Source organism: Parasteatoda tepidariorum, chromosome 9 (genome assembly GCF_982258835.1).
Source record: "Parasteatoda tepidariorum strain Cologne lab strain chromosome 9, Ptep-v5.0, whole genome shotgun sequence".
Classification (NCBI taxonomy): domain Eukaryota; kingdom Metazoa; phylum Arthropoda; class Arachnida; order Araneae; family Theridiidae; genus Parasteatoda; species Parasteatoda tepidariorum.
The window spans coordinates 35740856-36029213 of record NC_141763.1 but is presented as its reverse complement, the minus strand read 5'-3'; the positions used below and the strand labels follow the sequence as shown (position 1 = coordinate 36029213).

General features: G+C 29.4%; 2 protein-coding genes across 2 annotated transcripts; one reads left to right on the top strand and one right to left on the bottom strand.

Annotated features, from left to right (window-relative positions):
- Positions 1-30219: 30219 nt before the first annotated feature.
- On the bottom strand, positions 30220-61234 carry LOC122269948 (uncharacterized). The gene is made up of 6 exons (XM_071186751.2): positions 61068-61234; positions 50706-50940; positions 48601-48689; positions 41562-41700; positions 38636-38777; positions 30220-30759 (listed from the first exon to the last, which is right to left on the bottom strand). The coding sequence occupies exons 2-6, from the start codon at positions 50871-50873 to the stop codon at positions 30386-30388; spliced, it is 912 nt and encodes a 303-aa protein (XP_071042852.2). The 5' UTR covers positions 50874-50940; positions 61068-61234; the 3' UTR covers positions 30220-30385.
- Positions 61235-97672: 36438 nt separating this feature from the next.
- Positions 97673-283759, top strand: LOC107448120 (synaptotagmin-6). Its single transcript, XM_087151573.1, has 9 exons — positions 97673-97820; positions 199687-199971; positions 202733-202927; positions 213179-213375; positions 227986-228090; positions 242812-243030; positions 254283-254403; positions 277600-277771; positions 281794-283759. Exons 1-9 carry the CDS (start codon positions 97742-97744, stop codon positions 281993-281995), a joined length of 1575 nt encoding a protein of 524 aa, XP_087007699.1. The 5' UTR covers positions 97673-97741; the 3' UTR covers positions 281996-283759.
- Positions 283760-288358: the final 4599 nt, after the last annotated feature.

The following is a 288358-nucleotide window of genomic DNA, read 5'->3' as shown; positions in this document are numbered from 1 at the left end:
ACAAATTGTTCGTCAGAACGTAATTCGTGGCGCAATGGTTAAGACGACTGCGTGCTACTTAGTAGGTCCTAGGTTCTGCCCGTGCTAGGAACTGTTGTAGAGTTTTTCTTAAAACAGATTTGTTTTCTTTTTATGAAAGTCAAAATGTTTTTTTAACTAAGTTCAAGATGATCGTTAAAAATTATTTTATTAATTTAAATATTTTTTTTTTCGTTTGCTAAATATGACTTTTTAAAGATGATTTTAAATAACCAAAGAGACTGCTTTCAAACCAAAATCTTATTATTAAATTTGTTTTTATATTTTTTAAAAGTTTTTTATACAATTAATAGATAGACCAATATATTACATAAAATTTTCAATATATATTGTACTTCTTTTTTTATTTAAATATTTTTTAAAATTTTTCATGTTTGTTTAATTACATGTATTTGTTTAATTGTTTATTTAATTGTATTGTTTAATTGTATGTATGTGTTAAATTTTTGTACAGGTACCCATTTTTCGCTCGCTCACTTGAGTAAATTCTTTTGCTAGATTTTTTCTTATTAACAACACAATTTGACCTTCCAAATATCTGGCATTAATTGGATTTAAAATTCGTTAGTTTAGAAATTAATTAATTAAAAAACAATAAATAAGCTAAAGAAAAAAAAACTATAAAATCCCTAGAAATTGTATTTTATACCTATGAAGAAAAAAAAAACAAGTATTATGGTATTCTGACCAACATCATATATACTTACTAAATATATATTTTTCATTCATTTTGTTGGCGCAATGACTAACACAATTAGATAGAAATTTAACTACAACAATAGTAAGATATTCTTAACAACAGTTCGACAACAATATTGTTAGAGGTGGAACGCAAGTCCTATTTTAATACAATGTACACATAAATGTTTGGTTGTCACCCCGGGGGCTGCATAGTGGCTACAACGTCGTCTTCACATCCACAAGGTTCCAGGTTCGTCTCCCGGTAAGTCCATTTCCTAATTGTATTATCTAACTGTATGTGTATATGTGCATCATTCCGTTATGTTTCCGTAAACCGATAATTCCCCGTTCGTCCGCATTCCGCTCAAACTCGCAGCGTAAAATGTGGTCGCGTGTATTACTGGTAACAAAGAGCAGTTACCCGTAATATCCGTCATCACTTTTGAAGCTAGTTCGAAAGAATTCAAACTGTTATTGTATACAAAAGTACATAAACTATTTTCAGAAAAATATAAAAATGATAATTAAACGTAACTAAGTGCCTTTTTTTTATTAAACAAATATTTTGTTTTAGGATAAAGAATTATGGTAAACTGTCAAAATTCAAGCATCCTCTTTTTCGGGATGTTTTTTTTTAATAATACATGCTTGATAATAATTGCCATTTTAATAGAAAGTATTTTTACAAAATTCTACACTTTTTACACTTTACTTTTCGTTAGAATCAGATTTCCTTTCTTTGTGAAATGACATAACAAAATTTTGCAGAAAACTAAATAAACGTTTCAAAAGAAAAACGTTACAATAAATCACTGGTTCAAAATTAAAACGACACTTCTGACAACATAATCAGTGCTTTTTGAATGAGAAGTGAGTGCAGAAGTGTCGTTTTAATTTTGAACCAGCAATATGTTTTACGGTGGAAAATTTATCTTAAATTATCCGGAATTAATTCAAACAAGTTAATATCATGACACCTTATAGCAGTAACTCTGAAATGTTAAATAGAAATACTGACAATTTCATTAATTATTATACTATTGAGCCAGCTAGAAAAGTATTATAAAATGGTCATGAAGTAGGCCATAAAGTATATAAGCTTGATTTTCTCAAAGGTTAAACATTGCCACAAATGAGTTAAGTAACTGTTTTGAATATGTGACTAAATTGTAACTTTGACTAAAGAAATGAATAAATAAAACTGCAATTCAATTAAAAACCTATAGACAGAAAACAAATCAAAGTTTACTAAAGAGAAACGTCAATAATTAATCTTTTCTACAGTTAGTGGGAAATTAATAAAAAATTATAGGAAAAAAATATCGGAGAGTAAATATTTTGATACCAACGAGGTTTGAACCAAGTTCCTCCGAGCAGTGAAGTGGAAACTCTGACAATCCCACTAATTATTCCACTACCGAACCACTTAGAAAAGCATTACTGAAAGAAGCTAATGTGTGAAATAAACAAAATTAGTAGTTTCGCTTGAGTAGCTTAGAATAAAACTTTTTCACTGATTAGTAGCTGTATTGAATATCCGAAATTTTTAATAAAAGAGTAAATTCTTTTGCTATTTTTTTTTCTTATTAACAACACAATTTGACATTTCAAATGTCTGGCATTAATAAGATTAAAAAGTAGTTAGTTTAGAAATTAATTAATTAAAAAACAATAAATAAGCTTTGTAATAAAAAAAAACTATAAATTCCTTGAAATTGTATTTTATACCTATGAAAAAAAAAGCATTATGGTATTCTGACGAACATCATAAACACTTACTAAATATACTTTTTACGTTCAGTTTGTTGGTGCTATCTCACTAACACAATTCGATAGAAATTTAACTACAACAGTAGTAAGCATATACTTAACAACAGTTAGACAACAATATTGTTAGAGATGGAACACAAGTCATATTTGAATACAATGCACACATAAATGTTTGGTTGCCACCCCGGGGTCTGCATAGTGGCTACAACATCGTCTTCGCAACCGCAAGGTTCCAGGTTCGTCTCCCGGTAAGTCCATTTCCTAATTGTATTATCTAACTGTATGTGTATAGTTGCATTGTTTCGCTATGTTTCCATAAACTGATAATTCCCCGTCCGTCGGCATTCCGCTCGAACTCGCAGCGTAAAAAGTGGTCGCGTGTATTACTGGTAACAAAGAGCAGTTACCCGTAATATCCGCCATCACTTTTTAAGCTAGTTCGAAAGAATTCAAACTGTTATTGTATACAAAAGTACAAAAACTATTTTAAGAAAGTAAGAAAAATATAAAAATGATAATAGAACGGAACTAAATACCTTTCATTTTAAAATCAAATATTTTCATTTAGCATAAAGAATTATAGTATACTGTTGAAATTCAAGCATCCTCTTTTTCGGGATGTTTTTTTTAAATGCATGTTTGATAATAATTGCTTTTTTAATAAAAAGTATTTTTACAAAAGTCTACACATTTCTATTTCCATTCTTTCTGAAATGACATAACAAAATTTTGCAGAAATCTAAATAAACGTTTCAAAAGAAAGACGTTACAATATATCGCTGGTTCAAAATTAAAACGACACTTCTGAAAACATAATCAGTGTTGTTTGAGAAGTTAGTGTAGAAGTGTCGTTTTAATTTTGAACAAGCAATATGTTTCACGATGGAAAATTTATCTTAAATTATCGGGAATTAATTTAAACAAAGTAATATCATGACGCCTTAGAGCAGTAACTCTGAAATGTTAAATAGAAATACTGACAATTTCATTAATTATTATACTATTGAGCCAGCTAGAGAAGTATTATAAAATGATCACAAAGTAGGAAAAAAAATAGTATATAAGCTCGTTTATCTCAAAGGTTAACCATTGCCACAAATGAGTTAAGTAACTGTTTTGAATATGTGATACTTTTAAGTAAAAATAATTTCGAAAGAAATTTTATTCATTGAATTATGTTTTACTTGTAACACAATTGCTTTTTCAATTTGGGCGATAAACAAGTTATAAAATTTTTACACTAATGATGCATACATAAATGAGCCGAAAATCTATTTTATAAAAGGAATATAAATTTGTAAAATTCCTATAAAAAAGAAATCAACCTTAAATAAAAAAGTATAATTAAAAAATAGGATAAAGCAAAACAACTTACATAACTACAGTTCCAAGCAAAAAATATGACTCTCCCCGTCCAAAAAAAAAAATTATTTTCTTTATAATTTAAGTAACTAAAAATTAACAAAATGTGCGTCTGAACGTAATTCGTGGCCGTATGGTTAAGACGACTGTGTGCTACTTAGTTGGTCCTAGGTTCTGTCCTTACTAGGGAGACTGTTTCAGATTTTTTTTCAAAATGGAATTGTTTTCTTTTTTTTAAAGTTAAAAAGTTTTTTTTATTAAGTTTAAGATGATCGTTGAAAATTAATATAGTAATTTATATATATTTTTTTCATTTGCTAAATATGACTTTTTAAAGATTATTTTAAATAACCAAAGAGACTACTTTCAAACCCAAAATTCTTATTAAAAAATTACTTTATATATTTTTTTAAAGTTGTTTATACCATTAATAGATAATGAAAGTTTTTCAATATCTTTTACATCTTTTTTTCAATATTTTAAAGAAATTTTTTGGCATGTAATACTGCATGTTTGTTAAATTTCATGTATTTGTTTAATTGTTTATTTAATTGTATTGTTTAATTGTATGTATATTTCAAATGTTTGTATGGGTACTCATTTTTCCCTCGCTCACTTGTTATTTTTAAGTCAATATAAATTTGTTATAATTTAATTCGTTTTTGCATTTATTTCTCTTTTGTCCATACATTTTTAGACATCAATCGCCATTTCACTAGATAATTTTTTTCAAAAAATTTATAAAAATTTTGTTCCATTTATTATTTTTCATCTTTGCAAATTTAGCTAAAGAACTGAATAAATAAAACTGCAATTTAATTAAAAACCTATACACAGAAAACAAATCAATGTTTACTAAAGAGAAGCTTCAATATTAATCTTTTCTACAGTTAGTGGAAAATTAATCAAAAATCTATTATAAATAATTCTCTTACGTGGCTCCCAAATTTTGGCTGTATTTCTTTTCCGCCGGTGGCAACGTTTGCTTTGTTTTGTTTACGTTTTGAAAACACCAAAGCATTCTGCCTTTTAATGATGTGTTTCTGATCTAATATATATAATTCTCTTACGTGCTCCCAAATTTTGGCTGAAGTACTTTGTACAGCTAAATAAGATTTTTTTCACAACACTTAAATATTTACTTTATTTTCTTCATATATCAGTCGGCAAAGAATTCGGTTAGGTTAAAAAACATTTCGCTAAAAAAATAACGAATTCTAAAAGAAATTAAAAAAAACAACTTAAAAAATAAAAATGCTGTTGCCAGCCATAGAATTTTTTGAAAGTTAACTTAGCAACATAAATCAAAATGACATAGAAACGCAACTAGATCAAAATTATGATACCTGAGCGCTTGACGTAACAAATCATTCAATTCTATAAGTGTTGTATCGCCAAATGCCCAAATTAACAATTGTGTTTTTAAAGAAATTCTATAAAAAGTTTCAAATAAACAACCTACTTCTACAACTGCTTCTTGAAGAACTTGGCTCATTGAATAAAAATATAGTTTTAATTTTACAGTACTCACTTTACTTCTACTTTTATTATTGCTATGACCCTCTTTCATTACATTTTAGAACTTCATGCTAAATTTGAGGACTTGAAGTTGTTTTGTGGTTGAATACTGACATTTAGAAATGTGTTCATAAAAAAGTAATATTTAGAGGTTAAGAGTTGCCTTAAGAAAAATTTGAATTATTGACATTGAATTTAACAATGGAAGCAATCGTTTTTGCGAAAATTAAATTGTATTGCTGACATCAAAACTAATCTTTTTTATAAGGGGAATATAAATTTGCAAAATTCCTATTAAAAAAGAAATCGAGCTTAAATATGATTAATAAATAGGATAATGCAAACAAATTGCATAACTTCAGTCTCAAGCAAAAAATTTTACTCTCCCTGTCCAAAAAAAATTATTTCCTTTATAATTTAAGTAACTAAAAATGAACAAAATGTCCGTTTGAACGTAATTCGTGGAGCTATGGTTAAGACGACTGCGTGCTACTTAGTAGGTCCTAGGTTCTGTCCTTACTAGGGACTGTTCCAGATTTTTGCTTAAAATGGAATTTTTTCTTTTTTTTTAAAGTTAAAAAGTTTTTTTTATTAAGTTCAAGATGATCGTTGAAAATTAATATAGTAATTTGTATATATTTTTTTCATTTGCTAAATATGACTTTTTAAAGATTATTTTAAATAACTAAAGAGACTACTTTCAAACCCAAAATTCTTATTAAAAAATTACTTTATATATTTTTTTAAAGTTGTTTATACCATTAATAGATAATCAAAGTTTTTCAATATATAGTACCTCTTTTTTTCATTATTTTTAAGAAATTTTTTTGTATGTAATGCTGCATGTTTGTTAAATTACATGTATTTGTTTAATTGTCTATTTAATTGTATTGTTTAATTGTATGTATGTTTCAAATTTTTGTATAGGATACTCATTTTTAACTCGCTCACTTGTTATTTTCAAGTCAATATAAATTTGTTATAATTTAATTTGTTTTTGCATTTATTTCACTTTTGTCCATACATTTTTAGACATCAATCGCCATTTCACTAGATAATTTTTTCAAAAAATTTATAAAAATTTTGTTCTATTTACAGACCGTATTTTTCATCTTTGCAAATTTACCTAAAGAAATGAATAAATAAAACTGCAATTCAATTAAAAATATATACACGGAAAACAAAACAAAGTCTACTAAAGAGAAAAGTCCATATTAATCTTTTCTACAGTTATTGGAAAATTATTCAAAAACTATGGAAAAAGAATACCGAGAAGTAAATATTACGATACCAACCAGGCTTGAACCTAGCACCTCCGATCAGTGAAGCGGAAACTCTGACAATCCCACTAATTATTCCACTACCGAACCACTTAGAAAAGTATTATTAAAAGAAGCTAATGTGTGAAATAAACAAAATTAATAGTTTCGTTTGAGTAGCTTAAAATAAAACATTTTCAATGATTAATAGCTGTATTGAATATCCGAAATTTTTTAAAAAAGAGAGTAAATTCCTTTGCTAGATTTTTTCCTATTAACAACACAATTTGACATTTGAAATGCCTGGCATTAATTAGATTTAAAATTCGTTAGTTTAGAAATTATTTAATTGAAAAACAATAAATAAGCTTTGAAATGAAAAATCTATAAAATTCCCTTAAATTGTATTTTATACCTATGCCAAAAAAAAATAAAAATATTATGGTATTCTGACGAACATCATATATATTTACTAAATATACTTTTTACGTTAATTTTGTTGGCGCAATGAATAACACAGTTAGATAGAAATTTAACTACAACAATAGTAAGATATACTTAACAACAGTTATACAACAATATTGTTAGAGATGGAACACAAGTCATATTTTAATACAATGCACACATAAATGTTTGCTTGTTACCCCGGGGGCTGCATAGTGGCTACAACATCGTCTTCACATCCACAAGGTTCCAGGTTCGTCTCCCGGTAAGTCCATTTCCTAATTGTATTATCTAACTGTATGTGTATAGGTGCATTATTCCGTTATGTTTCCGTAAACCCATAATTCCCCTTCCGTCCGCATTCCGCTCGAACTCGCAGCGTAAAAAGTGGTCGCGTGTATTATTGGTAACTAGGAGCAGGTACCCGTAATATCCGCCATCACTTTTTAAGCTAGTTCGAAAGAATTCAAACTGCTATTGTATACAAAAGTACGAAAACTATTTTAAGAAAGTAAGAAAAATATAAAAATGATAATAGAACGGAATTAAATACCTTTTATTTCAAAATCAAATATTTTGCTTTAGCATAAAGAATTATAGTGCACTGTCAAAATTCAAGCATCCTCTTTTTCGGGATGCTTTTTTTAAATGCATGTTTGATAATAATTGCCTTTTTAATAAAAAGTATTTTTACAAAATTCTACACTTTTTACACTTTACTTTTCGTTAGAATCAGATTTCCTTTCTTTGTGAAATGACATAACAAAATTTTGCAGAAATCTAAATAAACGTTTAAAAAGAAAGACGTTTCAATATATCGCTGGTTCAAAATTAAAACGACACTTCTGAAAACATAATCAGTGTTGTTTGAGAAGTTAGTGTAGAAGTGTCGTTTTAATTTTGAACCAGCAATATGTTTTACGTTGGAAAATTTATCTTAAATTATCGGGAATTAAATCAAACAAGTCAATATCATGACACCTTAGAGCAGTAAATCTGAAATGTTAAATAGAAATACTGACAATTTCATTAATTATTATACTATTGAGCTAGCTAGAAAAGTATTATAAAATGATCACAAAGTAGGAATTAAAATATATAATCTTGATTATCTCAAAGGTTAAACATTACCACAAATGAGTTAAGTAACTGTTTTGAATATGTGACACTTTTAAGTAAAAATAATTTCAAAAGAAATTTTATTCATAGAATTATATTTCACTTGTAACACAATTGCTTTTTCAATTTGGGGGAAAAACAAGTTATAAAATTTTTACACAAATGATGCATAGATAAATAAGCCAAAAATCTTTTTTATAAGGGGAATATAAATTTGTAAAATTCCTACAAAAAAGAAATCAAGCTTAAATAAAAAAAGTATTATTAAAACATAGGATAAAGCAAAACAACTTACATAACTACAGTCCCAAGCAAAAAATATAACTCTCCCCGTCCAAAAACAATTATTTCCTTTATAATTTATGTAACTAAAAATTAACAAATTGTCCGTCAGAACGTAATTCGTGGCGCAATGGTTAAGACGACTGCGTGCTACTTAGAAGGACCTAGGTTCTGCCCGTGCTAGGAACTGTTGTAAATTTTTTCTTAAAACAGATTTGTTTTCTTTTTTTAAAAAGTCAAAAAGTTTTTTTTTTATTAAGTTCAAGATGATCGTTAAAAATTATTTTATTAATTTAAATATATATTTTTTCGTTTGCTAAATATGACTTTTTACAGATTATTTTAAATAGCCAAAGAGACTGCTTTCAAACCAAAAATTCTTATTAATATTTTTTTTTCATATTTTTTAAAAAGTTTTTTATACCATTAATAGATAGTCAAAGTTTTTCAATATATTGTACTTCTTTTTTTACTTAAATATTTTTAAAAAAAATTTTTTTTGTGTGTAATTTTGTATGTTTGTTTAATTGTTATGTATTTGTTTGTTTAATTGTATTTTTAATTGTATTGTTTAACTGTATGTGTGTTTTAAATTTTTTTATGGATACCCATTTTTCCCTCGCTTCTTTTTTAATTTCTAGTCAATATAAAATAGTTATAATTTTTCTCGTTTTTGCATTCATTTCTCTTTTGTCCATACATTTTTAGACATCAATCGCAATTTCACTAGATTTTTTTAAAAAAAATTTAAAATTTTGTTTTATTTATAGGTTTATTCTTTTAAATTTATCCAATGAAGTGAATAAATAAATAAATATAACTGCAATTTAATTAAAAACCTATGGAGAGAAAACAAAGTTCAGTGTTTACTTAAAAGCAACGTCAATATTAATCTTTTCTATAATAAGTGGAAAATTAATCATTAACTATAGGAAAAGAATACCGGTAAGTAGACATTTCGGTACCGACGTTGTTAAAACCAAGCACCTTCGAGCTGGGAAGTGTAAGCTCTGACAATTTCATTAATTATTCCCATTTTGAGCCACTTAGAAAAACATTATGAAAAGAAGCTAATATGTGAAATAACCAAAAAATAGTGTTTTCTATTAAGTATCTTAAAATAAAACATTGTCACTGATTAATAGGTGTATTGAACATCCGATTTTTTTTAAAAGGACAAATTCTTTTGCTAAATTTTTTCTTATTTACAACACATTTTGACATTTCAAATTTTGGGGCATTAACTAGATTTCAAGTTCGTTAGTTTAGAAACTAATTAATTAAAAAAATAATAATGAGCTTTGGAGTAAAAAAAACTATATAATTCCTACAAATTGTATTTTATACCTAAGAAAACATAAAAATTCAAGTATTATAATATTCTGACATACTTATTAAATACACTTTTTATGTTCCTTTTGTTGGCTCAATCAACAACACAATTTGATAGAAATTTCGCTACAACAATAGTTAGCTATGCATAACAATAATACATTACATTGTTCGTTTTGTTGGCACAATTAATAACACAATATGATAGAAATTTAATTAAAACAATTGTTAGATATACTTAACAATAGTTAGACAACAATATTGTTAGAGAATGATATACTTCCATAGAAGTTTTCTTCTCTAACAATATTCTTGACATGACATGTAAAAAGAGATTGAAGATAGTCAGATTGACATTTCAATTCATCATTTAATACAATTCACACAGAAATATTAAGTAGGCACCCCGGGGGCTGTACAGTGGTTACAACTTCGTCTTCGCATCCGCAAGATTCCAGGTTCGTCTCCCGGTAAGTCCATTCCGTATTTGTATTATATCATTGTATGTTTATGTGTGCATTGTTCCGCTATGTTTCCGTGAACCGATAATTTCCCCGTCCGTCCGCATTCCGCTCGAACTCGCAACGTAAAAAGTGGTCGCGTGTATTATTGGTAACAAAGAGCAGTTACCCGTAATATCCGCCATTACTTTTGAAGCTAGTTCGTAAAAATTTAAACTGTAATTTTGTGTATAGTACAAAAACTATTTTAAGAAAGAAAGTAAAATATAAAAATGATATTAAGACGGAACCAAACACATTTTTTAAATCAAATATTGCGTTTTAGAATAAAGAATTATGGTTTATTGTCAAAATTCAAGCTTCCTCTTTTTCGGGATGCTTTCTGATCCTAAATTTTTGTCACAAAAAAGGTATAGCAAATTAAATGAAATAATTTTCGCATCCTATTTATTTTAATTTCTTATAAGAATTTGAAAATAGAAATGAATAAATTTACTGTAAACAAAAATTTGCTATCATAAATTTTTGAAAAACCGCAGATTAGTCTAGTAGATTCTGAATATAATATGCTGGCTTTCAGGCAATCGTGTTTGTTAGCTTCAAAAAGATCAAATAATAACGTTTTTCTTTAGATTTTCTATACAGAAAGTAATATTTTAATATTATGCCATCTGTTGAACTGTAGACAGGAACTCTAGAAGGAAACACATTTATGCCCTGTCCCATGATTTTTCCGCAAGAATTATTATTTTTTAACCTCAACGGTTTTACTCTTTTAAATATTTTTAAAACAGTCAATTCTGTTGAAGATATATTCTAAATATACTGCTTTTCTGGCAATAGTGTTTGTCTGCTTCATAACAGTCAATAGTAATTTTCTTCTTTAGATTTTCCACTCAGACAGAAAGTATTATTTCACTGTTAAGATGAAACTAAAAAACAAATTGTTTCAAATAAAGATTTCCCTAGAGACGAATTATAGAAAGAAGTTCACAAAATTTTCTTTTTGCAGTCATTCTCTATGCGAAAAGTAATAAAGCAAGAGTATTCGTTTTAAGAAATATTGCAATGCTAAGATCGTAGAAAAGCAGTCTAAGAGACATTTATCTCTTAAATAGAGGACGATCATAAAAAATTTCAAAGTTTTGAGGCATTTTAAAATTTTTTATAAGAGTCTTGAGTGCCGGTATAATGCTCTTAAATATTGAACTAAAATACTTTTATTTTGCAAAATGAACTAAAATAAAATATTGAACTAAAATATACTAAATTTCATGTACATTTTAGAAGTCTACTTAAACAACGCTAAAAGTTTTTTTCAAAATTGAAAAACTTTTAAAAGATATTATTTTATCAATTTTTTGAAGGAAAATAAATAATAAAAATTAAATATTTCCTCAAGGGCTTCGGATATTTATTAAGTGTTCTTGACTAAATTACTAATATTTCCTTATTAAATATATGCCGCAAAGAGAAATCAACTGACGTATCATGTGTACATCATGACATGACGTATCATGTGTAATTTTTTCATGTGTGGATAATTATGCAAAGTAAATCAAGAACTTTCCAAAATATGATTTTCAGTGTTCAAATCATTTTAACCCTTAGTATTCGAGGATGCCTCTCCGGCACCATAAATTACTCACCACTCAGATTGTTAAAATTTATGTAATTTAATGTTTCGCAATCATTTTACTATTTAGTGGTAAACTTGCGAGGTAATCTGTTCAATTAAGGCTTATAAGCCTTTGTCAAGTAGAAGGACATGAGTTGAAGGATACTGAGTTGGACAGCAGGAAAATAATCCCACATTGATGCCACAGACGACTATAATTGTAAAAGGTGGTAGAAACTCCATTTATTTATTATGTTTTTAAGTATTCAATCGTACTACTGTGATTTACATTTCAGATTATTCATTTCATGGTTCAACTTACTATATTCTATACGTCCACTTACTATATTCTATGAGTTCATTTTCAATAGTAAACTTTAAAAAAATATGCTTAAAGAGGTTTCTAATTGAAATGTCTTTAATAAATGTTACCACTTTTTCCATGTTTAGTCACTTACATTCAAGGTAACATCGGGATTCGACCCACCACGGGAACCTCCACACATCGCACTGCGTTTGATGGGCGATACCGCTCAGTAAGAGAGGATCCTCACTTTATTAAATGGTCTCAGTGTGTTGTATGGTGATTGTGAAAATTCCTAGTGGTTGCGTGAATTTTTTAACCCTTTCGGGCCGACTGTCACAAATACGTGCCAGCATGAAACCGTATCAATCAGGGAAAAAAGATAAAACTGGTAATTAAAGTAATTCTTTAGCAGTTTATTTGTGGGCGGAGTTATGATTATTTGATTTATTTAATTCACCATTACTATGTTCAAAATAAAACTATTTAGTTATACTTTGAATTAATATTGATTATATATATGATTAAACTAACAATAATTAAAGTAAAAGCAAAGTAAGTCTGTCAAATTAGCAAAGACTACATTTAAGTTACCGTTTTTTATTTAATTTCAACTTGATTCTGATTTTGTACGAATGCTTTTCTAAATCAACCGTCCCCAAGGGGTTAATTGTTGAAAGAATCTCAGAGTGCCAAAAGCTAAATGAACTTTGTTCAACTGAAAGGAAAATAAAGTATACCTTTTGATTCCACTTAAAATACAAAAATTATAATTCCGAGTAATATCAAGAGATTCAGCTGCTATAAACATAATATTATTAAGACGTTTTTGACATCGCTACAAACAGAATTGAAGCTGCCCTTTAAAAACTTATTAAATTAGTTACAAAAAAAGATGATTCTTAAAAAATTTGTAATTTCCAACTACGCTTAATATTTCCAAATAAATATATCTTTTTGCAAACATTATTACGTTCTTAAATTTTAAATGGATTTTTTTTTTTAAAAAGTCTTCGATTTAAAAACTTCGGCTTCACTTAGCTACCGCGGGAAAAAAAAATTTCGCAAAATTCTCAGACGCTGGGGGTTATGAATGAATAAACGGCATGTCAATTTTACTTACTGGGTTCAACATCACGTATATCACGAAAAACATATTTTTATTTTTCTAACACAGATAATTTGTTTAATCATAATTATGTAATCAATATTATAATTAACTTTGTGAATTTATTACCGGACCGTTAAGGGTAAATAGTAAGCAGTTTATTACAACTGGAACATTCAGGTGCAAGTTCATTTCAATCAATAACAATCTTTAACTCAATCTATATAAAAATACTTCAGGATTTCGACATATGTTTAGGATTTTTTAAGGCTCTATAGTAGCATTAATATTGTGCAATTCATTAAATGTTTCATTTTCTCAGTTATTTTGCCAAAGTGGAGTTTTTGGTCAATACTTTTAATATCTGAGTGAGTAAGAAGAGTCTTCAGTATATTGGGAATTGACTTTAACATTATGTCAGGTTTGCCATGATGTCCAGGATTTGCCATGATGACGAGGATTGGTCGAGGTGGATGTCAGCACGACTTGTAAACCTGTAGAGATATATTTCACAGCCTTCTTTGCTTAAATTGTCGAACAGATTAAAAATGTTTCGTATTAGGAAACGGAGTTAAAAATGAACGAAATAAGAGCGTAATAAATTTAAATCAAGTGATAATACTTTTACTGTTAACATTCTTCAAAACACTCCAACACTTCTATAATTTTTCTGAATAGAATAGGAGTTTCAGAGTTGCACTATTTCCCTCCACTCCACACTTTTCCTCTCGTTGTTTCCATGGTTTCAGCAAATCACGTTTTTTCTCACTTCAGCATGTTTCAGAAAGAAGTTGGAATTTACTAATCTAAGGATAAAGCACAATTTGCCGAAATCATAGAAATAGAGAGGATAAAAATGTGGAGAGTGGGGAAATCAGGTAATCTCGAGAGGCTTATTCTATTTGCCACTATTTCTATTTCCTCTTCTGTTTTTTTTTTTCATCTTTGTTAATCTTTCTACATTTGTTAAACATGTTTAACATTTATTTGTTATGTTATTATTGAAAGAAGAAAATGTTTCGGTTCATCACAGAGATGAAATGCTTAACATGAGAAAACAGAAACCCGTAGAAAGTAGGCGAGCTTTATTTTAAAATTTCAATCGAAGAAATTGTTAAAAGTAGTTGTGAATCATGTAAGCCTACGAATCGTTTAGAAATAGTGATGGGTAAAAATCTACTAAATTGGATTTATTAAATCAAGATTCACAATTAATAAACTACCACTTGAAAGCATTTATTCGCTGTCCGGAGCAAGTTGGCATCTCTGTGTATATAAACAAAACTACTTTTGTGTGTCCTATGCTATTGCATTAATTTCTTCAAACCATTTTAGTAACGATAATAATATTAAAAAAAATTAAAAATTTAATCGAATTATGTGTTTCTAATAATCTTAACTTCGCCGGTCACCGGTGACCCCCGTGGCGCTACGAACAAACTCAGTGCCGATCACCGGTGACACCATGAGATTTAACGTGTTAAAAAGTTTATTAGATTTGAAATTATTAAATAATTTCGAAACTCACAGTTTATTCATTCATAAAATCTATGATTATCTCTTATAAATTCATTATTCACTAATATATTTTAACTAGCATAACTATTCAGAAGTTGTTGCGTGTTTCAAAATGCGTGATTCAATTGTGTTAATATTCTCGTAGCCACCTTTATATTGGTTACTAATGATCTTAACACGAGCCCGCAACTGCAATCTATAAAACTCAGACTTTTTTTTAAAAAAATATATATATGTTTACTACAACTGAGATCTGCGTGTCTTTTGCTTTGCATGGCTTTAACAGGAAACGGTGGTATTAAATTCGTAGGAGCATTATATGGCAGACATAAGAATAGTTATGACTAACTATTAGGTATATATCATAAACAACTCCCAATGCTTCCTGTCCAGACTGAAATCTACAGAGCAACAATAATAAAACAAATATTTTTAAAATCGATGTTATTCAAAATGACAGAAAAGGAGAAAATAACTTTATTTTACTCACACCAAAATTTATTATTAAAATAATTATAATATTTTCATATTATAATAATTTTTATATTATTATAACTTTATTTTACTCGCAGGGGAAATGTTTGGTAGTCATAGAGATTTATTAAGTATTTGTGAACGGAGCAAAGATTTTACATAATTAATGTATAGTTGTGTTTTGTATTTTCACAGCGTCGAAAATTAATCATATATGTACATCCTATTTTTTATTATTATTCCTTTTTTTCGATAATCATTTTTTATTTTATTTGTTATTTCCCTTTTTTTCAATACCTTGGGGCACCTTGGTATCATTTATATAAGCACTTTATCTTAATTAATTCGGATGCAAGAATTGCAAATCTGAAATTGAAAAAAATCTGAAATTTTGTTTAAAAAACTGCAGTTTTTTTTCCTTTTTAAATGATATTTTTTGTTTAAATTACTTTTTGTTTGAAAATACAGGTTCTTAAAAAACGTTTATAAGTGTTTTATGCATACACAGAGATGCCAACTTGCTCTTCTTTGCAAAATAGTATTTTCTAGCGGTAACAAAATTTAAGTTATTTTTCGTTTAGTATTTTTAATTTTAATTAATTTTCTACCACTAAGTATCAAAAATTATAAGAATCATATGACATGCAACCTAAAAGCATTACTAACTATTCAGCTCATCCAAGATAGGCCTTACAGAAAGGGGGATAAAAGCGGATAGCTGAGATCCCCCCTACATCATCATCAGCATTAATTATTTAGTAATTGTTTTTTAAAGTAGGCGTAACTATGCTTATTTTACATGTTATACTATTTAAATCGTTACCACTTTATTAAAAGTTTTCCAGAGAGTGGAGCAGTTGGCATCCTGAATACATGTACACTTATTTGCTCTTCCATTATTTTATCACCGGCGTTTGACAACCGACCCAATTTAGCGTTAACGCCTACCAATGTTCAACTCCGTACACTTGTAATTATGAACCTAACCCAGAAAACATGGAAACTTCTGGTTCAAGCGTTAGAACAAACTAGCTTTCACTGAGGACTTTTTTATGGAACTAACCAGCATTTACGTTAAATGGAGAGGAAAACCTCCCACAATTAGCCCGATGACCAAGGGATTCTCACCCACGATCCGTCAACCACTGAGGATATTTTACATCAGCACTGTGGTCGTGCGAGCCGGGGTGCATAATTCGTATCGATCAGCCATCGCTAGGATTTGAACCGGCGTCATCTCATTGGGTGGCGAGTGCTCTATCCTCTGAGCCATCGTGGCTCTATATGGTCTTTTTTATTTTATTTTATAAACATTGAACAGCCGACCCAATTGGGTTTACGACTACTAATGTTAAACTCCGTAGCCTTGCAATTTTGAACCCAATCCAGAAGACAAGGGAACTCCAGGATCAAGTATTGGGAGAAATTTGCCTTCGTGGAGAACTTTTTTGATTGAACCAACCCGCATTTGCGTTACATGGAGAAGAAGACCACGATAACCTCCCACGGTTAGCCTGACGGTGAAGGGCCTCCAACCCATGATCCGTCTACCACTGAGGATATTTCACGTCAGCACTGTGGTCGGTGCATGCCGGATGCGGAATTCGTATCGACTGGGATTCGAATCGGATATGCCGCATTGGAAAGGCGAACGTTCTATCCCCTCAGCCATCGCTGCTCCTATATGGTCTTTTTAAAATAACACTGAAGACAAAAAAAAAAATAATAATAAACACTTGACCTTAACGTGTCGCATCCTAAACTAAAATGTATTATCGCCTTCATCTTACCACGCCATACGCACCAGAGAAGTGAGGACACTTATTAGTTCGCACTATAAAATTAAATTGCATAAAAACTGCAACTTGTATAGAAAAATCGATTGCAGATTTGAAACCAGCTTTGCGAAAAAAAATCTCATGCAACAGAAATTTTCTTCTTCTTATTTTTATCATTCTATTGGTTTTTCAGGTTTTATGGTTAATATTCCTTTTTTAAATGTTTACAAACATTTTTCTTGCAAAATTATAGTATAAGAAGAAGTCCTACATAAAAATGAATTGTAAGCAATGTTTAAAATCAACAAACATCAATTTGTAAAATTTAGAATAATTGATGTAACATGGTATTAAAATTTATATAAAATATCTTACATAACCGAAACAGTTTTTATTATAATTTTTTTTTTTTAAATTTAGCAATAAAAAGTACTTTTCACAGAGTAATGAATAAATAATAAGAGTAGAAGTGCTTACAAGTCTTTTACTTGCTGAAAATATAAAGTGGAAAAAGAAATCAACGAGACAGAATTTTTTGTTTTCTCTTAAAGATAAGAGAAGAAATTTCCAATGAAATCCCCCGGGGCTTCTGTCTTGGAGTAATATGCGACATTGTACAAGAAAAAAAGTTTTCTCTTTTTTATATTAAGTATTAAGAAAATAAGCCTTTTAGAAATGTGATTTTTTTGAAAGAAAAAAAGAATAAAAGATACATTTTAAATATCATCTCCAAAGAAAAGTTATTTTCATAAAAGACTTTTTTTCACGGTTATTAAAAGTTAAGAGAGAATACAATGATGTCTTTTAATATGCGAGAGGAAATTGCTCGAATCGAAATTTAAAGTGGAAAAAAAAACTTGATGATGTTCACGAAATATCACAAGTGGTGTTTTATGAGAATGACTCCGATATTGTTTTCAGTACTTTTTTTATTAACTCTTTCTCGTGTCTCAATCGATAGGAACTTGCAACCATATTTTCAACCACTTTCCTGTTAGCTAGAATGCTTTAAACTCTCCGGAAGCTCTGTGTCCAATGACAACACAGGTTTCATTCGTTTCATGTCCAAAATAAATAGAATTTATTGCACCATTTATTCCTAAATCACGGAAAAGAGCATCGGAAGAAAAAGAACGGAAAAAGCCGTGGTAAAAAGAGTACCGGAAAAAAGGCCCAAAAATTAATTAACAATTAGACTAAAACAAAAAATAACTTGAAAAAAAAAGGACAAAATAAATTACATAAATTGACATACTATAATTTCAGTTCTATAAACAAGAACGTATAAATAAATCCCCTCACACCTGTTTCTTTTCTCCCCCTTGTTATTCCTTGTTCAAACTTGTTTCTCTGCCTCTATTGGTTAAAACCGCTTTACACTTGTTTTCTCTTTACTTTTCCACCGTGACACCAATTTTTTTATTACGAACTTCTCCATATCTCGAAAGCTCTTTCATCGAGTTAAATTTTTTTTTTTTTGCTGACAATTATAAATTTCGTTTATTCAAAGATAATTCTATGCATATAAAGTCCTTTTATAAATATTTTTTAGTTTTTATTATTTTATTTAATGATAGTCTACAAGAAATTTGAATTGTAAGGTATACAATTTTTAACATCATTTAAAGAATATAATTTTATTAGGAAAATACAAAATTTTAGCAAAATTGGTCAAATACTACCTGTGAAATCAAATTTTAAAAGAGTTGTTTTTTTAAAAATTTAATTTCTCAGGAACTATTTCACCGATATCACTCGAATTTCGTAATTTGCCATTTAAAATTCCACTCTTTAATATCATGAAAAAAAGTTGCATATATTTTTTTAAAAATAACTTGCTTTTTTATTTTGTAAAATAATAAAAACTAATAAACATTAACTAAAAGTTATATTTTGCATCGAATTATCTTTAGAAAAACGAATTTTATAATTGTGCGGAAAGTTTTTCAATTCACTTCAAAGGGTATCGAAATATTATAAAATACGCAAAAATAAAATTAACAATAAGGTATCAAAATTTTGGACACCTCTCTTGACCAAAATATTTCAAGCCCATTTTTCTCAGACTTTTCCTATATTTTGAGAGTCAAAAATACGAATTCGTCGAAAGAAAGGTATGTTTAATCTGAGAAAGTCCGTTTTTATGTCTGATTTCGGAACTTAGAATATCGACTGCACTAATTAATTGGCAAATTTGAGGTTACCTTTTCGAACCATTAAGATTGAGACCTAAAACGTAAAGAATCGATCAAAAATTATTCAGGATGGTCCGTTTTTATTATTATTACCACGTTTATATAAACTTGCCTTCGTGTATGTCTGTCCGGGTGGAATTTTGTAATCGATTTTAAACTAACTTCCCGACTAGCTACATACTTCAAATTTGGCACATAGTTCAGAATTGGATGACAATGCATGAAAATGAAAAGAAAAAAGACATACAAAGTATAATAAAATTAAAAAAAAATTTTTTTTTTCGAGATTGTCTTTTGTTGTTGATTCCATTATTTCAAATTAGTATTACATGTCAGGTGAAAAGATTTTTATTGTCGGAGTATTTTTATTGGCTGAAAAATCACGTGGTAGGATCCAGTTTTTCCTCATTCATTTCCAGATTGTTTTGGTTGTCATCAGCATAAAACTAATGAAAGTCGTAGAGGTATTCGCGATCGCAACGAACTATAGGGGGCGTTGTTGTATGTAACTAATACCTGCGATTTCTATATAAACAGTCATTCATTTACTCTAGAGACGTCTTTAATGTAGCGTGTAGCATTGAAACGTTCCTTCTTTATCATGGCTAATTAAATTTAAAAATGAAAAATGTTTAATATCCTATCTTATGCAAACGAAAACAAAATGGTATCTCCCTTTTTAAGAGAAGGAACATCCAAAACACATCGGAAAAATATTTGCACATAAACAGAAAAAAATATGTATATTCTTATTAGAGTTAAAACCTAATGCCCGAGAAATAATTTTACTGAATTTAATGATATAACATGAAAGGCCTATTTAAACTTTACATTCCATAGTTTTAAGAATCATATTACTTCAAAAATTAAAATGAACAAAAAGTATACATAAGCCTCATAATTTTATGAAATTTAATTTAGTAAAAAAAGTTTTTTGACAACAATTTTTATCAAAAAATTTCAAGTTTCAATAAAAAAAATTATTTAGAAACTAAAAAACGTAAAATAAAGAATGCTTACGATACAAAGCAAAAAAGAAAAAAACCAATTCTAAAAATTCCTTACATTAAAATAAACAACTTTCATGTTTTTTCTTTTTTGATTCATAATCGGACGCAGAAAACCATTCTATAGAAAACTATCATCAAATAAGAAAAAATGTACTTAAAAGTAAATTTTTTTATTTTATAAAAATTAACACTTACCTGCTTTATAAATCAGAAGAATTCCTCAATGATTTGTTCTTCGATTTTTGTTACCATTTTTTAGTGCTACGAAAATGCGTCTTTGAGATTTGCCAAAAATAGAACAAGATGCACTTTTATTTTTTCAGGAGCGAAATATTTTGCCCATTGTCCACCGAAATCCGATAAACTACTTTGATTTTAAATAAAGTGTTTCATTTTATGATTTGTCACTAAAATTTTAGGTGCAGATTGGCGGCACTTAAAAACCGCCAAATCTGTAGCTGCTGTGGCGTTAATACATAAGTACCGAATTTTTATTCATACTTTTCTGAATCATATTATTTGAAACATTAGAATATCCAAGAAGTATACATAAACACATAATGTTATACCATTTATGTTTTCAAAAAAAGTATTTTGACAAAAATTTTTATCAAAAAATTATAAACTATAAAACAGAAAATAAAGAATTTCTAGGATAAAAAACGATTTTAAGAATTATTTACATTGAAATAAAAACTTTCATATAGTTTCTTTTCTTATTATTCTTATAGTTCTTAATCAGACGTAAAGAACCATTCTGTAGAGAACTATCATCAAATAAGAAAAAAAAATTACAAGCTAATTTTTTATTATAAAAATCATAACACTTACCCTCGTTATAAATCCGCAGAGTTCCAAATGAAATGTTCCTTGTTTGAAAGTTTTATTTTCAAATAATATGTACATAGATTATCCATTTATTACTTTTAGATAACATACCACACATCAAAATTTTGTAATTGTAAGATCACGATATGAATTTGAATATGTAGCTTAAAAACAGAACAGCTGAATTCTAGTTGAAATTATCTATTCTTTCAAAACTAAAAAATACTTACCAAGAAAACGATAAAAAATTTATTAATCATCAGCACAAATGACACTATTTCAAATAATTTGGTTGATTCTTTATTGTTGTTTTCCGAATTATATAGATACAGAAATATATACTGTACTATAACAAAGAAAAATATTCTATAACTATTGCAGTTCTTGACGTTCTGAATTCACATTTATTTATTAGAATGACGAAAGCAATGTTGACTTCATTTTAATTTGTAATGAATTGAAGACAGAAAAAACTATTTTACCGTAATATACACATCTGTAACAGCAAGTGATCATGAAATTGTAAGTTATGTTGTTGGTAATAGAAAGGTAAAAATTATAGAGAAATTGTTCTTCAAATGCTTGGCGTGTTCTGCTTTAATGTTTGCTATGTTCTGGTAATTTTTTTCAAGTTCTTCAGCTTTTCCTTAGGGAAATTTTGATTTTTATTTGCTGCTAAGAAAATGGCTTCCGTCATGGCCAATGATTTGAATGGAACTAAATGAAAACGTGATAAATTAATGTCTAATATTTACAGGCTCCCGATAGAGGGCGTACTCGAGCGTTGCGATCGCGAATTGTTTTTCTATAAAGATTTTTGTATCCCTAACTTAAAATGAAAGTTCTATTATTTTAGTAGTGGTCTTGTAGTAGTCTTGACTACTCTTTACTAAGAAAAATAATCTAAATAAAAATATATATCTTTAAAAACCACGTTTTTTGTAGTGAAGAATAATAATTGAAAAGCAATAATTTTTTAAAAAATATAAAATAAAAATTAAAAAAATTATGATTTAAAATAAAAAAATTCAAAATAAAAAGTAATATTTTTAAAAACCACGTTTTTGTAGTTGAGAATAATAATTAAAAAAAAATTGAAAAACGAAAAACGTGGGGCGCATGAAATGCATAACAGTACCTATACACATACATATACACATTTTCTTACTCATACACATGCACAGCCACATATACATCCACATACATATGCATATACACAAACATATTCCACATTCAGATACAATTACAGATATACATACACATATTCTCAAGAGCACACATACACACACTAATATAACATTGCTGTTATGTATTTCATGCGCCCCACGTTTTTCGTTTTTCAAAATTTTTTTTAATTATTATTCTCAACTACAAAAACGTGGTTTTTAAAAATATTACTTTTTATTTTGAATTTTTTTAGTTTGCGCTCAGCACTTCAGTTACATTCTCGTGAATAAAAAGTTTTCTGTAGCATCTTTTCCCATTCTCGTGCAAATTTTTAGAATGTAACAGTGGAAAACTACGTTTTAATTCTTCACTGCTCATGTTCCGATCATACATTCTATAACAGATATTGCTCGTGTAGATGCGTTCTATCACCCAGTTTTGTTACCTTGTTTACACTCACCCTGTATGTAGCATTCGTTATCAAAGTATGACACTCTCGGATATCACACATGCTAAAGAATTACATTTACCGTTTTAAAGTTTGGACCCTAGGATTTAACGAGGATTAACTCTTTTCATCAGCCCACACGATTATATGTGGGCTGATGAAAAGATTATATCTTTTATTTTCCGGATTTTTAAAATTTTTTTTATCCTTTCTTTTTTCGGATTATTTTCTTCCCCCCAGTTGTTTGTTATTTTTTTTATTATTATATTTCTTTTCCCCCCTTTATTCATAGGTCTATAATTTTCCTTTGTTTTATCTTCATTTTGAACTTATTTTATGAGTTCTATTTACGTATGAGTATGAGTTACCTATGAGTATCTATATCTTATGCGCAATAAATGAAACTTATTGCTTTTCTTAATTTTCTTCGTGTTTTTTTGTATTTACTTTGCTGAATATATATATATATATATATATATATATATATATATATATATATATATATATATATATATATATATATATATATATATATATCCCTGGTTCGATCCTTGGACCGGGCAAGGTTGACTCAGCCTTTCATCCCTTCAGTGGGTCGATAAATGAGTACCAAACATGCTTGGGAACTAAACACTGGGGGTTCCGCGTTCGGCTGACAACATTTGCTCCTGCACCCCAAAGCCCAAGGTCAAGAAAACTGAGATAGGCACAGTAGGTCTTGGCACGCATGGGCTGTCGCGCCGCTGAGTTTAGTTTATACATATATTTTATTTATATTTTATACCTACGATAGGGTGAAAAGTAGTATTAATATAAATATTGCTGTGCGATTGAAAAAACAACGCAAGTGCTTCACGCTTGATTTAAAGAAAAGTGATTTGACAACTATTTTCTTTCTATAGCTATTGCTATGAATGAAAAAACAGAATGACAAACCAATCATACAAAATTTATATTTGAGAAAAATGTTTTTGCAGTAAGTAGTTTGTATGATATAAAATCTTATTTTCGAATTTCTTTATTGCCTACGTTGATTTTTCCATTTTACGGCAGAATAGTTTATAACTGAAAGGTTAAGAGCGGATTTTAATTTTAGAAATCCTTCCAAGGTGCGTAATAAAATCAAGGGACAAATAGTCCAAATATAAACATTACGAAAAACTTACTACCGATTTTTCCTAAGATAAAGAGAGTAGGGTTTAAATTGTATAAAGTAGTTTTCGATTTTTTATAGTCAATAGTAATTTTTTATTTGTATGCATGTCATACGCACCGCAATAGACGTTTGTTTCGACGTGTATGCACGTCAAATACTTAACCCTTTAATTGGCCCTTTATTTCTAGTAAAGGTAAATTAAAGTATTTTTGGAATTGAAATTGTTTTAAGAACAATAATTGATATAAAAAAAAACTCATTTAGTTTATAAAAATGCCATTCTTTTGGTGGTAAATATATTTAACATGACCTATTAGGAGCTTACTGACTTTTATTTTTCTTTATTTATAAAATAAATTCCTTAAATGCTACAAACTTCAAAAGGAATTATGTATTTTATAACTTTTATACGTTTTTTAAAAGTGACAAATGGTTACCAATTTTATTCAAACTCACTTCAAGAAAGCTGAAGTTATTGAAAAATGGAAACCTAAATTAAAAGTGGTAAAACGTGGTGGTAAGTATACTTACAACGGCCTTCAAAAGGGTTAAGTTAAGGAATAGCAGATCCATTCCCTAGATGTCAACTTGTACAGTCGTAGGGAAATTTTTACGAAATATTTATTTAAATAACAAAGTAGATAAATATTCTAAAATTAAGCAGTTTCTAAAACACTTTAAAACAAGAGGCCTTTAAAGTTTAAACGTTATTTTGTTTTCGTGAGTAGAATAATATTTATATAGTACAATTCAACTCTTTTTTTACTACGTCACAACCAACAAGAAAAACTTTCATCAACGACAGCAATAGATAGTAGCCACAATAATCCGGCACGACAGTCAATACATGATTTGTCTCTATAGTTTTACATATTCACTGGAATACTTTTTTAACCTATAGAAGTACATTTAAAGAAATATATTTAGATTAATGAGAAATATTTATAAGTTTGACTTTTGAATATTTAGTGGTAGATAAAACAAAATTTTTTTTAGTTTATATTTCGGCCTTGAAGGTGCAGTATAGTACTATACCCTTCATTTTCATTTGAGGTATTTAAAAAATTTCCAGAGACAATTCCCAATTCTAGTGACAGTGAACAGGACATGCATTATACCTGCCAACTCTTCCGGATTTTCCCGAAGATTTTATTTTCATATTTAAAGTGGTAGTAAATATATACTATTTTTTCTTTTATAAACTTAATTTTCAAATGATTTTGATCAACACTATTCTTACAAAAATTAAGCACATATATTAATATGCGTTACTATCATGGTTGTCAATTTAAATTTTCTCAAATACAACGCATTAGCTTGCTTAAAATTGAAGTTTTAATTCCATTTTAATACCACTGAGAAAAATGATAATGGAAGGGATTAAAAGTTGGCAGGTATGATATATTAATAAAACATAAGAAATTTATATTATAACTGAAGAACATTAATTTTTTTTTACCGTATCTTCTCTATACATCAGGGTTGATTTTTATCGGAACAGATTTTAATAACCGGTAGTAGCAACATTTCCTTTAATTTTTCTTTTCTTTCGGCAAAAGTAAACTTTTTGTGGCTAATACAACATATAAGTACTGTGACAAAGACGCTGTAACAATACTGTATCATAGATGCCAACTGCTCCGGACTCGCCAAAATAATTTAAAAAACGGTAAATAACTACAAACTAAATTTTGCAAATATTTGACTAAATATGCTTGCTTTTTAAAAGGTTTAGCATGACATAACTGTAATGAAGTGGTGAATTAAATAAACCTACGAATTATTTAGAAATAGCGGTAGATTAAAATCTAATAAATTGAGTTTATTAAACCAAGAATCACAATTAATAAACTACCACTGGAAAATATTTATTCGCTGTCCGGAGCACGTTGGCATCTCTGCTATATAGAAACTAGCTTTAAATTTTCGGAAAGACTGATCTCTATTGTCATTTATGCCGCCGTTGCTGTGTTAGAGGTTCAGCTGTACCTTACACAGTTCTGTTGCACAAAAACTATGAGATTAACGTTATATTACAAAGGTGTGTAGAAAAACTTATAAGAAGTATGATGAAAAACATTTAATATTTAGTTTGAGATTTATTTGACTACTATACTAAATACTATATTTGACTAAATACTATGCACGCCTATCTGCAGGCCGGAGAAAGGAAATTAAACAAGCCAAAAATTATGTTTGTTCAAAACACAAGTTTTTATGAATTTGTTGTAAGTTATTGCAATAAGTAATTATTTTTGCAATTTTTTCTCACTTTTTTTTATTTTACGTTGTATTTTAAATTTTAATGCAAAAACTAAAGAATTTAGAAACTTGAAACTACAAAGTTGTGTAGAAAAATCTACAAGGAGTACGATGAAATATAAAAAAAAAATTAGAGTTGATTAGTAGTTCATGAATTATTAATTTGTTATTAAAAAATTACCATACGATTCAATCTACTGTCCACTAGAATACAACTACCAAGTTGAAATTTGATTTGCTGAAAGGACCATCTCATTTATGAATTTAATAGATTAGTTATTTTTTTCAAAATTACAATTTATACGAAAGTTGTTCGAAATTTAAGTGCTTTATTCGCGATTTTTTTCACTTTTGTTTTAAAACAACTATTGTTGTAGAAAAATGCATTACTCTTAACATTTTTGTTTTATAAGCTCGCATTTGATCGAAGACAAAAATAACAGAAAAATGAATAAATAGAAGGGAAAATAGAAGAGAGAGACGTTAGATTTTGTCAGAAATAAATCTTAGCATTTTTATCGAAATGTTTTAAAATATAAAAGAACTATTTGAACTGATAAAACAGGTGAGGTCCGCCAGAAACACTAAAGCTTTTGGAGACCACTCAAAATTCTTTCAGCTTTTGAAAAGTAAACAATCGTTTGACAGTTGACTTTTTAAACAATCCAGTTTATTGTTTTCACGTGACGTCATGATTCTTTACTTAATATTGATTCTTTGATCAATATTTTAAATAAATCTTTAAAAAAAAACAGTAATAAAAAGTTAAAGTATTAAAATATAAAATTCACAATTTTTAGAAAGTTGGGGAACATTCTTACTGGTTGGATCGTTCTGCTTAGAATAAACTAATCAGATTTTCAATTTCTAAATGGATATTTCACATGAATTTTTTTCCTAATGAACAAGATATAAGAAAATATACAGTCAGTGCAGCGTTGAATATATTTTGTATTGAAAAAAAATTTCGAACATTTTAATTAAAAAAAAACGCTTATTTATAACAAAAAAAGGAGTGATGCAATATTCCAATTTTTCTCTTCGCAATAAAAGCGATTAAACTTTTTTTTGTCTGTTTTAGAATGAAGTTGTCAGAACATCTAGGAGCGAGTCAGGAAAATGACCCTTTCCCTTAAGGTTATCTTTATGTTTCAAAATCGAGTACTATTAATTCTCATTCATTTCTTCTTATTGATCTTTAAACATTTTCTTACAAGTACAAGTTAATTTACTTAAAAAAAACAATAATTTATTTTTTCACGATTTAAATATTACCAAAACGTTCTTACATTAAATTATATTTTCATTTTTTATAAATATGAAATGAGAAAAAAAACATCGACTTCTGAGAAAAAAAGAAATGATGTTGAATGGTTATCAATCGGGGACTTTAGGTTAGTTATCTAGTAAAATAACATAAAGTAAAAGCCTTGCAAATTTTAACATAACTTAAAATATCTTTTTAATCCATTGTCCGCTATATCTACCTACCTACTTGCATGGCATACCTATACAGCAATGCAATTGAAAAATCAAAGTAAGTGACAAAGAATTCAAAATTGAGATTTTTATGTATTTGGCATCATTGTATGGCAAGCTACATACTGCAAAATATATTTTTTCAGAAGTAAATTTTGTTTTATCAGTTTTTTGAATTCGAAATTCTATTTTAGCATTAGTTATAGAAGGAAAATAATTGTCAAGCCACTTTTCTCGGAATCAAGCGTGAAGCACTCACGTTGTTTTTTTAAATTGCACGGCTGCTAAGTAATGCGCTTTCTGAAAAATATTTTATAGACTGGTAGACGATGACAAATTAGAGTTTTGACAATTTTCGGTAATTTTTTTTATTTAAAAAGCTTTATTACGAGATGACTGGAAAGAAAGTGGAGTTTCATATGAACTTTTGAATCATTAACATATAATTGCGTAGAAAATAACATTATATCAAATTTACTGAACTAAGAAGCATACGTTAAAACATAAACCGTCCTACAACTAAAGAAATTTTTCCACAAAGCGTAAAAAATTGACAGTTCGGGCTTTGATGAAATGTCATATCATAAATATTAAACGAACCGTGATGGGACTGTCGGAAAAGCACTCAGCTGTCATTGAAAAGATAGGGGTTCGATCACCAATGACGGTTTGAAGCCCACTAAGTTTCAAATCGATTGGTTCCCTCTTGTCTGGGTAATGAAGGTTGTTAGCATGTATCAGCAGCCGACCTCATAACTCCCATACATTTTGGCGTTGGGCAAAATGTATGGGAAGAAATTGTGAAGGTTTAACGTACTTGACCTCCCTGGTCTACTATGGATTGTAGCGAGAATACTATTTTTAAATATTTAATCGCATAAAATAAATTTTTAGAGTATAATTTCTTAAACTAATGCAGAATATTTACTATATAATAAGACGCTAATACTTTTAACACGGGATCGAAAGTAAAAAAAACATAATGCTTAATAAATAAATAATTTTAGCAGAAAATTCTCAGTATGTATTAAGTTCTTCAGAAAAATCATATTATTCACTCAAATGAATAAAAAATATTTTTTAATTCAGTTTTAAAATGAATAAAATATCACCGTAATGTAAACCAGAAAAACATAATAGTCTCAAACAGTTTTTCACAGTTGTCGGCCCTTTTTAAAAGCCAGAAAAAAAAAGCTTTTTTTTTACACTGCAAACAGCTAAAAGCCAACTTTCATATTCGCCTTGTCAGCTTTAGATTTTTATGTTTTCTATTATCTGTAAAAAAATTTGAGTGGCGAAAAAACTCTTTTGTCGTATTTCTAAAAGTGTTTTTAGCTTATTTATTTTTATGTTAGAAAGAGCTTTAAAAAAAGTTATGGAAAATAAAAAATTTATATTTCATTAAGCTTCAAATTGGGCATGAACTCTTGCATCGCCTAACATCAACTTTTTTAAAAAAAATTTAAATTATATAATTTCATTTATTAACGTAATTAAATTCCAAACATATTTTTAATGTTGCATAAAGCAGTGCTTTTCCAATTTCTTGACCTCTGCTCATTCAAAAAATATTTTTATGTCCTACGTATGTATTATTAAATATAAAAAAATGGCGACTATAATTGATATATTTACACTAGCAAAGATATCCCCTCATCCAATTACTTTTTCTGTGAATTTTAAAGAAACACTTTCACTCTCAAATTTTTCTCAGCAAATATTTTGTAAAAGAAACGAGGAAATTTCTGAAGCAAGGCTTACAAAACAGTTCTTTTTCTGTCTTTCAATTTTTTTCAAGTATACAAAATAGATTACGATACATGATTCTAGCTACCGGACTAAAACTAAACTCCGCAACTCCTTTTTTTTGTTTGTGAATCGTAGTTTAATAAGATTTGCATGAAATATTAAACTAGAAAATGCTAAACATCTTCCAAAATATCAAATAATCTAATATTGGCTTAAGATAAAATAAAAAAAAACGGTAACATATATTTGTGAAACTCCCTGCGGGTGATTATGATTTTTGTAGATTAAACAAAATCTATAAGTTTAAGAACATTAAAACAGCTCAAATAATCCTATGTAAACAGACAAACTAGTTTCTGTTCTATAATGAAGAACCTTCTGTTGTGTTGGAACATGAAACTTTGGACAGTTTTCGACATTAAAGAATGTTCTTCATTATAGAACCGAAGCTATACTATGTTAATATGACATTATTCTTTCCTTTTCACAATAACTTTAAAATTAAAGAACATCAAAAGAGTGCAAATAATTCTACGTCCGCAGACGAACTATAGTTTCTGCTCAATAGTGAAGAACCTTCTACTGCGTCGGGACATAAAACTTTGTGTTTTGACTATGAAGAATGTTCTTCATTAGAGAACCGAAACTATAATATGTTAATTTGACAGTGTTCTTTCTTTTTCACGTTAACTTTATTCACATAAATCGCTAAGTTAACTTCGTCCTTATTTTAATGTGACGAAATAATTTTACTTTAAAAGAAAAAAATAAAATAGAAAAAAATTTTTTTTCAGAAATTATTTATTTTTGATTATATTTTCTACATATTTTAAAGCGAAAAAATGTCATAAGCTTGTTTTAAATCTTTTTAATGCTTAATAACAAAAAATATATATTTTGTCACTGAATAAATTATCTGTGGTAACTCTTATTTCCGTTTAATAGATCCAATTAAAGCTGCTTCTCTCTAACTAAAGTATCATTTTCTTCTTCAGAAACTTTATGAAACTGAAGGCTTATTTGTCTAATCATTTGCTTGTTCTGGTGAATCATCATTGTTGAGATTCTTTTGAGATGAAGGGCTTTGGTAAAAAGAATCCTCATTGTCCTTCTTGATGTGTGAAGCATCTTGATGAAAATAATCCTTATTGCCGTGATTGTTTTCGAAATCCGAACCCTCCGTCTGAATGTCACTTTCTATTTGACTAAAATCAGAGGCAGCTGTATAGTATGATGAGGCTGTATTTTTACCAGGTGATTCATTATTAGTAATGAGAAGAGTTTTATTCAAATATTTCTGGGAGGTAGGACATAATACAGAACTGAGACTTTTTTCATAATTCTTATGGTATGTATTGATGAACCGACGTCGAGCCTCGGACATCTTTTCAAGTCTTCCTGAAGAAGAGAGAGTATTTAAAAAAATGTAAATTCCGTGTAATTATGTTTTTATAAGACGTGGCAATTTGTGGAAGAAACTTTTTTTTTTACTGGTTGCAATCTCGGGTTCTCGAAATTCGATGTACAAAATCAAAAGGGCGATAGAAATATTAAAAAAATAAAAACTTAACATTGAATATGGGATAAACGATAAGTTTTGGTACTCAAAAACTCGGATTCGTCGGAAAAACGATGGCACTTAGAGGAGGTTAAAGGCAAAAGTTTGTTTAGACGAAATACGTTTTTTTTTTGTTGCTTGTCTCATTTAGTAACTTAATATCTATGCTGGGTGGCGCAGTTGGTTTGTCGTCGCCCTTCTGAGCCCAAGTCTGCGGGTTCGATTCCTGTCCAGACACAGGATTTTCGGGATGCAGAAAATCCTCAGCGGCCATGTCGTATGATTACGCGGCATGTAAAGGATCCTTGGAGTGCTTTATTGGCTCTTGGCATTTCCGGCAAAATTAAATTCTTAGTGCACTTTAGCGTCTAAATAGAGTCTCGGTGCTGCCATCTAGTGTGGCAGAAACTAGACGTTCAAATTAACATGACCAAAAGTATCTCACCCATTGTGGTGGTCCTGAAAGAGTGGATACCACCTCTGGAGAACGCACTAGGTCTGCTCATCGGCAAGACCGATTGTTGTGCAGCTCATTGGAAATAAAAAAAAAGATATAGTTTACGATAAACAATTAGCATACTTAAGTTAGCTTCTTAAACCATTAAGATTACATCTTAACATATTACAATCCAATCATTAGATAAACAATATTAAGCTGCTATTTTTTATTTTGTATGCTGCACGTCTATTGATTATTCAAAATTATATTCTGGGTGAGAAAATTTACAGGTGGAATTTTATTCTTACTCATCGCATTGAGCACGCACTTGAATACTTTAAAATTTAAAAACGGCGAAAATATTCCGACTTCATTAACAATTCGCGTTTTAGCTATCAAAAATTGTTACAATACGTGCTTTTAACTCGTAATGTAATTCAATGAAAATAAATAATTTGACTATGCATACAAAAAGATGGTTATTTCGGCTAAATTTAAATCAGAAAATATTTCAACTTTAAACTAGTAAACAAACAGATTAAAAATGATTTATAGATACGAAAGCTTGTAGTAGAATAAATTCAGGAGCAGAAAGAAAACTTGCTATGCCCATATGAAGAACAATTAATATTTTTTTTAAATTTGTGAAGCTGAATAAATTAAGAGGAAGGAGTCAATGAGAATAATGGTGTTTTAATCAAAAACACTCCCAAGAGAAATTTGACAACAATAATGCCAGGGTAAGAATCTTCATGGAAAATAATTTATATATAAATAAAGGATTATTTACTTAATCGATTTTATTTTTGATTATGTAAAACGCCTCAGAGAAATTAGAAATAAGTCAGTAGTATTTTTGAAAAATAGTATATGCAGGTAAATCAAAATTTGATTAGTATAGCCCAAAAATATTCTATTGCTTCTACTAATTTTGTTTTAATCTGTATTTTGATTATTGTTGTTATGTTTCCGGAGTGAAAGATAGTGCTCTTTTTGACCACGAAATTCGTCTATTGGTTGAGTTAAATGATTTGTTGTGTCAGTGAACAATTTCCTCTCGTGTGCAATCAGAAACTTTAATTTGTAATAAACATAATTTATTTTTTGTACATAAATATGAATAAGTATGTTTTTATACATTTATATTTGGTACAAAGATATTTCAGGTAATGTGAGATCCATTTTCAAAAAACGTTTTTTATCAAAATTAATCATTAATATGTATGTGTCACTTGATGGATTTATCCAGTTTTTAAGGTTTATTTTTATTTATTAAACTTGTTGTCCAACAAAATTACTTTTTCTTCGGAATATTTTTTTCATGGGATGCTTTGTTATGGTACCTGAAAATTCCCCTACTTTCTTCTTTACGTTTCCTCTTCTTTTAAAGGGAAATGGGGGTGATCTGAGAGTGGAATCGAATTTCTTTTTTGACAATTGCTTCTGATGTGAACAGGCAATTGTTTCTGATGCAATTTTTCACGCCGACTTAAATGAAACCAATCGTGAGACGACGATACTAATAGTTTAGAATAAAGGTTTAGAATAGTTTATACGGTTTTAAGTACAAACAAAATTTTGAATTTGTTCTTATTTACGTATCTGATATTGCATTCTAAAAAAACTAATTCATTGTTTCCTATGCATGTTTTTACGCTACATGAGACTATGAACGAGTCAGTGGAACAAATAGTTCAAAAGTTGTAAGAGTTTTTATGTATAAAAGTGTTTCTTATGGCACGTATTATGTACCCGTACGTATTTATGTATTATACACTACATATTTATACATTGCCATCCAGAAACTATCTGAAGAAGTTAGGTATATTTTTCCCGATGTGAATTTTTACGTTAAATTAAATGAAACTAATCCCGAGACGAATATTTTAGAAGCTAAAAGCGTTTAATGTAGAAAAAGTAAAAATTTTATACAGGCACTTATTTACACATCTTACATTTATGTACAGGCAAGTGAAGTAATCGAATAAGACCAAACACAAATCCATAGGGCTAAAATTTCAATTGTTAAAATGTTTTTGTGCAAAATCTACCATATTTTAATTGCACTCATTATGAAAAAAATACTATAACATCAAAACCATTTATCCTATAAATTCGCAGTTTACATCTTTCAATTTAATATAAAAAAATTTCATCGAAAAATCTGCTATATATGTTCAGGTGGCCCCAAGAAAGTGAAGTAAAAAGTCACTAAGTCGTGACAAAAATAGTACTTTTTATACATGGAAAGAATATAGATTCATTCGAATTAGCGTGAAAAATACATGTGAAACAATGCCTCACTTGTCTAGATAGCAATATCAGATGCATTCCTGTACAAATTAGTACTTTTTGTACGTGCAACCCTTATAACTTCTAAACTTTTAGTTTAATTGTATCTGTATTGATATCATTCAATTCAGCGTAAAAAATACATAGGAAACAATACTTCACTTGCCTGTTTAGTAAAAATTCGATTCTCTCTCTCAAATCATTTCCATTTCCCTCAAAAAAGGTGAGTAGAGACTAGAATTGGAGAGTTTTTAGATCATTTATAAAAATGCAACAAAGCTTTTTCTCAAAAAATATCTTGGTTATAAATTTTTCTGAAGAAAAACCCTTTTTTTTTAAGCTGTAATTATTGAACTACTGATATAGGAAAGACTTTCAAATATCTTTTAGATATTTGAAAGAGTTAAATGATAGATTGTTTCCCCCCTCTCCTGAGTTTCGTAAATGGGGGAACCCTGTCTTCTTTATTTGGTCATCAGTTTTTGACAGGGTAAAAATATTAAATAAAAAAGCAGGATGCAGCACAAAGAAAAGAAAAATTCATTTTTTCATTGATCATTAAACGGGGGAAAAGACATTGGAGGCTTAGGAGACATTGTAAGTAATATGCCGCACTCGTTATATCAAACTTTTAACTGTATATTGTTCCCTATTACTTCATTTTGTAATATTACATTAGTTTCAAAGGAAAATTTTCAAATTCGTTACATCGAACTTTTACTGTATATTGTTCCCTACTATTTCATTTTGTAATTAAATTAGTTTCAAAAGAAAATTTTCAAATTCGTTACATCGAACTTTTACTGTATATTGTTCCCTATTATTTCATTTTGTAATATTAAATTAGTTTCAAAAGAAAACTTTCAAATTCGTTACATGGAACTTTTACTGTATATTTTTCCCTATTATTTCATTTTGTAACATTAAATTAGTTTCAAAAAAAAATTTAAAATTCATTACATCGAACTTTAACTGTATATTGTTCCCTATTATTTCATTCTGTAATATTAAATTAGTTTCAAAAGAAAATTTTCCTGTGTTTATTCTTCATAAGATTTATTTTATCTGCCATTTAAAAATTTTTTTTAAGTTCACAAATATTTTCTGCATATTTTTTCAATACAGCTGATAATCCAAATATGTATATTTTAAGCCAAAATACATTCTAAAAAATTTTAATATAAGCAGGGCATGTTAAAACGTGATAAATTTAATATCACTTCGCAGTGACCTCTGGCGAATTGTTCTACAGCAAAATATTATATATAGAAAAGCTGTCTACACTAAAAAATGAAAGAAAAAAATCTTCAGGGAAATATTTTTCCAGTAATTTTGACTAAATTTAAATTATATTTTAAAATGTCTAGACAGCATGAAATAAAAAATCTTGATACCATGTTGAGAGTAAACATAGTTCAAACTGTTGCTAAATCAACAGTTTCTTTTGTTTGAATAAATCATGAAAATGTGATAGGTTTCAGATTCGCTACATAGGTTTCATATCTGTCACAGTTATATAATGCTTTTTAAAGTTTGAATTTGAAACATAAAATACATTCTAAAACTTTGTAACACTGAGTCTATCGTCTAAGTCAACATATGAATATAACTATAATCCGTTTTTAATAGTACAGAAGAAATTCTCTCTTACTTTAAGATTAATTTGCAGCACGTATCATGAAAATAAGGAGAAAAAAAGTTTTTCCTAGAAGAAGTAGAACGTTTAACTAGAAATTAAATTGGATTACTAAATAGAATTAAAAAATATCAGCATCTTTTTGTGTTCGACAAATATTTGCTAGCTTTAATTAGATAGTTCTATTGACCTAGTGATAAAAACATGCACATTTCGTGAAAAGAATGTTATTTTAGTAATTCGAAATAAATTTTAAATCGTGGAAAATTGCAGAAGGTGTAAAAAATAGAGTGTACCCAGCTGTACCACTTTTACTGGTACAATATTTTTCTCAGTGTACAACTGCATACAAATTATTTAATGAAAACAAAGATTTTCTTGTCAAAACTTGTGCTTCTCTCTCCGTTATGTTCAAAATATTTGGTGCCGCGATGGCTCAGGGGATAGAGCGTTCCCCTTCCCGTGAGGGGTTCCAATGAGGCGAACCGGGTTCGAATCCCAGTCGATACGAATTCCGCATTCGGCTTGCACCGACCACAGTGCTGACGTGAAATATCCTCAGTGGTGGACGTAGTATGGGTGAGAGGCCCCTTGCCGTCAGGCTAACCGTGAGAGGCTCTCGTGTTTTTCCTCTCCATGTAACGCAAATGCGGGTTAGCTCCATCAAAAAGGTATCCACGAAGGCAAATTTCTCCCAATACTCGATCCAGGAGTTCCCTTGTCTTCTGGATTAGGTTCAAAAATTACAAGGCTACGGAGTTGAACATTAGTACCAATGCAAATTGGGTCGGCTGTTCAATGACGGTTATGAAATTATAAAATAAAATAAAATATTTGATGAGGGCCCCAAGAAATTCTGTGGGCTTTGTACTGATATTTGTCTAGAAGGGCTCCTGGCACTAGCGTGAATTAACTACCAATTTGAAGTTTCTTTCTAATACTGTTTTTCCTTTAATTTTTTTAAAATTACTAAACTTTATCAGATTTTTTTAAGTTATTAATTTAAAAACCCATGACTTGCAAAAAGCATTCTGACGTTTCCATACCTTGTGAAACTAATTTAATCAAATTCGCCTTAAAATGTCACTCAACATGTTTTTCAATTACGATCAACTATATTTATCAACTAACATATCTACTTTAATTTTTTTGCTCCATTACTTTATTCACAAATTTATATTGTGATTTTAACTATCACTACATACATATATCGGATAAGATGGTTTCCTTTTACTTTAATTACGATTTACGATGATTAATTACGATGATTTACTTTAATTTTTTTGCTCCATTACTTTATTCACAAATTTATATTGTGATTTTAACTATCACTACATACATATATCGGATAAGATGGTTTCCTTTTAAATGGAGTTCGTAAAGTTCTTAAAAATTTAAAATGGCGGCAGAAAAACAAAAATAAAATAAATGTAAGAAGATAAAATATATTCCATTACATTTATACTCACCACAACATTCGATATTAAGTTTCAATAAATCTAAATAACTGTTATGTTTCGAAATTTTAAAGTTAAAGATGACTTCATAATTACAATATTGGTGCTACGTTTTTTTCTTACTTATTTTAAGGACCGCGTGGACCATGTCTTGAAATATTAAAATACAGAAGTTTGCTACAACTAGCATCAGATTCTGATCAAAATAATAATTAAGACCCAAATGTAACACATTATACTTGTTGATATAAACTTAATTGGCTTCATAAAATATGAAAATGGTAACAAAAGTCGACATGTTTCAAGTACTAAAATCTTCAATGGAGTTCCGTATTTTATTACAAGTTAAAATCTTTTCCTGACTACCATAAGTCAGGAAAACCCAATAGAATTTATCTTCAATCAAAATAACACAAGATCCTAGTGCTCTCAGCTCACATCTCTTTAAAAACTCTGTATCTGGCGACAATACAAGTCTAATCATTTCCTGATTATTAAAAACAAAATTTATCAACATTTTATCGCCGAGGGTAATTTATTGTCAGTCAAAATTTTTAAATATTTCTGAGTAGTAAGTGTGTTTAGATTTTAATCGGAGTTAAGTGGATGGTAATATAAGTTTCAACTATTTCCTAATTACTAGAGGCAGACTTTATTACACTTTATCAACAATGAAAATTTATTGTTAATCAAAATTTGAAAAATGAGAATAATGAGAATGCTCAAATCTTCACTGGAGTTATTTATTTTATTACACATTTTAATTCTTTCCTAATTGCCATAAGCAGATTACCGAATAAAATTTATTTTTCATTCAAATACTGCAAGACACTGAAATATTAAATAAAGTGTCTGGTAGCAATTCAAGTCTCAATCGTTTACTGACCGACAAAAACATAATTTATCGACATATCACGAAAGGGAATTTATTGTCACTCAAAATTTCTAAATCTTTCTGAGTAGTAAATGTTTTCAAATTTCAATCGGAGCTAGCTGCATAATGTAAGTTTTAATAATTTCCTGACACTGGATGCAGAATTGATTGCATATTAACGACGAAGGATATTTATGAACCAACAAATTTCGACTAGATGCAGATCTTGCTGACTTGCTAGCGATCTTAAATTTTAACTAGATATCTGTGCTGGATAATAATACGATTTCTCAGAATAAAACAGAATTTATGTTGCCAATTTATCACCAAATGGAACTCCGTCCATCCTCCGTCAAAATTTCGATCATTTTCATACTAACAAAAGAACATAAATTACAAAAGAGTGCTATTTCAAAAACAAAGCAAGTTGTATATGTTTCCAAAGTGTTGAAAGCGAAATTTGAGTCTTTTTTCTGTACTTTAAAAATTTCAACTATTTTTTGGCGTAAACGATCGGAATCTAACTAAAACTGAGAAAACAACAACATTAAAAAAATTAGTTCTACATTGAATAAACTAAGCAGGAAAAAAAAGTAATTTTATTTTGTAAGACCTAAAACGAAATAGATATAGGACGTATCACTTCTAAACCTCAATTACTTTCAAAAATTCCCTACAAGTCATAAAAGTGATGCAGCCAGCGTTTTTAGTTTTATCTCTGACGGAAATAAATATTTTTTTCCCTTTTTGGTTGACTAAAATGAAGTATTTTTTTCGAGCTCCATCTTATTATTTCAAAATAATCTATGAGAAGATCTTACTGATTATATTTAATTGTAGCATAAGTTAACACGTTGAATGCCACGCTAATTTTACAAGACTAACCCGTCTCACCGGTGACCCCAGTGGAGCTACGAACAAACTCAGTGTCGGTCACCGGTGACCTGAATGGCATTCAACGTGTTAATTCTATCAATTCGAGTTTCAATGTAAGGTTGGAATCTAATGATTTACGTACTTCTTGTTCTCTCTTTGTAGTGCTTTTCTCGTAATTTCTTCTGTTCAAATAAAGTGGATGGTGCAAACCTTAATATCTTGTAAGAAGGCTCTGACATCTCGTCTAACCATTTGTTTAAAACCCTCAAGTCCTGTTTTAGCATCTAAAAGAAAATGTCTATTTGTAAATGAAGAGCTTAGTTCAAAACGGTTCTATAAATGAGTTTCGAAAAAAAAAATGAATTTATCAATGATAGATAATATTTTAGTTTAATTTAACTATTCATAATTAATTAATTTTGATAAGTCTTTAAATTTCGCAGATATCAATGGATGAAGACATTTAGAAACAATCTTTAAATATTTTCAGAGCGGAAGAAGGTTCCAAGTGCCTAAATAAAGAGTCGAAGACAATCTCAGAAAACCTCTCTCTTGGCAACCAATTACAACGCTGAGTGGGAGAAAGCTCTGGCTCAAATAATTGAAATGCGTGATAGGAAATATATAGATTTCGTCGTTCAGATGCCCGTGAACGTAAAACAAAATCAAAGCTTTGTTTTATTTAGCTAAAGACTCAATACGTTAGGTGTACCTGAAAGTTCTGTCCAAATAGTTACTCATACTCATATGTGGTGGTTATCTTAGCATCAGCCCTGCGAGGGGCTCTAACTAATTTATCTGAGTGGGAATAAATAATAAACCGCCGAAGGGCAACTGAGTGGTGAAAGTTGGGGTTCAGTAACACTTACTGAGAGAAAATGAAAATGAAATCAGATTATTAATTTATACTCATTCAATAATATATAAGAAAATTATAAAAAAAGTGGTACGAATTTACCTACAAACTCAATGATAATGTTCTAGCTTAAAGTGAAATAGCATGCATAGCGCAAAAGAGCCTGTGCATACATATTTAAATATCAACTAATCAGTACATCTGATATATATATCTTAGGATAAAGAAGCGTTACCACTTTTTTTTATTATAACAGAGCCATTTTCACCGTTGTATATAGGGACATGTTCTTTCTCACCATTCAATTGCGCTTCGGCGGTTTATCATACATTCCCATTCAGATGAATTAGAGGCCCTCGCGGGGGCTAATGATAAGATAACTACAACATATGAGTGCAGGTTCTTTCTCGGACAGAGTTTTCTCCATATTCTTAATATGAAGTTAAAACAAACTATTTTACTACGTCTAATCCTATTGATGTCTGACTTCTCTTATGGGTTGGGTTCAAAATTAAAAACATACGGAGTTGAACATTGATAGTCGTTAACTCAAAATTGGGTAGGTTGATCAACGCCGGTTATAAAATATAAAATTTATATATAGACTCATTCACTTCAAATAATAAAGTTAATCGATTATTGGGATATCGTCTTATAAACTTGGAAAGATAGTAGCGAAAATTAGATCAAGCATATAAACACCAAAGTATTAAGCAGTATTTAAAAAGGTTTCTCTAAAACCTTAATAAAATTTCCACCACTTTTGCATTTTGCTATCAAAATTAAAATTTCTATGTCCTATGAAAACTCTGAAATAAATTTTGTAAACGTCATAATTAGTAAGTGACTAACAAATGACCTCAGTACTAAACTCATTTAAGATTGCTATTGCGGAAACGCAACATTTCAACTTAAAAACAAGCTTTTATGAAAAAGTGGTAAGGTATTAAGGTTTAAAGTAATCTCTGTTTTTAAAATACCGTTGCATAAATTCTCTCGTGTTCTCTGAATTGGGCGGGTCGAGGTATAAATAAACAATACCGTTGCATAAATTTAGATCAAAACAAAGAAAGTTCATAAGTGCGTTAGCCCTTAGATTAACTTCAAAGAGAAAAATCTATATTATCCACGAAAGTTTTTACATGCATAAATGTTTAACCACTAAGCCTTCATTTGATTAATTCATTTATTAATTAAATTTTGTGCAATGCCCCAAACCATAGTTTATTAATTCTGGTAAAGAATTCCGTAGCAAGCTCTAATTTTAGCCAGAACGAATGCTCAACGTTGTTTTTTGTTTATTACGTTGTTTTATTCAAAAATGTTTTATTTTAATTAATTCAGATTCCAAAGTTAAAACTGATTTTGATAACATGTTGCTGTTTCTAATGACACATGGACAAGCGGACCTGACCAACCATTGGTCTTGAGAATTAAGTCAGGAAGGAGAGCTTCTCATTCGACAAAAGTACACTAGTTGGGTAAAAGAGTGACTTAGTTGAGAAGTCTCCATGATAGATGATAACACCATTCATTTGTGAGGTCACTTCAATTTCGACATAGAAATATGAAAGAGGAAGAAATTCTCTTCAGATCCCCATGGTACAAGATCCCCATGGTTGATCTTCAGATCCCCATGGTTGGTACTGAGCTGCAGCTCAGTACCAACCATAGATTTTACGAGAACTCATTGGGTCTTAGCAGCTTTGAGAATCGAACCCCAGCTCCAGCAGACCGAAGTCGGATGCTCAAACCACTTGGCTACTACGGCAGCTATTTGAATATAAAATCTATAATTACATTTAACACTTTTGAAGGCCGTGGTAAGTATACTTACCACCACGTTTTACCACTTTTAATTTAGGTTTCCATTTTTCAATAACTTCAGCTTTCTTGAAGTGAGTTTGAATAAAATTGGTAACCATTTGTCACTTTGAAAAAACGTATAAAAGTTATAAAATAAATAATTCCTTTTGAAGTTTGTAGCATTTAAGGAATTTATTTTATAAATAAAGAAAAATAAAAGTCAGTAAGTTCCTAATAGGTCATGTTAAATATATTTACCACCAAAAAAAATGGCATTTTTATAAACTAAATGAGTTGTTTTTTATATCAATTACTGTTCTTAAAACAATTTCAATTCCAAAAATACTTTAATTTACCTTTACTAGAAATAAAGGGCCCATTAAAGAGTTAATCTAAATCTACGTACTTTCATTCTTTTTTCATCGGCAACAATTTGACGCTCCCAAAAAGTTTGATTTGGTTCCGATGGTCCTAAATATCTTAGTTTTATCTCGTCTGGTTCTTTTGACACTAAAAGCCCAGTGTCAGAAATTTCAAAATTCAAGCTAAAAAATATATAATTATACATACATTTTTACTTTTATATTGATGAAAATATTTTCTAAAGGGAAAATATTCTTGAACCTTTTTATAAACGGAACAAAACATACTACAAATGGATTTTCTTCTGGGATTTGAACTAAGTTAAGATTATGCAAATATTTATATCAGGCAAAATTTATTAACAAGGCTTATACAATGGTTGGTGCGTAGTATTAATAATAAAAAAGTGGGTGAGAAAATTGTAATATTCATCATTTTTGTGCAATATGCGTACTTTGATTTCAATTACATAATAGTTATTTCCATTACCTTATGAGGGATGTCAACTGACCCACTTGCTGCAAAAAATTTTAAGTTCTACAGAATTGAAAGTGCGTAGAATTTTATTTAATTTGCTAGCATTTTAAAAGTCACGCAACGAGATAACTCACACAATATAGAGCAGTGTTTCCCAACGTGGGGCCCACGCCCCACTGGGGGGCGATTTGATTGTTAAGGGGGGCAATTAGAAAATGAACTCAACACGAGTTTAACCCTTTTGCTCCGGGCCATTTAAATGCAATGCCAGATTTCGGCGCCAAAATTGAAAGAAAAAATTTAATTTTTAAATAATTGCGTCAATAAATATTATGTGACTTAGCGATTTTTTAAGTGACAAACCTGAAACGAAATATCTGTTTACGGTCGATGGTAAAGCATTTGTAAGTTATTTAACCGATATCTTTGAAAAACTAAATATATTAAATAAACAAATTCAAGGAACAAATGGCCGAATTTACTACCGTTTATCGGTAGCTTCACAAATTCAACTTTAGTATAAACGGTAGTTTCACAAATTCACATTTAGGAAAAACTGTAGTTTCACAAAATACTTTTTCTTAGAATTTTATTTTTGTATCCCTTAAGAAACGATAAATACATATTTTTGTGTTGATTTTTTAATATAATTTTTAATTTTTCACAAATTATGTCTAAATTTTCACAAAATAGGTACCTCTCAGAATAACCTAGACAGACCCCTGATATGTTACTAGGGGGGCATACGAATTTTAGAAAGGCTTAGGTGGGGCATGGCACAAAAAAGGTTGGGAAACACTGATATAGAGTTTAATTAAGTGTACTTTTGAATTATTGTATGTCGTAGTTGACTAATTCGCAGCAAATCAAATTTATTAATACAATAATGTACGTTTAAACAGAACTTCTGTTATACACTTAAAATTTCTTTTCCCACAAAGCTGATAGAGCATCTGTATTGTAGTTCAAATTTGAATGTTTATCTTTCTTATAATTCTTTCCGATACAATAAATTTTGATTCCAAATTTTCGAAAAGCAGTAGATTATCAATTGCGACCGTAGATTGGAAAATTTATAAGTGAAGAGATATAGCTGAGCCCTATGTCGCTTAAAGAATGGTGGTTGCTGTAAACGGTGGAATGTTTAGATAGGATTATTGTTACATTTCTGGTGGTTTGAAATATTTTTGGATGTGTTACCCGGTTGAACACTGCTCCAGAAAGGGTTAATTGAAAGTATATAAGTCTGTATACGCAAAAACTGCACGACGTACTAATTTTAATTAACTGTATTTAGTACCGAAAACTTTGATCGTGGTTACCATTTAGCTAAGAAAAATTCAATAGTGGTAACAAAAAGGAGACGTACCTTGATTATTTAATAAATTTGTGACAATCGATATAGGTTTCAATGATTTAATGTAATAGTATTTAGCGAGGTACCTGCCTTGCGTCACTTGCCTCGTCATCGAAAAATATTTGCCTATAGGCAACGGTGGAATGATATTGAGAAATATACTTGTAAATAATAAAATGAATGATATGTACGGAAAAAAAATTCGATGAATAATGAATATAATATACAGGTACGAAAACGAGAAGTTCGAATGATATACATTAAATATTTACATGATCGAAAAAGGAGTAGTATTTACATATTTACAATAAGGATCGAATATATCGCTTTATGTTGCTTTTTGAGGAAAACATATGTGCCTTATCTGTAAACAGTAAAGTAGCATCTTGAAAATGGAATTTTAGCGCTAATATGAATTTACTAACACTGCTACAGTTCCAAAAAAATAAATAAATCAGAACACTATGGGTAGTTGTGTTGTATTTAAAATGGTGGGAAAATTAAAATTTAAACATTTTGTTATCTTCAGGGATAAATTGATTCTCACTTTTTAATTCCACGGTCCTTTTTTGTTATGTATTCCTTTTCAAAAATGCAAAAATATTTTATTTTTAGCGTGAGCAGAAAGATGTAGCTTTCTTTTCACACATCTTTTTAAAAATTATTATGATTTGTAGAATGTGTGTTGCATAAATGCATCATTAAACTGAAAAAAAATATGCCTAAGGATACGTTTTCTAACTAGATGATTGACTAGGGATGCAACATTTACCCAGAGTTATAACAAATGATTCCTGAAATGAAAGTATATGTATCTATATTTTGTTCTCAAAAATATTTATTCTGAAATAAAACATTTTTTTTACGTTTTTATTCTAAGTTTTTATAGTTCTCGGAGGAAATATAAAACTTTGAATGAATGTGTGAATCTCAAAAGGGTAAGCCCAATGCTGACGTTCAAATTTTTTTTTTTCAGCTAAAAAGCGATTTTGAAATAAAATCCATGTTTTTTTTTTCTGATCCTCCCCGTCGAAAAAAAAACTCACAAAAACGGGAGGAAGATTATTTCAATAAATAAGAAAAAAAATCTGAAGTAAGGGGTCGAATATTTTTTTATTTATTTCATTCTAACGAATTTCAGTTATTGAAAAGACTCGTTTTTAAATAGTTAGGTACAAGCAAGAAATACCACATACTAGACAGTAATTAAATTGAAAGAAATAATAATAAATATTAAAATATTAATTGTAATAAATAATTAATATATTAATTGTAATAATTGATAAATTAATTTTAATAAGTAGTTAATCGCTTAATAATTAATATTAATAAACACTAAAACAATTTTAATATTTTTTTTTATTGAAACATGAGTTGACCTATACTTTTTAATATATAATGAACCGATACGGGCACAGTCTAGAGGTGTAGTAAAAATTACAAACACGATAGTATATTTTTGCACTCTATATCGAAAAAAATTCTAGCTCTGTAACTTTTACTAATGTGCGTCGATATAAGCTCATTATACTTAGTTTCATAAATCTAACATGTGTATTCCCGTAATTTAATGTTTTTTTTTAAAAAAAAGTCTACTTGTTCTTTTAAATTTTAACTTAAAGTCTTTTTAAATGAAATTTAACAAAAAGTGTGGAGTATTTTGTATTTAATAAAAAGCATGTAATTGATATAATGAAAAATTGGCACTTTTCACAATCTGGTTCATTTTTTAAGTAGTTTTAGAAGATTACCTAAACCTTGCATTGCTATTAATAAATACTGTTATATTTTAAACATGAAATTAAACTATTAAATAAAAACGCTTATTTTTATTCGTTAAAATTTTATATTTATCAATTATTATTTTCCAAAATCTTTAAGGATTTATTACTGAGCAAATTTTGTGCTAGTTTTCTTATAAATTAGTAATTGAAAATAATCAACTAAAACTTGCATCAGTTTTAATATAAAACTGTGTTATGTTTTTAAACATGTAACCCAGACATAAGTAAAAAATGCTTTTTTTTTCATTAACATTTTTTATTTATTAATTACTCATTCAAAAGATGCTTAAAGATTCATTACATAACCAGGTTTGAGGTAGTTTTAATAAAAGAATCCTTAAAAACAACCAACTGAACAATTTTGTTCAGATTTTGTATTTATCAATCACTCCTTCCTAAGATACTTAAGGATTTATTACACAACAGGGTTTGAGAAAATATTTATAAAATAATCTATAAAAATAACCGAGTGAAATTTGCATCAGTATTAATAAAAACTGTTAGGTTTTAAACATGAAACCCAGACATTAGTTAAAAATGATTTATTTTTATTCGTTTGCATCAGTATTAATTTATAAATTTGCACGAACTGAAATTTGCATCAGTATTAATAAAAACTTTTGGGTTTTAAATATTAGACCCAGACATTGGTTAAAAATCCTTTTTTATATGACGGCATATTAATTTCTGCTTTATAAAATAATTCTTATCAGAATGCATTAGTGTCAAATATTTTCTATTAAAAGAGTAAAAGGCTAACTAATAAAAATAGGATAAAATATACAGTGAATATAGTTCTGCCAATATGATTTTATCAGCAAGGTTTAAGTAATGGAAAATCAATTTTCATATACCCTTCCAAGAGAAAAAGGAGAAAATTTTTTTTCCTTCCTTATACTTTTATTTTGTGGTGGGAACCTGAGAAAAATTGATTTGACCAGTGGTTTTCGCAACAAAATGCGAAAGAAGAAAGGGGAAAAATTCATTGGAACTGTTGCCAAGAGCAATAACTTCCGTCGAAAAAAAAAAAAAGAATAAATGTTACCCAAAGTTGCCCTGAGGTCTGAGGGTGAAAAGCAAATAATGTATATCAAAAAAGAAGAAAAGGTATAGCAGAAAGAAAATATATATTGGATGGAGAAATTTCCAGACACCTGTAACGCTACACTTATTTGCAGCTATTTCTTCCAAGATATTGTTACTAATAATTGAAAACGAAAGATAAACTGGCTGCAACTTTTTTGTTTTTTATTTATTCGTTATTGCTGAATTAATATAATATCAATTTTCTCCAAAAATGAATCATCACTCTCAGAATTAATCTGTTATGCATAAATCGAAGAATAACATTGGTGTTTGGTTACAAGAACAAAAAAGTTGTTGGAATACAACTAGATATTATTTTCATATTTTTGTATTACATGGATAGGTTTAAAAAGTAAAGTATTTAATATATTGGGATGTATTGGCCTAACGCTAATATAATGAGTGATTATTGGGTAATAATCATATGCTGATATATATATATATATATATATGTATGTATATATATATATATATATATATATATATATATATATATATATATATATATATATATATATATATATATATATATATATATATATTGGGAACAAAATTATTCTAAATTATATAAAATAGAACTAATATTTTCTTTCCAGTTTAACCCTTTCTAAGGCCGTGGTAAGTATACTTATCACCACTTTTTAAAGTCCTTGGTGAATTTTTTTACCACTTTTAATTTCGGTTTCCATTTGTTAATCACTTCAGCTTTCTTGAAGTGCGTTTGAATAAAAGTGGTAACCATTTATTAGTTTAAAAAAACGTATATAAATTATAAAATACATAACTCCTTTTGAAGTTTGTATTGTAGCATTTATAACGTTTATTTTATAAATAACGAAAAATAAAAGTCAATAAGTTCCTAATAGGTCGTGGTAAATATATTTTTCACCAAAAAAATGACATTAAATTTTAGATTAATTTTTTATTAGGTAAATGAGTTTATTTTCTTACAGCAGTTACTATTCTTATATCAATTTCAATTCCAAAAATACTTTACCTTTACTAAAAATAAATGACCCATTAAAGAGTTAAATAGAAAGCGATAGTTACTCTGCATTTCAAAGAATTAATTCATTTTTATTATAAATAATGTATATCAAAAAGAAAAGTTAGATGAAAAAAGTATATATATGGGGCTGAGAAATTTCCAGACATCTCCGTTGCACTTATTTGCATGGTATACTTAAATGGACAAAGTATACTTTGGGCTATGTGTGAATAAAACAAAATCAACAAGAACAAATAAAGGTAAAGAAACAGACTTACTACGGTTTCGGTTCTATGAACAAGAACCCTCTTCAGTGTTTAAACATTTTGTTTAGTTGATAATGCATATTAACCACACGGACAATTTCTACCTGGAAGAGGTGTCACAAAGGGTGAAAGCGATGGCATGTAGGTAGAAAGAGGTGTCACATAGGGAGAAAGAGATAGTACGTAGGGAGAAAGAGGTGTCACATAGGGTGAAAGAGATGGCATGTAGGTAGAAAGAGGTGTCACATAGGACGAAAGAGATGGCACGTAGGGAGAAAGAGGTGTCACATAGGGTGAAATAGTTTAGAATTATAGAGGCCATCTTCAGCTCTTACATCATACTCGAAATCCTCCATAGAAAAAAAACGAGTTTTTCGTGTGTTTTAAATGATATGAAGTATGCAAAATAAATGTCTACAAGCGCTGTTTAGTGTTATATTGCATTATCCAAATAACTGTCGGTAAAATATGATTTTGTTATTACTTAAAAAGGTTTTACGAATAAAAAAAATTTGGGGTTTACAGTACAATTTACGGGTTTGAGAGTATTGACACGGAAAGTGAAATAGTCAACATTCTACAAGTATCTTCGTTGCATGAGAACATAAGCAAGGAGCCCACACTATCGTATAAATTCTAACTTCTTGATAAAATTTATTCTTGTTTAAAGAACGGAATTAAAGAAGAAGATTAAAACAAATAAGAGAATATATATTTATTATGTAGAAGTGGATAAAGTCTAAAAATGATTAAGTTTATAGTAGCCTTAAGATAGATAGTTAAAATGAGCATTTTGACAGGAAATCAAAACTCTAATTAAAATAGCTTTAAGTCTCATATATTGATAAAAACGAAAGAAATTAACATAAAACAGCACTTTTTGATGGAAAAAAAATAACAAAATCTTAGCCTAATATCAAAAAGAGAAGGGTTGGTTAAATAATAATGCGTGGGTTTATGACAGATGCAGAAAATGTGTAGGTTTCAATTTGTTAGTTTTCTAATATAAAACTTTTTATAAGACGTAAAATTTAAATGAAATCATGAATGCTTTTAATATAATTTTTTTATCTATTATATTAATTAAAGAAAATACTTTACTTTTTTGAATAGATATATCTTACTTTTGCAGTAGTTTTTCAAGCTTTTTTGCTTCAGATTTATTCAAATTATCTTCTTTTAATAATAGCTCCACTTCTTTGACCATAGCATTCTAAAGGTTGAAGAACTTTCTGAATATTAAACAATCCATCAATTTAAGAAATATCAGTATTTAATCCTTATTTGTTTTTAGTTAAATAATCGAATTTTATTTATAATGATTTCGATGAATCCAATCAGGAAATATATTTTTAAAATAAAAAGTATTCGCCAAATTATTTTCATAAGAGCAAACGAAGATGCATCATTTGCCATATTCATAATGCTTAGTTTGCTTTAAATATTATATTAAAATTGTGTTTTTTTTTTAAAACTTCAGTGATAGCTAACACATAGTATTTTCATTCAGAAAAATTTGAACGTAAATGTACTGCATAAAGTTATTTTTCGAATTATTGCAAAATGTAAAACCGAGATATCTACTCATAGTTGCCAACTTGCACGGCCGTTGAGAAATAAATTTCTTGGTTGTAGCAACACTACCGTTTTGGCGAATTAAATCTTGGAATTTAAAATTCCAAAAAAAAAAAAATTTTTTTAACTACCACGACAAAACTACAATTTAAAAAACCATAAATATTAAATTTCAATTTTAAATATTTGTGTACTTAACGCTTTATATTTTAGAATTGCATTGATATGTCAAATACAAAAATAAATACAGTAGTGAGTTATTAATCCGTTTGTGTCGAGCATTTTTTTAAAAGATAATTACATTTTTTCAGAAAAGGAAAAAGCAATAGCACAAGTGGTATATTACTAAGATTAAATTTGTTATAACAGAAATAGCTCTGTCTACTACAATACATTAATAATATAAGTATTTATAATTGGATCTGAAACGAGGTATATTACTTTTTTAAAGTTTAAGTGGTAGGTAACAGTAATGTATAACCACGATATACCATAGACATAAGTACTACACATTTTTTTCAGTTGGTAGTTTTTCATATATATACCGCTTTTTGTGCCTGAGCATAAATGGGTTTAAGTTTAATTATCTTAACTATTTTCTCATGTTAACTAGCACTTTATATTTATTAAAATAATAATATATTTTTAGATTTAAATTATGTGTTTTATATTACTAGACGAATAGCTGGAAGTTAACTACAAAATAGAGATAATTATTCAAGACGAGATCTTACGGGCCAAAACTATTCATGAAATGACCATAATAGAAAAGGTAGAACAGTTCAAACTAGACAATTTTCTTAAGTGACTTTAAATGTAGATAATTTTAAAAGATAGAGTAAAAGACAAAGTTTTAAAAGAGTCAAAATCATTCTGGAAATGTCGAAATCAGTAATTTCTTACAATATTCTTATTATTTCTCTAACAAAATTCCTAAATCCTTTAAATTAGGAAAACTCCAGGTTTGGGCTTAAGTGAATCTGAAGTAGATGTGCAAAATCTCTGAGTGGAATATTTGCCTCACTTTTCTGACATAATAAAGCTATTATCTCAAGGAAAATCACAATAGAGCTTCCCAATATCTCGATATATAGGGCCCTAAAAATTGTGCAAGAATACAGAGAGCCGCTTAATTTACAACTGTCCACAAGAGTATCCGCATAATTTTTATTTTTCATCAGAATTTCGATAAGATAACTAGACAAACTTGCTTTTACAGTTTTTTCTCATACAATTTCACCTTCTTTTTCAATTTTAAGAATCCTTTTAGCAATTTATCTCTAAAAATATACCATAATTGGAATTATTTTTTATTATCAATTATTGAAATGTCATATTACCACAATGCCATACCATACACTAAGGAGCCCCCAAGGACAAGTTAGTTCGTAAGAACAATTAAACCGGTTGCCTAGGCAGCTGATATTTTAAAATCAGTTTTATAAAATAAAATTATAATAATCCTGAGCTTTGGATAGAATTATACTGCAATTTTTTAAAGAAATATTTCTCTTACAATATTTCGTGTTTTAATAGTCACCATTCAATTTTTTAACATCCTGTAACCAAAAGGGTCTTAAAGTAACTGCTGTTAAAACTTATTTTAAAAATGCTTTTAAAGAAAATATGAATTCATAAACAGTAAAATATTTACTCTCTTTTTGTAAACATCATTTGTTTTATCTTTGGCTTGTTGAACAAGAAAATTATGATATTTCTCAAGCTCTTCATCATTGGCTATAACATAACCTTTGCCTGATACGAGATTATGACGGAACAGCTCTCCGTACAATGAATTGCTGAGGAGATGAATTTTAGACATAGGTGAGCTTTACTTCTTTGATTCTAATTTTATTCAAATATCTCGATCTGTATCTTTAGAGACAAACCTTAAAAAACATTATAAAATAAATTATATTAATTCTAACTTCATAGAAGAGTTCATTTACAATTTTAGTTCGATGCTATCCAATTTGACAACTTCTGAATATAATAGTATTATTAACACTAGGTTTACGGGACGCGTCATTTTGAAGCATTTCGAAGTTTATAAGGAAAACTACAAAACCCGTTTGCATTTTTATTGAATCCATTGATCGAGGTAAATATATATTGAAGTCAATTTCCTTCAAAAGTGTTAAAATATTGAAATACTCTTTGTGGTTTTAGACGCGATCATAATTTAGACAAAATTTTAAGTAAACATGCAAACATCACATCAATAATAAATAGGAATGTACCGACAATACTTCGATCCGTTATCCGATATCGTTATCTCAAATGAAACAAGCGACAAACAATTGTGGCCGATAAGCAATAACAGAAAGAACAAATGCAGAATGTCAATTGATTGACATTGATTGTCAATTGATTGATTTTGAAGGTTTTAGTTGCTTAGTTCGAGTATTGAAAAATAAAATACTAAAATATTTCATAAATATATATCTCCTATTTAAATTTTTTTTCCTTAAAGTATATAATCACATTGCTTTCTAAGTGCAGAGATGCCAACTGCTCCGGGCACGCCAAAATAATAAAAAAAAAATGGTAAATAACTACTAAGTAAATTTTGCTTCAATAAAGTGGTGAATTATATAAGCCTACGAATTATTTACAAATAATGGTGGGTAAAAATCTACTAAATTGAATTTATTAAACCTAGAATCGCAATTGATAAACTACCTCTTTAAAATATATATTTGCTGCCCGGAGAAAGTTGGCATCTCTGAAGTCCTGTTATATGTATTCGTTCATGCCTCGAATACATATAACAGAATTATTATTCGTTCATGTATATAAGAAACGTCCGTAAACCTAGTGTTAAGTATATATTATATTAAGTATTTGACTTGGATAAGTATTTCGTTTATACATCGTTACCTAACTATAACGCATGTTTAAAACATTATTATCTAAGAATATTATTATGTAGTACTATGTTTAGTTTACGTTTAAACAAATTGCACGCAAACTAAACTTGAGATGAAAAAAAAAAGAAATGTCTGATAATAAAAACAAAAACATCTTCACACTATCTGGAAACAATAATCCGACACCCAGTTGTAAGGTACGGGAGAGTCTTTAAGTTTATATTAATATAGGTTTGTGTGTGTGTACCACGGGCGACCAAAAACTCAAACTATGATGACTAATAAAATTCAAAATTTTATTAAAAAAATATTAAAATGAGCAACTTTTTCTAGCATATTTTTATCAGTTTATTATTATAAGGGAATACAAAAACTTTTGGCTTAATATGAGGTTATTCAGATTACCTGTTCACGAAGCGAACACTTCATTCTTTCATCTGGGTTGAGTCCTAGGTCGACTTGGACAAAATGGCATAATAAGCAGAACTCTACGATTCCTCTATGGATCTCGAAGAATTAAAAGATCTAAGAGAGAAGTTTGGAACACTGATGATGGAGAAAAGAAACAAACTTCAAGCAGATTACTTCACTAAGGTGTACAATAGAGCCTCCCGAGTAATCGCAGACTTAATGCTTGGCTGTAAAAAGCCAAAGGAGCCCGCTCCCATCACAACATCTGATATTGCCAACCCTGATACACCCCAACCCCAGAAACTGAAATAGTGCCTGAGCCCGATCCCGAGCTGATGGAAACACAAGTCCCAGATTCATTCTCAACACCCAGCATATTGACTGAGGAACAACATCAGAGCTCCATGGAAATGGAAACCACAGTAACTCCGGCTACCACCGAAAAGAAGAAAAAGAGAATCAAAACTTGTGTCAACACGGCGATGCAAGTCGACCTAGAATCCGACGGCGAAACCAACAGCCCAGATCCAGTTATAGTCCCCGCTACCCCTGCGGACCCAGCACCAGCGGAGAAAGGGGAAGAAACCGAAGCCTCGGACCCTCCCACTCCAATTACATCATCTAGAGACTCTTCATTGAGTAAAAAGCTCAAGACCCCTATAAGAGGATTAGATATAGATACCGATTCTCAGGAATTGGAAAAATATCTCAGAAACTTCAGACTTTTGCCAGAGAAGATAGTTCAACTTAAAAGAAGGAGTGGTCAGGCGCTTCGGCCCCTCCCACTTTTTCTGGTCATCCAATCAGACAGCAGCTCTACCAGGAAAATTTTCGACATCAGCTCAGTTCTAGAAAAGCCAGTGAAAGTAGAACGCTTCCGAGGAGGAAGATTCCAGATCCAGTGCTACCGATGTCAACAATTTGGATATACGCAACGAAACTGCCCTGCAACCAATCCTGCTTGCATGAAATGCGCCGGTGCACATCTTTCTTATCAGTGTACGAAGCCTAGAACTACTCCGGCTACCTGTGTCAACTGTAATGGTGAGCACCCAGCCTGTTTTACGGGTTGCGGTGCAAGATCCAGGAAAGCACCAAAAACAAGAAAAGCTCGTCCCGTGAAAACCACCGACACTGCCACCAGATTTTTGCAGCTCTTCAAGGAGATGAAAGAACTCTTGAATGACGAGGAGCTTATTAAGCTTCTTCGTTCTCTTCTTCCAGAATCCCAAAACTGATTTTGGACTCACTTTCTCCCGGGATTTTCCCTATCCTGATGTCACAGTTCACCGCTGTGATTCACTTTTATTTTATCCCATTTCTTACAGGTACATATGAATTCTAGTTTTACGACCTACCAGAATCGACGAATCAGTTGGTAGCCCTTCGGGCCAAATACTGAGATCCTACTAATATCAAGCACCATTCTCTTTTGAGTGAGGCAAGCCAGTCAAGTATCAATTCTCTTAATTGACGCATTCTTTATTCTAACATAAAGATTCTTGCACAAAGATTTAAATTCTTTCACTGTATATTTCTTACACGAAGACAGGCATAAAGTCATGTAGAACATAAACAAACTAATCATGGATTGAAGTTGCCAGGTACACAAAACAAAAGTATATCATGGTTATAATATCTACATAAACAAATAATAAATCTAAATTAAGTGAAAGAAGTAGACGAGGAAGAATTATATTTCAGCAAATTCAATGTGCGATACGGGACTGTATTAATTAACTTTCCGTTAATTAACATTCTAACTTATGTGGAAAAACTTAGCTCAACTTTAACTCGCCATCTTGCTTATAAACGATGATCTGGCGCTGACGTCATGGATTAAATGTGTGGGTATTCGTGATATGCAAGTGGGTATTCGTGATATTTCTTGAAGTGCAAGTACCCAATTCTATTTCATTCTACCTCTGAACGTTTTCCATTTAATAGTTTTTAATGAGTATTACTTATTTTCAAAAATATTTAATTTAGAAAAAAAACCACGCCACACCTTTGTTTAATTTGTATTTTACAAAAATGATAGGATAAGAAATAGTATACTGACATAACATACGTGGCTTAAACTGCTACAATGCAGTAAGTTCGTTATTTCCATTTTTTTAAAATATATTTAGCCATAATCTAGAATTAATCTTTATTATAAAGAAAGGTTATTGTGAGATATTTATTTATTAATTGATGTTTAATAATAATAATAGTTGTAGTAGTAGAATAACAATCTAAAGAATTAGGCTAAAAAGATTCTCTAAAAAAATTAAGGTATTACGCTAAAACAAAAAACCTTTTATTCTCAAGCCAGCGCATAAATTTGTGTTCTGAATAAGTGTTTCTTAGTAGGTAATGCCTCTGAAAGGTGTAAATAAGTAAAAAAATACGTTAAGACCATTAATAATGTAAGCTTTTAAAAATTTCCTTTCGAAACACTGTCAAAAGGTTACCTTTAAGCTCCTTATCTAGCAAATGCTACACGTGTCATTGAACTAAAACTATTCTTTTTGTGCGAAGAGCAGTTCCAAAATAGCTTGCCTTTGTAATCACGGTTGATAAACAAGATTAAATTTTATGCTGATGACTTTCTCTCAAAGTAAAAACTAAAGTTGTTAATAGCTAAAATTTATCCTTTGTTTAAGATTCACGAAAATGTGCATTGCTAAACAATTCTGGCTTAAATATTAATGCCTACAGGGTTTGTATGCACATGGTAAAAATTAATAACTGGCATTAATTTTATTATGAAAAAGCTGAAAATTTTGTAATAATAATTTCCACTATTGAATTAAAATTTCTTCTCCGTCACCTTCGCATCTATATGTGTATTTACTTAGAGACAGAAAATAAAATATTCTGGTAGTTACAAAATTACTAATGAAAAAAAAAATTATATTAATATAACTACCACTTTTCAGTTTTTACCAGGTAAATCCTGTATTTAGTTTCCAAAAATCAATCATTAACAGCCACCCCATAGACTGCTGAACACAAACTGTCTTTTATTTTAACTTTTTATTCTATTTCATGATGTATGGGATATGGGCCTTCTGCGTGGCCCATGTGCCCAATTGTTTATAAAGAAAAATCAATCATTTATGCAGCAATAATTGCCATACAACAATTAATATATAATCAGAATATGTCACTTAAACTAAAGAAGATACTGTACACAGCAATGATCCGCCCAATACTTACCCAGAGATGCCAACTGCTCCGGACACGCCAAAATAATTTAAAAAACGGTAAATAACTACTATTTAAAATTTGCAAACATTTGAATAATTTTGTTAATTTCTAAAAGGTTTAACATGTCATAATTGTAATGAAGTGGTGAATATATAAGCCTACGAATTATTTAGAAATAGTGGTGGATAAAAATCGACTAAATTGAATTTATTATACAAAGAATCACAATTGATAAACTACCACTTTAAAATATATATTTGCTGTCCGGAGCTAGTTGGCATCTCTGCTTACCTATGCCTCACCTGCCTGGACAACGATACCTCAACATCTACTGAAGAAATTAAACCAATGCCAAAATAGGATCCTTAGAAAAATAACCTGTGCAATATGGTTCATCCGGAACACCAATATGCACGCGAACCTCAAAATACCAACTCTATCACAGCCTATATACAAGCTAAACGCAGATTTTTTTTGACAAAGCCATAGAATGTAAAACAGCAAATTTTAATGAAATCTTTAAATTTGAAAATTATATCAAAGATAAAAACTACAGACCAATAGCTGCACATTTCACCTCCGACGCCTTATATCATAACTATCAAAACAAATGATCTGAAAATAACGTTTCCTGATGCTGATACAATTCTGAACAATTCCAAAATCAAACAAACACAGTTTAGAGCAAGCTGCTCATTTTAATTTTTGATTCCTTTTAGTTATTCAAGCAAAGTGCTTGAAACATTCATAACAGCAACTCCACTGCCTGCTTACCTCAATACTCAACCAAAACAGTGTTAAAATTCCAGATGAATGGGATAGGGGTCGCTTCGCGGCCCAGGCGCCCAATAAAATCAAAACACTAGGACTAGGAAAAATCAATCATTTACCATCCGCATAATCTCAGAGAATCGTTAGTGAATCATCGATCTTAGTGAAATCTTAGTGGATCAGTATATAAACCATTCTTTAGAGCAGATGGAAACAGCATCAACAAAATTACAAAATCTGAACTTTCGAAACTCTTAATATTTATTTTATTAATCATATAAAAAATTTTCAATAGACTTGTTAATTCATTTAAAATACTCTCATGGTTTGTATAATTTCAATCTTCAACTGTTAATGTATCAAGCAAAGTGTTTGAATTCTTGTATAGCTACCACAATGATGCTAAACTCAATATGTTTGTAACTCAATGTTTTTAATATTTCATGATGTAAGGGATAGTGGCCGTTGCGCGGCCCAGGAGCCCAGTTTTATTAAATAACGCAAAGCAAGCAAAAATCAATCACTGTTTATTTGCTCTAGAGCAAATATCAGATTAAGAGGTTTGGTGCCAACTAACGAGAGCAGGTACTTTATCACATACTAGATTGTCGTCGTCTTTGCTAATTCTTTCAATAATAATTGCAATCTTTTTACTTTTGCAATCTTTTTTTAATAGTAATTTGCAATCTGTTTTACTTTTGCAGAAAGCGAAACATTTAGCAACCTTACAGCTGCCGCATTTTAATTATTTCCCTTTCTTGATTACATATGAATCAAGGTTGGCACAAGTGACTAAAAATGCAAAATAATAAAACTCAAAATACTACTAAAATACAATAAAATTAGCAATTTTTTGTTGCATGTTTTTTCAGATTACTATTGAAACGAATTCAAAGATTTAACTTTAAATATAAATAATTTGAAATGTAAACCATCGTTGTAGTTACGATTAATTAATTATGGAAACAAAATATATAAATAAAACGAATTGACTATCTACCACTTTATGCATTTATCGCCCTATTAGGCGATCTTTATAAATCTTTAGTCTTAGATTAATTATCCATGATGGTAAAGCTTACTTTTATACTTTAAAATGTGTTTATGCAAAAAAAAAACTGGTAGTAAAAACAATTTGAAACTTTATGGATTTCTCTGTGTAATGAATTCGGATTCATATTTATGTTACTAATAAATTATGATTGAAAGAATTACACTAAAAAAAGCTAACATTGAAACATATTAAAAACGCCTTTTCTTTTTTTGTAAAACGGAACCATTCCGATTAAAGGGAGCTAAGTCATACATTTTAGTTGAAACTATATTCAAAAGTCACTTAATCCTTTATAGGGCCATCTTTAGTAATTGTAATCTTTTTTTTTGGAATTAACATATTTTTAAGACCATTTTTTAGTGGGAGAGTGCCTGAATTTCTAAGATTTTAACAACTATATAATAAAATTATCGGCACATCAACTTCTGTGTTTATTAATTTATATATTTTGTATTTATAACTACAAAATTACTATTACGAACAGATATTGCAAATATATATATATAATAAATGAACGAACACCTAACGTAACAAAGAAAATAGTTCCACAGGGAAATAAGCTTTCTATCGACATTTAAATGTTAATGAAAATGGTGAGAAGTATATTCTTCACGGCTTATAAAGGGTTGAACAACTATGACCCCTCATTTCAATTAAAAAAAAAAATTCAGATTCGCATCTTAAACTTTTTTGATAATGTCTATTGTTCGTATAATAAAGTGATTCTTTATGATTAAATTACGAAAATGCTTCCCAGGTGACGTAAACTTAGCAAACGTCGAATTATAATTTTTAATTTGATGTTGTACGTGTAGCGCATTTATGCAATTTTCATTATTTAATTGCTGTTTATATGTTATATAATTGCAAGTTTCAAATTTTATTCCATAATGTTTTTAAGACAATGTCAAAAAAATTTTAGGGAAATAATATATTCTAGTAGTCTTTAACTAGTAAAAATTTAGTTACATTAATTATAACTGTAACAGTTCTAATTAAAATTCTCCGAACTAAACAATTACGTAAACGCCATCTAGTGACAATATTGTCAGTCCATTTCCAGCTACTAAACTGTTAAATCGTGTCCATCTCCGTAATACCAGTAAATGTTTCATTTTAGTTATTATTATTTATATTAGTGTATTTCTTTGTAACTGACTTGTGCTCTATTTTATGTGTTTCAATAAATTAAATAAGAGCTGGTCGGATTTATAATTTCTAGTACGAACATTTACAAAACTAGTAAAACTTTTTAGTTATTTTTTGTTTTGGTAAGCCGTATCAATTAACACATTGCCTAATATTAGCATATTAAGTATATATTACATTAACAGCAGTTTAAATTAAGTATCATTGGCGTAAATAATAGTTTGACAATTTTTACGCCCCCAACCAGAGCCGGATTATACCTTTCGTAGGCCCTAGCATAGCCGTTTTTGGGCCCTCCCCTCCTTCCCCCACTCCTCCCCTCTTTTCAAAATATATGCTAAAATTTTCTTGCATTTTTTTTTTTACATTTTTATTGATATGGATTTTAATTTACAAATTTGTTTATCGAACTTTATCTGCAATACCGACATACTGCCGATATTAGATGAATTTTCACTATTTTCAAATTTGTATGAACATAAATCTGCACAAGAAATGTTGAAGGCTCAAATTAAAGATAAACTTGTGAATACTTTTCCTAACGTTCACATTGCATTAAGAATATATTTGTCGATTCTTGGATCAAATGCAGAAGGAGAAAGATCTTTCTCCAGATTAAAATTGATAAAAAATTATTTGCGTTCAACAATGAATCAAGATCGTTTGGCATTGCTCGCACTTATGTCTATTGAATACGACATTTTGCGCAGTTTGGAATTCGACAGCATAATACAAGATTTCGTTGAATCCAAAAATCGCAAAAAAGTAATATATTAGATCATAAGATTCTGCAAAATAATTTATTACCGAAAAATATTATATTTTTATTTGTATCTGCATAATTTTGTGCAAAATACACTTGCTGTTTTTAAAGCTAAATTATTTTTGTCAACAAATTTTTTTCTCCCAAGTTTTTCGTAGGCCCCTGAATATCGTAGGCCCTAGGCACGTGCCTAGTGTGCCTATAGGTTAATCCGGCCCTGCCCCCAACCCAAAATGGATAAGTACCCTTTTTTTAAAAAAAATAAATTTTGTAGCACTTAAAAAGTTGTTCATTAATTAAATTAAATCTTTCTTAACCCTTTCGCTCCAACTGTCACAAATACATACCAGCATAAAACCGTATCAATCAAAGTAGTTCTTCAGTAGTTTATTTGTGGGCTGGATTATAATCGTTTGATTTCTTTCTTTCACCATTACTTTAGTTCAAAATAAAATTATTTAGTTATACTTTGAACTAACATTGATTATATATATGATTAAACTAACAATAATTAAAGTAAAAGCAAAGTAAATCTGTCAAATTAGCAACGCCTACATTTAAGCTACCGTTTTTTATTTATTTACATCCTGATTCTGCTTTTGTACGAATGCTTTTATGAATCACCCGTCCCCGAGGGGTTAAATATCTTATTATTAATCATAAAATGATTTAAGTAGTTTTTAAATGAGAAGATGAGAAATGAAAGTGTGGTAAAATCATAGAACACGTTATGTTCTTGACTAGATTTTGAACATAGTCACTATTACCAATTTGACGCTTTTACTTTTGACTAAAACCAAAGCAATAATTTAGATGCAATTAACTTACATCGCAATAAAAACAAAACGGACAATAACATGAAATGTATCATAATCCGTCACGGAATGTTAACTTTGTCGGCTCTAATATGAAAATAATGTTTAATAAACATCACATTAAAAACAAAATAAACATTCACATATGAAATATATTATTAACTGATACAGAATGTAAACTTTTCGGTCTCCATGTTATTGCTAATTCCCGTGAGTACCGTATACTAGATTTCTACCAAAACTTTCTTTAAAAATAAAAATAACCGGAGCGTTAGCATTTTCACTTTCTATACCTTAGTAACCATATTTTATTCTGAAATTTCAGTAAGTAAACAAAAACCGAAAATGTCATGAATTTCTTATTTATGTGGTTACTTTTATATATGGCTTTAACGGTAACTAAAACTGTTTTGAACTTTGAGGAGTAATAAATGTTATATAAACTGCAAGAGAAGTGTCAAAATGTTTAAAGGTTCACACAATTTTGTTTACAAACATGACCCTTTTATTTAAAACGTATTTATTCTTTCTTTTTTAAAATTTTTTTACCATTCATAAATCACCTGAGAACATACCTAGAGAAAATACCTCTGTTGTTTTCAAATCGAAACATAATAATTACGAAGGTTTTGAAAAAGAAAAAGGATATTAACAAGGAAAAAAATTACACTCATGTTTATTCAAAACAACGAAAAACAAATAGCATTTCGGATAACAACGAAAATAATGGACTCAGGGACTTATTTTTTTCGCCATTTTGTCTTTAAGCGTAAAATATATGAACTCTTATGTTTTAAGCTTCCTTTTTCGCCGGAAAGTGGAAAATATATTCATCTATCAAAAGGCTGACAGGAAAAATGACTGGACCGGATCGATTTTATGATACGCGTGCAGTAGAAAATCTCCTAGAGAACGATGTCTTCTCTAAGGTATGGTTAAAATGTACCCTGGGAAAAGGAGCGCTAAGGACATAAAACTCAATACTTACGCTTAAGTTTTTTTTATTCTGGTTCGTAAAGTCGCTATTTGAAAGGAAAAATTTTGTGACGCTAGTGTCTGGAGAGGAAATGATGATGACTTTTGTGTTTTGAGAAAGGAGATTTCTGTGCTATTAAAGCAGCTGATTTTTTAAAAAATAGAAATTCTGTCTTGTTTATTTTTAGTTTCATTGTCTCCAGGAAGTAGCGTTCATGAATTTTTATTAAAAATTATGCTTGTGTGTACTTTTTTTATTTTGGTTACAGAGGAATATATTAAGGAAATTTTATTATGCAATTGAGGATTATTCGGAAACTAGCACCTTTTTATTTTACAAATTCAAATAAAAACTAATACTAAGAGTACATTCTTTTATGCTTGAAATTGGCTAAGAAATTTATTCGTATCAAAATTTACTAGTTTAATAACTTAGTATAAATATGCTAGCTTAGGAAATACAAGGCGCAATGTCTCTTAAGTTTAAAAATATTAATGTTGAAAATATCGGTCAAGTGTGTAACGGGCAATGGCCTTTAATCCTTGGTGGTCTAATCTACATTCCAACGGCGTTTAACAACTCGCTCTCTTTTTCAAAAACCTTTTTCTGGGTTTTAGTTTATCGCAATTATATTGCAAGCTTTTATTAGTTTCATTTGTTACCTGAACTAAAAAAGTCAAAGATCTAGTTTTTTCATTTTATTTAAGAAAATAAAAAACAGGAGAGTAGGTTGTTAAACACAGCTGGATTGGGAAATCGCTCCTGTCCTAATTTTTAAATCCAATAGGGAAGAAACTTGGAAGTGAAGAGCTAATGTAAAACCAGTGCTGGTCTCTGAATTATGCAAAAGCTAATGGACGTTTTAATGCCACGGTTTAGTAATTCTGATTTTCATGATTATTTATTTTGCACTTGTTAAATAAGCTACAGCTATAAACAAAAGAAACACATGATTAACTTGTTGTCCTTCTAATATTATATACAATTATAACTCTTGCATTTTTAGGTAAAAATTATTCTTTTTGTTTCAGGATATATAGGCTAGAGCAGAGGTCCCCAACCTTTTTGTACCTAAGAGCAAATACCAGAATATCGGTCGAATGGCGGGCACCATTTATTTTTTCAAGATAAACTTATAGTTGATAGACATAGTAATAATACATGCTACATATAGGGGAGAGTCGGGTAGCCCCGCCCAGTTAAGGAGTATTGCTTATATTTCTGTCTAATATTGAGTAATAATCAATATTTTTGTATGTTTCTATTGTTTTATCATCTAATTAAATAATACAAAAAGAATAAACCAAAAAAAGAATAGTTTAACTTTAAAAAATAGAAATTGAAAAATTTGACTACTGTATTCAACAAATTTTCAAAACTATTATTTACCATGTTACCAGCTGCATAAATACTTGAAACTTTGAAAATAATCTTTTTTTAATATAACAATTAATGTCCGATGACCCATTGACCTGAAAAAATATTCTATACATATGAAATTGACAGTAGGCGGGGGTACCCGACACTCCCCTAATGCACAAAAAATTTAATTTTAAAAATTAATTTACCATATGAATATAAATAGTATTAATATCCTTGTGTAAAATAAATTATTGCTAAATTGCTTTCAAAACATACGAAGCATAAAAATTATTTATAAAATATATGAAATGCAGTTAATGTGATCTTAATTGCATTTCCCTGGCCAGCGCTTCATAATTGGGAGAATATGATGAAATTCCTGCTCGCAGGCAATCGTCAAGGTGTTCATCTGTAAGTCGGGATCTATATTTTGATTTTATGATATTCATTATCGAAAACAATGATTCAAACAAGTATGTGGAACCTAAAAACGACTTTACTTTATATGCTGCTGTGACAATCGAAACCCCCTGCCAACGCCATCTATGAACACTAAAGAGACTCAAATAGAGCAGTTCTAAGTTAGTTTAACTCCATCTCTCGAACCGAAAACATGTAGGTTTTGAATTCACCCCCACTTAAGTTTTGTTTTCTCCCTGATTGTATTAATGCTTTATTTTGTGTTGTTTTGTGACTTGTAACTTACAATTTTATGTCCTTTGTCCCATTAAAATTCCTTAATCACACCGTTGATTAGAATTCTTTGAGTCGCATGGCACCATACTGCTCCTTTTAAGAATGGAATTTATTTCAGTCAACTATATTACAGAATTTCTCATCTGATATAATAGTTCTGAGGATAATGTCATCCTGAAGATCCAAAACTTCTATCTTCCCTTCTTCTCGCCTTACTTGAAGAAATTCTGAAATGTATGTTGCTATTACGGTACGTATATTTGGTTGGTAAAAGGATTTACAAAAAAGGTGATCAAAGGCTCGATTATATTAAATTGTTGATAGCGCTTTTTAAATTGATCTTGAAACGTTGATAAGCCGATTTCGCTGTCCCTATCATTTTTTTTATGTTTGGAAAATGCACAAGAGACTTCATTTTCAAATGTGATGTACACAAAAATAACTTATCTCTGAACGAGCCCCTGTCATTCTTGCTATATGTTTGTCCTTTCCCTGCAGCTCCAAGTTTAAATTATTTAGTTTTTCCATTATGTCGGTTAGGAGAGATAAATCTGCGAGGCAAAGAGGATCTCTTAACTCTAAAAATATTTTATTTGAAATATAATTTTTTATTTCTTCAATTAAATGTAGAAATCTATGAAGTACTTTGCCTTTAGTTAGCCAGCATACTTCAGTATGTATTTGCATAGCATTTTAAGGGAAAATAGAATTATTTTATTGTAGAGCACAAGCAGCGGGCGCACCTAGATCGATCGACGGGCGCCATGGTGCCCGTGGGCATAGGGTTGGGGACCCCTGGGCTAGAGTGTGTATTGCCAGGCAAATTGACAATGGACCAGAAGTTTGATAAATATATAACTTTGAAAAAAACACCTATAAAATTTAATTAAATTATGTTAAACGGAAATAAATTATTCTTAAAATTACTTTAATCTATAAAATTACACTCTGTAAAGTGTTCGAATTTCTTTTCAAAAAGTAGTGAAACTGATTTTATACATCAAAAATTTTGCTCTAGGAAGGATTTAGAGGTTAATTAATGGTGGAAGTGTATTTATTTATTTATTTTTAAAAAAATGTCGAAATCTCAGTTCCTCTACTATAAAGTTACATAAAAATTTGTATGCTAGAATCCTCGTAAAAAGAAACGAAAAAAAAAACTGTTTTTTCTTATAAAGGGGATTGAAGTTACTTTTAAGAGTTAGAGAATTTTTTTAAACTGTAATCAATCATATTTAAGTTCTGGAAAGTAAGAACGGGATTTAAATCACCAAAAATCAGTTTTGTGGCCACCATTAAGTTTCATACTTGTGAAACTAGAATGAACACTTTCTCTTCTTTTTTTAAGAATCGCTTGGAAACTTCATAATAGTGAATATAGAAATCGTTCCTCTTTTTTTAGATACACTTTAAAACCACACATTAAAAGCAGTTATTTCAGAACACCCTGCATAGATTAATTAAATCTTAATTTATTGTGCAACTGCAATTTGAATGATTTTAGGTCTTCATTTATATAATGAAACACAAGACATTTGCGTCAAGTCAGCATCAAAACATACTAAACTAATGCATTTAAACAAAATCTTTGAATCTAAATTATAACTAATTGGAAAAATTACATACATATTTTAGTCCAAAACTTAATATCAAATTTTGTATAATTTGTACTTACACAAGACTAAATTAATAGAATACATATAAATCTGATTTTATTCCCAAACTATTTCTATTTACATTAATTAAACGAAACTGTCACGTTAGCATGAAAATCAATTTTCAGCATTTATATTCAACATTGTATTTTCTAGTAACTTTTCCAATCAGAAAAATTATTTTCTTTATTTTTCCATTCCTTAGAGAATACCTTTACTGTAAAAACTGTATTCTTTGTTTAATATTGTGTCTAGACGCGGTATTTAAAGATTTTCTTTTCTAGTGGAAGAAAGATTAATCTAAATGCGAAGCATAGTTTCCCTCATTCACTTGCATGCATTTAAATATTTTTGCAGCGTATGTAGAAGCTACATATTCTTTTGGAAAAAAATTAAATTTTTTTAACCTTGAAAATCCTGAAAACCTCAAGAATGCATCGTATTTAAAGGGTAGTATTTATAAATTAAATAAAACGAACTTTAAGTCTTTTCCTTTTGGGAATTAAGATTTTGGATCTCAGATTTAATTATAAGGACTAATAAAAGGAATCTAGGAGCCGAGGTGGTTCAAGGGATAACACGCTCGTCGCCATATGAGGTGACCAGAGTTCGAATCCCAGTGATGGCTGGTTGGCACGAATTACGCAACCGGCTCGCACTGACCATAGTGCTGACGTAAAATATCCTCAGAGGTAGCGTAATCATGGGGTAGGGTTAGAGTCTTATTGCCGTCACGCTAACTGTGGGGGTTTTTCGAGGCTTTCCTCTCCACGTTAACACAAATGCGGGTTAGTTCCATCAAAAAAGTCCATCACGAAGGAAAATTTCTCCCAGTGCTTCATCCAGGAGTTATGTTTGATTCAAAATTACAAGGCTATAGAGTAAAACATTAGTAGTCGTAAACTCAAAATTGGATCGGCTGTTCAATCGATAAAATAAACTAAGGAATCTAAGATGAGATAATTCGTTTTTAAAGTAGGTATGATGTTTCATCACGGGTGCAAGCAACTCAAAAACAGATGTTTTATTCCATTTATTTGTAGTAATCAAATTTATTGAAATATTTAATTTTCCTAACATTCACTTTAACTAGACAATAGTACAACAGAGTACCTGTCCACTTAGTGGACATTTTATCCCTTCTTAGTCCTTTTGCCACGAGATTATTTGGGGTTATAGTTTGTTATCAAATGGATCAGAAGTAAGCAATGACTGAGATGTTGACTTATGATTAAGTTTACAATTAAGGCTTGTTGTTGTTGACGTATGGTACAATTAAGGCTTGCAATTAACAGTATGACTGACTACAGTGTTTACAAAACAGATAAAGTAGGGGGACACCATAAGGATTGGGAATTGCATGACCGGAAATCTTATCGTACGAAAATAATTCTTGACATGGGTTATAAACTTAAAGCGCCAAGCTGGTAATGTTGTAACCAGAAATGCCTTTAGCGCAGAGTTTCTTAACCTGTGGTTCATGAACCCCTAAGGGGTCCATGAGTCATATTTTGGGGGTCCGCTGACTACTCCTAATTTTAAAAACGTTTGGAAGTCTACCCATTGCTTGTAAAGCGATCTATGGCAGCTATAATTCCGTTTGCTACGGTGTATCTTTGCGAAGCGGAATTTTCAACATTCGTTACAATAAAACAAAACATCGAAATCATTTGAATGCTGAACATGATATGCTTTGTCGAACACTATCCTCCAATTCAATTTGTTAAGTAAGGAAAAGCAGCAGCAACCTTCATATTAAAAATTTCAATAATAAAAATTTTGTATACTACTGAAATAATAAAATTAAATGTTTTCTAATAATGGATGGTTTTTGCAATTATTTTTTTCATAGGGGGGTGGTCCGTGACTTCTTAAAAAGTTTTAAAAGGGGTCCATTATACCAAAAAGGTTAAGAAACACTGCTTTAGCGGATTACGGTCCGTGCGCATTCGAGCCAATACTTTTATTTATCTAGATTGTCTTAGTCTAATACTTTTGTTGATTATTGCTTATAACTACCTTCAAATGGGCCTAGAAATAGCTGTTTTATCGCTGCTTTATGATTGATTTAGTGATTAACTTGATAAGCTTGCCAAGTCGACTTGCTAATTCGTTGTCCGAGAGGGCTATGTTAGGAGAATATGGGAAATGTGTCAGCGCAATAAAGTTCAACCGATGCCACATTTGTTGCTGTATCTGATTGCAGATCTTTTAGCGTCGACACTTTTGACATCGATCTCCACTTCATTGTTGAACTTGTCCAATCAACGGTACGCGATGTTCTGATTTTACACATGTCTTTCATGTTCTTTATGCTGAAAGCAAAGGGCATTTTTAGTTCTTCCCATATACTTACGACCTCACTGACAAAAAATTTGATGAATACCCAGCAATTAGTATCAGCAATAGGGTCTTTAAGGTTGGGGAAATTTAGTTTGTTTACATGGGAGAAAACGACTTTAATTTATTAAAATCTTAGTAATTTAAGGACTGATTTTTGAATTTTTAGATTTCATAAAACAAATTCACAAAAGAAAATTTTATTTGATTCATCGATTATTTTTAAATTACTTACGTGGCAAAGAAAAAAAGGCCGAAAAACGGACTAATAAAGAAGGTAAAACAAACAAATTGGCGAGTTTGTTGTATTACGTGAATAATTTTTCATAGATAGAATCAGTAACATTAGAAGAAAATCTGCGGTCAACAGAGATAGCTTTAAAGCAATACAACACTTCATTGAAGAAAATAGTATTCGAATAAATTTTAGAAGCATGGTAAGCCAACGTGAGCAAAGCGACAGTCTCTGGATTAGGGGGATGAGATGAAAGGTTATGGGAATGGAGGGAAGTTGCAAGCGATTTCTGTAATCGAATAAAAAAATTCATCAGAATTATTTGTAGTAAGATGTCTAAGAAAAGCATCATTTGTCTTCTTGTTCAAACATGAATGCAAGGTTCTGCAGAATTCAGAATATTGAGAGCATGATCAATGTTAACTTTCTCAATGAATGTGAAACAAATCTTAGACATATCATCTATAAAAAAAGAATTAATCAAAGTAGTGCATATACAGGTCACTTTAGAAGGGGCTTGTGGGATAATCCATCTATGCCATCAAACATACAATCTACTATTAAAAGTTTAATGCTCTAAATCAATGTTTATGACTTTTGTTTTGACAATGTTCAAACTTATGACTTTTGTGTACCCTTTCTAAATTTTTCGTAACGCTGTGTACCACTAATAAAAAAAATGAATGCGTTTTTACTATAAAAAATTGCACAAAAGTTAAAAATCACAATTGGCTGTTGACACTATTAATTATTAACTGCTAACTCTGCAAAAAGTAGTCAATAAAAAAATACATAATCGGAAATTTTCATGGCTAGCTTTGTTTTTAAATAAAATTTTTTTGAAATTTTCGTTTGTTGCAACATATTTCGCATAAGAACGCGTACCCCCGCTAAATTATTCCCGTACCCCTGGGGGTACGCGTACCACCCTTTGAGAAACACTTCTCTAAATAAAGGAATTTGGCTTTTTGCCTGTTTCTATTTTTCCTTTCATGAAGCAATACGCATTTTTGTACTGAAGAACTCTTTCTGAAACTGCAGCTGTTAGGTCAATTTTAACTTCATGATCATTACCTTTATATTTTTTTTGGCCCGTAAGTAATTTAAAAATATTTGAAGAATCAAATAGAAAATTTCTTTGGTGAATTTGTTTTAATTTAAATCTAATCACGAACGCTTTTTCCCATAGGTACAGCAATGTATCAAAAGCACAGAAGCAATTAATCATTTAAAAAATTGGACCATTCTCATAAAACTTGGTTAAAAAGGTTGTACGATCTTGTTAAATAAATAACGTCCCATTTATCACTTCGGGAAAACGCGTAAAATGAAATACGACATTTTCCAACGTCTTAAAGTCAACCCGTAAATGAAATTGGGAAGCTGGCGCGAAAAAGAAAAAAAAAAAAGAAAAACCTATTCTTTCTTTAATTTCTATTCTTTTTTCTAGTCGAAAGACGCGAACCAATCTATTACGGCGTGAACATTTTATTCTAGATCAGTCTAGACATGAAAGCAATAGTAATAAAATGTTCAAGAAAGAAGGAACCAAAACCCGTAGCTAGTGTCAGAAGCAAAACAAATTGAGTGTTTCTAGACCTCAGAGAAAAAAAGAGAATAACAAAGTATTTTAAAAGCAATATATGTTTCTACTTTGTGTTAGGCATTTTTCTTTTTCCATAAAGGATAAAGCTATAACATATTTTTTGAAAGTTTTAAAATGTTCTTAACGAATCTAAAAGTTTTTTAATTAAAACAACACAACACTTTAAACAATAATAAATATTTTAAATTATTTTTAATATTTTATTTATTCATTTATATGTTTAGGTGCAATGTATGTTTCTTCTTTGTGTTACGCATTTTTCGTTTTCCAAAACTGGAACAATTAGAAAATTTTATTTCACAGTTTTAAAATTTTTTTAACGAATCTAAAAGTTTTTTAATTGAAAGAAAAAAAACACTTAAACAATGATACATATTTTAAATTATCGTTAATATTTTATTTATTCATTTATATATTTATGTGCAATATATGTTTCTTCTTTGTGTTATGCATTTTTTATTTCCACAAAAGATAAAGTTTTAATATTTTATTCGACAGTTGTGTTAAAATTTTCTTAACGAATCTAAAAATTTTTTAATATACACTACACAACAGTTTAAACAATAAAAAAATTAAATTATAGTTAGTACTTTATTTATTTATTTGTTAATTTATATGCTAATGTGCAATATATGTTTCTTCCTTATGTTATGCATGTTTCGTTTTCCACAAATGATAGAACTAAAACATTTTATTTGAAAGTTTTAAAATTTTCTTAACGAATCTAAAAGCCTTTTAATTGAAACAATACAACAGTTTAAACAATCATAAATATTTTAAATTATCGTTTATATTTTGATGATAAACAATTTGTTACTAACTCAATCGATAGCAGACAAATTAAGTAACAAAAATGAAGAAATAAAGTAGATTTCTCAGATTAACATTAAATTATGCAAATCTAAAAACTAACAAAGATTATAAATAAGAAACAAAGTATTTTCAAAGCAATAAATGTTTATTCTTTGCATCTTTTTCTTTTCTCATCACTAAAGCTATAATATTTTGTAATTTTTAAAAAAAATTTAACTTTCCCAAAGTTGCTAAATTTCTCAATCTTTCCTCTGAAATTTAAAAATGACTCCTAACAAATAATAAGTATTCAAAACTTTCGATAATAAATAGTTTATGGAAAATTCTTAAAATATAATTTTCTGAGAAAAGACTGAAAGTTTTGTAGAACAACTGATGAATCATAATTGGATAGAATGCTTAAAATAAACTGAGCTGCGTCTTCAAAAAACTAGAACCAAAATTTCTATATGGATATTTGAAAACTAGCATGATATATCTGGTCTGTTTGGTCTAGCTGGGCTCCTGAGACCAATAATAGCCCTTTTCCCATTTATCCTGTAATGAGAACATAAGCAAAAACAATAGACAGATTATATAAAATGCAGCAAATAATGGCACATGTTAAGCTAAAGAAAAAAGAATGACACTTTGCCATGGTAATAACTAACAAATAATTGAATGTATAGAAAAGTGCAAGAAATATTTACAAATAGGGAAACGAAAATTACCAGAGGGAAAAATTAACAAATATTTATAATGAAAAACGTTAAGATCATAAAAAACTTCATTAAGAAAAAGTTATTACCACTCCTGTTGGGTTGCTCTCTACACTATGTGACATATCTGCGTTTTTGCGTTTATTATCAAAAAATTGGGTGCCTGGGCCGCGCAGCGGCCCCTAACCCATACATCATGAAATATTTACAGTGTATAAAAACATTTTGAGTTTGAAACATTCTGGTATGCAATAACAGAAAAAGAAAAGGAACATAAATATTAAAATTGAAATTATTTACATTGTATGAAATTATGATTGTGATTTTTATTTACATAGTGATAGATTCTGTTGGAGGAAATTTCTATTATTTTATACATTATATTTTATTATTTTAGGTTTTTTAAAGTCTATTGAGTTCATAGTTTATATTTTTGATTTTTATTCACAGATGATTTGGTTGCGCAGCAGGATGACCAAGGTTGATGAATTACAGGATGCATTGAGAACGTTGGTGATTTTTGCTGAGGTCGATGATTTATTCACTGTGATGATTCTGAAGCTGTTTGGAAAAAGTGTCGTCAACTGGGGTAGAACCTGTGATCTATAGGGTTGTAGTCGGGTGTTCTATCCATTCGGCTATGGTTGCTTGTTTTTATTTTCGTTGATGGTGATGAAAAGATGTATCTGAAGTGTAAAAAGCTGCGACAGGTCTGAGGTGAGAATCTTTGCTGTAAGTGACATATCTGAAAAAAGAGGTGAATTATATAAGCCTACGAATTGTTTAGAAATAGTGGTGGATAAAAATCTACTAAATTGAGTTTAATTAACCAAGAATCACAATTAATAAACTACCACTGAAAAATATTTATTCACTCTCCGGAGCAAGTTGGCCCCTCTGTGAATATAAATGAAACTATTTTTGTCTGTTCCATATTGTATTAATTTTTTCAAACCATTTTAGTAACGATAATAATATAAAACAATTAAAAATTTACTCGAATTATGTGTTTCTAATCTTGGCTTCGCCGGTGACCCCCGTGGAACGACAAACAAACTCAGTGCCGGTCACCGGTTACCCCCGTCTCATTCAACGTGTTAAAGTGTTTAATTATTTGCCAGTACTTTAAAATTTACTTTGCGAAAAAATTCCATGTATCTGAGCACCAAAAATGATGGCCTCTATTTTACACCAAAGTGATGTACCGTTCGAATGCACCAAATCCATGGTTAGTTTCTAGTGTAGTGAGACACCTAGAATGTTCCTTTACATTCCCTGGTGTAGCGCAGTCGCTACTATGTGTGTTATTCAATAACACTAAAATTTATAATTATATTAAGATATGATACACATAAAAATCAGTAAAGTAACTTTTACGATAGAATATAAAGCAAGAATAATAAATATATAATTAATTACACTAAAATTTATAATTACATTAAGATATGATACACATAAGAATCAGTAAAGTAACTTTTACGATACAATATAAAGCAGGAATAATAAATATATAATTAATTACACTAAAATTTATAATTACATTAAGATATGATACACATAAGAATCACTAAAGTAACTTTTACGATACAATATAAAGCAAGAATAATAAATATATAATTAATTACACTGAAATTTACAATTACATTAAGATATGATACACATAAGAATCAGTAAAGTAACTTTTACGATACAATATAAAGCAAGAATAATAAATTTAGAATGTATATATACAATATTTCTTAAAATAAACTTAGTTAATCAAACATGCACACAGCACAGATAGAATATTAATATAAACCAAAGTAAATAGAAACTAAATATTACATAATTATTTTATACTGTTGACAGATTTATGTATATTTTATGAGAGCATAAATGACTTTATTATACAACTAAAAATATACATGCATTTTATAACAGTTTATACGAGTATCGAAACAATCGAACAAGGTTGAAATAACCAAGTATAAAATCGACCACAATCATTATTTTTAATCAATGATTAATTAACCCTTTCGCGACGACTGTCACAAATACGTGCCAGTATAAAACCGTATCGACCAGGGTAAAAAGATAAAACTGGTAATCAAAGTAATTCTTTAGCAGTTTATATGTGGGCGGAGTTAGAATTGTTTGATTTATTTAATTCACCATTACTTTGTTCAAAATAAAACTATTTAGTTATACTTTGAATTAACATTTATTATATATATGATTAAACTAACAATAATTAAAGTAAAAGCAAAGTAAGTCTGTCAAATTAGAAACGACTACATTTACGTTACCGTTTTTTATTTAATTACATCCTGATTCTAATTTTGTACGAGTGCTTTTCTGAATCACCCATCCCCAAGGGGTTAAGATTGATACCAAAGCTGAAAGCTTATATATATACAGAGAGGGAAAATAACAAAAAGATTTTTTTTTCAATTATAGGTTACATATAAAGCTTGTTCTTTCCTGGAAAAAAGTAAATATTCTTGAATAGTTTAAAAAGGAGATTAGATTTACCTCTCCAGAAATCAAGTTAAAACTGAAATTGTTTTACTACCAACTTTTCCGTCTCGCTTTCACCCGTGATTAATACTTACTGGGCATTAAAAAGTCTATAACCAATTTGCCAACTCAATCCAACAAGAAGAATTTATATTTCACCAGTACAACACTTCACGTAAACAAACTGCTGTCTTGAAATTTCACTATTATTCGCCTCTAAACTTCTAATAATGATCCAAAAGCATTTGTTATAAGTTTAAAAATACCTTACTGTCATTTCAACTTAGAATTTAGTTAAATAGTTTCAATATACATTAATTTATTCGCTAAATGTTGTAACTCCGAAAAATACTGTCTTTTCTCCAAGGAGCTGTAGATTGATGTAAGCTTTATCAATTACTGGTGTTAATATTTAACTACACCCTGTGAAGTGTGTAAGGTCACTCGGTTCTATATTAACTTGAAATAAAAAAATCATTTTTACAATTTTCGAACTTTTTTTAACACAGCATTTGTATAGGTTACACCACAATTTTTTCAGTGAAGGGGTTGATCAAAATAATAGAAAAATTTTTATGTAAACAATTTTTCTCTTAGAAACAACTATTCAGGAAGAGTTTACGTGGCAAAACTGTTGGTGCAATTTGAAAGATCTTGCTTTATGATTTTAGAAATGTCACTTTCACCCATGCAAAATTAACATCGACCAAAATGAGCGTAGGTAGTAAAAACTTCTTTTTTTAGACCAACGTAATTGAAAAAGCATTCTGATACAAACATTACAACCCCTTAAAATTATTACAAAATTGATGATATTTAAAGCGGAATACAAATTTTTCAACTGTAGTAGAAGTCAACTGTATTTTTTTAATGTTTATACATAAATGTCGTCAAAACCATTGTAAGCCAAAAATTTAAATTCATTGCCACTACTAATATTCAAGAAAATGTTTTCAAACGAGCTAAGTTACCCCATATTGAACTATTTATTGAACTAATTTAACTGTCACAAAACGTTTTAAAGTTGATATCTGTGAGGTAATTCAAAAAAAATGTTTACTTTCAAGTAATCTAAACTGGTTAAACATTAGTTAAATCATATATATATAGATTGATACTTCCCGACTTGATGTCGGGCTTTTAAAATACTCTTAAGTAATGTCCTAGTCCTAGTGTTTAGATTTTGCTGGGCACCTGGGCCGCGAAGCGGCCCCTATCCCATTCATCTGGAATTTTTGAACAGTTTTGGTTGAGCAATGAGGTAAGCAGGCAATGGAGTTGCTTTTATGAATGTTTCAAGCTCTTTGCTTGAATAACTAAAAAGGAATCAAAAATAAATTGAGCAGCTTGCTCTAAACTGTGTTTGTTTGATTTTGGAGTTGTTCAGAATTGTATCAGCATGAGTAAACGTTATTTTCAGAAAGGTTGATGAAATTATTTGTTTTGATAGTTATGATATGAGGCGTCGGAGGTGAAATGTGCAGCTATTGGTCTGTAGTTTTTATCTTTGATATAATTTTCAAATTTAAAGATTTCATTAAAATTTGCTGTTTTACATTCTATGGCTTTATCGAAAAAATCTGCTTTTAGCTTGTATATATGCTGTGATAGAGTTGGTATTCCGGATGAATTATCTTGCACCTTAAGTAATGTAAGTAATAAAACTGAAAATAACTTATTGAAATATCTATTAATCTTTTTTTTGAATAAATAGTGGTTGCTTGATGTATTTGACTTTTTTCTTATATTACCTTAAAAATCGCAATGAGGTTCAACGGCTAAATTCGATTGATAATTTTTAGTAAGGCAGGACATGTGCAAAGGGTGTTCGTTCGTTCGTTGTAGTGGAACTGGGCGTCTGAGGCCTTACGTGTGCAAAGGGTGACTTTTGATGGAGACATACTTTAGCTCATAGTTGTTTAAGGAATAGTGGTTGCTAAACATTTAGAAGCAACCAATTTTGCATTTGTGTTGGTTTGTAACATTTGTTGAATCAGTGTTGCCAGATTGGCGATACTGCATTGAAAAGGGTTAATGTGTGATTCTAGGTTTAGTGATTTTGATTTCAAGTTATCTTTATCTTCACTACATATGAGTGATTCAAAACTTCATATAAAAAGATACTTTGATAACAAGCTTCCTTAGTAAATATTTAAATCGTTGAAAAGATAAAGAAATATTCTGAGATCTATAATTTTTGATTGTCTGACAAAAGCGAAGTAGTTGGAAGACTTGATAGGTATTGTAGTAGAGTACCTGCTCCTTCATAAGATGTAATGGTGAAAAACTAGGACTAATTGGCATTGGTACAATAAAGAGAATTGAGTGCTGGCTGTGAAGCCTCTGTGTGATTACAGTCGCATCTGAGAATGAGTTGGGAGACTTTATTTATAAAAAATTGGGCACCTGGGCCGCGCAGCGTCCCCTATCCCATACATCTAGAAATTTACACAAGTTTAGAGTGATAACATTTTGAATTTAGCAGTCGATGTGGTTGCTAATATCAAATTACAAGCACTTTGCTTGGGTAAATAAACATTTGAATATCATGAGTTGGGAGACGTGCATGTACGGAAGATCTATAATCAAAAGATGAAGAAAAAGATTGGTGTCTCATCTATTTCATTATAGATTTATTACAATACTGGACTAATTTCTTTGCTTCATTTTTCCTAAATTTACCGCTACCTAATTTAAGATAAAAATCATTCAAACATAATCAAAACTAACGTAAATTAGTTTTGTTAAAATGAAAGTGGAAAAAAAATTTTCTGTTACAATAAAAAGTGACACATATTGATGACACCACTTTATGTTATATTCCCTGATTAATCAATACCCCTAACTATGTCACTTACCTACTTTTATTCATGAATTCACTTCAGTTACATCTAACGACTATTCTTAAAACATCCTAGAGCTGTGGTATACTTTTTTTGCGTAAAATACTCATTCTACAGATGCTAATGTATTGACTGACTAAATTTTGGCCCAACATTTCCTGCGTGGTGTTCTACAGATAAGTCTTGCCGCTAATCAAGCCCACATTTTTCGCTTGTCTTAGGCTTTTAGTTGATTATTTAATTGTGTGTCAAAAACATTTACTGATTCTAAACCCCCGACTAAAGGTATTAATGAAAGTAGATAAAGAATTAGTCGTTCCTCCGTAGAATCACCCTTCAAATATATTAAAATATAAACAATTAACAAAAACTTGTGCTTAAAAACATTACCTCAAAAAATAAAATAAAAACCTTAGAGACATGATGTCAACTTTCATGACATAGAAAATCGCAGAGTTAAAGACTTTAAAATTAGAAACTATTTAGAAAAATGTACTAAACATTCTCTAATGTAATAAAATAAAATCCTTAGATACATGATATTAACTTTAATGACAAAGAAAATTGCAGATATAAGAGCTTTTATACTAAAAATTGCCGTTATAAAATAAACTGGAAGACCTTTTATCAAACTAGAATAAGTATTACCAAATACATTTTTAGCAAAATATTAATTACGTTTTAAGTAATATTATTATTTAAATTTCCTTAACTCGCAAAATTGTTAAACGCAATTTAGTAAGAACTTTAAAGAATTAATCCTTACGAAGATGAAGGTTTCGCGTAAATTGTAATTCAAATTAATGCCGAATAATATTTAATTTAAGAGATAACTAAGTAGCAATTAACATTTAACGTTTCTATTTTCCTGTGAGATACGTGACATCTAATTATCAAAGGTTAAGCTCCTTTCAACCATCTAATAACGGATTGAATTACGTTATCTTAGTAACAAAATAATTAAGTAACGGTATATATAAGATGACATACTATTAATGGAGGAAATTTTAAATTTTCAACATCCTTTATTCTAAAGGAATAGAATTTGTACTATTTCTAATATTCAATAGATGTGATAAATTTCATGATTATCACAACTATTGAATATTAGACAATTCACACAAACATTAAGTATTGGAGGGTTTGTCACTTAAAAAATTTAATTTTTTCAAATAAATTAATCGGAAAAATTGAATTTCTCAAAAATAGTTCTAATAAATAATTCTAATAATTTGAAGATAATTTTAAATAACTATTAAAAAAATCTAATTTATATAATTTTTAAAAAAATTAAAATTAATGTATACAATTTTATGATAATTTAATTAACCCCTAGGGGACGGGTGATTCAGAAAAGCATTCGTACAAAATCAGAATCAGGATGTAATTAAATAAAAAACTGTAACTTAAATGTAGTCGTTGCTAATTTGACAGACTTACTTTGCTTTTACTTTAATTATTGTTAGTTTAATCATATATATTATCAATGTTAATTCAAAGTATAACTAAATAGTTTTATTTTGAACAAAGTAATGGTGAATTAAATAAATCAAGCAATTATAACTCCACCCACAAATAAACTGCTAAAGAATTTCTTTGATTACCAGTTTTATCTTTTTACCCTGGTTGATACGGTTTTATGCTGGCACGTATTTGTGACAGTAGGAGCGAGAGGGTTAATTTTATAACCGGCATTGAACAGCTGACTCGATTCTGAATTTACGGCTATCAATATTCTTGTAATTTTGACCGCATGTCAGAAGACAAAGGAACTCCTGGTTCGAGCATTGGAACAAGCTAGCTTTCCTGGTGGTCTTTTCGATGAAACTAACCCGCATTTGCGTTACAAAGAGAGGAAAGCCTCAAAAACTTCTCACAGTTCACCCGACGGCAAGGAGATTCTAACCCAGGAATGGGCAAACTACGGCCCGCGGGCCAACGGAAGGTTTTATCCGGCCCGCGGACAGAATTTTAACTTGCCGATCCGTGACGAATATATACAATATACATCCATTTTCTTGTCTACTTTGCATATAGCTATTTTTGTTCTTTCTTTTCTAACAAAGTACTAATGACCTTTTTACTTTCTCTATTTTTGTTCTACAAAACAGAAATTGATGGAAATAGCGCAGGCAGCTTCAATTGGTAAAATGTTGAAAGCAGAAGTTCTTTATAGAATAGCCGTAGCTCCAACGAGCGTTTGTCTTTCTCGAGGAGCAGACATATGGAATCTAATATAGGTAATTGTACTTGTCATGTGGCAGACTGTGCATTTTAAGCTCCAACGAGCGGATTTCTCTGCCGGCGAGAGTTCTAACATTATTTACCACGTATGGAAAAATTGCACACATACAACGTCATTGTGAATAATGGTGAGATTATCAAATGTATAAAATGACTACTGCTTTTTTGACTTATTTGTAAAATATTTTAACCCCAAAAGGGCAACTAAAAAACGCTAAGTTGATGTAGAGTGCCATGCGTTCAATGATGAATTGACTTCATTTTATTTTAGAAGTTCGAATTTTTATTTTCGAAGTTTTTACTCCGCCCTCCAAACTTTTTTTTTCTCAAATTTTGGCCCTCGACCAAAAAAAGTTTGCCCGAGTAACCCACATTTGCGTTACATGGAGAGGAAAACCACGAAAACCCCACGTCGGTTAGCCTGACTTCAGGAGATTTTAACCCATGATCCGTCTCCCAATGAGGTTATTTTACGACAGCATTGTGGTCGGTGCGAGCGGAGAGCAGGATTCTTATCCACCAGCCACCTCAGGGCACCCTCTATTTCCTGAGCCTCCGCGGCTCAATTTCATGATATTAAATAGGACCGTGGTGGCTCAGCGGATAGAACGTTCGCCTAATGCTTAACTGAAAACAACGCAAATTTTAGATTTGTTTAGTTTACCGTTCTCTCTCTTTTTTTTTTCTTTTAATTTTAACTTTAGGAGACTCTGACTCTTGCACTTCCAAGCTCTAATGATTGCTGCGCGGTTATCTTTGCTTTAAAAATAAATTAAGCTATTCGTTTATTTTTTCTTCTTATATAAAATATTTGCTGTAGAGAAAATATTTTTAGCACTGTCACAGAAACGACATTAAATTTAAAAACAAAATTATCTATGTTGGCAAATGCTGTAGGTTTTTATGCTAAAGTACATAATCATAGTTTAGGAAAATTGATTATGAAAAATTACGAATTTTTGAATTATTTAGAAGTAGTGGTGAGTTAAAACCCTATGAAAATATTGAATTAAAATTTTTTAATCTTATACTCTGCTGAAAGTTAAGGAAAAAAAACATTATTCCTATGGAGATTTGCATCAAGTGCAAATCTCCATCCTCCCCCTGTTTGCATCAAGTGCACGTCAAATGGATGTCAAGCTCCCAGCGCGAGCGTGCACCAACCCTTGAAACGATGTTGAACAACCTCCTTTTCGCTGGCTTTCTTATTAACAATTATTAACAACAATAATAAATTAACAAATTTTGAAATTAGTAAAAGTGATATCTAAAAACCGTAACAAATATGCGTCTATGTGTTCGCCTTCAAAGAAACTGATGAAAGAAAAATAAATATCGTTTCTGGTAGACGATTATTTTCTACAGCAAAACAAAAGTTAAAAGTCTTTATCTCTCATTTCATTTGTTAAGAGCATGTCAGGATAAGATTTTTAGTGGTCCGATCAAATACACTGCCCTTGCAATTTCATATAATAGTTTCTTTTTCAAGAACGAATGTTCTTATTTATTCGTCAATTTTAGAATTCCACTAAGACTACATTATTGTTAGACTACATTATCATAACCTTTTTTTTAAAAATAATTCTATGATATATATCGTAAGAGATTAACGAATTAAATTTCTGTCTGTCATGTTTGACTTTTAAGACGTTGTGTTGAAAGCATATTTGTATTATTTGATAATGAAGTAAAACGAAACTATATGCAGTCGCGGATTGTTATTCAAATTCTATATGCCAATGTTCTTTTCTAAACTTGTAAGGGAGTATAATATTACAACTACTTTTCAAATTTTTCCAGGTGCGTCCGTAGTCTAATAAACCACGTTGAGCTCTAGCATCAAAATAAATTGTTCTTTTTAAAAAAACGTAAACACAAATTTAAAACTGCTGCAAAAAAGCACTATTATTAAAGATTTTTTATTTGCTACTCTTATCTACCGGAACAAAAGTCATGTCGCTACCAGCCTGTTGCGCATACAGGTCATTGTTTAGAATGTCCCGTGATCCAATATGGTTTTGGATCGATCGGCTTTTGTTGAAATTGCTGCCATCGTTCTTCAAAAAGATATCTTTGCTCTTTTTCAATATGCGGGAGATATCGTTTGTTGGAACAATAAGTTTTGAAAAATAAAATTAATGCTTCATGGTAAAAATAAGTCCCTTTCATTATTTCACTGTGCTACCTAATTTTGGAAGCAATATGTATTTATTTCCTGTTTTGGTTTTGTCCCAGTTTTTTTCTTTCTTTCTTTATGAAATAAACATCGAAACAAATTTTTTTTTACCCCGTATAAAAATAAATTTCCAAAGAGATTCAAAGAAAAGTTTAATTTTTTTTAAAAATTATATAAATTAGATTTTTTTAAACAGTTATTTAAAATTATCTTCAAAAAATTAGAATTATTTATTAGAACTATTTTTGAGAAATTCAATTTTTCCAATTAATTTATTTAAAAAAATTTCATTTTTAAAATGACAAACCCTCCAACATTTAATGTTTGTGTGAATTTTTTTTCCCTAGTTTTATTAAATCATAGCGGAAAATTTCTAGACAAACACAATTTTTTTATTAAGTTTTTACCAAAATTAAAGAACATGATTAAATGTTGGACTAAGCTTTTATACGATTATTTAAATTATTTATATGAAGTGCACTATAAAATTCTTTAAATTCAAACTCATTATAATATTAGTACATTTTCTGAGCTACCGCCAGAAAAGATATTTTCTGAAACTACAAAAAAATAACTCTTTTATAAATGTTTAAATGTTATGAACGAAACATTATTTAACGTTAAGATTTTTTTTTTAAATTAAAGGCCTGTTTTTGTTCGCATACAGAGGCAGAGATCTTATGCTAACTTGCCCTACTTGGCAGAAAAGATTTTTCACGCAGTAACAAAATTGATGTTTTAATGTACGCTCAATTTAACTTCATTAACTCGCTCCACATATGTGGAGCGAGGTAATTCGCTTCTAAAAACACACTATAAGAAAATTTATAATTTTACCCTCACTGAAACATTCGTGGGTGTTTAATCTTTCTGCGGATTCCAAGAGATGCAGAAAATGTAAATTATTTGGTTAGAATTCCTCATAAATAAAAATAATTTTCAAAAAAATGACAGCAAAATATAAAAGTTACTAAAACTACGAAAAAAAAATTCTCAATCACAATACAAGTTGGCACCTATGATCCTTGAATTTATCGCGGGGCTGATGCTAAATAACTACAATATATGAGTATGCGATCATTGTATTTAAATAGACCATAATGTACAGTATGCATATTTGTTACCAGAGGTTTTGACCTGAGGTCCGCGTATGTGTACTTAAAATTATTAGCCCCCTGGCAGAATAATTCATATTTTCTTTATCTTATTATTCCTTATTGGCAGTAAAATAGAAACTATAAAATATTTTTTGCTATGTTCCTTTATATTTAAAGAGTTTAATTTAATCAAAATTCTTTTGTCCACTCCTATATATGAGCAATTTACAAGCTCATATAAAGTGCCAATAATCAGAATTTAGCTCCTTACATACTTCGCGATCTCAATATCAGAGATGCCAACTGCTCCGGACTCTCAAAAATAATTAAAAATACGGTAAATAGCAACAAAGTAAATTTTGCAAATATTTGACTATTTTTGCTTGCTTTTTAAAAGGTATAGCATAACACGAATACTTTTAAGTGGTGAATTGTATAAGCTAACGAATTATTTAGAAATAGTGGTGGAAAAAAATCTACTAAATTGAATTTATTAAACCAAGAATCACAATTGATAAACTACCTCTTTAAAATATATATTTGCTGTCCGGAGAAAGTTGGCATCTCTGCAATATTGATATTTTAGACCATCATATTGCAAAAGCTTAATTGCAAATTTTTCGAAAAAGCCATAAATTGTGATATCGCAGGATTCAATGAAATTTTTGCTTTTGAAAACCTGAAAGAAGACATGAAACCTTAAGCCAATGGCTGCTTATTTTTGTAGCGACGCATCTTTATCTAGAATACAAAATATTTAATTTCCCTTTTACTCCAATTTGCATTCCTTGTAATAGAAAGTACTACTTTAAAGTTTAAATATTGAGATGGATGGCAAAATGGCCTCAGACTCCCAGATAAATTTTGATGATGATGAATTAATCTCTTTATAGCGCCATTTTGTTTCAGTCGCCCATTATAGATGAAAAATGCAGTGTCCGCTTACGTAACAGGTTAAACTTCATATCAAAGTCATTAATCTTGTGAGGATGTTGTAAAAATTAATCAAAAATATTCAAAATTATAGTTATTACCATGCTAATAAATTGTTTACTGAACGCAGAGCTGAAGTTACTAAATAAAAATCGTACCGCACTTCACTTTAACAATGAAAAAGTGTGGTTTATCACTGTCTATCTTCTCATCACTTTCTATCTTAGGTTGATATAATAAAGAGAAACAATATGTCCTCCAACTACTGCGGAATTTCCGTACAGAATAATTCTTCCTAGTTTTGAAAATATTGTATTAATATTTTACGAAATTAAAAAAAGAAAGAATTTTTCTCACCACTGCATATCTTACTATATATAAAATTCTACTGATGGTGTCGCAGTTTTCCATTGTTGTCGGTGCATTTTTATTGGCCAGAAAATCACGTGGTAGGATCCAGTTTTCCCTCATTCATTTCCATATTGTTTTGGTTGTCATCAGCACAAAATTAACAATAGTCGTAAAGGTATTGTTTTCCTTTAAATATTTTTGTATCCCAAATTTAAACTTATTTTCCAGTACTGCTACTATTAGCGAGAGTATTAAATTATGGTTGTGAACTCATCAAATTTGTTTGAACAATACAATGCTATAAGAATATAAATGTTATTTTAAAAAATGATTACTTCGAAAAATCACTTCCGTTCACCAAGAGATCTAATATTTGGGTGAAGTAATATTTGAGAGTAATATTTAGACGTGGGAAGTAGAGGCACAAGTGTAAGTAAACAGAATTCCTTTTAGTACATATATGTTAAGTGAATAGTTTTAACTTTAGTAGAAAAATTGTTTTCTGCCAAGAAAAGACAATTATTGCGAAGCAATAATCGGGGTTGGTGAGCGGCAGCTAACAGGGGGCTTAGCCCCCTAGTAAATAATATAACTAGATAGATATATGGTAAAATTGGCAATTTGTTTGGTTCTTTAGTTCCCATAAAAAAAATTTAACGAAAAATCTGATTGTTATGAGTATTTCTGCCTTGCTTCAATAGAAAAAAATATTTCGCCAAGACATCAATTGTTTGAAGGTATGAAGAAACAGAAATGTATTTAAATAAAGTAAGGGGTAAATATTTGTATTTTCTAAAAATGAAATTACAATTCTTCGGTATTTGAACTATTGGCAAGCCCTAATGCTTTTTCAAATTTGATACGCAAAGTTTTTAATAATTTTTGCCTCTTCAGAGTAAATATTTTTTTCAATTTATCTGATAAGTTTTAATCTTAATGCTGCTAATACGTAAGAAAGATGTTATAATATAGATTTCATATTCTCATTACATAGCTTTTTAAAACTGAAATTATATCTTTCAAGAAATGTAAGATAAGCTATCGCTTTTATTTTTTAATACATTCACGTGCAAACAATATATTACGATCATTCTCTTATTTTTTTTTATAAAGAAGTAGAGTAGATCATGTTGTATGAATAGGTACTGTTAGTATGATTAGCTAAGCTTTGATACGATACATCTTTACCGAAATCAAGTTAATAAATATGTTGTTGAAAATTCTGAAAAAATAACATTTCTTGAACAAGAATTTATGTTTGACGATATAAAACTTAATTTACTTAAAAATATAGAGATGGTAATAAATGTTTCGAGCGTCCAAAAATAAGCACCAATTTTCAAGACTCGCCAAACTTGAATGAGGAGAAGAAAAGTGATTTAAAACAGAAAACGTAAAGGTGCCAACAAAAAAGTGGAAAATTAAGATGAAAAAAAAAACAAACAAAAAAACAATAAATTACGGCAGTGGCCGAAATAGGCAATTCATGGCAAAATATGTTTCCACGTACTATTAAAAAGTGAAGAACAATCGTTAACAAAGAAATCGGCATTCATGAAACAACATTTTAGGGCAACTAGATGAGCTGATGTGACAAAGGTAGAAAGAATTTTAGCTACATCGACGTGGAGTTTATGACCAAGATTTCCAGAAGATGCTGCAATAGATGATTTATCACATTTTTGATAATGAATATAGCTATCGTGTTACATTAGTCTAAATTTTAAAGCGCATCTGGTTCGTTTGGTGTAACGAAGGTTGCACTGGCAAGGTAAATAGTAAATTGTGCGTGGTTTGTTTAATTTTGTTTGCACTATCTCTTCATAATGCACGAAATGCATTTTAGCCTGAATTCACTTTCTCGGTCACTGCGATAATTCTTGTTTTGTTTTTTCACCTTTATTTTTCCTTTTTTAGTCGGGAAACTTCGTGTTTTCTGTTTCAAATCACTTTCATTTCCCTTATTCACATCTGGCGATTCTTGAGAATGAGCGTGTGGCAACAATATTCATATATTTTTAAGCGAATGACGTTTTGTTTCATTATGCATGTTTTTCCGTTTCCAGAAATTATTCATTCAATAACATACACGTGGAGCGCATTTTCGTCTACCAAAAGTTTGCAACTAAGTAACAAAATATTCTTATGCGTATTATCAAAAAAGTCTACCCTATCACTATGTTTTATATCACTCGGTTTGCGATCAGATGTCTCCGCAGAAAAGTAATAGAATTAACAGAAGCGGCGACTGGTATCGTTATAGAAGATAAATGGGAAGGAAAAAGCTCTTCAGCAATAAAGCGAAAATTGTTAATAAATATGAGGAAATTTTTCCCCTACTTTTTTGAAGTATGACCATTGTGAGGTTGCTTGTTTTGGAGATTCTCCTTCTCTCTCACAGATAACGTAATCTCATTATAGGAAGCTTCATTTTACTCTCTTGTCATTTTCCCATCTCTCAGCCCCTATTGTTTCTTCTCACGATATCATAAAATTTCATCATGTCTCCATCATTTTTATCAGCTCTTGCCTCGAAAGAAATTAGCTAATGTCCCCTCTGTTTCGATCATTCATAACTTGGTGTTGACTACGCATAGAATAAGTGCTGTTGAAGATAAGAGATATTTTACAAATGATTATTTTGTGCCTTTAATTTGCTAAATGATTCAGACGAAGAACTATGAATGTATGTAATTATTTTCAGAAACTTATAAATTGATGATGACTTCTATTTTTCAAAGGTTCTTTAGTTGCATGAAATGATGGTTTTTGGCGAATAATATGCTATTTTATTAACTGATCTGAGTTTGCAACAGTTATTCATGACTGTTTGGTCAAGTTTATCCTATTTTTAGCCAGCATCCTCTATGTTTGTTCTAAAAATGGCACGAAACATTAATATGGAGAAAAGCTACAGTTTTGAAAAAATGAAAAGCTTGTGTGGTCTAAATTTTTTATATTTGAAAACTTACTCCAATGCTGCATTATCTGGGGTTCTAAAAAGCTTCATAAAATATAAAAATGTATTTTTTATTAATTTTCATCCAGATGAAAAAATATCGCCTAATTGGCGATTTTTAAGAAAATTTAATAATTTTTAACATATTTTAGCTATTTGTCCGATCTAAAGCCCAGATAATTCTATGCAGCAAGATGTCATATACAAAATGAAATTATGGCTTCGCTTCAAAGTGTAAGGTACTTAAACTGAGTTTTTTTTTCCTTTCCGAAAGCGATTAACTAATCATCTTTACAGTTGGTTTGCATACATGCAAACTTCTACTTTTGGCGGGAAATTTGAAATGGTAGAAAATTAATGCGTTAATATTTTAATTTTAAATTTAATACGATTTACAAAGGGTTTGACCACCACTATGTACGCATAAACAATTAATACAAAATATAGAAGGCCAAATAACAAGTAAGATTTTAACAGGGCAGCCAACAACTACGTTTTTTGCAAAATATTGTACAGTGCTGCCACACAATTGAAAATTGAAGTTTTTCATTATTTTTGGGAATTTTGTCAAAATTTTAAAAGTTTCCATACGGCAAAAATTCGAAACTAGTTAAATTGGTCTAACTACTGGTATTACAGGATTTCCGTGGCTCTAGCAAATTTATAGTACAGGTCGTAAGATTTTGTTAATAAAAGAGAAAAATTGGAATTTCATTTTTAAGATAGAACCCAAAGATCCGACAGTTAAAAAAAAAAGAATATATAGTTGCGATCACTGCGATTGAACTACTAACTCTACGTTCTTTCATTTTTGTCACCATTTTTTTTAAATATGTAAGACTTGTGGAGATCATGTACTATTGATACAGTTTTAGAATTTTCGACGAAGTTTGAAATCCGACAATGTGAAACAATGTAGTTTTACATAAACAAGTTGACATACGGAAATCATATGTCTTAAACCGTGGACAATATGTTCTTCGTAATTTAGTTGTTTATTTACTTGTAAAAATCGATGAAATGCTAAGTTATTTAATAAATTATAAAAAAAAATGTGGATCCATTACCTGCTTGTTTTCTACGTACCACCGATTAGAAGCGACTAATCTTGACTATTTAGTTTGGAACATGGGTTTCAAACGTGGGTTTAATCTCCTATTCAAAATGACTGAACTAAACATATTTAAAAGCAATGGCTTATTATTATGGAATCATCAATCAGAATAATGGACTATTGCGTTTAGCATTTTATTTACTCGTTCAAAATTTTCCAGGGGTCTCTCTATTCGAGTGATGTCACCCACTCACACGGTAACGGGTTTGAGTCCCGCCATAAAGCAGGAATGCGATCATACACTAACTTGAGATATTCTTCTTCAATTTAAAAAGTGCTTATAAGCCATCTCTGTAATAAGCCCATAAATTTGCATATGCGTGTGCATCAATAAAAAAATAAATTATGAGTTTCCAGTCCCCGCTTATTGAGATGCTAATACAAGCAATATTCAGCAATCTGCGCAAATACGAAAATTTTGTTCCTCCTCGCTATTTCTTGATATAAAAAAAAGATAGGATGCATATAAATAAGCCATATATAATGTACTTTTGAGTAAGAAAAGATAAATCTTTATTTCTTTTATTTTTTAAATTGATACCAGCATACACACGAAACAATTCCTAGATAGCGTTCTTTGCAATTTGAAGAAGAAAGTAAATCAGCTTTAAGGCGTTAATGCATTTAGACTTTCTTAGAAAATATCAGTTCCTGCAATCCTTACAAAACTGTTCAAAGTTTTATTTTATTACACTTTGATATGAAAATGTCAAAAAGAAGAAAGCACCTTTAAATCTGTATCAGATTGTTCCAAGGCGGTATTTTGAAAAATGAGTATTATGAAGAGCACCATAAATTCCAAGAAGATGCTATAGAATCTTCAATCAGGGCTCCCAGTTCATGGACCCTCCAATAAATGAATAGCATACTTCAATTCTGCGAAAAGTACTTTCTGGTTTATCTCTTGTTTTTATTTACTTTAGCTATAAAGAATAAAGAGGAGGATGTTACTAGAATTCAAATGTGCCCGGGCATTCCTGGAAGATCGTTTGGCAGGCTGCCCGAATTCGTGAAAGTATCATTCGTCAGAATTGAAGGGGAATTCATTGTTACTTTTATTCGGCAATAGGTATTCACCGATGTATGCTTTGATTCTATATGAGATTATAAGATTATATAATTGTCTCTCGTTTTGTAAGTTTGATTTTTGTCTGTCTGGAGAGCTCCGATTAAGTCTCTGTCTGGGAATTTTATTAGTTGATTCAAAAAGAAATAAGATCATCTAACATATTTTAACTCATTTTTTATGCAGTCAAAAGACAATTAAATCGAACTTCTATGCCACTAATATGCAAAACAGTTATTTTTCTGAGAAAATTAGTTGTCATAAGAAAGAGTTGCTTGCAAAAAACGTAGTGACAAGACGAAGTATAAATTTTTTTTTTTTACATTGCTAAATAAGAACAAAAATAATAATGAGAGTAAAATAAAAATGAAGTTAGCTTATATTTATAGAAATTCAGTTAATTTTACCATGACCTATATTTCGCTTTTCAACTTAAAGCAATTCTAATAGGGTAAATACACCGACGATTTATTACTATTATTAGTGAATATAACCTTTTTCTCGTTTTCTTGATGGCACAGGAAAACTACTCAATAATTACCAAGGGGTAAGTAACAAAAATATATTTAAATCTTTAACATGATAAATACGGTACAATGGTAGACGTTACTACTACTACATTACAATGTTCTTGCTTTTTACAAAATCTTTGTTTGCAGTTACGGTTACAATCTAATGATAAACTCCGCCATCTATCGGTGGTTCAATAACAAGTATTTCTATACTATAAGCTCGATTTTAATGATGGGTTCTTTTAATAAACAAGACTATTGAACAAATACAAGAATGCATATGAAGAATAAATGCACTGTAATGTGCTCTTATTCAAGTACAGATACTCTAATATCTGCAAATTATCTTAAGAGTTTACAATTAAATTTTTTACCGACTCCGTTAGAAGAACAAATTAATCTCACGATTATGGCTTCCAATAGTTTTTATTGAATAATTCTTTCTTCTTTCTCTAGCTTAATTTTCTAAATACTCTGTAGGCTAGCTTATAACTCACTAGGTACAATTAATGTAACTACTCAAACTAATACTCGTATAATAATAGAAACCTTTATAACAATATGATTTTCGGGCCCATGCAGAGTGCTTCGTAATTGCGACTCTTACTTTAAATACAATCGAACTCGTTCACGAAAAAAAAATGGAGACTGCAGCATTTCGATTCCGCAGCAATTATCTGAATCAAACGATACAGCTTTACGAATAGGGTATGCCCGATCACTAATTCTAGTACAAGACAATTTCTCTTGTAAGTTTGGTACTTCTTTAAAAGGGGATACGCTTTTAGTTTATTTTCTAAAAGACGACACAACGCTAGCTTGTTTATTAATGCTCAAAAAGCAGCAAAAAAAGGGGCTTTTGATTGCTTTTATTATGATTTTTCATTTACATTGATTAGGATAAAGTTAGAATTTGTTTCTTTATTTTTAATTAAGACAATAATTTGACTTAATGAACATAGACAAACACATTGTCACTAATATCTATTTATGGCGGAAAATTTGCAATTTCTCAGTAAAATACAAAGTTAATGGATGTGACACGCAATGTTTTAATTTTTTCTTCCTCACCACTGTTCTACAAACATGTGATTTGAAGCACGTACGCAGGAACAAGAGCAACATATAGTACTTTGTGGCTCGCAAAGCAACATTATCTGTTACTTATTACAATTGTGTGAGTTATAGCAAGATATAACTAAGTGGCACTTTACATTTATCTTTATTGTTTATCCAGTTTCAGTTTTTTTGAGCAGATTGTACAGTAGAGGAGTGTTTTAAATTCTTCCAAAGGGAAGGAAATTTCCAAGAAAAGTCGATAACGTCTTTCAGATTCAATAAAATAATTTTCCTCGTCACCGAGTTATGCTCGTGATGATAGAGTTTAAGTTTGCAATTTAACATTAAACCAAGAAATTATTAAAAATTTTCTCGTTAAATTATACCTGCAATAAATGTTATAATAGTTATCTTACAATAGTTATCGTATACTACCGTATAATAGTCATTGTATAATAATTATCGTATAATACTTTCATACAGTCAAACCCCAATATAGTGAACCTTCAAGGGACCGAAATTTTGGTTCACTATAACCGGGAGTTCACTATATCCGTTACGCAGATAATTTAACTAATGGTTCCCAAACTCCTCCCTTTTATTACACATTATTCAAATAAATAACTGAAAGATATTATGTAGTAGTAAAAAATGTGTTATTTTTCATTACTTTTCGTCTTGCGTGCAAAAAAAAATTAGTAATTTTTACCTGATGAGCAATCCTCAACATCAGATAAGGAAACACTTCCTGACTCTCAGATGATTTTTCCTGAATTTCTGTTATTTCGCTTTTTAAACCTGTCTAACCTGCCATTCGAGCACATAAAAGTAGTCTCATAAAATCGCTTAGCAAATTCATCGACATTTGTTCAGATACTGGAAGATTGCGGCTTCTTCGAATTTTGAACCTCTTCAGTAATGCTTCTTCAACATCCTTGTGATCTGCTTTTCTCAACTTTTTTCTGCCACCTAAATTTTTTTCATGAGCAGAAATTATTGATTGCCTATTTTTCCATGTGTTACAAACTGCAGATTTGGATAGTTTATATTCCCTGCAAATATCAACTTGATTGCATCCATTTTCAATTTTTCTGATTATGCCCAATTTATCATATGGAGAACGTTTTAAGTTTACTGGTCGCCAGAGTTAAATTTGAGACACTTGTTATCGAACGTTTTTTTAATTGTTATCGATAGTTTTTTTAATAGTTATCGAAAATATAAACTCGTTATGGGTCGAAAATTACTAAATGAGGAGAAAAACAAAAACTATATAGAAATTTAACAGCAATACTATGTAATTCAAACTATATTTGATTATTATACTATTATTAAAAAAAGCAACATATAAACCTTTTAACGTAATGATCGGATTTCCACGTGCTAAGACTCAATCTTATTGGTTTAAATAGGTAACTTTAAATATGCAGATAGTATTTTTAGTTACGAAGTCAGACACAAAAGCGTATTTACTCTGAATAAAAACATAATTTTTTCGGCTGCTTATTTCTGACCTGAGAAATGCTGTTCCCAATAGTTAGGTCAGGAGAGCGATTGAAAGTTGGACTTTTTAATGTTAATTTTACTTTTTGTGCATTTCGCCATACCGTGAGAATTTTTTAACACAATCGAAACACCTTGAACTCAATTATAAAATTCGTTTACCCCAACACAATGCCATGAAGAAGAAAAAAGTTGTTGAATATTTTTATTGTTTAGTTTAATAATGTTCGAAAAAGTTTTGGATTGTAAGCTATACAAATGTTTACATTATTTTAAAGAATGTAATTTTAAAAAGAAATGTACAAAATTTAATCGAAATGAGTCAATACTGAGAAAAAGAATTTTAAGTGTACTACTCGTGTGAAAAAAAAATAATAACTAATTTTAAAATTGATCTAAGAAGATAAAAGGTGATGAAATAAAATTAAATAAAACAATAAAATCTCTTCAATCGAAAAAGTGATTAAAATAAAAAAAATCTGAAGTTGCAGTAAGAGAAGTAATGTTAATGAGGACTCAATTTTATGTACAACTTATGTAAATAAACTTCTTTAAATGTTATATGTAATATAGTACGTAATTTTACAAAAAAAGAAAAAAACTTTAATTTTCATGCACAAAATAATACGAAATACATAATTTTATGATGCATTCACTCAGTTTAGAGTTTCGAATGCCAATATGAATTCTGGGTACGGAATACCTAGCCCGAGTGGGAGGGGGGGGGCTAGCTGCTCCTTCATCGAAAATTAATTAGATTGAGGGAAGAGGGGTTACATAGTTTACAACTTTTCTCATTTTAAACCCAGGTTTTTTTTTTAAATAATTGAAGTAGGAGTAAATTTTACTCTTTACCGTTCAAATTTTAGTTTAATATTTTTGATTTGCATAATTAATGACTACATAAATAACTGACAACAAAAAATAAACTTTTTTAACAAATAACCCGATAAGTGTGCTGACAAAATCAAACAAATTAATTGCTATTAGCAACTACTCCCTGATAAGCATCACTGCATAAAGAAGATGAAATTAGTCTTTTTTTACGTAAACTGATAATTTAAAATTAAATATATTAAATTATGATAACCAGACAATGAAGTTTTTAAGCTCGGAAAAAATTAATCTGAAGGAATTCAGTTTGCAGCACCGATTATTACACTAATAATCAAGACTTTAAATTTATACATTAAATTCATCCATTCCATTGAATTCATACATTTAATTTTAAAGAATAAGAGAAAGGAACAACGATATTCAATTCTCTCCTTTATGAAACTTTTATCTTTTTTATGTAATTTATCCACCTCACTGAGACACGATGAATCTGCGGAGGCCATGTTTGGCCCAAGGACCCAGCCTCATTTGATAAGTGAAGTGAAATAAATTGCTGCGATCAAGCCTTGTTAAAAGATTAACACGTTGAACGCCACGCTAATTTTGCATGACTTGCCCATTAAGCCACGGTAAATAACTACAAACTAAATTTGCAATTATTAGACGAATTTTGCTATTTTTTTAGAAGGTTTATCATGACATATCTTTCTTTCTTTATTTATTTAAATAAACTGGGAACCTGGGCCACGAAGCGGCCCCTGTCCCATTCATCATTAAATTACATACAGTAAGGTAAAATACATTGATTTGGCAAACATTGTGGTAGCCATAAAAAAATCAAGCCGTTTTGCTTGTGAAATAATAAAACAATGAAAAAATTTAATATGAGAAATTGACGTTTTTACATAACACTAGAAATGCTGATGGTAGACTTTAAATTAAAAATAAAGATAAAACATGATTTGATATGTACAATAATTGATTTTTGAAAAATGAAAGACATAATTGATGAATAGATAAATCATACCTTGTTACATGATAAAATAACATATTTGGAGAAAATGCAGTAAATATATTTTATCAGAGAAATATTGCTCATTAAATACAATAGAATTTGCAAAAGAATTTAACGTGCATAAGTTGATAAATATGTATGCATAAATTGGTTATATTACCAGAAAATAAATCTTAATGTAATTTAATTTAACTTAAGTATTAGTCTGCTGTGAAAAGTTAGGTGAATTTAACTTAAGAGTCTTGAAAATAAAAATATGACATATCTGACAAAAGTGGTGAATTATATATGAATCCAACAAATTATGTAGAAATAGTGGTGGATAAAAATCTACTAAATTGAATTTATTAAACCAAGAATCACAATAATTAAGTAAATTTTGAATAAATTTTATGCAATACCATAAAAGAGTAAATTTTATAGTTCTACATCATGTTATACGCAGTCAGTTAGCTGTTTCTCGTGGCCTATGTGAAAGGTCAGAGTTAGCAAGCGGTGGCTGACGCGGTGCTCAACGTGTTATTATTCATTCTTATCTCCGGGTTGTAAAAAAGTAATAATTTAATCTAACCATAAAAATTAGTTACGCCCTATTAATCAGCCCTGGTTTAAATCCATGCCAACTACAATTGGCACATACTACAATGTAAATGAAATTATAAATTATTAATATTACAACTGCATGTGTGTAATTTAATATAAAATTGATTTATTTATAAAAACTGGTACGTATTTACTTACAAAAAATTATAAATAAAATAGTTCTGTTTTAGAAAATGCATATAATGTGTTTGATAAAATAATTGTATTTAATTGTAATCGAAGTAGTAAAATTAAATTTAATCTTTAAAATTGTGATGAAAAACGGCTGAAATTAGCTCATATTACTTATTATTGAGTTAAATTTTTTATTTGAGGATATAACTGAGTTCATCAGCGATAAATCATTTCAAATCTAAAATTATTTTTAATTTATCATAATTAATGTACTTCCTGGATTTTGGAAATGAATGAAGAAAATGACGTATGAATATTATCGTCATCTAAATTGTTAAAAGTAAAACCAAAATACAATACCAGAATATCTTCCATGGAAAGAGCCAATAACCTTTAAATGTTGTAATCTACTTTAACCTATTAGATTAATCGGTTAACATCAAATTTACTTTTATATCTTAGTCTTCTGTAACTATACATTTCCGAGTTATAGTCAATGAACTTATTAATCAAACTACTCAGTAGTTATTAATATATTTTACGAGTTTCTGATTTAATTTCTGGATCACATTGATGTCGTTTCTTATAACTAATCTTACGCGATAATAATAAAAAAACCATAATTGATCTATGGTTGTACTATTTGAAACTGAGCGAAACTTTTTAACTCTCAGTTTGTTTTACTATAGCATAACTGCCGACCGTAAATTTTTACATCGTGTGATCATAATTTTCGAAATAAAAAAAAAATTACACAGCACACTCATTATTTTCGAAATGTATAGCACCGGAAAAAAATGGATTGTCTTTATAGTTTTTGAACAGTTTGTCGGATTTTCGCTCTGTAAAATATTGTGACACTATCTCAACAAAACCTCTTACATTATCAGGATGCCACAGACGACTATATTTGTTCAAAGCGGTAAAAATTCAACTCACTTTTATTTTTTTTAATTATATCTTTAATTATTCAATCGTAACTACCATTAGGGCTTACATTTCAAAATTTTCATAATTTAAAAAAAAAACATTCTTCATACACTCTTTTAATAGTAAACTAAAATTAAATATGCTAGAAAAAGTTGCTAATTTTTATTTCTTTTGATAAAAACGTGAATTTTTTAGTCACCACTTTTTGCAATTATAGTCGCCCGTCTGAACCCTGACTTATGCATAACAGTTAACTGTAACGGAAAACGCTTAATTTGATGACGAAACGTAACTTTTTTAAATCTGGTTTGGACGATTGCTTTAATGTTTAACTGCAATAACGGGTCAAAGTTTTGTTTAACGAATGTTATTTTAATGTGTTGAACTTCTCTTCATATCATTCTTCGTTGATTCACTGAATAAAAATAATTCTTTCATAAAAATTATAAGCCTTTTGTATAAAGACAAATATGCAATAAAGTATTTAGATAAAATAACTAATTTCTATTAAATAATTTTTTAATAATGAAACTATTTTTTAATTTTAAGGCGTAAAATTTTTTATATATTCTGATCTTTTTTTTTTTAAATTTCAATCCAATTTTTCATGCCATTTGATTAATAAAAAAGTGCTTAAAAATTAATATATGAATGGTTTTGAAATGGTACTCCATTTTGGGAATTATATCGCCAAATAACTTCAAACCCTACGTAATTCAAATCAGCCTATAAATTAAAAGTTTCTTGCGTCACCTATTTGTTACAATTTACTTTGCAGTTTTTTACTGTTTTTTATTTATTTTGGAGTGTCCGGAGCAGTTGGCATCTCTGAATATAGCCTTATTCCATGGAACAAAAGCGCAATGTATCAAAATTATCCACCAAAAGAAAAGACAATGTTCGAAAGTGTGTGTTTTTCACATAAAAAAGGCTGTGTTTTTTTTTGGCTGGTTTTTTTCAAAAAATCTGTGCTTTAAGGGGTTAAAGTAGGTAAATATCGCCTTTCAAAGAAAACTGCAAATATGGCAAGCATGTCTGGCTGATAACGAATTGTAAATGTTTCTGAATTTTGAAGAGTATTTTATCCAAGAGGATATTATCGATCAGAATTTTAGTAACTCTTGAAAAGTTGCCGTTATAATTTCTATCTTTCCCTCATTATAATCCAAAGGAAGATAATCCAAAAATTGGAAGTTTCAGAGATGTGGACTAGCTCCGCTTTGTAAAAAAAATATTTTGTAGTGGTAGCGAAATGTAAGTTGTTTTTAGTTAAGTATATTTTATTTTAAGTGATTTTTCTGCCATCACACATCAAAAATTTAAAATATTGTATAAAAAGTAACCATATAGTTTTGTGTTGGTCGATAACTGCGAATCTCTTTAGTTGAACAGGCAAGAGCCGCAAGGCTGTGACCTCAACAAATACTCTCACATTAAAGATATTTGATGGTGGCTTTTTAAAGATTAAGCGGTGATTTCAGAGATGCCACCTTGCGCCAGACAGCAAATAAATATTTTAATGTGGTAGTTTATCAATTGGTTAATAAACTCAATTTAGTACATTTTTATCTATTTCTAAATAATTCTTAGGCTTATATAAATCATCACTTTATAGAAGTTATGTCATGCTATACCTTTTAAAAAGCAAGCAAAAATAGTGAAATATTTGCAAAATTTAGTTTGTAGTTATTTACCGTATTTTTTTTAATTATTTAGGCGTGTCTGGAGCAGTTGGAATCTCTATAATTTCAGAATTTAAAATGTTTGCATCCATATAAGGGATAAAAACTAAATTTATTTAATAATTCAATTGTAACCACCATCATTATTTATAATGCAAATTAATCATTTTTAAAGTGAAAACAGTTTTAGAAGTATTTTCATACCTTCCAATTCCAACGGATTTTTTTCCGGAAAATTTAATTTTTATTTAATGAAGTGGCAAAATTTTTATAATTACATTTTATTCTTCTTTAAATAAAACTATTGAAAGTGTTTTTTTTATCAACCATTACATTTAAATTATTTAAACATATATAAAGTAGGCAAGCTATCTCTCTAAAAGTGTTTCAGCATAAGATATTGATATATATGACTTTATAGTATATACAGTGCAGATGAATCGGTTGGTGACGCTTCGCGCCAAATACCAAATTAACAACAATATTCAGCACTCTCTAAAAGTGTTTTTAGGAGTTGGTTAAACTTAATTAAACACCAGTGTACAATCTTTATTTAATTTTCTTTTCCCTACCATTAAAAAAAAACACTTAATTCAAAAGCATAAAAGTGGGTACGCATGCGTTTTCAATAGAAAACTGAATATACAATGCTAGATTAAGTTGTTAATTTAAATACATTTTTACTGGTCACCATTTTTTTACATTTTTAATCACTTCTGGCATCTTTGTCGAATTAATATACACGCAAATTAATACGCCAATTAAATTAAGTAATGTCGTAAATTACTTAATTAATAAATTAAGTAATTTACTACAAATTGAAGTAATAACACAATACAATTACAATATAATTATACTATAATTACAATATAATTAAATAATAATTACAATATAATTAAGTAATAATTACAATAAATTAAGTAATGAAGTAAATTAATACGACTTTGTCGTATTAATTTACTACAACTTTTTAAATAAACTTCGTAGTTAATTTTTAAAACTCTTTTCCTAAATAAAATGAACGGTTTTTTTTTTCTTTTTTTCAAACACAATGCTCATAAAATATTTATTGTGAAGGTACTACTAAAAGAAAAAGAAGAAGAATCTCATAGGAAAAGTACTTTAATAATGATCATTCGCATAGGAAATGCGAATGATCATTCATTTGCATAGAAAAGAAATATCTCTTGTGTAAAATGATCATTATTAATTTTATTAAAAAAGCGATAATTAATTTCATAATAATTTGTTTCATTACTTAAGGCAGTTACATCAATAAATATTTAACAGTGCCCCATAAAACGCTGTTAAATAAAAGGCTATTCAATATTTCTTAATTTAATGTTATTACTGCCTAATATCAACAGTTTTTGTTCTATCGTTAGAAAAAGAAATTCGTAACACAATAGTTGCAAATAATGGAAAAATTAAATGTAACGGAAATGTTTAAATGCACCGTCTGGAAATTAAAGTGAGCAAAAGAAGGGAAAAAAGTCTTTTAAAAAGATCTTCAGACCTTGAAATCAAGTTCAAGTTCATCTCTTCTAACCGTTCCACTCCAGATCATATCACATAGATTTCCATCTTATCGACCATCCTTTCTTTTATGCTGCCTATCCGTCAAACTCCTGTTCTTGCTTCTAGATGGCAGCACCGTAAGCCAGCCGCAAACGATACAAAACACTTTATTCGATAAATAGGCAGACAGGAATCTACGTAAGGAAAAACGGGAGAGGGACTGTTCGAAATGGCCGTCACGAAAAACAGGAGCTCTGGATTAAGTGAAACTCCCGGGTCAACACTGCACAAAGTGGCCACAGTGTCCGGTGAGTTCATTTAAAATTGTTGGAAAAAATTGTTAAATTGCAATTGAAAAATTTTGCAAACGAATTGCGCGCATTGTTTACTTTGCAAAAAGACGAGATGCGCTAGTGACGGAAGTCGTTATGCAAATGATTGTTTTGATTTGAAACAATGCTTTTGTTGTTTTCATTGAAAAGCAATAAAACGGAATAAATTATCTATAATTTGTAAAAGGCAAGAAACTTAAAAAAACTGTTTTTGGCATTTTATATTTTTATTACCTATGAAAAATTTTTTTTATTTAAACAATGAACTTAATGTTAAGTTTATTTATTTATTTTTAATTTGTTCCTAAAATTTAAAGAAAAAATAATTTAAAAGAAAAAGATTTTTTAGTAGTTTTCTAAAAATGTATACGCATTTAAAAAAAAAAAAAAAAACATTATTTTTCTAATATTTGATTTGAAGAATTATATTACAATCGATATTTTATTTAACTTTATTCATTTTGAGATTAGAAAACAGTTGTTTTGAAATTTTTTAAAATCATTTTTTAAGTGCTTGATTTACTTTATGCTAACAAAATGACACACAACAGGTAATTTTTGGGAATTATATTTAAAATTATATTTGGGAAAAATAATTAAAAAAAACTTTTTTTTAAAGATTTTTTTTAGTTTTTATGCTGCTAAATCGGTACATTTTACGCTTTTGGCAGGATATTTTTTGTTGTGATAAAATTTTTAACTTCCATGTTTGATTCTCTGTGTAATAAATATGATTTAAAAATACTTCACTTCCAAAGTGCAATTAAAAAAAAATAGTAGCCAAATTATTTTGTTATCTATTTATTTTTGAGTGATACTTTAAGGTTTTGATCTATTTCATTTATTACTCCCCACTTCAAAAATGAATGAAGAAATAAATTTTAAAAAAATCTACTCAAACACACTTTGAAGTAAAGTATACGTTGAAGTGTCAGCGAAAATAAATAAATTAAAAATACCCATATTCATGCCTCCATTTTCTATATCCCCCTCCTCTGATTGTTGTTGCCTATGAATAATTCAAGCATAATGATTGTTTAACATGAAAATATGTAGTGCCAGTGAAATTAAAGTTTTCATTTGTACATTTATGCAAAAAACTCTGCAATATTACAGGGGTGCAAAATAACTTATTAACATTTCCAAAATTATTATTCGGTCTTTTATACATGAATGTTTTTTTAACGAAACTGCTGTTACAGAACAGTCTACGTTCAGACATTTTTCATATCTTTCTATTCTCACAATTTTTTTTTTTTTGTCTTATTCCAATTATGAAGAAATTGCTCGACTTTTTAAATAAATGGTTCCTATAAAAGACGAAAAAAAAAATGTGCAACTTTAGGGTTTTCAAAAAGGTGGCAGGTAAAGTCATAGAAATTGAAATCGGTGTTTCGTTTAACAATTCGTCCAACAATTAAAATCAAGCCTATTATATATATGCTGAAATTATTCGAATATAATGGTAGTCAAAGTAATTTTAAACCGTATTTATTTAATAAAGAATAAAATGCGAGATTCTGTAAATTTTTCCACTACATTAAATAGAAAAATAAAATCTTTCGTGAAAACCGGAAGAGTTGGCAAATATGCAAAGGTTTCATTATTGCAATTTATTTTTATTTTGCAAAAGCAAAACAGTTTTGTCTACCATGATATGTTATTAATATAAATGTTCATACTCTAATAATGTAAATACATTTTGGTGTTGTGCAACCAATCGGGCAACCAAATTAAACAAATATAACAAACACTGGAAATGTAGAACCAAGTGCATTTAAACGTTTTACAACCACTATTCCTTTAACAAAGAATGTACTATTCTGAAGGTATTAGTCTTTAATTCTTTACCTCTCAATAAAATCTCCTGTCAAAAACGTAGCAGTCGACCTTCCTGCTACGTATTTGACTGATATTTGCATGTGTAAACTACCAATACGTGTAATAAATTTTGTTCTACGAGACTGGTATTATTACCAGAGATGACAACTGCTCCGGACACGCCAAAATAATTAAAAAAACGGTAAATAACTGCAAAATAAATTTTGCAAATATTTGACTAATTTTACTTGGTTTTATAAAGGTATAGCATGACATAAGTACTGTAAAGTGGCGAATTGTATAAACCTACGAATTATTTAGAAATAGTAGTGGATAAAAATCTACTAAATTGAATTTATTAAATAACTAATCACAATTGATAAACTACTACTTTAAAATATATATTTGCCATCCGGAGCATGTTGGCATCGCTGGAAGTTCTAATGTTGTGCTGTACTAAGTTAGTCAATCGAATTTTGCTGTTCGGAGAATGGTCAAAGCTAAAGTCGAAGGTGAATGTAGTGTAGTCGAAGTGTAGTATCACATTTTTCTTATAGATTTTTGTTTATTTATCAACCAAATTTTCGTGACAGCGAGTTGGTAGTTTCCTTCATTATCCAGAAAGTCTTATTTTTAAAATTTAAGTGGTAGCAGAATGTATCTTTCAATATTATACTCTTAGTTAGATGAAATTGTCTTCCCTATCATTTGAGCTATTAACACGTTGAATGAAATGGGGATTACCGGTGACCGACTGGGCCAAGATTGCTAGAAACACATAATTCGAGTAAATTTTTAATGCTTTTAATTTTTTTATATTATTATCGTTACCAAAATGGTTTGAAGAAATTAATGCAATATAGAACACACAAAAATGGATTTATTTATATACACAGAGATGCCAACTTGCTCCGGACAGCGAATAAAGATTTTCAAGTGGTAGTTTATTAATTGTGACTCTTGGTTTATTAAATTCAATTTAGCAGATTTATATCCACCACTTTTTCTAAACAATTCGTAGACTTATATGATTCACCACTTTTTTCATTCATGTATGTCATGACCTTTTAAAAAACTAGCAACATTTGTCAAATTCGCAAATTTAGTTTGTAGTTATTTAACTACTGGTCAGACGGGCAAGTCATGTAAAATTAGCATGGCATTCAACGTGTTAAATAAATAATCCCAAGAAACTGTAGTTGTAAGATATTACTTAATTGATAAACTTCATTCGCTTCAAAAATTTACAAAAATCAGAAAACCGTCGAGATGTTTCAAGAGTGCTCAAAAATAGGCGCCAATTTACTCTCTAAGGCTACTGCGGATTCACCACTTTTTCAGATAAGTCATGCTAAACCTTTTAAAAAATCAGCAATATCTGTCTAATATTTGAAAATTTAGTTTGTAGTTATTTATTGTTTGGCCAGACGAGCAGGCCATGAAAAATTAGCGTGGCATTCAACGTGTTAATTAGTTTTATGCAATTAAAGTAAATTTCGAAACATTTAATTTATGTATAAAATGTTCGGCTGCAATACAAGGTTTTTGAGAAACTTAAAAATTTCTGCATGCAATCTTCAATTTTATTGTTATTTCCCTACCACTACAAAAAATCATCCTCAAAGGCCCTAAATTTGCAACTTTTAGGATGATGATAAGAGATTAGTTTTGTTCTTTTGTCTTTAAAAAATGATGTTATTTGTAACTCCATAGTTATTGAACTCTCCCGATTTTGTCGGAAGATTTTCAGTTTGTTTCTAACGAAGTTAAAAACATGTTATTTTTTTATTTTTATCTTGGTTTAGAAAACTGTTTTACAATGATTTTCACCACCACCACTTTATAGATATACTTTAAGTAAATAAACAAAACCCTGACAATTAGCTTTGAAAAAAATTAATTTTTCGCAAAGTTGATATAATTTCTGTTTAAAATTGTAAATTCGATTTTTATATTACTACCAGTGCAAATTGTCTTAATCAGTTAAGGTAAAAACTGTGCTATTTTTACAAAAATTATGGATTAGACATTATTAACCCCTTGGGGACGGGTGATTCAGAAATGCATTCGTACAAAATCAGAATCAAGTTGTAATTAAATAAAAAACGGTAACTTAAATGTAGTCGTTGCTGATTTGACAGACTTACTTTGCTTTTACTTTAATTATTGTTAGTTTAATCATATATAAAATCAATGTTAATTCAAAGTATAACTAAATAGTTTTATTTTGAACAAAGTAATGGTGAATTAAATAAATCATACAATTATAACTCCGCCCACAAATAAACTGCTAAAGAAATACTTTGATTACCAGTTTTATATTTTTACCCTGATTGATACGGTTTTATGCTGTCACATATTTGTGACAGTCGGCGCGAAAGGGTTAAAGATCTAGCGATGCCAACTGCTCCGCTCTTTGCGAAAGTTTTAATAAATTGATAGCGAATAATGACGTCGAACGTGTAGAATAAGGGATAATTTCGCTAACTCTTTAAAAGTCTCCCCACTCAGGAAGGTCACAGTGAAAAGTGGTAAGCAAAAATCTACTAACACGTTGAATGCCATGGTGGTGACCAGCACTGAGTTTGCTCGTAGAGCCACGGGGGTCACCGGTGACCGACAAAGCCAAGATTATTAGAAACACATAATTCGGGTAAATTTTTTTATATATATACAGAGGTGCCAACTGCTCCGAACACGCCGAAATCGTTAAAAAAAAAAGGTAAATAACTTCAGAGAAAATTTTGCAAATATTTGACGATTTTTGCTTGCTTTTTAAGAGCTTTAGCATGACAAAAATAATATAAAGTGGTGAATTATATAAGCCTACGAATCATTTAGAAATAGTGGTGGATAAAAATCTACTAAATTGAATTTATGAAACCAAGAATCACAATTGATAAACTACCACTTTAAAAAATATATTTGCTGTCCGGAGCAAGTTGGCATCTCTGTATATATTATTATCGTTATTAAAATGGTTTGAAGAGAACAAGAAGTACGTAAATCATTAGATTCCAACCTTACATTGAAACTCGAATTGATAGAATTAACACGTTGAATGCCATGGAGGTCACCGGTGACCGACACTGAGTTTGTTCGTAGCTCCACTGGGGTCACCGGTGACCGGTGATGCCAAGATTATTAGAAACACATAATTCGAGTAAATTTTTAATTTTTCTTTGTTATTATCGTTACTAAAATGGTTTGAATAAATTAATCCAATATAGAACTCACAAAAATAGTTTTATTTATATACACAGAGATGCCAACTTGCTCCGGACAGCGAATAAATATTTTCAAGTGGTAGTTTATTAATTATGTTTCTTGGTTTAATAAATTCAATTTAGTAGATTTTTATCCTCCACTATTTTTTAAACAATTCGTAGGCATATGAAATTCACCACATATTATCAATCTAAACCTTTTGAAAAAACTAGCAAAATCTGTCTAATATTTGCCAATATAGTTTGCAGTTATTTACCGTTTGGCCCAGATAGGCAAGCCACGTAAAATGTAAAATTAGCTTGGCATTCAACGTGTTAAAAAGAAATTAAAATTATCAACTTTTTTTAGCAGGTTTGCAGAGATGCCAACTGCTCCGGACACGCCAAAATAATAGAAAAAATGGTAATAAATTACAAAGTAAATTTTGCAATTATTTGACAATTTTTATTGCTTTTTAAAAGGTCTAGCATGACTTAAAACTCTAAAGTGGTGAATTATATAAGCCAACGAAATTTTTAGAAATAGTGGTGGATAAAAATCTACTAAATTGAATTTATTAAACCAAGAATCACAATTGATAAACTACCACTTTAAAATATTAATTTTCTGTCCGGAGCAAGTTGGCATCTCTGGGTTTGTTTCAGTTTACTATTGCAAATTTGTTTTTTTTTTCGCTTTAAATATGAATAATAATTTGCAATGAATACCATAGTGGTAGTTATGATTGGATAATTAAATTAATAAAAATAGAGTTTTTACCAATTCTCACATTTTCTGTCTCTTGTGGCATCTCTGCCACGTCATGAAATTTCATCAAGAAATCAATGAAAATTGCATCAATGTTGCATTTTATATAGGACTTTGAATTTTTTTGGTATTTAGTAGTGAAAAATTAACTTAAAATAAAATTAATTTCACTAAAAAAACTTTTTTTTTTAATTTTCGCGACCATTAGAAGTAATTTTTTTGCAAAGGGGAGCTGGTTTACCAAAAACTGTAAAAAGTGGTAACTAATTAAAAACGCAAATCTAATGAAAGAGATAAAAACTACAACTTTTTCTACTATATTTCTTTTAGTTAACGATTGAAGCTTGATGGAAGGCGTGTGTTTACTTGAAATCAACGTAAATTACAAAGAAAGTCATGGGGTAGTTACGATTGATTAAAAAAATAATTAAGTTAGCATTACTTCCTACATTTCAAGGCGCACGTGACTCCTTCACATTATTTAATTCGGAAAGCTCTCTAAGAAACATGAGTTGATCGTTTTTTCGTTGTTTCATAACTTCAGAAAATTATCGGATACGAATTTCATAATTCCTGAAAAATGATAAAATACTTACATAACTTTGCCACTTATTTTTTGGTTTGTTACAAATTAAATACATAAATACTAAAGTGAGCTTTTACCAACTGCAAAATATCCATAGCTTTTGCAACAGATTGTAACGTCCAAATTTTTCTTGAGTGATAAAAATTTAAAAATACTATTTTCTTTTGAGTTTTAAACAAAAAAAAAATCAAAAGAAGGTTTACTTTTGTGTTTTGCTATTTAAAACTGTATAATTTGTAATGATATAATAATGTGCGCATCTTACAAATAAAAAACATTAGATTTTTAATAACTTAAGTAATAAATAATTATAAAACAATCATATTTTACATGAAATTATCTTTGGGTAGGCTAGTTTTATAATTCTGTACAAAAATTCTTTGATTCGTTTCATTAGTTTATGAGATATGGCGAAACATGCAAACTTTAAAATAGGCATATTATGTTTAATGTTTGTGGGTAATAGAATGACTCTATTGTCAGACCGTTTTTCTGGCTAAACATTGAGGACCGAGCCCTTGTGGCTCAGGTGACAGAGCGTTCGCCTCCCAACGAGATGAACAGGGTTCGAATCTCAGCAATGACTGGTCAATAAGAATTATGCTCGTGGCTCGCATCGACAACATCGCTGACGTAAAATATCCTGAATGGTAGGTGGATCATGCGTTAGAGTCCCCTTGCCGTTAGGATAACCGTGGGAGGTTTTCGTGGTTTTTCTTTCCATGTAATGCATATGCGAGTTAGTCCCATCAAAAAGTCCTCCACTAAGGCAAATTTCTCCCAATACTTGATCCAGGAATTCCCTTGTTTTCTGGATTGGGTTCAAAATTACAAGGCTACGGAGTTGAACATTGCTAGCCCGATATATTTGCAAAACTTGTGGTGTTATACTTTTTATCATACAAAAATGAAATTTTTAAAGTTTATTTATATTGTTTTACTTCCACATTCGTTCCACAGAAAAGTTGCCGGTCAGCAATGTGTTAATATTTAAATATCCACGAATTAAATATTTAGTTAGCGTTTTGACAACGCAAGAGTTATGTCAAAGTGTATTTCAAGGAAACCGGAAGAATTGTACTCGTGATTAATTGTCACTGCTAACACGGGTCAAATAGTCATAGTCGAGAGTCAAATAGTCATAGTCTGTTTTCACAAGGCTTTTTAGCCCCTGAAGGGTATTTTACCTTTCCATCTGAATATTACTAATCGGAATTAGTAAAATAATGATCTAAAAGAGAAAAGAGAGATTGAAAAAAATCTAGTCAATTACTAGAGTATGTCTGATTGGTCGGCTGCCCCTCAGTGGGAGGAGCGAAAGTCGAATCAACCAATTGACGCGCCACCATATTTTATATTTAAAAGTAGTAGGATTAGGTTTATTATTTTTATTAAACAGACCTAGGTTTTAAAATATCATGCTATTTAATTTGATCCAATTTTTCGGACCGTTTTTATTCGAATATTTAGAGGGGTAAGAGAATTTAATAGTTTAACATTTTATTACTAATTTAATAAATTAAATATTTAAAGATTTTTTTCCACCACTACATACTAACAGTTTAAACGTATATATTAAATAGACAAACTATAGCTATAACATGGCAGCATGCTCCATAGTGCCCTGACAGCTTGCCTGTTGCCCAATGGATCTCGTTCCAAATTGTACAACAAGTAGTATGTATATAATTTGTTAATTGTATCAATTGTATTTTCATCATATATTATACAATTATATATATTATACAATTCACTTAGCTTTCTTCGCACGTTCAATTATTCCAAGCCACGTTTGTAACACATTTTATTTTTATCCTATCAAATGAATCAGCGAGAGACTTCGGGCTGGCACTGAGCGTGAAGACAAAATGTAATGCAGATAAATTTTCAAGTGCGAACAAAATTAAGCAAATTAATTTATTTGGTTACCGCTTTAAATATTCTCGGAAGGTATTCTATGGTAATGGTATGACAGAATGTCTAAACCAATGTGGTATTTCCGTCTTTTATCTACCACTTTAGCTTCAAAAAAGCACTCTTACTTATAATCAGATTCAAATAAAAATAATTTTATTATGAATATATTACGATTAACAGAACTATCTTATTTTTACAAAGTAAATACTAAATATTAAAGAACCCATCATAAATGATAAATAGATCTTGTTTCTGCAAAATATATACTAATAAAAAAATAATAATACTTTATACTTATTTTTCGAAAAAAGGTTTAGTCACTTTAGAAAATCGCTCGACTTATGAGGCTGGGTGCGAATAATTAATTTTTTCCCCCTGTTATTTCGCAAATAATTTTCAAAAGAACAAGTTGTGTTTGAATAACTTAAATTTAAATATTAACTGACTAAATTCGAGAATAATTAATACTTATTTTTTTCCTGACATAAAGAAACTGCAAAAAAGTGGGACCTTTATTTTTGATTTATAGTTTATAACATTTTATTTGAAATTGTCTTAGACCACCATGATAATAAATAACTTAAAATTGTGTAATAAAGACTGCATAATCATCAAGCACTTTCCTTTGCTTGAGAAATCAAAAATCAAAATAATTTAATAAAAGAATATCTTATTTTACGCATTTTCAATATACATTTAAATATTAAATCCTTAGATATTTAATAATCCACCTTAAATAATAAGAACAGAAAATTTTCTAAAACAAATATGCAGATTATCTTCAAGAACTTGAAAAGCGTTTTTATTTTAAGGCCTTTTTTTCGAAATTTAGTTGAAGACGTAAAAATTCCTGATGCAAAAGTATTTCTTTAACTATAAAAACTTAATTATTTCATTCCTAACGGAAAGTAGTTTCTAAGCTTTTTCTGGAAATAATTTTACATATAGTTAAAAATGGGGATTTTTTTTTCATTAAATGTGTATTTCATTGCACATTTATTATCTATTTCGTATTATAAATAGTCAAGTTTTAGATACCAAATAAAAATATTTAAGTTATAATGTTTTCAGATATAAGGCTGGACCAAAATATTAATTGATGGTCTTGTATTAAAACAGTAATAAAATACAAAGAAGGAAAATTACAAGAAACAAAACCGTTGTTAAATGCAAATTTTTCTAACTAAGCATTGTGTATTGTTTCTTATTTTATCTGCTACAATAATTTTCGATTATCGTATTAAGAGAATTAATAAAACTGTTTCTATGGTGTCACCAATATTTACACAGATATTAGGTTTCTAATATTCATACCTGCCAACTTGTACGGTCATTGAAATAAAATTTAAAAAGTGGTAGTAAAACAACAATTATTGTTAATGGAGGGCACTTGGGTCTGTTTCCCATTGGCCTCTGAAATGCCAGAATTGCAACTCTCTAATCGTTACTCAGTGGGCACCTATGGGTAAGCCACGGCGGTGGAGTAGCGTCGCCCACGTCATACAACCGCAAACCCGTTTATAGGGTGGGTTACATTCACACAGAAGAAAGGACATAGAACACAGAGAGAGAAAGAAACATCCATGACCTGAGCAGGATTCGAACCCGCAACCACTCGGCTACCTGGTCGGCACAACTAAACTATTAATCTATCAATAAGCGTGATAACCAAAAAATAGATCTTAACTACTTATTTCTTTAAATTATTGATTCGTCATGGCAGTTTGAAAAAATCTTTTGAAACTTTAAGATTTAATACGCTAATGTTGCTACCATTAAGAAAATTATTCCTCAACTCCACAATTTGGCAACTATGATAAATGTATGTTTAAATTATTAAAAAGTCGTGGTGATCAAAAACCCAATATTAAATAAAATGGAAAAGATACCACATTTTTTAGGATAAGTCAACTGATTTGTGCTTAATTATTCACTATATATATATATATATATATATATATATATATATGTACGTTACGGTTAAAGAAATAAATCAGGTCATTATTAATAATAACAGCTACTTTTGGATAAAGTGAGAAATAAAAAGAGAAGATTTCCGTATCATGATTTGAGACAGAATTATCGCCAAGTCTTAGCAACTTCCGGACAGCGGCCCGTGGGAAACTAAAAAAAAAAAAAAAAGCATCACAGAAAGGGATCAACTCATAGCCATCCCCGGGCAAACATCTACATGTTTTTATTATTATTATTCTAGTTTAAAATCTATTTGTCGCTTTGGCGATTGTAGTTGGCGTGGTATGCTGACAGAATGGAAATGGGCTGTTTATTATAACTTTCAAAACTTTGTTTTTAATAATAAGGAAACTGTAAACAACAGTAACAATTTTTCTAAAATTGATCGATCAATTAAGCAACAACAAAATAAAACAAAATTTGTAATTACCTCCCATAGACAAGGCTGTAATCTTCTGTAAAAAAATCGATGTTGAACTTTTAAATAAGAAATTAAAAAATAGAAAAAAATTTCAGCTTAGCAATCTAAATAATAATATTATCATTAAAAATTTTTAGCTTTATATAAGAGGTTCGAAATTAATAATATACAATTTTCATACTTAATTATCAATTTAAAATTTTATAAAATTTCTATTGAATTTAGAACAATCACTTGTGAGTCTAATACTTGCCTAACTAAACGTGGCACCACTTTCTCTAACTACTTAGATAAAACTATTAACAATATTATTAAAGAAGGTTTTTCTTGGATTATCACTACTAATCAACCGATTTTAGAATTTATTAAACAAAATAAAATTAATTCTATTATGACTTTAGCTTTCTACGATCTCTTTAATAACATTCCCCTTTCTTAGCTAAAACATGTTCTTTTGAGTTATTACTGTGATTATTGAAATATCCTTAATTGCAATTTTGATTATTGGGAAATTCTAATTAATATTTGTCTTTTTAATGATTTTCTTTACAATGGAAAACATATTTTTGTTTAAAATAATGGACTACCAACTACCACTAGGTTCTAATTTTTCATCTATCTTAGCTAACTTATTTTTACACGATTATGAAAAAACCTTTACTCTTAATATTAAATTGGTTTTTAGATTCAGAACTACACAGTTTTGTTAAATAATATTTATCCCTAGGAATTAATCTTGCTCGGTAATCATCATGATGTTATTAATTCTTATATTCTGGGTTTAGGCATTAAAAGAAGAGGAAAATATCTGCATTGTTGATTTATAAAAGAAATGATTTCAGTTTTAATAAAAATGAATTAATTACTTGGAATTCTAATGTTTTTAAAAGCATATATATAAATATCATTTTTAATCAAATGAATAGAACTAAAAGTATATCCTAGTAATGTTTATTTATACAAAAACAAAAAGACAATTTCTTTCACAATTTGATGAAAAACAATGGATACCCAATTGATGTAATTGTGTTCTATGTAAAATCTTTGAGTTAATTGTATGTTATTATCATTAATAAATTTGTTAAAAATTCCTTTATTAACTAAATTTATATTTTTACCATGTGCAAATCCAATTCTGCCAAATCCATGGCTATTTTTTCAAAAATAAATGCTAATAATTTCTCTAAAACCATTAAAATTGTATAATTGAAAATCAATTGCCCGAATTGCAAAATTGAAAATTGTCCGAAATTTGAAAGCTTTAACTTTTAATTTTCCACCACCCTAAAATTTTTTGGACCAAACGCGTAGAAGTTGTCAGCTTTGGATTATAGTCAATTACAATTAACTATTTTTATCTATTAATTATACTTATGATTCTGCTCAGTTATACTTACTTAAGCTTTATAAAAGTTATTTGGATCAAATAGTTTATTTATGTGTTAATATTACATAATTATGCATGATTCGTTGTATTAGTAATATATTATAATAGGCAAGATATTGGATTATGGAATCTTCTTTTAGCAAAATAAAATCCGAATAATGAAATACTTGTACCAACTTTTTATATTTGAAAAGAGAAAATGCCTTTTTTTAAAAAAAGAATTCTAGGTACAAACTGATTAATATTTAAGGACGTAGTATGCCAAGTTTCTCTTAGTTTTGATACAAAAACAAATAGTCGAAAAATTTAAATCAGGCTAATGTTTGAAATTTTTAAGCTATTCAGCTTTTTTTGTGTTTTTCATACATTTTTGAAATAATAAATTTATATATACTTAAAAGAAATAATAATTAAAAAACTTATTTGAAGTTTTCGATTTTTCCAAAGAATCTTTGCTTTGTTCTTCTTAATTGCCAGGATGCCCTTCGAAATAAGTCATCGATATATTTAGTCAATCGATAGTTCTGGTCCAATAATGTAATACCGTTTGCGTGACAAAATTCTTATGACAAAAATTGATAGATATTTGGTGATGTCTCAGTTCACGACGACGAACAACGTAATAGGATGACATAATAGGAATCTTTTGGCCTTTATGCTACCTCTTTAAAAAAGTATTGGCAATTATATTTCTTATTGATTGAAAGGCAATCAATACCACATAAAGTCATATGATGTTTAATTTAACCTAACATAATTATATATTAATTAGTTGAAAATTTAATTAGGTATCCTAGGTACACAATTATTACAACATTCCGGTTCAAGTAATGAAAATGCAAATTCAGAGGCTTGAAATCATGTGGAGAGTTTCTGTTAATTCAGAATTCGTCATAGATCTCAGATAGTTTCAGATAGGCCAAAGACGCACTAAATAAATTTTTAAAAAAATGAATGTTTGAGAGACGCTAAAATAATTTGATTGTGTTGATTATTAAGGCGAGAAACTTAGCAATAATTTTCGGGAAAAAAAAAGAAAAAAAAATTGGCTGTTGTACATTAAAAAGTGGTACGCAATATTTTATATAAGCTGGGACATACTAGCTACAACAACTTTAGAATGTTTTACATAGAAAATGTTTACATGAATGTTAAAATTTTGTAGTCATGAAACATTTTACTTCAAAATGTTTTACATGAATACATACATTAATAATAACATAAGAAATTAGAGTTAATAATAATAACAGATACAGAGAAAAAAATTGCTCGCAGGTAATAAAAACAGAGTTAATATGTATTTTTTCTACCACTTTTCAAACATTTGTATGGGATCGTAAGTAACACATGAACATTTTACATTTCGAAAACGCATATTTAAGCATAGCCGCCGACGACTATGGAATCTCAGAGGTATTTTATTTTTATATGTAAAGTCGTTTTAAAGGTTATAAGTTTTATCTTAAACTATAGATTTTTGAAATTTACAGAGATGCCAACTTGCTCCGGACAGCAAATATATATTTCAATGTGGTAGTTTATCAATTGTGATTTTTTGATTGTTATTTGATTCTTCGTCAATTTTGATTCAATTGTCAATTGTGATTCTTTGAATTGTGAAAGATAATTTCGCTCACTTTTTAGAAAAATTACCAATTAATAATAACAATAAAATTTTTATTTTATTTCCAATGAGCTGCACAATCGGTCTTGCCGATGAGCAGACCTAGTGCGTTCTCCAAAGGTGGTATCCACTCTTTCAGGACCACCACAATGGGTGAGATAACGTTGGTCATGTTAATTTGGACGTCTAGTTTCTGCCACACTAGATGGCAGCACCGAGACTCTATTTGGATGCTAAAGTGCACTAGGAATTTAATTTTCCCGGAAATGCCAAGAGCCAAGGAGGCACTCCAGGGATCTTTTACATGCCGCATAATCATACGACATGTCCGCTGAGGATTTTCTGCATTCCGAAAATCCGGATTTTCTGCATTCCTTGGGCTCAGAAGGCCGACGACAAACCAACTGCGCCACCCAGCCACAATAAAGTTACATTGAATGTAATTCTCAGAATTTTGGATGTGTAGTGGTGAAAAAATTACTTAAAATGAAAAATACTTTTTTATAAAGCGGAACAAGTTGGCAACTCCGGATCTAGCAAAATTATTCACCTATCTTTTAAATCAATTCACCTGCTTAGGGGAGGTTTTCCACTCCGGGGATGGGAATACTGTGAGATTTTAATCTAGCTCAAATTTTACTTTATTTATTTTTATTATTCTCATTAATCCCACTAACTCATTAAAACTGACAGTTTCATATTAAAGCAAATTTACAATTTAATCAGAACTAATCTTGTGTTTGTTTTCGCTTTTGTCTTTATGTTTGTGTCGTCCTTTCCTTTATCTCTTTTCCTTTCTCATAAATTTCATTAGCATTTAACTTCTAATTATTCACGAACTTCATTTTAATTTAATCCTTTGAATTGGCAAATAATCATGAATTACTGAGGTGGCCTCATTGGCCAGGAACTCATTTGAATTACGTTCTAGTTTTCACATATAACACAATTTTCAAACTCTTCTGCATATTTATTTCAACTAAATTGTTATTTCAATGCTGCTTAGAAAATCGTAAGGCAGCTATGCAGTTATAAGATCTGATGAGTAAGGTAGATCTGCAACTACTGTAAAGTTTCAGCAAACATAAGAATTTCCTCAACAGTCTGCTTTGAACCAGGATATTCATTAAAGTTAAGATACCACTATTTCGTATCTGACGACGTGATGATATATAATGTACTCGGCATTGGGCACTGGCGATTTATCATACATTCCCACTAAGATGAATAATTTAGAGCCCCTCGAGGAGCTGATGCTAAGATAACTACCACGTATGAGTATTGGGCACTGGCCGTCTTTATTTCCCCCAAAAAAGCTAGTATCGATCGATTTGCACCGAGGATCGATCCTTAGAGATTCACAATCACATTTTAGTGTCTTCCCAACTTGGTTGAGAAATATTCACAAGATTCGTAGGAATTTTATTTATTTTTAAACTTTTCCTAAATTCAAACTATTTCAACGCACTTAATTTGTCTGAAAAATATGAAAAAAATTTATTTAAATTTTAACGAATCTAAAAATCTGGAGTACAGCAGCATTTTTGCAACATATTTATTTCCGCTAGATTCTTCAGTTTATTACAGAATTTTCTTTAGGATGAGATGTCGTAACTATCTGAGAAATAATTATTTCACATAATTTAATTCTTAAATACTCAAAACACATTAAAACAACATTAGAAATATAAAACAATAAACCAGTATAGTTATTGCTTCAAAGCCTCACTTCAACCCACCCCTATTTTTGGATGAGAAACTCTTAATTTATATATTAAGAATTCCTTATCTAAAATATAAATAAATTCAATTAGATATATACCTGGATTTATATCGCATGTTATCACACGATAACATCCTAATGATAGAAGATATAGATATAGACTGTCTGCTGATAAAGGAAACTAGCAGCAAGATATTTTATTAAACGTAAATTTTAATTTTAAAGGTGGTAAGAATTGCATATAAAATACGCGCTTTTTTTAAAAAAAAATGTCTCTAAGCATGTTGCTCACATATCAGAAGTTGGATAAAAATATGGGAGCACTTCTAAACTAACTCAATGTAAATTAAGATCTTGTATCGCAGCAAATGTTTTAAAAGACTGCATGGCAAAAGTGTTTGAATATTTTTAAAAAATAGAAGTTAAGAAATGTTTCTATATATATATATATATATATATATATATATATATATATATATATATATATATATATATATATATATATATATATATATATATATATATATATATATATATATATATATATATATATATATATATATATATATATATATATGCACATGGAAAATTTATATCGGCGCATGCAGGAAGTTTCTTTCCCTTTTTAATACCACTACAAGTGAAACCGCGTTCCAATATAAATATTGCAATCCTATAAAATCATTTCACAATTTATAGTAGTATAGCTAGAAAAAAATTTCAGCATTTTCTCTCCTCATTTTCGTTTATCCAAATTTTGCATGGGTAAAAATGACATTTCCAAAATCTTCATTTGTGATCTTTCAAAATATTCAGTTTTGCCATGTAAAATGTTCTAAAACATTTGCTGCGAAACAAAATCTTATTTACATAGAGTTATTTAGAAGTGTTCCCATATTTTTGTCCAACTTCTGATATGTGAGCTACATGTTTTAAGACATTTTTTTTTTAAAAAAGTGCACGCTTTACATGCAATGCATACCACTTTAAAATCTACGTTTAATATAATATTTTCCTGCATATTTATTATGTTCGATACGAGGTCCTCTATTGTTCGAATACTATCGTCTGATAACATGCGATGTTAAATCAGGTAGAGCCTCTGAATTAGACAGGCCGACTTATCATTTATTGTTGGAGCATAGAGCTTTTCAAGTGGTAGTTTATTAATTGTAATTCTTGATTTAATAAGTTCGATTTAGTAGTTTTTAATCCACCACTATTTCTAAACAATGCGTAGGCTTATATAATTCCCCACTTTTTAATACTTATAACATGCCTTACATTATTAAAAAGCAAGCAAATATTGTCAACTATTAGCAAAATTTACTTTTTAGTTATTTACCGTTTTTTGAAATTATTTTGGCGAGTCCGCAACAGTTGGCATCTCTGTAATATCATAATGAACACTAAAATAACGTTAACTTGCGAACTTGTTTGCTCCAATATTGCTTGATAGGTCAGCTCTGATAGCATAGGAGCATATGTAAGCTAAGATTACGCAAATTTAATGTATGATTATTTGTTTCATAAATTCACTTTCATAGAAAAATTAATAATGAATAAATAAACAAAGGCAGCTTTAGAAATTATTTGATCCAAAAATTTATTTGTACCGCGACACGTGTATTTACTGTTATATCTACATGAAACTTGATATATTTACATTTTTATAAGACATCAGTGATTAACGCGCTGTCCAAAATAGAAAATTACTATTTTTTTAAAGGCGAAAAAGCCACCACTTTTGTCGCTGTAACGTGTTTGCGTTATGCAATAAAATTAAATTAATAAATAAAGGGTTAAGGTAATATTGCATTAACACTACATATAAATAAATAAATCGTACAAATAAAGTGCTTTAATTTAATGATATCTCATGATGAGGCACTCAGAGTATTGACGAAATTGAAAATTATTCCACAAACAGAAATCGCGATCACTTTATAGAATATTTTGCATTGTGCGGATTATTCATCAATTCTGTAAAATTTTTCAAAATAAACAATGATATCTAACTTTAATGCTTTTTACAAAGTACAGGAGTTTGAAACAAATTATAGAAACACTTCTATTTGCATTTATTAACAGCTCAATTTAATCAAATTTTTAAATTCATTGAATTAATTTAGTAATTTAAAGTAATAATAGCGTAAGGAAGCTGTTCTTTATAATAGTGTCAAGTCTGTTTATTTCGAGTCAAACAAATAATTTTGTTTCAAATTTAAACAAATCTTTAACTAATTTGAAAACATTTCCAAGAGGGAAAATATTTCATTCATCATTTTTTAATTTCTGAAATAGAATTAAAGAACTTCGGAATTAAAAAAAAAGTGTATTATGTAAAGATTAAATTTTTTTACATTTTATGTACCTTTTTTTTTTAATGTTTTGCTAGTACCTCAATTGCAGTTGTAGTTGTTACTTCTGATCATTATTGTTATGTATACATAACACCATTTTAAAACTAGCATTGTTAAACTATTTAAGTCATTTGACAAAGAAAAATTTAACAGAGTTAGAAAAATTATGCAAATGCCGGAGATCCCAAATTGCTCCGGACAGCAAATAAATATTTTAAAGTGGTAGTTTATCAATTGTGATTCTTGGTTTAATAAATTCAACTTAGTAGATTTTTATTCACCACTATTTCTAAATAATTCGTAGGCTTATATCATTCACCAGTTTTTAAAAGTCGTTATACATACTTTTTTATTATGTCAGATTTATATAGGTCACTTCAGGGAAAGGATCAAAAGGGTGATCTCGGACCTAAGAGTGACCAACAAGCTCTATACAGTTTTCATGCGTGTTCGTTAAATATAGATTTAATCGGACCACCGCTATTATCCACAAACAACGTCCTCATTACAGGTGTGCACGAGCACACCTACAGATGAAAGTGTGAAGTGTCGACTTCGCGGACAGGTACACTGTATACCAATCCAGTTCAAGTATTTATGTCATACTACACCTTTTAAAAAGTAAGCAAAAATGTCAAATATTTGCAAAATTTAGTTTGTAATTATTTACCGTTTTTTTAAATCATTTTAGCGTGTCCGGAGCAGTTGGCATCTCTGAAATGCTACTGGGAGTTCTTTTTTTATAGCTACCACTTTAATGTTGCGCATTCGGTTGGTCAGTTTTAATAAAAAAATGCATTTTATTTAGCAAATTAAGTATAGTTGTGGTCACCATTATATTAAACTAGCTGCCTTTGGCGACCAGCTTGATAGCCTATCAAACTTATCTAGTACACCGTATAAACCTTAACTCTAATCAAGCCGAATACACAACTGTATTGAAATATTCTAATTCTACAGCCTCTCCTAAATTTTAACACCTCAATTATTTTTATACAATTTATAAACCAAATCTTTTCGCTGCATAGCGGAAGTAATTAGATTTAAATTTCAGTTATTTTCAATTTCAACTAATTCCGTGATATTCTTAAAGTTCTGTATGTATTGACTTATAGTAATAATTTAAAATCTCGATCAAATCAAAAAAATGATCGTGACAATCAAGCATGGTGGGCAGCAGAAGTATTAAAAGTATTTCCATCTCAGACGTGAAATAAGATAGAAAACACATGCTCCATTACGTGCTGTATATCTTCCTCACGCATCTCTAGAGCTATAACTGTAGAATTGTATCGTATCGTATCGTATCGTATCGTATCGTATCGCTCGAAGAAGGCAGGTTCCATCAGTAATTGGCAGGACAGTTGCGAGACCCTAAGCACCTTTTATGTTTAAATTTTTTACTGTCATTTTAGAAAGGATCGAATTTAAATCAAAATAATCACTTCCTTACTTCGTTTTAATTTTTATAAAAACACAAGATTTTTCTAAATAAATATTTAAAGTGTGACTAACGATTACACAATACTTAAATTATTACTTAAGACGTTCTCACAAAATCAATATAACTATTATGTTGGCAATAGACAATATCAAATATCCGAGTTATTCGTGTCACATAAGGGATATATATATATATATATATAAATTTTTTGAAGTTAATTTCTTTTAATATTATTTTACTTGCACATAAAGTATTTTGTAAAAGTGTTCCGCAGAAACCAAAATTGTTCGCAGTCATGCCCAGAATCGTAATAATCGAGTTGATAATGAATCTATAATTCTCAATTTTATTTATTTTAGGACACGGTTTGATAAATTACACTAGGGAACAACCGATAGGTTTTTCTGCAATTTAATAATATACTAGGAGGCTTCGCCCCCTGCTCGCTGGTGCTCGCCAACCCCCGGAACTGCTTTCGCAGTTCATTTCGGATTTCTTCGCAATCCGATGCTCGCTTCACTCGCTCATTGGATACGTTCTTAACGTCTAGCTTTTGTATACTTTTTTGAACACTGAAGTTCCGAAAACTTTTCACTGTAGAAAATTCTAAACCTGTACATTTCAATATTAATTTAAAATTGCAAACAGTTCACATATTTTTCTTAATCACACTATTCTAAATTTCAGTTGTTGAGAAAAGTAACTGTTGTAAGTTTTGTTTTAAAGTCTTTCCCACAAAAGGGCTAAAGCCACGTATTGTAAAACAATATGAAATAGTAGTCTGCCACTGAACGCCGGATGTAAAGCATCGGCTTCGCTAAAGATAATTTCGTATTTTTAATTCTCTGAATGGCGCCACCCTAATATGGAATTTGTAAAATAAATGTATATATTTTTGATTGTTGATGAAGCCCATCATTCTGCGTTTTCATCAGTGTTCAGAAGCAGAACAACCATAAGTTTTTTTATCTTATCACAAAAATATAAAATGTATAAAAAACAAAGAGTAAGAATTGCTCTTCTGGAGTTTCATTAGAGCGGCTCTCTCTTCTTCGGAGATTGTTATAAACCGTACGTAGGTTATTAAGATTCATGAAATTTAACTTAAATATGAAATATTAAAGCTGCATTCAACTCATAACTAGTAATATAACAAAACGTGGAATAGTAAAGCGCTCAATTCAAAATAAAATAGCATAACACTTCTCATTTCTGCCAATGAAAAGGAACTATTTCAGTACTCATAACCAACCAACCGTTTTTTTCTCGGTGACAATCGGAGATAGATAGACATATGATGCTCACTACGTGCTCTTGCGCACCGAATCCAATCAATTAAAAATGAAAACTGTTGCCAGCGCGAGAAAAGAAATATCATCGGTTTTATTGATACATACATACGTATGTATTAGCGTTTTATATAATAAGATACGTAACCAGAATTTTTTAAAATGTACTCAAATGAATACTAAGTTTTCCCACTTCTCTGCTACGTAGGGAGTGGTAAAAAAATGGTGATAATAAATTTCAGTTTCTGATGTAATACTTTAAGATCACGTTTTTTTTTTCTTAAGTGTCATTTTGCAAAGTAACGAACAAGTGTATATGTTTGTGAATAAATCTATATGTTCCTCCTAACTTGTACAAATCAAAAAAACAAACTAAATAAATCTATAGCTTTCAGAACAAAACTAATTCCAGAATTCAAATCCCCAAACCCGAATTAGTTAAGATCAAGTACTTGTATAAATGCAACAAAAAATTTTTACGTTACCTTTACATACCTGCCAACTTTTACGCATTTGCATACCTTCCAACTCTTCCGGATTTTCCGGAAGATTTTATTTTCATATTTAAAGTAGTAGTAATTATATACTATTTTTTCTTTTATAATCTTAATTTTTAAATGATATTGATTACCACTATTCTTACAAAAATTAAGCACATATATTAATATGCGCTACTATCCTGATTGTCAATTTAAGTTTTCTCAAATACAACGTATTTGTTTGCTTAAAATTGAAGTTTTAATTCCATTTTAATACCACTGGGAAAAATAATAATGGAAGGGATTCTAAGTTGGCCGGTATGCATTTGGCTTAAAATTTTATTTCTGTATTTAAAGTGGTAGTAAAATGTATGTTTTCTATATTTTCCTCGCATTTATAAACTTAATTCATAATCTTTTTGATCCACCACTATTTTTTTAAAAAATTAATCCTATATATTTATATGTAATACTCTTAAAAGTCCGCTCTCCATCGACAACATTACAGGCGCCCACGGGCATCACCACAGATGAAAGAGTCAATTGTCCGCTTCGCGGACAGGCACTCTGTACACTACTCTAGTTCAAGTTCAAAAAGTCCGCATAAGCTTGTTAAAAATACAGCGTAAGTTTCTGCCTAAAATTGTAATTTAAATTCCACTTTACTACCACTGGGGAAAATCATCCTCGAAAGGATTAAAAGTTGGCAGGTATGCCTTTACTACATTTGTTTGTGTCTTATTTTTTAGTCATATATATTATTTAATTTTGATGTAAAAAAATAGTAATAATTTTGATAAACTACAACTTATATATATTTTTTAAATATTTGTATAAAAAATTTTATGTTAGTAAAAAAAACTTTTTCCTTCCATGATAAAATAACTTTTAAAGGTAAACAATACAAGTAAAGTTTGGATGTTAAACACGTTTCGAGTGATGGATTTGTTTGCAATGAAAACTTATAGAATATATTTTAAAACGGTTTTCGCAATCATTTCCCTATTCCTCTGCTATTCATCAAAGCTATCAAACATTCTCAAAATAAAACACTGAGAGTAATTTTAAGTAAACGTGTCTGAAACAAAATTTATTTAAATAAATCTAAAACTGCGCTTCGATAAAATGTTTAAAAGGTAGAACCTACTTTTAGCAGCATTTTTTTTATTACTTTAATATATAACAAGCATTTATTTTTTGTCTGTTATTGTATTATGAAAGATTTTGTTAAGAAAAATTCCGTTCAATAGTTAAAAGTGTGATCCTTCTCTCTCTCTCTCTTCGATTTCTCAGGAACTATTTGACCAATTCACTCAAAATTTGTATTTTGCCATTTAAAAGTGCTTGCTTTCAATTTTTGTAAAAATTGCTTAACATACAATTCAAATTTTTTACTTTTCTTAAAAAAATTATAAAAAGTAATAAATATTTACTAAAAGTTTTATTTTGCATGAAATTGTCTTTAAATTAACAAATTTTATAATTGTTTTCAAAAATGTTTCAATTTGCTTAAAAAGTGTTCGAGACAAGATGAAGTATGAAAAAGTAAAATTAATAATAAAGGGTCCAAGTTTTGGATCGCTCTCCTGACCAAACTATTGAGACCATATTTCCTAGATTGATGATGATATTTTGAGGGTCAGAAATCCGAATCCACTGAAAAAAAGGTATGTTTATTCAGAGAAAGTAGTTTTTTGTATCTTATTTCGTAACTTACAATTTCGTCTGCACTAATTAATTAGCATATTTGAGGTCACCCTTTCGAACCTTTGAGATTGAGTCCTAGAACGTAAGATCCGATCATTAGATCAAATGTTATCCAATGTAGTTTCTTTTTTTTAAAATTTTGTCTCTGTTCATGATTCTTCGTTGTTTCCTTTAAAAAATAAAGTGCGTGGGTGTTTACAAATGTACTTAAATATCGATGTTAGGTTAATTTTTATTGCCACTTTTTAAAAATATAAAAGATCCATGGGAACTCAGAATTCTACTCTCTGACCATCACAAGATATGATGTCAGTGGAATTTTTTTCTGTCGGGTTGTGGACTCAGTTCGTAAGTTTGGCATTACTTGTAATTGAGAATAAGACCTGCTTTGCACTACGCTTAAGTAAAACAAGGCAGAGCGCATAAAGCACAAATGAATGTACAAAATCTTTTTTGTGCTTTACTCACTTTGTTTTGTTTATTTATCACTTACAATTTTAGTCTAAAATTAATGTTTCTTAAGTTTGATTGCGAAAGTATGCGGATGCATACCTCTATATTTAACTGTGATGTGGTATACAATAACTGTCTTTTAACCACAAACACATTTGTGCAAAAATACTTGAAAGTTAATTTTTTTCTGACATGGATCAAAAGTCAGCTAAATAATTTGCGCCTTATTTATTATCCCATTTCAGATTTTAATACTACAAACAATTCTAATAGTACATACAAAAATATAAATTTCAGCATATTTTCTAATGATTATTATGGAGCCGTAATGGCTCAAGCGATAGAACGTTCGCCTTTCAATGAGGTGACCCGGGGTCGAATCCCAGTGATGGCTGATCGATACGAATTCCGCATCCGGCTTGCACCGATCACAGTGCTGACGTAAAATATCCTCAGAGGAAGACGGATCAGGGGTTAGAGTCCCCTTGCCGTCAGGCTAACCGTGGGAGGTTTTCGTGGCTTTCCTCTCTATGTAACTCAAATGTGGGTAAGTTCCATTAAATAGTCCTCCAGGAAGGCAAATTTCTCCCAATACGTGATCCAGAAGTTCCCTTGTTTTCTGTATTGGGTTCAAAATTACAAGGCTACGGAGATCAACATTAGTAGTCGTTAACCCAAAAAAATTATAAAATTAAACCAAAAATTATTATGTTTTGTAGAATATGTGTTACCTAATGCATTATTAAAGTGTAAAACATACCTTTAGAGTTCTAAGAATTATTCTTTAAATAAAGTATATTTATCAATACTTTGCTCTAAAATATTTATTCTAAATTAAACTGTTTTATACATTTTCATTTAAGGTTTTTATAGTTCTCATAGGGTAAATAAAAGTTTGAATGAATGTGTGAATATTAAAACAGTAAACCAATGCTGACATTCAAATATTTTTGTTTCTTTAGACTAAACGCTATTTTGAAATAAGTTCTATACATTTTTTGCGTCTTAATTTTTTTTCTCCATAATTCAGAACTACAAACAGGAATAGATTATTCCGATAAAAAGAAAAATTTAGGATAGTTCATATTTTTCTCACATTGAATGTTTTATTGTTAAATATTTTATTATTAAGAATTTTAATATTATAAAACTACAGCAATTGTGATAAAAATTCATTTTAAGCAGTTTTACATAGAACTGTGACTGTAACTATGTTTATAAAACTATGATTATAACTGTACGTAATATTAAGCTGTGATTAATTAAGTAGAAAGCATACGATGAACAAAATAAAAATAAAATATTACGAATTAATAATAAAAATTTATACAGTGAATAAGGGATTGATGTATGCTTAGAACAATTTGATAACTTTTTTAAAATATCTAAGTACAGAAAATTACTTTCATTATTGCTAAAATACCATGTTTCCTTCTAAAGTTCAAAAATATTTTTTTTTTAGGTTTAGAAACATAAACTGTTAAACTGAATCAAATAAAAATTAATGAAGTTATTGAGTTTAAAATTCCAAAATTTTATTCAAATTAAAATTTAGGTAGGGGGTGCCTAGCCTGTGCTTAAAAAAGGTTTTAAGGCCAAATAGTATTGTTCACAGTATTCTTTGATATAATATAATATTCCATGTCAATGAACTCACACAAAGGAAAAACACAATTGTTAAGAGTTTCATTTGCATATGTATAGAATTTTCGATAGCATTAGTGTAAGAAAGGTAATCCTGCTTTCGAGAGATCCACGCTAATTAAAATAATTATTTTATCTTGAAATTTTGGAATTTATTCATTTCTTAATTGCATCGTATGTTAATTAAGGGATTTTCACCGATAGAGAGCGAAGCTTTGGATTAAATTGTTGCAAGAAAATAATTCTTTTTATGCATCAATTTTAATGAGGATTTCGTTTGTGAAAAATCAATTGTTTGTACAATTTAATTACGCTACGTAATTATAGAGAAAAAAGAAACTATTTAGTTGTCATGAATAATCGCAATGTTTTTTAAAATTAAAACTGTTATTAAAATCAATTTACAATTTGTCTGCTGTTAAGAAAATTGATATATTCATGACTACAACAACCAATCAAGTCTTAATATACATAAATATATATAAGGAATATACGTTGTTAGAATTATACCGATCCAAAAGTCTCTAAAATATTTAAAGTGGTATATAAGTAACTATTAACTCAAGTATAATGTTGCAGCATTTAGTTAACTTCCCGTTATGATTTTCTGATCATATGTATTTGTTTGGATTGTGGTAGTCAAAAAGTTTAAGAAATTTTAGTGTTGCAGTATTTAGCTAACTTCCTGTTATGATTTTCTGATCATATATATATTTGTTCAGATTGTGGTAGTCAGAAAGTTAAAAAAAATTATATGTTTAAATAAAAAATAAATCGTTTGAGCATGAAGATTACTACTAATTTAAATAACAAAAAAAATCTCTCACCAAAAGCGTGAGAATTTGGAAATTGTGAGTATTCACTGTTAAATTATAAACCTAATCAACTAAAAATTAATAAAATTATAGAGTTACGTTTTAAAAAACAAAAAACATTATTTAAAATTGATAAACTTTTTGTAATAAATTTATTAATCCAATGTCAAATGCCATAGATTTCAATTTTTAAGTTTAAAAATTTTAATTGTCCTAGGATCTATCCTCTATGCCTTTTTGTAAAAGAAATTGGTAGCCAATACCAAATATTTCTCCTCATAAGCTATTTATCACTTTTTATTTTAAATACACAGTTCTAATTTGTGATTTATCAGCTCTACATTTATCAGAAACTACATTTCTTTATTCATTATATTTTGCTAAAGATCATAGTTAATGTTGTCAAATTTTTTTTTATTATTTTATTTTAATTTTTTTTTAGAATCATTTCATTTATGAAATATTTTTTTACTAAAAAACATTATTTAATCAAGTTTTTTAGTGCTGAACTCCCGTTAGTTGTAGCTCTTTACGATACTTAAAGTGATAAAGTAAGTAATCAGTGTTTTTAAATATTTTTCGGCACTTAAAACGGTGGCAACATTCTTCTTATTTTTTTTTAATTTAAATTATTTAAAGTGGTCAAAATTACTTCAAAACGAAACGACAAAGGATAAATATAATATTTATAAAAAATTCCCGGCTAAAAATCTGAAACTTTTGAAAACTCAGAACATGTTTTCTTAGAATTCTTTTTTCAAGGTGGTTATAAATTTTAAATGTTTCATAATAAAGTTACTGTTTTTTTATAAATAAAGTTTCAAATGGCTATCACATTTAATATTCAGTATCTTTGTCATATTATCTCAAATGAAACAAGTGATAAACAACTGTTGCCGATAAGCAATAATAGAAAGAATAAACGCAGAATGCCAATTGATGTCAGATTTTGAAGGTTTCAGTAGCTTAGTTCGAGTATTGAAAAATAAAATACTAGAATATTTCATAAATATATATCTCGTATTTTCATTTTTTTTCTTATAGTATATAAGTGCAGAGATGCCAACTGCTCCCGACATACCAAAGTAATTTTTTAAAGAAACGGTAAATAACTACTAAGCAAATTTTGCCAATATAAAGTGGTGAATTATATAAGCCTACGAATTATTTAGAAATAGTGCTGGATAAAAATCTACTAAATTGAATTTATTAAATCAAGAACCATAATTGATAAACTACCACTTTAAAATATATGTTTGCTGTCCGGAGCAAGTTGGCATCTCTGCATAATGTACAGTCTCTCTGTAAATGCTGTTATATGTATTCGTTCATGCGTCAAACTGACGCGTGTTCGTAGAGATAGGTATATAAGAAACGTCCGTAAACCAAGTGTTAAGCCACCACTGGGGATTGAATCTCAGGTCTTCACAACAACAGTTTATCGTCTTATCCACTGAACCATATTGTGTGTTCAATCCTAAAAAAGATAGAAACAAACTGTGGCAAAAATTAAATCACACACCAGAAGAAAAATATAATCCTAACTAATAAGCCAGATTAAATTAGATAATGATCTTCAATTATAATATTGTATCAATTCCCAAGACTTTTTAAAAATAATTAAAGATTTTTATCAGTATAATACTCAGGGATAAACTCTGTTAACACGTTATTACGCATGATAGCAGAAACTTTCCAACCGTGTCTTAATTCATTAAAAGTCTTCCTTAAAACCTGAAATATTAAATAGCATTTCTCGCTGATAAATTCGAAGTCTCGAAAGACGCAGAAAAGTTTTTAACTTTCTTTCGCAATTTTCTAAGGGTTTGAAATATATTTTAAAGGAAATTCATTTTGTGTCAAATTGCAAGCGGGAAAGGGTAATTTCCTTTTAATTGGATAGTAGAGGGTTTGCGGTGACATTCAGTTACAATTATAAATCTGGCTATTAAAGGGAAACCGGTGCGATTTAATTAGTTTGTCGTTTCAGAAAACTGGGTCTTTAGGTGGGAAATTTTTGAGTCTTACATCAAAGGAATATATTTTAACTCTTAAACTTTTATTAAATTGCCTTCATTATAATTTTTAGGAGACTGGAACTATTACGGTGAATAAGCTTTTGTTTAAAAAATTTAATTTTTTTTTCTAATTGCATATCTTTAAACCAAAATTTGAGTCTTCTTTTTTATTTTTAAAGCTTCACACTGTACGAAAAATTTTATAATTAATTAGCGAAATGATTTACATTCTATATAAAATATGCATGCAAGCGCAATCAAACAAATATGCAAGCGCAATCGCTCCCGTATGCGACTTTATTTGTATAAGTTTTAGCATGCAACTACTAACCATGTGATAAATAGTAAGCTGACAATAGCCTTCTAAAACAATATACTTAACACGTTCACGCCGGGGTGACCCACCGGTGGCTCACGCTAGATTGTCTCATCTTGGCAGCGCACCGGAGTAAAAACTGGTAACAATAAATTTCATTTTTTAGTTTTTTTCCGGGAATAATAAAAATCCATAACTACCAATTGTTTTTAACGGATGCAATTTTTATATTGAATTGCTTCTTCGCCGTGATAAATTTCCTTACAGTGAATTGCTATTGTTGAGAATGGATTAACTCCTCCCGAATATTATCTAATATTGAAATAGTTCTTCTACCAGTATTTTCACTTTTCCCGGCGTGAACGTGTTAAAGAGTCCAAGTTTTGAACCGCTCTCCTGACCAAACTATTGAGTATTTTCTCTTTTCCCGTACTAGCATTTCCCGTACTTTTCCCGGCGTGAACGTGTTAAAGTGTCCAAGTTTTGAACCGCTCTCCTGACCAAACTATTGAGTATTTTCTCTTTTCCCGTACTTTTCCCGGCGTGAACGTGTTAAAGGGTCCAAGTTTTGAACCGCTCTCCTGACCAAACTATTGAGTATTTTCTCTTTACCCGTACTTTTCCCGGCGTGAACGTGTTAAAGGGTCCAAGTTTTGAACCGCTCTCCTGACCAAACTATTGAGTATTTTCTCTTTTCCCGTACTTTTCCCGGCGTGAACGTGTTAAAGGGTCCAAGTTTTGAACCGCTCTCCTGACCAAACTATTGAGTATTTTCTCTTTTCCCGTACTTTTCCCGGCGTGAACGTGTTAAAGGGTCCAAGTTTTGAACCGCTCTCCTGACCAAACTATTGAGTATTTTCTCTTTTCCCGTACTTTTCCCGGCGTGAACGTGTTAAAGGGTCCAAGTTTTGAACCGCTCTCCTGACCAAACTATTGAGTATTTTCTCTTTTCCCGTACTTTTCCCGGCGTGAGCGTTATGATTAGCGGTTAATAATTTTTTATCCAGGAGTTCCCTTGTCTTCTGGATTGCGTTCAAAATTGCAAGGCTACAGATTTGAACATTAGAAGTCGTAAACTCAAAAACTGGGTCGGCTGTTCAACGACGGTTTTAAAATAAAATGAATTTTTCGGAGTAGGACATATAAAGAGTTAACCTATTAGAACAAAATTCTGAAAGTGAATTTGAAAATTCTTTAATTCTTTACCTCTATATAAAATCTCCTGCCAAAAACGTAGCAGTCAACCTTCCTGAAACGTATTCGATTTATATTTGCACGTGTAAACTACCAACACGTGTAATAAATTTTGTTCTAGGAGACAGGTATTATTACGTGCTGAGGCTGGACTTCCGATTGAGCTGGTAGCGAATGTGTTGAAAACTTAAGCGAAAAATATGAATTCAATTTTCGTTTTACTTTTATACTACCTCTCTCTATTTTGCTTACATTATAATTAATAACTTAGGTCAAAATATTAACAACTAAGAGCTGGCTATACAGAATCATATTGAAGCTTAATCGGAGGACCGGCTGTGTTGCAGGATGATTGGCTCATAATTTTGAACGTAAACATAAAGACGCAATTCCTTCTAAGGAAATTCCAAGGACTTATTGAAAGAAAAATCCTTTGAGAAAATCTTCCTTACGGTTGAACCGAATAAAATTGAAGACAAATCAATGGTATGGCTTCTTTTGAATCAGTCCATATTCCAATTAAGTCGCACGATATCATTAAACATTTCTAGAACAATTAATCCAAATTAATTTGTTACGATCTGTTTACCATTAATATCATACATTTCAATAAGATTCTAGTAAAGTAAACTTAACCCAAAAAAAATTATGTTGACAGTGCTAGCAGCAAAAAGTATCAATAAATTAAAAGTAAGAGTTCTACTTTAAAGTAATTAAAATGAAAAATAGTTATTAATGACTTAATTCTCAGATTTCAATTTAATCTTAAAATAACAAAATTTATAGTTTTAAGAACTACGTAAAATCATTTAAATTGCTGACATAAGGCGGTAGTTCAAATATCTCGTTTCGTCCAAAAATAGACAAAAATTCTCCTACCGTTTTTTGTAGTAGTGACAGCGTTTCCGAACGATATTACTACTACTATGACTACTGTACAAAAACAAATAAATCCAGTATCAATTGATGTTTAATAAGAAAAGATCTATATTTTATTATTTTTTTACAGCAGTATTATTTAATACAACGTATTAAAAATTACGTATTAAGTAGTAACGTATGAAGTAGTATTTAATACAACGTATTACAAAACGAAACGAAATTAAGAGATTTAAATACAATAAAACAGTAAATTTCTTTCGTGATTTTTTTTATTTTCTATCCAAAATAAACAAGATATATTTTTAATAATTTATTTCTTAGTGATTTTAATTATTTTACAACTCTACGCTTTGTCGATAGTCATTCGTTAGATTAGAAAAAAAAAAAATTTCAAGCATGATATTTCTTAAAAATAATAAACTTCCCAGAAAGGCAAAATAAATAAATAAAAACAATATGCTCGAGAAAAATCATTATTTAAATATTTGTAGTTTTATTGCATCTCAAGTCCTTCATTTCATTCTCGGAAATGAAAATTATTATTTTGCGGCGCACAAACCGATATCGATTTTTAGTTCGATTACACGACCTCAGCATCTCCAGCTACTTATTATCCAGTTTTATTGCCGTATAACACGCGATCATAAATATACCATGCATCCTGGATTTTGCATTTTGCATATTTTATTGTTGATTGCATAGCATATTTGCGAAAGAGCAGCCAAATAATATTTGAGTTTCATTATTAGTACTTGAAGTAGTGTTCGACAAATTATAAGATTGGTTATATGAATGCAACATTTAAAACTTTTATACTAGTCTTTATTTGTATATATTGTTTGGATTAAGATGCACAAAAACTTTTAATAATTCATGTGGAAAAAATATATTGTTTAAATTTGTATGAAAGTAACCATCAATTTTGCTTGCCCAAATACTAGTTACAATTTGTTTCCAATTTCAGTGTTGGTAAGACCAAGGACGTTAGTTGCCCCACTTTCAAAAACTGTTTTTATGAAAATACTTTTAACCCTTTGACGCAGAATGGGGCACCGGTATCCCTTTTAAATATATATATTTTTCTGATGATCAAATTGCTAGAAAAAAATATATTTCGGCTTGACTTTTTTTAATTATGAAAAACAATCTAATTGTTACGAAAAGAGATTTGTTATAGATTATCTGAATCATATTTGTACTAAAATATAAAATCAAAAAATAAAAAGAAAGAACAAGAAAAAGTTTACAATTTTTTTTGTTTGTTCATATCCAACAAAATCTTATCAATAATTAATTTTGTAGATTAAAGAAATTTCTATGATGAGTAACTGTTTCTTTTTGATCTAAATAACAGCAAATTTGAAAAATTATTGTTTGAAAATGAACCGTTTTTGGAAGATTTTACCTTTAACGCAGAAAAAAAACACCGGTGTTTCATGCTAATCTCATAACCATGAAGAAAAAGCAGTGAAACAGAACAAATATAAACCGTTAAATCAGAGATTTATAATTTTTTTATTAATTTTATTTTTAAAACGATTCGAATTACAAGAATTTCGGGCATGTAACCAGGGGTAGTGTTGAACAGAAATAACACAGCAGCATTGATAGAACCGACCATGTTCTTGTAAGGAGAGAATTTCTTTTAAAATTACACCAAAACTGATTACATAATTCTTTCGAAGCCAAAATAAAAAACACTGGCATTTCGTTTTGTTAAAAACCTTTTTTGAATTGTAAAAATTGCGAATGTTTTTTCTAAAATAATGCATGCATCTTAACTGACAACAAAGCTAAAAGTTAGGTACATTGTACAATGTAAACCATTTTTCCACAGATATCTATATTCTGATCATGTCCTGAAAAAAATCCGGAATTATCTCCCACAATTCATACTTTCATTAATCATAGCAAAAACGCTATTTTAATGGTAGCGATCTTATTTTGATTTCCAAAATATATCATCTCCAAAGGCCTTCTCTCTCCATTAAGCCCGCTCATCAGTTTTAAATCATTTGAGAGTTGTAACATTAAAGTGCTTTGCATTCAGTAAACGAGGAATGAGATTTTTGGTATTAGATTTGATATAGATTTGTCTCGCTGACCTTGAAGCCATGGTAAACACGTACTAGACTCATCTGGAATAATTCAAATATCCTGATATAAAAAAGGCTGTAGTTGGCTACAAAAGAACGTTTTTTTTTTTTTTTTTTTTTTTGACAGTAGGTATCCACGTTTTGACCATTAATACAGCATTAAATATAAAAATTCAGAACTTCAATTTACAATTTTACCAAAAATACAACGACTAAAATGACGATCATACTTATATTTTCACGAAAAAAAATCGTTCGAAAATGTTCTTTTCCGATCGCGATAAACCATTCCTGCTCACCAGTTTTAAACCATTTGTGGACTTTTTCCTCTCAAAAGGATCTGTAATCAATAGCAGCAATTTCAGCGAAGATTTATTGGTCTGATGGTCACGTATTGTAAAAGCAGAATGGTTCGTTTAACAACTGTTTTTTTTCTTCTTTTTTTGTAAAATCGATGTTTTCTGACTCCAGGCAGTAAAAGTTTATGACGCAACGGGTTTCGAATTTCTTCTGTAATTGGAAGAAAGTAAAAGAATGTTTCTTCCCTTTATTCCTATTCAGTTAATTGGAAGTATTTCTCTTTTATCATTTATTTTGGAATTTTCATTTATGCATATATATATATCGATCTATAATCGATATAGATCAATATAATTTTCGTTCTTTATTTCAAGTCGAGAATTCCCAACATTTATAACACCGAGTAGAAGAAGAAGAAAAAATCGTGAAATGTTACGGTAGTTTAGTTGAATTCGTGGAAACGAAAGAATGTTCGAATACCAGCAATGGACTTGGAAATCATCTGTTACATAAAAGATTGAATTATTTTTAGAAACAATCAGGCTCACTGTAAGGCTTTGAGTGAATGAAATGCAAATTACAAAGCTTCTCCGAGTACTTCGCTTACCAAACTTTTCTTAGCATCATTCACACATCTACTTTGTAATACACATTTCTTCAGTGCATTTCTTATTGACGTGATAATTTCAAATCTTTTTTTAAAAGAATTTTGGCTACAGCTCCAATGACTTGTGTTACAGAAGCGTTGAAAGGAACTCGTGATATTGAACACTTATATTGCCCAATGAAAAGTATACACTTGTGGTAAAGCCATTAATACTCTAGTAAAAGCAGAGCCAGGGTCATAAAGAGAGATATAAAGAGTATACCATAGACGGCATGTATCTGATAAACTAGTTTACATGGGAATATTTAACCGATATAGCATTTCAAACGAATTATGTCCATCTCATCATTATCTTTCATAAGACTATGGATTATTTTTGAGATTTTAAAAAAATGTGCTGGGCCATTTGAGATTATTTTTTAAAAGACTAAAAACCAAATCAGAGTAGCAGCTGAAAACTATTGTATTTTATTAAAAATATGCTCATGTATATATATTTAAATGATATTCAACTGCAGTAAAGTCTACAATGCCTGACTCAAATTTCGTAAACTTCTGCAATGAGCCATTTAATTTTTTAAAAAAAGTTATAAAATACAAATACCATTCATCTAACTATAAATCATTTTTTAAGTTTGAAAAAAATATACAGGTCAACTTTAGATTTCTTTAAAAGTCTAAAAAACTAATCAGTGTAGCAGCTGAAAACTATTGTATTTTATTAAAAACATACCCAGGTTCATATATAGAAATGATATTCAACTGCAGTAAAGTCTACAATGCCTGACTCAAATTTCGTGAACTTCATTTGCAGTTCTAAATCGAGCTCCTCTGTTGAATTAACATTCCCTTGATGTATATTAATGCGGGATATGCCCTCAACCTGACCTCATGTTCAGGATATAGCCTATTATTACTTAGTGAGGCAATACTCGATGACCACAGACGTGCGATAAATGCATATTTATCTCAATATGCAATCATTTGCAAGTACTGGAACTCCTCCTTGCTTAATGAAAATTCGCAGAGAGTATCTAGAATGGAACTGAATGTGTGCTACTCTGTTTATACAGTCTCCGGCTCGAGGAAAAACCATCACCAATTTAGTTTAAATGAACTTTAGAGGTTGAATATTTTTAGCGAAACAAATATTAATTATACTGAATGAATTTTTTAATAAACAGTTTAATTTTTAATAGTTGTGTATATTTCTGAAAAAAAAACGTTGTAATTTTGAGATTAACAAATAAAGATAAAAAAATTATAAATTTCTAAAAAAAAAAAGTTATTTAAATAAGGAGGGGTGTAGCTAAAATAGGGTATATATATATATATATATATATATATATATATATATATATATATATATATATATATATATATATATATATATATATATATATATATATATATATATATATATATAATAATAATAATAATAATAATAATAATAATAATAAATAAATAAATAAATACAAGAAAACACGAAGAAAGTTAAGAAAAACAATAAGTATCATTTAATGCGCTTAAGCTGCAAGTAAACAGAACTCATTAGATATGTTCAAAATGAAGAAAAAAAAAACAAAGAAAAATAATAGACAAATAAAAATAAAAATAAAAGGGGGGGGGGGAATAATAAGTAAAATTCTAATAATAATAATAATAGTAATAATAATAATAATAATAATAAGTAATTTATTTTTTACTTTTTGTGATCTATTTTATTTTTTGTTATTTTTATAAAAAAATTATTTGAGTGCTCCTCACACTATTGTATTAATATATTTTGCTTCGGCTTTATTGATACAATATCAGAAAGCACTCTGTTTTGCGGATATAATCGAGTGGGCTGAAGAAAAGATTATATCTTTTTTTTCCGGTTTTTTAAATAAAATTTCACCCTTTTTTTTTAAACAACTGTTGTTTGTTATTTTTTTACTTATTATTTCCCACCCCCCCTTTTTTTCCTATTATTTTTCTTTGTTTTTTTTCTTCTTCATTTTGAACTTATATATATATATATATATATACTATAAAAACAGAAAGGATAAAACGAAAAGAGAAAAAAATTAACAAATTTTATTTACTGTGCATAAGCTGCAAATACATAGAACTCCTCATAAAATAAGTTAAAAATTATATAAAAAGTATTGTAGATGCAGTATTAGAAAACACTCCTGTTTAAGGATATAATTGTGTGAGCTAATAAAGAGATAAAATCTTTTCCTCCTCAATTTGTTTCCCGCCTTTTCCATATATATATATATATATATATATATATATATATATATATATATATATATATATATATATATATATATATATATATATATATATATATATATATATTAACTTGAATACTTGACCCCCTCCCCCTTTCTTTAAATACTGTCATCCAGCTACGTGCAATATATTAAAATTAAAACCGATGTGTTAAAAGCTAGTGCCATGTCATGGATATATACAATGCACAAATTAAAACGTGAAGCACCTTAATTACTTTTGATATAATGATCAGATTTTCAGCGCTGATAAGCTATCTTAGGAGGGATAAACCTAAAAATATGTTAAATAAATTGCTGATAATATTTTTATGTCGCGAAATTAGACACATAAACGTACTTTCTCTCTAAATAAGCTTAGTTTTTCAATTCTTTTGGATTTCGAAATATACCTTAGTTCCAATCTGGAAAATATAGTTCTAATAGTATAGATAGGAGGAAAGAAAAAAAAGTTTCCGTACTTCGCAATATCTCTGAAACAAATTAAGCGAATCATGAAAATTTTGTACATAATTTCAAAACTATATCCAATGAGAATTTCAAGCAACATATAATTTTTAAAAATGATGTACTTATTCGTTTTAACTATATATAATCATGTTCAGTACAATTCGGAATTGTAAGGTATACAAATTTACTCTTTATCTCACTATTACTAATTGCATATAATACGAAATGTTAAACAAGTTGTAGAATTTGAACTATATCATTATACGATTATGTTTGAAACTTTGTGATGCGTTTAAGAGTGACACAAATTAAGAAATAAAAAAATTATTTTGCTCAAATAATAAAGAAGTATTGTATATTTTTCATTTGAAAAAAGCGGTAAAAGAATTTCGAAGTTTGTTTTTCGTTTGAAGATACATACTAATGAACTTCTCACAAATATTTCAAGAAATCATGAATTATATCTTTATCACCACTAAGAAGTAACTTCCGTCTTTTGTGTTAGGTTAAATTTTTTTATTGAGTTATGGAAGTGTTTCCCAAAGAGTGGTACACGTACCCCCAGGGGTACGGGAACAGTTTAGCTGGGGTAGGCGTTCTTGTGCGAAATATCTTGCAGCAAATGAAAATTTCAAAAAATTTTATTTAAAAATAAAGTTGGTATTAAAATTTACGATAACGTATTTTTCTATTGGCTATTTTTTGCAGAGTTAACAGTTATTAGTAGTATCAACAGCCAGTTTTGATTTTTAACTTTTGTGCAATTTTTTATAGTAAAAATTTTCAATTATAGTATTAGTAAAAATTTTCAATTTATAGTGCAATTTTTTATAGTAATTCATTTTTTTTATTAGTGGTACACAGCTTTATGAAAAATTTAGAAAGGGTACGCAAAAGTCATAAGTTTGGGTAACACTGAGTTATGGGATGACAAAATTATTAAAAATAATGCCCATTGTTTATTCGATTTGTATCCTCTATGACAGAAGTAAGAAATATTGTTGTTTTTAAAAATTATAAATCTTTTATTTTATTCATGACCTAATAATACATTCTAGTACATAATGCATACTAAATAATACATTATACATCCGAATGCACAGTTTTATCCTAAAACAACTCTTAAATCCCCTAAGTGTGAAATTCAAAAAACCAAACTAATCTTATTAGGATTTAAATAAACAATTCCTGTAAGTGTAAAAAACGATCATTTAAGTTCGTAAACAATCAGATCCAGTTATATATTAAATCCTCAAAGTTTAACAAAGTGAACTGAAAACATTGAATTGGGCTTATCTATTCAACATTACGACTTTAAAACATCACCATTTGTTTGTTACTCCTAAAACATCCCCATATCGCTAGGGGCTCTCTTAGATTGGAGTCAATAAATCCTTCTGTTGTCGTATACGGTTTCTCGTCTGCCGTGTCAAAATAAGATCTGTTGGGGATTTGGGCAACACCGGAATCCGATTAGAGACAATTCCTCTTGATCTTGATTTTCTTTCTTGATCCTCTTTCACTTTCTCACATTGAGGATCTAGGTCAAGAGAAAAGGACGGAAGTGACGTCAAAACAATTTGGTTGACTCTAGATGGAGAATGATAAACCCTAAATTAGAAGCAACAGGGGGAATCCAGCTTTAATTACATTGGTAAATAATATTATGGAGTAAATCAGAAAAATATAATTCCACATTTATCTATTTTTTAAGCTTTAAATGTGGAATAAAATCGAAGAGTTTAGCGAAAGAAAATCTTACTTTCTTGTTTGTGATTTTAGAAATATAGCTTCCAACAAAAAGAAGCTTCCTGTTTAAAAACAACGATTTTTCAGCATATGATCCGTGAGACGTTTTTATGCGGTCTGGGAAATATTGAAAGGGTGACATAATTATAAGAATAACATATAGAAAGAAAATTGGGTCTTGAGTTGGTTAAGCTTGACACTTTTACAAACATGAATTTGGGGCTAGAGCCGTGGCTGCTTGAAATATCCTCAGTGGTAGACGGATCATGGGTTAGAGTCCCCTTGCCGTCAGGCTAACCGTGAGAGGTTTTCGTGGTTTTCCTCCCCATGTAACTTAAATGTGGGTTAGTTCCATTACAATTGCAAATAGTTTCATAACAATTGCAAATTTTATTTATTTTTCTTCTAGTTTATTATTGTTTAAACTCTACTTATCATTAAAATATTATAAATCAAATGGCATGATTTCATATAGTGAAATGAATCAAATATCTTCCAGCAAATTTATATTTTAAACCAAATATACTAATCAGAGAATTTAATTTTACAGTGTGAAAATGTGAATATAAAACAATGCAATAACACTAAATTGAAAAATAATTAATAAATTAAACGATAAGATTTGTTTTTGTAGGGACATTATAGCTATTGATTGCTTCGGTATTGTATTATAACCCTCTTGGGAAATAACTTGACGAATTGAAGCTCGTATTAATGAATACATTTATTGAAGGAATGATGAATGAGAATTTCTGGGAATGATAACTCCTGATATTTGATGGAAGCTTAATAATAAACCAAGTTATTAAGAATTCACTACCAGAATAGATCTTTATCAGAAATTTAATACCAATTTGTACACTATATATATATATATATATATATATATATATATATATATATATATATATATATATATATATATATCCTAGTGTTTTGGTTTTATTGGGCACCTGGGCTATTAATATATCTATTATATGCCAACTTTCTACTCTTTTTGTAAAAATTAATTCTAGTATTACCTATGTTTATGCTTCAATGTATTATTTTTTATTTATTTGAACTTATACTCCATACAACTGCATAGAAATAACAAAAATGCAAGCGATTTATAATTCCTCAAATAATTATAAAATGTCATTTTTACTCTTTAGATTACTTAAATGTCATGGTAGTCCAAATCATTTCTATTAAAGCATAATGTTTGCTACTCTCTTTAAAGGATTCTAAAAAAATTCGAGGGAAAAAAAAAGCCTGCACACTGAATTCTTAGTAACTACTCATTTAAATATTTCACCGAATATTTAGAAAATAAGGAGTGATCTTTAAATATTTGTAACTTTGTTAAACGACAACGTAGTACTTAATTTAACGTATTTAAAAAGGAATATTAATTTTATTCAAAACTTCCAAATTTCACTGTCGTTGGGAAAGATATTTTATACCAAGTTGTAATATAATAACATTTAAAGAAATAAGCATTTCCTAAAATTTAAGCTCCTTCCAAAACAAAGACAAAAACATGATTGTCTAGCAAATATTTCTTTGCATAACTAACATTCAGGGATTGGACAAAATTATGGAAACGCTTCTATGCTAACTCAATGTAAACAATTTTTTTTTAGAAGCAAATGTTTTAGTAAATTTTACCTAAAAAATTGTTCACCAAATTTAAAAGATCACGCTTGAAGCTTTTACAAATTATGTCCTTTTTATCCGCGCAAACTTTGCATCGACCAAGAGTAGAGCAATATGTTAAAATCGTTTTTTAATACTGATGTTTTTTAATACATAACATAATTTTTAAAACGTTCTTATATAAATCTTCCAATCCTATGTAATAAATTTCCGAATTCCAGGTATTAAAGCTGGCAATAAGTTATTAACTCATTTTGGTCGATCCGGCTTTTACAGGGGTAAAAAGAACATCATTTTTAAAAGCTTCAAGCAAATTGTACCAACTGTTCTGCCATATAAAATCTTCCAAAAAACTACTAAAGTAAACTTTGCTACTAAAGAAAGATTGCTTACATAGAGTTGGTATAGAAATGTTTCCATTATTTTGATCAACCTCTGAATGTTCGAATTGATGGTTTGTTTTGTTAGGTAAAATAATTAATGTAATAATTTAATTTTTAATATTAAGATTTAAACTTTAATATATAAATGCTGCTACCACTCAGAAATTTTTTTACAGCTGTACAAGTTGGCAATACATGTTTTCTTTGAGAATTAAAAATAACCTAAAATTCGTAGATGTTGTGAAAAAAGATATAATGGGTTTATTAGTTTTCATTCTTTTTTTAGTTTACAAAGTTTCTATAAATATTATGTTGTAATGTATGCTTTTAAATGTAAGAAAAAAATAACTAGATGAACTAATGAAGTGAATTAGTAAACCGAGTTGAAATATGTTTTTTCCAGACTAGCTTAGGCAAATCTGACAGTCAACAAGAAAAATGAAGTATAATCTATAAAAACACTGTTAAAAAAACTATTTTAACTTAACTTACTTTTTAAACTTCAAAATATATGTTTCAAGTTATGTTAATTATAAATATAGAAATGAATATTAATTTGAATCTACGAAAATTAGAGTGGCATATTATTATTGTATTTATATCAGGGTTATTTGCCTTTTGGTAAAGTGAATCCAAAGAAAATGTACAAACGAGCATTTAAAAAAAAGTCTGGAAAACGGAATTTAGAATTCAAAGAAATTTTTTTAAATTTAAAAGTTTCAGCTTTTCGCAATTAAATATATTAATTAACTTTTTTTATTGTCAATGTCTATTGTTCATCGAATTAATGCTAACATACAACTATTTTACATTTATTGTGCTTCGTATGCATTTTATAAGATAAAAATTATCTGTACTTTAAGTTAATAAAAATCGTCTGTACCTTTTTTTTAAAAAAAATTTCAGCTTCAAATATTTAAAGAACAATTGTACTTATTTATTTATTGACTTAAATTTATTAATATATTGACTTAACAGTACTTAAAAGAATCACTTCAGGCAATTTAGTTTGTGTTATCTGAACTAAACTAAAGACCGGAAAACATTGTAAAAGAATTTGAAATCCAAAAGCTACTTTCTAACGTGTACTTAGAAGTGATTATTTTCAAATCAATTCAAGCATTTTCTCACGGCAGATGTTGTTTAGTTGGAAAAAAAATCTTTGATTGAAAAGAAAACTGTAACAGCTGTATGATTTCTCCTACTTCAATTGCAATAAATATTTATTCGTTGATAAGTGTTTCGAGTTATCTAAGGTGATGTAACGCTTAAGTCAATCAAATCATTTCTTTAATTCTTTTTTAAATATTAAAAAAACAAATATTTTTACATAAAATAAATGTTATTTATTTATTATGTAAGAATGTAGTATTAAATGAGTTATGCTTTTGAACTGTTTACATGTTTATATTTATTATAAGCGATGGGTTATGATCGTTAGATAATGATAAGGCACACGAAAATTGGGTAAATAAAAAGAAGTTATAAAATTTTGATTAAGTATGGAGAATGATTTTTCGTTTAAAGTATAAATTTTACTTTAAAAAGTCAAGTTTCGGAGAATGTCAAACTTAAAGTATAGATTTATTTTTTACCGATATTAGAATTTCGCAAAACACGAGAAAAAATAATGCCAAATTTATTTTTTATAAAGGGCATAACACTGGAGCTTGGTATTATTTCACTATAAAACCAGCTAATAAATATTTTAAAAAGGAAGCCTTCTCATTATTAATTCTCGACTTGCAGGGCAGCCACGGGCTATTATGTATGCAAAAAGTGGGTAAGAACTAATAAAAAGAAAGTTTTTATTAAAGTTAGATTAAAACTAGCAGAGTTCTTTTAGATTACTATTGAAAGTGTATGTTAGGAAAGTTTTCATTATAAATATAAATACTTTGCAATATAAGCCATGGTGATAGTTATTATTAATTAATTATATAGATTTCATAAATAAAATGAATTATTTTTAGATAAAAAAATTATTTTTAGATAAAGAAATTATTTTTAAATTAAATAATTATTTTTAATAACATTATTTCAAAACAGATGGAAGTGTTAGCGAATAAATGTGCTACGATATTAACTATAAAAAACTTCCAAAAAAATTGGAAGGTATGCAGTAGCTTATTCAATCTATTCATGTGTCAATGCAAAAAAAACTTTTTCTTTTAAATTAAATTTCTATTCTCAATATTTCCCACACTACTCAATTAAATTGGTAGTACTTGAATTATTCAATAACAAAACAGTTACAGCATTTCTTCTTTTTATCTAATTGTCTTTTATCACTCATCAATTCCTCTTCACATTTTCATTGAACCCTTATTTGATAAAGATGATACCTAAATTGAAAAAAAAACCACCAAAATTATGTTAAGACTATCGTTTAGTTACACTTTTCGAAATTATTATTTTCTGATAACCAGTTATTACTTTTTAAACAGAATGCTCTTTTAAGACAAAGTTTTAATCTAAAATCAATTATCGCTTTCCTCAAAATTTATTCGATTTCTTGAAACTTTAACTGCAGAATAGGTTGTGAACCCCAAGTTATGTTTTATATAATGAGGACAAATCATAATAGCATTAAGAAAATGTATGACTAAATCAAGATAAGCATTATACAAATAATTAATCGAATTTGTCCTTCAAACTTTTTGCACTTAAATACGAATTCGTATTTGTATTCCAAATCAAATTTCAGTTGAAATACATCTTACGCTATTCAATTCAACTAGTAGAACTCGAAATATTCAATAAAAGAACTGTTACATTCTTTCTCCTTTCTTTCCAGTTTTCTTTTAGCACTCAACAATTTTTCCTGACTTGTTTATTGGACTTTTAATTGATGGAGACGATACTGAAGTTGAAAAGAATAATTCGCAAAAAGTATCTGGAATTGCATCGATCAACTACAAACTTCAAAATTATTATTTTTATTCACAACTTATTACTATTATCTTTCTTCGAATGTTTTCAAACTGAAATTCAATTTCTTTGGTTTAAACAAAACATCCTAATCCAAATTTAATTAACGTTTTCTCAGAATTTTTTCGATTGCTTACTTCTCTGACTTAAGATTATAAATAATACTGGAAGGAACTAAATATTAACGTTTTATATAATGTAGACACATCATAATAGTGTTCGAAAAATGTGTGCATAAAACAGGAAATATATTTCACAAAAGAAATTTCCCTTCAAATTTTACACATTGTCACACAAATTCAATGATACCCAATTAAATTTCTATTTTCACTATATCCCGCACTGTTCCATTCAACAGGTAGAACTTGAATTACTCAATAAAAGCACTGTTACATCATTTCTTTTTTAGTTCCATTTTATTTAATCGCTCGATCTTCTTGACTTTTTCGTCAGGCCCTTATTTGATGAAGACGATACCAAGATTGAGAAGAAGCATTCCCAAAAATTATCAAGAAATATTTGATTAATTACTTCAAAATTATTATTTTCCTTAAAATTATTTGTCGATAACTTCGAAATTATTACTTTCCACTTTTCAGTTATTATTATTATCGTTCTTTAAGCGTTTTCAAATAGGAATTCGTTTATTTTTTTTAAGTCAACGATACTAATCCAAAATCAATTAACGTTTCGTCAGAATTTTTCCGGATACTAAAATCTCTAACTTACGATTATAAATAATAAAAGTGTACTAGGGAAACCCATGTGTATTAAAGTTTTATATATTGTAAGCAATTCATAATTTCCTTTGAAAAATGTATGCATAAAACAGAAAATATATTATACAAAAGAATTAATCAAATTCACCTTTCAAACTTTAATACATTGATATACACGAATTCAATAAAACCAAATTAAATTTCTATTTTCACTATATCCCTCACTATATAATTCAACAAGTAGAACTTGAATTATTCAATAAAAGCACTGTTACATCATTTCTTCTTTCGTTCCATTTTCTTTTATCGCTCGATCTTGACTTTTTCGTCAGGCCCTTATTTGAGGAAGACGATACCGAAATTGAGAAGAAGCATTCCCATTAAAAAGAAGAAATCGGTGCTGGGTGGGGAAAATAGATTAATAATCGATATTCAACAATGCTTTTATTTTTTCTCATGTCTCTAACAGTTCCGATGAAATATTAATGAATTAAGAACACTCATCAATTTTATTCAGTACAATGAACAATCTAAAAGGCTTTGATCGTTAAATAGTAGGGGACATTATATAGAAATCATTGAAAGGTGAATAAATTTTATATTGTTAAAAGCTTTTATTTCTCTTAACTCTTAGACGCAGTTAGGACACCAGTGTTCCTTTTATATAAATTTTTTGACTCTTTAATTACAAGCAAAAATATAGTTTGGGATTTTTTTTTATTCTACAAAATAGTCTAATAGTTACTGAAAAATCTATTAGATTATTGATTTATATTTCTATTTAAATATAAAATCCAAAAAAGAAGTTAGAAGAAAAAATTTCATTCATACTCATAATTTTTTCAATCATTGATTTTTTAAATTAAAGAAATTTCAATGATGAATAACTGTTTTTCTTAGATCTAAGTAATTGTAAATAAGTGCAAATTGGAAAAAAATTATTGTCCGGAAGTGAGCTGTGTTTGGAAGATTTTTACTTTTCTATAAATTACTAAAATGCTAAATATAATATTATTTTTTACTACTTATTTTGCCCTAATAATACCAATACAAAATACTAAAAAAAGTGCAAAGTTCGTATCGACCAGTCACCGCTGGGATTCGAACCAAGATCATCTCATTAAGAAGCGAACGCTCTATCCCGGAGCCACCACGGCTCTAATCTTAAACGATTGAACTATTTTCGGTGGAGCCTTGATTTTATAAATAATAAGCCACCACGTCTCTAATCTTAAACGATTGAACTATTTTCGGTGGAGCCTTGACTTTATAAATAATAAGCCACCACGGCTCTAATCTTAAACGATTGAACTATTTTCGGTGGAGCCTTGACTTTATAAATAATAAGCCACCGCGGCTCTAATCTTTAACGATTGAACTATTTTCGGTGGAGCCTTGACTTTATAAATAATAAGCCACCGCGGCTGTAATCTTAAACGATTGAACTATTTTTGGTGGAGCCTTGACTTTATAAATAATAAGCCACCTCGGCTCTAATCTTAAACGATTGAACTATTTTCGGTGGAGCCTTGACATTATTAATAATAAGCCACCACGGCTCTAATCTTAAACGATTGAACTATTTTCGGTGGAGCCTTGACATTATTAATAATAAGCCACCACGGCTCTAATCTTAAACGATTGAACTATTTTCGGTGGAGCCTTGACATTATTAATAATAAGCCACCACGGCTCTTATCTTAAACGATTGAACTATTTTCGGTGGAGCCTTGACATTATTAATAATAAGCCACCACGTCTCTAATCTTAAACGATTGAACTATTTTCGGTGGTGCCTTGACGTTATTAATAATAAGCCACCACGGCTCTACTCTTAAACGATTGAACTATTTTCGGTGGAGCCTTTGACTTTATAAATAATAAGGTATATAAAAACAATATAAAATATAAAGTACATAAAAACAATTGTGAACATTAAAAGACAATTTTATTTTGAAAAAATTTAAAAAGAGGAATGAAATTTTTTTTTTCATTAATTACCTTAAATTAAGTTTCATATCCGAATGTTGAATTTAAGCTGTATCTCATTTAGTTTGAAATTTGTTTTGGGGTATATATACAAAAGCGACAGGCCTCATTATGGTTTTTGTTGAAATGAAAGCAGAAAGAACTGTTATAAACGTTGAAAAAGATTACCACGGAAACATGTTTCCCTATTAACGAATGTAGTTAATTTAATTTTGATTTGAAATTTTGCGATAGGAAATATTAATATAATTTTTCATAAATGCATATTCTTTTCACGTCATATTCAGAAAAATAATATTTTTTTAAACAAAAAATTTGCCGGTCGTTTTTTAATGATACTTTACATAAAATAAATTCATTACGACAACTGAAATAATTTATAAATAACTGAGCAGATTTAATTATAAATAAGGCTTCAAAATTATTACTGTGAGTTAAACAAAAGTCCTAAGTCCCGAAGCCCCTTTTACATTTCCATGGAACCCTAGGGTTCCACTGAACACCATTCGGGAACCGTTGTTCAAATATTAAATTGGAAGAAATAAGTAAGAAAATTTCGTTAGTTTCAATCTCTTTACTGAACTTAACTTGTTATGCTAGCTGGACACCTGGGCCGCGAGGCAGCCCTCAATCTCTTTTCTTTAATTATTGCTTCTTATTGGTCAGCATTTTTCATTTTTTCAAGTAAGTGGGAAGCAAATTTCTTCAATATTTCCTTACCAATTTTTAAATTTTCCTGCTTGAAGGCGAGCCAGTAGAACAGCTATAAAATTTTGAATTATATTTATTAGTAAAATATTTTTTGTCATTAGGTTCCTGATTAGATTAACTTATTTTAACTTATGCAGATTGCCTGAAAAGTAAATTTTTAATAGCATGAATATCCACATTCAATCAGCTAACTAATTTAAAACGTTGTGCTTTCCAAGGAGTTACATGCAACGGTACAACATAGAGTGGTTCTTAAGCATAAAAAATAAAATGTAATTTTTTGAAGGTACAACACACTCCTTTATTATGTATTTACACTCCACAATTACTTGTCTTAAGCTAAAGTACCTTTTCTAATAAATTCGCAGCTTATGACGGTAGTATAAATATTGTGCAAATGGGTGGGGCTTTTTACTCAAGCAATTTATGCGACCATATATTAGTAACTAACTAATCTATTTGAAAAATGATGGGAAAAAAGTGGAAAAAAATTAGAATCAAAATCAAACGGTAAAACCAAAGTCGGAAAGGACATAATTTTGTTTTCTAATTGCAAGACACTTAGATGAATTTTTGAAATCTTTTAAAAGTTGTTTTCCTTTGAAAATCATTGAAATCCTTGAGCAGTTTTAATGTAAACTTCTATTAACAATAAAAAATCACAATATTCTTTTCGCGAAATTGACAAATCTACAAAAATAGTTTGAATGATTTTTGCGTGTTGGAATGTGACGTTACGAAGGCGTATTATAGAGCTGAATTAAAATCAGGTACCATAAATTTCTATCTATTTTTCGTATAATTAATATGAACCCAAAATAACTAGTTACCTTAAATTTTACCATAGTTTTCCAACAACTTTCATAATTACAGTGTGCATTCCTTGCATGCCAAGTGCAAACAGCCTGCAAAATTCTCTATACCTCCATAATTAAGTAAAAATTACGATGCCGTAAAATCTTCTCTAGGTGGAGCCTAGAGAAAGCCATATCTCAAAAGTGTGAAACGTCAGATTAAAACCTGAGAAGACTTGCTAAAACCTCCTAAATTCTCGAAATCGATTGGCGCCATTTTCTTCCAGAAGGATTATGTTACTTATAGTCTTAAAACCGCTGGAATAAAAATGAGTTGGTTATTATAATATCACGTGACAGTTATTGTGTTACAAAGGCACATTGAAAGGTTATGATGCAAAGAGCAGCTTAACTATTCAAGATTCATTATTTAAATGATTACTTAACCTGAGGAATAGTTATTTCTTAACTGCCCCTTTGAATTAATTTAACACACGAATGATGATGCTATTGCAGACAAAAAAAAAATCTCTTTGTAAAACCAAAAGTGATTAACTATTTTATGATGTGAAATATTTTAACAATAATTTATGTTTTCGTTTTAACTAAAGCACTTTTCAGGAATTTGTTCAATATAAATTCTATAATGTTTTGATTAATTTTGTTAGATTTGAAACAGAGATCCAACTGTATATAAGTGTTACTGCATCTAAAAGTTGCAAATATTTGACTTATTTTGCGTATTTCTTAGGCGGTGAAGCTTAACTTAACAGTAACAAAGTGCCGAATTATATAAGCCTTCGATTTATTTAGAAGTAGTGGTGGTTAAAAACCTAATAAATTGAATCTATTAAACGAAGAATCACACATTAATAAACTACCACTCGAAAATATTTATTCTCTGTTGAAACAAATCTACAAGTTGCATAGTAGTCAACTTTTCCCCACTTCTAAGAAGTTTTTTATTAATGGTAGTAAAAGAAAAATTTTCGTTTCTATTCATTTGTATTAATAAGGACCAGTAGGTCTTTCATAGGTGAGTTTAAATTATTTAAACGTAACGGTAGCCAAAATAATTTTAAATCAAGATCATTAAAAATTAAATGTATAAAATTTTCTACCAAATTAAAAGTAAAATTTTTTTTTCCGGAGTTGGCAAGTATGTACTAGAAATTCTAATGAAGATTTGTGTTTTGATTAACCTGTGTTACTTACAAAACACTTGCAGAGATGCCAACTTGCTCCTCTTTGCAAAAAAATATTTTCTAGTGGTAGGCAAAGTTAAAATTATCTTTAGTTTAGTAAATTTAATTTTAAATCATTTTTTCCACAACATATCAAAAATACAAAGCCTGATATAAAATATGCCTTTGTAGTGTAAGGTTCGCATAAGTCTAATTTTATTATAGCAGAGAATAGTTTAACTTTCATATAAAAAGGTGGCAACATTCAGAGATGTAAATAGAACGCTTCGCAAACGCATATATTTCGCTGTTATTATTTTTCATTAAATACTTTTATAAAATATCTCTTCGCTTATTTACTGTATTGCATATTAATTAAATTCCTTGTCATTCAACTTTATCTTCGTATGCTACGAGATCAAGTCTATGGATCAAACAAAGAATCTTTTGAAAGTTGTTCACGTACAACATTTTCGTCCATATCACATGCGAGATACGCCAGTCACCCAGGAAGAAGAGGAAGAATCCGTTTCCGAATTACATCCAGTAGAAAACATCCAGGATTCTGAAAATTACCCGAACATCATATCGAGCCGCTACGATTTGCGACGCAATCGACGCCAGCCTGAAAGACTTATTAGACAAAATCTGTCCTAGAACCTTAATGTTTACGCTTCAATGTAAATATCTACATTTAGCATTGAGCGGGGCCGAATGTAAGGTTCGCATAAGTCTAATTTTATTATAGCAGAGAATAGTTTAACTTTCATATAAAAAGGTGGCAACATTCAGAGATGTAAATAGAACGCTTCGCAAACGCATATATTTCGCTGTTATTATTTTTCATTAAATGCTTTTATAAAATATCTCTTCGCTTATTTACTGTATTGCATATTAATTAAATTCCTTGTCATTCAACTTTATCTTATAGTAGACATCGTGGTGAGACTTATAGAGAGTTGCAGGGATAGTAGAAACTCAATTAATTTTCAGTTATTTGTTTTCGCTTTAGTTATTTCATTGTAACTGTAGTTCATTATTCAAACTCTGATTGGCCACACGTTTGCTGGCGTTGATCACTAATAAGTGGCATAGCAATGTCTTACACACTTAGGTAACGTCTTCAGTTTTTAAACACAGTGTATTGTTGTTAGATCGCAAACGGTTCTTGTACTTATTGGGATAAAACTATAATTAACTTAATAAACAAGAAGGAATAACCATTTGGGAACGAGAAAAAATGCACTAAACTCATTCGCAACGAGAAATAAACTGATTTGTAGAACAAACGGAAAGACGCCAGGGATTATTCTATGACCCCAGTACCTGATAAAACGTCCACTGGGAAAGGAAAAATGTTGAAAATAACTTATAATTATTTAGAAAAGGCAGATAAATAAGAAAAACTCAGCTACTAATGAAAAAGGGATAAACAGTTGTCTTGCTTTCTAGGAAAAAGAATTTATAAATAGCATGGGGTCATAAAATGACCTCCACGCGTCACCCCGTGATAAAAAAAAACTAACCTATTGCTATATTATTACAGCATATTATTGGAATTTAGAAGTGTATCTGTAAAAGTAAAAAAAAAAGAAATTGAAATCGATTTTATTTCTGGTTATTCGAATTAAGGAGGTTCGGATGATCGAGATTCTACTGTATTTTTAGCCCAATGGCATTATATGAATGAGTTAATGAGACTCGTCACTCATTTGTTTCAAATAAATAAGAAGTGGTGGCCAAAATATTTTGCTATCAATCTATTTCAGAAAGAGATAATGCATCGATTACTACCACTTGTTATAACTGACAAAGAGAAGGTATCAGGTTGGATTTGGTAACTAATCAAAACTATCATTCCGAATCAAAAACTCTAGAACAATTTTAGATTAGGCTGTTTCCCCTTCGTTCGAAACTTAACACGTTCACTCCGGGAAAAGTGAAAATACTGGTACGGTTAAAGAGAAAATACTGGTAGAAGAACTATTTCAATATTAGATAATATTCGGGAGGAGTTAATCTATTCTCAACAATAACAATTCACTGTAAGGAAATTTATCACGGCGAAGAAGCAATTCAATATAAAAATTGCATCCGTTAAAAACAATTGGTAGTTATGGATTTTTATTATTCCCGGAAAAAAACTAAAAAATGAAATTTATTGTTACCAGTTTTTACTCCGGAGCGCTGCCAAGATGAGACAATCTAGCGTGACCCTCCGGTAGGTCACCCCGGCGTGAACGTGTTAAATAAATCGGAATCCAATAGGTTATAGTTGAAATCCAAAATTTAAACGAAAGACGCTCTATTTTATTAAACGCGTTACAAGAATATGAATATAATATCTATAGTGACTGCTTTGAATCTAAAACATAAACATTGGAAGACGAGCGAATTGAATGAGATGAAAAACAATTGCAACAGTTTTTCCAAGTACTATTTGTCAAGAATACTTTTATGGAATATTTTCCCCTTGAAACAACACTTATATACAAAGTAAACTACATAATTGCTAAGTTTAGAAAATTTCGAATGCTTAAATTACCCATTTCAAACCATAAGCCACTTCGAAAGTGGCTTTGTACACAATTCCCACTCTTAAATAATCTTATAAACTAAGTAGATTGTTTGGAGTAAACAATTCAATTTATAACGAGAAGAGTAATGCAAACGAGTGACTCAGAGACAGCCAATTAGTCAAGTAACTCTGTGGAGAAGCTTCTGTTTGGTACTCATTTAAGCCAAGTCGGCGACAATATTGTATTGGAACATCTGCGCCCCTTTTCGTATTTATTATTCTTTCAACCCAAAAGCGAAGAAGATCTACAAATTAAATGATGAAACGAAATGCATATCATAGTTATTTCCTTTAAATTCTGGCAACGAATGTTTTTATTAAAATAATGATTGTTATTTATAATTCTTTCTGGTATTTTCTCGATTTACAGATTAAATACACAAATTTTTACAAAGCTCAAAATTTTTGAACTTTCGACATAATGAATCTTTAAACATTGATCTTCAACAAACGGACGGGACTCTTTAAGTCTCGCTTTAAATATTCTAAAATGAGAAGATTTTATTCTATTTTATAACCGGTAATGAACAACATTTTTAAGGTGGGCGAATATAAATATTCAACTACAAAACCTTGTAATTTTAAACCGAACAAGAAACTTCTGAATTTACCGTTGGGATAAACCAGCTTTCCTGGATGACATTTTGACGGAAAACATCCCACGGTTAGTCCGATGGGAAGGAATTTCTAACCCATGATCCGTATGCCATTGGGGATATTTTTACGGCACTGTGGTCGGTGCGAGACGAAAGCTGAATTCGTATCGAGCAGCCATTGCTGGGATTCGAACTTGGGTCATCTTTTAGGATGACAAGTTCTCTATTCCTTGAGTCAAAATGTAAAGATTGATAATAATGATTCAAATCCATCGATAAGTAATCCTATCATTTACAGCTATTACTATAGAATATTTTGGGTGTACAGCCACCGAAAGTTTTAAAAAAAGTAAGACCGCGAAAATTTAAATTAAAAAGGCTTAAGTTTGAAACTGTAGGTTAACGGTTGTCTGGAAGTTCTGAAGCACTAGCATGATTGCGTTCAACTAAATGCAACTCCAAAAAGGATTGAAATTAAACAAGTGATTTGTAGAAAAAAGCAAAAGCCAAGGTTCCTCATTTATGATGTGGTAGAAGATGGCTTTACAAAATTCGAGCTTTAATTGACGTCTGTCAGGTGAGTTTGAATTCCAGGTTTCTCCGGGAGCTTTAGTTCCTTCAGGTGATTTTTAAAATTCCTGGAAGAATTCTACTTATCGTTGAGTTCGTATTTGTAGACCAAATATTCACATTTATTTATTTGTCTTATTCTCCATACAACCAACCCTTTCAGATTTTCTGCAGCAATTTTTTTAAAGTATTTTTCTATTTAAAATTCAAACTTAGAAGTTTAATTTGATGCATTTCACTTAACCCTTTGTGAGGTAAAGTTTGAACCAAAAGTTAAGTCAAGAAGAGCCTTAAGAATCGTGGTCATCGTATGCATGTCCCATACGAATCAATTTTCATTATACGAGACTGTTTGCTGTGTTTTAATACTGCGTAGTTTTAATTTTAACTATGAAAATTTATTGGCTTACATTGTTAAAGAAATAAGTGGTACAGTTTTTAACCCCACCACTGCCTCGGAAGAAATTGAAATGAGCGAAATTCTTAAATGCTGCTTCTTGGTGAAGTTGAAATCTTGGTTCCCTAAAAAAAAAAAAAAAAACACGAAGAAAATTAAAGAAAAACAGTAAGTTTTTTGCGGATATAATTGTGTTGGCTGATGAAAAAAAATAGTGCGTGGAGTCCCTCCGCGCGGAAGAAGTTAAACTTCGTAACCTGCGACGTTAATTGTAGAAGAATCAGCAGTCGTAAAAGGATCACTAGTTCTATTCAACGACTCTTTTTACTGCTTCGCTCGCTTCAGTGCTCTGTAATAACGGTAATATTGTGTATTTTTCCCTCGTGGACCTCTTGAACCAGTGGAAGTGCTTGTGGTTGCCTCATCGTCTCGCCATGGAAAATGTATTTGTATTAATAATGTATGTGAATGCGTCATAATGTAATTTTAAAAGAAAAAACCTAACAATCAATTGATATTCACAAGAGACGTACCTTGACATAACCTTAAATCCGTCGCATTGTCCGTTTTCACTCATTTTTTTACAATTCGCGATCGCAACGCTCGAGTACGCCGTCTAGCGGGAGCCTGTAAATATCGGACATTAATTTATCACGTTTTCATTTAGTTCCATCAAAGTCATTGACTGAATCAGACGCCATTTTTTAGCAGCAAATAAGAAACAAAATTTCCCTAAGGAAAAGGCCGAAGAACTTGAAAAAAATCTCCAGAATATCTTTCAGGAACAGAACACGCCAAACATTTGAAGAAAAATTCCTCAATAATATTTAATTTCTATTATCAACAAACTTGCAACTGATGACTTCCGATTTCGGATACTGTTACAGATGTGTGTATTAAGGTAAAATGCATTTCTTCTGTCTTCAATTCATTACGAATTAAAGTGAAGTCAACATTGCTTTCGTCATTCCAGTGAATAAATATGAATTCAGAACATACAGAATTGTAATAGTTATAGCATATTCTTCTTCGTTATAGAATAGTATATATTTCTGTATCCATATAATTCGGAAAACAACAATAAAAAATTATCCAAGTTACTTGAAATAATGCCATTTGTGCTGATTCTTAATTAATTTAAATCGTTTTCTTGGTAAGTTTTTTTTAATTTTGTAAGAATAAGTTCAACCAGAATTCAGCTATTCTGTTTTTAGCTACATATTCAAATTCATATCAATTATAAAATTTTGCTGTGTAGTATGTTATCTAAAAGTAATGAAGGTATAAACTATGTATCTATTATTTGAGAATAAAGTTTTCAAACAAGGAACTTATCATTTTGGAATTCTCCGCGAATCATAAATCAGGTAAGTGCAATGATTTTTACAATAAAAAATTTGCTTGTAAATATTTTTTTTTCATTTGATGATGGTTCTCTACAGAATGGTTTTTTACGTCTGATTAAGAACTATAAGAATAATAAAAAAAGAAACAATATGAAAGTTTTTATTTCAATGTTAATAATTCTTAAAATCGTTTTTTTTATCCTAAGAATTCTTTATTTTCCGTTTTTTAGTTTATAATTTTTTGATAAAAATTGTTCTCAAATTACTTTTGAAAAATTAAATGGTATAACGTTATGTGTTTATGTACACTTCTTGTATATTCCAATGTTTGAAATAATATGATTCAGAAAAGTATGGAATAAAAATTCGGTACTTACGACGTATTAACGCCACCGCCGCTACAGATTTGGCGGTTTTTAAGTGCCGCCAATCTACACTTAAAATTTTTGCGACAGTTCATAAAATAAAACACTTTATTTAAAATCAAAATAGTTAGTTGGATTTCGGTGGAAAATGAGCCGATATAGAGTTTAGCATAGATTCAAAACAATCATATCGCCATATGAACTCTGATGAATAAGATTCCAAATGAAATAACATTTCCAAAACGTACGTTTGCCAAGATAAAGTTTTATGTTGTGGGAATTGGTACATTTTCGTTTTTTCGGTAAAATATTTCCCTCCTGAAAAAATAAAATTGCATCTTGTTTTGTTTTTGGCAAATCCCAAAGACGAATATTCGTAGCACTAAAAATGGCGACAAAAAAGAATTGTTTTTTTTTGTTTTTTTTTTGTTTTTGTTTCGTCAGCATTCTTTATTTTACGTTTCTTAGTTTCTAAATAATGATTTTTATTGAAACTTGAAATTTTTTGATAAAAATTGTTGTCAAAAAACGTTGTTTACAAAATTAAATTTCATAAAATTATGAGGCTTATGTATACTTTTCGTTCATTTTAATTTTTGAACTAATATGATTCTTAAAACTATAGAATGTAAAGTTTAAATGGGCCTTTCATGTTATATCATTAAATTTAGTAATACTATTTCTCGGGCATTAGGTTTTAACTCTTATAAGAATATACATATGTTTTTCTGTTAATGTACAAATATTTTTCCGATGTGTTTTGGATATTCCTTCTCTAATAAAAAGAGATACCATTTTGTTTTCGGTTGTACAAGAAAGAAGATCAAGCATTTTTCTTTTTTAAATTTAATAAGCCACATTAAAGAAGGAACGTTGCAATGCTACACGCTACATTAACGACGTCTCCAGAGTAACTGAATGACGGTTCATATGGAAATCGCAGGTAAGCGTCTCATACAACAACGCCCCCTATAGTTCGTTGCGATCGCGAATTGTTATCCACTAAATTTGAAAATAAAAAAAATACTACTCTATTAAATTATATGTGTATCAAATCAAACTAAAAAAATATTTATTGAAAAACAATACTTTTATGACTTTCATTATTTTTATGCTAGGGAGAACCAAAACAACATGGAAATGAATGAGGGAAAACTGGATCCTACCACGTGATTTCCCGGCCAATAAAAATGTAGCGTTAAACGTTTAACGCAACCTTGTTGGAAGTCGCATAAGAAGTATAACTTCAAAAAGTTTATGTTCTTATATGAGGCAAAAACACACAAAGAACGATGAAGTTAAGTTATAAAAGCAAATTTAATGGCATGTGATTACAATAAGTGTTCAAAACAGTGACCGGCAGCGGCTATGCTGATACAACGGAGAAGAAAAGATAGGCGAACTTTCCCTGCAGCGGCCGAAAGCTTGGCGACAAATAACGTAGCGTAGTGACTCGCAATAGGAATGGAGCTTTCTCATTTGCATGAAAAAACTTTCCAAATGCGCCAGCACCTTTGCGTTTAGTTTTCGACCATGCATTCTTTGATAAAAATTGTTTGTCTGGGTGTGTACTATCACTTCCTAAAATTTTTCCCATCTTTTTAGAATCACCCTGTATAACATAAAAGTGCAAAACGTGGAAACGTTGACATCATAAAATTTACCATACTGTCATTTATAACAGTTATAAACATTATGGTTTATGCAGTTATTTTATAAATAACAGCATTAACCGTAAACTAATTATAAATTGTTTTTAAATACTGATGCTTTTTTATGCTAATATAATTAAATATGATAGTACTGTGAATATTCTGTATCAAAAACATGCTACTTTATTGAAATTTTTAACCCTTAATTAAAATAAAATGGCCTGCATAATGACATTCTTTAATGAATAATGTAATGATGATAACCTTGTAAGCCAACGCTAAAGGGCAACGCCTATATAGAAATGCGCAACAGTATCTCCCAACCTGTTACTTCTGCAGATTAAGACAGAGAGTTAGTTCATCGATTCAACAAGCTCACAACCGAAATCGATTGCGGGCTACCGCCAAGTACACACACTTTCCAGCATGTATAAGCCATTAAGCCAAAATTTTGGAAGCTAAGGGCTGGTTTGAAAATTTTACGGTCGAGCGCTTCCGGAGAGGACAGGCATCTCCAAAAAGGGCCGCGGTGATTGAATTAACGATTAGGCGGTGGCCAGGATAATGAGGGAATATCGTCGCCTGATTCGTTCGGAGTCGAGCGCTCTAGAGTGATTAGTTGGCAATTACGAAGCAGCCGTTCCCTAGTAAGTTTGCTTTAGAAGCTAGGAAGGTTGATTTACGCGAAAGTAAATGAGATTCTGAGTTCGAATAAGTTAGATTAGGTAATCCCTTGGATGAAAAGCTAATGAAGAACTTTCAAACCTGAAATAGGAAGTTTTCCTTTCGAAATTAAATCAAATTAAGTAAAAACAGGCAATTGAAGTTTACAATACAAATATGTGTGTGTAAATGTATATTTACATAAATAGCGATGGAAGTAATCGTTTAAAATTCTGATGCATTTTTTAAAGCTAATTTAAAACTGATTTTTAAAAGTTGATTCGCATCATGTTTGAATTTCCTTTTTGACAAACGATTTGTTTCCGATAATTTTTATAAAAACTCCTTTTACCAAGTCGTTATCATGATAAAGTTCTTATGAAAAAAATCAAGGAACAACTTAATTTTCCATTAGATTTCTGAAATTGAAATTAAAGAAAACAATTACATTACAACGCTTTAAAAAAGTCGTTGCTGAAAAATTCTAAGAAATAATTTTCTAAACGTAATTTTAAAACTTTTCTTTTTTATTATAAAAGATTAAAATAGAGTAAAACCTTAGAGTAAAAAAATAAAACTTTGAAAATACATTACATATATGTTTAATTTAAATAATTTATCATACAAAAGTCTAAAAGAAATTTTGCTTTAACAATTTACAAAGTCTTTCATATTTTCAGAACCCTCTCAGATTGTGGAGATGTAATTCTACAAATTGAATTGAATTTATTAGGTTTTGTACCTTTAGATGGTATTTATTTGTACTCTTACAAGCACAATCGTTTCTATCACAAATAATGCATAATTTTATCGGTAGACTTTTAGTCGTTAAATACCGTCCTTTTCTGTCGTTTGACACATAACAAAAATAAATAAATAAAGCTCAATTCATTTTCAACAAATAAAATTCTGTCTAGTGTAGCCCTACAAATTGTTTAAATTCAATAAATGAACTTGAAGTCATTTACTGAAGTATCAAAACTTCATTAGTTAGTTTACTAATGAAATGTTTTAAAGAGCAGTTTTTTTGAGCTTATCAATTAATTTCTACCTTTAAAAAATTATAGGGATGATGATATAGTAAATAAAAAGTGTAATATCCCATTCCATAAGTAAGCATTAGTCTTGACCCTAGTGCTCTACTTTTACTTAGTTCTCAGTATTAGCAGGATGTCTCAACAAGCAAACTATAGAAAGAGAAATATTTTAGATATAACAACAAATAAGCAATTGGAAACATAAAAATCAAGTTTAACACGTTGAGTGGTGGCTGATCGGTGGCTGACACTGGGCTTTCCATTTAGGCCGCGTCAGCCACCGGTGGATGACACTGAAATTACATTTAGGCTGCTCCAACCACTGGTGGCTGACACTGAAATTACATTTAGGCCGTGTCAACCACTAGTGGCTGACACTGAAATTACATTTCGGCCACTTCAACCACCGGTGGCTGACACTGAAATTACATTTAGGCTGCGTCAACCACCGGTGGCTGACACTGAGGCCGCGAAAAACAGCTGGCTGACAGAGTATAACATGATATAGAACTATAAAACTTACTTAATTATTGTGATTCTTGGTTTAATAAATTAAATTTACTAGGTTCTTATCCACCACTATTTCTAAACAGTTCGTAGGCTTATATAATTCACCACTTTTTGTAAATATGTCAAACATGCATGTTCCTATGCTCGCCTGCGCTCATAACCATTTGTCATCAGATCATCTGCCAGTTCAACTGCTCGTTGGGGAAACCACAGAACAATCTGAGAAACCAAATTATAAAACTGACTGGAACCATTTTCAAAATACTCTTACAATCAATGGAACAGACCTACCATCCTTGGAAAACGAAACTGCAATAGAAAACTATATACAGCAAATCCAGAATGAAATAACAGATGCTTTTAAAAACGCTTCCACGGAAACTAAGTATATTGTCCATCATTACAGATTACCACCTGAAATAAAGAATATAATAAGATTAAGGAACTCGCACAGGAAATGGTACCAAAGAACTTACGACCCAGCACACCTGGACGCAATAAAACAACTCAATAACCAGATTAAAAAACACAGTAAGAAATATAAAAAACAACTGTGGCAGGCAAAAATCGCCTCCCTCTGCACTACCGACAACTCTATATGGAAAATGGCCAAGAAACTGAAAACAACTCCTCAAATAGACAGACCAATAAATGGACCATCAGGCACAGCTTACTCAATATCAGAAAAAATCGAAATATTCGCAGATTCACTTCAAAATCAATTTTCACCAAATATCAACTCTGACCAAAATCATCACAGAAGAAGTTAATAATTTTCAAACTGAACACCTCATCCCAGAAACAATAAATTCAACCAATAATCAAGAAGTTAGCTGCATCATACAAAAACTGAAAAACAATAAAGCTCCAGGTGAGGACGGGATAAAGAATAAGATGATAAAACTATTACCAAACAACTACATCTGCAAAATCACGCATATTTTTAATGTCTGCCTTGCTCATAATTACTACCCACAAATCTGGAAAAACGCATCAGTCATTCTATTTCTCAAGAAAAATAAGAACCCAAGCTGCCCTTAGAGTTATCGCCCAATCAGTCTACTTAACATACTTGGAAAAATATACGAAAAAATCATCTACAATAGAATAAAACCACTTCTTACAGCCCTCCCCGACGAACAGTATGGATTCCGACAAAAACTAGATACCACCAAACAGTTACTCCGAATAATAGACTATACTGGCAGAGCAATCATAAATAAAGAAACAATAGCCTTCCTGATGATCGACATATCCAAAGCATTTGTTAAAGTATGGCACACTGGTACAATATATAAACTCATACAGCTGAATTTTCCACCCGGCATAATCAAACTTCTATCCTGCTATCTTTCTAATAGAACATTTCAATTCACCATCAAAAACAAAAAATCCACAAAGAGAAACATCACAGCCGGAGTACCACAGGGCAGCATTCTGGGACCGATATTATACATATTATACACTTATGATTTTCCTATAAACAAAGCCGATTATAACAGCATAACAGCCTATTACGCAGACGATACCGGTGTTATTATTAACTCCAGAAACCCAAATCATGCTCTTCAAAAACTACAAGACCATATAGACGAAATAGAAGACTGGTGCTTAAAATGGAAAACTGCAGTAAATGCTGGAAAATCACAAATATTAATTATACAAAAAAGAAGAATTAAAATACTTCCACAACTTCAACCAAAAATGTTCAACATACCAATACCAATAGTTAAAAAAGCAAATTATCTTGGCCTTATAATCAATAGCAAACTCACCTGGAATGATCACATCAAAAGCACAATAGATAAAGCAAATGCAGCAATAATAGCCATACAACCATTAATATATAATCAGAATATGTCACTTAAACTAAAGAAGCTACTATATACAACAATGATCCGCCCAATACTTACCTATGCCTCACCTGCCTGAACAACGATACCTCAACATCTACTGAAGAAATTAAACCAATGCCAAAACAAGATCCTTAGAAAAATAACCTGTGCAAGATGGTTCATCCGGAATACCAATATACATGCAGACCTCAAAATACCAACTCTATCACAGCATATATACAAGCTAAACGCAGATTTTTTCGATAAAGCCATAGAATGTAAAACAGCAAATTTTAATGAAATCTTTAAATTTGAAAATTATATCAAAGATAAAAACTACAGACCAATAGCTGCACATTTCACCTCCGACGCCTCATATCATAACTATCAAAACAAATAATTTCATCAACCTTTCTGAAAATAACGTTTACTCATGCTGATACAATTCTGAACAACTCCAAAATCAAACAAACACAGTTTAGAGCAAGCTGCTCAATTTATTTTTGATTCCTTTTTAGTTATTCAAGCAAAGAGCTTGAAACATTCATAAAAGCAACTCCATTGCCTGCTTACCTCATTGCTCAACCAAAACTGTTCTAAAATTCCAGATGAATGGGATAGGGGCCGCTTCGCGGCCCAGATGCCCAATAAGATCAAAACACTAGGACTAGTAAATATGTCATGCTAAACTATTTAAAAACTAGCAAATTCTGTCTAATATTTGCAAATTTAGTTTGTAGTTATTTACCGTTGTTGCCTGACGGGCAAGACATGTAAAATTAGCTTTGCGCTCAACGTGTTAATCCCTGATTGACCAGATTATGATAGTGATGTCTTGTTTTCTCTCAGTAGCATTTTAAACGTTCGACATTACGGATCGGTTTGTTTTATCTGAACAACTGATCCTTTGGGGACCACTGCAATACTCTGTTAAGTTCTCTGAGTGATGAATGGAAACGAGTTACAGTTAGAGAGAACGGACATTTTATTTCCCTTCGAACGCGTCAGATAGATTTGCTGATATTATTTTTATACCATTGGAAATAGCGATAACTGACCATTAAATATTTATTTTTTTAACGAAAAAGCCATAATGCGTATTAATGAGAATAACTAGCCTATATTCCGATAAATTATAATGTTGTTAAAACAGAAATTAGTTCTCCATTCGAAAATGAAAAAAATTCCAAGTTAGATTTATAATGAAATTGCAGTGAATTTTTAAAGGCCTCCGTTGAGACGTCGTTTAAATTAATTCGAATTTAATGTAAGCAAATACGATGTATTCCTACCATCTTCTACACATTTTCCACACTTTTGCGAAATATTTTCCTCAGTGGTAACAAAAGTTATAATTTTACATTTGATTCTTGATTTAATACATATAATATTAGAAAAATTTCGATAACAAGACGTTATAATTAAATAAATATGTAATTAAAACCAGAAGATGAATTAATATCTCTTTTAAGGGTTAGTGAAATTTTCATAAAATAGTTCATTCGTTTCTCATAAACATTTAAAAGATTTTTCCATATTATTTTAAATAATAATAAAAAAAATTCTCAACTTTATTACTCAAAATTTTGATTTCTCAACTAGATTTACATGTTTTGAACTATTAAACGTAGTGATGGTTACGAGTTTATTAAAATACATTTCTACCCTACTACCTCTTTCTAATTTTTTAAGAACGATGCGAACCCTAAAAATATTCTGGTTACTTTAAGAAATCTCGGCTTTAATTCCCACGCTGAAAATATCTTTAACACGTTAAATGCCATGCTAATTTTACATGGGTGGTCCGTCTGGCCAACCGGTAAGTTACTACAAAATAAATTTACAAATATTAGACAAATTTTGCTAGTTTTTAAAAAGGTTTTGCATGACATATTTCATGAAAAGTGGTAAATATTAAAACCTAAGAATTGTTTAAAAATAGTGGTGGATAAAAATCTACTAAATTGAATTTATTAAACCAAGAATCACAATTTATAAACTACCACTTGAAAATATTTATTCACTGTCCGGAGCATCTCTGTGCATATAAATAAAACTATTTTTGTGTGTTCTATATAGCATTAATTTCTTCAAACCATTTTAGTAACGATAATAATATCAAAAAATTAAAAAATTTACTCGAATTATATGTTTCTAATATTCTTCGCTTCACCGGTCACCGTTGACCCCCGTGGCGCTACGAACAAACTCAGTGCCGGTCACCGGTGACCCCCATGGTATTCAACGTGTTAATGATGCTATAAAGATCGTGTGTCTTTTTGTCTTATGTATTATTTTCGCAATGTATTTCTCTGAACATTGTCGGATACTTTAGTTACAAATTATTGCATATACTCTTTTGCACCATATAAGCTCAGGGTGCAAAGATCCTTCGTTTTTTATGAATATTTAATCTAGTGGTAGCTAAGTTTATGTTTTAATGTATTATATTTTATTCATTTAAACTTATTTTTCACACCACTAAATATAAATGATTTAAAAGCTCATATGCAACGGCACTTTATTCAAGCTCACTCGTGGTGAGGCTTTTAAAATTTGGGCAAAATTTCCATATATTCTGAAAGCTTTGATTTTTAAATGCCTACCACTCCATTTTGCAAAAAGCGTAATAGTTGACAAACATGTATGCTATGTCTCTAAAGGCCAAAACATTACTATCGAGTTAAAGAGTAAATACCGTACCACTTTCTTTTATAAAAGAACGTTCTGCATTACTCTTAAAGGAGGCGTATAGTTTTGCAGACGTAACTTTCCGGTAGACCTAATACTTCGATAAATGCAATAGAAAATTTTCTCCCCGGTGTTATTCTTCACTTTTAAAAAGTGCCCAGTGAAGGGTTAAAAACGCCTGACATTCTAAAATAAATTTTGATATTCCTGAACGAAAATGCTTCTCAATCCCAATATAAATATGAACCACATCTACCTTTTTTTTGTTTAAAAAAAATCTATTGAAAACTAAAAGGTAAAACAAGGACCCTATTTAAATTCAACAAAAGGAACCTAATCCTCTTCATGGTAGTCCTTACCATGTAAATTCAAACCAGAAAAAAAATGTTCCATTGTTTACCTTAAACTTAGATTCTTTAAGTGGACGTGATTTGCCTCAGAAATCTACTCATTCCTCTTGCTCTTCCCAAGACTTGATAAAAACTAACAAAAGCGTCCCTTTTGAATATAAATCGAGAATTTTCCAAGTTTCAGGGAAAGACTGCCGATAGAATCTTACGACGACCCTCTTTTGTCCTGGGCAATAATTAAGTGTATCTGGAGTTGGCACATCTTGTTTTATTTCTGTCTTATACTTCTTTTTCACACAGCGCCATCTGTGTTCAGGTTGTGAAAAGTTTTCTGTAATTACAGTTCAGTAATTTTATTCCCGAATGTTGCCTCTAAGTGGGTTACTGCCCCATTTGCTTAATTGGTGTTCTTGCTTGGCGAACAGGGCAACCCGCCATGTCTTTCGATTTAATAAAGTTGAATTCTGTGTCGCGATAAAGATGTTTTATGCTATTTTCGCTTTTATCTGTTTTACATTTAGTTAAACTTGTTAGTTGGCGAGGAATTTGATCTGGTTTAGTTGTTCTACATTTAGTTTGAATGAGACATCTTTTTGTGGTTATTGGTGATTAAAGTGTTAAACTTCTCTGAAATCTCACAAGTTGTTTTCTTCTTTCAAAATCTCGAATACTGATGATTAATTTGGAGAAAATAAGTTTTATCACTGATGTTTAAGCTATTATACGGTAACTATTAAGTTATGTAGTTGGAACATCATTAAAAAATTTTTTTTTTAAATGTTGGTCCTTTTTTGATGACTGGAAATAAAATAGAGTTGGAAATTAAGAAAATGCCCATATCTGTTATTATTGCCAAAACTAATTGCCAAACTTTCATTAAATTTGGTACAAACATATGTTGGTATAATACAAATAAAATCATCTTTCAACAGTTGAAATACTGGAGAATGATCATGCTTAACACGCATCGGAGTCAGAAGGTCTGAAACTTTGATCACAGAATTGAACAGAATGTAATTGGTTAATAGGGGTATGATCTTCTATATAGTTATGTAGATATTTCATACAGTTCAGAAATTCCTGTGAGAATTGTTGCCTCTTATTCAACAACGTTTTCTTAACTCGACTTTTCTTTCTCAACTGAAATGGTTTCCGGAGAGGAGTTGCAAGTTTCAGTAGCCTTTCCAGAAGCATTTCTCAGGCATGTTCTTTTCAGTTAAGGAGATCGGACTGGTAAATCTGTCCGGCGAATATTTTCATTTGTCAGAAAATATTTGACCTGCTGAACCATGCGTTGTCTTCCATTAGGAGGAAATCTGGATCCACTGTATCTCTGAGAAACAACGAATGGCTCCAAGTCTTTATTCTTACACCTCAAACCAGCCACTCTAAAAGGGTTAATAGCCTCAAACCAGCCACTCTCAAAGAACATGGAGATATGTTTTTTAACAGGAGTCTTGCCTAGACTCTCGAACCTTCGTCGCCAATTGTGATTGATTTTTCGCAGGTAGCGGACACATGATTCTCTCTATATGAAAACATGGCCCTGTTCATAGTTTTAATTTGATAAATAGTCACTTTTTCCTCATAGTCCTATGAGATAAGGGTTAAACCTTTATGAGTTCCTTCATAGTTTAACTTAGTTTAACCCTTTCGAAGGCCGTGATTAACCTCCAATTTTAATTGTTTATGGTAAACTACTGGACCACTTTATATTTGGGCTTCGATTTGTTAATAGCTTCATCTCCCATGAAGCACGATTGAATGTAATTCGTAGCGCAATGGTTAAGACGACTGCGTGCTATTTAGTTGGTTCATCAATTACGTTTTTCATTTTCAAAAATCAATTATTGTACATATCAAATCATGTTTTATCTTTATTTTTAATTTAAGTCTAGAATCAAAATTTCGAATGTTATGTAAAAACGCCAATTTGTCATATTGAAAATTTCATTGTTTTATTATTTCACAAGCAAACTGCTTGATTTTTTTATGGCTACCACAATGTAAATATGTTCCTTTCAAATTATGTTGATATTTATATGTGTCAATTTAGATTTGATATTCAAATGTTATATCTACTATATTTATCTATGTCAGCCTATGTATATATATTTCAAATTATGTTTTTATTTATAAGTGTAAATTTAGTTTCGATATTCAAATGTTTATTTACTCAAGCAAAGTGCTTGTAATTTTGTATTAGCTACCACATCGACTGCTAAATTCAAAATGTTATTACTTTAAACTTATGTAAATTTCCAGGTGTATGGGATAGGGGCCGCTGCGCGGCCCAGGTGCCCAATTTTTTATAAATAAAGTAAGTAAGTAAGCACGATTGAATAAACTTAGAGATCATATGTCAGTTTCACAAAATGTGTAAAAAGTTACCATAATTCTCTTTCAGTTTGTAGCATTTGTAAAATTTATTAAATGAATAAAAGTCATTAAGTTTCCTACTTTTAGAAAAGGTAAGGGACTTTGAAATCTACATAATGATAAATATGTAAATGAAGATAAATGCAGGTATGCTGACATTCTAGTCTTTTTAGAAAACTTCTTCTAGTGGTAGCTATGTTAATGTTTTAATATATGATTCATTGTTTGTAAATTAATTTAAAATATTTTTTTCTACCACTACATTTAAATTACTTAAAAGTTCATATAAAACGTCATTATATATTATCAGTTTTCTTGTCAAGGCTTTTAAAATGTTGGCAAAATTACCACTCTATAAAAAGATATTTGAAATGGCGTAGTAGTTTGTAGCCCTGTTAATAAATGGTTGTTTGACTTCAGTTTCTCTTTCTGCTCATACTTCATTGTTTGTAAGTTTTCAACTTCAGCTAAAAAACATTTTCACAGCATTCGTTTCTTAGACAAATTTTACAATAACACGATTTATACAAGAGAAATCATGAGCACAGATATAAGATACTAAATACGATGAAAGATACTAAAATGAGGATACTTTTAGTTTTCGAAACATATTTAGCTTGAAAATTATTTTTTAATGCATGGTGTATGAGGTTTCAATGAAACTTAATAATTTACACTGGTTACATAAGAATTTATGCAGGAGAGAGAGAGGCTTTTTAATGAAATCTCTATCTCTAAACTCCAGAAATCATGAATCTATAAACTGTAAGGAATTTCCAGGAAATCCCATATTTTTATGCTACTTGCGCGGATAGGCGTTGCTCATTAATTTAGCATTGTAACTTTGAAATTCCTACCTCCATTTTTACCTACTTTGATACTATGCTTTATTTTAATTTTATTTTATGTATTTATTTTTAGTTTCCCCATATTTAGCAAGTTGAATTCATTCTTGTAAGTGGTGACAGACTCTAGGGCGTAAAGTGTTTAAATAATTATCTAACACATTAAATTTTAAGTTGCTGACATAATCTTAATAAAATGCAACTATGTATTTTACTCATACTACGCATTTTATACATTAGTGCAACAAAACAAAAATAGTAAACTCTGGAGCATTTATTTTATGTACAATTTTTAAAGCTAATTTGAATTTGCGTTTGAATGGAATGATTAAAATAATAAGCAGAACACAGACGCAGATCAACTATTTATTACTATTACAATTAAAATATTTGTTATACAAAAGCTTATGAAGTAATTGATATATACAATTGCATTTAATTAATGAATAATGCAGAAGTAAAATTTTAAATTATTTATGAAAAAGATTCCAAATGACCATTATACACTATAAGTTAATTTGACTTAAAGATATTTTCTAATAAATTATAACATTAAAATAAAAAATTCAAAATTCTACAGCGTTCACTTTATTTATCATTTCAATACATATCTATCATTGCATTGAAATTAAATCATCAAATAATAAGCAAAACATAGACTCAGATCGATTGTTCTCCATTGAATTCTTTTTCGAGATCTTAATTTAATTAAGTTATTTAATTTAATTAATTATCAAGCAAGTAAGGAGTTTTTGATTGTGATGTAGGATGGAAAAGTGAAAAATTTAAAGTCTATTTGATAAAGATGGATTACAATTTAAAATCACTAGACTTAATATTTTCCAACAAACATTCTATTAAAATAAAAAATTTATACTCGACAGCGTTTACTTTATGTATTATTTTAATGGAATTCTGGCGTGTGAATGGAATCATTAAATAATAAGCAAAACATGGAAGCAGATCGATTCTTTTTCATCAAATTCTTTTTCGAGATCAGTACAGATGCTATTGAGCTATCTGAAGAGTCTTTTAATTTGAGAGGGATAAAATGGGAAAAAAGAATTGTGTTGGGGATAAATCTGAAATGATACTACTAGCTATGAAATATTCATTTCCTCTTCTAGAAGCTCCGCAGGTTGAATTCTGGCACCGTGCCAAGTGTTTCCTCCATAATCACCTGATAAGGCAGATGAATTTGGAGAATTATTATTCAATAAAATGTGTTATTTCTTAAGGTGACTTAAAAAAATTCGGAAAGTGTTAAAATTTATTACATCGAAGTCATATTTCTTTTAATTCTATCGTCAGAATTTAGAGTTCTTTTATAGTACAATTTTAAAGCTTTTTTTATCAAAGCTAAAAATATTTTGCATGTGGGGATGGAAAATATTCTATTAGTTAGACTTTTCATAAAACACTAATTATACTTAAAAAAAATATCATTCTTTATTTCATAATTCTAATCAGTTTTAAATTTAAAAATAGTAATATGGCAATACTTTTTATTGTCCTTATTAAATTGAGACAAAAATTAGATCAATGGTTATATTCATAATTTTAGCAATTAGATTATTATCTATGGCAGAGGTTCCCAATTTTCATCGGTTATGGATTCCTTAGTGATGGATATTCTTTTGATGGAACCACTACTTTATGTAAAAAAAGAAGGTTTATTAGCAGCTTCAAATATACTAACTAAAAAAACTATTATAACTACTAATTGTTTTGAAAACATTTAATGAGAAGAATAAAATAGATAAATTTGTTTTTGGTGTGTGAAATAAGATGAATAATGGTTTTCAAAAAAGAACTGTTTGTAACGTTGAAAATATTAATCAAACACAATTCTTTATTGAATCTGATTGTCACATTTTAAGTTGAAAAGCTTAATGAGAAATACTTATGGATTTTTTTAATATTCTTTTCATACTTTATTCAATAAATTGTTAGTTAAAAAGAAGAAGAAAAATTTAAATTCTTTTTCGACCCGCTCTTCTGTTGGTATTTTCTTAAAAAATGAAAAGAAAACTTGATTCTTGTCGTCTTTTTAGTTTAGGTAAAAAATATTTAAAGGAAAGGCTTGCATTATAATTGCGTCCAACTGTTGTCAAGCTAAAAGTCTAAAAAAAAATAAATAAATAAATAAGAGCGAGTCGTTAAGGCTATTTTTCTAAGGATCCGTAGTAACATGAAATCCTGCTTTTTTTGCGAATAATATGCTATTTTTATAACTACTGGGAGTTTGTAACTGTTATTCATGTCTGTTATGTTAAGTTTAGCCTATCTAAAGCCAACGCTGTTTTCGTTTATTTTGAAAATTGTGCAAAACGTCGCCACTTTTGTGAAAATAAAAAACCGTTGTGGTCTGATTTTTTAATATTTAAAAACTTAATCCAGTGCTGCATTATCTAGGCTCATAAAAATTTGCAAAAACTGAGAATAAGCCAGTGATTTTGATAATTTTTAACTAGGTGGGAAAATGTCGCCAAATTGGCGATTTTTAAAAAGGTTTAATAACTTCGAAAATATTTAAGTTATTTGTCTGTTCTAAAGCCCAGAAAAATTTTCACGGCAAGATTATGCATATAGTTTAAAATCATCGCATTGCTTCAAGCGTTCGACTCTTTAAACTATGGCTCTTTTATTTTCTTTGGCGAGAGGGCTTCGAAAAACAGCGTTAAAGGCAACTGGATTGCAGTTTATTGAATTTATTAATCCTTCTACCTTTAGGAAACTATGTGGAGGCTTTCAGTTACAGCAGAGGGCATAACGTCTTATTAAAAAAAAAATTACGGGAACTTTTTTAAATTTATATTTCATTGTAAAAAATATCCTCTTAATTTAAGCTGTAATGTGCCATTTTCTTTATAAAAAAAAAGGTCTAAAAAAAGGGAAAATGAAGATTGGAAAGATGACAGCAACTTTTTTATTTCTTGTTTCGCTGAACGATGGATAAAAATCCAACTTTTTGATTTATACAAAAATATCTTGCGAAATCATATTATATTTTAAGTTTACATTATATTTAAAGAGGAATAATTAGAGTAGTGAATTAAAGTAATAAAGGCTTTAATTTCTAAGCAATTGAAAAAAAAGTCAACAAAAAATGCAATCATTATTGAAATCACTAACACTATTCAAAGTTAAAAGCACAAATTAAACAGAAATAATTTGAACAGTTTATTTCGACTGGAAATAAAAGTTTTATCTATGAAAGAATTGTGTTTAATTTTTATTTCCGAATCCTTTTAAATGACTCGACAAATCTCTGAATAGAATTCATTTATAAAATAGAAAATAAATGAATGCTGTAAATCTAATGAAGTATTTTTAAATCAACTAAAAGAAAACTTTCTCGCTAGATTTTTTTTTTCAATATCAAATAAATGATTGGAATAAAAAAGATATTTGAAAGATTTCGTTGGATTTATAAAATACTATACATTGCCAGGCGATTTTTTAGACTTTACTAATTGCGTCATTTTATTTCAGACGATACAGAACAAGTGAAGTAAGTTAAATATTACTCGTTTTTTGAAATAATAAAAATCTTTGAAAATACATTCGCTAGACATATTTTTCTTTTTTATAATATTTACATTTTCTATTGAAATTATGAATTATAGCTTGCTTTATTCTTTTAATTTTTCCATCCATTTACGAGCAAATGTTTTTCATTTTTTTTACAATCGGAACAATGACAATTATATAAAACCATTTTTTATCTTTATAAGCAATTTATATTATCTTTATTGGATAAATTTATGCTATTAGTAAGTTCTATTTACCCCTAAATTACTAGTTTTATCCCAAGTTTCCTAAATGATTTGATATCAATAATATAATCGTGTTTACCATGAAATATTTATATAAAATTTTTTATTTGGACGTAAAGTAGCGCGACTGCTATGTTTTAAACCATTTCCCCTCTGAACTTACGTTTTAAAAGAAAGGAAAAAAGTGCCTTTCAGGAAAAATTTGTAGTAACGTTAATTAAAAAGTGGATATTAAAATTAATTTAAAATGATAAGAAATCTAAAATTTATCCAATCAGGTATATAATTTAATATTGTAAAAATATGGTGGTAGACACATGCATACTTTGTTTACCCAGAATAAATACTAATAATGAAATAAATGAGATATTTGTCTTTGTCTTATAGAAAATAGGTATGTTCTATAACTGGGACGTTTGTATTTTTTTAAGGATTAAAAAGTTAATGTGTTATTAACACTAACATTTCAAATGTCAATGTCTATTTTTGGAACATGTCTCTTTTTAAAAATGTTAAAGACTGGTAGCTCAAATCCTTTATTCTAAGTACTTATAATTAGAAAAGTTGAACATTCCTATCAGCTAAACATAAAAAAAATTATTTTGAAAAAGTGCAATTAACATACCTGCCAACTCTTCCGGAAGATTTTATTTTTATATTTAAAATGGTAGTAAATATATATTATTTTTCTTTTATAAACTTAATTTTTAAATGATTTTGATCACCACTATTCTTACAAAAATGAAGCACATATATTAATATGCGTTACTATCATGGTTGTCAACTTAAGTTTTTTCAAATACAACGTATTTGTTTGCTTAAAATTGAAGTTATAATTCCATTTAAATACCACTGGGAAAAATGATAATGGAAAGGATTAAAAGTTGGCAGGTATGAATTTATTTTTACCAAATTAATATATAACAGAAGGAAATGAACATTTAATTTACATACAAACCTGCTCCTACCTTTTTTTATTAAAGGCACAAATCTGCCAAATTTTACCCATTTTTTATATTTAAAGTGGTAGTAAAATGTATGTTTTCTATATATTCCTTCCATTTATAAACTTAATTTAACATCTATTTGACCACCATTATTTTTAAAAAATTTAAGCATATATACTCATATAAAAGACTGTCGTGCTTGTTCACATAAGCTGAATCCAAAAACGGCATATGTTTCAGCCTAGAATTGTAATTTAAATTCGAATTTGCTACCACTGGGGAAAATCATCTTCGAAAGGATTAAAAGTTGGCAGGTATGAAGGCACTTTTGCCACTATAGCAAGAAAACAATTGTAAAAAATGGTGACTAATTAAATGCAATAATCAATTAAATGTCATAAGAATTATCAAATTTTTCTAGCATATATTTTCAATTTGCTAATGAAAGTATTTTCAAAGATTCAATTGTTTTCATTTTAAATATGTGAAATTTGCAAGTCATGGTGGTAGTGACGATTGTAGAATTAAAGAAATGAAAATTAAGTTCTTACCACTTCTTACATACTTAGTCGCCCGCGGCATTTGTGTAAATAAATTATTAACCCGTTTTGTCCCGACTTTATATATTGAAATGATACAAGAATTGGTTTTATGGAAAATGTGGTATAATATATTATCGAAATTAATTGTTTTTTCTACTGTTAGGGCATTCAAAAAGTCTTTGATAGATCAAAAAGTACTTGCTCCTTTTAATTCTAGATCTAGTCAGAGATCTTTCATAAATTATGGTATCTGAGAATCTTCAACCTGCGCATCAACCTTCCTGGAATGGAATTAAAGGCATCAATCTTCAACCTAAATATATGGCGCTAACCGGGTGTTAACGGGTTAAGAAATATTTGCTCAAATTGAGCGCAATCTCCTACCACTTCAATAAACAAAGTCTGTTACTTTTACCGAAAAAAAGAAACGTCTCTACCAGACGTTTAATTTCTTCTGAAACTTAGTAATTTCTACCTCTTTTTGCGTTGTAAATAATTATCAATTGTAAACTTTTTTTCTTCATTATAATTTATGTATTTATTGGTAAAATTTCCTTCATGTTATAAATGCTAATTATTTGCGGTAGTCTCTCCGAAATTTTACTCCTATACTAATACAAGCTAGATATAAAATGGTTTTATAACCATTTTTTTTTCTCTTTTTCGGACAACGCATCTCTATTATATGATGTATTTTACACCTCTTGAATTTTCCGTTGAATCAAGTATGACACGTTGAAAAATACTGAGAAAGTTCTAGAAAAAGAATAACCAACTTCGAAAAAGTTCTTCAATGATAGAAAGGTATATTTTAAATTAGCTAGGAATTTCATTAAGACGTGTTATTAGTTTCCTAGTCACTATACATCTATTTTAAGACTTTTTAAATCGAAAAAGTGTAGCAAATAATTGAATATATTTAACGATACTAACACCACCTATATGACAGAGCTGCCACAATGACTAAAAATGTAAAAAATGGTAAAACTTTTTTTTTCATTTTTCTTTATTGAATCTATTTAATTTTAAAATCGTAAGTATGACTTACATTACAAATTATTCACATTTAAATTAATTTTGAATACTTAACTAAAAGAAATATGCAAGAAAAAGTTATTAATTTTAATATATTTGCGCTTTTTATTAATCACCACTTTTTATATTTTTAGTCGCCTGCTATTGGTGCTCTGCCTGTATTATTTTAAAATTAGTGCTACAGGCGATAAATTGTTGTACTTTCTTCATTTTATTTATTTATTTATTCGTTCCTCTTCTCATAATTGAATGAACCCCTCACCAAACTTCCATCTGCATTCTGGCTCCATTTGTTCATCGCTAACTTGTAAAATCTCAGGTCATTCAGCTCTGCTCTTTTTCCGGAAGTGTTAAACAACAAAATATCTCTCCCATTCCAGAAAGAGTTTTATTCACAGTAAATTTTCATACCGCTTAATTGATTAAGAAAAAACGTTTATTTACCAGCACATAAAACGTTATTAGAAATTATATGTTTGAGTATAAAGACGTAAAACGCTTCGATTATGGGCTCATCCGCGAATCTAAGTAAAAGTGTTTTACGAGATCAGCATGGTTTTAAACAATGGAAAGTTTTTTCTAGCTATGCTTATCGTACTTGATTACAGCTGTTTTTTTACTCCGACTTTTGATACGAGTCTTTAAAAACTTCGTGTTCAATTTTTAAGTGTTAAAAGGTATGTCTGAACATCTAAAACAACAGCTATGTATGCCCCGCACATCCACTGACGTCATTGTGACGTTTTTCCCCTCCAAGCTTTCTGGACTTTTTTTTTGAACTTCCACGAGGCAAGTGAGTTCTTTTCTTTACATATTTATGTATCGCTCATGTACTGCAATCGAGGCACAACTCATAAAATCACGTTTTGTGATAAGTGGGTTTAAAGTTTTCATTGCTAAGGAAAATGCATAATAAATGCTTTAGTTTGCTTAACTCGGTGAGCGCCGCGTCAGCCATCGGTGACTGACACTGGACTTTCCATTTAGGCAGCGTCAATCACCGGTGGCTGACACTGAAAATACATTTAGGCTGCGTCAACCACCGGTGGGTGACACTAAAATTACATTTAGGCTGCTTCAACCACCGGTGGCTGACGCTGAAATTACATTTAGGCTGCGTCTGCCACCGCTTGCTGACACTAACCTTTCACATAGGCCACGAAAAACAGCTGGCTGACAGCGTATAACATGATATGGAGCTACAAAATGTACACTCTTTTATGGAATTGCAGAAAATTTATTCAAAATTCACTTAGTTATTGTGATTCTTTGTTTAATAAATTCAATTTAGTAGATTTTTATCCACCACTATTTTTAAACAATTTGTAGGCATATATAATTCATCACTTTGTTCAGATATATCCTGGAGTCAGATGGTTTATCCGCAACATTGCCATTCATAGAGATCTTAACATTGATCGCTTTGACCATCATTTCAACAAATTAAATAGAAACTTCTTTATTAAAGCCGCCACCTGCAATACCGCAAATTTTAATGATATTTTCGACTGCATAAATCTCAAAGAGGATGCAAAAATTCGACCCATTGCACACTTCTGATATCATACTAACATTTAACAACACAAACACTCAACATTAACAATCCTTTTACTCGCCCCCCTTTTGTATGTATTTCCAAACTGTAAATATTCATTAGTGTTTATTTTCCCATTGTACTTTAATTTTACCTTTTTCATGTACATTTTTATTACTTATAATTTTGTCATTGTCTAATAATGACCATTTGCCATTTTTCTTTTCTCAAGAACTCCATTTGCTCCCCAAACTTTAATTTTGTCATGTATGTCTCTAAGTTTAACTTCAAGATGAATGGGAAAAGGGCCGTAAGGACTCAGACGACCAGTTCCACTACAACGAACGAACGAACAGATATATCCTGTTAAACCTTTTATAAACTAGCAAAATCTGATCTTTGCAAATTTAGTTTGTAATCATTTACCGTGTGGCCTGTCAGGCGAGCAAGCCATGTAAAATTAGCGTGGCATTCAACGTGTCAAACGAAGATTACTTTCAAGTTGAATAATGAGTTGTGCTAGTATTGCTGCTGAAAAGAATGTGTATTTTCATATTTACACCAGTTCTTAGTCCAAAACGTTTGTTTTTTGAGTTGCACCACTATTGTAGTCCATCAGTGATATTTTCATAACTTTATTGTACTACCCCAAAGTAAAATTTCATGATGAACGGGTAAAGAGCCGATTGCGGCCTCCGGCACCCAAGTGGAAGAGAAATTTTCAAGAATTTCCGGCACCCAAGTGATAAATATATGTCTATGTCTAAAACAAAAATTTTCTCACTTGAAACATTTATTTACCAGCAAACATTCGTCAGTGTGATAAATTTGAGTACCCACACGTAAAAAAACACTTAAACACATTTACATCTATTTACGAACATTTAACAAAATTACGATAACAAAAATAACTCTCGCATTGAATATTAAAGTCATTGCTCTGCATGGCAAAAAATAAATATGTATTTGAAAAAAAATTCAAGATTTTATGTTTCGAAATATTACACCATCGGAAAAGGATTAGTTTATCAAAAACAATAAAAAAAAATATTGTTAAAAGCAAAAATGAAAAAATCCCTAAGGTTTAAGAATTCACTATAAAGGTGCCTGCTTCTGACATCAACCCTGCTGAGGCATGCTTGCATGTCATTTAAAAAGTAAACATTTTTTTTAAACAAAACGCCATGTACGACTAAATTTAATAAAAAAGCGGAAGATTTTAAACAGGTGCCTACGATTCTCACCAGCGACGTGAACATCATCTCAAAAATGAAATTTCTAAAATGTTGACACACTCGGCGTTTTTTCCCCCCACTTGTTTTATTTCTCCAAAGGACGTTTTAACGATATTTCTTTTGTTAAATGACAGTATGACAGAAAAAATATTTTTGTTCCTTTTCCTTTTGGTAGAAGAAGAGGAAAGTTTCCAGCCTACCAACCAGAGATCAACAATTTATTTTTTATGTTATTTTTCTACGACTCGACTACGAGAAGAGAAAGGTTTTTGTGCCTTTGATGAAGGAGATCCCAGCTGAATGAATTCTGTTTCGATATCTGCTGTTGGTTTTATTTATTGCTCGTTTAATCCCAGAATACTTTGAGAGATTTCAAATTATAAACTAAGCGAACGTTAGCCCATTTCGGACTATTATTGCGAAGACCAAAATGGTAGCCTGATCAATTTTTAATAATTAACTAGTGGGCTGCAACCCCCTGATCGCTAACGCTCGCCAGCCCCTGAAAATTGCTACACAATCTTATATGGGTTGCTTCGCAAACCAAGCTCGCTTCTCTCGCTACTAACTCAGGTACATTGCAAATGCACAAAATTCTAAGAATTCAAAACAATCATTCAAATCCATATAACAACTTTTTTTAAAAAAAAAAAATTACATCATTTTAGTAAATACTAAGTCATTAAAATAAATTTGAATTCAAATAAATGACATGTAGTTCGTTAAACCTATTAGAAATGTGCTATAGTATAAAATTTAAAGCGTAACAACACGACTGAGATTCATTTTTCAATGAATAACTAATAACAATAATAAAAACAAATAAATTCATAATATATAAATTCGTGAAAAAAAAGCGCTCTCGACAAAATACTAAAATAGAGATCTATCGACAAAGACTACTCACTTCTGCCTTGCTTAATAGTATGAGATTGCCACAGCTGATAATGCTCTCTCTGGGTATTTCAGTTTCCGTTTTTAAAAGAGCTATATGTTGAGCCACCTCAACTAGATTTGGCATGTGACATTTTTAGCGGCAATCATTGGTCGATTTCTTAGCGTTGCCATTCGGGGAGTTGTAATGAGGCTTTTTTTGTCGCCGTGTAAGAGAAATATATATATAGATTGTTTTTTATACGTTAAATCATTTGAGCTTAAGGATTATCGTGGATGGCATGCGCGGGATACGTTACCAAATTAGTATTTCTAAAGTTACCTAAAATAATCCGTTTATTTTTTTTATATAGTTACGCTTTTAAAAAGTGTTTCTGTCAAACTTTTCGGTTGTTCGGGAAATTTTTATGAAAAAGACAGGCGGTTTTCTCATAGCGAATAAATATTTTATTGAGCCATATATTGTTCATTCTGGTGACAACGTCTTTTGTCATATTTCTGGCAATAGAATGATTCCACGAGCATAAAATCTTTATTTTTAGCAAACAGGAAACTGCTCCAGGTGATTTTTGATCTCCTTATTTGAAGTAAAGGTTTTACAGACTAAATAGTTTTGTAGAGACCGGACCATTGTTGTAGACAATCCATTTCTCGTTCCCAGTGATGGCACGCTTCAAAAATGGATAACTTTCTTGACGTTTTGGAAGCAAATCACAGACATCTAATGCGGCGACACATTTTTTTTCTCCGTAAAAACATGTGGAACCCATATGTCGAGCTTTAAGAATAAACCTAAACGTTTCAAATTACCATGAACACTCGAATTAGACAAATTTAATCTCTCGGTGATCTCACGAACTGTAACTTGCCAGTTAGCATCAGTTAATGCCTTTATCGTGTCTCTACTTACCCTAAACTGGCATCGTGCATATTTGTGCATCTTAATCGAAATTTTGCCTGATCGAAATTTTTCAAACCAGTTTTGGTACTGGCTTATTGTCAATAGATCTTCATGCACATCGGATAATTTCTTACTTGAGTATTTTTACCTTCAATTACAGTATTTTTTCCTTTCCCGGAAATCCCGAGAATGCTGCTTTATTTAAAAGGATACTAACCAAAAATTACTGAGTAGAACTAGTCGAACTTTTTCACATGTAAGCCTTCCGATATGCTTTCAAAATGTATGAAGACTATACGACTTATGTAATAATGATATACGGGATTGTAATTTTTCGCAGCGCGTGGAGGTAGGCAGTGAAAAATCACAATGAAGTCCTCTGTTCGGAAAATACGAAATTATTTTCGTAACAATCCAATAAAAAGTAAAATTAATCTTATAAATCGCTTGATTGTTGAAGGTTTTTCCAATCTTTAGTTGGCTGTGATGAATAGGATCATTTTCGTAACCGAGTTAAGAAAGTATACGTATAGTTGAACTTTATAATACTAAGTATACGTATAGTTAAACTTTATTTTGACTAGGTTAACATGTTTGGGTAACGCTATGATAATAATTAAGAGAATAAATATATTAAATGAAATAAATATATGAAATTAAAAAAAAATCGAATTATTTTAAGTTTAATAACTGGGCTAGCATATTGCGAGCATTATTTCATAATGATGAATAATACCGATTTATTGATTAATTACTTTTTTTGCCTTGTCCGAAAGATAGGTATTCACTTACATACCTGCCAACTTTCACTCTTTCTGAAAATGAATTTTCCAAGTGGTAGTAAAACAATTACCGAAAAACAATCTTACTCAAAAATATCACACCTGCCAACTTTCACTCTTTCCGAGAATGGATTTTCAGAGTGGTTGTAATACAATTAACGAAAAACAATCTGACTCAAGAATATATTTATATTTTGATCCCGTTGAAATTCGCTTGCGCAAGGATTAGTGTGCTTTTATATATTTATTGTAATTATTTATATGTAGTGGTGGTCAAACTCATTTATAATTCAAAAATTTTAATGGCATGACATGAGTTTCGGTACCACTTTAAATACAAAATTAAAATCTTGCGGGAAAACCGGAAGAGTTGGCAGCTATGCACTTATTAATGAAATAAAATTTGGAATGAACTGAAATGCATATAATTTCCTCGGTACTTTAACCCTTTCTAAAGCGGTGTTAAGTATACTTGCCCCCAATTTTTAAAGTCCATGTTAACTTTTCTTCCACTTTTAATTTAGGTTTCCATTTGTTTATAATTTCATCTTTCCAGCAGTGCGTTTGAAAAAAATTGGCAATCAATTTTATGCATAAGAAAACGTATAAAAGTTGTAGAATTTATAAAATTTGTTTTATAAATAACAAAATAAAAATTAATGAAAAATAAAAGTAAATAAGTTCCTGATAGGTCGTGGTAAATATACTTATCACCTAGGGAAAAAAAGGCATTAAAATTTAAATTAATTTCTTATAAGCTAAATGAGTTTTTCTTTCTTTATTTCAATTATTATTCTTACATGAATTTCAATTTCAAAAATTCTTTAATTTACATTTACTAGAAATAAATGGCCCACTAAAGGGTTGAAACAAGTTCAGCAGAGTATCAAGTATTTTATACATATGTTTGATTTATTTGTAAATAAGGAAAATTAAAATAATTTTGAATAGGAATTAATAGTAAGCCAATAATCAGATATTAACACAGGGTTAGTACAAACTTTTAGAAATTCAAAAGAAGTGGTAAAAAAAATTACTTTGAATTGAATCAAGATTTGGATGAAATAAACTACAAAATTCTTTTTTACCACAATATTAAAATTAAAAACTCAATATGAACTTATATTTTAGTTAATCCAGATTTACTGTTTTGTAATCGAAACAAGAAACCGTTACTTACAGCTTTCAATGGTCCTCTAAAAGAATTTAAGCAGTCGTAAGTAGTAAAAAACCATTTAAGTGAGTGAAATTTCCCTGATTTAGCAGTCAGGTAAACCAAATTTATTTTGAATTTATGTCACTTAGTTGATCTTGGATTTCTATACATGCATTTCATTTACTAAATTTAAAATTTTTAAAATTATTTTTATTATTATTTATTTATTGATTTTTTAAAAGTAGCAAAGACATCGTATGATACAAAATTTGCAATGACTTTGACCATTGGAACCTAGTGTTTCTTCAATTCGAATCCCAGCGATGGCTGGTCGATACCAATTCCGCACCCGGTTAGTACCGATCTCAGTGCTGACGTAAGGTCTATATGAGAGCCGTGGTGGATCAGAAGATAGAGCGCTCTCCTACCAATCAGGTGATACGAGTTCGAATCACAGTTCAATCGAAGTTCTGACGCTAAATATCTTCAGTGATAGACGGATCATGGTTTAGATACCCTTTGCCGTCGGACTAACCATGGGCGGTTTTCGTGGTTTCTCTCTCCACGTAATGCAAATGCGGGTTAGTTCCATCAAAAAGTCCTCCACGATGGTAAATCTCTCCGAATATTTGTTCCAGTAGTCCCCTTGGTTTCTCTGCTGGGTTCAAAATTACAAGGCTAAAAAAGTTTAACAATGGTAGAATTTAACTCAAAATTGGGTTAATTGTTCAAGGAGGGTCATATAAGGTCTGTATGAATTCTGTAATCTATTTAGAACCTATTACACAATACCATACCTGCCAACTTTGCCGGATTTTCTGGAAGATTTTATTTTCATATTTAAAGTGGTAGTAAGCATATACTATTTTTTTTTTATAAACTTAATTTTTAGATGATTTTGATCACCACTATTCTTACAAAAATTAAGCACATATATTAATATGCGTTACTATCTTTGTTGTTAACTTAAGGTTTCTCAAATAGAACGTATTTGTTTGCTTAAAATTGGAGTTTTAATTCCATTTTAATACCACTGGGAAAAATGATAATGGAAGGGATTAAAAGTTGGCAGGTATGCAATACGGTCCAATACAGCACTCCCATGAGAAACTGATTGATGAATTAAAAACTGAAAAGTGATTAAAAACTGATGACTAACTTTTTTTTAAGCATTCTGAAAATTTAATAAAGTTTGGTTTCACTTTAATTTTATAAAATTATTCTTCGACTTTTACGCTTTTCTTAAATTTTCCCTGATTGTACTTATTCCAGATATAGAACTTATTATAAAATTAAGAATAATATATTGATAAATCTACCACTTCATTAAAAAAATTTATTTTAATAAATGTTGTATCAGTTCCATGTGTAATGTTATATTATCTTTCATGTTCCAATTATTAAATATAGTGCTGATGGATGCACTGGTGAAGAATATTCCTTAAACGATGACAAAAACACTGGTTGATAATTAGAGCACATATTAAAGAGGATAGTTTTTAATATGAGCACACTCGATTGATTTCTGATCGATAACAAGCAATTTATATTGTTAAAAAATTATAGTTTAAACGAACGTATTAATCCACTACTCAGTCATAAAAAACGGTCTGTATATGTACATCACCTATGTCACTTATACCATTGTGGGCTGATTAAATTTTTAAAATATTTTTTATTGATGGATTAGTTTTAATTTCGCTACTACTAAAAGAAGTTTTAATTAATTTGCGCTCCTCTCTCAAAGCTGCCAACTACTACGCTTTTTGTAAAGCACATTATAGAGTGGTAGACATTAAAAACTAAAGCACAAATTAGTTTAATTTCGAAAACATTTTAAGAGCTTCACTTGGAAAGGCCTGAACAAAATAGCTTTGCATATGAATTTCTGAATCATTTACGTATAGTGATAGGAAAAATAACTTTAAGTCACATTTACTAAGCACATTCAAACATAAAATTTGCTACCACTAGAAAAATTTTTCTCCTTGCAACGCAGAAAGTTGGCAGCTCTGCTCTCGATGTGAGTGATGCACTTTACTTTTGACATCTTCCCCTATTCTTAATTATAAAACAGTCTGTGTTTATGAACATCAACCTTTATTTGGCATCGATAAAGAAATATATTGCTTTTATCGATCAACAAATATATCGTTCACAAAAAAATTGTTTTAAATAAATAAAACCAAGAAACTGAAACGGTAAGATATTACATGTTTAAAAATTTCATTCTCTCAAAAATAAATAAATAAGAAAAAAAAACAGTCGACATATTTAGAGCTCTCAAAAATAGGCATCCATTTTCAAGACTTGCCAGACGCGAAGGAGGAAAAAGCGAATCAAATATAGAAAAAGAAAAACAACAGTGTCCGAGAGGAGCAAGTCAGGGTATAGTCACCTCAGCGCGTGTGGAAATACATTTTATCCTTATTAGCCCCTCTCGACCACCGTGGTTTTTCTTGATCTGTTCTTTATCCTTCGTTTCTTCTCATTCACGTCTGGCAAGTCTTGAATATAGGCGTCTATGTTTTAGCGCTTGAAACATATCAACTTTTTTTTCTTTTTCCTTATTCATTTATTTTTGAAGCGAAAGAAATTTTTAATCAGGAATAATCAAATAATTCCTGATCATGAAATCAGTTTTATTATGAATAATCAAAATAGAAAAAAATCTATTGAAGATAAATTTTTATTATATCAGTAATGCTGTATTTAACAGCTCTTTTTATATTCTAAGAACCCTTGATAGAAATAAAACTAGTTTAACCCTTTTGAAGGCCGTGGTAAGTATACTTACCACCACGTTTTACCACTTTTAATTTAGGTTTCCGTTTTTGAATAACTTCAGCTTTCTTGAAGTGAGTTTGAATAAAATTGGTAACCATCTGTCACTTTTAAAAAACGTATAAAAGTTATAAAATACATAATTCATTTTGAAGTTTGTAGTATTTAAGGAATTTATTTTATAAATAAAGAAAAATAAAAGTCAGTAAGTTCCTAATAGGTCATGTTAAATATATTTACCGCCAAGAAAATGGCATTTTTATAAACTAAATGAATTTTTTTAATATATATCAATTACTGTTCTTAAAACAATTTCAATTCCAAAAATACTTTAATTCACCTTTACTAGAAATAAAGGGCCCGTTAAAGGGTTAACTTTGTTCGAAGAAATTATTTCTTTTCCACTTCTTTAACACTTTCGGGACGGGCGAGTCATGAATGTGTTCTTAAGGAATAAGTATCAGGATGGTAAAAAATAAAAAGCAGTAGATTAAGTATGGGCATTGCTAATTTGACAAATTTATTTTTGCTTCATACCTGCCAACTCTTCCGGAAGATTTTTTTTTTCATATTTAAAGTGGTAGTAAATATATACTTATTTTTTCTTTTATAAATTTAATTTTTAAATGATTTTGATCACCATTATTCTTACAAAAATTAAGCACATATATTACTATGCGTTACTATCATGGTTGTCAACATAAGTTTTCTCAAATACAACGTATTTGTTTGCTTAAAATTGAAGTTTTAATTCCATTTTAATACCACTGGGAAAAATTATAATGGAAAGGATTAAAAGTTGGCAGGTACGTTGCTTTCATTTTAAATCTATGTCAAATCATGTGTGTTAAAAGAGTAACTATACAATTTTTAATTCGAAATAAGTAGTGGTGAATTAAATAAATCAAACAATCATAACTCAGCCCACAAAAAAACTGCTAAAGAATTACTTTGTTTACCAGTTTTATCTTTTTACCCTGGTTGATACGGTTTTATGCTGGCACGTATTTGTGACAGTCGGAGCGAAAGGGTTAAATGACTGTTACCAATACCACATTATCTTTCACTGAGAATCAAATTTCATCAAATGGGCGCTACTAATCAGTAACCACAAGCGATGAATTTTTTTTGGGGGGGGGTGGGGGTGACTAGATATCTTATAAACATTTTATACAAAGACTCGTCAGATTCTCTTTTTTTCTATTTTTTTTATTGTATTTTAGAAAAAAAAAATGCTATTAAAGTCTGATGAATGTTTGACTAATTCAACTAAATAAGACAGGAATAAAAACGTGTGGAAGGTAAAATTAATGCAAAATTTTTCGTTTCAGTAGACAATCAAACTGGTTTTTCTAGCCTACCTTACTAGTGATTCGACAGAGATTAAAGGCATTTTTAATTTTCCTCCCTTGGATATTTATTTGCGCTCCTTGTGCTCATTTTTGACAAGGATACTAAAAATTTTAACTTAAGGGTGGTCATAACATAACACCTTGTATGAAACACTATCCTCAAAAGATTTATTACATATATTTAAGAAAGACTTCATTGCCTTGATTATATAATATAAATATAACGTAAAATTTATATGATTTAAACTCGCTTCTCTTTCAGTATAAACTCATGTGTAACTTTAATCTATATGTTCCATTCTTATTTATAAGACAAAATAATAATACAAAACCACCAAAGGAAAACCGCAATACTGAAAACAAATCCTTCTGACTCCCTCCAATTAGCGGCAGCCTTCAAACGCCGGGAGAAAGAAAATAACATTATATGTTGTACAAACAAGAAATCCAGGGAAAGAATTCAACGGAAAAGGAATTCCGAATAGAAAATTTTTTCCCGGTTTCTTCATCGATCATCGTTGTTCGGTGAAGATCGAAAATCCGGATGAATTCTTCGACTTTAATTTCTCGGAATAAGACCACGTCCTTGTTAAACCAAGTTCAACAAGCTCGCAGCTGTAGAATTAACGTTTTGTTCTTTTTCCGAAACATTGTTCGTAAATGTGTTTCGTTTGATTCTATGCATATTGAGTGAGTGTTGCTTTGGAATTTATTCTTAGTTGTTTTTCGAATAGACGGATAAGGGTGGAAAGAATATCTCCTTCCAATGCGATGACTATTTTGTTTTACGAATTTTGAACAGTTGTTAAAGTTTTTTTTTTTTTTTTTTAAGTAGTTCAAAATCTTAAAATGAATTAATTTCTAAGCTTAATGCTACGTCCTGATTGAATGAGTGAACAAGTTCAACAAACTCGCAACTGTAAAATTGACGTTTTGCTCTTTTCAGAAATATTGTTACCTATTTTTACGCATATTAACACGTTCACGCCGGGGTGACCCACCGGTGGGTCACGCTAGACTGTCTCATCTTGGCAGCGCACCGGAGTAAAAACTGGTAACAATAAATTTCATTTTTTAGTTTTTTTCCGGGAATAATAAAAATCCATAACTACCAATTGTTTTTAACGGATGCAATTTTTATATAGAATTGCTTCTTCGCCGTGATAAATCTCCTTACAGTGAATTGTTTTTGTTGAGAATAAATTAACTCCTCCCGAATATTATCTAATATTGAAATAGTTCTTCTACCAGTATTTTCACATTTCCCGGCGTGAACGTGTTACGCTAATGTTGCTTTGGATTTTATTTTTAATTGTTTAACGAATAAACTGATAAGAGTGAAAAGAATGCCTTCTTCCAATGCTATGACTATTTTGTTTTACTAACTTAGAACAGTTCTTTAAAAAACATTTTCCTAAAAAAAAGTAGTTCAAAATGTTAAAATAAATTAATTTCTCCGAGTAATGAATGCCAAGTCTTTATTGAACGAGAGAATAGTTCAATAAGCTGCCGAATTAACAATTTGTACTTTTCCGAAACATTCTTCGTAAATGTGTTTTGTCTGATTCTATGCATATTTGAGTGAGCGTTGCTTTGGATTTTATTCTTGGTTGTTTTTCGAATAGACGGATAAGGGTGAAAAGAATACCGCCTTCCAAAACAATGACGAATTTGTGTTACTAAGTTATAATAGATATTTAAGATTTTTTTTAATAAAAAATAGTTCCAAATCTTAAAATTAATTAATTTCCAGGAGTGATGATTGAATGAGTGAAAAAGTTCAACCAAGAGTTCAACTGTAGAATTAACGATTTGTTCTTGACCGAATCATAGTTTGTATGTTTCTATGCATATTAAGCGAGTGTTGCTTTGAATTTTATTTTCAGTTGTTTTGCGAATAGGCGGATAAGGGTGAAAAAATTCCTCTTTCCAATGCAACGACTATTTTATTTTACTGAGTTAGAACAGTCATTCAAGAATTTTTTTTTTGAAAAGAAAGTAGTTAAAAATTTTAAAATTATTTAATTTCTCGGAGTAATGCGAACTGTTTACTGAACGAGAAACAAGTTAAACAAGCTGTAGAATTAACAATTTGTTCTGTTTCAAAACATTGTTCATAAATGTATTTTGTCTGATTCTATGCATATTGAGTGAGTATTACTTTGGATTTCATTCTTAGTTGTTTTTCGAAGAGACAGATAAAGGTGAAAAGAATATCTCCTTCCGATACGATGACTATTTTGTTTTGCTGAGTTAAAACAGTTGTTAAGGAATAATTAATTATACAGCAGAAAGCCGCTATAAAAGAAACAATTTACCGTCTGCTACCATTAATTAATTCATAACGATCTGAAATGTCAAAATTATTTTACATTTAGTCTAACATTTCAATACCTGGCAAAAAATATTTAAAAAAAAACTAAGTAGTGGTACATATTTGACAATAACTAATGAATATTTCTTGCTGTTGCTTATAACTTAAGCTTTGAAAAGCAGTGCCTCTAAAACTTCAGATCCGTATGTAAATATATTTATTGTCAATACATGAAGGTGGATTGTGCTTGTTAAAAAAGTAAATACTCCGATTAAAATAAATACTAATAGTGAAATACTTCTGCCAACAATTTTATCTGTTTTGAAAAACTGAACCGTTTTTTTTAAGGATTCTAGGGGTTAAATTAAATACAATTTAAGAATTTAGATTAATTTAACGATTAATTGCAACTAGTATATTCTACTACGAAAAAAATTTTAAGGTGGACAAATAATAATTTGCTTTTTAATTGCTATTTTCAGTTATTTTTGCTTATCGTTTTAAATAAAAGAAAAAACTGTATTATAAATGTATAAATTTAATAAATATTTCAGCATTCACTTCTAGCTTGTATTTTTTAATTAACCAATAATAAACTTAAATGAACAAAAGACACCTTGGGACTAATGAGGATGCATGGTTGTGTGTGAAGGATTGCTGTGGTCATGACCAGAGTAGCCATTTATGTCCAGTTGCAGTCATATGTCCATATATGTCCTATTTCAAATAATAATGTAGTTTGAATACTATAACGCCATTTACTTAGTTATTGATTTATTAAATTAAACTGATTTTGGTAAAGTAATTATTTTTTTTTAATAATTTTACCCACTCGTTAGGCTTTTTAATTTTTAAATATGATTTTTTTTTGTTCAGTTAAAACATAAGAAAACTTAGTGCTTTAACAAGTTTTTCACAAATTAATGGCTTATATGACCTGCCTTCCAATTGATTCTTAATATTCATGTGTCAAAATCTCTCTATTCTAAAAAAAGTTTTTGCAGTTAATTTTGTCCCCTGAAAGACTTTTTAACTACGTGATGAAAATCTAAGATTAAGGAATCAATTCATTCAGAATCTTTCAGGGAAGACATTTAGGGCATTCAAATCTTTTACATAATTTTAAATTTTTATTTATTTTAGTTTTAAAGCACGATTTTGCAGTTAATAATGAAGAATAACCGCCGTTCACAACAGCCAATCACATGTCTGAAAACGGCAAGCTTAAAAAAGCGATTTACAAGTCTGAATTTTCTTTTTCAGAGATGCAACCAATCACAAAATAGTTAGAATTTCATTCTTCAGTTTTACAACATCTCAACTTATTTCGTATTGATATATTGATTAATCTGATTATTTGTTTTCTAAAACGTTAATTCGTAAGTTTAATCTGGTTTTAAATCTTAATTCGATTTGTTTATTTATTTTGCTGAATATTATTAAAATATTTTTTTAAAAATTACCCTGTTCTTAACAATATTGCTTATTCAAAAATATTATAGTGTTTGCATATATATATATATATATATATATATATATATATATATATATATATATATATATATATATATATTGAATTAAATGTGTTAAAAATATATTCATTTCTTTGGGACAAAGTCTGTATTATTGTGATTATCATTTTTTTTAAACAAGTTTCATATTAAGATTATATCTGCACATTGATGTTAATTTCTGACAATTTTGGCTTATTTAGAGAACAAATAGGACATAGAAGGAACTGTAGTCAACGAAAAAAAGTGACATTGATATTGACACACTGCTTATTCTGCATTTAAGAAAATTAATTCTTTTCTATGATAACAGTTAATATTCAGTTTAATATTGAAATATATGAAATCAAAGCATTCTTGGTTTTGCGAAGCAAACCAAGCAAAATTGCAAAGCAATTCTCCGGGGGTTGGCGAGCGTCAGCGAGCAGGGGGCGGAGCCCTCTAGTACTCTAAAAAATAAATTCATTTTCTAACAATAATCAGGAGGTACAATCTTTTCCCTTTGAATGTGTACCAAAATGATCTTAAGTTTTTAAGTTCAATTAATATCACAATCAGTTTATATCTTAATCAGTTAGAGAAATGATTTCCGTATTTATTTTAGTTTTAATCTATATAATTTTGCGAATCCTGGATACAATTTTGTAAGACTTACAGGGACAGTTCTTAGTGAAAAAATATGATACTAATAAAAACAATTTCAGCTTTTAAAAAAATGCATAAAAAAAGACAGAATAAAACTACTTAAATATAAACTTTTCTCAAAATATTTTTGGTGTTTTCGAATTTCGAATTTAATAATCATTGTAATATGTATGCCATATTTTTCATATATGCAGGAGCAACTACCTACGTATGAGTAGCTTTTTTTAAAATTGATATAAATTATATTTAATTTCTAATTTTAGGGATCGTTTTAAAAATTAATATTTTCATTTCAAATTACTCTTTCTGTAACTCACTAAAACACCATAAAATTCAGAAACAGATGAAAATCAACGAAAAAAAATTTTTTTTAATAAATATAAAATACAAAGATAAATTAATATTTTATCGAAAAGGAAATAAATTATTAATATTCGAATTCAAAACACTTAAAATGATTGATAAATATTTACAATATAAATGCAGTTGCTTCTAAAAATAACGTAACATTTGCTATATTCTCATACATTTTAAATTATTTCTGGAATTCTATATCTAATAACAACGAAGGCTTTATTTTATCACAAAATGAATAAAAATCGCTGAGAAATAACGTAAGACAAAATTATAGTGAGTGTATTTTTTCTACGTTTTATTCATAGTTTTACTAATTACGTTATTTTCGCTACAACGTGCAGTGTGCGTAACATCTCTGGGGGATATCTCACAAAACATAAACATCAAACAACGCGCTCTTTTATTTTTGTCCGGAAAGCATTCAAAATCGTCTGTCGCGCATGATGTGCAATTTTCATGAGCGTCGCAGTCAGAGTAAGATCTGGAGTGTAACCATGGTAACAATGACGTCAGAGAGAGTCCAATTGCTAAGCAACAAGATTTTTCCCGGGACGCGGCAGCACTTAAGGTATCGACGATTAGACCGCGGGCCCCTCCAAATGAGGCATTCGTATATTTTGAAATGATTTAATAAGTAGAAAAAATGAGCAGTTCCAAATAATGATTATTATAACAAACGAATGCTATTAGCTTTATGTAAAAGTAATTTTAAATCTGTAAAAGAATTTTTGTTCTTAATTAAAACATGTAATGCAAAAGAAATACATAAATTTATTTAACTAATTGCATTGGTCATTGCAAGTGCAGAATTCTGCACTGCATGGAGTCCAACTTCTTAAAGAATTAATTAATTTTCGTTTCTAGTTGAATCGAAGATGAAAAATAAGTAAAATTCACTGCATTTGTCATTGCAAATAATAATATCTACAGTATGGCAAAACATTTACTAAAAACATATTAAAAACATTATTTTAATAAATATTTAAAAATAATTAATATAAAAATAATAAATTTTAAAAAATAATAAATTGCATTCATTGCGTATGCAAAACTCTGCAGCATGGTTTGACATTTATTACGACATTTTTCAATTAGTTCGTGCACAAATATTTCCAAAAATTCCCAACAATAATAAGTTTTCGTTCGTAATTGAAACAAATAATGTTAATGAAAAAAGTAATAAATTACATTGCAATTGCGGATACAGAACTCTAGAGCATGGAACCAGAAATCTATTAAATGCATTTTTTTAAATTAAATATTTCCAAAAAGCCTGAGCAACATTAATAGGTTTTCATCGGTGCAGAACAAATAACGTAAATGAAAAGCATATATTATTTATTAATTTCATTGCATTGTTCATTACAAAGGAAAAACCCTTTAGCATGGGGTTCGACATCAACTGAAAACATTATTATATAAGTGCTATAATGCTTCAAAACATTCCAATGAACAATAATAAGATATCGTTACTAATTGAAAGCAATAAAATAAACGAAAAAAACTTATCACATTCACAGAATTACATTACATTACTACAAAACTTATTAAATTTATTACATTCGCCATTACACTTGCTGAAGTATATAACATAGAAATTAACACCCATTGCATACATTTATCTAAATAATTCAAAAGCAAATATTTAAACATGTTCTAACTAAGTATAAAGGTTTTTTCACATTTTTGTCCACTAAGATTTGAAATAAAATTTGTTGAGACCATTATTATCAATTAATTTATAAATTAAATGTAGCTTTTAAATTTAATGCATTGTTAGTTCTCATGCAAACTAATGTTAACCCAATGCTCATACTAACTTGCCCTTTCTTTTTCTCAAACACAGAAGAGCTGGAGCACAATTATTTTATTCATAATTTATATCTAATAAAAACAAAATATAACTATCATAACTGACTACCATCATATGAAAATAACATAAAGAATCTAGCTTTTAAACTGCAATAAAGGGAATTATTATTTTTTAAACAACAGTGGTATCTAACATAAGAAAATATCCGATTAATTGAAACATAATAAACCACCACGCGCTAATAATTGCACCTTACTCACTATTACAATATTTAAAAGAAAGTAGTGTTAATAGGTAAATAAATTACGACATTATCAAACTTTAAAGTCAATGATCTTTTAAAGGCATAAATGATATAAATTTGCGTTCCAATAAGTTCGCTAACAACTGATGTGAAAAAAAAAATAATTCTAAAATATATTTATGTTAAGAAATCTTCTAAATTCAAAGTTCCCCGGCTTTTACCAAGTTTTTGCTAATAGGAATATTCCTCATTAGATACAATTTTAACCTTTCAGATACCGGATAGTTTTACTTCATTTGAATTTTCATACAATTTTCAAACATGCATTTCCACTGTCGGATTTTTTTCTTCGAATTTCTAGCCCAAAAATATCCTTTTTTTATTGCTGCAAATTAATATATATTCTATCATACATTTTTTTTTTCAACCAGCAGTTTTTTACTTGAATTTTTATTTTTTTCTTGGTGAAATATGTGATATCCCGTCCACTGATCTACAGTTCTCCCTGCAATGCACCCAAATTTTATCTTAATAAAATACACCTTGACATCATATTTATCAACTCTATTGCTTTAAGGTGTTTAAGATAAATATCTGCATAATATAATTATTAAAATTAGGTAAAAAATATTTTGGAAAATAATTTTCCAACCTTAGACTTGATAAATCAGAACTCTCATCTTCCGACTGAGAGATAATAAATTCACTCTCTGAATACATCTTAACTATTTTGACATGCAACGGTAACACTAATGAATGCGAAATTACAGAAAGTACAAAAATGATTTTGATTTTAATTCAAGGTGGGAAATCTCACTCTGAAAATTGCGAAGAAAGAGGGTACTAGCTGCGCCATCTCTTAGCAATATTCAGAAATACAAAAATAATGCGGGATTTAAAGACACGTGTAAGTGTTCTTATTACCAATTTTGTCTTTACCGGATAGGTAGAAGTCTTGAGGTGAGAATAAAGGCTAAAATAAACAACATTTAGCTAAAAGCAGAGATGACAACTTGCTCCGGCCAGCGGAATAGTCTTTTTGAGTGGTAGTCTTTTAATGTATAATTTTTGGTATAAAAATTCGATTTATAGACTTTTTTACTCGCAACTACTTGTAAATAATTTGAAAGCTTGTGTGTTTCGCCACTCTGTTACAGTTAAGCCACGTTGAGCCTTGTTAAAAGTTGTCAAAATTAACCGAAAGCTTGCAAATTTTAGTTTGCAGACCTCTACTTTTTTTAAAAATATTTTGTTAACTATAAATTTAACCGTATAGTATTAATTATTTTAAAAGACCGTGAGAAGTATACTTCCACCAACATTAACTTTTAAGCATAGATTGGAAGCTATTTTCCAACCTGTGATTCGTGCGGATACCGACTGATGATTTCAGAATATACAAATGCCTAATATTGGTGAAAAAGAAATTACCCAGATGATTCTCTCCCCCGGTAGCTAATTTACAATCCAGCGGAGTTCAACTTGTTTTCCTTTTTCGGAGATTTTCCTTTTGGCTGTAGTGGCTCCCAATTGTAATACAATATTTTATTTCCTTTATGTTTTCTTACCAGAATTAAAGAAAGTCAATAATCAAGTTTTTTTTATTTAAGAACATGTCAAACATGATATCGCGTCATTAAACAAATATGATATCGCGTCATTAGCTTTATAAGATGTATATATATATTCTAGCGTTAAAAGTTGCTGGATTGGAAATTCGCTCCCCTCCCGGTATAGCGCACTCTTAACAAAATAGAGTGCTAGCTTTATTTAAAATAATATGATATATATTCTAGCTTTATAAGATGTATATAGATATATTCTAGCTTATATATATTCTAGCTTTATAAGATGTATATATATATTCTGGCTTATATATATTCTAGCTTTATAAGATGTATATATATATTCTGGCTTATATATATTCTAGCTTTATAAGATGTATATATATATATTCTAGCTTATATATATTCTAGCTTTATAAGATGTATATATATATTTTAGCTTTATAAGATTATATATATATTCTAGCTTATATATATTCTAGCTTTATAAGATGTATATATATTCTGGCTTATATATATTCTAGCTTTATAAGATGTATATATATATTCTAGTTTATATATATTCTAGCTTTATAAGATGTATATATATATTCTAGCTTATATATATTCTAACTTTATAAGATGTATATATATATTCTAGCTTTATAAGATGTATATATATATTCTAGCTTATATATATTCTAGTTTTATAAGATGTATATATATATATATATATATATATATATATATATATATATATATATATATATATATATATATATATATATATATATATATATATTCTAGCTTTAGCTACTATTTTAATTTTAATAAAAACTGTAGTCACGTGATTGTAGATCAAAATACATTAAATTTTCTAAACAAAAAATATATTTATCATAAGATTCTATGAATATTTAAAGACTATTACTTTTGGTCTAAATCGATTATCAGTTCAAAATAACGTTAAACCAATACACCTTTAAACTTTTAAAGATAAAATTTAAAAGACACATTATATTTTAACTTCAATCGTTTTAAGAAGTTTTCCTCTTTCAAGAATTATTTTTTGCTACTTATTATTTTTTTAAATTTATTTTACATCAAAAATTCTTATCTATATCATTAACAATTAAATTGTATAAAGTACTTTTCTTTGTACATTTTTCACGAAGTTAAATATATTTATTCAAAAATAGAATCGTTTGTTTTTAAAATGACATCTACTTTTGACATAATATTCACTTTTAAAAAATATTAAATGACATCAAATTGTTTTAAATCAAAAGTACTTAAACACTTTAAGCTCTTTAATATAGTTTTTTTTTCCTTAAGCACTTTAATGCAGAATGAACAATAAATAAGGTTATTCAGGTTCAGTTTTTTTCTGAAAATATTTAAAACTATAAATATTTTTATGAAAAATTTCAAGCGATTACATTTTTATAGTAGTTTCCAAACATAAGTTTTAATAAAATATTTTCTCTTAGAAAAATCGTGTCATTTTATATATTTTATTCCATCTCCAAATGCATTTTTCAATTTTAAAAACAGAACTAAAATAACGAAATAAACCGAGACGACTTTAGATGTCTTTAAAATGCGAATGGACTAAAATATTTTTTTAACCTTGGAAGACGGAAAAACTTTATTTTCTTTAAAAGAAATTTGTTTCCATCGTCAAAGTATCGTAAATAAATGGAAGTAGTCTTTTGGAATAAAACGATTAAAAAAAAAATTAATGATGTTCAAACGTTATTTGCTGAATGGAAAATCAAAATTTTTATTGTTGACATTTGTAAACTCTGATTAAAAACTATTACGTAAGCTTATATTTTTAAGTACTAAAATATTTGTATAACACAGTCTTTAATTGCTCTTCACGAAGATTATGTTTAACTTAATTAATTTTTTCTTCTCGGAAAGCGCTTAAGAAATTTTTACGAACTTTGCGATTTCCGTTTAATAAATTTTTAAAATTTTGTGTTCGCAAAAAATGCTTTTAAGAAAGCAATTAGTCTTTAAGTTTATTTTTCTGTTTATATTACCGTAAAAATTTTAACATATTAGATTTGGCGGAAAGATAGACATTGAATTTTTATTACATACCTCATTTATTAAATTCCACAGTAAATTTTATTCTTTAAAATAAAAGTGATTTTAATTGGTGGATAATAAAAGTAATACTCTTATTTCCGAATAATAAAAAGAAAATATTGTACTCTTTTTTTTCTGAACAAGACAATTTTGATTCGTTTATTCTTTAATTTACTTTTTTTTTACACGTAAAATTTTTAAGTCAATTTCTTTTCACTTAATCTTGGTTTAGTTCCTAATTATTCTTACATTTTAATTTCAAATATGCATTGTTATCACTTTTATGTTTAAAACAGGATAGTTCCACCTTTCTGTTTATTTTCAAACTATTTTTTTTTTTAAAAATTTAATAGTTTTTCTGACTCTTTGTCAGTTTCATTCAGTTCAGAGTAGTTTTGAGAGAGATTTGTTTATGTTTCTTGATGACAGGCTTTCATCAATAAATATCATTCTTAATCCTTACAGTATTCAATTCTTCTCTCTTAAAATTGTAAATTCTTACATGCAAATATTGGAAATAAAAATATTCAAAAATATTAAATATAAAATTACGAAAATAGCAGTTGACATATTTTGTTATAAAGGGAAAAAAATCGATCTGAAATTAGAGACTACAGTATAGTTTACTTCGTTTTTTTTTTTTTTTTTTTTTTTTTTTTTTTTTTTTTTTTTTAAAGTAACACGTGGGCCGTTATTCTGAAGTTTACGACTACGACCTCAGTATTTTTGAAATGAATATTTCAAATAAAGGTGAAAAATGATGCTCTTGAAAAATTTTGACTATTTCCTGAAAATAAATTACGATTTAAACAGTTATTTATAAATAATTTCAAAACTGAACCCTTCATGAATTTTAGAAAATTATTTAGTTTTCCCTCTTCATTTAATTTTAAATCTCTAGTTTGTTTTTCGAAATGTTTGAACCAGGCTGTGAACTGAACACCAACGTCGGGCTTAAAGATTAATATATATATGGTTTTTCTTCTGGTTTACCTTGATTCAAACTTTAATTTCTAAAACTAATATTTCGTTTATTTTCTAAATCACTTGTATTTATTACATTATTTAATACTTCGATATTATTGGAAAGTTTCTTCAGAGGGACTTAAATCCTTATCCATGTTAAATTTATATTTTTTACAACTTCTTAATGGCATTCAAATATTAAAAATAAATTTCAGTTATTAAATATTACATTTAGAAGAAGAAAAAATCCAAATATTTTAATTATTTCTCTTTTTTTTTTAACCCATGGCACAAGATTTAAAACCGAAATTTATCCAAGCAATTAATAAATTATATTTACAGTAACCATTTCAATTACATAAACCGTAACAATAAAATAACTATTTCCTTAAAATATTTTTACACTAATAATAACACTGAATTTACAGAATCAAAAGAAAATTTTATTGAAATGAAAAAAAAAATTCTATAATTACAATAAGTTTTTAAATTTTAAAAATAAACAAATCTGTTAATAAATTAAAATAAGCTCAATATATAAAAAATAATATTATCAATATATCGAAATATTAAAGAAGCGAAAAAATAATTAATTTTTTCGCTATTTATATATAAATTATTTTAATAATTTTGAAATATTTCGAAAATCATCACTAGAGTAAAAAATCAACCTTTCAAACACAATATCACCAATAAATATTATCACCAATTTCATTTAAAAATATTCACTTTTAGAAATCAACACGATTAAATATATTTGTAATATGAATAAAAAATTGTTTTAATTTCTCTCTTTTTTTCTTAATTATGGAAAATGATAATGTATTTTGTTGTTTGTTGCTACACTTTGATGATGAACACACCACAAAAATGTTAAGCGATCTTCACGAATACAAAGAACGCTCACACGCGAAGAACACTACTTTTATTTATTTTTTTCTTCTTCATGAAATCATGTTTTCCTACAACCTATTATTTCAAAGCAAGCTCTGCGAACTAGTCCGGGAAAAAAAAGCATTGAATATTGATTGCTTATTTCCAGTAGAAACACGAGAATCTTTTGGTACTCCATCCACTCCACTAAGTTAGGGAAGCACAAATTTCCTTTTCATCAGCGTTTCATTTCCACGGCTCCATTCTTCAGCGCTCTTTTGTGAATATTTTTTATTTATATATTTTTTTAAATAACTTGCACTTTATTAATCCTGCCAACTTCTAAGGAAGATAGTCAGACACACGATTTAGAAAAGAGCAAATTTAACTTTATTTAACCATTATAATCATAGAGCGAATATCCAACGGACGCATAATAGAAGTATTCTCGAATAAAAATTAGGGAAAATCTTGCAAAATAGTCCTTTAATGTATCACGTCTTAGAAAAAAAAGGAAGACATGACTAATTACAATTGGTCCACACATTATTAGAAAGCCAGAAAAGTTCAAAGTAAAACAGGCGCTGTACTGGACGCCCCAAGGTAAACGAAAGAGGGATAGAACTAAAATTACCTGGCGAAGAACTATTATTAATGAATTAAAGACAAGAAACAAAACCTGGAGCATTATTAATGATTCATAATTATTATTAATGAATTAAAGACAAGAAACAAAACCTGGAGCATTATTAATGATTCATAATTATTATTATTAATGAATTAAAGACAAGAAACAAAACATGGAGCATTATTAATGATTCATAATTATTATTAATGAATTAAAGACAAGAAACGAAACATGGAGCATTATTAATGATTCATAATTATTATTAATGAATTAAAGACAAGAAACAAAACATGGAGCATTATTAATGATTCATAATTATTATTAAGGAATTAAATACAAGAAATAAAACATGGAGCAGTGGTGGCTTAGGGGAAAAAGCGCTCACCTCCTATTGCGGGTTCGAATCCCATCGATGACTGGTTCGTGCGAATTCCGCACCCGGCTCAATCCTATCACAGTGCAGACTTAAATTATCCTAAATGGTAGACGGATCATGGGTTAGAGTTGCCTTGCCGTTAGGTAAATCGTGGGAGGCTTTCGTGGTTTTGCAAACCATGCAACTCAATGGTGAGTTCCATCAAAAAGGCAAATTTGTCCCAATGCTTGATTTAGGAGTTCCCTTGTCTTCTGGATTGGGTTCGAAATAAAGCTACGGATTTGAACATTGATAGTCGTACACTCAACAATTGGTTCGGTAGTTTAGCGACGGTTATAAAATAAAATAAAACATCGAGAGAAATGAAGAGTTTGGCTGTCAACAGGGTGAGATGGAAAAGTCACGACAAAGGCCCTGCGGAGTGAAGTGGTGTAAGAGGAAAAATGAGATGCCATTCGTGTCTAGCTAGCGCATATATGCCGAACCAGAAATCCTTGCTCCCTACAATATTTAAAATAATAGCGAAGTAATAAAAAATTTGTTCAAAGGGTTCTTATCAAAAGTTGCTGTCTAGGAGAGAGTTAATACTAAAAATCTTATTCAAAGGGTCTTTGTCAAAATTTGCAGTTTCTGAAAGGGGTTGTAGTTAAAACCTTATTCAATTTATATTCTTATCAAAATTTGCAGTTTCTGAAATGGTTAACAATAAAAACCTTATTTTTTTTCTTTTCAAAATTTGATATTCCGGGAATGAATAATACTAAAAACATAATTCAATTTTCTTTTTTAATAAATATAAATTATTGCCTAAACTTTGTGATCTTACTAATTGTCTGGCCACTACAGTAAGATCTTCTATAATTAAATTTTTATACATTTTTTTTCTAAATTTTTAACCTCTGTTATATTTTTTTTACGTTAAAAAATAATAAGATCAGTAAACAGTACTTTAATTTTAATTACTTTCTTAGAATCGATTTGAATGATTGTGGTTAGAAGTTGTATTGAGTTCTTTCTTGCTAAAAGTTACTCTTCATTTACTCAGTTCTGTTTTTATTTAATTTTTACTTTTTATGTCTTTATAATTTTCTTTTTTTAAAATTCATGTACATTTAACCAAAATTACTTTTTGACCAAATGTATAAATCTTTTAATTTTACTACCCAAAAATTACTGCTATTATTTTCTTGTAACAGCATACTCTTTAAAGAAGTGATGGGAAAAGTAGTCGATATCGACCCCTGGAGGTCGACACAAATATAATGAGTCGAACCGATCTATGGGGTCGATAAACGAATATCAATGATTTTCAATATTTTAAAACTAAGCGAAGATTTTAAATTACGTTTTAGGTGATATTGATAATATAGATATCTCGGAATGGCTTACAGCGCCTGTATCTGCTCAAGCGGAAAATATCGACAGTCGTTTGCAAAATGAAATCATTCAATTATTAGTTTACCTTGAAGCAAAAAGGTTTTAATGTGAGTGATTTAATTTAAGTGTGAGTGAATTTTGGACGAATTTCGCAAAAATGCCTAATACTTTGTAATACGACATATAATTTATACTCTTTATCAGACAAAAAAGCAAACAGAACTAAAGTTACATGTATGAATATTTTTTTCTCTTGTTAACACTTAAAAATATGGTTTATCGCAACAATTTGAAATTATAATGATTTCTAAAAATAGTTTTCCAATTAATTACAATTTATAATTGCATTAAACTTAAATTAGTAAGCGGAACAATATCCCGGAAAAACTAAAAGAACTAGTTGTAAAGTTTCTAAAAGCAAAATTCGAAAACTAACCTCAGTACTTATCCCATTCAAAAATGCCAACTTGCTTCGCTTTGTAAAAAAGTAGTGGTAACGAAATTTAAGTAATTTTTAGATTAGTTTTAGTAATTTTAGCATCTCTGGTCATTGGTTAAAAAATTATTTCTGATACAGCATCTCTGTCACTAACACAAGTTTGTTTTTCTAGTTACACAGCTAAACACAAGTTTGCTTTTCTAGTTATAAGATTTCTGTTCTCAGAATATTAAACAAAAAAAAGACAAAGTAGTAATAGGATTTTACTTTGTTTAAAGTTAAGTATTGTAGTATGCTTTTTAATAACTTTACTACTAATTTTTTTTAGTTTTTCCGAAGCTCTGATCAGCTAAAGACTCATTTGTTTGCTAGTTATAGAATTTCTGTTATTAGAATATTAAATTAAAAAGATAAAGTAGGAAGTTTTTTAAAAACTTTACTACTAATTTTTTTAGTTTTTTCGAAGCTCTGATCAGCTAAAGACTAGTTTGCTTTGCAAGTTGTAAAATTTCTGTTCTCAGAGTATCAAATTAGAAAGATATAGTAAGCTTTTTAAAAACTTTACTACTAACTTTTTTAGTTTTTCCGAAGCTCTGATCAGTTAAAGACTAGTTTGCTTTGCTAGCTGTAGGATTTGTATTCTCAGTATATTAAATGAAAAAAGCAAAGTAGTAAGCTTATTAATAACTTTATTACTAATTTCTCCGAAGCTCTGATCAGCATGTAGGATTTCTACTCTCAGAATATAAAATAAAAAAAAGCGAAGTTGTAAGTTTATTAATAACTTTACTACTAATTTTTTTTAATTTTTCCGAAGCTCTGATCAGCTAAAGATTAGTTTTCTCCGGGTATAGCAACGAAAAGAATTTAAATAACTAATTAAAATTAAATAAAATTTTTGTCAAGGTTATCGAATAAAATATTTTTAAAAAAAAACATTCCTACTAACAAATCAAACGTAAAAATTATTACGTTATTAAAACTGTTAGTTGTAACTAAATATAAATATTATTATTCTGACAAAGTATCCAGGTTGTGATAATTTTTAACGATATGTTGAAAGGAAAATCTTGAGAGAGGCTCATCCAAAATGATAAATTGGACTTTCTCCTCTTTGGAGATTTTCTTATTTAAGGAATTTTTTTCCATTCATTAAAACTTAATGATAACTGCCTTTTCCCCTAATGAATTCAGGAATATAATGAAGACATGCTGCGTCCTTAATGGCTGTACCAAGTTCTGTTAAAACGAATTTGAAGATCTTAAAATAAATCTTCATTGTAAGGAGTTTTAAAAATAATTTTTATTACATTTTCGTTCCACAGATTTTAAAGATGTAGTTATTTGTGTTGTCGTCTCTTTTTAGAACTTTCTAAGCTGAATTTCTCGTTTCCTTTTAATTATGTTAAAAAATTAATTAGCTTATAAATTATTTTTTCCTGTATCTCAGTTTTAAATACCCAATCTGATTTTTTTTAATGGAAGAAAATTTATCTTAAAATATGGTGGTATATTCAAAAGAGATTCTCTTTACTGTAATGGCTAAGATAGATAATTGAACTGGGAAATGTTTTAGAAGAAGTAAAAACAACTGTGATATAAATTATGATAAATTTAAAAAAAAAACATTCTTTTTCGATACATAACACGATAAAACTCAAACACTGGTCTTGCTTACACATTAAGAACATCACCAAGAGAGTGATTAATAATGTGACATTTTAAATCAACTTTTGATTAATTTAAATTTAGTGGTGTGGAAAATAATTTTAATTAAAATTTTCATAACAGTGAATCATACAATAAGACATGCTCTTAACAATCACTGGAAGAAATTTTCTCAAAAACTGTAGAAAATTGATAGCCCTGATAAAGAAAAAAAAATATTTCAATAACCAAGATGTTTTGCTACCATAATTTTATAAAATAGTATTATCCCAGTAGCTTTACATAACAAAATAAACAAATCATTTCTTTTGCAATTTGTCGAATAATTTTCCGAGTTAAATTATGCATGGAATTCCAGAAAATTATTATTAATTATTTAACTTATTAATGTTGCTACATTATTTATTTGTTATTAATTATGCTGCATTAACTAAATAATGTTGCTACATTATTTATTTGTTATTAATTATGCTACATTAGCTAAATAATGTTGTTACATTATTTATTTGTTATTAATTATGCTACATTAACTAAATGATATTGCTACATTATTTATTTGTTATTAATTATGCTGCATTAACTAAATAATGTTGCTACATTATTTATTTGTTATTAATTATGCTACATTAACTAAATAATGTTGCTATATTATTTATTTGTTATTAATTATGCTGCATTAACTAAATAATGTTGTACATTATTTATTTGTTATTAATTATGCTACATTAACTAAATAATGTTGCTACTTTATTTATGGATATATCTAAGTTAAATTATGTCACATTTAAAACCAAATTTGATTAATTCCAATATTTTCCCAAAAATGTTTGTAATTAGTTTTCTTGGAATGAATTTTAAAATTAAAGCAGCTAGAGCAAAAAGAAAACATTAAAAATAATGCAACAATTAGATCCAAAATTTAATCATGTTCAATTTACTGACATATTTATTTCAAAATATTTATTTATTGCTCTGCCCGAATACCAGACTAAACTGACATATTTAGTTAAATTTTTGACAATTCAACTTACTTTCTCTTTTGAGAAAATATGAACTGTTGCATTTATGCTTAATTAGCTGTTACGGCAACAGTAAATGTTGACATGTTTGTAGTTAAGATTTCAGAAAGCGTCGTTTATATTTTTGCAAAATAAATAAACACAACTTAATGTTTACCGCCCAAAACGGCAAAATATCATTCAAATTACTTTTTTTTATAAATATCAAAATATATTAAACGAACCCAATCTTTTTAAAAAAATAAATTTGAAACCAAGAATTTCCCAGAAGAAAAAGAAATGATGCGTACAAAATATATTTCTCGAACGAAATTATTTCTTTAATTAAATCTTAATGTCAAAACGCAGATCTTATTTTGAATGACACCAATTCTAAGTGTAGACTATTTTGATAAGAAACTATTTGTCGAAACTTGCAAAGTTATTTAAAATAAAAATTCTTGGATAAATTTGTTTATTAAAGACTATTTTAATAGATGTTTTTAGTTGTAAGTAAATGGAGCTACATTAATTTTTTTTTAATGAAAATTAACTTCTAATTTACTATTTGGTAAAAACTTACTTGAAAGACAGCTTTCGAAGAACTATTCTTTTTGAGATATTGGAAAGAACTTTCTTGTTTTACTTGATATTTTGGTGTAATAAATTTCGATTAAATCCGCAAAAAATAAATTTCGATAACTTAACGGTTTTAATAACGGTTAATTAATTTGTAAAATATTGTTATTGTAGTTTTTCGTGTTTGTAATGCTGTGCATGGGTAAATTAATATTTATGTAACTCTATACATCGTAAAACATATTTGGCGTCTTATCATTTCGCGCATTGTAATTGGTCAAATAAACTTACTTACTTATTATTTAATTAAATTAAGTAAGTAATTAAATTGCTTAATTCTTTTAAACGAAATTAACTTTCATTTTACTGCTTGTTACAAACTTGTTATTGAATTTCAGCTTTCGAAGTTGTATTCTTTGGAGACACTAAAAAATTCTTAGCTTTGCTTGATATTTTTATGTAATAAATTCGATTTCTTCTGTAAGAAAATAATTCTGTAAAAAAATGTGTTTAAAACAATCACTATGCGTTATTTTGTAAAATCTGTATGAAAAGTATGATCTAAAAGATCTGTTAGCGTTAGAGTGTTATCTAAAAATCTAGCATACTACTAGCATCAACGTTCTACAACTTTTACATTTTTTTTACGCCAAATGGAAACCTTGTTTGACTTTGCTGACATAAAAATGCCAAACATATTCATTATTTTACTTTATTAAAAGTTTTCATTTTAAAAATTCAAATTCTTTTTTCACTATTCATTACTAATTCAACCATTTCCTCTTCGTTTCAGACGTAGATGAGGGTTCGTCCCTAGGGCTATCTGTCCCGCCTTTCCTGGCAGCTGGTCTCACTCTCAGTCTCGTCCTCTTAGGAATCGTCGCCTACTTCAGCTACAGGTGGCTCGTTCAGCGCCTGCAGTCTTCCACAAAACCTTCAACCGAACAGACAGATCCAGAACAAGCGTCCACAAGTAGTCACCAGCAACCGCCACCCGACATCAGAGCCACACCCTGTGAAGAAAAAGATGAGACACCACCAGCTGTTGAAGGGGCTGAAATGCCCAAATCGCCCTCAGGTCAGTGCTATAAACAAATATATAAACATTTCTTAAGCGAAAAGTGAACTAGCTTGATCTCATCAGAAACATGCAGTAACGACAGGCCCAGTTTTCAAGACAAGTGCAACGCGAGTCGCGTATATAGTTCGTTCACCAGGAGTTGGCACTTGGCTCCACCTCCTCGGACGAAGAGTTCATTTCAGCGGGGGAGTAAGAAGAGAGACGTCTCCGCGCTGGAAATTGAGACAACCCTTAATGCGCACCAAACGCAAACAGCGGATTCTTTTTCAGTTACTTACTTCGCTTTATCATCTGCTATTAAACCTTTTGTTACTCTAGCAGAGATGCCAACTGCTTCGGACACGCCAAAATAATTAAATAAGCGGTAAATAACTACGAAACAAATTTTGCAATTAGTTGACTATTTTCGCTTGCTTTTTAAAGGTACAGCATAACATGAATACCATTCAGTGGTGAATTATATAAGCCTGCGAATTGTTTAGAAATAGTGGTGGGTAAAAATCTACTAAATTGATTTTATTAGACCAAGAATCACAATTGATAAACTACCACTTTAAAATATATATTTGCTGTCCGAAGCAAGTTGGCATCTCTGCTCTAGGAAATTAAATATATTGCAGCAACATGCCTCAAAAGGGACAAACTATACGCTCAAAAGAGAGAAATATCAGCAAATTATGAAATATTTAAAGTTAAAAAAATGCACATAAAGATTGTGAAATAAATATTTTTGCCATACGATCGCCAAATAGCTACCTTGTTCAGGATTGTTCGTATCCTTCAGGGGTGAAAGCGAGACGGAAACGAGGAAAGGCTGGTAGTAAAACCTTTCCAGTTATAGCTAGTTTTGGGGAGGAGTTTACTTACTCTTTTTTTAAATTTTTCAACAATATCTACTTTATCTTAGAAAAGAAGCAGTTTTATATATTTGCCAGAATTATAAAAGAAATCTTGATAGTTACAGATATTTCATTTTTTCGAAAAAAATGCTGGAATGAAATGTTTTACGTACCAGGTTTTTCTTTTTTCCGTCTTGCTATATAAGGGCTTTCACCCATGGTATCCTTCTCCCAAAAATAGCGAAATAGTATCGTTGGAAACCACGTGATGAAGGCGGAGCCAAGTGCCAACTCCTGGTGAGCGAAGTATAACTATCTAGTTCACTTCAGAGCTTTTAAACCTTTGGCGCAGATTAGACATCAGTGTCCCATTTATATATTTTTTCTGGCGCTCTAAATACTAGTATAAATATATTTTGACATTTATTAATTCTAAAAACCGTCTAATAGTTACTAAAAAAAATCTGTTAGATTCTCGTAATGATATTTGTTCTAAAATATAAAGTCCAAAAAAGGTAGCTTGATTTTTTTTTCATTCATATTCAAACATATAAAAATAATTGTTTTTATTAATTAAGGAAATTTCATTGATGAATTACTTTTTTTCTTAAATCTAAATAACAGCGAATAGCTGAAATTTTACTTTTTTCGTATTCACTACTTTTGGAAATTTTACTGCTAACGCAAAAAGGACACAGGTGTACTATGTTGTATTTCATATCCAAAAATCACTAAAATGCTAAATATAATATTTTTAATTTATTTTGACTTAAATTAATACGAAATAATGGTAAAAGTGTGAATAATATGTTTAATGGAAATTCTGCGTCAAAGGTTAAGTTGAATGTAAAGTTTTAATAAGATAGATGTGTTACAACGCGTAAAACTACGATTTTTAGTGCCATTCAGTGAACGTGATGTTATTTATTTATTTATTGATACTGGTAATCAAAATTAAGCTATTAATGGTAAATACAGTCTAGGTCAAACTGTTGTGAACAAATGATATAAAAATTTTCATAAAGGATGGACATTAAAATCAGGTCATCCAAGACAGAAATGTAGCAAACAAAACCGTGATCTCTAACATATAAATTGCTGCTGTTCTTAAAATTATAATCGAAAAGGTACGACGCTTGAAATCTGTGCTGCACTATGTCTGACAAAATTAACGGTCTAAACATTTTCAGTCATTAAATTCATACTTCGAGTTTTTTCTATTCTGAACGCATTCTTTTTAGTCATCACGACTCTACAATTACTTCGAATGGAATGATATATGACACGAAATATATGATGCCACTGAATCTACGGAGTCCTCATATCTTTCTTTATAACCCTGAATAGTGTCAGCGCTACTGCATTTTCTGTCGACTTTTAATTTAGCAACCCTTATATTATATCGACATCAAAATAACTTCTTAAATTTGATGGATGGACCATTTTTACTTATATTATATTATAGTAGGCTAAAATAATAAATTTAATGTCGCCTATTTTAATAATGAAAAAAAATATGCGCTTGCATTATTGCAGCTAACTATAGTTGCACAGACAGATCTTTTGTGTAATTATGTGTTTTATCAAAAATAAATATATTCAACGTAGCAATTTATGTAAAACCAATTAATCAATAAACAACGCACATAAAAAAAGAAATATGGTTGATTAGAGTAAACAGAATAAAGTAATATAAATTATCATTGCGTTTTAAAACGAATTCTATTTCAACATAATATGGTTTAAATAAGCTGGGGAAATGCATTATTATACGATTTAAATTTAAAATGTCGAATTAAACCAGCGAATGTCAGCGAATTAAACCAGTCTGTAACGAATTTTCGATAGATTAAAAAAGCACTTCGCTTTTGGATCTTATCTTTCCAACAGAAGTAAAATTACAATGTTTATTTTAACAGGTAGTACTACAGCATCGATCAAAATCAGCCATAGTTTACCAGATATCAAAGAGGAACTGGGGAACGAATGGACTGAAACAAACAGAAAAGTAGCACCACCACGACAAACCACACTCCCTACAGTACCGACTAGACATCAAACATTTCAGAGACAACTATCGCACAGGCTGGACTTGTCCGATGTCCCATTTGAAGGTAAATAAAGATTAGATACATCAATCCGGTTTAAACTCGTTTCGGGATGTTTGAGTAAATAACGGAGTAAGATGTATTTAAACTTGTTTCTGAAGTTATTTCTCCGGAAAAGGTTATAATTCGAAACTTAAGTACATAAACGCTTGAATGCTGTATAAGCAAATGAGTTAATGAAAAAGCTAATATTTATTTCCGTAGAACTTTAAACAAATTTGAAGAGACTACATATTTAAGTTCACTGTTTAAACTTTATTTTCAAAAAAAAGTTGATTTCTGGAGATTTTAGGGTAATATATGAGAAATTTAAACTGCTTTATAAATTATTTTAACATTTAAGTACAAATAATAACGATTATTTTCCTTTACGTGAAAACCAATCTTTTCCATTAGATTGATTAAAAAATATGTTATCTTCGGAACATTCCAGTTACTGGAATCCAGTAACCTGGAATCTAACCGGCTGGATTCCAGTGACCTGCCCGGTTCTTGTACTATCAATAAACAAAACTTTATACAAAAATAAGTTTGTTCGGTGGTATTGGAATTGTAGGGGAGAGTGGGGTCAATTGAAACATTTTTTACTTAACTATTTTCAACTAACAAAAAATCCAATATATTATTAGTATTAATTGACAGACTAGTAAAGTAGACTATCCTCTACTAGAAAAAAAATAAATACCTTATTTTAAATGTTATTATATTAGTTATTAACAGTTTTTCACAGTCGTGCACTTGTTACAATTGTCCCCACTTACGGAGTCAATTGTAACAGTTCATAAATTCAACTAAAACATAGTTAATTATACATATTATCATAGTTGTGATACATTTTATTATTGATCAAAATAGTAGTGATATTTTAGGAGTAAAAATAATAATGAGCAGAGACCTAAAGGGTTAAACTTTTAACTTTAAGGGGTTAAAAATTTCAATTTATGATTTTCAAGGTGACAAATAAAATAATGCGCATGCAACATAATATAAATGATATAGTAAACTATTGGTGGTTCTTAAAGAGTTAAGTTATGGTTTGTAAACATAAGATTATTTATTTTCAGCTGTTACAATCGCCCCTTTACTTATTGTTACAATCATTCCCAAGACGCCATTTCAGCTTCATTTGTTAAAAACAATGCTAGTTAATTAACAAAACTAATCTTTTTCTTTTTGAAATGTTAATTAAGATGTCCACTTACATATTCGGTTAATAATTTTTATTTGCTTAAACAAAATTACTTTGTTACAATATAATATTCTAATACCAAAAAAAGTACTTACGTAGCGTGAAAATATCTTTTGTGATGTAACTCTTTCAAAAGTACATAAAAATGGTTGCCAGCAGGGGTGTACATGTAGATTTATTAAATACACCTTGTGCTCCACCTAGGAACCAAATCTAGTACCCGACACTCGAAATTTTTGCTCTGTTACAATCGTACCCTGTTACAATTGACCCCACTCTCCCCTACTCTTCTAACTTGCCCCTATCGGAGAATTTCCTACCCGGGTTTGGATTTTGAATTTGGTGAAGATGAAAGAGGGGTACACACATATGTCTTGTACAAAGCTAATCTACATTGAAATTAAAATTGTCACCTTAATGTGTAAAATGGAAACAATAAATTCAGAACATTCGAACTTATACTTTAAGTACAGAATTTGAATAAAATCAGTTGAATAGTTGACTTGAGAAGTAAAATTATAAAAATACGACTTTTCTTAAAATTTAATACTCAAAAACTATTCAATTACTTTCATTCTAAAATTTTGTCATTTTAGTTTTGTAATAATTTAAAATGGAAAATTTACATGTGTAACTTTACAAAAATGTTTGTAACATTGATCAATAAAAAAAATATTTATTTAAAATGTTTTTTTTTAAATTAGGTGCAAAAATAATTCGATTCACTTGAAAAATTCCCGAGATATGGTGAAATACACAAAAAGTGAAATTAAGCTCAACTTTCGACTGCATTAATGGCAAACTATTGGGTTTATTCCCATATTTTGTAGACCAAGAATCTCCCAAAATCCACCAAAAAGGTGCATTTACTCCAGAGTCTTTGAGATTTATTTCGTAACTTAATTGATAGTTAGAAATAATTAATTAGCATAACAAAAGTCAACAATTTGAACCATTAAGATTGGTACATTAATTTTCGCTTCGTTAAATTCCGATCATTAGAACAAAAGTAATTCAGGTTGACAGCGATGCCAACTAGCTTCAAACAACGAATAAATATTTTCTAGCGGTAGTCTTTCAATGTATGAATCTTGGTGTAGTAAATTCGATTGATAGGGTTCTTATTCGCCAAGTAATAATAACTCAAAGATTTAAAATTCAAACGCTTATGAGATTTACCACTTTGTTACATTTAAACCGAGTTAAACCTTTTAAAAAATTGGTAAAATTGACTGAAAAATCTGCAAATCAAGTTTTTTATTTTATTTTAACACCGTCGATGAACAGCCGACCCAACTTTGAGTTTATGATTACCAATGTTCAACTCCGTAGCCTTGTAATTCGAACCTAATCCAGAAGACAAGGGAATTCCTGGATCAAATATTGGGAGAACTTTTTAGGTGGAACTCACCCGCGTTTGCTTTTACATGGAAAGGAAAACCACGAAAGCCTACCAGCAAGAGCACTTTAACCCATGATCCGTCTACCACTGAGGATAATTTACGTCAGTACTGTGATCGGTGCCAGCCGGGTGCGGAATTCGTATCGACCAGCTATCGCTGGGATTCGAACCCGGTTTCCCTTATTGAGAAGCAAGCGCTCTATCCCCTGAGTAACCACGGCTCTGCAAATTGCAGTTTCATTTTATTTTCTAACTGTCATTGCACAGCCGACCGCGTTTTAAGTTTACTATTATTAATGTTCAACTTCATATCCTTGTAATTTTGAACCCAATCCAGAAGGCAAGGGAACTTCTGGATCAAGTATTGCACGAAATTTGTCTTCGTTGAGGACTTTTTGATGGAACTAAATCCGCATTTGCCTAACATGAAGAGGCAAACGACGACCTCCCATGGTTAGCATACCGGTAAGGGGACTCTAACCCATGAACCATCTACCACTGAAGCGTCAACACTGTGGTCGGTGCGAGCTGGGTGCGGAATTCGAATGAACCAGCCCTCGCCGGTATTTGAACCTGGTTCATCTCATAGGGAGGCGAGTGTTCTATCCCGTTTCAAACATTTTAAATATAATTTTTTAAACCAAATCATCTAAAATTTAAATATCTTATATTTAATTTAAATCAAATTTTTCCTGCTTTGTAGAAACAGACGTTTTTGTTCCTTCCTTCTGTAAGGAATATTTTAAACATAAAATATGAAAAAAAAAATTTATTAATACTCCACAGTGAATAATTTCGTTTTGATTTTTGCACGAACAAAATATAATAAATAATATATAATATATTATAAGCATTTAAATTTTAACATAATTTTAAAATGATCAACAAGAATTTTCAAAAAACTCTTTAAATTGTAATAAAATCCAATATTTTAAATACATTTGAATTTAATGTGGAGTTTAAAAGCACAAGTTACAAAAATAAGACATGTTGCACCATGCTTTAAATGTCTAAAGATTTAAAAGAAACATATTTTCTACTACTTAATTTAAATCTCTGCCTGTTTACTAAATATAAGTTTATGAAATTTAAAATGCAAATTTAATATCGTTCCAAATAAGAACTTTGATCAGACCGAAAATAATAAAAGTAAAATAAGTACACTTAATCTGGATTCAGTATGAAGCTTACTGAGATTTCAAACGAACTTTGAAAACGTTTCGAATGCCTTCATTTAAATAAATCACGATTTCTTTACTGAATCAAAAAGGTTTCTAAATTAAATACCGAGGTTACATTGACAACGTGGTATTATACGTATTTTCCGTTACGTGTTTTACATAAAAATGTAATCATAAAGCACGATTTCTCAACTTTATTGATGTGAGATTAAGATTGACATTTAATAAAAAAAAAATGTAAAAAAAAATTTTAAAACAACTTTTCTATTAGTCTGCACGAAAAAATAAAGTATGGCGTGTAACTTAGAAAAATCGAGTTTATTGTCTTCGTTGAATTTCCAGCTATTATGCTTATTTTATATAAAGTTCATCTTAAAATGTATTGCAAGAATTTCTTATTAAGTTAGAAAGCTGATGAAAATTTGTTGGTTTTATTTGGTAGTGTTATTTGGCGTTATTGTTATTATAATTATTACATAATTATTATATATATAATTATTACATTACATAAAGTTTATCTTGAATTGTGTAGCAAGAATTTCTTAAATTTTTTTAAGATAGCAGATGAAAAATCGGTGGTTTATTTGAATTTATTATAGTTATTCGGAAACCATAGGCCACACGCAATGTTTTATTTATTACATTTTCGAACAGCCACAGACAAGTTTTTTTTTTTTTTTTAAATTTTAAATTATTTTATTTCATATTTTTACCTCTTAGCACTCATTAAATCCTTGAGGGAAAAAAATGCATCTTATTTTTTCCCCTAAACTTGTTTAAAAAGCACACAATAAAACAAAATATACAAGTGGTTCAAGATTACTATAAGAATGGTAATTCGGTAACGTAGCACTGATCCACATGCCATTCACGTTGACACTTGTAAAAAAAATAGTGCGTGGAGTTCCTCCGCGTGGAAGAAGTTAAATTTCGCAACCTGCGACGTTAATTGTAGAAGAATCAGCAGTTATAGAAGGATCACTAGTTCTATTCAACGACTCTTTTTCCTGCTCCGCTCGCTTCCGTGCTCTGTAATCACGGTGATATTGTGCGTTTTTCCCTCTTGAACCAGTGGAAGTGCTTGCGGTTGCCTCACCTGGAAAATGTATTTGTATTAATAATGTATGTGAATGCGTCATAATGTAATTTCAGAAGAGAAACAATCAATTGATATTCACAAGAGACGTACCTTGATATAACCTTAAATCCGTCGCATTGTCCGTGAGATTGTTTTCACTCATTTTTTACAATTGTTATCCACTAAATTTGAAAATAAAAGATACTACCCTATTAAATTATATGTGTATCAAAACAAACTAAAAATATATATATAGAAAAACAATACTTTTATGCTAGTGAGAACCAAAACAATATGGAAATGAATGAGGGAAAACTGGATCCTACCACGTGATTTCCCGGCCAATAAAAATGTAGCGTTAAACGTTTAGCGCAACCTTGTTGGAAGTCGCATAAGAAGTATAACTTAAATAATTAAACATTAAGGAACGTATCATAAAATTTTTAACAGAATCGTTTACAATTTTATTTATAACATTGACTAATTAAATAAATAATCTCAAGAAACTGAAGACATTGTTAACGACAACAACGATATTACATTGTTAATGTAATGTCGTTGCTGTCGACATTACATTGATGTAGTCTCTTTAACGACATTAGTTCCTCACCACCTCTCTATTGAGCGTGAAAATGCATTTCATCCTCATTTGCTCCTCTTGGCCACTGCGGTTTTTCTTTTCCTGTTTTTCATCTTTTTTTTCTCTTTTTTTATTCTGGTACTACTATTTCTCACCTTAATTTTCCATTTTTCCTCGGTAACGTTGCCTTTTATCAAATTTCTTTTTTGTTTCTTCTTATTCACGTCTGGCAAGTCTTGAAAATGGATGCCTGTTTTTGAGCTCTTGAAACATGTAGACTGATATTTCCATTTTGTATAGTTTTGAATCTAAGTGTTTAAAAAAGTAACCAATCAGACAGATTTTACAAAATTGATTATTTTGAAATCGGAATATATATATGTATATATATATATATATATATATATATATATATATATATATATATATATATATATATATATATATATATATATATATATATATATATATATTGTATACAGGGTTATTCATAATCCCTCCGGGGTTCGAAGCGTTATAGTAAAAAAACGAAGACGAATATGGCAAAAAAGAACATTAGAAATTATTCCGAAAGTATTCAAGTTTTAATTTAAGCAGTTGCCGGTAGATGGCAGTAACATGTACCACTGAAGCTTGTTATAGTAAAGAAAAATGGCGTTTACAGGCGGAGGGAATTATGAATAACCCTGTATATATATATAAACACTTTTCTCCCTTAAAAGACTATAAAATATCTAGTAGATCATCTTTATGTATGCTTTAATTATTAAATTTAGTGACAGTTGAAATTATTAAATAAGAATGTAAACAGTTTGCTACTACATTAAATATAAAAACAAAATCTTCCACAAAATCTGAAAAGTTGGCAGGTGTGATTGTAGCTTGTTACTAGATCAAAAATTTCATTCTCTTCGAAACTATACTAATTGGAAATAACAGTCGACACATGTTTCAAGCACTCAAAAATAAACGCCCATTTTCAAGACTTGCCAGACGTGAATGAGCAGAAACAAAAGTGATTTGAAGTATACAGCTGGAAGTTGCCAACGGAAAATGGAAGAAAAGAAGTGAGAAATAAAACTAGAAAATCCGCAGTAGCCTTAGAGAGTAAATTGGCGCCTATTTTTGAGCACTCTTGAAACATCTCGACTGTTTTGTCATATTTTTGAAGCGAATGAGGTTTTTAATCAAGCAATATCTTACAGCTACAGTTTCTGGGGATTATTTATTTAATAAAAAAGCTTAATTTATTTTTCAAATCCACTTAGTAATTTCCTTAGAAACTACGTACAACTATAAGTCAACGATAGGTAAAAAAAAATTATTCAAAAATCCCCTCTTCTTTCGGAAATTAACAATTATTATTAAACACCAAAAGACTTAAATTTATCTTTTATTCTCCTACAAGAACAGGGAATATCTATGTTCAGTCCAGTATAAAAACGGAAGCAGCAGCGGATATTAAATTCAACCCTCATTTATCTGTAGTCCGAGAGCTGAACTTCCGACTGCCCATTGTCGTTGTAACACTATCTAGGAACTCTATTCCTTATCTAGAGTAGACCAGGATTGCGAATTCAAGGACATAATTTATCTTCAGCTTTGGCGAAAAATGATCTTAGAGAAACTAGGCACGTATAACGTGTTCCTTATCCACAAATGTATTTTTTGGCGATAAATTATGCAGAATAATAAAAGAGAACGCATAAAATGAGACAGACGACCATGAAAGTGCTGAAAAGAGCATAAATTGTTTCGCACATTTAACATAAAGCAGCAGGGAAAAAGTGTTTTATGTTAGGTGGTAGTGTGTGGATTATCTTTATTTAATCTTATTATATGGGTGGTAAGGAAAACTAATTTTAAGTTCACCTTCGTTACTACATTATTATTTTTTTTAGAAAGCTTATACATAGTTGCCCAGGGGTGATATTAGGTGGGGTAGTGATATGGGAATCATAGAAACCTTACAACTTTTTTAGAAATCTTGGACACTTCAAAAAGTAATTTTTAAAAATATTTAACAAATTTTTTTTATTTTCTTGCTGGTTATGGACTTCGAAGTAAATAGTTAATGTATTTTCTCATACTGGGTTCAAAATTACAAGGTTGAACAATGGTGAACTCAAAATTGGGTTAATTGTTCAAGAACGGTCATATAAGGTCTGTATGAATCTGTATAGAACCGAGTACACAATACGGTCAAATACAGCACTCCCATGATCTGGAAATAATTAAAAACTGATGACTAAGACTTCCAGATTTTCTTAAATTTTCCCTGATACTCCAAATATAAAACTTTTTATAAAATTAAGAATAATATATTGTTAAATCTACCACTTCATTAAAAAATTTATTTTAATAAATTTTTTATCAATTCTTCTACGACGTCTTGGTGGATTTCTTCATTCTAATATTGAATATAGTGCTGATGAGCACTGGTGAAGAATATTAGTTAACCCATTCGCGCTGACTGTCCCAAATACGTGCCAGCATAGAACTGGTAACCAAAGTAGTTCTTAGCAGTTTATTTGTGGGAGATGTTATAATTGTTTGATTTGTTTAATTCACCATTACTTTAGTTCAAAATAAAATTATTTAGTTATACTTTGAACTAACATTGATTATATATTTATGATTAAACTAGCAATAATTAAAGTAAAAGCAAAGTAAGTCTGTAAAATTAGAAACGCCTACATTTAAGCTACCGTTTTTTATTTATTAACATTCTGATTTTGTACGAATGCTTTTATGAATCACCCGTCCCTAAGAGGCAGGCCTGAAAGCGAGCCGGAGAAAACAAAATACTGGTAGTAAAACTACTTCAATAACAGATAATTTTCGGGAGGAGTAAATCAATAGATAATTCACTGCTATTATTTTTTTCTCGGGGAAGAAGCAGTTCAATATTTAAATTTTTTCTGTTAAAAAAATTTGGTAGTTATGAATACTATATTATTCCCGAAAAAAAAAGCCAAAAAAGAAATTTATTTGTTACCAGTTTTAACTCATTTCCGTCTTACTGTATATGGACTTTCAGCCCTGCCAAAGGGTTAAAAAAACGTAGCTTGGAAAAATAAACCGATTTGCAGCGATACAAATGTATCTAAGATTTGGTAATTAATCTCTTACAACAGAAAAAAAATGTTTTTGTGCAATCCGTTATTCAGATTAATGCATTATTTTTCAATGCAAGAAAACAAATTATATTAGGGCTACAGTAAGAATTAAATTAACATTTTATGCAGATTATCACATCAAGTTTAAGAAATGAATTATTTTGTAGATGAAAACAACTTAATATAATTAACTAATAATAACAACCACCAGACCCGAAGATATAAACAACCACTACATACAGCAACTCAAACATATCAAGTTCAGAACTAAATATGTTCTAAAAAGTAGAAAAATATGCTCTAAAATTTTACTCTAAAAAGTAGAGTCATGAAACACAAGAATAACTGCTAATAAATATGCATGTAATGACAGTTGACTGTAAGTCTAACTACAACATTGATAATTCTATCTTTAAAAATAAGACAAAAATAATTATGGATTAAATAGACAAAAAACTGGTTTACAATAAATTTACTTACAATGTGATTTTTCCGAGAAAAAAAATCATTTTCTATTCCGAAAAAATTTCGTCACAACAAGGTTTTCAAGATACCGAGAGTATATATATATATATATATATATATATATATATATATATATATATATATATATATATATATATATATATATGTGTGTGTTATTTTCCTGAGCTGTTTGATGAGATAGTACATAGACTTCGGAATCCTTCTAGTTTGATTAAAAAAAAATTTTTAAAGTAACATGTATTTCTTGGAATAAAGAAATATCCTCAAGCAGTATGCACATATTTGAAGAGAAATCAGTTTCAGAATTTTGGTCCTTCACATGCAAATTCTTATTCACGATAAGCAGAAAAAGTTATCAGGGCATTGTTTCCATATGTGTGAACTTATTTTTGAGAGTCAGGGATCTAATTTATGTTAAAAATGAAAACAAATCGAAAGAAACCGATCGGTATTTGAAAGTGAACCGTGTTTTGCCTTTGAAAAGAACTATCACGTGAATTCAAGAATTAGCGAAGCAATCACAAGTCTCCTGTAAGCACTCATTTTTTTTAAAATATGTAATGCAATATTGCTATATAACAGCTAATAACTCTAAAATAATGTAGTAGCAAAATGATAAAATACAGAAATTTTAAAGTGGTGACTTTTGATGTCATACCCGCCTACTTTTATGCTCGTCAAAGAAGTGTTTCTTTAGTGGTAGTGAGATACCAATAAAAGTTATAGTGGCATTGTAAACAGGTATCTTATTGATATTTAGACAACACTAAAAAAGCAACAAAATAATTAGCTGGTTAATGTATGCTTAATGTACTTAGTCAAAATCATTTTAAATCAAATATATTTAAATAATCAAGCATGAATATAAAACCTTTGCAACGACATTAAATTTAAAAACAAAACCCTCTACAAAACCTACTACAGAGTTGGCGAGCAAGGGATATGTAAAAGGTTAAAACGTCATTACATAAATATATATCCTATGAACATGATCCTCATGCAATACTTAATGCATTGCAATAGTAGTTCATGATCGATTTAGGAAGATAACATTGTATTCATCACGGTAGTATTAAACGTAACTTATTCAATATATAGTTGCGCTGCACTATTCAGCACTTTATAGCATTAACGATACGATATTTAATAAACAAATTTGAAATATTTTATAGTACTCAACCCTGTATGTCTCTGCATCTACAAATTTATGCTTCTGTTACAGTATGTAATATTGCCCAGAGAGACAGCCAGGCCATCGGACGTATTAGACCGGAGCTATATCAGCCGGACATGATGAGGCAATGGTCTGCAGATAGCGGAGCAGAACTTCTTGGGGACGGTAGTGAGCAAGGAGCCAGTTGTGGTAAATTAATGTTCACCCTACGGTACGATCATGACGTCGAGGGACTGATTGTTAGAGTAAGTATTAAAAATATTATACGCATGTATTGTAAAACTCTTATTTAGCTTAAAAAACTTTGAATTTAACATAGAAGTTTTTCTCGCTTTTTTTCCCTCTGACTAAATTCATCATGCAAGCAATAAATATTTACACTTACTTGTATCTTAAATTATGTGACGGCGTGAAAGAAAACGAAATTACAACTATATATAGCGTCCAACAAAAGAAATGAGCAAATAAACAAATAAAAATGGTAAAAAAAATCAATTAAACCTTTGGTCGCAAAGTCCTCCATGTTCCCATAACAAATCAAAACCTCTGGGGGTACTGATCCAGGAGTTTCCTTGTCTTCTGGATTGGTTCAAAATTACAAGGCTATGGAGTTGAACAATAGTAGTCGTAAACCCAAAAATTGGGTCGGCTGTTCAACGACGGATATAAAATAAAATTAAATTAAACCTTTGGAAGCAGGAAGAACTTAGAGGATAGAGCATTCTCTGAATCATCCCTGCTTCCAAAGGCTAACTTGGGTCGCCTCCTAGTAAGTCTACCCAGGTTTGAATCCTGATAATGGCTCCCAGATCTCAAAGACCGCAGTGATAACATAAAATGTCCCTTGTGGAAGACAGATCATGTTTTAAAATCCCTAGTGCCCGAAAATCTTTCCTAACCATAAGAGATTTTTGTAGTTATCCTCGCCTTAATCCCAGCAAAAAATCCTCCACAAAGGCGTTTTTGCCCTAATGCTTGTTCTATGAATTTCAGTGTCTTCTAGGTTTGATTCGAAATTGCAAAGAGACAGAGTTGAGCACTGAAAGCATTGAACACCGAAAACATGGAAAAATAATATTTCAATTCAGAAAAGACTACATGTCAAAATGACATGACTACTCTCCACATGGGTGACGGTCAGGGGTTTAACTGAAAAAAATGTGTTAGTGTACAGAACGCTCACTTCCGATATTGACGACATAGGTTCAAATCCCGACAATGGCTCGATGACTTATAAAGAACTCACGACTCTTGCCTAACACACTCGTAAACGGAATAGAGATTAAAATTTCGTTGTTGTCTGACTAACCTTCTCTTTCATCAAAAAAAAAAAAAAAACTACCGCTGGATATTTTTATTATTTTTTTATTGGTCAAGCAACACATGCATAACCACCTTTATTATAGCGGGAAATAACAATCGAGGCTAGTTTTATTATTTAAGTACTTACAACAAGTAAGTAACATTAATGTTTTGAAAAACTTCCATAATATGTTTCACTGATTGCATGATTTATGACTGTTAGCATAGCTTAAGAGTGCACAATATCACTGTTAGAGTACCTTTAACGTAGTTAGACTTCAAAAGTGTCTGATATCGGAGCCAGTTACTACACTTACAAAGCTTCTCCCAAATTTCGTTCCTGCTTTCCACGTCTAAATTATGTTAAGTATATCGAGCTACCTTTTGTTTCATTTATTTACCAGTCAAAAGGCACGACGAACTAAGTTGCCTAAATTATTAATTAACTTGTAACAATATCTCGTTGAATGTAAAAATGTGAACTTTTTTAGTTTCTTTGCAAATATTATTATTAAAAATAGCTTCTTAACATATAATGGCATAAATAACTTCATAAAGAGCACAAAGTATAGTTATTATAGTTTTCAAAGATAATTTTTTTCTAAAAAGATATTGTTATTTGACATCGCAGGGTCTTCACCGTCTGGAAATTTTTTTAAAGTGATAGTGAAAGTAAGATAAATCTAGATGTTTAATGCTATGAATGAATATTTAATTTAAAGAAAATATACATGGAAGTAAAAAAAGTAGCTTTGGAACAATTTCGTAATTTACAAATGAAAGATAAAATTTAACGTTTTTCAGCTGTCTTGGAATATCTTAGCTACCACTCATTTATTTTTTTCAGATCATAAGAACTCTGCAGATATTTTGAATGGTTAGGATTAATTTTTAAAGCACAAAAAAAAGAATATATACCTGCATAATTTAAGATTCCACTAGTTAAAAATACATTTTCGATCAATGATCACCGCACGTAAATTTAACAGAAATTTTTGTTTAATTTCTTTTCGGGTAATTCCGGCTCCCAACCAATCACAAACTAGCACAGATGTGTCGTAATGCTACATTGGATGCATGGATTCCAGTCGTTGTTGCCAAATCAATAATAAGGTATCGGTAGCTCAAGGGTTAGAGAATCGGACTCCGGTCTGGAGGCAAGGTTCGACCTCACCAAGATCCACTGACTACGTGCTCGTAAAATCTGTGGAATCAAAAGGCTTGTAGTCAGTCGGTGAGCAGTACCATGAATGCTGGGATCGGGAGAAAATTTCCTTCCCCTTCAGATCTGTGTCTAAATTGAAGAAGTGGTGCTGCCATCTATCCATGGAATTCTGAGCTTTCACACTTTCGGTGTTCTTATCAAACGTAAGGCTGGCCTTCCGGACTGAATTCGCTAAAAACCAATGGCGGCCAATCTTGGCTCTTTCAAGTGTCATTAGAAACAATAACAACAACAAATAAATAATATGTATTCTTTTTTAGTCTAGAATTATTGTTAATGATAATTTAATAGTAGAAATGCAAAGTAATTTCGCTTTCACCGATTACCTATGAACTTTGCGTGACCAATGAAATATTGTTCATCTCCATATCATCGAGCGTAATTAAAAGTAAGTTTACAAAACATTTACAAAAAATTAAAGTCTTCAGCTTATTAAGTTCTTAACCTTGAATTCGTTTATGACTGTCTCTCGCAAAAGAAATACATTTAATAGTCTTTTTTATTTCAGCATTTAAAAAAAAAAAATCTTAAACAGAAAATACTCTAATCGTTTTTATTTATTTCTTGAACATCGAAAAATCAATTCGCGCCTGTAAGTACATTTAATCGTAAAAACTTAAAAACCAACAAAAAGGCGAAAAAATTATTTTTCTTGGGAACGTTTATTGGATTCTGTCCAATTTCCGGGTACGATGGTAAAATTGAATGCTGATAGCTGCACTTTAACTGCTATTTGCTTTTAAAAAAACGCGCTGATACTTCAGCTTTAAAGTGGTTGTCTTTAAGTAATTTCAAATCTTAGAATTTCTTCGATAAATTTGACCTTTTTAGATAAAGTAGAATAAAAAATATTACTGCTATGGAAGGATATCTTTGCTTGTCGAATTTTTATGTATAAAGTATATTTTAAACAAATAAAAATTTAATTTTTTTAAATTTAAATTAAATTCTTACTTTGTGTTTAAATTGGAAAACAATAGTAGACTTAATATAATTAATAATTAGAATTTTTTCAAAATTATATGTAAGAAAATTTAAATACCCTCCAACTTATATGCAGGTTGATTTAAACCTAGTCCTAGTGTTCTGATTTTATTGGGCACCTGGGCCGCGAAGCGGCCCCTATCCCATTCATCTGGAATTTTATAACAGTTTTGGTTGAGCAATGAGGTGAGCAGGCAATGGAGTTGCTTTTATGAATGTTTCAAGCTCTTTGCTTGAATAACTAAAAAAGAATCAAAAATAAATTGAGCAGCTTGCTCTAAACTGTGTTTGTTTGATTTTGAAGTTGTTCAGAATTGTATCAGCATGAGTAAACGTTATTTTCAGAAAAGTTGATGAAATTATTTGTTTTGATAGTTATGATATGAGGCGTCGGAGGTGAAATGTGCAGCTATTGGTCTGTAGTTTTTATCTTTGATATAATTTTCAAATTTAAAGATTTCATTAAAATTTGCTGTTTTACATTCTATGGCTTTATCGAAAAAATCTGCATTTAGCTTGTATATATGCTGTGATAGAGTTGGTATTTTGAGGTCTGCATGTATATTGGTATTCCGGATGAACCATCTTGCACAGGTTATTTTTCTAAGGATCTTGTTTTGGCATTGGTTTAATTTCTTCAGTAGATGTTGAGGTATCGTTGTTCAGGCAGGTGAGGCATAGGTAAGTATTGGGCGGATCATTGTTGTATATAGTAGCTTCTTTAGTTTAAGTGACATATTCTGATTATATATTAATGGTTGTATGGCTATTATTGCTGCATTTGCTTTATCTATTGTGCTTTTGATGTGATCATTCCAGGTGAGTTTGCTATTGATTATAAGGCCAAGATAATTTGCTTTTTTAACTATTGGTATTGGTATGTTGAACATTTTTGGTTGAAGTTGTGGAAGTATTTTAATTCTTCTTTTTTGTATAATTAATATTTGTGATTTTCCAGCATTTACTGCAGTTTTCCATTTTAAGCACCAGTCTTCTATTTCGTCTATATGGTCTTGTAGTTTTTGAAGAGCATGATTTGGGTTTCTGGATTTAATAATAATACCGGTATCGTCTGCGTAATAGGCTGTTATGCTGTTATAATCGGCTTTGTTTATAGGAAAATCATAAGTGTATAATATGTATAATATCGGTCCCAGAATACTGCCCTGTGGTACTCCGGCTGTGATGTTTCTCTTTGTGGATTTTTTGTTTTTGATGGTGATTTGAAATGTTCTATTAGAAAGATAGCAGGATAGGAGTTTGATTATGCCGGGTGGAAAATTCAGCTGTATGAGTTTATATATTGTACCAGTGTGCCATACTTTATCAAATGCTTTGGATATGTCAATCATCAGGAAGGCTATTGTTTCTTTATTTATGATTGCTCTGCCAGTATAGTCTATTATTCGGAGTAACTGTTTGGTGGTATCTAGTTTTTGTCGGAATCCATACTGTTCGTCGGGGAGGGCTGTAAGAAGTGGTTTTATTCTATTGTAGATGATTTTTTCGTATATTTTTCCAAGTATGTTAAGTAGACTGATTGGGCGATAACTCTCAGGGCAGCTTGGGTTCTTATTTTTCTTGAGAAATAGAATGACTGATGCGTTTTTCCAGATTTGTGGGTAGTAATTATGAGCAAGGCAGACATTAAAAATATGCGTGATTTTGCAGATGTAGTTGTTTGGTAATAGTTTTATCATCTTATTCTTTATCCCGTCCTCACCTGGAGCTTTATTGTTTTTCAGATTTTGTATGATGCAGCTAACTTCTTGATTATTGGTTGAATTTATTGTTTCTGGGATGAGGTGTTCAGTTTGAAAATTATTAACTTCTTCTGTGATGATTTTGGTCAGAGTTGATATTTGGTGAAAATTGATTTTGAAGTGAATCTGCGAATATTTCGATTTTTTCTGATATTGTGTAAGCTGCGCCTGTTGGTCCATTTATTGGTCTGTCTATTTGAGGAGTTGTTTTCAGTTTCTTGGCCATTTTCCATATAGAGTTGTTGGTAGTGATGGTTGATTTAAACCGTATTCTAAAATTATACTTTAACCCCTTGGGGATGGGTGATTCAGAAAAGCATTCGTACAAAATCAGAATCAGGACGTAATTAAATAAAAAACGGTAACTTAAATGTAGTCGTTTCTAATTTGAGAGACTTACTTTGCTTTTACTTTAATTATTGTTAGTTTAATCATATATATAAACAATGTTAATTCAAAGTATAACTAAATAGTTTTATTTTGAACAAATTAATGATGAATGAAATAAATAAAACAATGATATCTCCGCCCTCAAATAAAGTGCTAAAGAATTACTTTGATTACCAGTTTTATCTTTTCACCCTGGTTGATACGGTTTTATGCTGGCACGTATTTGTGACAGTCGGCGCGAAAGGGTTAATCATAAAACTTGTTAAACCTTAAATCATTAACCATTTAAAATTTAATAATAAAACGATTTCAGAACCAAATTTATAATTAAGTATGATTAAAATATATTGGTAGATACGTATTTCTTGCTAATTCAAGATAAGGAACCAATGAAATAAATGAGATACCAGTCTTTCAAAACAAATTGGCAAGCGTGGAACATAGGCGATTAAACCATGTGAAATTGACAAAAATCAATTAGGCAGTATTACACGGCAGCCTACTACTACACTATACAAAATATTTTATAGAGAGGTAAACAATTAAAAACCACAGCTTTTCAGAATTCGTGGTAATTTTGCCCATTATTTGACCTTACGTTACTACGAGAGAGCTGGAATAAAATGGAGTTTCACATGAACTTGAAAACTGGTTTTATTAAAATTTTGTTTAAACTAATCAGAATCTTTATTTTCTTTTTTTACCTTAAGAAATTGCACTCGAATATTTTGGCGAACAAAGAACTACTTAAGTTTGAAAAAATGAAATACTAAAGAAATCATTTTCTATCTTTTAGTGAGATGAAAATTGTTCTCAAATTAAGAAAATTGGCACATAATAGGTTAATGGCATTAAGTTTAAAGGGAGCCATAATTGCAGAGATACCGACTTAATTTACTCTGTGAGGAAAAATTTGCTAGTGCTAGCCAAATTATTGTTCTTGTTTTCTCTGACAAAAATTTTACCTAAATAATTTTGGCATATCACTAGAGAGAAGTTTTTTAAACGTTTATGTAAACTACCTATTTTTAATGAAATTATTTCATGACCAGTTTTTTTTTCCTTTTGAAGTAATAAAATATTTTCCATTCGTGGTAAGACATATATATAAAATTGAAAGATTTCGTGGAGGGAATAGCCCAATACAATGTTATAACTGCCAGAATTTCGGCCACACACAACGAATGTGCAAATCTCAACCAAGATGTCTAAAATGCGCCGCCAACCACCGTTCCTATCAGTGCCGTAAGGATAAAACTTCACCACCCAAATGTTGCAACTGCGGAGAAGCACATACTGCAAATTACACAGGTTGCAGCAACCGTCCCCCCAGGAGTGGCCTTCGTGCAACTCCTGATGCAATCCCATCAAGAACGATAGGTCAAGCCCATAGACTTGCATCAATTATCAAAGAACTTAAAGAACCGAGATGTATTTCAACTGCTGCAAACAATTATGAGGGAGACTACTCCGGAATAATTTCACTTTAGGACTAAAACTGAACTCTTCTCTGACTTTAAATATGCATCTCTATAAATTACAATTTAATAATCTTGAATGCTTCACACTAGATTACGCCACTAAGGCTTCGCAAAATTTGTAATTTCTTCCTGATTCTGATTACCGATTTTGTATATTCTTTGCTATCATCAACTCTGATTCCTGGCTCTGTAAATATTTATGCTTTCATCAATTTGTCTCCCGATTTTATATATACTTACGCTATCATCAACATTAAACACTCAATTTCAAATTTCTACTGATCATCAATGTAAATATCACAGATTAAGTTTGTATATCATGTTTTCATATCTAATCATGGCTATTTTCAATTTTCTTTGCAATTCATGTAAACCTTCGATCTAGTTGTACTTTCTAGTCATGGCAATATTATTATGTAACCATACTATCATATAACTCAAAATGACTATATACACTGTATTATTTTCATGATGGATGGGTTAGAGGCAGCTGCGCGGCCTAGGTACACAATTTATTTTAAATAAAGTAAGTAAGTAAGACATATATATGCCACTAACATACCTGCCAACTTTTAATTCCTTTCATTATCATTTTTCCCAGTGGTATTAAAATAGAATTGAAACTTCAATTTTAAGCAAAAAAAATACGATGTATTTGAGAAAACTTAAGATGACAACCATGATAGTAACGCATATTAATATATGTGCTTAATTTTTGTAAGAATAGTGGTGATCAAAATCATTTAAAAATTAAGTTTATAAAAGAAAAAAAAGTATATATTTACTACCACTTTAAATATGAAAATAAAATCTTCCGGAAAAGTTGGCAGGTTGACTAATTACCACCATTTGTTAAGGGTCCAAATAATATAATTGTTGATGAACAAGAGATTTGTTCTAGAAAGGAAAACAAAATTTAATAATAACTTAAATTTTATTTTAAAAGTTATATTGAGATCATTGTTAATTTAAATAATTTTTTTTAACTTAGGTTATCCAGGGTTGCCACTTTCCAAAAAAAAAAATTTTAAAACTGGTAGTAAAATATCGAGGATCAATAATGTTATAACTAGTTTCCATCGAACAAAATTTTCTGAAAATTATTTTTTAACAAAATTTTTAAAAATGAAGAGAAATATAAAATTAACGATAATCTCATAAAATCTTTTTCATCACTTTTTAAATTTTTAGATAATTAATCGCTATTATCAACATTATTATTTTATTAATCTTTTTTTATATAAAATAAAAACTGGTAACTACAATATTTCATTCTGAAATTTTTGTCGCAGAAAGGAGGCTTCTCTCTCATACATTAATTATACACGACATAATATATTAATCATATTTTTATTTTCATTTCGATACGAAATCTGTGGCTTTTTTTTAAAACCTTAAGTGGTAAAACTAAAAAAAAAATGCTTAGCTTATAAGGGTTGCCATTTAGATTAGATAAATGAAGTATTGTTTGTGAATTCACTTTAGCTGAAAATTCTTTTCTCAGCAATTCATTTTTAAGTTGGGCAGATATATCATACAAATATATAAGACTGGCTGCAAAGATAAAAAAATTTCTTGCACAACAATTTATTCTTTTTCTAAAAAATTTCATTTCAAATAAGATTCTGACGAAGTTTCTTTCGAAATATTTTGTCACTTTGTTGTAGATTCCAAATATTACTCAGAAAAGTAACATTTCTAATACAGAAAAGCTTAACATTGATGCATAAATTATAATATGAAAATTCTTTTTACTTTCAGTTGAATTTTCGTGCATTCCTGACTTTATTTCAGTTTTTTTCAACCTAATTAGAATATCTTTCTTCTATCGAATTCTATAACGTCTTCTCAAATTTCAGAATACAATCGAAAAACTATTTTATTATCAGCAACATTTATGGTAACTATAAAAATGATTTTTTTCTTCTCTCTTTGTTGTTAGTTTTCTCAACAAATTGAAATAAAACCAATAAACATATCAGAAAATCATAATAGTAAAATAACGTTTCTGAAATGTAAACAATAATAACAAACGAGTTGGAATTTGCTTACATGGAAAAATAAAAATATCGTCTTTGAATAATAGCAAATAGAATATGACGCTTTGATATTCGTAAAAATAATATTCTTATTCTGAAAAAAGGGTAAGTTTATATTGAATAAATAAATTAAACTTTTTTTTCGACTGAAAAGTTATGTTTGCTTAATGCTGAAGACATAGGAATTGTAAAAATCTACTTCAATTCAGAGAATGTTTTCAGAAATAGCCATTTTCTTTTTTTGCGAAGTTTATAGATTTTGTGAAAAATATCGAAATTTTTAAAGCCCCTTAAACACTCACTTTTCTTTGTTTTGAAAAATATTAACTTTTTACTAAAACTTAAAATAACCCTGTTTTAAGGCTAAAACCGATTTAAGCATTCAATCAAGCTTATCTATTTTATTTAAATTATCAAAGTAAGTCTCAAGAATAATAGGTGATAACTTGAATAACTTATTTGTAAAAAAACGGTTGTTTTTTAAATTAATCTTATCAAAAAAATTAAACAATTCATATTAAATTTTATATTATATTAGAAACAGATTTTTCTATCGAAGTTCTTCAAATTTAGTTTTTTCGTTGATGTAAATGAAAGATATTTTAAAAAATTTTGAATGCCATTTTAAATTGAAACTAATTTTGCTTTTAATTTAGACTTGGAAAATTTAAAAAAAAAATTTTTTTTTCAATTTTGGTAAATATTAGGATAATGATCTCACATTTTCAAATTTTCCATTACTTTTGTACGAGATAAATTTTTGAAAGCTGAATATTTATCATGTGAAAAGGGACTTTGGAGGGTAAGGGATTTAGGCTTAAGCACTCGAGCCTCATTTTTCTGGAGAAAATATATTTTATAAAAAAATAACCTAAACTAAATCTTTAAAAGAAACATAAAGTCACGGAATCAGACACAAAAAAGTACTTTTTCTCTCAAAGTACATACCTTTTTTCGTCGATTTTACTCTTTTGACCATCAAAATTTGAGAGGTTCTAAAAAATATGGTCTCAATAGTTTATTCAGATGTGCAGTCAAAAGTTTGGAACCCTTAGAAACAATTTTAATTTTTACGATTATCTCCAAACTTTTTAAGCAAATTAAAATCATACAAATATAAACCTCGTTAATTCAAAGTTGTAAAAAGAATTTTTAGCTGTGATTTCTTTTATTATTTCCTTTAATAATGGTCGAAAAATTATGAATCGTAACGCTTGCAAGTTATACACCCTTTTAAGCAACATTATTTTAAAGACAAAACTTCACATTTCAACGAAATTTGTTGAATAGACATTAAAAAATGAAAGTTTAAAAATACGGTGTCAGAGATGCCAACTGCTCCGGACACGCCAAATTAATTTAAAAAACGGCAAATAACTACAAACTAAAATTTACAAATATTTAACTAATTTTGCTGGCGAATCATATAAGCCCACGAATTATTTAGAATTAGAGGCGGATAAAAATGTAATTTATTAAACCAAGAACCACAATTAATAAACTACCAATCGAAAATATTTATTTGCTGTCCGGAGCAAGTTGGCATCGCTGCCGGTGTTTTTGAATTTTATTTGTTCAACAATTATTCAACCATAATTTATTTATTTTATTTTTGCTTACTGTTTGCCATAAGTGCCTTTTTGGTTTCATGTGAACAAAACTTGACGAATTATTGTATTGACAGTCTCAATAACTATCTTAGTCTATACAGTCTCAATAACTATCTATCAACCATAATTTATTTATTTTATTTCTGCTTACTGTTTGCCATAAGTGCCTTTTTGGTTTCATATGACTGTCTTAAAACAAAACTTGACGAATTATTGTATACACAGTCTCAATAACTATCTTAGAGACAGCAGCGTCTTATTAAGTTAGTAAAAAAGCGGTCGGAAAGTTATGATTTTTTTAATCATTGTTTGGGTGAAATAATAAATTTTTTTCTACCAAGACTGGTAAATAATTGAAGTGATTATATCAAGCTCTAAAATCTTACATATGTTTCTTAAAATAGAGTGAATCCTAAGAATTTCAGATTTTGGTTATCTTAAAACAAAAACTGGCCACCACTTTTAACTTTTGTGTGAACTCGGAGGCAGTGACCGCAGTGTTCTATCAATACCTGCAGTGACATATGTTTCAATAAATTTCCAAAACATGTAAAGCATAAAATAAAAAAATAGTTTTTTGGAAAAAATATAACTGCTTTAACCCTTTCGCGCCGACTGTCGCAAATACGTGACAGCATAAAACCGTATCAACCAGGGAAAAAAGATAAAACTGGTAATCAAAGTAATTCTTTAGTAGTTCATTTGTGGGCGGGGAAATAATTGTTTGATTTATTTAATTCACCATTACTTTAGTTCAAAATAAAATTATTTAGTTATACTTTGAACTAACATTGATTATATATATATGATTAAACTAACAATAATTAAAGTCAAAGCAAAGTAAGTCTGTCAAATTAGCAACGCCTACATTTAAGCTACCGTTTTTTATTTATTTACACCCTGATTCTGATTTTGTACGAATGCTTTCGTGAATCACCCGTCCCCAAGGGGTTAATGCTAGATATAATAATTATTTTTCTTGCTAAATTGTAAATAAATGTTTTTATTGAATGAAAACTGAACTAGTTTGTATGAAAATATACATTATATTAAAATATTCAATTCACTATTCACCCTGTTATTAATCCTAACTCAAAACATTTATTGATTTATATTTGCTGTAGAATGCTTCAGCTATTGTCTAACTGGTTGCTTTGAAGTTTTGACATAATTCGTGACATTTACATTCATTTAATATAATGTATTAAATTCATAATCTAAGAATCATGCAAAAGACTCAGCTACATAATCAATTCATTTTTTTAAAATTATATTGAAATAAAACGAATGAAAACTGAACTACTTTGCATGCATAATATAAAATATCTAATTATCTATTCATCTTATATAAATAATGCTAATTTAAAACATTCATTTAGTACATATGCGAAACAGTCAATATATTTTCTATAGAATATTTCAGCAATTATCCAACTGGTTTTTTGAAGTTTTGTGTGACATAATATACTTGAAATTCACTTAATCTAATGTATTAAATCCATAATCCAAGAATCAAACAAAAGACTCAACCACAAAAATAATTCATTATGTTTTAAAATTATATTAAAAGAAAGTGAATGAAAACTGAACTACTTTGTACAAAGATACTCATAGTATTAAAAATATTCAATCTATTCACCTCATATAATTAATTCTAACTAAAAACAATAATTGATTTGGTATATATCTGAAACTTGGTCAATATATTTGATATAGAATGTTTCAACAATCATCCAACTAGTTGCTTTGAAGTTTTGACATAGTATTTGAGATCCATTTAATCTAATGTCTTAAATCCAGGATCCAAGAATTATACAAAAGACTCAGCCACAAGAGTAATTCATTGTGTTTTAAAATTATATTAAAAGAAAATGAATGAAAACTGAACTGCTTTGTACAAAGATACACATAGTATAAAAAAATATTCAATCTATTCACCTCATATTCTAACTAAAATTATTAATTGATTGATTATTATTAATAATGAATTGATTAATATTATTAATAATGAATTAATTAAAAATAATATAATAATTCTAACTAAAAATATTAATTGATTTGGTATATATCTGAAGCTTGGTCAATATATTTGATATACAATGTTTCAATCAACAATCATCCAACTGGTTACTTTGAAGAGTTTTGACATAATACTTGAAATTCATTTAATCTAATGTATTAAATCCATAATCTAAGAAACATACTAAAGACTCAGCCACAAAAGCAATTCATTGTTTATAGAAATCATTTTGAAATAAAGAGTTAAGTTTTGATGCATTAGGAAATCAGAAGTCTAGGCGCCATTCGTGACTTTCAGGTCAAAGCAAGGTGTGGTTAAAAAGTTACTGACTATTACAAGTGAATAATGAACCTGTCTGACAATTTGACAGACATATAGAGTTTACTAATGGTGTTGTTAGTTAATGTGAAGTACATATAATTACATATGTTTCATCCACTTTAATCTGCATTTTGTTTTACATTTACGTTAAAATCGATTGTATTAGGTGACATATTTAAAAGTTTTACTTAATTTAAGTTAGTAGCTTTCAATAACTTTCTTATATGAGGTTAACGTTACAGAACACAGTAACTCCTTATTAACAACTTCGATTAAATGGGCAGTTGTTCTGAAGCAAAGTATTTACTTTATTTGTATCAATTGAAATAAAATTTTTCCTTTTGCTCAGGTGCAAAAATATTAAAAACACGACTAAAATAGGTTTGCAACTATCCAATTGTAATTGAATTTTAAAAAAATGAGTATTTCCCTTTTATTTGGAATTTTATTTTATTTTATAACCAGCGTTGAATAAATGACCCAATTCTGAGTTTCCGACTATCAATGTTCAATTCCGTAGCCCTGTATTTTGAACCCTACCCAGAAAACAAGGACTCTTCTGGATCAAGCATTGGGACAAACCAACGTTCGGGTTTTTAACATAACTAAAACTTTAATGCTAATTAAATTTTATGCTAATATTTTATTTTAAGCTTATTTTTCCTTGCAGACTTTGAATCTATCAACGATACGTTTTGAATTTTCTGCATTTTAAAATGACCAAAATTTTAATTATATACATTCCAATTTTTTCCTGCAGGTTAAAAATCGATCGATGCATTATTTTAAATTTTCTACTTATTAAATATAAAATGTTCATATATCATGCTAATTTTCCACTACACACTAAAAATCAATTTTTACATTGATAATATACCAGTTAAATTAATCATAAGTTATTACTTTTCTTTTCTTTTTCTAATTTTTTTTTGCATTTAATAACTATTTATCTGATATATATTAACCGGTTAACGCCCAGCGTCATTTATTTAGGACAGTTCCTTTTTTCAAAGACATTCATTGTGATGAGAAACTTTTTTCAGAATTTTCATTTATCTGGGTGAATTAAAAGATTCTCAGATACCACAATGATTTAGTTATTTTTGACTAGATCTAGCTAAGTACTTTTTGATCTATCAAGGACTTTTTGAAAACCAATTAATTTCGATAATATATTATACCACCTTTTCCATAAAACCACTTCTTGTATCATTTCAATATATAGAGTCGAGACAAAACGGGTTAAATTGATTGCACATTTTGCGTTACGGTACTAAGTTGCACCATAATTAGAGTACAATTTTGTTTTAGTCTGTTGTTATTTCCTAAAAAAATAACTAAAATCGGGGAATTAAAGGTAAGTCGCACATCATCAGACATTAAATGCCTGCCATTAAATTCGTTGTATCTGTCACAAGATTAACTTTAAAATGTAGCACACTCCGTAAATTTATATCTGAACAATCGTTACAATGATTTATCAAATAATAATAGTGAAGTGTAATTAAAAGCTTTGTATTTATCTGTTTTTAACCTAATTCACAATTTTGAGCATGAATAATATTTTATTAATACAAACATTTATGATAAAGAAGTATAATCAAGAGCTTCATATTTATCTTTATTTAACTTCATTTATAACTTCGAGTATGAATAATGTTTGGAACAATAATTAATTTCATTTATCTAATAATTAATAATTTTTTTCACTTTCAAATAGGTTCTTCAAGCCCGGGATCTTCCAGCGAAAGATTTCTCTGGGACATCAGATCCATACATAAAGATATATTTATTACCAGATAGGAAAAAGAAATTTCAAACTAGGGTATGTTAGTTGTACTACTGTAATAGAAAGTTATGTTCAGATGACTAATTATAATGGACCACTACTACTGTTTTAAGTCTAAAAAAGATAATCTGCCCTAATGATCATTTTTCAAATTAACTCTATAACACTTAACTAGATCAGTTAAGTGTATAAAAGCGTAAAGTGTGTGTATATATACATATGTTACGGTGAATGACCAAAATCTGGAGAATGTCGACTCTCAGCGGTGAATGTCAACATTCACGTAGTCGCTTGGTGTATGTCCGAAATATTTGTTATATCCAATTTTATATTAATTTATTCGTTAATATTATTATATTTTAATACTTACTGACGATAGATTAGAAGAAACAACAGTGTTTGGAGTATCGGGCAAATATGTACCGGGCAGTGGCACTTAACCTTAAAAAAACATCAGTGTATGGTATACCGGGCAATGGCACTTAACCTTAAAAAACATCAATGTAGGGTATACCGGACAAATGTATACCGGGCAGTGGCACTTAACTTTAAAAAAACGTCAGTGTAGGGTATACCGGGCAGTGGCACTTAACCTTAAAAAAACATCAGTGTAGGGTTAAAATATCGAATTAATGTAATTATATCCACGAATAAATTCATATCAAATCGAATGTAATAAATATTTGGGACATTCACCAAAGTATATCTGTGATTGTCGACATGCACCGGTGAGGGTCCGAATGTACAAGAATGTAATGAAATATTCGATCTTTCACCGACGTATTTGGTGTTTGTCGACATTCACCGGTGAAAGTCCACAACCACCGATTTCGGTCTTTCACCATGATATATATATATATATATATATATATATATATATATATATATATATATATATATATATATATATATATATATATATATACACAAATTAACATGAAAAACATGAATAAAATAAAAATAAAAAACTAAATGGTAGAGAAACAAGAATGGTAAAAGCAAATAGTCGTTGTCAAGACACATCTAATTGCCATAAATAATGCGATATTTCTGAATAAAGAATAATTATCCTAAGATAAAAATTATTCTTTATATGTGTCGATATCGCAAAAAACCTTATTTTGAAAAAAAATCATGAAATAAAAGAAAAATGTAAAAGGAAATCAAACTTACCGGCGTGAATTAAAACGCGGTTTAGGTTTAAAAGTACAATAATAAAACAGTTAACAAAAATCGCGAAGATGTAAAATATTGCTTATAGCTTGAATCGAATATAATAAAATTAAAAAAAAAAAAACATTTGATCGAAGAAGAAGAAAAAAATGTTTAGGTAAAATATTAGTGCTGCCATCTATGAGAAACAATTAGTAAAAAGGTAATAAAATTGAAATAATAATAAAAATGTTTAACGGATTGAATAAATTAGCAGTCCTTAAAAAAAAAAAAATCATTAATAGGGAAATTAATTTAAAAGTCAGTCTGTCAGGATAGAAAGCCGTTTATAGACTTATCCTTCATTCATAAAATCTAACATAATTTTACAGAATACACATATCCATCTTTCATAGGGTGACTTATTTAAAAATCAGAGCCTGCATACAGGAATAGAAAACCGTTTATAGGTTTTATTCTTCATTCATACAACCTTACATAATTTTAAAGTATACACGTATCACCTGCATTCATTTGGGGTGGTTCTTTACGAACCAGAGCCCATTCCACTTATACAAAAATAAAAATAATTAAATAAATAAATAAATAAATAAACTGTTTATTATACTGGACAATTAAAATTAAATTAATTTTAAGAGGCTACAAATATTAAAAAGTAACTAAAAAATATTTAACTAATCCAGTATAAAAGGTCATACATCCAAACTATTCCGTCCAGTGGCTTTAGGAATAGTTTATCATAGTTAGTTCCTACCTTGAAAAAATCAGAGCTTATTCTTAAAACAGAAAAATTAAATAAAAATTAAAAATTAATGTACCAAGTTTTTTAAGATTTTTTTAAAATAGAAATTAAGAAATGAACTAGGAAAATGGCTACTAATTAAATCGTTTTTATATATATCAGTATCTAATAAAAACTCGTTATAGTTAGAATTATTCCTGTAAAATCTATGAATTTGATTGGCAATAATATTAGAAAAAACCTTATTGGCTAAGTTAGAGTTGAAATCTATGCATTTTTTAACTGGAAATTTAAATTCATTTCTTTTGTCAAAAAGTTTAAATGTAATATTTTTATCTGCATTAATATTAAGAGTCAAATCTAAAAAATTTGCTGAAGAATTACTATTATTTGTTTTATTAAGAATTAATTCATTTGGATAAATATGTTTTTCTAGAATATCGAAATCATTAAAATTAATAACTCAGATCATCAATGAATCTGAGAAAGAGAGAATCAATTGGAAGATTAACATGTGATTTTACAAATCTATATTCTTGTAGAAAAAGAAAAATATTGCAGATGTTAGTACTGAAATTATTTCCCATGGGAATACCATTAATTTGTTGAAAAAGGTGGTCATTGAAAAGAATATAATTGTTGTTAAGGTTAATATGTACTAGAAAGTTCCAGTTATCTTCATTAATAATATCACTGAGATTAAACATGCTATGAATTTGAAGAAGGTCATCATGAATTTTATTAGTTGGAAGGGAAGTGTAGAGGTTTTCGAAATCAAAACAGTGAATTGAATCTACATTTTTTAAAGTTTTTAGTGTATTTAAAACCTGAATGCTATTTTTAATATTCCAATTTAAATAGTTATTATTTTTAGTAAGTTTATTAATTTTGTTATAAACTTTTTTAAGAATGTTCTCAAAGTAAATACCGATTTTTTTCATGTTACTATTAACGCCACTTGCAATAAACCTGAATTTGGTTGGAGTCTTATGGAATTTTGGATTGGCAAAAAGAAAAGGAAAATTGTTAATATTATTTGGTTTAATTTTAAGTCTTTTATAGATAGCATTAATTTTATTAATAATAATATCACTGTTGGTGTTAAGTTTTTTGTAGGTAATATTGCTATTAAGTTCATTGGAAAGAAGTTGTTTGTAAAAAAATTTTCAAATAATTGCAAAATTATTACTATATATATATATATATATATATATATATATATATATATATATATATATATATATATATATATATATATATATATATATATATATATATATATATATATATATATAAAATATATATATATATATATATATATATATATATATATATATATATATATATATATATATATATATATATATATATATATATATATATATATATATATATATATATATATAAAATATATATATATATATATATATATATATATATATATATATATAAAATATATATATATATATATATATATATATATATTTGCTTTGGCTTTATTGATACAATATCAGAAAGCACTCTGTTTTGCGGATATAATCGTGTGGGCTGAAGAAAAGATTATATCTTTTTTTTTCCGGCTTTTTTTCCGGTTTTTTAATATCATTTCACTTTTTTTTTTTTTTCTTTTTTTTTTTTAAATAAAATTTTGTTTGTTGTTTTTTTACTTATTATTTCCCACCCCCTTTTTTTCATATGTCTATAATTTTTCTTTGTTTTATTCTTCATTTTGAACTTATATATATATATATATATATATATATATATATATATATATATATATATATATATATATATATATATATATATATATATTTTATTTCATATTTTTTGTGTGTTCTCTGCTCGATATGCTTTATTTTTTCAAATTTTTTTATTGATCCTTTCACTATTGTAGTGATATATTTCGGCTATATTATTGAAATATTAGAAAGCACTCAAATGTGCAGATATAATCGTGCGAGCTGACAATGAGATTATATATCTTTTCGTTATTTTGTTTCCTAACTTTTTAAACTTTTAATATTTTTTTCTTTTAAAATATACTTTTTTCCTTGTTTTCTTTGTTTCGCTAGCCGAGCGATCGACGGTCATTTTTAAGTTTACATTTTAACCGTTAACCCTTTTGAAGACCGTGCTAAGTATACTTACCACCGCGTTTTACCACTTTTAAGTAAGGTTTCCATTTTTCAATAACTTCAGCTTTCTTGAAGTGAGTTTGAATAAAATTGGTAACCATTTGTCACTTTTAAAAACGTATAAAAGTTATAAAATACGTAATTCCTTTTGAAGTTTGTATCATGTAAGGAATTTATTTTATAAATAAAGAAAAATGAAAGTCAGTAAGTTCCTAATAGGTGATGTTAAATATATTTACCACCAAAAAAATGGCATTTTTATAAACTAAATGAGTTTTTTTTTTATATCAGTTACTTTCCTTAAAACAATTTCAATTCCAAAAATACTTTAATTTACCTTCACTAGAAATAAAGGGCCCATTAAAGGGTTAATATTATTTTTTAAGTTTAATGACAGGGGTCTTGCTTCCAAAACTAAACTGCAATAAAAGCTTTAAATAAATTCAATATACTCAAATAATTTGAGAATTGAAAAACAAAAACAGAATGTATGAATATTTGCTTTGAATTTTTTGTAATTCAATAATCTAATATTTTTTTAATAATATTATGTTAGATATGAAAAAAACTTATCTTCAAAAACGACTGAAAGCTTACAAAATTCCCACAATACATCAACTTTTGTGCATCTTTTTCCAAAAATTTCTATTTTTCATACACTTGCAAAAAGAAATTCGAAATTCCATCTGCCTCATCACTTCAGGGTTCTTTCCAGAAACGTGCAAAAGGAAATTGCTTTTCAAATATTCCAAACTGTAAGAACAAAACGTTTTGGCGAAAGAAATTATTTTTTCCCCTCCCATGTTCAAATTGAAAATAACTGTACATTGAAGAAAATACACTTATATTTGAAGTTTTTCTTCCTTTTAAAAAAATTGTACGTTTTATAAATTATTATAACGTTATTTTGTTACACAATATAAGAAACATAAGCGTTTTATATGATTTATATTAAATTTCAAGATAAGCCATATCTAGAAATGGTTTCAAATTGCCTTAAAAACATATTTAGTTTCAAATTGATATCTTTCCTAAGAGTTCACAAAGTAAAATTTAAAATAAAAAAAAGAAAAACTACAGCAACATATATGTTTACAAATCATTATTTTTCCCTTTGTGAGAAATTGGAGATGCTATCTTACATTCGATTATTACTTTTTGCAAGTCTAGAATATAAAAAGAAATCATAGAATTGTTAAGGATTCGTAAAGTTATGCTGGTAAAAGTTTTACGAGCAATTTTATTGTATTCATTTATTATTATTTTTCATCAACAAACTTTTTAAGCTTTTTTACGAACTCAATGGTTTCAAATAATTATTAATAGAAATTCTATTAATAATTAAATTTTAGTTATTAATAGAATATTAGTTCAATATTCGAAATATTAGTTCTTTATGAGGCTATGTAACACATTTTTGGTAAAATAAACAATTATTTACAGAAATTATGGGGTTAAAAATGTCTAAAATAGATATAGACATTTGTAGTTATAAATGTCTGTATCTATTTTAGACATTTTTAACCCCATAATTATGACATTTTTACTATAATTTTTAATATTTGACAAAATTATGACTTTTTAACTCCATAATTAGACATCTTTAACCCCATATGGCTATTATGTAGATTTCTATATTTATAACTAATAATTTCTATAATTATAACTACATATTTATACCGATTGCAAACTTCTATAACTGTTATTTAAATATTATATATACATATATCTATTGACATTGGTCGTTATTGCTATCTCTTTTACTTAACAGCTAGAAATGTCTGTAAGTGTTAAATAGACATCTGTAACTACATATAACTATAAACATCTAATGTTATACAGACCTATAACAGCTAGATACGTCGATAAATTTTGCATTTATTTATGACCATGTTTCAAACATCCATAACAAAATACTGTTACCCATTACTTTGTTCCGCAAACCAGCACATTATACACACCAGCATAGTTGTTCACTTATAACACTTTTTAGAAAATGTCTAACACAGAGGTGTCAAACTCAATTTTGCAGAGGGCCATATATTAAAATTAGAATATGTAGGCGGGCCAGATGCAAATAAAAAAAATTTACTGAATTATTATAAAATTTTCTTTATCTAATTACATAGTTTATAATATACGGTTGTTAAAAATCATATCAAAGTTATAAAAGATGGTTATTATTTTGAGCTCGAGGATCCAGATACCTGACTTTCCTTGTTTTTGACAAGCTCATTGATGTCCGGTTTCATATTTGTTATAATTATTTTAAGAATTGATTGGGGATGTTCATTCGTAAGTCTTGCGCGATGTTTGTTCTTATTTATTTTCATGACGGAAAACATCTGCTCCCATAAATAAGTGCTACCAAACAGGCACAGAATGCGTGCTGCATGCTTTTTTAATTCTGGGTAGTTATCCAAACTCTTGAAATATTGTGCATAAAATGTAAGAGCGTTAACCTCTTCAAATTTTTCTTTCAAAATACTGTTCGATTGAAGATTTATCAACTCCATTTGCAAATGAACTGGTGTCTGTGAAGCTTCAAAATCGAATGGATTGTTGAAAATTGGGAATTCCGCTTCATTCATTTTGTGGAAGTCTTCAAAACGAGTGTTGAATTCCGTGATAAGATTTTGCAAAGGTTGAGAATATTGATCCAATTTCTTTGTAGTTTACTGTGCCACATGATTTTAAATGAGGTAAATGATCCAAAGTTTGATTTTACATGATTTTCCCACAGCCTTAACTTTGTTTCAAAGGCTTGAATACATGAATACATTTGAGTGACAATCAGATTTTACATTCAGATCAGTCAAGTGTTAATTCATGTCTACCAAAAAGGCACAATCAATCCACCAGTCATTGTCATAATCAATTGGGTTACCTTTTTCTAACATGAAAGCTTGAATAGGGTTACGTAATGGAAAAAATCTTTCTAAAACTACTCCTCGACTGAGCCAACGAACTTCGGTGAAATTAGGGACATCAAAAAAATTTTCGTCCAAATCTTGTAAAAACTGCCTGAACTGTCGGTGATTTAGTCCTCTGCTCCTTATAGAATTTACTATTTTAATTATAGGTTGCATGGCATGGTCCATTTTTAGGGAAATCCCACAAAATTCCCTGATGCTTTCTGTTTTAATTTAGTTACAACTCCCGAATGTTAGCCAGCCATGGCAGGAGCGCCATCCGTAGTTGTGCTGCTAAGTATATTCCAGTCGAAGATTCCGCTTGTTGCTAAGAAATGGCATTACTGTCTATCTCTCTCGCTTGTCTAGGCACGCGCTGCCCTTGAAATTACTTATAAATGTAGTATGCACATTTTAGAACTTCCGTCGAGGAATCGAGTGAAGTCGAAAAGCTCTAAAAAACACAATTCTTCTTTCTGTGACACATCGCGATCGGGGGTCGGATGTGGCCCGCGGGCCGTATCTTTGACATGACTGGTCTAACAGTATTAAACGCGGTATTATAAAATTCCTTTTCATTTTTTCAAAAAATATTTTATGTATAAAATCTGCATATTAAAACAAATTATTTGTTTTTCCCAAGATTTGTAGTAGAGTATGAATAGATTTTAAATCTGACATTGATTAAGAAAGTTTTACCCTGAAAAATACTAAGCACCATCCTCTTAGTAAGTGGTAAATAATTGCTGGACCTTTCCAGTCGGGCTTCGGTGGTAAGGGGAAAATGAGAGGAAACTTGCACATTTGCTATCTTAACAACTTTTCCAGGCTGAATAAATTATTTGATTCGAGCAACTTTTTTATTTTGAACTATCAACAGAAATATATAACTATTTCAAATGTTCCAATAATTCTGTTGATTTTCATTCTGAATCGGAAGTTAGAGAAAACTTTTAAAAATTACAAGAATTTTACTTTTCTTTTTTTTGAAAAAAACCCCTTCTTTTTATGGTATATTTATTTCAATTCGTGAGTAATTTCCTATTTTGTGCAATTTTTTTTCTTTTGTTTCCTAGAAACAAATTTTTTTTATTTTTTTGTAGCACTAATTTGTAAAAAAATTTTTTTTAACCTGTAACCATTTGTAATTTGTAACCATGTTGTTAAAAAACAACATTTTGTAATGATTTGAAAAAAGTATCTTGATGAAAAAAGTGGTTAGGAATTAACGCTTAAACTATATTCATAATTTTTACTAAATCATATTTATAGTACCATATTTTTACTGTGTACCATATTTTAATACGATATTAGTTTTAAAATAGTATTACAGTTTTATAATTTCAGAACAAATTATCGATAATTATAGTGTTAATAAATGATGTTGAACATGCATGCCTTGTTTCTCCATTATAAATATTAAGAATAAAATAATTAAGTTACTGACATTTTACTTTTAAAAAAAAATTACATGGGTAGTTTAACCTTGATGAATACGTCTTTAAAAATGAGCTAAAATAAACTAGGTTGTCTTGTAATGATTTATTTGCGATTGCTAATTTATTTTTGCAATTTGAGTCTCGTTTTTACTTCATTAAATTCATCGTCATTTTCTAGGAGAAATGTATTGATTCACTCTAAATTTGAAGCATAACCCACTAGTGTGCTCCGCTTAAAAATGTGGTATCAAATATCAAGCAGATATTTTTCTGTTACCTACCACATTATTTTTTTAAAAAATTACTAGTGTTATATCAAATCTCAGTAAATATTATATATTTAATGTGTCATGCACAGGAAAGAAATTTGTAAAAATTATCATTCTGTATGGTAATGATATATCTGGTTAAGGAAACTGTAACTTCGTTCAATGATACACTATATAAATCATTCATTCGGTAAATTTTTCGTACATGGTAAAGGTTTACCAAAAATACTGGTTTTCTAACTTATATTTCTTATTACCACGCATTTAGTTAAAAATACAAAACTGAAAAGTAAACTTAATCGAATAAATTATTTTTATGCTATGCTCATAGGTATTATGATAAAATTACCAAATTTTACTACGTTTACGAAATTAAAAAACCATATTTTATTGTAAAGTTTACCAAAACGATTCGGTAAAAATTACCCATCTTTTTGGTGTTCCCAGAAAGTCAGAAACACGATACATTTTACTGTATTCTGGTAGTTTTGACCATAATTCTTCTTAATGTAGTAGACAGAGCTATCTTATTTTTTAAAAAGTCTAAAACTATCTTATTTATTAAAAGGTGAAAGCTTGTGCTACGCCTTTTTTTAGGAAAACAAATTTTTCTGTTAACCTTTTTATGGACGGGCGAATCATAAATATATTCGTATGGAATCAGAAACAGGATGGGGGGAAGCTTAAAAGTAGTAGCTTTTTTGGCATGGCTAATTCGACAACCTTAGTTTTGCTTTCACTTTAAATCTAATACACCCAATCTATGATTCTTAAAAATGCAACTATATAATTTTTAATTTGAACTAAGTCTTGGTAATATTAATAAAGAGAATTTTTATTACCCCGTTCACAAATAAACTGCAATAAAAATAGTTAGGCTACTAGTTTTATCTTTTTTTGCCGGGATTGTCGCCACCCTGAAAATGCATGTTTGACTCTCCCGTCTCGAAGAGATTAAAAAGAAGCAAGGCATAAATAGGTTAATGCAATCGTTGTTCTTCATTTTTACATAAAAACAATAACGAAGTAAATAAAACATAATTAAATGAACAGTAGCACGAAATGGTAAGCTGTTTTAAATGAAAGATTTTGCTACGCATACTGATTTTGACGTAATAAAAATAATCCTATTATCTAATTTAGGTCCTATAATTTCAGCCTTATTTTTTCATTTTATGACTGTCCAGTGGTATAAATATTCCATACAACTAGAAAAGGAAATAAACATTTAAATAATTTTCGAAAATATACATTTATATTTAGAAATTTTGGCACTGGTTAGAGTAATAAACAAGAACCCTAAATGTAGCTTTTATCATAAAAGCTTCTAATTCGAATTATCCCAGAAATATAAGGTAGGTTACTATGTATGAAATAAAAAGGATTGAAAAGGTAGAGTATATTGATATGAGAAAAATTGCTTATTATAATCAGACGTTATTTTTTGTTTGGCACGGAATTCCGTTCCATGCCACGATGTAGAACTTTTAATTTAGAATTTTGCGTGTTTCCCTTGCGTAGCTGGTACTAAAAGCGACAATAAAGAAATTGTTTTTACACACCAAAAATATTTATTTTTCTTTGTCGCTCCATCAAGCATAGCTTTGTTCGCAAATAAAAATAGCACCCAAAATTAGTTGATGCATTATAAACTAGCACGGTGCTTGAACGTGTATTCCATTTTCAATCGTTAATTTTGCAGCGGCACGATCTTCAAATTACGTCACAAAATGAGCGTGTGCTTTATTTAGTGAATGCATAATAATAATTTCGAAATATACCCGGGCAATCTCGTTTGAATCAAGCAGTTTTGGTTCGCGTGCTATTCTTTGAATAGATTAATTGCTCTTTTATTTACCCGCTTTTTCTACTCGTGTTTTGTTCTAAAAATAACTAACTAATTAATTCTCAGTAAAATCCCTGGATTGATTTGACAAAAATGTTTTGGATTCGATTTCTAACTAGTACCGAGTTATTCTCTGTTTAAGTTGCTTTGTTTTTTTATGAATAGAAAGAATTTTCGAATTATATCTTCTGACTAGACAAAATTCGGCGTGTAAAAATATTGCACTAGAAATTATATGTAACATAAAAACATTTTGCAACAGTTGGAGCATTAGCTGTTTTCGAGTTTAATTTTAAAAAAATAATATAGTACAATGTATAAATTCTATATAATTTATAAATATTATACGATATATAATGAGATATTCTGTAAAATTTTCCGGTCCATATTACGGTAAAAGTACAGGCACGCAGTTTGCCGTTACTTTTTACCGTAAAATCCATTTTTTGGAACATGGAACACAAAATCTGATATACTGTAATTTTCACAGTAGTAATTAACTCAAAATCACTGAATCACTTGAATTAAGTAAATATTACTGTAAAATTACGGTATATTTTATTACGGGAAAAATGAATTTGTGGTAAAATGGATTTAAGGGTAAATTGGAATTTACGGATGTAATTTGATCCGGAATTTCTTACAGTGCAAGCAAAAATTTGCATTACAGTATTCTGCTTTAAAGTTTAGCCCAGATCAATCAGTAAGGGAATAACAGTTTTAATGATTGCCTCTTATTAGTTTAATTATGATCAATCAACCCTATAATAAACTTATAAGACGAAAATAAATTTCATAAAGGTACTGCATTATATCGTGAATGTTGGTAAATATCACTCACATTTAACTGATGCTACTGAGAAAATATACTTATTAAAGTTATGATTTTTATTATTTAAAAATTTTATGTGTAGGTATTGTATTTGCTATTGATTGAAATTTTAAAAATTTTAAATGTTTCAAGCAGAAAACGTGGGAACTCTTTCCGGTGCAGTGTTCCTAGTCTGGCAACACTTAATCTAAAAATTTTACAAATCATTAGAAATGTGAAACTATTTGCTTCTAAACGTACGTCGATTTTTAGCTACTACTATTTTTTTAGCAACATAGCCTCTCTGTTGTTTAAGTTTGCCTCTTCAATTAAAATACACTAACTGAGGTCGAAGTTGCTAATGAGTTGTCTGACAGAAATTTAAAGCTGAACTCTACTGTTCCACAAAGGTTAATGAAAATATTTTTTTAACATTGTTTTTTTCTTATAATTTAAAAAAAATTTTTTATTTAAATTTCGTAAATTTTTACAAAAAATAAAATTGCCTTGGCAAGTAAAAGGCTACAAAACCAGTGATAATAATAATTGAATTTTTTATATAATTCAATAGGTAAATAACAAATAAATTTCGCGGGAAATTAAAATTTTCGTAAAGTTTGCCGGCGATTTGTTGGTTTTTTAAATCAACAAATCCCTGACAAACTTCATTTAAAAATTTCCTACGACATCTATTTGTTATTTTTATAAAAGTTATGTCCTACCATACTTTTAAAAACGTTACGATCTGAAAGTGTAAAGATTAATTTAATGAAATATAAAAGTTTTAAAAATGTTTTGAGGAAAATTAATAGTTTTATAAATTTCAAAGTTGTACTTTTCGATATGCAATTAATTTGCCACAACAATTAATTTTCCTAATCAGCTTTTTTTCTATTATCCTTTCAGAATCTTTCATTTATCTTAAATAATCTTTAAGTCACTTAGCGGGATAAAAAAGGATTAAAATTTTGTGAAAAGAAAAGGATTTAAAAAAAAAAGCACCTGGCACTTAGGACCTTCATCGTATCCAAGTGCAAAACTCTTTTGTTACTCAAACATGCGCGTGAGGAGGTCTTTTGATTAATGATGATGAGGAAATAATGCTCATCAGAGAGGTCCACTCCAAACTTTTGTTGCATGGATAATTGCGCCAGTGTTTTTCGAGAAGCGATACTAAATTGATATTAATTTTAGGCAACTATGAGATTAAAATCTTGCCCTCATTGTGTAATTAGTATTTTTGACGTGTTTTTGTTTTAAGAATGCACAAGCATATATTTATGTTTTTTTGTTCCGTTTTCTAAAAAACATCGTTATAGTAAAGTAAAACTAGGTTATTTCTTAATGGATTTGATATTTTTCTTCATTAGATAGGACTCTTCTTTTATTTCTGTTTTCCATCATTTGTATTTAGTTCGAATTTTAAAAAATAAATTTTTTATTTTATATTATAAGCGTCGTTGAACAGCCGACCCAATTTTTGGGTTTACGACTACTAATGTTCAAATCCGTAGCATTGTAATTTTGAACCCAATCCAGAAGACAAGGGAACTCCTGGATGAAGTATTGGGAGAAATTTGCCTTCGTGGAGGACTTTTTGATGGAACTAACTCGCATTTCTGTTACATGGAGAGGAAGAACACGAGAACCTCCCAAGGTTAGCCTAACGGCAAGGGGACTCTAACCCATGATCCGTCTACCACTGAGGATATTTCACGTCAGCACTGTGGTCGGTGCAAGCCGGATGCGGAATTCGTATCGACCAGCTATAGCCGGGATCGAGCCCTGGTTCACCTCATTGGAAGGCGAACGATCTATCCCCTGAGCCATCGTGGCCTTTTTAAAAATAAATTTTTATTTAGTATTTTATAACCGTCGTTGAACAGCCGACCCAATTTTGGGTTTACGACTACTAATGTTCAACTCTGTAGCCTTGTAATTTTGAACCAATCTAGAAGACAAGGAAACCTCTGGATCTGTTCCCCCAGAGGTATGATTTAAAAATAAATTGAAAAAATCAGCATATTTTTACTAAAAATAGCATTTTTTAGTCTCGCCAACTGTACACCGAGGATATCTTTCTTTATTTTCTTTTCTTTTATGTTTTACTCATTGGAATGTATTCACTGAAATATACAACTTTGTGGTAATACTGTTGTTGCAGATAAATTTTGGCGGTCAAAATTTAAGAAAATAGCCTTATTTCGAAGATTATTCAATGATTTTTGTCCTTTGATACTAAGATATAATGAAAGTATTTATGTCTTAATACTCAGTGTGGAAGTAGAAGAATACAAAATAATAGTCAGTTCAATGGTTCACTCATTTCATTAAAATTCTTACCATATGTATATTAGAGATATTTTTCTCAAAATTACAGAGGATCCTCATACCCGCCTAACCTTAAAAAAAATATCGTTTTGAAAAAAAAAAAACGTGTTTTTGAATAAACGAACTTTCAATTGTGTGCAAAGAAATTTAAGTAATTTTAAAAAATTCTCGAGATACGATGAAATACTCAAAAAATAAAACTAACATTAAGGTTTCCAAACTTCCAACCACTCCTGACCAAACTGTGCCCATATTTGCCAGATTGCGTCTCCCCTATATTAGTCCCTGGTCTACCCCTATATTTTGGGGGTCAGAAACCGTTGGGAAAAAAATCATGATTATTCAGGGAAAGTACGTTTATGTGTCTGATTTTGCAACTTAAAATATCGTCTGCTCTAGTTAATTAGCATGTTTGAAGTCACTCCCTTGAATCATTAGGATTGAGTTTTAAATCGTGAAGATTCGATCATTAAATCAAAAGCATATCTGCCAACTTTTACGCATTTGGCGTAAAATTTTATTTTTATATTAAAAGTGGTAGTAAATATATTCTATTTTATTCTTTTATAAACTTAATTTTTAAATGATTTTGATCACCACTATTCTTATAAAAATTAAGCATATATTTTAATATGTGCTACTATCATGTTCGTCTGCTTAAGTTGTTTCAAATACAACTTATATTTTTTGCTTAAAATTGAAATTTTAATTCTATTTTAATACCACTAGGAAAACTCATAATGGAAGGGATTAAAAGTTGGCAGGTATGCAAAAGCTACCCAGGGTTGTCCTTTCATTTATTTATTTAATTTTTTTTCTTTTTTGCACACTGCATTACATAAAATAAATAGGAATTATTATTACCCGGTTATCGTACAACGAACGGGTTAGCATCTATAATACAGAGATGCCAACTGCTCCGGACAAGCTAAAATAATTTAAAAAAAACGGTAAATAACTACAAAGTAAATTTTGCAAGTATTTGACTATTTAATTTTGTATACTTCTTTTTTAAATATTGTACCATTTTAGCTAATACTTCCTAGCAATTCCTATTTTATTCGTATTAATCATTCTTTCTTACATATTTTTACAGGTTCATAGAAGGAATCTCAATCCCACTTTTAATGAGACATTCGTATTTGGAGTTCCCTATGAACAGCTCAGATCGAGGACGATCCAGTTCTCAGTGTATGATTTCGATCGATTCTCCAGGCACGATCTGATCGGGCAGGTTTTAGTTCGCGGACTTCCTGAGCTCTGCGATATCAACCACGATGTAGAGTACACTATGGACATTTTGGGTGTTCCACAGGTTTGTCTTACTAAATATAAAAACCTTTGAGCTAAGATAACTTAACGAAACTTTTTAGAACCAGGAACAAGAGCAAAATATTATGTCAACTAATTTTTTTCAATAAATTTAGGTCTGTGTAATTTAAAAAAAATTCTCTAAAAATTCAACTGTGAAGGACAGATAATGGGATAAATTACTTTTGACTCAACCTAATAAAAAATTGCGTTAACATTAACACAATTAACGAAAATTAGAAATTTCTTGAATTTAACTCTTGGAAATCTCAGGAAATTTATCAGGAGTGGCGGCTCTCTAAAATGCCAAACCGTTTTTTTTTTTTTAAAAAAAAACTTTTATTTTTTAACTAAAGCAAATTTTTTTATTGTTATTCTTATTAAATTAAAAAGAATTTCCTTACTGTTATTCTTGACATCAATTTTCTTTTTAAATCCTAACAAAGTTAATTGTTGAGTTATTAAGTATTCGATTTATTTCTTATCAAATTAAAAAAGGTAAGTTAATTAAATAAAAAAATATCACTTTTTGTTGTTCTTTTTAAATTTAAAAAAAAAATTCCTTACTGTTAACCTTTCTTAACGTCAATTTTATTTTTAAATTATCTTATTTATTCGAAATTTATGTATTTATTTAGAAAATATTAAAAAAAAAAAAGCAATACTCAATTTCTCCCAATATCCAAAGGCACGTAAACCATTTCATTTCAATTTGATGACGTACCATCATAAGAAACTACGTAAGCATTCTTCGTTTGAATTGCGGTTGTGGTTTGAAATGAGGGGAATATTATCATCCAACGGGTGCATGAAATTATTCCAGAGCATGAGAAGGGCTAAGGACGAAGAGGAAAGAGAATTTACATTTATTCCTTTCAAATATATATAAGTATTCAGTTTGGCTGCTTGTCGAGCAAGCTCACTTTCAGAACTTTTCATTGCTTTTCCAAGGATTTAAATATTATCATAAATTCCCCATTGCATTCAGTTACTAGATCAAAAACATGCCTAGTCTTCACACAAGATTATGAGTAGAATTTGGTAATATTTGTCGTTGTTTTCAAACTTAGATGCACTGTTACTTTTTTTTTTCTTAATTCATTTTTTAATTAAAAGTATTTCAATTTTTTATTTCTTAAAAGTCTTAATTTCATATTACACGGTTAGAATTTTCATTCTAAAATTATGGTAAAATAATCGGAAGCAGTCTTTCCATCCAATTAACCGTTAAGTTTAAGGTGAAGAACATTTTTTTACCTTGATGGTTTTTAAACAGCTTACAACTAGTGTGGTTAAAAAACCCTGAATACAAAACTATACGGTTTTTCAACCATTAAACCATGGTTTAAAATTAACCGTTAAATTTAAGGTGAAGAACATTTTTTTACCTTGATGGTTTTTAAACACTGTTAAAAGAACCTGACTACAAAACTATAACGGTTTTTCAACCATTAAACTTGGTTTAAAAATTAAAACCATGGATACAAAACTATATGGTTTTTCAACCATTTACAATTAGCATGATTTCAAAAGCGTAAAGAAAGAAATTTAACTAAGCATAGGAGATAGCTTAGCAATTTTATAGTGCTGCCATCTATGATTGAATGTGAGTATCTTAATCTAATAGCCTAGAGTCACGAACTGTTGAAGAGACTGGAGGAAGTAATGTCATTCCAACGCTGGGATTCAAACCCCGGTTCTGACACTAACGAGATTAACAGATTAGCTCTCTTGGCCATAATATGTACCCAGCTACAAGGAAATAGGTGGTTTCATTAGGTGGGTCTAGTTGGTTCAATCAAATTCTGATGCTTTAACCATATTAGGTGAAAGCAGGTAATAAACGGTTTTTCTCACAGTTAACAGTTTAAATTTGAATACAGTTTATGGTTATTTGACTGTTTTATTTGAATATGGTAAAATAACAATTAAAGAAATTTTTATTTAACCATTTTTTTTTTTTGAGAAATTTATACAGTGTACAAGAGCTGTTTTTTTCTGAAAAAGCAGAAAATGTGGATAGCCATAAGATGAGGCATGAAGTTCTTAAACAGCTTTTATTAAGTACAAAACCATCTCGATACAGCAAAGTAATTAAATAAAATGCAATGTGAAATTAGAAACGTGACATTTTGCATCAGAGAATCAGCTCGGACATAACGGCAACTACTGTCTAACATGCAACAAGTCTAATATGCAAATGCAGGTCTAATATGCAACAAGTTTACTGAGTACATACACATAAAATGACGTCACTCGCCTAACTAGAAGATATACTCGTTGGCGTTGCCCACACACTACCGAAACTTAGTTTTGTAGTTAATACCCTCGGTGGAGTACAGCGATGCCAACTTGCACCAGACAGCAGATAAATATTTTCGTGTTGGTAGTCTTTTAATGTATGATTCTTGATTCAGTTAATTCCATTTATATGGTTTTTACTGAAAAATTCAAAGGCTTATGTGACACGCCACTTTGTTACAGTCAAGCCGTGTTGTGGCTTTTAAAATATTGGCAAAATTAACTTAAAATTTTCAAGTTTTAGTTTGTAGTTCTCTGCCGTTTTTTCAAATATTTTGCTGAATCCGAACCAATTAATGGCATGTCTGGAAGCAAAATACCACTGCAACATTTTACTTTTCTAAAATTTAAAAAAAGGCAAGAATTGCAGATTTCTAAAGTTTAAAGAATGACAAGGATTAAAATTTTTTGAAATTTAAAGAATGTCAACTAGGGATCGAAATTATCTTTTCGTATCGCATTACGATTTAAAAATCTTCGATTATAGTGAAATCAAATTTTGTAAGTTTATTGAAATTTAAAATGATACGGTTAACGTAATGCTGACTCGAAAGTATCTTACCTCCTCACAATATCTTAAGTAATATCGAAATTAAAATTAATTTAATCTTAAATTGTATAATTTTGAAAGAAGTTAAAGATTTCAATATTCGATTATCAGGCCTTAAATATTTCTTTCATTTGTTTATAAGTATTGGTGGTCAAAATAATTTTAAATCAAATTTTGATGGTAAATCTTAAAATATGCTAACATTTTAAATATTCAAGGAAGGACTCCTGTTGTGCTTTTAGCTCTCATAGAAAATTTAAGAACGTCACAAACAAACCTTATGAAAATTGACTTTCGATCGAATCGTTTGAAACTTATTTATTCCATCTCCATCAAAAGACTTCATGGGCAGGAAAACTCAAAAAAAAAAGGAGTGTCTTCGACATGGAGTTAATATTTTAAATCCTTTTATGCGTACAAAACCTAATTTATCCATATCGTTTTAAATAGCCTTTTATGAACTGTTTATCAAAATACAATTAATTAATACAATTAATGAAATCTCTTACCAACAGAGATATTGATATTTTATACGTATAATATTACCAAAACGTTATCTAAACATGGTCATTTAATAATATGAACAATGGCCAATGTAACTCAAGAATAATGTTAGAATCATAAAACTATTTAGGTTATTTATAGAATTTTTTGGAAATTAAAACGTTTATCAAGAGCTTTTTATTATGATATGTAAATTATGATGTGTAAATTTTGCTCCCCTCATGCAAATGGAACTTCAGCACGACCGCTGTTGATCTCTCACTAGTGTGTGATAATCATTAGAGTAGCAACACTCGCTGGCCCGAGATCTGCACCGATCGTGTTAACCCTTTGATTCAGAATTTTTATTAAACATATTTTTCATACTTTTTTCATTATTTTGTATTGTATAAGTTAAAATAAGTGGAAAATATATATTTAGAATTTTAATAATTTATGATAATGAAATACAACGTGAAACACCGGTGTCTTTTTCTGCATTAAAGGTAAAATCTTAGAAACTTGACTCATTATAACAATAATTTTTTCAATTCGTACTTATTAGATCAAAGAGAAACAGATAATCATCATTGAAATTTCTTTAATTTAGAAAATAACTATTGATAAATATTTGAAAATGAATGGAAAAAAAATACTTCTTTTTTGGGGGGGTTTATATTTTAGTACAAATATAATTCCTACAATCTAAGATATTTTTTTATAAATAACGAAAAAATACCAAAATGTATTTCTCATCTGCATCAGAATGTTAAAATGGATGTATATCAAAAACCGTCCATTTTTTAGTTTCATGTCTGTGATAAAGACTACTTATCATTATTGAATAAACTATAACATACATAGCCTCCATCAACTTTTCGTTATTTCAGAAAATATATTATTTGGTAGCAGTAAAAATAATACATTCATATTTTAATATATTGGAATTAAATAAATATTGCCCACCACAACCTGTAAATAATTTGAGCAGTTGTATGAAAAGTCTGACAGATAAATAGTTATTTGAAAGGGCAGTAAGGCTTCCATTACGACGAACGAAATAGTTATTTCCTTAAGTTCTGGTACAAGTTAAATTATGATTCTATATGTTTGAAAATTTACGGTTTAATTCAGTACCAGAGAAGCCAACTTGTTCCAGATAGCGGATGCAAATTTTCGAGTGGTAGTCTCTTAATGTATGATTCTTGGTTTAGTAAATACGCTCTGTAGAGTTTCCACTCACCACTACCTCTAAATAATTCAAAGACTTACGTGATGCACCACTTCGGTACAGTTTAGTCTCTACAACAATATTTTTAAAGCAGGATTGCTAATTGAAGATTCCAAAATCAGATGCCTAGCCCACTTTTCCACCACTACCGATGCAGATGATTTCAGATAAAGTCAATTAATTCTTCACTATTTTTAATCTTTTATTGATACTTATAGTTTAATTTATAAATTTAAATTATAATACTGCAAGAGATTGGAGGTGCAGTCTTTTCTCTGATTGTTCATAACTCCGATTTCTTATAGGTGCTGCGATTCAGCACCAATAGCTGTTACATCACTACGTTGCAATTGCAGCAAACAGTTCAAAATTATTTTTCCTTTTATTTTTCTTTCTGTTTTCAAAACTCCTGATGAAAGTTACTTCACAAATCAAGGTGAAAAGGTAAAAGTTTTTATCTACAATATGACTATGACTACTTCTAAAAAGTTGGCGAAATTAACCGAAAATCTGCAAATTTTCGTCTCTACCGTTTTGTAAAATTCCTTTTCGAATAAGTAACAGTTGGCATCTCTGCAGTACTAATTAAAATAATGTTTCGCAGAAACTACAAACGGTTGAGAACATGTGAACATATAAAATTTTAGACTATTTGACAAGTGGGGTTCTTTGTATGTACTATGGTATGCATTGTTTGCTAAGGAAACATAACGCATTTTCTTTTTGCTACATTTAAAATTAACCAAATTAACCATAATCTTAATCACCTGTTGTTATTATAAAAGAAGAACTCGTATATATATATATATATATATATATATATATATATATATATATATATATATATATATATATATATATATATATATATATATATATATATATATATATATATATATATATATATATATATATATATATATATATATATTAATGAACGGATTGCTTCAAAATCTTCTTCTCTCTTTAAAAGCATTCATTCTGCAAATTTATAAATCATATGTTTCAAAATAATAAAAACAAAAACCTTTTTCTTGTCCGAAATCGTAAGTTTGAAAAAAAGTCCGATTAGTACGAAAGATGCATTGCTTTTTTTATACATAAGTATCATTCAAATGATAGAAACATCGAATATTTAAATCGATAAGTATGTGTTTTTTTTAACTTCATGATTTTTATATACATATGTATAAAATCTTTCAAAACATCTGAACCGTTTTGGAATTCCGAAATATATTTGGGATTTGGTCTTCTTTCGCATTGGTGCACTTTTTTGAGTCATCTCCATACGCTTCCACTTAAAATACAGAAGCAACCAAAAAAAAAAAACTATTCGTAGAGATTCTTTAAAACTAAAATCTAAATGTAAATCCGTCAAGTAAAATCAGATGTCGTTCGCAAATGATTCATCCGTCGCTATAGTGACTAAGAAAAAAAAAGGTCATATGATTTTATTTTAGAAAATGTTTTTTAGCAAAAGTACTTTGCGAAATGAAAAGGTGTTTTCATACTCAAAGTTATTTGTCAAAATTACGCAAAATGTTTGACCTAAAAGTAGTTCTCCTTATCTTCGTCGTGGGATCATTCATCACGAATGAATGTTACGATTGAACAAATGTCGCTTCAACTTTGTGCTTTTATAAATATCGAACATTTTCTTCAATTTAAAATTTTTTTAAACATCTGAATGAATTAAAAAAAAGGCTATTTTTAATCCTACAAGTTATGAGCTGGAGCTCATAACTTGTAATGTATAGTACACGAAAAAGAAAAAAGGGTCCTTAATTACTTTTTATCTGATGATCGGATTTTCACTTTCTAGGACCCAGGCTTAATGGTTCTTCTTATCTTCGTCGTGGGATCATTCATCACAAATGAATGTTACGATTGAACAAATGTCGTTTCAACTTTGTGCTTTTATAAATACCAGACGTTTTCTTCAATTTTAAAGTTTTTTAAAAAAAATATATGATTGAATTAAAAGAGACTATTTTTTATCCTACAAGTTATGAGCTGGAGCTTATGTACAGTACAAGAAAAGAAAAACGGCGCTTAATAACTTTTGATCTGATGAGCGGATTTTCACTTTTTAGGACTTAGGCTTAATGGGTCGTGGGGGTGACCTAAAATATATAAATAAAAAATATATCTAATATTCAAAATTCGATTTATTAGGAGCTATTCTACCAATTTCGTTCAAATTTTTTATTTTACTTCACTATCTAAACTATTATTATTTAAAATCATGTAAAAATTTGTACACTTGCAATTCAAAATTTTCAATTGTTTTTTAAAAAAATAATAAATAATTAAAAATTATATTTTGGAATTATTTTTGGATAAACAAAATTTATAATTTTGTGCAAAAAAAAAAATTATTTTAAATTTTGAAGATCAGAAATCAGTCCAAAAAAAAAGAATTAATTTAAAAAAAGTACGTTTTTCCGTCTGATATCGTAAGTTAATACAGTCTTAACTAATTAATTATCATGTTTGAAGTTCCCTGCCCCGTGAACTAGTACGTTTCAGTCCTAGTAAGTGAAGTAATTCAAGTTCTAGTAAGTGTTACGCTTTTTTGCATTATACTATAATTGCATTTTAAAAGATTTCATGTAAATTATTTAATACCCCGAATTTATGATAGCTCACATTTTTCTTTTTCATATTTTAAGACATTAATACAATTTAATTTATATAATTGCAGTTCATTTCTTTCAGAAAAATTTCATTTTAGTAAAAACGTTTAAATTATAATGCGGCAAGATATTAATATCCGAAAGTAAACTTTCAAAAATCTAACTGCCAAAATAACTAAGTAAAAAGCCAGAAGAAGTAAGCCAGACATGTTTTTAATTTTGCCAGAGCTTACAAATATTGGGTTTAAAAAAAGTGTTATCTACTATTCCCTACTACTCGCAACCGAGTTTTTAAAAAATGCAGACAATATATACAGCATAACCATAATATCTATGCAGACCATAATGTACAGCATAAATAATCTAAAAGCTTAAATAAATAAAAAAAATTAAAATACGCATAAAATTTCAAAAATCTATTCTAAAAACTTAATTATTTAGAATAGAAGCAATGTTTTTTAAAATATCAGAGCAATTGTCACTTTAGAAATTATTGACTTAGCTGAAGTGCCGATTCCGTGGCACTTTTTTCAAAAAGATACACTTTTTCCGTTACTGCCAAGTTTTGCACAAACGCAACATGAGCTGGGGAACCCTTTTTTTGTTCGCATATTTTATTTATTTGCAAAAAAAATGCAACTATGCAAATTTGTGTGCTTTGATTCTTTACGAAATTAAGTTTCATTTTAACCCATTTGTGCCTAGGGTTCTTTTAACCGTTTACTTGCTGAGATGCCAACTTGCTCCCCTTTGTAAAAAAAATATTATCTAGCTGTTACGAAATTTAAGTTTAGTATTTTTCGTCTTAAGTAATTTTTCCACCACTACATATCGAAAATTCATAGTATGATATGAAATGCAACTTTTAAAAAGGCCAAACCCAGACTACGCCCGTGTTGGCGCCAATTAATTCTTAACTGTTTATCTCATTTATATGCAAAACGCCTGCACGCCCCCTGACCCCCTTTCCTCCCTTATTGTTTTCTCACTATTCGATGAAAGTGTAGATAGCCCTGCGGGCTAGGAGCACTGAAATTTAAATTTTAAATCGGTAAATCGGTAAAAAAGGCCATTTATTTTATAGTTACCCCAAAGTTGCTAAATTCAATGTTTTTACCTCAATGTAGTTAATTTCATGATGTGTGGGATAAGGGCAGCTGCGAGGCCCAGGTGCCCAATTTTTCTAAATAAAGCAAGCAAGCTAAGTCATTTCGTGGTGATATTTTTAAAAAAAATAGGCGTAATTCTAAAAGGTATACTATTTTATTCGCTACCAGTTTCTCGTGACTTTTGAAAATATCAGAGCATTTGGCATCCCTGTACTTGTTGTTTACCAGCAATGGGAAAAGTGTCTTTAATAAGTTCACGCCGGGGTGACCCACCGGTGGGTCACGCTAGATTGTGTCATCAGGTGGCGCACCGAAGTAAAAACTGGTAACAAATAAATTTCATTTTTTAGTTTTTTCCCGGGAATAATAAAAATTCATAACTACCAATTGTTTTTAACGGATACAATTTTTAGATTGAATTGCTTCGCCGTGATAAATTTCCTTATAGTGAATTGTTATTGTTGAGAATAGATTTAACTCCTCCCGAATATTATCTAATATGGAAATAGTTCTTCTACCAGTATTTTCTCTTTTTCGTCCCGCTTTCAGGCGCAACACACGGCGTTAACGTGTTAAAAAATGTGGTAGGAGGTTTGTGCATACATTAAATGGAAATTTTGTACTAATTTGATTAAATAACATAATAATTACTCTATTTCAGAAAAAATTATTTTATTAATATATTTCAGTTCGACACATATGTTCAACTATTGCAAGATTTGAGTCACCAGTCTTTTACAGTTCAAAAAAGAAAAACATATTTTTAAAGAAGTCAATGGTTTTAATAAGCTAAATTCTTTATTTATATATATATATATATATATATATATATATATATATATATATATATATATATATATATATATATATAATTCTCTTACGTGGCTCCCAAATTTTGACCGTATTTCTTTTCCGCCGGTGGCAACGTTTGCTTTGTTTTAAAAACACCAATGCATTCTGCCTTTTAATGATGTGTTTCTGATCTAATATATATAATTCTCTTACGTGGCTCCCAAATTTTGACTGAAGTACTTTGTACAACTAAATAAGATTCTTTTCACAACAGTTAAATATTTACTTTATTTTCTTCATTCATAGAGAAAACAGTCGGCAAAGAATTCTGTTAGATTAAAAAACATTTCGCTAAAAAAATAACGAATTCTAAAAGAAATAAAAATAAACAGCTTAAAAAATAAAAATGCTGTTGCCAGCCATAGAATTTTTTGAAAGTTAACTTAGCAACATAAATCAAAATGACATAGAAGCGCAACTAGATCAAAATTATGATACCTGAGTGCTTGACGTAACAAATCCTTCAATTCTAAAAGTGATGTATCGCCAAATACCCAAATTAACAATTGTGTTCTTAAAGAAATTCTATAAAAAGTTTTAAATAAACAACCTACTTCCACAACTGCTTCTTGAAGAACTTGGCTCATTGATTAAAAATATTGTTTTAATTTTACAGTACTAACTTTACTTCTACTTTCATTATTGCTATAACCCTCTTTCATTACATTTTACAACTTCATGCTAAATGTGAGGACTTTAAGTTGTTTTGTGGTTGAATACTGACATTTAGAAATGTGTACATAAAAAAAATAATATTTAGAGGTTAAGAGTTGCCTCAGAAAAATTTGAATTGTTGACATTGAATTTAACAATGGAAACAATCGTTTTTGTGAAAAATTGAATTGTATTGTTGACATCAAAACTAAAAATATTGTGTTTCAACTTAACAATACTACCTTAATTTATACTTTAGAATTGGCTCGGAGAAATTTGAATTGTTGGCAATGACTTAAACGAAAAGTTTTATTTTAACTGACAAATACTATATTATAATTTTAGCTTTTTCTATGACTATACTCATTTTCTTACTCTTTTCTTTGTTTTTTATACATTTTATTTTTTTGTGATAAAATAAAAAACTTATAGTTGTTCTGCTTCTGTACACTGATGAAAACACAAAATGATAGGCTTCATCAACAATGAAAAATATATACATTTATTTTACAAATTCCATATTATTAAGGTGGCGCCCTTCAGAGAGTTAAAAATACAAAATTATCTTCATCAAAGCCGATGCTTTACATCCGGCGTTCAGTGGCAGACTACTATTTCATATTGTTTTACAACACATGGCTTTAGCCCTCTGGTGGGAAAGACTTTAAAAAAAAACTTACAACAGTTACTTTTCTCAACAACTGAAATTTAAAATAATGTGATTAAGAAAAATATGTGAACTGCTTGCAATTTCAAATTAATATTGAAATGTACAGGTTTAAAATTTTCTACAGTGAAAAGTTTTCGAAACTTCAGTATTCAAAAAAGTATACAAAAACTAGACGTTAAGAACGTATCCAATGAGCGAGCAAAGCGAGCATTGGATTGCGAAGCAATCCGAAATGAACTGTGAAAGCAGTCCCGGGGGTTGGTGAGCGCCAGCGATCAGGGGGCGAAGCCTCCTAGTATATATATATCTTTTTTATTTTAAAAAAAAAGGTGGTAACAAAAATGTTTCGCTATTCTGATTTTTTTTCCGAACACATGCTAGTCCTGTCTACCATAATTGTCCTTGCAAAAAATTAGCAGACCTATATTAGGATATTACTACTTTTCATGATTTTCAAATTTAAATCAGAAAGTTTTATGGAAATTCCTATTTTTTTTTCTTTTCCCTTTAAAATAAACCATAAACTAGACACGGAAAACAAAAAAAAAAGGAGTTAGCTTCATTTGCTAAAAGAATACTTTCATTCTAGCTTAAAACAAGAATTTTCCCAACAACTTCTTGGCATTCCTTGAGAGTGCCCACTAACTCGAGATTGAATTTTAAATTTTCCTTTAAAGCAGATACAGAAAGTAATAGGAGATGCAACTCAGAAATCTGAAGAGAAAGGTTGTAAAGTTTGTGTCACGTAGATATCTTGTTTCTATTTTTAGGAAAAAGTCGATCTTGGAGAAGTGATGCTGTCTCTGTGCTACTTACCGACCGCTGGTCGTTTGACTGTGACTATCATTAAAGCTAGGAATCTTAAAGTCATGGATATCACGGGATCGTCAGGTAAACAATCCATATAACTCAAAAATTGTTAATGATATTTTTAGCAAATGAGTTTTTTAACTTTTCTCAATCTGGAATTTGTTATCTTTGATTCGATTTTTTTAATGGAATAAGCAGTCTATAAAACAGAAATGTTAGGTGAGATGATAAATTTCGGTAATAAAAAACTCGCCAGAAAATGTATACTACACCTGAGAAAAAATGGAATGTGTTGATAAATTTTTCGCAAGACTACAACAAATTTTGCAAATTTAACACTTTTAATGTCTTCTATTACTAAGCAAAATAATGAAAAGCCATGTTTTTCAAACTGCTTAAGAATAAAATTTGTAAAGTTTAAAGAAGTTTGATGTTCAAAAATTGCTCACCAACAATTGTACAAAATTTCTTTAATAAAACAAAAATGTGTTGAACAATAATGTACTATAATTTACATTTAAATACTCACATACGTGAATATTTATCGATCAATAAAAAACCATATTTATGTCCATTTCAAGTAAGTACGCCTGAATTAATTATTTAAAACATTTTCAATTTAAAACAGTGTGGTAGATTGAAGCACATGAAACAGGAGATTTTCACTTCAAAAAATATTTTTTGTAAAGCAATCCTACCTTGCTCCCTCGTTTAAAAAAATAAACAAAAAGTGCTCCAAGTCAAGTTTGCAGGTAGCAAGAATCCCCGGCCGCATATAAACACTGTTTACACACATAGTATCCCCAAGAAATTTTGAGCGCGCTGATTGGCTTTCTCGGCAACGCCATCTGTGACGTATGGCTATTTCATTCTGCCATGCTTGTTATTTTCAGCATAGAGCGATTTCTATACTCCAGCTTTTGTATACAAACTTGAAATGTCAGTTTTTTCAACAGAGAAACTGCCCTCTTCATTTAAAAATGAAGTAGAAAATATTTAATCAAATACCATTACCCTTAGAAGCAATGTTCTAAATTTAGACGATTGCAACAAGTGGGTAATGGAATTTGGGGAACTTACCAAAACGAAATGGAATTCTAGAACTTCCAAACCTCACGGACAAAGATTTGTTTGTAGGTAAGTAACTAGTTTAGATATTTTAAGAAAAATTTTGTATTTAATTTTTATGGGAAATGCTATTTTTGTTAAATTTATGATTATTAGATGCATGAATTCTTATGAAGCTAATATCCCTCTAATTTATTGAATAACATTGAAATTGGAGTTTAATTGCCTTGCTTAATTCTTATACTCACTGTAAAATGAAAATTGAATCGTTTTCCCTTGATATTTATTTAATTAAATTAATGTTCATCGAATTAAATTAATATTTAATTTTTTTCTTGTGGATTATTAAAATTACATCATAAAAATCTAAAATTTATTAGTGGCGCCATCTATTATTATAAATTAAAACTAAAAGATCTGCATTATGTCTACCTATTTAAAACTTATTTTTAATGTTTTTTCTTTACTTGTTAAATGTTTTATAATACCGAAAAAGTATTAATTGACATCTAAGGAATCAAGCAATTGTCTTTTAAGATGCTCATTTTATTAATTTTTGATTGCATAATTTCCTTCAAAATAAAAAGTAATGATTATGTATGTATGTATGTATGTATGTATGTATGTATGTATGTATGTATGTATGTATGTATGTATGTATGTATGTATGTATGTATGTATGTATGTATGTATGTATGTATGTATGTATGTATGTATGTATGTATGTATGTATGTATGTATGTATGTATGTATGTATGTATGTATGTATGTATGTATGTATGTATGTATGTATGTATGTATGTATGTATGTATGTATGTATGTATGTATGTATGTATGTATGTATGTATGTATGTATGTATGTATGTATGTATGTATGTATGTATGTATGTATGTATGTATGTATGTATGTATGTATGTATGTATGTATGTATGTATGTATGTATGTATGTATGTATGTATGTATGTATGTATGTATGTATGTATGTATGTATGTATGTATGTATGTATGTATGTATGTATGTATGTATGTATGTATGTATGTATGTATGTATGTATGTATGTATGTATGTATGTATGTATGTATGTATGTATGTATGTATGTATGTATGTATGTATGTATGTATGTATGTATGTATGTATGTATGTATGTATGTATGTATGTATGTATGTATGTATGTATGTATGTATGTATGTATGTATGTATGTATGTATGTATGTATGTATGTATGTATGTATGTATGTATGTATGTATGTATGTATGTATGTATGTATGTATGTATGTATGTATGTATGTATGTATGTATGTATGTATGTATGTATGTATGTATGTATGTATGTATGTATGTATGTATGTATGTATGTATGTATGTATGTATGTATGTATGTATGTATGTATGTATGTATGTATGTATGTATGTATGTATGTATGTATGTATGTATGTATGTATGTATGTATGTATGTATGTATGTATGTATGTATGTATGTATGTATGTATGTATGTATGTATGTATGTATGTATGTATGTATGTATGTATGTATGTATGTATGTATGTATGTATGTATGTATGTATGTATGTATGTATGTATGTATGTATGTATGTATGTATGTATGTATGTATGTATGTATGTATGTATGTATGTATGTATGTATGTATGTATGTATGTATGTATGTATGTATGTATGTATGTATGTATGTATGTATGTATGTATGTATGTATGTATGTATGTATGTATGTATGTATGTATGTATGTATGTATGTATGTATGTATGTATGTATGTATGTATGTATGTATGTATGTATGTATGTATGTATGTATGTATGTATGTATGTATGTATGTATGTATGTATGTATGTATGTATGTATGTATGTATGTATGTATGTATGTATGTATGTATGTATGTATGTATGTATGTATGTATGTATGTATGTATGTATGTATGTATGTATGTATGTATGTATGTATGTATGTATGTATGTATGTATGTATGTATGTATGTATGTATGTATGTATGTATGTATGTATGTATGTATGTATGTATGTATGTATGTATGTATGTATGTATGTATGTATGTATGTATGTATGTATGTATGTATGTATGTATGTATGTATGTATGTATGTATGTATGTATGTATGTATGTATGTATGTATGTATGTATGTATGTATGTATGTATGTATGTATGTATGTATGTATGTATGTATGTATGTATGTATGTATGTATGTATGTATGTATGTATGTATGTATGTATGTATGTATGTATGTATGTATGTATGTATGTATGTATGTATGTATGTATGTATGTATGTATGTATGTATGTATGTATGTATGTATGTATGTATGTATGTATGTATGTATGTATGTATGTATGTATGTATGTATGTATGTATGTATGTATGTATGTATGTATGTATGTATGTATGTATGTATGTATGTATGTATGTATGTATGTATGTATGTATGTATGTATGTATGTATGTATGTATGTATGTATGTATGTATGTATGTATGTATGTATGTATGTATGTATGTATGTATGTATGTATGTATGTATGTATGTATGTATGTATGTATGTATGTATGTATGTATGTATGTATGTATGTATGTATGTATGTATGTATGTATGTATGTATGTATGTATGTATGTATGTATGTATGTATGTATGTATGTATGTATGTATGTATGTATGTATGTATGTATGTATGTATGTATGTATGTATGTATGTATGTATGTATGTATGTATGTATGTATGTATGTATGTATGTATGTATGTATGTATGTATGTATGTATGTATGTATGTATGTATGTATGTATGTATGTATGTATGTATGTATGTATGTATGTATGTATGTATGTATGTATGTATGTATGTATGTATGTATGTATGTATGTATGTATGTATGTATGTATGTATGTATGTATGTATGTATGTATGTATGTATGTATGTATGTATGTATGTATGTATGTATGTATGTATGTATGTATGTATGTATGTATGTATGTATGTATGTATGTATGTATGTATGTATGTATGTATGTATGTATGTATGTATGTATGTAGTTTTTGTCTATTTTTTAAACTGTGTATTAGAAAGTTTATTGAATTTTTTTACTAATAAAAAACTTTCATTTTTATTTCTTTATGTAAAGAATGAGTTTGTATAACTTCTTTATTTTTATCAATTTTGGTTAATTTTAAGCAGAATTATTTAGCACGTGGCGTCCTCTTTCATTTTAGAATTAAATGAAAAAATCTGCATAAATAACGTATGTAAATCTTAGAACTTATAATTTATTTCAATATGATACTCGCTAGAAAATACATTTTATTAATTATAAATATTCTACAAATTTTTCGCTGAATTATAATTACATTTTTTTAAAACTTTTAAAATATTTTCCTCTAAGATATGATAAAATCTTTTTTAAATAATGAAATATAATTTTAAAAATTTATTTATATACATTTTAAAATCTCATATAATTAAATCAAACTTAACTTAGAAATTATTGATTTTAATTTCTAAGTGCATAACAATATTTATAATGCTATTTAATTTGAATGTTAATTAATTGGTGGTTGGTTGGTGTCGTATCCTCTATTGAATCATATTTCATAATGTGCTTGAATAGTTTTTGTTATATGTTAATTAATTCTTATATATATATATTACATAAAAGCTAGCTTATAGAACTTTAATTTATTTTTAATAATTTTCAATATACTAATTTGATGTTTTACCAAAACTTGATCGTTTACCTTGCATTTACCTTAAATTCATAGCAAGTAATATCAAAAAATATTATATTGAAACGTACAAAAAATATTTTAAACAAATAAAGAAAAATATTCTAGTAAAATTTAAAGCAAATTAGATATAAATAAATATGTTATTCTTAAAATACAATTAATGACGCAATTTAATTTTTTGAGCAAAACTTAAACATCTAGTTTGAAATTAGTATGAGAAATATACTGGAACTGATTTATTATTGATTTACATTTTGGGAACAAACTACGGAGAAATGATATTGGGGAGGAGCTACAAAAAGATGTAACAAAAGGCAATGCCGAGAAAGCCAATCAGCGCGCTCAAATTCTCTTGGGGTTACTATGTGTGTAAGGATTGTTTACATGCTCCCCGGCCGTGGCGCTTTTGAATTAGATTATGTGACTGAACAAACTGAGTACGCAAAACTGTATCAGTTAATTTTTGGAGAGGCTTTCCATAATTTCGTTTACGATTTTTCAGTGTAATATTAGCTGGTTGACCAACCTTGAGAAACTAGTCTTAGTTGTAGTCTTGATAAATTTTCTGAATGTAGAAAATAGCTTTCTAGAACTTAATGCAAAAAAAGATTGTTATTGCAAGAATATGATAAGACAGAAATTAATTATATTGTTAACTTAACAAGTTTAAGAAAAAGATTCATCATGTGGTAAATCCGCGTCCTGAAATGCATCCTCCACTAGTCATCAAAGTTATCAAGTAACCCTATAATCAGACAATTTGCATTTGCAGCCTAATTGTATTTGGCTATCATGTTTTTGATGAAAGATACTGTGATTTAGTAGTAGTAAACAATGAAATATTTCTGTATATTTTTTTGCTATCTTGTGAAACTTCTGAAATACCTAAATTAAAATAATGCGAAGGAATAGTTTTATGTCAAAAATTTTCCTTTTGGAAAAGGTGTGACTTATCACTATATTACTCCAATGATTAGTGTCAAAAATCGTTTTTCAAATTTTGATAGCTTTTTCTTTGAATTTCCAGTAATTTTTTATCCTTCGTAAGAGAACCATTGGTGAGAGGATGATTAGAAATGGTCGTTGCAAACAAATATTTCAGTTTTTTCTGGATCGTACGAGCTTTGGTACGAATAGCATATAATATAATATATTTGAAGTTACTGAAAGAATATGTCACTTATGTGTTCATTAACCTTTCATTTCCAAAATTTATCGCCTTAACTATGTCTTTTTTTTATGAATCTTACGTTATAATTGTATTCTGTTTATAATTTAATTAATTTTTGTTTTTATAAAACCAATTAAAAATTAATTAAATTCTAAAACCAATTAAGAGAGTTTTGAAATATAGTGGTGGCTGAAATTTTATTTGCATTAAATATGAATTCCTCCACGTTTCAATTTTTTATTTGGCGTTACGATCATTGCAGCTGGGCTAAAAATTTTAATTATTTTTATAAAAGTTTTAATTACCCACAGTGGCAATATCTAATATCAATCAAAATAATCTGATAATCAATATATATATATATATATATATATTCTTAAATAAATGCATTGTATACTTGAACAATTCAGTATGAAATTAAACTCGTTGAAAATATTTTTATTAAATTCAAGAAACAATGAATAAATGTATTCTAAAACTCCAGAGCTCTAGAAGCATTTTTATTTGAAATCAAGATAAAAGATATTAAATTTTCTTTAAATCCCCTATTTTATTTTTCCTCCTTAACAAAGTTAGGGATTTTATTTTGCAACATAAGAGCAATAATAACAATGTGCCGCTTCAAAATCGGTCTAAGTAAAAACCCACAGTGGCATAACAAATAAATTTTGACTGCGATACAGCTAAAAATAGATACTTTTTTGTCCTGCTCTCGAGTTCTATCAAATAAGCATCCTGTTTCGAAGATTTTCATTTTATTTTCCTCCCCACCATTCAATTTTTCGTTTCGACAATTGAAGCAAGCATTTATAGAAAACGTAAAGCAGCAGCTCTATTTATTCCTTTAAGCGTATATATTTTCCGCCCACACAAGTATTTTAGGCAGATTTACATCTTCGCCAACTTCCGTATCGTCTAAGAATTTGTATTTCTTCTGCATACCTTATGTCAATCGAAGATTCACTGCACGCGTTTATAAAGAGAGTGAGAAAAAAATATATTTAATGTACATTTTGTCAAGCATATTTTTTTTTTTGTGCTTTTCAGTGGCTTAAATTCATTGTTAAAAATTACTTTATTTTTCTGAAAATAGGTTTTTCATTTTATCAAGTTTAAATTTAAATGTGTTTTGAACAAAATGGGTAGTCGACGAAATTAAAATTTATTTGAAAGACTTGACGAGATAACAAAATAAGTCCAGATTTACAAATTGTTAGTGAGATGCAAGGGAATTTTAAAAAGTGAATTGGTTCATATAATTTTTCTCCGCTCTGTTAACCACAGGGTAAAGAACCGATAAAGAAGATTGATTTCCGGTTACTGCACTAATCCACAGCTACATTATCCACCGTCAAAAATGCAATAAAATTAAAAAATTTTTTATTTAATTCGTTATTGCTCCAAGCGCCTCATTTACTCGCGATTATTTTTTTTTTTTAATTGCAAGTGGCAATTGTTGTTTATGGAACACAAAATGGAATCAGAGAGAGATTCCCTGAGGCCCAGTATATATCAAGATTAAGAAACAGCTGAGATGAACATAAAGGGAAAATGTTGAGAGAAACTTTTCAGTGTATATGCGTATAGTATTAGATAACTTGATACATTTGAGATAAACATAGAATGAAACAATTGAGAAAATATCTTTTCGAAACGCTATTTACAGTATATTTTCTAATTACATCGACAAACTATCTAGTCCATTCTCCCACCCGTTATTCAGCAACGTCTCAGTAAAATTCATCAACAAAATGGATGAACAAGAATGAGGCGTCACTGCAGAATTGCAATCGATTGGGCTTAAAATCATCTTTTAGGTTTACCTATTTAAAAACTTCGTTAAAGTTTGCACATAGCACTTAAAAACTATATCAAACAATTTGCCTTCAAGTTTGTTTAGTGATGAAATTCATTTATTCTGAAGTCGTTTTTGGATGTTCTTTCTATGATATTTATGATGTCCTCTAGTTAGTTTTCTGAGTATATTGTTTTGGAGAACATATAGTTTATTAAGTTGATATAGTTTATCAAGTTGATATAGTTTATCAAGTTTATATAGGTTATTAAGTTGATATAGTTTATAAAGTTAAGAACTATATCAATTTGATATAGTTTGTAAAGTTAAAAAACTATATCAACTTGATATAGCTTATAAAGTTAAAAAACTATATCAACTTGATATAGTTTATTAAGTTGATGACATTGCAACATACTGATAATGCAAATGTTGAAATCAGCCTAATCATTGTTAAATAAAGTATGCCTCGCCTCTTAATAGTTCAAAACATTTATTTATGTATTATTTATTTATAATTGAAATAGACGCAATAATAATATAAAAATCGGGTAATTGAAGTTGTTAAGAGTATCACAAGGAAAACAGAATTGCTTAATGATCAAAGCACCAAAAAATGAGAAGAAAGAGGCATAATGAATGGTTTGGGAACTATTCCTTCAGCTCATTAAGAAGAAAATTTTCGTTCTTACAGTAACAATCAAGATAACTAAAACAGAGGTATAGAGAAAATTATAGCAAAGGCAAGAAAATTTATTTTCTCTTGTTAGTTAATAGTTCTAAGTACTTCCTTGTTAGTGAGGACTTTATTTATTTTACATATATAATGTAAATTGTTTCAGAACTTAAGTCTCAAACATTAATGGTGATTATTATTTAAATAAAAAGTATGACTAATAATGCGTGTTCTATATTTCATCTGATTCTAAATAAATTATTTATCAGTGAACCGAAACTCATTTCATTATTTCAAAAGGAAAAAAAATTATACATTTTTACACTTCTATTGAAAAATTACAATTATGACCTCTATGTAAAAACTTTTCTCCCCTTACTTAGCATGTCAGACATAATATATAACACTGTTTTATTCCCTTTACCTGAAATACCGAATATTGTTTAAGGTGGGCGCGATGAGGCCGATTCTAAGTCTTATACCATTAAACTCTAGATTCAACTCATCTCAATTAGAAAATACAATATCATTTACGAATACGAGGCGTGACTAAAAAGTAAGTTCTGTTTCGTCTTTCGCTGGTACGCGCATGAAAACACATGTCTTTCGTCTTTCCAGAGACACTATTACAGTCCTATTGTGGTTGCATTTACTTTTGTTAAGGCTGTTTTTCAAAGGCTTTGCAGTTGCATGAAATTATACATTTATGAGAATAATGTTTTTTTTTCATTACTGATCTGAATTTGCAACAGTTACTCATGACCATTAGGTCAAGTTTAGCCATCTTTAGCCAGCTCCCTCTATGCTTATTCTGAAAATGGCGCAAAACGTAAATACGGAGAAAAGTCACTGTTTTAAGAAAATGAAAAGCGTTGGTCGTCTAATTTCTTTTAATATTTAGAAACTTACTCCAATGCTGCATTATGTGGACTCAAAAAAATTTGCTAAAAATTAGAATAAGGCATTGATTTTGATAATTTTCATCTGGGTGGAAAAATGCCGCCAAAGTTGGCAATTTTTTTTAAGAAAGTTAAAGAACTTTTTTTTAAAACATTTCAGTTATTTGTCCTTTCTATTGTTCTTTACAGCAAGATAGCACATACAGTTTAAAATTATAGCTTTGCTTCAAGTGTAAGGCACTTAAACTGTGGCTTTTTTTATTTTCCTTGTCTTCTTAAACGCGAAGAATATTAAGCCATTTGCAATTTATCGTCAACTTACGGAGATTTAATGTGACTATGTTATAAGTTGTGGAAAGGTGAAAAACTGTGTTTGACAACTGAATCACGAAAGCGCCAATGTGCACACAGAGTAGGTAGCGTAAGGAGAAATGTTTGGTGCTTGGTTTGAGCGAATGTTGGTCTGGATGCAAAAGTGAGGGAGAAAATTCGTGTAACCTAAACGGTTCACATTAAATTTGCTTTGTTGTGAATTTTCACTAATTTCAAAAACTTTTTCGTGAGATTGTTAAAAAAAACTGCGGTTAGAAATGGCAGCCTCCGCTGGTGGCAACTTTCTTTGAAGAAGGTGTAGACTAGTTGTTTTACCCGCTATGACAAATGTTTGAACAACGCTGGTCAGTATGTAAAAATGATAGTTTCTAAAATGTTCTTTCAAGTAAAAATAAATCGTGTTGTGAAAACAGAAGCATTTTTATGCTAGTTTTATTTTTTCAGAACGGTAGTTACTTTCCGGCCACACCTCGTATGTAGAATGAAATTTTGTTATCTTTTACATTAGATAACTTTAAGTATGTATTTAAAAATGAACAAAGTTCAGGTTTCAGAAAATAGTAATAGCTTGAAATGCGTGGATGAAGAAATGGACATAATTCGAAATGAGTGACTGTGAAAATAAGCAATGCTATTTTAGCATTGTGCAACGCATTATGCTATTATGCAATGCATTTGATTCTTATTCTGAAACAACTGTTATGTATTTTTATTTATATTTTACTTTATAAGAAATAATAAATGAATAATGATTATTTTTCATATTCAATAAGTGTTTAGTGCTAAGAAAAACACAACTTAATCCTTTTATTTGACAGAAAATCCTTAACTAGCCTCTTGCGCCTTGCCATCAGTCACCTAAAATGTCTTCATTTCCTGAGGCTAATAAAACCTTTACTCAAAATGTCAACACAAAACTTCTGCTGAACCATGTTATGGACTGTTCGGGTCTTCTCTGGGAGAATTCTAGTAAAATACTCATATCAAAGGACTCTAAAATCTGATCTAACATCGTCAGACTAGATTGTAGATTAGAAAGCAAAAAAAAATGAAGAAATTTTTAAGCGTTTTTTTTTTCGAAAGTGACGTATGTAATAAAAATGTGAGCTCTTTGTCTAACATTAGAAAGTTATTATTTCAAAAGTTTCCCTAGCACGCAGTTTTAGTTATGTCCTTTTTTTCGAACCCGCGCTTCATCTATGTCCCTTTTTTTTAAAAAAAAAATACTGATTTTGAGTTATAGTTATTAACATACTTTTCAAGTTGTGTCCATTTTCGTAAACGAACATTTTGAGCTGATCTCAAGTAAAAGTTCCCCGTTAATCTGCATTTTTTTATTATTTATTTCTAAGAATACTCCACCTACAAATACAAGCTTAAAACCATTTTAAACAAGCTTATTCGAGTGTAGAATTCCATGAAAACGTTTAAAATGTTGTGACGTCACGGCATTATGCATAACACGAATTGCGTGTTTATACTTGCGTGCCGGTGATAGCCTCAAGAAAGCTGTGAAAAGTTTTAAATTTTTGTAGACATATTTATAACTCCAATTTTGTCCAAACTTGGTATTTTCTTCATTTACTGTTTCTTCCTCTTGTAAATAAAGTAAAAGCAGTTTAAAATTAACTATTAATTACAATTTTTTCATATATATATATATATATATATATATATATATAAAGGTTATTTTTAAAGCTAGTAAACGTGCAGCAACGAAATAAATTTATTTTTAATACACAAGACATAATATAGTTTAGGATACTATATATATTTCTTACAAAATCATTAGAGTTTTGTTTAAAATAAAAAGAAATATTCTTTTCTATTGAAAAACGTTGGTTAAATAGTTCCAGTTGAACAAAAATCCAAAATTAAGATATTTTTAATAACTATCATGGCTCCCAAATCACTTAATATATTAGAGTTCGGAATTCTAAATCGTTCGAAAAGTTTTATTTTATCATTTGTACCCTCTCACTTCTAGTGTGTATTGTTATGCAATGTATAGTTGAAATTAAATTTTGTTCAACAGCGTCTGGATTGAGAGGTTCATCCTTTTCACGTTGATAAAAGAAAATGATAAATAAATAAATAAAATAAAACAAAACTAAAATCACTGATTTGATTTTTGCAATTTTCTTATTTTCGCCTAATGAGTCTTGTTTTTCTGATTCGTATTTATTAATCGCGTAAACTAAATTAAATAAAACAAAACTCAAAAAAAGGGTACAAAAAATTGAGGAAAATGGGGAAACGTGAGAAATGCTACAACAAACTAAGGCTCCTAACTATCAGAACTGACCTATCAAGCAATATTGGAGCAAACAAGTTCGCAAGTTAACGTTATGTTAGTATTGTGCCTATGTTAGCTCTTTGCTCCAAAAATAGATGATAAGTCGGCCTAATTACAACAAACCAGCGAGATACTGTATACCCAACCTATTACAAAGCACGTTAATTATGATTTTCTTTTATAGAAAATAGAATTATCAAGATTATGGACTTAGAAATAAAAGAATTTTCGCTGTTCGTATTAAAGCAGTGAAAAAAAACTAAATACGATGATATAACAGTTTAAAGATATAAAATAGTTTAATCACGTTCTCATCGTGACATTTCAAATTAAAAATTTTTAAAAAATAGAGAAATTTACTATATTTGTTTCATAATTCATTAGTCAGTTTTTATTAGTCACTATAAATACTTTAAAAATTATTTTAAAATTTGTTAACAGGTAACAAACTCAATGGAATGTGGTTTAAGTAAAACTAAAATATTAATACCTTTAAAAAATAATTTTTAATGATATTTTTAATTCGATATTGCAAACAAACATTGCATTAAAATTACTAATGTATGATTCATGAAGTAGCTGGCTATTACTACTATTATAATGAATAATCAAATGAAACTATAATGAAATAAAGAAGCTTCAACGTTGTGTCAATAATTTAGTTTTTCAAAAATTAAATAACTTGAACGCATATAAACTACGTTTAATTCACATCGAATTCCTTCGACGACACATTATATTTCTCACGTATGTAAAAATGCTTTCGTCAGATTTAAATGAATGCTGTGTTGCACCGCCATCTAGGAGCAATACTTCTAGTTGTTCGGACAAATCCAATTTTTCTTAGAGAAGAGAACAAACTTTAGCAATGATGAGATTTTGTACGCGCCGGAAAAATCAGTGGCGTGCAGATGTCCTTGTTGTAGGTGTGCTGAAGTCCTGGAAAAGAAAAGTGTAATAATGAGGTCTCTGGAGTGAATAAAATATTAAAACTAAATAAAAACATTGCAATGACTTTTTACATACATTACAGGTGTTCTATGTGTGAACCCTTGATCACACCGCATACATCAATGCGATAGTCCCGTTCCTGCCCGGAGGCATGTAAACTCTCTTTACACACATAGTATCCCCAAGAAATTTTGAGCGCGCTGATTGGCTTTCTCGGCAACGCCATCTGTGACGTATGGCTATTTCATTCTGCCATGCTTGTTATTTTCAGCATAGAGTGATTTCTATACTCCAGCTTTTGTGTACAAACTTGAAATGTCAATTTTTTCAACAGAGAAACTGCCTTCTTCATTTAAAAATGAAGTAAAAAATATATTTCTTCAAATATCATTACCCTTAGAAGTAATGTTCTAAATTTAGACGATTGCAATAGGTGGGTAAGGGAATTTGGGAACTTACCAATACGAAATGGATTTCTAGAACATCCAAACCTCATGTAAAAAGGTTTGTTTGTAGGTAAATAACTAGTTTAGTTATTTTTAAAAAAAATTTGTATTTATTTTTTATGGGAAATGCTTTTTTTCGTTAAATTTATGATTATTACATGCATGAATTCTTATGAAGCTAATTTCCTTCTAATTTATTGGTTAACATTGAAATCGAATTTAATTGCCTTGCTTAATCCTTATACTCACTATAAAATGAAAATTGAGTAGTTTTCACTTGATATTTATTTAATTAAATTAATATTCATCGAATTAAATTAATATTTAATTTATTTTTTGTGGATAACTAAAACTAAATTAGAAAATTTTTGATTTAAGATGTATTAGTGGCGCCATCTATTATTATAAATTAAAACTAAGAGATGTGCATTATGCCTACTGATTTATAACTTATTTTTAATGTTTTTTTTTTGTTTTTTTTTAATGTTTTATAATACCGAAAAATTATTAATTGGCATCTAAGAAATCAAGCAATTGTCTTTTAAGATGCCTCTTTTATTATTTTTTGATTGCATAATTCCCATCAAAATAAAAGTCAATGATTATGAATTGTCCATTAAAATACCATAAGTAATTAGAGAATAAATTTACGAAAAATTCCCTCTTTTCATTCTAGTACATTTCTATTTGGATTGTAAATATTCTTTTATTATTTAATTGCAGGAAATTATTTGTTTGTCACCACAGTGCGTTTATGAAAGTGCCACAGGAGAAATGTAAAAGAAGTTTCTCAAAAACTTTTAAAATTTTTTTGCTGAATTATAATTAAATTTTTTTAACATTTTAGAATATTTTCCTCTAAGATATGATAATATCTTTTTTAAGTAATCAAACATAATTTTAAATTTTTTTATATACATTTTAAAATCTCATGTAATAAATTCAAACTTAACTGAGTGGTTCTGCAATCATACTTAATAAATTTAAGTAAGAGTTTTTAATTTCTAAGTGAATAAGGGTATTCACAATGCTACTCAATTTGAATATTAATCAATTCTTATATATATTTTGCATAAAAGCTAACATAAAATTCATAACATTAATGTTAAAAAATATTAGCATAAAATTTAAAGCAAATTAGATTTAAATGAATGTGTTATTATTAAAATACAATTATTAACGCTGTTTAATTTTTTGAACAAAACTTTAACATTTGTCATAAAATTAGTATGAGAAATATACTGGAACTGATTTATGATTAATTTACATTTTGGAAGCAAACTACGGAGAAATGTTATTGAGGAGGAGCTACAAAAAGACTTAACAGAAGGCAATGCCGAGAAAGCCAATCAGTGATCTCAAAATCTCTTAGGGATACTATGTGTGTAAAGAGAGTTTACATGCTGCCCGGAGGGAATTATGAATAACCCTGTATATATATATACAACTCAAATACATATTTAAAATTTATCTTTATGTAAAATCTATGTGGAAATTGTTCTTTAGTAAAATTTTATTGTTTAGGTTAAAACAATTTCTCTCTTGATTTTAAATTCTCTTAAATGGAAAAAAATTAAATTTAGTGACCTAAAATTTTTTTTTTTGAATATCACATTTAAGCTCAAGGAAAAATTTTATTACTTGATAAAAAATAATACTATCAAAGTAGCAACCAATTTTTTGATTTAATAATCTTACCTTTTCGTCCTGGAGCTCATTCTTAATGGTTCGAGGGTGTGACCTCAAATATACTAATTAAATAGAGCAGGCGATATTCTAAGCTTCAATATCAGATATAAAAGCATACTTTCTCTGAATGCCTTTTTTCCCGACGGATTGAAATCTCTAATCCCCCGAAATATAGGAGAATCCCCCGAAATACATCATATAGTTGCTGAGAAATCGAATTTAAAAAGCACAACTTTATTAAAATTCTGTAATTCAACGTGGTCCGTTTTGTTTTTCGTATTTTAGATTGTTGTCACCTACCTGCACACTTCAAAAACTAGTATCAATTTTGATAAGTAAGGGCGCTTTTTCATTACACGACACGATAACGACAAAACGGATCCGATTGTCGGCGAACGACATAGAATCAAGTAAAATACATGGTCAGCAACGGAGCGCTTTTTCACTCACCGATACGATAACGATTATGTCGTATCCGACAAGGCGATATCGTTTGTCGGAATCAAATGTCGGTTAGGCAAGCAAATTTCTCCTCAAATCGTGGCGATTTTATTAGTTTCCTGTTTTATCTCCTCTTTTGATATCATTATTTTATTCTTTTAATCAATTTTAATATTTTATTAGATCATGTCAAATGTAAAATTCGAAAATAAAAGTTTTATATAATTTATTCTCATGTCTGGTTATAAATTTTTAATTTCATGAAGTTGCATTTTTTACATTATAATGAGGTTGAAAGACGTAAACAATCATAAAAGTTTCATTGAAAATTTTTATAAATTCATTATATGCTTTAATGAAGGGATGGTATTTTTTATAATAGTAATGGTTTGATAAGAAGGCAAATAAAGACCCTTATGTATTTCAAACAGAACTCGATCTAACTACTGGTTTCTGCTTGATTGAATAATATAAAGTTTGTTCCCTGATTCAACTGAAACATTTTTTTGAAACATGATAGAACGGCTTCATAAGATAAATTTGATAAAACTCATTTAAAAAATCATCTAAAAAGATTATTCTAAATGAAACTGATATTTTAATTCGATTTGAAAAAAACGTTATTACTTTAAGGCATTTAAAGAATTTAAGTAATGTTAAGTGATTAAATACATAATTTTAAGTGTAGATTGGCGGCACTTAAAAACCGCCAAATCTGAAGCTGCGGTGGCGTTAATACGTAAGTACCATTTCGTGCACCCAAAAACGTTTCTGCACTGCTAGCTTTTTTCTTCTAAAATAAAGTAAGAAGTTTGAGACGACGATTATCATCCGGCATATTTAAAGTTTGCAGAAAAAAATCACAGCAGAACACAAGCAACTGCTCACTTGTTGGGTCTTTGTGCCAACTAAATTAAATGAATGCCAATTTACGATACTACCAATAATTTTATCAAAAAAATGACATTTTATTTCTTAAACATTTTAGAACACAACAACGTTAATTATATATCTAACTCCGTTGCCAAAACTAAAACTTATAAATTTTCAAAACACGTTCAAATAAATTATTTAAATTTTATGTCTCTACACACTCAAGCTGAAAACATTGAATGAACAAAAATTTCTACTTCTCGGACTAACGATATCGGACAAGTGAAAAAACAATTGCTTAAACGATCCGGCAACGACATTGTCGTTCACCCATTTGTCGTCCGATTTTGTCGGTATCGTGTCGTGTAATGAAAAAGCGCCCTAAGAACTGAAAATTTCAGGTAGTATTCGTTTTCACCAATGAGTTACAAATTTTTGTTAACAGACTTCAAATCTAAATATATTTAATAAAAGTTATAAATATATTCTAGTACTATGACAATTCAAACCAAACATGATAGAATGCAATTTTACTACTTTAAAATATATATATATATATATATATATATATATATATATATATATATATATATATTTCTCTCTCTCTCTCTCTCTCTCTCTATATATATATATATATATATATATATATATATATATATATTTCTCCTCATCTTCATCTACCATTCAACTACATGGTCTATTATGGAGATAGAGAGCAGTAATGACGCCCCCTTTTCTAAGTACCAAAATATGCAAATAACATATGCTTATAACCTGTATGTATCACATAATCATTGTTTCTCCTCATCTTCATCAACCATTCAACTACATGGTCCATTATGGAGATAGAGAGCAGCAATGACGCTCCCTTTTCTAAGTACCAAAATGAGTAAATAACATATGCTTATAACTTGTATGTATCACATAATCATTGTTTCTCCTCATCTTCATCTACCATTCAACTACATGGTTTATTATGGACATAGAGACATTCATCAAATAACTTGTTTTTATTACAATGTGAACTTTATGGAGAAAAAAATTTTTAATTAAAAATTTGCTTTTTACACGTTGCTTGTAACTTCATGAAGAATGGGAAAAGGGCCGAAAGCATCCCGAGTTGCCCAATTAATAAATTCAGTTCAAACAATCATGCTCAACCTGTTCACCACATATTACTTATGTGATCTACTCACCATACAAATTGTACATATTGTTCATAAGTTCCATCTTCATTTCGTGTTATCAATGTTCAACTTATTCTCCTATGTTCTAAATGACCAGTGGGCCTCCTGCTTCAACCAAATCGATTTGCATTCCAGTATCACATTGTTCTAACTAATCCACTTTTACTCACTGAATAAGAAATGGCTAAATTATTTAAATTTATAAATACTTATGATCCTGCTATCACCCAGCATCATTGGTTAATTACGATTAATTTTAAAAAGATTTTAAAAAAATGGCTGCTTCAATCATATCATTACTAATTTTAACACAAACTGTGTACTACAAACAAACTGTGGCGTACTTACATATTAGTATCATAAAGATTCTTTTAACTATGTGATATTTTAGAAATGAGAGCTTTAAAGCTTATTTTACAGAACTAATCTAGGAAAAGTAATTTTTTAAAACCAAAGTTAAAACTAATGGGAGAAAAATAAGTATTTAATTTTTAAACATAAACATTCCACTCTCTTCAAATTATTACTTTTCTCATGATTGCTATATTAAAAATCGGGAATAAATTATTTGAAATTTTAAAATCGTGAAATATATAATCAAATTAATAAGAATAATTATTTTCTTGTTGCCCTAATAACATTTAAATTTATAATTATTGCCTCTTTTTGTTTTATTTGTCTTTTCTCTTCCACTTAGCAGTTCAGATAAGAATTACCAGTAATTCATCTTTTTTACTATCACTGACGATCCTCTTGACAAATATGAATAGTTCAAGTTTAGCAAAACTAACACATTCATGTCCTACATCATATATTATTACTGCTATAATTGTCTCTATATAGATCTGAAATTATTAGCTCTTTGAATAATCACTTTATTTGTGTCTTAAACAAAGACAAGTTTGATATATATCTATGTGACATCTGAAATAATAGCTAAACAGAATCAAAGAAGCTAAAAACGAAACTGAAAAATAATTATATTTTAACAGTATAGAAGCTTTATTAACAGACGAGAACTTTTTATCTATCTATTTCTCATGATTAAAGTACGACTTCGTCTATAAATCATCTTAAATTAGTTAGAAATATAATCTTTATAAAATGAATCCATATTGCGCAGTAAAATGACTTTTGGAAACCGAAATACCATCTTCTTAGGACGTTAACCTTAACAAAGGAGTCTGGATATTATAGATCACATGAATAAATAAAGCCATTAAAGCCATAGAATAAAGCCATTTGGTAGTTAAAACAGTGGGCATTCGTCTTTAGAAAACGAAGATATTAAGTTAGCTGAAGGGGCTTCAGCTCCCTGTATATTTTGTAAATATTTTAATTTATTTTGTGCTTTTCTTAATAAACTTTCAGTAAAAATGATATGGAATCTTCATTCTACAGAAAGAATATTAAAATTGACTTCAGTACAAATTGGATCGATTAAAATTGTATTTGAACTCATTATTTAAATTATGGAAAATTAAGGTAAAACGGATCCACTACTGAACATAATGGAATCAATACAAGCCGAGACCTCCATTTAAATTTTATCTCGTTTGTTCTATCATTTCTCCCCTAATTCAATAAGTTACAACTTTTAAAATGCTTAAAGGTAAAATAAAATAAATAAGTTAAAAGAAAAAATAATTTATTGCATAATTACAAGTCGATTAGAAAGCATAACAAAGCCAGTGGAAACTACATCAAGTAATGCTAGCATTGACGGCAAAACAAAGTTTTGAAGTTTAAGCTCCAAAATGATGCATAAAAAGCCACGATTTGCATTATTTGTTCGATATTCTTCCAAATTTATCTCGAATATTACCACTTTCCAACACTAGCATGCATTAAAACCACCTCCCAAATACCTTTAGCAGAAGTTTTCGGGAGAATGAGACGAAAGAGAACCTGGAACGTGAAAGAGTGATAAATCACCCTCTTCTCCGGATAACACGAGAAGAGACAAAACTTGCCCGGGACTTAGCGGCGCCCCTCTGCCCGAGTTTCCTGTCTTAATGACAGCTTTAAGAACGATTTTCTAGTTGGGAAATCGTCTCCTGCTCCTGGGAATTGATCGAGTGCCCCCTCCTTTGGGGTAATCGGGGCAAGAATTATTCGAACCGGATGGAACGATTCTCCACATCCCAGACAGAAAAGGGGCACTGAATTGACCGCTGCAGTTCCGGAGTAAGTTTAAGGTGTTTGATTTACGCTCCTGGATGCATTGCCATTCAAAACTCACTTTAAAGTTTAAATGAAAGGGTGTTATTTCGTTAAGGTTTGTGCGGTAAACTAATAATTATTTCTAAGAATAGTTTAAATGCGATTCTATTCCGCTGGATGTATATATATTTGAGCATGCATGCATGCATGCTGGTGCTCAAAATTAAGAGAACTTTTAGATTCGGTTTTAATGAAATTCTGTATGAACATTGAATAAGAAGAAAAAAAATAACAAGTTTACTGTCATAATACACATACATGATCACGCCTGTTACTTCTCAGAGTGAAATAGTATGAAACAGTGGTTAAAGAATCAAGCGCTACAGTAGTGCAGTTGGTAAAGGCTTCACTGGTTTTGCTAAGTTGGAGCTGGTGGTTGTGAGTTCGATCCTGGAAGCCAACTGAACAACCGACGTGTACAGATTTAACACGCAGCAATGTGCATGTTAAATCTGTAGTGACTTAAAGTCCTCTCGCTGGTTGTGGTGTAAAAGTTCGGTGAAAGGGATACCAGCTTAGGTGTTCTTCCACCGTCTGACTAGGGTCAAAATTATGTAGCATTCCTATTATGGCTATTAAAAGATAGAGCCCTGAAAAAACGAAACTAGGTGCTTAGCCATGGTTGCTTGATGTGTAGCCCCATATATAGGTTTGGAGATAAGTGTACCACCAGTAGCTCAGGTGAAGTCTACTTCGTTTGAACGGGGTCGAAATTACGTAGATTCCTACCATGGTTTCTAAAAGATAGATCCATAAAAAAGGTACAAAGTGATTAGGGTTAAACAGTTTATGGTTCTTGCTGTAGATATGCCGACTTCACAAGTACGTAGTCCCAATGATTCAACAACACTGTTTTCAACCATTTAATGGTCAGTGAATAATTATTAGTAGCAACCATCTGCATTTGAGCGTCCCTGCATGCTCTAATAATAAAATAATACTATAAATAATGCATAAGTAAAGTGAAACACAAATAATACCTCAAAAACAATCTTACTATAGTTCTGATTCTATAATCACGAATCTTCCACCAAACACAAATTACTTATTCTAAATATATCTGTGTTTGGAGGAAGTTTAAATGAATATGAATAAAAGTTTTAAATTTAGAAAAATTATTCCAATTTGGACGAGATTATTTCAATGAAACGCAATTTAAATACTATTACTTGATAATCAGTTAGCCGTCATTTAGTATATTTGGTGGAACAATGCGAATTTTTTTTTAATATTATTATTCAATATAATGTAATAATTTTCTAACATGATTTATCATCATAGATATTTAAATTAAATTTCCTTTGTTTGTTAATAGAGAGGATAAATTAAGTTTTGCTAGTTTTGAAAGAAACATTGTTTGAAAATTTTGCATAATTACTTGATTAATACTATTACTTGATTATCAGTTAGCCGTCATTTAGTATATTTGGTGGAACAGTGCGAATTTTTTTTTAATATTATTATTCAATATCTATTATATATAATTCTCTTACGTGGCTCCCAAATTTTGGCTGTATTTCTTTTCCGCCGATGGCAACGTTTGCTTTGTTTTGTTTACGTTTTGAGAACACCAAAGCATTCTGCCTTTTAATGATGTGTTTCTGATCTAATATATATAATTCTCTTACGTGGCTCCCAAATTTTGGCTGAAGTACTGTACAACTAAATAAGATTCTTTTCACAACACTTAAATATTTACTTTATTTTCTTCATTTATAGAGAAAACAGTCGGCAAAGAATTCTGTTAGGTTAAAAAACATTTGGCTAAAAAAATAACGAATTCTAAAAGAAATAAAAATAAACAACTTATAAAATTAAAATGCTGTTGCCAGCCATAGATTTTTTTGAAAGTTAACTTAGCAACATAAATCAAAATAACTTAGAAGCGCAACTAGATCAAAATTATGATACCTGAGCGCTTAACGTAACAAATCCTTCAATTCTATAAGTGTTGTATCGCCAAATGCCCAAATTAGCAATTGAGTTTTTAAAGAAATTCTATAAACAGTTTTATATAAACAACCTACTTCTACAACTGTTTCTTGAAGAACTTGGCTAATTGATTAAAAATATTGTTTTAATTTTACAGTACTAACTTTACTTCTACTTTCATTATTGCTATGACCCTCTTTCATTGCATTTTACAATCTCATGCTAAATTTGAGGACTTTAAGTTGTTTTGTGGTTGAATACTGACATTTAGAAATGTGTACATAAAAAATAATAATATTTAGAGGTTAAGAGTTGCCTCAGAAAAATTTGAATTGTTGACATTGAATTTAACAATGGAAACAATCGTTTTTGTGAAAAATTGAATTGTATTGTTGACATCAAAATTAAAAATATTGTGTTTCAACTTAACAATACTACCTTAATTTATACTGTAGAACTGCCTCGGAGAAATTTGAATTGTTAGCAATGACTTAAACGAAAAGTTTTATTTTAACTGACAAATACTATATTATAATTTTAACTTTTTCTATGACTATACTCCTTTTCTTAATCTTTTCTTTGTTTTTTTATACATTTTATATTTTTTGTGATAAAATAAAAAACTTATAGTTGTTCTGCTTCAGAACACTGATGAAAACGCAAAATGATGGGCTTCATCAACAATCAAAAATATATACATTTATTTTACAAATTCCACATTATTAGGGTGGCGCCCTTCAGAGAATTAAAAATACAAAATTATCTTCATCAAAGCCGATGCTTTACATCCGGCGTTCAGTGGCAGACTACTATTTCATATTGTTTTGCAACACATGGTTTTAGCCCTCTGTTGGGAAAGACTTTAAAACAAAACTTACAACAGTTACTTTTCTCAACAACTGATATTTAGAATAGTGTGATTAAGAAAAATATGTGAACTGTTTGCAATTTCAAATTCATATTGAAATGTACAGGTTTGGAATTTTCTACAGTGAAAAGTTTTCGGAACTTCAGTATTCAAAAAAGTATGCAAAAGCTAGACGTTAAGAACGTATCCAATGAGCGAGTAAAGCGAGCATTGGATTGCGAAGCAATCCGAAATGAACTGCGAAAGCAGTTCCGAGGGGTTGGTGAGCGCCAGCGAGCAGGGGGCGAAGCCTCCTAGTAATGTAATAATTTTCTAACATGATTTATCATCATAGATATTTAAAATAAATTTCCTTTGTTTGTTAATAGAGAGGATAAATTAAGTTTTGCTAGTTTTGAAAGAAACATTGCTTGAAAATTTTGCATAATTAACAAAAAAAGATTATAGATTTAACTGAGAATGAGGAACAAATAAGGAGAATTTTTATTCTAGAATATACCATTTTTTATTATAAAGGTTTTGTAGGTATTATAACTACGATTAGGGTAATCATAATCATGCTCGTAATGTTAAATTAATTTTCTGTTTTATAAAATGCTGAAAACCGAAAATGAATTTCAAACTGTAAGGGAAAAAGTACAATTTTTTCTTCATCTTCAATTTTAGATCCATACGTCAAGGTTTCGTTGATGTGCGAAGGGAAACGAGTAAAAAAGAAGAAAACCTCAGTGAAGAAGTCTACGCTGAACCCAGTTTATAACGAGGCCCTCGTCTTCGATGTGCCAGCAGAGAATATCGAAGACGTCACTCTGGTCGTTAAAGTGATCGATTACGACAGGTAAGTAAGAATTCTGGCTGCTCAATCCCAGGAACGAAAGATTTTTCTTTTAACTCTTTTTCCCGAACGATTTTATGACACCTCATCAAATTAAACCAGGAAAATTCGTAAATTCTTAGTCTTTTTTTCCTTCTTATTTTGGTGAAAGAATGGCTTTTAGAAATCAAATCAATTGACCTAAAAATGAGTTGATGTGTGGCTTGCAACGGTGATTATTGATCGAGAAAAAAAGAAAAAATATTAATAAATAGCCAGGCTCAATCACGATATTAAAAAGTTTTTAAAGGAGTTTTAATTTTAAAGTGCAATTGAGTTAAGACACCGTGTTGTCATTGTGAAGGACTGAGGTTTTATTCCCGGTGGTGGCTTAAAGCCCACTCAGATTGATGGGAGGTAGAAACGATCGAAACTGATTGCGTTAGTCTCGATAAAATGTTATCAATGATATATTAGTCTCTGAATTGTGATTGAAGTGTGACTCCTGATTGCCTGTTCTGTATATTTACTGGCTATGATTACATCCAGTCTGTCAATAGAATCGGAATAGCAGCATCTCAATAAAATTTTTACCTCATGCGCTATTAGAGGATAATTCTATGAATGGATGGTACCTCCTTATTTCCTCCAATTTAAGAAATGTTGATACTAGAAATACTTATCCTTTAAGTATTTTACATTTATATTGGACAGCAAGAAGGCGTTTAGCGGATCGGTCCAGGCTGGGCTTAGGATAAAAAAAATGTCTCGAAATTTTTGAGTCTAAACCACCATGACCCTCTTAGTTCATAACTAGCTGTGGCGGGTTTGCTTAAAAGATATTAATTATTGCAACGCTTGGTGTCGAAAATTTTTTTTTGGAAGAATTTAAAAAAGAAAAAAAATTATAGGTTTTTTTTAAGTCCCATATTGACAACACAGAATAATATATTGAAGTTTCTAATATTATAAAGTAAATACAACAGTGCAATCAGTCATTTAAGAAAGTGAATGTTATTGATTTCGTTGAATAAAGATGAGTTATTCAACGAACTTTATAACCTGTTTTGCACAGTATAAGAAGGTAAGCCCTGGTGACTCAGGGGATGCAGCGTTCGCCTCCCAGTGAGGTGACCCCGGGTTTGAATCCCAACGATGGCTGGTCGATACGAATTCCCCAACCGGCTCGCACCGACCACAGTGCAGACGTAAAATATCCTTAGTGGTAGACGGAACATGGGTTAAAGTCCCCTTGTTGTCAGGCTAACCATGTGAAGTTTTCGTGGTTTTCCTCTCCACGTAACGTAAATGTGTGTTAGTTCCATCCAAAAGTTCTAAGGAAGGCAAATTTATTCCAATACTTAATCCAGGAGTTCCCTTGTATTCTGAATTGGGTTCAAAATTGCAAGGATACGGAGGTGAACATTGGTAGTTACAAACTCAATATTGGGTCGGCTATCCCTACAACGGTTATAATTATTTGTGCTCAAAGTTAAGCTAACCAGTATAGATTCATCACATACTTTTGACCTTCATATAAACTCGGGGTCATTGCCCGAGCACATTATTTCGAAATCAATACATTCTCAAAGGGAAGATTAATGTGCATTATACATCCAAACATTTAGAATCTACGATCGATCTTAAGATGGAAATTAGTCGCGATTTTGTCTTAAGATTGAAATTTTGTCTAATTAGATAAATACTTAAAGATACTTTATTGTTAAATAATAATGATCTATTTAAAGTATTTGTGTTCTCGTGTTGTGGAAATATGTCGTAACTCATTCACTAACTTATTACTTTACAAAGCAGCGATCTCAAAACCCTATTTTAATTTATTAAATTAATCCTCAAGCAACACTGCATAATTAATCGTTGTCAGAAACTAAGCTAAGAGGAAATTTTTTAACGTAAACACCCTAGAAGAATTATTAAAAGAATAAACATTCAGAATTGTTAATTTTTACATTTTTATTTCATTTATTGAGAACAATTTAACCAATTTCATTCAAATTTTGTATTTTAGAACACGAAATCGCACAGATTAAAAAATTTTAAAAATATTTCCAAACTTCTTGTTTATACATTATTAAGTTTACACATTTTGATGGCTGTACATTATAATATTTTCACAAAAGATGGCTCTACGAACTGGAAAAAAATGTAACAAAAATGTTTTCTGAAGAAAACCATTTGCAACATCAACAACTACAACGTACGGAGAAATGAAAAGAATCTTAACACACAACTATTCAAATACACTGGTTATCATAAATTAAGGAAAAATCACAAAAATAGCGATAACTCTTTCAAAAGTAAGCCAAACCGTGCAAAATTTGCATATGTTGTCCACTAAGAGTAGCTGAGTAAAATTGCAATATGCAAATTAGTGGCGCTGCACTCGGCTTACGTCATCTGCCTGGAGCATAAAAGTCCAAGTTTGAGAGAAAGCACACAAATTTTACTGTGATTGCGACATTGAAAATCTGAGATAGCCAATTCGTAATAATGACCTCTAGGCATCATTTGCCTGAAGAACTACGATGGAGAGCCATCGGGAGACTAGAGGCAGGGCAGAGTCAATCAGAAGTGGCAAGATGGCTAAATGTGAGTCCATCTGTGGTTCATAGACTTTGGAGGCAATTTCAAACCACAGATTCGGCATCTAGGAGGTTCAGTCAAGGACGGCCAACTGTTACGACCAGTGCCGATGACCGATATTTGACATTAAGTGCACGCAGGAATAGAACCGCTACTCCGACACATCTTAGATCCTCTCTTGCTGCAGCCACCGGAAGGTTGGTGTCAACGTCAACTGTGCGCAGAAGGCTCCACGAAGGTGGTCTGTATGCGAGACGACCAGCCATTTGCGTGCCGCTCACATCACGCCATAGGAGAGACCGTTTGCAGTGGGCCCGACAACATGTCCACTGGACGTCAGATCAATGGAGGCCTGTTCTCTTTACGGATGAGTCCAGGTTTAGTCTAGAAAGTGACAGTAGACGTTATTTGATATGGAGAGAACCTGGGACCCGTTATCATCCATCAAACATCCGTGAAAGAGATGCATACGGAAGAGGCAGTGTCTGTGTTTGGGGAGGCATATCCTTAGGAGGGCGCACATACCTCCATGTCTTTCCAAGGGGAACCGTGAATGCTCAGGTTTATCGAGACAACATCCTTGATGCTTATGTGCGCCCATATGCCGGGGCAATTGGTGATTGCTTCCTGTTACAGGACGATAATGCAAGACCACACAGAGCTCGCATTGTTGATGATTATCTTCAACAGGAAACAATTACTCGCATGGAGTGGCCAGCTCGATCCCCGGACTTGAATCCTATCGAGCACGTTTGGGATGCTCTAGGGAGGCGTGTATCTGCCATCAATCCGCCCCCTCAGACCCTTGCCACGCTTGCAACTGCTTTACAAGAGCAATGGCTCTCACTTCCTATTGAACTGATAGACCGCATAATTGAAAGCATCACACATCGCTGTTTGTGCTGTATTGCTTCTAGAGGCAATCATATTCCATATTAAAGGTACTTTTTCTATTGCAAACCGATACTTCCAATTTGTTTATTTTATACATGTGCTAATTTCTATACTACTATTAATGTCTGATAATTTCTTTTTATGTTGTTTAATACCTTACTATGTGTTGTATATTGTGGGTAAGTTTCATAAAATTCCATGTGTAATTTCTTGAGTTATCGCGATTTTTGTGAATTTTCCTTAATTTATGATAACCAGTGTATTTCAGTAGGAATGATCTAAAGTGCAACAAAAAAATAGTGTTTTATATCTTTTCCAGTTAGCAGCTTCATTTGGAAAATTTTGTAACTAATTGTGAAGTTTTAAATGCAAATAAACAACTCTTTTCCATAACAGAACGCTGCAAACCGTAAATTTCTGTTTCCTTTCGTTTTTCTCTCACAGATTTGTTTTAATTGTTTGGTTATGTTTGAGATATTAATTTACTAAACATAAATGCACCATCATTAATACTTACAATGCCTTCAGATAAATTTTGAATTTTGCAGAGTGGGAGCCAACGAAATGATGGGGTGTTTCGCCATCGGAAGCAGCTGCATCGGTCTAGGTCGAGACCACTGGATAGAGATGCTAGACAACCCTCGCAAGCCTGTAGCTCAGTGGTACACTTTACAAGAATCTTTGTCCGGTCTTACTGTTGAGAAACTACCTGTAAAATCATCTCCCATCAAATGCATTAGTATGAGATGACTGTAACTGTGCTTGCCATCTAAAATTGTAATGGCTCCCTTTACTGGACGAAATGGAAGCTGGGACAACCTCTGAAAAGGTTTACTGTCCGTTTTACCATGAGTGGGTCTCCCGAAACCTGCTTGCTGATTAAGCTTGTTAAAATGATTCTCTCATCCCATATGAAGCTGTTCTGTTTTTCATCCCTCGTGTGTTTGTTATCGTGCATCATCATGGATGAAATGGAACTGGAGTATCACCTGAGACACATGTAGATTAATGTATGACAAAACATATTTGATTGTTTCATGCTAGATATTTACTTGAAGTTACATCTTTGTTTCGCTCAGCTCATTTGTGTGTAAAAAGATAACCATTATTTTTAATAATTTTAAGCAATCCGTTGACTCGATTCCATTACAGGGTAAGTAACTAAGAATCATTTTTTCTAAAATTGAAGACAGCTCGCAGTTTAATTAAGGTGAACTAACCTTCTGAACAGCATTATTATTATTTTTTACCATGCAACACACTTAACGATGGTGTGACTAATAATGCGGATTTCAAAGTGAACGCTTTGTATTATGCAAGGACAGAACTTCAGCAAAACTCTAACTTGCCTTAATGTGCAGTTAATAAATCTATAGCCCACGATATTCTTGAGTTGAAATATAAACAAAATATTTTTCCGCAGAATGCTAATACAACACTGTTGAAGGAAAAGGATCTGCTACACTAGCATTCTAATTCCCTTTCACTTATATAACGTATCGATATCGATAGCAGCTAGCAATGCTACTCAATTTCAGATTGTGCACACAGTAGTCAGTGACACTGCGTTTCTCTGCTTACATATCTGACTTGAAATGTAATATAAGTTGCATCGTGTCGCGATTGCATTTTTTTTCTGGTTGAACTGCATCTGCGTCAAAACATAGAGAAAACTGACAAATAGCATTTAATTTGCTGTGTACTCAGTAGTTACGCGACACCTCATTTTATGTGCTGCCATCTATGCGGCGTGAAATGTAATATAAGCTGTATCGTGTCGAGATTATATTTTTTTCTCGGGTTGAACTGCATCTGTGTCAAAAGATAGAGAAAACTAACAACTAGCGTTTAATTTGCTGCGTACTCAGTAATTACGAGACACCTCATTTTATGTGCTGCCATCTATGCGGCGTGAAATGTAATATAAGCTGTATCGTGTCGAGATATTTTTTTTTCCGGGTTGAACTGCATCTGTGTCAAAAGATAGAGAAAACTTGTTAGCGTTTAATTTGCTGTATCGCTGCTAATCAGGGGCCAATTAAACTGTTTTATGTATCAATTTTTGGCAGCATGATCCGCCATTACTTACCCTGTCTGGATGTTGTGATATTGTATTTGATTGTTACGTGCTTTTTCATGTTTCAAAACTTTACGTTTTCACTGTGTATATACTTGTGCTAAATTTTAAACCATATCAGTTGTTTCATTTAATGTTTCCTCACATTTGTTAAAGGAGTCGTACTTTTCAGGACAATACCCTAATTAACTAATAACAAAAAATATTTCATCATCTGTATCTGTTAACATTCGTGATAACTTTTAAAATTTGTAAAGTTATATTGAAAAAAATCTATTTTTCATGAGTTTTTAAAAATAAATTTAAATGTAAAGCAGAAGAATAAAACTAATTACTCCCATTTTAATTTTTACGGGGATATGTCATGAAAAGTTCGGACGCTTGTTTGCTATCTGAGATGGACAATTATAAATTACCTAAAAAAAAAAAGAAAGAAATTTATGATAGCTATGATATAATGATCATAGCTATCTTAATTATATGTATAATTATTATTAAATTCTTTGTTTTCTCTTTAATCGTAAAATTATACTTCAATAGCAATTTCTATATCTTAAATATTTATTATATCCATATATTCATTGATATATTTTAGAAAGGTTTTTATTTTTAAACATTATCTTCCTTAAAAATGTCAAACTTTAAAAAGATATGGATTTATTTAAGATAACTTTTGTTTTGTTTTCTTTACCCTTTCAGACCTGAAATTGTTTCTTACAATTTGCTGAAATTTTCTGCGAATGCGAAAGGTTTCTGCTCGTTTATGGCTTTAATTTTCCGTCTTCCTCACCATTTTATTCTTAGCATTTTATCTAGTGGATGAAACACACTTTTGTCCAGTAATAGAACAATTCTTTTAAAATATTTGAATCTAAAATCATGCAACTACATTTGACTATAATTAGGATCTAGAAGAAACGAAGCAACTTAATTTAACGTTTGACTTAATTCGAATGTAAATTACTGCCTCTTTATGTATGGGTTTAATGTCGAATCAGTACAATCATAAAAATGGTGAAGTTAATATCTGCGGTTTATGGAATTAATGGTTAAGCCAATATTTAAGCTATATTCTTTATAAGTTTTAGCTATTTTTTTTTATTTCAAAAATTTACGAAAAAATTATTATACTAGTTTAATTTAAATCGATACAATGTTTTGTGGTCTTTTTGCTTTTATTTTTTATAAGGGTCGCACATATTTTTAAACTAATTAAAAGGATTAATTTTATATCAGTTTTAAGTTCGATAATTTATAAAATTAATGCTTAACTAAATTACAAAATAAAACAACTTCAGAGAATTTCTTTTTTACTAGGTTATTTATGAATGATTATCTGAGAAATTATTTTATGTAAGTTAAGTTTGGTCTGGAAGGGTCAACGTCAATTACATTTTGTACTCCACTCTTAATAATTCCTCAAATTCATATTAGAATACATTATGTTAAAAAATATTCATGCAGTTTTTCCCCTTTTTACATTTTCTAAATAACATTTTAATAAATAGTAAATATTATGTATGACATAAATAAAAAATGGAAAATAATTAAAATTTTGACATTAGATACTGACTGCTTGAATATCATCGTATGTGTGAACCAATTCCTATAATAAAAATACATCATTTCTCACTGTAAAAATATACACTTAATCATCCCTCTACAATCTTGTAACATCAAGTAATACAGAATACTACAGGAAAATATTCCATTATTTTTTCCGTTATGTTATTTAATTACTGTCATTTAAAATCATTTATAACTGCTGACTTTTAAAATTTTTGAGGAAATTTTTTTCTATTGATAAAAAATAACTACTAAATTTCTTCTAGCTCGCGAATACCTAAGAATAAATAACCAGGTTCCTTTTATATGTATTATTAGAATTGTTTGCATTATCTGGTGGCTATAATTAATTAAGTCATATTTATTAAATTATGGCTAAAATATTAGCATAAATTTTATTATCAATATAAAACTTCCTCCTTAAAGAAACTTAAAAGTTGGCAGCTATGCGAATTTAAGCATTTCAAGAATAGCATTTTTTTTAAAAATTTGTTTTTACATAATTTTGATAGTATTGATATCGTTAACAGTGTGAACTCTTAAAATAAGCAATATATTAAAATATTAATAAAGCTAAAAATAATTTTAATGTCATAGAAGGAATTGCCCAATGATAGATTTGGATACTACGGACGAAGTAATAATATTAATCGGATAACTTGAATAAATAGAATAAGGAACCAGTACCAGCACTAACAGATATTATTCATTAAAAATAAAATATACTTAACAAAAAATACAGCAACAAAATTTACTCATATTCGAAGTAACTATTGGAAATTCTTTATTATTTTTCGGTTCATTAACTGACTTTTTTGTTTCGCTTTCAAGATCTAATTATATAATAATGCTGAATGGAAATATGAAGTATGTTATTATAAATAATAAAATTCATGAACATCAAAATTTCAGAAAGATGTAACTGGCCTCTGACGACAAGACAAGGTTATAGTTACTAATATTGGTAAATCTTTATACATCATAAAAAGATAATTCTTGTATTACTGTATCGAGCATACTCATCTAATAGGAAAGTCTCATGATGTGATTGTTAATAAACAAAAAAACATCAGATATCTTTGGCTGTCATCAGCATTAAATTAAAACATGTTTTAATGATATTTACCTGCAAATTACTTATTTCTTATTTAACGGTATTTGCTAGCAGTATATTTTATCATCCCATCTAAATATATTTCATATTTAGTGATATGATTTTCATTTTGATTATTATTCACAATTTATGGCTAGAAATGTTGTTGCTTTATTATAATTATTAAATAATATAATCTTATATTGCAACATTTTGTAATGAAGGCTATTTATTTGCTGTTTTACAATTATTATACTGTAAAATAAATTATATTTACTTTTATATTAAATTTTATGCAAAACTGTGTTCAGCCAAACGCATACAAATTAAAGTAATGAATGCCAAATAATTATTACAAATTCTTAGGGTATAGAAAGAATTAACTTCTCGCACAATAGTTAAATAATATAAAAGGCGAAAAGCATTTAAAAAGTTTGTATTATAATGTAAATTTAAATTTGATTTTCATAAAACATGTTCGTGGAAGAATTCGCAATGGTAATCGAGCAAAATCATTAGGTTGAAATTTTATCCTAATTGCATCAGGAACTGAATCTGTGTTGAGAAAATGATTGAATCTTTTAATTGAATTATTTTTTATTTTGATGTCACAATCGTCAAGAAACAGAAATGATTGCGATGCCATCGGGGGTGGAGGTTATTGAATGAGGCAGGTTAGAAGCGAAATTTTGGGCAAAATCAGGGAATTTTTTTATGGGCCAATGTCCAGTTATTGTATTGTTAACAGTTGCAACTTTTTAAAAACATGATACCACTTTTTCAAAAATTTTAAACTATTCAAAAAACTGTCAATATTAGTAACGTAAGGCATTTCTTTTTAAGAATTTCTCAAACTATGGTAAACATTACAGGGTTTACTTCCAAAAGGAAGAAAAAGTTTAAGAAGCTGGCATGAAATAAAATAATTTTCAAAATATTATAAAATATTCATATGAATTCAACAAATCCATATTTATTAAAATAATAAAATGCTCATGAGGATGCATTATCGGCGAAAAAGAAAAAGATGATTTAGTGGCGACTGACAGAAAATTTTTTAATAGTCATTTGTTGCATTTAGTCGTCCTGTAGCCAGCGGTAACCGTTAATTTTGCCCAAAAGAGCGAAGCCTCTCATTAGTAATAGAAAAGTTTGCTATTTAAAGTTACCCCATCAAAATTATTTATTATAAATTAATTTCTTATTAAAGTATTCATTCAACAATAATTAAATTTTATCCATTACTGAATCCAAGAGTACCTTCCATAATTAATAAGTCCTTTTTATTAATATCCTTAACGCTAAGAAAGAGACCTAACGGGGATCTTTAATTCCTTATTTACTTGAGAGAATCAAATATACTATGTACCAGTAAAAGCTTATAATGAGAGCGACTACGTTATAGGGATATATTTGTACTATGTGTTATCGCACAAAACTCTCGATGTTTTTCTAAAAAAAAAACCTGCACTTCTCCTTTATTGTAGGTTGTTGGCAATATTGTTTCACATTTCCCCGCGTTCAAGTACGCATGTTCTGAAGAAACTGAATCTGCAGTTTTTCAGAATTTGGTCGCATGCAGTTTATTTCGAATTCAGAGAACATATATGCGTGAAGTAGGAGGGGGATGTGAAATGGTATTGCTAAATCTCTCTATTGTGTCGGTGTTCTCCGCATGTGACATGTATAGGTTATTTCAGACAAGTTGGCACTGCCGTGCCAATTTAATTATTTTTTAACTTTTCTAGAAAGAACAGTGCCTGAGAAAATATTGAGTGTAATGAACTTGATTATCGTCGAATATGAACTAAAATTCTACAAGTAATATTTTCATTATATACATTCCTTCGACATGCATTCGGCTATTTAGCTAAATTTTTCGGAAAAATTGTCTTTGCTAAACGTCATTAAGAAAATAAGAACCACTTTATTATTCAACTTAGCTAAATAGCAATAATTGGTTTTATCAAAATAATGTCTTCTTTCTACCCAATATAAATAAATAAAGAAATAAAAAAATGATCTTCCTGATTGTTCGCGAAAACTATAGATTACATAACCTTTTGACGCACCTGTCTCTCTGACGCTCTAATTACAAGTATAATTATATTTTGGCATTTTTTAAATACAAAATATTGTCAAATTAATCACTAAAAAAATCTATTAGATTATCGGAATTATATTTGTACTAACATTTAAAATCCTAAAAAAAGAAGTTAGAAATTTTTTTCAATCCATATTTAAAAAATTATCAATAATTAATTTTGTAAATTAAAGAAATTGCAATGATGAATAACTGTTTCACTTATATATAAATAACTTCAAATTTAAAAAATTATTGTTTGGTAGTATAATTTAAAAAATTATTGTTTCTGTT

Coding starts and splice junctions, on each gene's coding strand:
- LOC122269948 (XM_071186751.2), bottom strand. CDS start 50,873: ATGTCTAAAATTCATCTCCTCAGCAATTCATTGTACGGAGAGCTGTTC. Junction 48,690..50,705: donor ATGATGTTTACAAAAAGAGA/GTAAATATTTTA, acceptor TTCAACCTTTAG/AATGCTATGGTCAAAGAAGT. Junction 41,701..48,600: donor CTTGAAAAACTACTGCAAAA/GTAAGATATATC, acceptor TATATTTTTTAG/CTTGAATTTTGAAATTTCTG.
- LOC107448120 (XM_087151573.1), top strand. CDS start 97,742: ATGGCCGTCACGAAAAACAGGAGCTCTGGATTAAGTGAAACTCCCGGG. Junction 228,091..242,811: donor AAAAGAAATTTCAAACTAGG/GTATGTTAGTTG, acceptor ATATTTTTACAG/GTTCATAGAAGGAATCTCAA. Junction 243,031..254,282: donor ACATTTTGGGTGTTCCACAG/GTTTGTCTTACT, acceptor TTCTATTTTTAG/GAAAAAGTCGATCTTGGAGA.